The sequence below is a fragment of the Thamnophis elegans genome, chromosome 4 (genome assembly GCF_009769535.1).
Source record: "Thamnophis elegans isolate rThaEle1 chromosome 4, rThaEle1.pri, whole genome shotgun sequence".
In the NCBI taxonomy this organism is placed as follows: Eukaryota; Metazoa; Chordata; class Lepidosauria; order Squamata; family Colubridae; genus Thamnophis; species Thamnophis elegans.
Window position 1 is genome coordinate 34,810,375 of NC_045544.1, and position 259,407 is coordinate 35,069,781.

Below are 259,407 nucleotides of genomic sequence, written 5' to 3' on the forward strand. Positions count from 1 at the left end.
TCTTTTATTGACCAATATTCTGTTTAATAGAATGTATATGAATACACACATGCACACACATATAACACCCACCCACCCACCCACACCCACACACACCCACACTCTTAGTGATCTTGTATTTTTTGCAGAAAGCAGGTGGGGAAACATGAAGGGATTCAATATGACTACAAATGTTCTTGAAGTAAATAAACTAAATCACCTGAACTGAAGCTGGGTAACATTATGTTGGTTAGAGAAATGTTGGAATGGTGTTTTAGCCTCTCCAAGAATCCTATAATTAGTTTGGTCCAGTTTTAGGATATTTGCCAGCTGTATAAATTTAGTATTTGCTGAAGTGTAGCAGTATGCTACAATCCTGGAGACCATACGTTCTAGTCCTGCCTTAGGCATAAAGCCATCTGGGTCACTTAACCCGGTCACTTACTCTCAACCCAAAGAGGAAACCAATGGAAAACCACTCCCATAAAACCTTACCAAAAAAACCTGCAAGAACTTGTCTAAACAATACCCAGGAGTCAAAACACATTCAAAGGTGCATATGCACACAAATATATGTAAATTAAAGGGAAATAGCCATAATCAATTAGTTCGCCTTTAGCAGAGGACAGGGAGAATTTGGTACTCTGTTGGTTTATGGTTGCTGAATGACTGTCTTTTTAGCTTTATCACCTCTTAAATTGGTTTATTAATATAGTGTGACAAATAAGGCCTAATATACCCACAGTCTGTATGTGAAATCTTGGATAATTAGGTAAACTATGGAACCACCAATATCTCTGTATGTGTATCTAATAACTATGAATATATTTTCATAGGATAATGTAATTACATACAGGTAATTCTCAATTTAGGACTGTTATTGAGTCTGGAATTATGGTTGTAAGTCATGCCGATTGCTAAGTGGACCATCATGTGACTGAGCTGGTTTTACAAATTTTTTGCAGCCATTGCAAATAACCAGGGTTGTTAAGCAAATCGCCAGTTGTTAAATGAACACCACACTCCTTAAGTAAACCTATTGTTTGCAATGAGCATTTTTTTTGCCAGAAATTGAAAGTAAGCACCAATTCTTGGCAAAAAAAAAACCAACCCCCATTGTAAATTGCTGTTATATGACCACTGCAAGCAACCATAAATGCAGACCAGTGCTGAACGCCCAAAATGTGATCACATGACTATAGTGTGCGTGTGTGTGTGTGTGTGTGTTTTGGAACTTTGAATCTGAGTTTTAAATACCTTTTTGGGGAGTCCATTTAACTTCGAACTATGACTAAGTTGTAAGTCGAGGACTACCTGAAATGTCCTATTTTTATCAAGAGGACTACAGCTACATTTGGCTTTGTCCTTTATTATGTTTGTTTGCTCCTTTGTTGTGCTATTTATTTATTTTATTTTGAATTCTACAGCCGTGATGGTGATGACGATGATGATGATGACAGCAAAGGCAATCATGGCTTTTAATCTTTGTATGCCACTTCCCATTAAAGAATCTCAAAGTAATTCTTGTTGGTGCTGTCCACATAACTGTTGCAGAACAGTTCTGGCTGGGAATATAGTTACCTCTGTTGCCTAGCTGTTTATGAGATAGATTTGGAATATCAGAGCTGGAAAGCTGGTGGCATTATTAGGCTGGTATTGTCCTTTGTTACGTGTTTTGGAACTTTATCTTATTCTTCTCCGTTTGTCTAGCAATGTTTCATGGCACCCCCGTCACTATTGAAAGCTTTTTACGCTGGAAGGCAACATTTGATTTGGAGCTTTTAGAAATTAAAAGAAAAAAGATGAAAGAAGAAGAACAATGCGGCAAAAATAAATTAACAGGTGGGGTATAATAGTCTATCTTATATAAGCCAGGTGCCTGGTTTTGGATGGCTGGAGGATTTTTTCTTTTTTTAAAGTTTTATTATTTTTTAGTTACAAAATAAACATTCCATCTTTCCTTTTGCAGTGTGTTGTCTGGTACAAACATCTCTGTGTAATATCGTTCCTCCTTTGCCACATCACTCACATTCATATTAACATTATTTTCCTAAGTTTAGTATTATAATATATTGAGCATTTAAACATTATGGACCTCTCCATTTTTCTTCTTAATATCTTCTAGTAATAATATCATAACATTATACATCATTATTCTCATCATGCACATACTAACAGTTTCCATCTTATTTATATCTTTATCTAAGTGTATTATCTACTTTTTTTAGGTTTCTTCATTTCCAAACTCCTTTTTTCCCCTTCAACTATTGGTAAATAGTTTTTGACATATGAAATCCACACAAGCCGTATCAAATTGGTTAGTCATGCAAACCCAGAGTGGTGAAAAATATCAGCGTTCAAGAAAGCAGTCCAAATTATCCACAAAAATACAGAAGTTAAACAGTTGACATTGATAAATGTTTGAATAGATATTTTTACTGGGGATGCAAAGAAATACAATGGAACCTCGGTACTCATTATTAATTAGTTCTGAGAGCACAATGAGTTATGAAAAACAATGAGTCCCAAATAGTTTTTTCCTGTAAGGATCAATGTAGTGAGTTACAAGGCAGCCGACATCGATACGTTCTAGCTTGTGCATTGAGTATCAAACAAATGAGTACCGGGACAAAATTTTCATGTCAAAATGTGTTGAGTACCAAATTCTGTGAGTTTCAAAATAGTTGAGTACCAAAGTACCACTATATACGAGACTGCATGCTTGAATTGTACATGTTGCTAATATCACATATCCTAGTTCTATAAGAGAGAAAGGTTATCAAACTCAGTAGGAGTCTTCTATAGGTGCACTGTAATTTCCAAATTATATCTTTCAAGTTATAATTGAAGCTAAGATTCCTTTATATTAATATACTAATATAAATATACTAATCAAGCTAGGATTTTTGTCTTAGTTTATGATTGTATTAAACACAGAAAGAAAAGCGAATTTTCTCTCATATAGTATGCAGCAAAACACATTAGGGATAAGGGAGTGGAGAAGGCCTATGCAAACAATGGTTGCAAGTACAACTCTAGACCAGCCCCATATTGTAACTAAGGGTGAGGTCTTAGGTGTAATGTGTTAACGTTTGTTTTAAGACAATTCAATTTAATCATGGCACCCCATATTATCTGAGAGTGGAAATTATCTAGTCATCACTCTTCAGACTTCAAAGTCAAAAGTACTGTAGTTCCTGATATTTGAGCTGCATTTTCTTTCTTCTGCTCCATCGTAGGTTTATCTCCAGTTGTAATCAAAAGAGTGTGTTTGTGTGTTCGTTATGCCACTATCCAAATCAACTTACTTCTTTTTTTTCTTAATAGGAAAGCAGCTGTTTGAGACAGATCATAACCTTGATACATCCGATATTCAGTTCTTAGAAGATGGTAACTTTCCATTATTTCTACTTTAATTGCTATAGAATATGATTTTAATGGTAAAAGCTATTTACTACTAAATATACTGGCATTTATCATTAAATGTACTGGTATTTTGATATCAATTGGCGAAATTTTGCCTCTAGTACTAATAAAGAGGAATAAGCTACTTACATGCTTTTGGAAATAAGCTTCTGGTTCAGGGTAATGTAAAATCTGGGAGATATCCCTTTAACCCAAATATATTCTTACATCTGTATCTGCCCTCTTAATGTGATAATAGCTTCTAGCAGAAAGGAAAAAGCTAACTGAGCAAGCATGTCTGCTTATGTGGATATAAAATGCTAAGTACCAGCTGAAATCAAATAACTTTGGATTGGCTTAAACTGAGGATATGTCTGAAAAATGCCAGTTTTAACCCCTGAAATATTCCTGGTCCTTTATAGGATTCCATTTGCTGATATCACATGCAGTTTTGCTTAAAAATGTTTTGCTTCAACCATGAAGGAAAATAACTAATCTGGCCAAGAAAACTGCAGGGACTAGTCCAAGCAGTTGACTAGAAGACATACACACAGAAACATCTTTGGCATTATACCATTATCGCCTACATGCCTAGCTGTAGGTGTTTTTCCTCCAACATAAATTTCAAGCTTGATAATATAAGGGACAAAAATTAACTCAGCATGTATTATAGAAGACAGAAGATGTCACTCTTGCCCCACTCTTATCTTTTTCTTCCTTGTACAGAGAAGTACATCATTGATCCTGTGTGGTTAACTCAGACTCAAATAATACACTGGCAGTATATCCACTCCTTTTCCCAAAATGCTTTTTAACTGTAGGAGACTTCTCAGAGGATCCGTAGCATAAGTAGTTGGAAAAGCCATTCGAGAAGACAGTGGGATTTTTTTCTTTACCTCTACTGCTTTAACTATTTTTTGCTTGCAGAAAATTATGCTCCTTTAAAAAAAAAAAAAAAAAAAAAAGTAATGACTTTTAATTTTTATGTTACTAATTCAAAATGATGAAATGACAAGTATCAATACATCTTCTTAACCTCAGAGCCATACTGTATGGGCCCTGTACAATATGCCTTCTAAATGTATTACATGTCACATGAAAGATCAGTCCCATTTGCTTGATTGTGTAGGTACAGGCTGTCCACTCTCTGGTTTCTATAATTTGGAAATTATGGGCCCTTTGCATGCTGGGTCAGTTTTTTAGCTAAGACTGCTAAACGGTCATTACAAGCACTCGGTTTGGAATTCATTTTTTTTCTTCTATTTATAAAATGTCATCTTTATTTTCCTTTTCTCCCCTATCCCAGGTGGAAACAGTGTGGAAGTAGATGAATCATTGTTCCAGGACATGGATGACTTGGAGTTGGAAGATGATGAGGACGATCCAGACTATAGCCCTGTTCATCTAGATAGTGACTAGATCTGAAATTCCTCTACTAGCTACTTCGATCCATAGGTTTGGTTGGACACTTGTAGCCAGAAAGATGCACACGTGATTTGAATATCTTTTTCTTCAAAGAAAAGGGTGAAGTATTTTAAGATCAAGTGACTTCTTTTCTGGTGGCTTTCAGCCCAGGTAATAAACAGACTTTAACATTTGAGATTTGTGTCTCTTGTGTATTCCTGCACAAACGGCCTTTCTAAGAAAGCAGAAAATGCTCTTCTCAAATTAACTGCGTTGTTGTACTAAAGGTTTGGATAAACATAGTTGTTTTGAAGGTGATGTTCCCCCCTCCCTTTGAATTATAAAACACAGTACTTGATTGTAAGAAGAAAGTTCTGAAGAGAAATTGGCTTTCTTCTGTTTTGTTTGGAGCATATCATTCTTGGCATCACCTTGAAGATTACAGAATTATGATAGGATGCTTATTTTAGAAGAAGGCTGAGATGAATAACTTCCCAAAAGAACGATAGCTTTTGTCTGGTGCTGTGATCTTAAAGTTTATCAGGATGTCTGTAACAGTCACTGTTGATGCCATTAAACCCAGTTTTCTCCTGGAGCATATCTCTGAAACCTTCTAAGTTTATTGTCAAGAATGTAAAAAGGTGAGTTATATAGTGGACTATATATTTCCAGTACCTGGAAGTAGCCTCTTATCTTTCGTTTTGGATTATATTTCACCTTCCTAAAATTTCAGCAACCAAATTCTGTTGTGCCTTATAATTGAAACATTAAAGTTCAGAATTCCATCAGAGCTCCAAAATCAGTGTACTACATAAAAAATAATTTTGGGTGATTTGTGTGACTGATGGGTAAAACCTCTAAAAACCTGAATTGACAATAATTTAATCCATTGTCGCTGAAAAATGTTTTGGGGTCTATTATCTCATTGCTAAAATGGAATTCATGGAAGTTTTCTCAGAATTGCCACATCTCAGTTTTGTCTTCTTCCAAATTTATGACCAATATGGGTTGATAGGAAATTAAAATATGGATTTAAAAAATAAGTGTTACTGATGCAGCTTCAGAATTGCTGCTTCTCAGAATATCCATAAATCGTTTTTTTCCAATTAGCTTCTTAAGAGTGTCACAATAAGCCATCTACTGTGATATAATTATGCTCAGGGCACCCAAATGAGAGGCAAAAAAAAATCAGTATGTTCACCACTTGGCAATCAATGCTCCTCCCTATGATACACCTAAAAAAAGAGATAGGCTTCAAACATAACAGTATGTTAGAGGGGAGGGTGGAGATGTCAGGTGAAAGAGGCAAGAAATTTGGGCTACGTTAGCAGATTGTAGTAAGCTCCAAAGTTTTTTTGGCATCAGTCAAGGACAGGACTTTGCTAGTTCTATTTAATGTGATGACATTCACAATAAAAGAAACTTAATAGCATAAAGCCAGGACACCCTTAACCTTTTAGGATTTTTATAGTATCTTTACAAAGTTTCAACATCATATATTAAAATAAAAACCAACATAAAAGGGAAAAGGAATAGCAAAAAAATAAAGACGCCCAAAATGGGAAAAAATACATTTAACAAATATAACAAAGGTGATCTCCAACTTTCTTTTAGTTAGAGATAGTAACAATGCAACCTCACTCTAAGTTTAAGAAATAATATCAATCTATAAAGTATCTTAAAACACTAATAGTCAACTTACTCTAAGCTAGTACTCAGAAAATGTTCTCTTAATTTCCTCTAAAAGATAGTAAATTATCAAATGAAAATAATCTTATATTTTAAAGGCTACAATTTTCTCTAGTCAAATTCAAATTTACCTTCAAATCCCAAAGTCAAAAGATGATTCTTTTCTTAACCTGTAAGAAATGTATCAATGGTCGGCAGCCTTAATTTTTTTTGAATGAAAGGAGAGAGCATCAGGCAGGGTGACAAAAGAGGTTTTTAAAAAAATTACATTTAATGTCTTGATGAGAGGCACATCAAGCGACTGCCAAAAATCATTAGCAACCTTCCATGCTGGCTTTTCTTGGACCAATGTCCAAGTCAACGGAGGAAGCTGGGTTCACTTAACAACCGCAGCAAAAAAGTTTGTAAAATTGGAGATGACTCATTTAACAACTACTTCTCTTAGAAGTTCCATCCCAATTGTGGTTGTAAATTGAGAACTACCTGTAGCCATAACTTTGTCTATCCTTTCAATTGTAATGGCAGGAGCAACCAATCCATACTAAGATTTTCTTTTCTCCTGCCCCATTCTGAAGTTTACATTTTCCCAATGACATTGTTAAGCTTATCTTTGGCCCCTTAGTCTAAATCTGTATGGAAGTAGAGAGTGATACCCATGTCTTAGTGCAATACTTTTACTGAGTCAACTAATAATGGAATAGTCCAAAATATATTAAGCATATAGCTCAGGATTAAGATACCAGCCCTGTACAGGAATTGTCCTGAATAAATGCTTTGCCATTTTTTCAAGCATGTCTCAACTGAAGCTTCCTTACTGTACTTTATTTTATTTTTTCATCAAGTTGGAAATGGACTCCCTTCATCCTGGATATCACAGCAAATTTGAAGGGCGAATTTGCTACTCCTTAAAAACATTTTACTCAATGCGACCGTCAGGGTGCATTTCTCAGTCCCCAGTAGTATTTGTTACAGGAAGCAGAGAGAACATGCAGGTAGCAATGAACAGAATAACATTTCTTGTTTATTTTAGAAAGGACTGGATTGCAGTTACACGTGGAATGAAGTGTGCATCATGACATCACTATGCAAAATTATGTGATTTAGGCCCTCAGCTAATAATGCAAAGATGTGATGACAGAGTTATCATCATCATTACAAGTAGTCCTCATTTAGTAACTGCAATTGGGACCCACAATTTGGTGGTTAAGAGAAGCAGTTGTTAAGCGAAGCATCGCAATATAATGATCTTACTTTATATTTTCCTTTGCTTTACAAACCTACGAAGGACATAAATATGAGGACTGGTTGCAAAGTTACTTTTTCAGCACTGTTGTATATCTACGGTCACCACACAAGGCCTACCTGTGGTATACAAGTGTTCATTTTCTATTATGGGATTATCTCCAGATCAGAAACTTCTTGGTGTCCACTTTGAGCAGAGCTTTTTTTTTTTCTCATAACAATCTCAATGGGGAGATGACTTTCAGGGAATTCAGTAGCAGCATGATGATTATGTTGTTTTAAACTTTTCTGCAGGCTTTTTTCCAGATTCAGCCTTTACAAGGTAATTGCTCTTAGCAATGGAATTTTTCAGTGGGTCCAACCATCTTTCATTAACCAATTTTGTTTTATTTATTTTGTACAATGACAATAAAGACTATACTATACTAACCTCCTGTTTCTCCACTACTGATAAATTAACTTTGTTCCCAAGGCAAAACTTGTGCAAAAAGTTTGAAACCATGAATTATCACTAAGCACAGTAGTACTGTAACTTCTTTATTCTTCTGCGTCCCTTCATTTTATTCTTTTGCTTTCCAATTTTAACATTTAACTTTAACATGAGTTTGGGGCTCCTTGGTTCTTGGAGAATTGCCATTGTTGGTGATGGATGTGGTTGTGCTGTGCCAGACAGACTCAGTGTGTGATCTGTGAGTTCTTCTGGATTTGCAACTTCAAGGAGCAGGTGGTGGTCATGGCCAGGAAGTCTGTCTGCAATTACGGGTTGTATATAGTTGCACTCTTTCCTGGACCAACCTGCCCTCCTCATGGTCCTGTGCTCCAGCTATCTCCTGTCTGGAGTACTGTTATGCACTGTACAAAGAAGTTACAATTAGTTCAAAATTTCTGCACCACTTGAAATTTATGCATGTCTCACCTCTTGTGATTGAAGGCAAAAGGAGAAGGCGACACCAGGGGATAAGATGGTTAAATAGTCTCATCAATGAATATGGACAGACTCAGGGAAACAGTAGATGACAGGAGGCCTGGCATGCTACGGTCCATGCGTCATGAAGAATCAGACATGACTCAGCTACTGAACAACAACACCCTTGTGTGAGTTGCTTGCATTGATTACTGATCAATGCAATGGAGGCAGTTCAAGATGCTCTGTGTGGCTTGGAGCCAGCATGTTTGAAAGTCTGCCTTCCCTTTGTTACACTAGCCCACCAGAGTTGGAAGACAAGGTAGGCTACAGGTACCATCTATTAGGGAGGTGCATCTTGTGGGACTGAGGAAAAGGGCCTTCTCTGTGGTGACTTCTTTCCTTTGGAATATTAGACACTGGAGATTAGATTGGCCCCGCCTCTTCACTTTTCTAGAAGGTTCTGGAGATACGATTTTTTCAGTGAGCCCGGGCCCATCCTGACTGATAAGGAGCTGATCAAGGTGTAACTGTGGTCATTGTTACTGAGGTGGGTGAGGAAATTTGAGTTTTACACTTTTAATGTTGGAAGACACCTGAAGGCACCCTACTGTATATGAGATGGGTGGCTATATGAACTTATTTAAATAATAAATAAATAATAATCCGATGAGGTGTAGGTTATATGCCTTTTTTTCAATCTCTTACCCCCCCATCCATGGGGTACCAAGATTTGTAGTACCCTGAGTATGTTAGCCTCCCCCCCCCCCCCCGCCAAAAAAAAAAACCCTTTACAAACTTGATTTTCCCTTTAGGAGTTGGGCTAAGATGATATGTCAAGCTATATGTGCCTTCAGGGAAGCGGAAAATATAAAATAATGGATCTAGCTGTTGTGAATATGTTGGTTTTGGATTTTTTTTAGATATATATTGCTATGTTGCTATGTTGTCTTTGTGAGTCTCTATTTCACGTATAACACCCAGAGTCAGGTAGCTATGGAAATCTATATCATTAAACAAATGCTGTACAATGTTTACAAATAATGCAAAATTTAATGTTACTCTGTTCTATGGTCCCTGCAGAGTTGAGAATTAAACATTACAAGGTGATATAAAGATTCTTCTTGGAAAGTCATTTCTGATTCAAGCCTTTTGAAGGTGGTGTATCAACATTATTTTCCTCCAGTGAGCTGGAAATAGGCTCTGGATCCTCCTGAATATCCCAGCAGAAGTTGAAGGGCAGCATTTCCAGCCTTTCCTTAAAGACATGGTCAAACCTTTCACTCTGGGCAACAGTCATGAGGTTCTTCCAATCTCCAATAGTGCCTGGGAAACAATGGTTAAAAATATGTCAACAGTTTTTTTTATTCAATTAAACTAGAGGCTATTTATGTCATCATATCACCAAAATGGTCATTCTTACACATTTTTCTGTGACTAAGTTTGTGTTTGAATGTATATACAGTCATGTAAACAGGAAGTATACCCTGCTTGAGTTCCATGGTTTTATGTATAAGAACATAGTAAAAATCTGGTCCTTATCAGTTCTTAAAAGTAAGTAAATACAATATCAGATGAACAACATGACATTACACCATGTCATGATTTATTTTATAAAAAGAAACCAAAATGAAGAAGCTGTGTATAAAACTTAAGATTCAATAGTTTTGGAAGAATTTTGGCCCATTATTCTTTACAACCTTTCTTCAGTTAATTGAAGTTTGTGAGTATTTGTTTATGTACAGTTCATTTGAGGTCCCACTGCAGCATTTCAATCAGGTTGAGGTATGGACTTTGACTGGGCCATTGCAACACCTTAATTCTTTTCAGCCATTCTGTGGTATTTTTTGTGCTTAGTGTCATTGTCCTGTTGCATGACCCAATCTTGGCCAATCCTTAGCTGCTGGGCCTCTGGCTTCACATATGACTCTAGAAGACTTCAATATACAGAGGAGTTCATGGTCTGTTCAGATGCAACTTTGGAAACCAAAGCTGTGCTGCAATGCTGTTTTTAGAGAAGAGGTCTTCTCCTGGCAACCTTTCCAAACAAACCATACTGTTCAGTCCTTTTTCCAATTGTACTGTCATGAACTTGGCTTTCTTTTTGTAAAATAAATGATGACATGGTGTAATACGTAATGTGTTGTTTTTCATCTGAGGTTGCATTTACCTACTTTGAAGAACTGCTAAGGACATGATTTTTACTATGTCTTGATATATAAACCATAGAACTCAAAGAGTGTGTGCTTTCTTTTTCACATTACTGTATATAAAATATTTCAGGACTTCAGGTGGGGACTGTAGGGATGAAGATCAAAAGTTTTCCAGTGGTAATTTACACTCTTCAGTTTATCTTGCCTACTGTGGCTTCCCTGAGTCAGAGAAAGAGGGTAATAGTTTGAAAAACCTGACTAACTTGGAACATTGCACAAATGAATGCTTAGCTACCTCCCTCTCCACCAAACAGTTCTTAGACATCTGTATTTATAGTTTTGGGGCAGGAAATTGTTTCTTACTATCTTAACTAGAGCTGGATTACAGAAGGAAGACTTGATAAAAGGGCAAAGTTCTGCCTATCTAGAAGGTGGTGAGTGATTCTCCTGCCATAAGTATCTGTTACTGGGAAGTCATGGAATCAGTGGTCTCCCAGTGAGTTCTAAATGATCTTGACTTCATCCCGTTGGCCCAATACTTCAGAGAACGATTGATGGCTTTTTGATCATTGGATATGGCCCTGGAGGTTTAGAGGGGCAGTTCTAAACCTGGAGAACAATGCCCTCATGTTGGAGAGACTTTTTTTTCCAGGTTGAAAATAAGTAGATTTGCCTTTCCAGGTTGAAATGGTTAGCTAGTGACATCACTGTTTCCAGGAAGAGTGGTACTTCTTTCATGTTCCCAACAAGGTGCTAGCGAGAATGACAGGAACTCCACCCACCATGCAGCAGCACTCGGATTTCAAACAAGGGCTTGCTAACTTTCAACCCAGAGTCCTAACCATGTGACCTACTGCAATCCTGGTGGAGGAGATTACCCAAGGTAGAGAGTGAAGAGGCTGTAGCTCTACCAGAGGTGGTATTCATCCAATTCTGAAAGGTTCTGGAGAACCAGTAGTGGAAATTTTGAGCAATTTAGAGAACCTGCAAATAGGCTGGCCCTGCCCCCGCTGCCTCCCAGCCTCCCAGCAGATCTTCTTTTGTTGCCCTAAACAGGAGAATGGAGCTGGAAAGCAGGTTAGTGGGGTGGGGTGGGAAGGGAATGGGGATTTTGCAATATCCTCCTCCTGCCACGCCCACAAAGCCACACCAAAGAACCGGTAGTAAAAAAATTTGAATCCTACCACTGGTCTCCACGATCCTGAAGTGGTCAGTATGAGCTTAAACAACCAACTCCCAAAGGATCATTAGACGGTGCAACCAACAGAATGATCATTGAAACATATCGGATTATATCCACACCCGAAATTTGTTAGGGTGAAAAGGGGAACACCACTTCAAGATTGGCACAACTAAGAAAGGCTTACGGCTGCTTCAAATTAGGCTGCTGATGAGGCAAATGCAACATCATGGAGAGACCACAGATACATCCATGCCACTTTAGAAAGTGCCTTTCCAATGAAGGTGGTAATCATTGAAACAGGGCAGATTATAACCACACCTAAAATTTGTGTGGGTGAACAGGAGAACACCAACATTGGCACAACTAAGAAAAGCTTACGGCTGCCTCAAATGTAGGCTGCTGATGAGGCAAACACAACATAGCAGAAAGAGAGGCTGTTGGGACATATCCATACCACTTTAGAAAGCACCTTTGAAGTGAAGGTGACAACCCTGGTTTCAGATGAAGCCTGGCACATTGCAAAAGCCCCAGAGTATGAATTATTACTGATCTACTTTTGCAAAGAAAATCTCCATCGCTGTACTTGGATTTCAAACATGGGCTTGCTAACTTTCAACCCAACATCCTAACCATGTGATCTTCTTTTGTTGCCTTAAACAGGAGAACGGACCTGGAAGCAGGTTAGTGGGGTGGGGAAGGAATGGCGATTTTGCAGTATCCTTTCCCTGCCACACCCACAAAGTCACACCTGCAAATCCACACCATGCCCAGAAAGCTACACCCACAGAATTGGAAAGAAGAACACCACTTCAACATTGGTATAACTAAGAAAGGCTTATGGCTTCCTCAAATGTAGGCTGCTGATGAGGCAAGCACAACATCATGGAGAGACAGCAGAACGAGAGGCTGTTGGGACATATCCATACCACTTTAGAAAGTGCCTTTCAGATGAAAGTGGCAACCCTGGTTTCAGATGAAGCCTGGCAGATTCCAAAACCCCCAGAGTATGAATTATTACTGCTCTACCTTTGCGAAGAAAGTTTCCTTTGCTGAAATCTAGAATATCAGGAGCCATGAATGTGTAGTTTGCTCTAGAATCCACCTTCATGTTATCAAATGTAGCTTTATCCACCACATCATCCACTTCCTTTTCAGTTAGTTCTCTTCCTAGGAAGTTGCATATTTTCAGTACAGAACTTCTCAAATCCTGTAATTTGATGTAACTTTATATTAGTTCATCCATAACAATGAAGAAAAGATGGAAAATTGTGTTGATATTTTTGGGGAATTCTCAAGATTACTCCTTCATTATACATATCTTGCATATTAAACTTTAGTTATTTTCAATCTCTTCTGAGCCCAATCAGGAAAATATTATGAGGGACTTTGGCTTACATTTTGCTGATTACAGGGACATTGTGCTAATTGGATTTCCCTTATTTATTAAGTCTATCAAAAATTAGATCAGCTTTGTTTTGCTAAACACGTTTACAAGACATGCATCGTGTGAATTCTAGCATGACAAGCCAATTGCTCACAAATACAGCTTTTAATAATCTTTTTGATATCAAGCTGACGGCACTCTAGTTTCCTGTGTCCTCCACCATCCTTTTGAAGAAATAGAAATTTATTTTTCTTCAGAGATCTAGTCAGTCATCCAGGAGATCACAGAATAACCAAGATTGGCTCTGTGGTCTTCTCTGCTACTCCCTATTGGAATAAGTTACTTATACATCTTATCATTTCCGAAGCTTTCTGTGCTTGATGGCTGTCATATTGCACTACACAACATGAACACATCTTACCTTTTTCATTTCTTCATAAGACAGGAAAAGAATATTGAAATCATGCTTATGAGCATTCCAGCCTTCTACATGGTCTAGCCACGAACTACAAAATACTGATAGGAGAAAATGAGTTTAAATAAACATGAGGATTAATACTTGAATGTCCTGCACTTAATTTTATGATCCTGGTGGGCCTAAAGATCAAAGCATGATAGTTTAACAAGAGGCTATCCTAATATCTACATGGTCTAGTCACAAAATACAAAATACGAACTGCAAAACACTGATAGGTTCATCTTGGTGATGCAATGATCCAGCTGACCACCTGTGTGAGGGATAGCAATAACAATAGCACTTGGAGTTATGTACTGCTTCATAGTGCTTTTACAGAATGAGCCAATTGCCCCCAACAATCTGGGTTCTCATTTAATCCACCTCGGAAGGATAGAAGGCTGAGTCAACCTTCAGCCTGGTGAGATTCGAACTGCCAAATTGCAGGCAGCCAGCAGTCTACAGAAGTAGCCTGCAGTACTGCCACCTCAGCTCTTTCTACATTATTCATGCTTGAGTTTCCTCCATTGTGATCCTGGTGTGCCTAAAAATCAAAGCATGAGAGCACAACTGAGGGGCTACCCTAACATCACTGAATGTGGAGAGGACAGAGAAAGAATGAGAGTTGTAACTAATGTGGTTGCATACTCCAACTTGTTATGGGGGGATTTTTGTCAAGATGCTGTCATATTGTTTTGTTTCTTTGCTTTTTCTTATTTGGAACTTTGGGGCAATCTGGTTTAATTTTTTTATAATTCTTCAAATATTGAAAGAACTAACTGGTTATCTCCTTTCTATTTCCAACCCTTAAATCGCTTCCCGTGTGATATCATTTGAGTATTTGGTTCTTTAACTAACATTCATTTTTTAAAAACTTTACATTCTATCCATCCATTCCATCACATTAACATCCCCATTTTGAACTGCTAAAGAATTTCTCTCCACTTTTTCCTCCATATTAAATATATCTTAGTATTTCTCATCTCTCTCCCTAATAAGCTGCCTTATCTTGCCTCTCCTTCTCACTTTTGCATCAAAGTTGCCCTAGGAGCCATCCATTCTTCTGCACTCTTCCTACTAAAAAATATTTGTGTACAGTTTACACAAATTACTGTATTATAGAGAATCATTTTTTTTTTTGTTATATAAGGAGAGAGAGTGGATTGCTTGCGTTTGGTGGGAAGAGGATGGAAGTATATCCATAGTCTCTTATCTAAAACAAAAATGGACAAAACATTGATATGATTAAATTCTTCTTACCTTTGCCAGCCAAAAACTTCTCAAAGAATATATCGAAGTCTTTGGGGGTTTCTATTTTGACTGATAGTTTGTGAAAATGATAGTTAGAAGCCAAGACATCCTTTGGATTTCTAAGCACATAAATAATCTGTAAGACAGAGATGATAATACCTAGTCAAATAAACCAAGGAAAAAACAAGAAAAAAGACAGATTGACAGGAAAGCGTACAGAGAGTTCATCAAGTAACTCTCATACATTCATCTAACAGGTTCCATTCTATCAGGGGATCTCAAAGCTCATTAGCAAAACCATGTTTGAGAGCCTTCCAGCAGACCACCAGGACTGGGGCCAACCTTGACTTGGGGAAAAGATTTTCCATATAGCAGACACGACAGAAGAAAAGTCTTTCCTCCTGGGTCCTACCTGAAAAATCTAACGAGCAAACTAGTAGCCAATGCAGTTTCCAAAGCAGAGGTGTAATGAAAATATTATCCCTCAACTTGACATCCTCCAGATATGTTAAGATAGCAACTGGCCATGCAACACCAAATGTTACAATCTATCTGGGTGTGTCACCTTGGGAAAAATAAGTTTAAGAGGTTTGATATTCAGTTTGGTTGTTACCTGTTTCTGTTGGGCATAACCTTCTGATTTTAAGACCGCTATGTTTGTGTTTTTCCCCCACTCACACTTCAGAATTTGCGATTCCAACACATTGGAACAATGTAATATTTATTTGTCTACCCTTGTCTGTTTTTTAATAAAACATTCAGATACAGATCTAAAAGAAAAGAACACAGGCAGCCTCCCACTCTACCTCATAAGTTAACAAAATATGTCCTACTTTTGCTCTTCTTTTTCGTAATCCTTTGGGTACCAAATAGTAGGGCAGATGGGAACAAATGACACGAGGTGATGGGCGACTAGGTAAATCTACATGGAATATATTATACTCCAGCCATGGTGCTCGGTCAATTAGGGTAATATTTTCAGTTCCATCTCGGTGACCTTCATAAGTAATCAAGCTGACAATATTCTGAGTCCATACAGTTCCTGCAAATAAAGAATAATTAAATTAGTTTGCCCATTATTATTTGGAGAAAGTTGAACTTATGCAAAGCCAACCTTCCTATCAGGGAGAAGAGCAAATGTTTCAGAGATGTATAAAGACAATCAACTCTACTAAAATTGATAGATTAAGCAGATGGATGGATGAGAAAAGAATAGCTATTTATTTACACATTTATTTCTATCCTGCCTTTTTTAGTTTTAAAACTAACTCAAGATGGCAAACATACCTAGTACTTCTTCCTCCTCCTATTTTCCTCACAACAGCCCTGTGAGGTAGATTGGCTGAGAGAGAGCGTCTAGCCAAGGTTACCAATGTAGTCATGTAGAGTAAAATATAAACAATATAAGTAGAAGTTTAGCAGCTTATTTTCCCTACATTTCCAGCTTCTTCTAAAATGCTAAATGTTAAAATCTGGTTATAGAGCAACAGCGTCACAGCAACTAAAACACTGAGGAACTGAATAACAACATTGGACACAAGTTTTACTCTTTCTTGGAAGACATCTTTGAACTTACCAGATTTAGGATATGTGATTACGAATATATCATCATCTCGGATTTCAAAACTGTCCAGTGAATCTAAATCTTCAGGTGAGGACAAGCCAGTTATGAAATAGAGTCCTTTGTATTTATATAGGGACTCATCCACTGGCTCCATTGCTTCAGCTGTTGATGTAATATAGAGCAATTATCAATACTTCCTACATTTATAGTCAATATTGTATTAATTCAGTTCTTTAAAAATCATGAATCCTGCTAACATAAAGGAAAATTATAGGTCTGTGTGTGTTATTAGATTAGTTTCCTTAATTAATTCATTAGTTCCATGAACTCAATTTTCATTGATAAATGTTTCCATTGCAAAGAGTAAATTTGCTGTTCTTATTGGAATCTAAAAATTCTATGTAGAAGAGAAAGTTTTAATTACAATGTTAAAAACATACAAATTGCAATTCTTTTCTTACCTTACCTTATCTACATAGACTCTGACAGTCACTCATGTCATGTCCTTAAGCCACCTTATTTGCAATGGTTTGTCAATGTTCTTATACTCCAGTAGAGTGCGCAAATATTTAAGAAGGCTGATCTTTAGTCAATAATTGTGTCAGCAAAACTTCTGTATTTCAAAAATGAGCAAGGGAGGACATCAAACACGATTGAGTAATAACCTAATTTAGAAAAGTGTTGCTGTAAAAATCAGTATATTTTAAAAATACAAAAGCACTTCTGATTTACATGGCAATTATTTGTAATGTATCATTATATGAAGAATTATGGATTTACCAATAGGAGATGTAGCCACAACGATGTTATTGCATTGTTATTTTCATACCTGAATCCCAATTTCCATATATAAATGTACATAAGAGTTGTTATATTATTGTCCCCCTCCAAAGGGAAGAGTACCTCATTATGGGGAAAACCACTGCATGAAATATGTTTCAGGCTATGTAAGGAATTATTTTATTGTGCAATGTTGCAATCTTTAATTGAACTACATGATCTTGATTTGTGATGACAGCTTGTTTTCTGCAAATGCAGCCACATTCAATACAGTTAATTGTTAATAGTTGTAATGATGTTGTCTATCCTAATTTTGTGTAGCTTCTCATTTATTCAAATAGATGCTGGCAAACTTTTAGCTGGCACTTTAAACTTTATCAGTTCAGATACAATGGTTGCAGAAACATTCTGACCAACATAATCAATAAGGGATCAGAAGGCCACGATAAATAATTTCCATATTATTGTCAGCTTCATGGATATTTTCATGGAGAAACTTGATGGGATATACACCAGAGGTGGTATTTTGCCCTTTCGCCCAGGTTCAGATGAACTGGTAACGGCAGCAGGAGGCTCCACCCACCCACCCAGATGTCATTAGTGACAGGCAAGTGCACATGCACTCCCAGTTCCAAAGTGGTAGTGAAGGTTTTCATGCCTGGTCTACATCATTGTGACGGTGGAGGTGGTTTGGGTGGTTTGGTATATGTGTTTTCAGTATCAGAGGTTTGATCAAAAGCTCTCATAAATTCCAGGGGTTGTCTTGTTATGCTTTTCCAAGCATTAAAATTCAGGATGGTTCAGTGGTTAGAATGTGGTATTGCAAGCTAATTCTGCCAACTGCCCACAGTTCAATTGCCACTGCGATAGGTGGAAGAAATATGGGTTTTACACAGTTTTAATGTTGGAAGACACTTGGAGGCACCCTATATGAGCTGGGTGGCTATATGAACTTGTTTAAATAATAAATAATATAATCTGATGAGACATAGGTTATATGCCTTTTTTCCCAATCTCAACCCCACCCCATCCATGGGGTGCCAATATTTGTAGTATCCTGAGTATGTCAGCCTTCCCAAAAAAACCAAAATCCTTTACAAACTTGATTTTCCCTTTAGGAGTTGGGCTAAGATGATATATCAAGCAATATATATCTTTAGGTAAGTGGAAAATATAATAAATGGGTCTACCTGTTGCAAATATGTTGATTTTGGATTTGTTCTTGTCATATTTTTCTTGCCGCTTGTTCACCCCGCCCACCCATCATTCGCTCACCCTGCCCCACCCACCCGCTGGCTGCCCAATCAATGCTTGCTTCCCCTTCCCACCCACCCGACTCTCACTCCGCCATGCCGGTCCTATATATGTTGCCTTTGCTTCATCATGTGGCCCATCTACGCACATCTCCAGTTGCCTCTGCACTTTGCGCGCTCTCCTCATCTCACCAAAAGTAAGTAAGCATGTTGTCCTCTCACCCTTCACCTTAGGTCAGGGGCTGGGCCCCAGGGATGCACCATTCCCTGAGGCCCCGGATACACCACCCCCTCAGCCAGGTTGTGGTTCCATTCCACAGCTCCGACCTTTGCCCGAATCCACTGCCCGATCTCTGCCCCCCTCAGCAGGATGGGGAATGAGACATTCCCCAGCTCCGGCCTTGCCCCAGAGCCGCTACCCACTCTCTGACCACTTGCCTGCTGCCTCGCTCATCTACCTTCTATTCTGGTCATCTTGGGGGAGGGCATGGTGAGGCTTGGCCACCTTTCACAGGAAGCCTACAGCTGCCAGTCATTTTTGGTTGAATTCCGAGCAGCTCTGCTACAACGTCATCCCTCCAGCGCAGCAGGCTGTTCCCCTGGCCAGGTCTGGTGGCCGGGTGCGAGCGGCACCGGCATGAAATGTGTTGCCTGTTAACAGGATGGAGGCAATGGTCACAGGACAAGTTCTATGATCATCACCACCATCGCTGCCTTGTTCGAGCTGCCCATGCACCCTACTCATGGCTGGTCACTGGACCCAGCCATGAGAACAGCCTGTTGTGCCAGAGAAATGGTGCCCATGGGAGCTACAGCCCCAGTCTTAAAGGTACTTCGGTGCAGGATGGAGGGGGAAAAAGGGACAGGAAGCCACAGGAGCTGCCTTCCGAACAGTTCCGCTGCAAAAACTTTGGCTTTGGCATTCAATGTGGCTGCTTTTCTCCTTCTCAGGCTAATGCACACAGAGCAAACATGAGAAGGAGGCAAGAAGCAGCCAGGTTGAACACTAGAAGACTTGGCCAAACTTTTCTGTGGGTTCTGTGAGTTTTATGGGTGTGGTTTGGGTGGGTATGGCTGGTGGAAAGGTGTTGCCCCACCTTACTGTCAGAGACGTTGAGTGTGCCATGCCCACTCAGTCACATGAACCCCCTCACCAAGCCACGACACCGAACTGGGAGAGAAAAAAGTTTGAAACCACCACTTGTCAGGTAGCTCTGGAAATCTAAATCAATGAACAAATGCTGTACAATTTTTAAAAATAATGAAGAATTTAATGTTGGTCTGTCTTATAGTCCCTGCAGAGTTGAGAATTAAAAATTATAAGATTACATAAAGACCATTCTTGAAAGGTCATCTCTGATTCACGCCATTTGAAGGTATGTATTTTACAGGAGGAAATTATTTTCATCCACGGAGCTGGAATCAGGCTCTGGATCCTCCCGAATCCCAGCAGAACCTAAAGGGCAGTTTTTCCATCCTCTCCTTAAAGACATGGTCAAACCTTTCACTCTGGACAACAGTCATGTAGTTCTTCCAATCCCCAATAGTGCCTGGGAAGCAGTGGTTAAAAAAATGTCAACAGTTTTTTTTATTCAATTAAATTACTGTAATGCGCTTTACATGGGGCTGCTTTTGAAAAGTGTTCAAAGACTTCAGCTAGTCCAGAATGCAGCCGCGTGAGCGATTGTGGGTGCACCTAGGTACACCCACGTTACACCTATCCTCCGCGAGCTGCACTGGCTGCCCATTGGTCTCCGGACTCGCTTCAAGGTGCTAGTCGCTACTTATAAAGCCCTACATGGCATTGGACCTGGGTACCTGAGAGACCGCCTCCTGCCAATTACCTCCCAAAGACCAATTCGATCGCACAGGCTTGGCCTTCTCCGGGTTCCATCTGCCAGCCAATGCCGGCTGGCGACCCCCTGGGGGAGAGCCTTCTCTGTTGCTACTCCGGCCTTCTGGAACGAGCTCCCCGTGGAGATCCGGACCCTTACTACTGTCCCGGCCTTCCATAAAGTTACTAAGTCCTGGCTGTTCCGGCAGGCTGAGGGTTGTTGAAGTACCCACCCCCGTTTCAATTGTGACTGTTGTGGATTTTTAATATTGTTTGTATTGTCTTATTTATCCCACCCCCCCTGTTTATTGTGAGCCGCCCGGAGTCCTTCGGGAGTGGGTGGCATAGAAAACCAATAAACCTAACCTAACCTAAACTAGAGGCTATTTATGTCATCCTGTCACCAAAATGGTCATTCTAACACATTTTTCTTTAACTAAGTTTGTGTTTGAATGTATATACAATCATGTAAACAGGAAGTATACCCTACTTGAGTTCCATGGTTTTATGTATGAGAACATAGTAAAAATCTGCTCCTTAGCAGTTCTTAAATACAACCTCACATGAACAACATGACATTACACCATGTCATGATTTATTTTATAAAAAGAAACCAAAATGGAGACGCTGTGTGTGTAAAACTTAAGATTCAATAGTTTTGGAAGAATTTTCATTTTCATTTGATTTCGCCCACTATTCTTTACAACATTACTTTACAACATTACATAATTGAAGTTCGTGAGCATTTGTTTATGTACAGTTCACTTGAGGTCCCACCATAGCATTTCAATCGGGTTGAGGTATGGACTTTGACTGGGCCATTGCAACACCTTAATTCTTTTCCTTTTCAGCAATTCTGTGGTATTCTTGCTGGTGTGCTTAGGGTCATTGTCTTATTGCATAACCCAATATTGGCCAATCTTTAGCTGTCAGACCGCTGGCTTCACATGTGACTCTGGAATACTTTGGTATTTAGTGGAGTTGATGATCAACTCAGTGTCTGCAAGGTGTCCAAGCCCTGTGATTACAAATCAAGCCCAAATCACTCCACCCTCCACCACCATGCTTGATGGTTAGTATAAGATATTTGTGCTGATATCCATGTTTGGTTTTTGTCAAACGTGGCACTTTGTATTGTGGCCAAACGCCTCCACTTTGGTCTTATTCGTCCAAAGGACAGTGTTCCAGAAGTCTTGTGATTTGTTCAGATGCAACTTTGGAAACCAAAGTTGTGCTGCCATGCTGCTTTTAGAGAGAAGAGGCCTCTTCAAAACTGTAATCATGGAATCAATAGTCTCCCAGTGAGGTTCTAAATGATCTTGAGTTCACCAAGTTGGTCAATGCTTAAGAGAAATGAAAGGATCAGATTGTCCAACCAATAGAATGGTCCTTGAAACAGGTTGGAATATATCCACACCTGAAATTTGTTTGGGTCAACAGGAGAGACAGCAGAAAGAGAGGCTGTTGGGACATATCCACACCACTTTAGAAAGCACCTTTCAGATGAAGGTGGCAGCCCTGGTTTCAGATGAAGCTTGGCACATTCCAAAATCCCCAGAGTATGAATTATTGCTGATCTACCTTTGTGAAGAAAGTCTCCTTTGGTGAAATCTAGAATATCAGGAGGCAATAACATGTAGTTTGCTTTAGAATCTACTTTCATGTTATCAATTGTCGCTTTATCCACCACATCATCCACCTCCTTTTCAGTTAGTTCTCTTCCTAGGAAGTTGCATATCGTATATTTCCAAATATTGTTTATCACTATTCTCTTGGTAACGGTGAGTTGAGAGATTTATAAAATATAACAGAGTTGGAAGGGACCTTGGAGGTTTTCTAGTTCAACCCCTGATGAAACATGAGATGAGACTCTATACTATTATGAACAAATTTCTTCTTAATAGCCTCTAGTGATTATATACCCACAATTTCTGAAGGCATCCCATTTCTCTAATTGTTCTGTCAAGAAATTTCTCATTTCTAGGTTGGATCTGTTTGATAGGTTTCCATCTCACAGATCCGTTTCACAGTTACTTCCAGTTGAGCCAGCCACCACCTATTCTATACATTTTTTCTTGCCTGTGTAAAATTTTACTTTACTCTCAATTCAATTGCATTTTTTGGTGAGAAATTATGTTCTACAGTGGTATTCAGTTTACTACAATGATTTTTGCAAACTGCTCTGCTTATACTAATAAAAATTATTCTTTTTGAATATTGAACAATACAGTCAATCAAATATTTCCATTCCTACAATTGAAAACAGTTACAAAGGCATTTTCAAAGCAGTTAATGGATGTTTTGCCATTCTTTCTCTTCTCCTTTAATTAAATCTTTTTGCTTTATTTATTTTTCCTTGGAGCTTATTGCAATATTTCAAAATTCTCACAGATCCTTCACAAAGGACCAGTTCTAATACAACTGGAATACAAAACAATCTTTCTGGTCTGGAATTCCCTGACTCACACACCCTCAGCTCCTCAACACTTTTCAATGTTTTCCTTTCCTTTCTGTTATGTACAGAGATGTGCTTCTCTTTCATTGCTCATTTTCAAATTAACCCTCCCCTGATGCCTACACCTAAAATTCATTCAGGTAAACCCAAAAGACAACACTTTTTTCCTAAATTGTCAAAATGGAAATTGCTCCAAAGGGAATTACTCAGGATGGTGATATTAGCAACTCATAAACATAATTTTGAATTATGGGGACTTAACAAATGAATTAAGCAATGAGTTTGAGACTAACAGTGATGTAATCGAAAATCAGTCTTGTTAGGAAAGACTGTGTAATAAAAACATACCCAGGTCTTCTCTTATTATAAAATCAACCTGGACAGCAGCAGAACTTCCTCCCCTCCCTCTTTTGGGGGATTTACAAACAACTTCCAGCCAGGTTCACCCTGTGGTCTCACCCACCCCTGCCAGCAGCTCTTGCCTTGGCAAGGTTTAGCTTTACCTTCCTCCCACGGCTGGTGGCAGAGGGGAGGGCCAGCCCCTTCAGCTCCAGCAATCCCCTGGGTGCCAAGTCCCAATCCGGAGTTCTCCATAACTGGGGATGTTGGCAGTGCTGGAGAGCACAGTCCAGTTGTTTTCATTGGTGAGAGGAGTGTAGAGCTGGCGGTAGGGAGTTTTAGCCTGCTGTTGCCGGTGACTGGCGGTGGCGGTGAGAAACACCAGAACTCATGTGGAGTTTTATCATGAGGCTTGGGGGTGGTGATGGCGGTGGTGGCAGCGATGGGGGTGGGGCATCCACGAAGCCCACTTCAGCCTCGGCTCATCTGAAGAAGCCCCCTCCCAGCTTCCTTCTCTTGTGAAGCAGTTTGCAAAGTCCCCGTTTTGAAAGCCGCTTCTCAAAGAGAAGGAAGTTGTGGGAGGCTTCTTTAGAGGAGACGAGGCCAGAGCAGTGTTGAAGCCCATTCCAGCCTCGGATGCATCCAGACTGTACCAGTATGGAGAAGTGTCCAGCTGCCGGTGGTCCCGTATGTAAACATATGGCTGATTTCCGCTACTGGTACCGGTGAATACTGGGAGCAATCCACATCTGATGCATTTATAATCTATCATTATACCAAAGAATTACAAAAAAAAACCTTTAAAAACTTGATTTTCCCTTTAGCAGTTGGGCTAAGATGATATATCAAGCAATATATATTTTCAGAGAAGCGGCAAATACAATAAATAGGTCTAGCTGTTGCGAATATGTTGATTTTGGATTTGTTGTTATATTTTTTCTTAGTGGTTGCTTGCCTCGCCCTCCCATCTGCTGCTCAGTTTGTCCCACCCTGCCTACCCGTTGGCCACTCTAGCTTTTCCCTGGCCATGTATGATGGCCTGGCACAAGTGGCACTGGTATGCAATGTGTTACCTGTGACGATCGCCACCCTGTTTGCACTGGCCATGTGACCCATTGCCTTCCAGTGCTGCTCACAGCTGCCCACCGGACCCGGTCAGGGGAACGGCCTGTTATGCGTCCCAGCGGCCGTAGCACGTCCCAGCGGAGCTGCTCGGAAGGCAGCCACCAGCTTCAGTCTTAAAGTACTTCAACACAGGGGAATGGAGGGACCAAAATTGGCCCACCGAGCACCTCCGCTGCAAAGGGAGGCAGAAAACTTTGGCTTCTCTCTGCCTCAGCATTCAACATGGCTGCTTTTCTCTTCTTGGGCTCATGTGCACAGAGGAAACATGAGAAGGAGGAGAGAACCCTTGGCCAAACTTTTCTGTGGGTTCTGTGGGCGTGGTTTGGGTGGGTGTGGCTTGGTGGAGTGGTGTCACCCTACTTTGCCATACTCCCACTCAGTCACATGAAGCCCTCCATCAAGCCACACCCACTGAACCGGTAGGGAAAAAATTGAAACCCAACACTGCTCAGGTAGCTATGGAAATCTAAATAAATAAACAAATGCTGCACAATGTTTAAAAATAACACAGAATTTAATGTTACTATGTTCTATAGTTGAGAATTGAAAATTACAAGATTACATAAAGACCATTCTTGGAAGGTCATCTCTGATTCAAGCTATTTGAAAGTTTATATCACACATTATTTTCATCCACTGAGCTGGAAATAGGCTCTGGATCCTCCTGAATATCCCAGCAGAACTTGAAGGGCAGCTTTTTCATCCTCTCCTTAAAGACACGGTCAAACCTTTCACTCTGGGCAACAGTCATGAGATTCTTCCAGTCCCCAATAGTGCCTGGGAAACAATGGTTAAAAATATCTTAACAGTTTTTGTATTCATTTTATCTCGAGGCTATTTATGTCACCCGATCACCAAAATGGTCATTCTTACGCATTTTTCTGTGACTAAGTTTGTGTTTGAATGTATATACAGTCATGTAAACAGGAAGTATACCCTGCTTCTGTTCCATAGTTTTTTGTCTGAGAACATAGTAAAAATCTGCTCCTTAGCAGTTCTTAAAAGTAAGTAAATACAACCTCAGATGAACAACATGACATTACACCATGTCATCGTTTGTTTTTGAAAAAGGAAACCAAAATGGAGAAGCTGTGTATGTAAAACTTAAGATTCGATAATTTTGGATGAATTTTGACCTACTATTCTTTACAACATGGCTTCAGTTAAATGAAGTTTGTCAGCATTTTTATTACTTGTTTCACTTGAGGTTTCACTGTAGCATTTCAATCAGGTTGAGGTCTGGACTTTGACTGGACCATTACAATACCTTAATTTTTTCCTTTTCAGCCATTCTGTGGTATTTTTGCTGGTGTGCTTAGGGTCATTGTCCTGTTGCATGACCCAATGTTGGCCAATCTTTAGCTCTCAGACTGCTGTGACTCTGGAATACTTTGGTATTTAGTGGAGTTGATGGTCAACTCAGTGATTTCAAGGTTAGGGTTAAGAGAAATGATTGATGGCTTTTTGATCATTGAATAGGTCCCTGCAGTTTAGAGGAGACAGTTCTAAGACTGGAGGACAGTGCATTCATATGTCGGAGATACTTTTTTTTCAGGTTGATAAGTAGATTATCCTTTCCAGGTTGAAAAGATTAGTCAGTGACATCACTGTTTCCAGGGAGATGCCCCGGGAGAGGTGCTCCTTTCAAGTTCCCAACAAGATGCTAGAGTGAATGACTGGAGCTCACCCCACCATGCAGCAGCACTCGGATTGCAAACATGGGCTTGCTAACTTTCAACCCAACGTCCTAACCATGTGATCCACCACACTCCTGGTGTGGGAGATTACCCAAGGTAGAGAGTGAAGGGGTTGTGTCTCCACCATCCTAAAGTGGTCAATATGAGCTAAAACTATTCCACTCCCAAAGAATCATTAGATTGTGCAACCAACCAGTGACGTGCGGTGAGGGTTATGCCTGGTGAGGCTCAGCTGGGCATCCTTTTGCGAAGCAGGGCAGCGTTCAGCCTCGGTGGTGGTGGTGGGGATTTGCATCGCGGGAGCTGCCAAGCGCCTGGGTCTGCATCGCGGGAGCTGCCAAGCGCCCGGGTCTGGCGCCGGGAGGCCGCGTAGAAGCTTCGCTCTGCTTCTCACTCAGCCTTCCCCCAGAGGCGATCCGAGACTTCCACCGGCGGAGCTTGGAGAAGCAGTGGCCGCAGGCCAGGTCAACGGGTGCCCGGCGGGGCACTTTGCATCATGGGAGCCACCAAGCGCCCGGGTCTGCAGCAAAGAGGCAGCCTCCTCCTTCTCGCCCACTCCTCTCTCCTCTGAAGCACGCCCCGCCCAACGTAAGCGTGCTCAAGAAGACATGATTGGCTGCTTCCAAATCAGGAGGCGGGAGAATTAGTGCCTCTTTTCCATCTGAACTTCTTTGCCTTTTAACTCTTTATTAACTTTTAGAAGGCGAAAAATTCCTTATGGAAAAGAGGCCCCGAGTTCTCTCGCCTCCTGCTTTGGTTAACACTAAGCAGACACCAAGCCACTGTGACCTGTAATCTGGTAGCAACTATCTTGGCTTTAATTATTTTAAAAAAATATTTAAATTTCTTTTCTTTTCCTGAGGAGAGTGGTGAGGCTCTGCCTCCCTTGCCTCTAGTGACTGCACATCCCTGCAACCAACAGAATGATCATTGAAACAGGTTGGATTATATCCACACCAGAAAATTGTTTGGGTGAACAGGAGAACACCAACATTGGCACAACTAAGAAAACTTACAGCTGCCTCAAATGTAGGCTGCTGATGAGCCAAACACAACATCATGGAGACCCCAGAAAGTGAGGCTGTTGGGACATATCCATACCACTTTAGAAAGCACCTTTGAGGTGAAGGTGACAACCCTGGTTTCAGATGAAGCCTGGCACATTCCAAAAGCCCCAGTGTGTGAATTAGTAGTAATCTACCTTTACGAAGAAAGTTTCCTTTGCTGAAATCTAGAATCTCAGGAGGCATAAACGTGTAATTTGCTCTAGAATCCACCTTCATGTTATCAAATGTAGCTTTATCCACCACCTCATCCATCTCCTTTTCAGTTAGTTCCCTTCCTAGGAAGTTGCATATTTTCAGTACAGAACTTCTCAAATCCTGTAATTTGATAGAGCTTTATATTAGTTCATCTATAAAAATGGAGAAAAAATTTGATTTTTTTGTTTATATCTTTGGGAAATTCTCAAGATAATTTCTTCGTTATACGGTATCTTTCATATTAAACTTTAATTATTTTTCTACTGAAAAAATTACTTTGAGATAAAGTAATTTTTAAAATGAAAACTGCAGATAGAAGCAATATCAATGAGTTAAAAAAAGAAATGCTGCTTTGGGACTTCTGGTGAATGTTTTCATGTTTTCTTGGCTGCATCAGAGCGTGGCCAGTTCCCAAGCAAGTTTTAAAAAATGCCTCTCTTAAAAATGCCCTTGAGTTGAGTCAATCTCTTCTCAGCCAAATATTATGGAAAATATGATATGTATGTTTATATTTATATTCATATTCATATATATTCACATTTATACTTATACTTACAATGCAATGCAATACAATACAGTACAACATAATATAATAGGCTCTGGCTAAGATTTTTCTGATTGCAGGTACATTGGCCTAATTGGATTTTTCTTATCTATTAAATAAGTCTATCGAAATTTAGATTAGCTTTCTTTTGCTGAACTCGTTTAGCACTTCTCTAGAAGATCACAGAAATAACCAAGATTGGCTCTGTATTCACCTCGGCTATTCCCTATTGGAATAAGTTATTTACACATCCCATCATTTCCAAAACTTTCTGTGCTTAATGATTGTTCATATTGCACTACAGAACACAAACACATCTTACCTTTTTCATTTCTTCATAAGACAGGAAGAGAATATTGAAATCACCCTTATGAGCAGACCAGCCTTCTACATGGTCTAGCCATGAACTATTAACCACTGAGAGGAGAAAAATGAGTTACATATAAAGATTAATGCTTGAATTTCCCCCACAACTTTATGATCCTGGTGGGTCTAAAGATCAAAGCATGATAGCTTAAGAAGAGGCTACACTAATATTTACATAGTCTAGTCACGAAATACAAAACACGGACTGTAAAACAATGATCGTTTCATCTTGGTCAAGCAATGATCCAGCTGACCATCTGTGTCAGGGATAATAATAACAATAGCACTTAGACTTATGTACCGCTTCATAGTGCTTTTACAGTCCTCTGTAAGCGGTTTACAGAGTCAGCATATTTCCCCCAACAATCTGGGTCCTCATTTAATCCACCTTGGAAGGATGGAAGGCTGAGTCAACCTTCAGCCTGGTGAAATTCAATCTGCCAAACTGCTGGCAGTTGGCAGTCTACAGAAGTAACCTGCAGTACTGCATTGTAACCACTGCGCCACCTCAGCTCTTTCTACATTATTCATGCTTGAGTTTCCTCCATTGTGATCCTGGTGGGCCTAAAAATCAAAGCATGAAAGCACAACTGAGGGGCTTTCCTAACATCACTGAATGTGGAGAGCACAGAGAAAAAAATGAGAGTTGTAACTAATGTGGTTGCATACTCCAACTTCTTATGGTGGGATTTTTGTCAAGATGCTGCTATATTGTTTCATTTCTTTGCTTTTTCTTATTTGGAAATTTGGGGCAATCTGGTTTAATTTTTTTATACTTCTTCAAATATTGAAAGAACTAACTCTGGTTATCTCTTTTCTCTTACCCTTTAGGAGGGTTACAGAGTGCGCCTGGGGTCTGCGGGGGGCAAAATTGAACAAAAGATCTCCTGGTTACACTGCCACTTTGGTGAAGGGGGCGGGTTTTCAGGAGGCAAAAAATGCTGTATTCAGTGTATAAGATGCACCCAGATTTTCAGCCAATTTTTTGAGGGAAAAAGTTGTGTTTTATACTCTGAAAAATATGGTAGTTTGGAGAATCAGTAACTACCACCTCTAACTGGCTCCGCCCCCATCTATTCTCTGTCTCCTGAGTCCCAGCTGATCGAGAGGGAATGGGGATTTTGCCATAACCTTTCCCTGGAGTGGTGAGGGAATGGAGATTTTACAGTATACTTCACCTGCCATGCCTATCAAGCCATGCCACACCCATCAAACCAAGCCCACAGTACTGGTAGGTTAAAAAAATTGAATCCCACCAATGCACACTTCCTACTATAAAATATTTGTGTATACTGGATGAATATAGAGAATCATTATTCGTTATGTAAGGAGAGAGAGTGGATTGTTTGCTCTTGGTGGGAAACATATTGGAATATATTTATAGTCTTTTATCCAAAACAAATTGGACAAAACATTGTCATGATAAAATTCTTCTTACCTTTGCCAGCCAAAAAATTCTCAAAAAGTATACTGAAGTCTTTTGGGGTTTCTGTATTGGCGTTTAATTTTTGAAAATGGTATTTAGAAACCAAGACATCCTTTGGATTTCTAAGCACATAAATAATCTGTAAGAGAGAGATGATAATACCTAGTCAAAAAAACCAAGAGAAAAAGGAGAAAAAAGACAGATTGAAAGCAAAGCATACAGAAAGTTCATCAAGTAACTCTCACGCATTCATCTAACAGGTTCCGTTCTATCACAGGATCTCTAAGCTCATTAGCAAAACCATGTTTGAGAGCCTTCCAGCAGACCACAGGATTGGGGCCAACGTCAACTTGAGGGAAATTTTTTCCATATGGCAGACATCACAGAAGAAAAGCTTTCCTCCTGGATCCCGCCTGACAAATCTCCCTAGCGGATGGGACCCCGACATGCCTTTCCTGTTGGACTTGATGCAATGCATAGCTGCAACTGGGGAGGAGAGCTCCTTGAAATAACATGTTCCCAACTGATGAAGGGGTTTAAACGTCAAAACCAGCAACATGAATTGAATGTAGAAGCAGACTGGTTAGCAATGCAGTTTCCAAAGCAGAGGTGTAATGAATGCAGTTCTAGAGAATAGACCAATGCACATTGTATCTGCATTTTGCACCAGTGAAGCTTCCACTGATTAGGACGTGAGTGACTGAGAGTAGAAATTGTGCAAAGGGATTTGAGGGCTAAAAATAGCATTCCTCAACTTGACATCCTCCAGATATGTTAAGATCGCAACTTGACATGCAACACCAAGTGTTATGATCTATCTGGGTGTGTCGCCTTGGGAAAAATAAGTTTAAGGGGTTTGATATTCAGTTTGGTTGTTAGCTGTTTCTGCTGGGCATGACCTTGTGATATTAACATTGTTTTGTTTGTGTTTCCCCCCCCTCACACTTTAGAATTTGCTATTCCAACAAATTGGAACAATCTAATATTTGTTTGTGTACCCTTGTCTATTTGTTAATAAAACATTCAGATGCAGAGCTAAACAAAAAGAATGCAGGCAGCTCCCCATGCTAATTCACAAGTTAACAAAACATGTCCTACTTTTGCTCTTCTTTTTCGTAATCCTTTGGGTATCAAATAGTAGGGCAGATGGGAACAAATGACACGAGGTGATGGGCGACTAGGTAAAGCTACATGGAATATATTATACTCCAGCCATGGTGCTCGGTCAATTAGGGTAATATTTTCAGTTCCATCTCGGTGACCTTCATAAACAATCAAGCTGACAATATTCTGAGTCCATACAGTTCCTGCAAATAAGGAATAATTAAAATAGTTTGCCCATTATTATTTGGAGAAAGTTGAACTTATGCAAAGCCAACCTTCCTATCAGGGAGAAGAGCAAATGTTTCAGAGATGTATAAAGACAATTAACTCTACTAAAATTGATAGATTAAGCAGATGGATGGATGAGAAAAGAATAGATATTTAACCTAATACGTCCTCCTCCTCCTATTTTCCTCACAACAGCCCTGTGAGGTAGATTGGCTGAGAGAGAGCATCTAGCCAAGGTTACCAATGTAGTCAATGTAGAGTAAAATATAAACAATATAAGTAGAGTTTTAGCAGCTTATTTTCCCTACACTTCCATCTTCTTATAAAATGCGAAATGTTAAAATCTGGTTATAGAGCGTCACAGCAACCAAAACACTGAGGAACTGAATGACAACATTGGACACAAGTTTTACTCTTTCTTGGAAAACATCTTTGAACTTACCAGATCTAGGATATGTGATTATGAATATATCATCATCTCGGATTTCAAAACTGTCCAGGGAATCTAAAGTTTCAGGTGAGGAGAAGCCAGTTATGAAATAGAGTCCTTTGTATTTATATAGGGACTCCTTCACTGGCTCCATTGCTTCAGCTGTTGATGTAATAATAGAGCAATTATCAATACTTCCTACATTTATGGTCAATATTGTATTAATTCAGTTCTTTAAAAACCATGAATCCTGCTAACATAAAGGAAAATTATGTCTCTCTCTCTGTGTGTTATTAGTTTAGTTTCCTTAATTAATTGGTCAATAGTTTCATGAGCTCACTTTTCATTGATAAATGGTTCCATTGCAAAGAGTAAATTTGCTGGAATCTAAAAATTCTATGTAGAAGGGAAAGTTTTAATTACAATGTTAAAAACATACAAATTGCAATTCTTTTCTTACCTTACCTTATCTATATAGACTCTGACAGTCACTCATGTTATGTCCTTAAGCCACCTTATTTACAATGGTTTCTCAATGTACTTATACTTCAGTAGTGTTCAAATACTGATCTTTAGTCAATCATTGTGTCAGCAGAACTTCTGTATTCAAAAAATCAGCAAGAGGGGACATCGAAAACGATTGAGTATTAACCTAATTTGGAAATGTAAAACAGGTCAAGGGGAACTTTCTTAGCTGATGTAGATTTCTATCACTCTTGTCTCACTGTACTGTACACACTGTGTATGTAAAACTTAAGATTCAATAGTTTTGGAAGAATTTTCATTCTTTGGAAGAATTTGGCCCACTATTCTTTACAAAATTACTTTACAACATTACATAATTGAAGTTTGTGAGCATTTGTTTATGTACAGTTCACTTGAGGTCCCACTGTAGCATTTCAATCCACTTGAGGTCTGGACTTTGACTGTGCCATTGCAACATTTTTTTTTCCTTTTCAGCAATTCTGTGGTATTCGTGCTGATGTGTTACGGTCATTGTCCTGTTGCATGATCCAATGTTGGCCAATCTTTAGCTTTCAGCCCGCTGGCTTAACATGTGACTCTAGAAGACTTTGGTATTTAGTGGAGTTCATGGTCAACTTAGTGACTGCAAGGTGTCCAGGCCCTGTGACTACAAATCAAGCCCAAATCAACCACCATCTACCACCATGCTTGATGGTTAGTATAAGATGTTTGTGCTGATATCCATGTTTTGTTTTTGTCAAACGTGGCTCTTTGTATTGTGGCCAAACATCTCCACTTTGCTTTCATTCGTCCAAAGGACAATGTTCCAGAAGTCTTGTGATTTGTTCAGATGCAACTTTGGAAACCAAAGTTGTGCTGCTACGCTGTATTTAGAGAGAAGAGGCCTCTTCATCACTGTAATCATGGAATCAATAGTCTCCCAGTGAGGTTCTATATGATTTTGAATTCACCCAGTCGGCCAATGCTTAAGAGAAATGAAAGGATCAGATTGTCCAACCAATAGAATGATCATTGAAAGAGGTTGGATTATATCCACACCTCTAATTTTTTTGGGTGAACAGGAGAACACCAACATTGTCACAACTAAGAAAAGCTTATGGCTGCCTCAAATGTAGGCTGCTGATGAGGCAAACACAACATCATGGAGAGACAGCAGAAAGAAAGGCTGTTGAGATTGAGATTTGTTTTATTTATATGCCGCCCTATTCCCAGAGGGACTCAGGGCGGCGATCAACTCAAGGGGGAAAGGGAACACAAAGTACAATACAAGTATTTAAAATAGCCAACAGCCACACAGCTACACAGGTCGAGAGGGGAAGGGAACTCATCAACCCCAGGCCTGCCGACACAGCCAGGTTTTAATGGCTTTTCGGAAGGCCTGGAGAGAGGTGAGGGTCCGAATCTCTGCGGGGAGTTCGTTCCAAAGGGCCAGAGCTGCCACAGAGAAGGCCCTCCCCCGGGTAGTAGCCAGATGGCATTGGCTGGTAGACCGGACCCGGAGGAGGCCCACCCTGTGTGATCTAATGGGTCTTTGGGAGGTAATTGGCAGCAGGCGGTCTCTCAAGTACCCAGGTCCAATACCATGAAGGGCTTTATAAGTGACGACTAGCACCTTGAAGCGTATCCGGAGACTGATCGGTAACCAGTGCAGCTCGCGGAGGATAGGTGTAACGTGGGTGTACCGAGGTGCACCCACAATTGCTCATGCGGCTGCATTCTGGACGAGTTGAAGTCTCCGAATGCTCTTCAAGGGCTGCCCCATGTAGAGCGCATTGCAGTAGTCCAGTCTTGAGGTCACGAGGGCATGAGTGACTGTTGCGAGTGCTTCCCGGTTCAGGTAGGAACACAACTGGTGCACCAGGCGAACCTGGGCAAATGCCCCCCTGGTCACAGCTGACAAATGATGTTCTAAGGTCAGCTGTGGGTCCAGGAGGACTCCCAAGTTGCGAGCCCTGTCTGAGGGGGTGTAAAATTTCACCCCCCAATCTGAGTGATGGAATACTAACCAAATTCTTGGGAGGGAAACACAACAGCCACTCGGTCTTGTTTGGATTGAGCACAAGCTTGTTAACCCCCATCCAGACCCTGACAGCCTCCATGCATGGCACATCACGTCAACCGCTTCACTGAGTTGGCACGGGGCAGACAGATACAACTGGGTATCGTCCGTGTATTGATGGTATTTTATCCCGTGCCGTCGAATGATCTCACCCAGTGGCATCATGTAGATGTTAAACAGGAGGGGGGATAGGACCGAACCCTGAGGAACCCCATATTTTAGGGGCCTAGGGGTCGACCTCTCCTCCCCCAACCAACACCAACTGCGACCTGTCCGAGAGGTAGGAGGAGAACCACCGAAAAACGGTGCCTCCCACCCCCACCTCTCGTAACCGTCGCAGAAGGATATCATGGTCGATGGTATCGAAGGCCGCTGAAAGGTTGAGAAGCACTAGGATGGAGGGATGACCTCCATCCCTGGCTCTCCAGAGATCATTGGTCAGTGCGACCAAAGTGGTTTCCATGCTGTAGCCAGGCCTGAATCCAGACTGAAAGGAGTCCAGATAATCGGCTTCATCCAAGGACCGTCGAAGTTGAGAGGCTACCACATTCTCAACAACCTTCCCAATAAAGGGGAGGTTGGAGACTGGATGGTAGTTATTCAAACTGGCTGGATCCAGCAATGGCTTCTTCAGGAGGGGTCTCACCACCTCTATCTTCAATGCTGGTGGGAAGAAGCCCTCCCGAAGTGAGGCATTCACCATTGCCTGGATCCAGCTCTGCGTCACCTCCTTGCTGTTTGCGACCAGCCAGGAGGGGCACGGGTCCAGTACACACGTGGCAGCACTCACCACTCCCATGGCCTTGTCCACTTCATCAGGAGCAATAGGTTGAAAGTCAGTCCAGAGATGTCATTCAAGACCTTCCCCCGGTACCCCAGGTCCATCCGAAGCCGAGCAATTTTGTCCATGAGGAACTGGACATATTCCTTTGCTCTGGCTTGTAAGGGGTTATCCGCAACCCTCACATTTAGGAGGGAGCGGGTCACCCTAAACAAGGCGGCAGGGCATGACTCAGCGGATGCTATCAGAGCGGCAATATAGTTGTTCTTGGCTGTCCGTATTGCCGAGAGGTATGCTCCGATGCAAGCTTTTAATAGTGCTCGGTCTTACTCGGATTTACTGGACCTCCAGCGGCGCTCTAGCCGTCTCTTTTGGTGCTTCATCTCCCGGAGGCCCTCGGTAAACCAAGGGGCCCTCCTGGATCCACTGCTGCGGATCGGCCGTAAAGGCGCAATCCAGTGGAGAGCCTCAGATGCTACCGAGTTCCAAGTAGCAACTAAGGTCTCCACTGGACTGCGGGCGAGAGTATCAGGCATAACGCCAAGCGCCGTCTGGAAACCCTGGGGATCCATAAGACGCCTGGGGTGGAACCACCTAATTGGTTCCTCCTCCCTACAGCGGGGGATTGGTTTCCGAAAGTCGAGCCTCAGTAGGAAGTGGTCCGACCACGACAGGGGCAAGATCTCACTACCCCTCAGACCAAGATCACAACTCCACTGCTCCGAGAGAAATACGAAGTCGAGTGTGCGACCCGCTGAGTGAGTCGGACCCTGGATTACTTGGGTCAAGCCCATGGCTGTCATGGAAGCCATGAACTCCTGTGCTCCATCAGAGTGTTCGCCGAGCGAAGGCAAATTGAAGTCCCCCAGTATCATAAGTCTGGGGAACTCAACTGCCAGCTCGGCTACTGACTCGAAGAGCAAGGGGAGGACTGTTGTCACGCTGTTGGGAGGCAGGTATGTTAACATCAAGCCCACTTGACCCGCAAGGTCCATCTTCACCAGCAAGGACTCACACCCGACAAACTCCCGAGCAGGGATCCTATGAGGAACTAAGGACTGTCGGATAACAATGGCCACTCCCCCGCCCCTTTCTCTGGGGTCGCGGTTGATGAATCACCTGAAAACCCTCTGGGCACATTTCAGTGAGGGGGACTCCTCCCTCCGGGCCCAGCCAGGTTTCAGTAATACATGCCAAGTCTGCCCCCTCGTCAACAATTAGGTCCTGGACGAGGGGAGCCTTGTGAACCACAGACCTGGCATTTAGCAACAGCAACCTGAGACCAGGGTCCTGACTACTCATGCCATCTGGCCTTGGAGTGGAACTCACAGGGCCGGAAGGAGGGATCCCTCTGACATAGGGAACCCTCCTTCCCCGGTAATGGCTCGCCCTGAAGTTCCCGCCATATCTGCCCCTCCCCGTTATGACCCCAATATTCTGGCCCACTCCCGCATCTGTGGTCCCTCCACCCTCTCCCCCAGCCGCCAAATTCATCGGCAGGCCCTTCGACACACACATCCAAGGGCTGGAACCAGGCCTGGGTCCCCCTGACACTTCTGCCAAAGCACTCAGTGCAGGAGGCCCCAGCTAAACTCCCGGCCCACCAAACATACCCATACATACAACCAATCAATCCCCACAATACAAGTTAAAAACAGAAAAACAGCAATATCATGATAAAAAGTGGGAACATTCAGTCAGTCAATCATACCACACATTCCCCATACATTTAAAAATTGTAAAAATTTGTAAAAATTACAAATGTATAAAAATTATAAGTCTGTGCAGTCTAGCCAATTGTATAGTCCGAGGAGGCCACAAGGGGAGTAGTATCCAAGCCTCCCACACGAGTGTCCTAAGTCCAAGGATAATAGCGGGGCCATATAATGATAACCCAGCAGAAGTCCAGAGAGAAAGCCAGGAAAGTCTGAGAGGCAAGTAGGTCGCAGGCGATAAATGATGATGGCGAAAGTTGTAGGGCCAGCCACAGGAGACGGCAGCCAGCAACACCCCTCCCCGTTGGGGACAAAGAATACCCGGGAGCCAGGGATAACCCCACGATAAAGGGGGGAAAAGCCCCACTCCCAGCTGTACCGTGACACTCCCAGTGGAGGCAGCCTGTCGGTAGGCCATCAGGCTAGCAACCCCACCCCCACCCCCACCCTAACCCTAACCTTAACCTAACCTTAACTTAAACTAACCCCACCCTAAGATTCTAATCTAGCCCTACCCTGTCCCTAGCCTGACCCCACAGCAGCACAACAGCAGAAGGAGGCATCAGACAACCTGGGGGGGGGGTCAGGTCCCCCCAAACAGTCACCGATAGCTGCTTCCCCAGCAGCCAAGACGGTCTCAGCCTGTTCTTCCAGGCTCCGGCAGGTATCTTTGGCCTGGGTGGTTGGGAAGTCCCCGCCCGCCTCTCACCACAGGCGGCACAACAAAGTTCACAAGATGGTTTAGTTCAGTTCGTCTAGCTGATGGCCCACAAAACTCCACAGCATCCAATGCCTTCCCTCTGGGTATTCGCAGCGCTTAGCGGCAGTCACAATGGGATCGGGGCTCCCTCAGAAACCCCTAGCCAACCCTTAGCCTGTTGGGACATATCCATACCAGGGGTGGGTTTCTCGCCCTGTTCCAACCGGTTCGGTTGGAACGGGGCCGGCAGCGTCCTCGTGCACGCGTGCAGCGCACGGATGCGTACTAGCATCTGTGTGATGCTCCAGCTGCTCCTGGAGGATCGCGCAGGTGCTGTATGCGTCCTGCGCATGTGTGGAAGCGCAGAACTCATCAAAACTGGGTAAGGAGCGCGGGCGGGCGGGTGGGCCCTTCGCTGTTCCCGGAAGTTACTTACTTCCAGGTTCGCTGACCAACCGGTTCGCGGGGACCACCGCGAACCGGTTGAAACCCACCCTGATCCATACCATTTTAGAAAGCACCTTTCAGATGAAGGTGGCAGCCCTGGTTTCAAATGAAGCCTGGCACATTCCAAAAACCCCAGAGTATGAATTATTGCTGATCTACCTTTGCGAAGAAAGCCTCCTTTGCTGAAAACTAGAATCCCAGGAGGCAATAACGTGTAGTTTGCTCTAGAATCCACCTTCATGTAATCAAATGTATCTTTATTCACCACATCATCCACCTCCTTTTCAGTTAGTTCTCTTCCTAGGAAGTTGCATATTTTCAGTACAGAACTTAATATTTGTTCATCTATAATAATGGAGAAAAGATGGAAAATGTTGAGTCAATCTGTTCTGAGCCAAATATTATGGAAAATATGAGAATCTTATCTATCAAAAATTAGATCAACTTTGTTTTGCCAAACTCATTCACAAGAGAAGCATTCTTTGAATTCTAGCATGACAAGCTAAGTACTCATAAATACACCTTTCATTAATTAATTTTATCAATCTTTTTGATAGCAAGCTGACTGCACTGTATTTTCCTGCATCCTCCTCCTTCCTTTTGAAGAGACACTAACTTATTTTTCTTCAGAGATATCACCAGTCCTCTGGGAGATCACAGAAATAACCAAGAGTGGCTCTGTGGTCACTTCTGCAATTCCCTAAATAACTTATTGGAATAAGTTATTTACTGTATTTTTGGAGAATAAGATGCACGTTCCCCCCCCCAAAAGAGGGTGAAAATTTGGGTGCGTCTTATACACCAAATGTAGTCCTGCCCACCCACCAGCCCTCACCCTTTGGCCTCTGCCTCCCAGCAATTTACCTCCTTGCAGCAAACCGGGAAAATGGGGCTTGCGAAGGTGGCAATAGGCTATGGCAATCCCTGCAGCCTGAAACAGCTGATCATCAGGGCCCATGGTGAAATTGAAAGTGCAATCGGTTGTTGCTGTTTGCTGCAAGGAGGCAAATTGCTGGGAGGCAGAGGCAGATTTTTTTTCTTGTGCTAATTAGGCTAAACTGAAACAGGCTGTTTGCTGCAAGGAGGTAAGTCAATAACTATAAATACCTATAGAATGTTCAATTTATTAGACTTATTTTTTTAAAGACTGCTTTATTATTGTTCTAGAGAACATAACAAAATGAAGAAGCTTTTTAAAATAAACGCTTGATCTGAAGAGGCCCAGTGCTATTGTATCTTCTTTTAAATAGCATAGAATAACGTATACTTTCAGAAAGCCATATCAATATTAACAGCATCTGTACAAGTATAGTCTGAAATGAAACACCACAAACAGTGTATATTGTCTGTACTGTCTGATGTCTTCCCCCTTGTTTTCCTTCCCAAAAGCTACATGTGTCTCATATTGCGGAGTGTCTTATACTCTGGAAAATATGGTACATGTCCTATCATTTCTAAAGCTTTCTGTGTTTGATGGTTGTTTATATTGCATTACACAACACAAAAAGATCTTGCCTGTTTCATTTCTTCATAAAAAAGGAAGAGAATATTGAAATCACCATTATAAATTTACCAGCAGCCTTCTACATGGTCTATCCATGAACTACAAAACACTGATAGGAGATAAATGAGTTTAGCATAAACATGAGAACAGTCTTCAAAGTTGCTGAGTTCAGTTGTTATTCTCGGTCATGCAATGATCCAGCTGGCCATCTGTGTCAGGGATAGCAATAACAATAACATTTCAACTTATATACTGCTTCATAGTACTTTTACAGCCCTCTGGAAGAGGTTTACAGAGTCAGCATATTGCCCCCAACTATCTGTGTCCTCATTTTACCTACCTCGGAAGGATGGAAGGCTGAGTCAACCTTGAGTCAGGTGAAATTCAATCTGCCAAATTGCAGGCAGCTGTAAGTCTACAGAAGCAGCCTGCAGTCCTGCATTGTAACCACTGTGACACCACAGCTCTTTCTTCATTGTTAATGCTTGAGTTTCCTCCATGATGATCCTGGTGAGTTTCCTCCATTATGGGCCTGGTGGGCCTAAAGATCAAAGTATGAGAACACAACTGAGGGGCTGCTCTAATGTCACTGAACAAGGAGAGGACAAGGGATGAATGAGAGTGGTAAATAATGTGGCTTCATATTCCAATTTGTTAAGGGGGGATTTTTGTCAAAATCCTGCTATATTGTTTAATTCATTGGCGTTTTCTTATTTGGACTTTGAGGCAATCTAGTTTAATTTTTTTTATACTTCTTCAAATATTTAAGGAATGAACTCTGGTTAGCTTAACTTTCTTCTCTTTCCAACCCTTAAAACGCTTTCCTTGTGATATCATTTGAGTATTTGGTTCTTTAGCTAATATTATTTTTTTAAAAAAACATTTGATTCTATCCATCCACTCCAACTCATTCACATCCCAATTTTGAACCGCTAAACAATTTATCTCTATTTTCTCCTCCATCTATATATATAAAAGTGAAATACCACTCATGCATCATCACAAAATCTCCAGAATTGTAAAGCCTACAAACTTGAAATTTGGCACGTATGTTCCTCCTGGCTTCTAGGTGCTCTTCTAAGAAAGGATTTTTCGAAATGACCATCAGATCATTAGTATTTCTTATATTATTATTAACCCGGTCTGCTGCTAAGGAGTTAGACATTCTACTCCCCCTCCTCACCTGAAAAGAATTCTGTTCCATCTGCCATTTGGGCATGGGCGTGGCCAGCACGTGACTCATCTGGCCTGCAGCCTGCAAGTTTAGACATTCTACTCGCCCTTCCCACATGAAAAACACTCTAATGCTAAGGAGTTAGACTAATCTGGAAGCAGGTTAGTGGGGTGGGGAAGGAATGGGGATTTTGCAGTATCCTTCCCCTGCCACACCCACAAAGTCACACCTGCAAATCCACGCCATGCCCACCGAGCTACACCCACAGAATTGAAAAGAAGAACACCATTTCAACATTGGTATAACTAAGAAAGGCTTATGGCTTCCTCAAATGTAGGCTGCTGATGAGGCAAGCACAACATCATGGAGAGACAGCAGAAAGAGAGGCTGTTGGGACATATCCATACCACTTTAGAAAGCACCTTTCAGATGAAAGTGGCAGCCCTGGTTTCAGATGAAGCCTGGCAGATTCCAAAACCCCCAAGTATGAATTATTACTAATCTACCTTTGCGAAGAAAGTTTCCTTTGCTGAAATCTAGAATATCAGGAGCCATGAATGTGTAGTTTGCTCTAAAATCCACCTTCATGTTATCAAATGTAGCTTTATCCACCACATCATCCACCCCCTTTTCAGTTAGTTCTCTTCCTAGGAAGTTGCATATTTTCAGTACAGAACTTCTCAAATCCTGTAATTTGATGTAACTTTATATTAGTTCATCCATAACAATGGAGAAAAGATGGAAAAATTTGTTGATATTTTTGGGGAATTCTCAAGATTACTTCTTCATTATACATATCTTGCATATTAAACTTTAATTATTTTCAATCTCTTCTGAGCCCAATCAGGAAAATATTATGAGGGACTTTGGCTTAGACTTTGGCTTAGATTACAGGCACATTGTGCTAATTGGATTATGCAATGATCCAGCTGACCACCTGTGTCAGGGATAGCAATAACAATAGCACTTGGAGTTATGTACCGCTTCATAGTGCTTTTACAGTATGTAAGCGGTTTACAGAATGAGCCTATTGCCCCCAACAGTCTGGGTTCTCATTTAATCCACCTCGGAAGGATGGAAGGCTGAGTCAACCTTCAGCCTGTGAGATTCGAACTGCCAAATTGCAGGCAGCCAGCAGTCTACAGAAGTAGCTTGCAGTACTGCATTGTAACTACTGCGCCACCTCAGCTCTTTCTACATTATTCATGCTTGAGTTTCCTCCATTGTGATCCTGGTGGGCCTAAAAATCAAAGCATGAGAGCACAACTGAGGGGCTGCCCTAACGTCACTCAATGTGGAGAGGACAGAGAAAGAGTAAGAGTTGTAACTAATGTGGTTGCATACTCCAACTTGTTATTTGGGGATTTTTGTCAAGATGCTGCTATATTGTTTCGTTTCTTCGCTTTTCCTATTTAGAACTTTGGGGCAATCTGGTTTAATTTTTTTATACTTCTTCAAATATTCAAAGAACTAACTCTGGTTATCTCCTTTCTATTTCCAACCCTTAAATCGCTTCCCGTGTGATATCATTTGAGTATTTGGTTCTTTAACTAATATTCATTTTTTAAAAACTTTACATTCTATCCATCCATTCCAACACATTAACATCCCCATTTTGAACTGCTAAAGAATTTCTCTCCATTTTCTCCTCCATATTAAATATATCTTAGTATTTCTCATCTCTCTCCCTAATAAGCTGCCTTCTCTTGCCTCTCCCTCTCACTTTTACATCAAAGTTGTCCTAGGAGCCATCCATTTTTCTGCACCCACTCTTCCTACTGAAAAATATTTGTGTAGAGTTTACACAAATTACTGAATTATAGAGAATCATTATTTATTTCTTATATAAGGAGAGAGAGTGGATTGTTTGCTCTTGGTGGGAAGAGGATTGAAATATATTCATAGTTGTTTACCTAAAACAAAAATGGACAAAATATCGATATGATCAAATTCTTCTTACCTTTGCCAGCCAAAAACTTCTCAAAGAATATATCAAAGTCTTTTGGGGTTTCTATTTTGACTGATAGTTTGTGAAAATAATAGTTAGAAGCTAAGACATCCTTTGGATTTCTAAACACATAAATAATCTGTAAGAGAGAGATGATAATACCTAGTCAAAAAAACCAAGACAAAAAGAAGAATAAAAGACAGATTAAAAGGAAAGCATACAGAGAGTTCATCAAGTAACTCTCATACATTCATCTAAAAGGTTCCATTCTATCACCGGATCTCAAAGCTCATTAGCAAAACCATATTTGAGAGCCTTTCAGCAGACCACCAGGATTGGGGCCAACCTTGACTTGGGGAAAAGATTTTCCATATAGCAGACACCACAGAAGAAAAGTCTTTCCTCTTGGGTCCTGCCTGACAAATCTAAAGAGCAAACTAGTAGCCAATGCAGTTTCCAAAGCAGAGGTGTAATGAATGCAATTCTAGAGAAACACCAATCCACGTGGCATCTGCATTTTGCACCAGTAAAGCTTCCAGTGACTAGGGCATGATTGACTGAGAGTAGAAATTGTGCAAAGGGATTTGAGGGATAAAAATAGCGTCCCTCAACTTGACATCCTCCAGATATGTTAAGATAGCAACTGGACATGCAACACCAAGTGTTACTATCTACCTGGGTGTGCCACCTTGGGAAAAATAAGTTTAAGGGGTTTGATATTCAGTTTGGTTGTTAGCTGTTTCTGCTGGCCATGACCTTCTGTTTTGTTTGTATTCCCCCCCCTCCTCACACTTCAGAATTTGCTATTCCAACATATTGGAACAATCTAATATTTGTTTGTGCACCCTTGCCTATTTGTTAATAAAACATTCAGATGCAGAGCTAAACGAAAAGAATGCAGGCAGCTCCCCACACTAGCTCACAAGTTAACAAAATATGTCCTACTTTTGCTCTTCTTTTTCGTAATCCTTTGGGTACCAAATAGTAGGGCAGATGGGAACAAATGACATGAGGTGATTTGTAGATTTGTAGATTTATTATAATTTATAGGCCGCCCTTTTCCCTGAGGGGACTCAGGGCGGCTTACAAAAACACGGGAAAGGGGGTACAAAGACAAAAAGCATAAGACAGTACATAATATTAAAAAATAGAGCACAACATTCATTCATCATTCGGGAGGGGACGAACTAAGATTTTTATCCCCAGGCCTGACGGGATAGCCAGATCTTAAGGGCCGTGCGGAAGGCCTGGGCGGTGGTGAGGGTGCGGATCTCCACGGGGAGATTGTTCCATAGCGTCGGAGCTGCAACTGAGAAGGCTCTCCTCCGGGTAGTCGCCAGTCGGCACTGACTGGCGGATGGAATTCGGAGGAGGCCTACCCTGTGCGATCTGATGGGACGCAGGGAGGTAATTGGCAGAAGGCGGTCTCTCAAATAGCCAGATCCACTACCATGGAGCGCTTTGTGAGTGGTAAGTAGGACCTTGAAGTGCACCCGGAGACCAACAGGTAGCCAGCGCAGCTCACGGAGGATCGGTGTTATGTGGGCGAACCGTGGTGCGCCCACGATCACTCGCGCGGCCGCATTCTGGACTAGCTGAAGTCGCCGGATGCTCTTCAAGGGCAGCCCCATGTAGAGCACGTTGCAGTATTCCAGCCTAGAGATCACAAGGGCTCGAGTGACTGTTGTGAGGGCCTCCCGGTTCAGGTAGGGCCGCAACTGGCGCATCAGGCGAACCTGAGCAAATGCCCCCCTGGTCACAGCTGACAAATGATGGTCGAAACTCAGCTGTGGGTCCAGGAGGACTCCCAAGTTGCGGACCCTGTCTGAGGGGTATAAATTTTGTCCCCCCAGCCTGATTGATGGAACATTAGCCAAATTATTGGGAGGAAAACACAACAGCCACTCGGTCTTTTCCGGGTTGAGCACCAGTTTGTTAGCTCTCATCCAGTCTTTGACAGCCTCAAGGCAGTCTTTGACAGCCTCAAGGCAGTGATGGGCGACTAGGTAAAGCTACATGGAATATATTATACTCCAGCCATGGTGCTCGGTCAATTAGGGTAATATTTTCAGTTCCATCTCGGTGACCTTCATAAACAATCAAGCTGACAATATTCTGAGTCCACACAGTGCCTGCAAATAAAGAATAATTAAATTAATTTGCCCATTATTATTTGGAGAAAGTTGAACTTATGCAAAGCGAACCTTCCTAATCAGGGAGAAGAGCAAATGTTTCAGAGATGCATAAAGACAATCAACTCTACTAAAATTGATAGATTAAGCAGATGAATGGATGAGAAAAGAATAGATATTTATTTACACATTTATTTCTATCCTGCCTTTTTTAGTTTTAGAACTAACTCAAGGTGGCAAACATACCTAGTACTTCTTCCTCCTCCTATTTTCCTCACAACTGCCCTGTGAGGTAGATTGGGCTGAGGGAGAGTGACTAGCCAAGGTTACCAATGTAGCCAATGTACAGTAAAATATAAACAATGAAAGTAGAGGTTTAGCACCTTATTTTCCCTACTTTTCCAGCTTCTTATAAAATGCTAAATGTTAAAATCTGATTATAGAGCAACAGCGTCACAGCAACTAAAACACTGAGGAACTGAATAACAACATTGGACACAAGATTAACTCTTTCTTGGAAGACATCTTTGAACTTACCAGATTTAGAATATGTGATTACGAATATATCATCATCTCGGATTTCAAAATTGTCCAGTGAATCTAAATCTTCAGGTGAGGACAAGCCAGTTATGAAATAGAGTCCTTTATATTTATACAGGGACTCATCCACTGGCTCCATTGCTTCAACTGTTGATGTAATAATAGAGCAATTATCAATACTTCCTACATTTATAGTCAATATTGTATTAATTCAGTTTTTTAAAAATCATGAATCCTGCTAACATAAAGAAAAATTATATGTCTGTGTGTGTTATTATATTAGTTTCCTTAATTAATTCATTAGTTCCATGAACTCAATTTTCATTGATAAATGTTTCCATTGCAAAGAGTAAATTTGCTGTTCTTATTGGAATCTAAAAATTCTATGTAGAAGAGAAAGTTTTAATTACAATGTTAAAAACATACAAATTGCAATTCTTTTCTTACCTTACCTTATCTATATAGACTCTGACAGTCACTCATGTTATGTCCTTAAGCCACCTTATTTGCAATGGTTTGTCAATGTTCTTATACTCCAGTAGAGTGCGCAAATATTTAAGAAGGCTGATCTTTAGTCAATAATTGTGTCAGAAAACTTCTGTATTTCAAAAATGAGCAAGGGAGGACATCAAACATGATTGAGTAATAACCTAATTTGGAAAAGTGTTGCTGTAAAAATCAGTATGTTTTAAAAATACAAAAGCACTTCTGATTTACATGCCAATTATTTGTAATGTATCATTATATGAAGAATTATGGATTTACCAATAGGAGATGTAGCCACAACGATGTTATTGCATTGTTATTTTCATACCTGAATCCCAATTTCCATATATAAATGTACATAAGAGTTGTTATATTATTGTCCCCCTCCAAAGGGAAGAGTACCTCATTATGGGGAAAACCACTGCATGAAATATGTTTCAGGCTATGTAAGGAATTATTTTATTGTGCAATGTTGCAATCTTTAATTGAACTACATGATCTTGATTTGTGATGACAGCTTGTTTTCTGCAAATGCAGCCACATTCAATACAGTTAATTGTTAATAGTTGTAATGATGTTGTCTATCCTAATTTTATGTAGCTTCTCATTTATTCAAATAGATGCTGGCAAACTTTTAGCTGGGACTTTAAACTTTATCAGTTCAGATACAATGGTTGCAGAAACATTCTGACCAACATAATCAATAAGGGATCAGAAGGCCACGATAAATAATTTCCATATTATTGTCAGCTTCATGGATATTTTCATGGAGAAACTTGATGGGATATACACCAGAGGTGGTATTTTGCCCTTTCGCCCAGGTTCAGATGAACTGGTAATGGCAGCAGGAGGCTCCACCCACCCACCTAGATGTCATTAGTGACAGGCAAGTGCACATGCACTCCCAGTTCCAAAGCGGTAGTGAAGGTTTTCATGCCTGGTCTACATCATTGTGACGGTGGAGGTGGTTTGGGTGGTTTGGTATATGTGTTTTCAGTATCAGAGGTTTGATCAAAAGCTCTCATAAATTCCAGGGGTTGTCTTGTTATGCTTTTCCAAGCATTAAAATTCAGGATGGTTCAGTGGTTAGAATGTGGTATTGCAAGCTAATTCTGCCAACTGCCCACAGTTCAATTGCCATTGCGGTAGGTGGAAGAAATATGGGTTTTACACAGTTTTAATGTTGGAAGACACTTGGAGGCACCCTAAATGAGCTGGGTGGCTATATGAACTTGTTTAAATAATAAATAATATAATCTGATGAGACATAGGTTATATGCCTTTTTTCCCAATCTCAACCCCACCCCATCCATGGGGTGCCAATATTTGTAGTATCCTGAGTATGTCAGCCTTCCCAAAAAACCAAAACCCTTTACAAACTTGATTTTCCCTTTAGGAGTTGGGCTAAGATGATATATCAAGCAATATATATCTTTAGGTAAGTGGAAAATATAATAAATGGGTCTAGCTGTTGCAAATATGTTGATTTTGGATTTGTTCTTGTCATATTTTTCTTGCCACTTGTTCACCCCGCCCACCCACCATTCGCTCACCCTGCCCCACCAACCCGCTGGCTGCCCAATCAATGCTTGCTTCCCCTTCCCACCCACCCGACTCTCGCTCCGCCATGCCAGTCCTATATATGTTGCCTTTGCTTCATCATGCGGCCCATCTACGCACATCTCCAGTTGCCTCTGCACTTTGCGCGCTCTCCTCATCTCACCAAAAGTAAGTAAGCATGTTGTCCTCTCACCCTTCACCTTAGGTCAGGGGCTGGGCCCCAGGGATGCACTATTCCATGAGGCCCCGGATACACCACCCCCTCAGCCAGGTTGTGGTTCCATTCCACAGCTCCGACCTTTGCCCGAATCCACTGTCTGATCTCTGCCCCCCTCAGCAGGATGGGGAATGAGACATTCCCCAGCTCTGGCCTTGTCCCAGAGCCGCTACCCACTCTCTGACCACTTGCCTGCTGCCTCGCTCATCTACCTTCTATTCTGGTCATCTTGGGGGAGGGCATGGTGAGGCTTGGCCACCTTTCACAGGAAGCCTACAGCTGCCAGTCATTTTTGGTTGAATTCCGAGCAGCTCTGCTACAACGTCATCCCTCCAGCGCAGCAGGCTGTTCCCCTGGCCAGGTCTGGTGGCCGGGTGCGAGCGGCACTGACATGCAATGTGTTGCCTGTTAACAGGATGGAGGCAATGGTCACAGGACAAGTTCTATGACCATCACCACCATCGCTGCCTTGTTTGAGCTGCCCATGCACCCTACTCATGGCTGGTCACTGGACCCAGCCAGGAGAACAGCCTGTTGTGCCAGAGAAATGGTGCCCACGGGAGCTACAGCCCCAGACTTAAAGGTACTTTGGTGCAGGATGGAGGGGGAAAAAGGGACAGGAAGCCACAGGAGCTGCCTTCCGAGCAGTTCCGCTGCAAAAACTTTGGCTTTGGCATTCAATGTGGCTACTTTTCTCCTTCTCAGGCTAATGCACACAGAGCAAACATGAGAAGGAGGCAAGAAGCAGCCAGGTTGAACACTAGAAGACTTGGCCAAACTTTTCTGTGGGTTCTGTGGGTTCTGTGGGTTTTATGGGTGTGGTTTGGGTGGGTATGGCTGGTGGAAAGGTGTTGCCCCACCTTACTGTCAGAGACGTTGAGTGTGCCATGCCCACTCAGTCACATGAACCCCCTCACCAAGCCACGACACCGAACTGGGAGAGAAAAAAGTTTGAAACCACCACTTGTCAGGTAGCTCTGGAAATCTAAATCAATGAACAAATGCTGTACAATTTTTAAAAATAACGAAGAATTTAATGTTGGTCTGTCTTATAGTCCCTGCAGAGTTGAGAATTAAAAATTATAAGATTACATAAAGACCATTCTTGAAAGGTCATCTCTGATTCACGCCATTTGAAGGTATGTATTTTACAGGAGGAAATTATTTTCATCCACGGAGCTGGAATCAGGCTCTGGATCCTCCCAAATCCCAGCAGAACCTAAAGAGCAGTTTTTCCATCCCCCCCTTAAAGACATGGTCAAACCTTTCACTCTGGACAACAGTCATGTAGTTCTTCCAATCCCTAATAGTGCCTGGGAAGCAGTGGTTAAAAAAATGTCAACAGTTTTTTTTATTCAATTAAATTACTGTAATGCGCTTTACATGGGGCTGCTTTTGAAAAGTGTTCGAAGACTTCAGCTAGTCCAGAATGCAGCAGTGCGAGCGATTGTGGGTGCACCTAGGTACACCCACGTTACACCTATCCTCCGCGAGCTGCACTGGCTGCCCATTGGTCTCCAGACTCTCTTCAAGGTGCTAGTCGCTACTTATAAAGCCCTACATGGCATCGGACCTGGGTACCTGAGAGACCACCTCCTGCCAATTACCTCCCAAAGACCAATTCGATCGCACAGGCTTGGCCTTCTCCGGGTTCCATCTGCCAGCCAATGCTGGCTGGCGACCCTCTGGGGGAGAGCCTTCTCTGTTGCTGCTCCGGCCCTCTGGAATGAGCCCCCCGTGGAGATCCGGACCCTTACTACCCTCCCGGCCTTCCATAAAGTTACTAAGTCCTGGCTGTTCCGGCAGGCTGAGGGTTGTTGAAGTACCCACCCCCGTTTCAATTGTGACTGTTGTGGATTTTTAATATTGTTTGTATTGTCTTATTTATTCCCCCCCCCCATGTTTATTGTGAGCCGCCCGGAGTCCTTCGGGAGTGGGCGGCATAGAAAACCAATAAACCAAACCTAACCTAAACTAGAGGCTATTTATGTCATCCTGTCACCAAAATGGTCATTCTTACACATTTTTCTGTGACTAAGTTTGTGTTTGAATGTATATACAATCATGTAAACAGGAAGTATACCCTACTTGAGTTCCATGGTTTTATGTATGAGAACATAGTAAAAATCTGCTCCTTAGCAGTTCTTAAATACAACCTCACATGAACAACATGACATTACACCATGTCATGATTTATTTTATAAAAAGAAACCAAAATGGAGACGCTGTGTGTGTAAAACTTAAGATTCAATAGTTTTGGAAGAATTTTCATTTTCATTTGATTTCGCCCACTATTCTTTACAACATTACTTTACAACATTACATAATTGAAGTTCGTGAGCATTTGTTTATGTACAGTTCACTTGAGGTCCCACCATAGCATTTCAATCGGGTTGAGGTATGGACTTTGACTGGGCCATTGCAACACCTTAATTCTTTTCCTTTTCAGCAATTCTGTGGTATTCTTGCTGGTGTGCTTAGGGTCATTGTCTTATTGCATAACCCAATATTGGCCAATCTTTAGCTGTCAGACCGCTGGCTTCACATGTGACTCTGGAAGACTTTGGTATTTAGTGGAGTTGATGATCAACTCAGTGTCTGCAAGGTGTCCAAGCCCTGTGATTACAAATCAAGCCCAAATCACTCCACCCTCCACCACCATGCTTGATGGTTAGTATAAGATATTTGTGCTGATATCCATGTTTGGTTTTTGTCAAACGTGGCACTTTGTATTGTGGCCAAACGCCTCCACTTTGGTCTTATTCGTCCAAAGGACAGTGTTCCAGAAGTCTTGTGATTTGTTCAGATGCAACTTTGGAAACCAAAGTTGTGCTGCCATGCTGCTTTTAGAGAGAAGAGGCCTCTTCAAAACTGTAATCATGGAATCAATAGTCTCCCAGTGAGGTTCTAAATGATCTTGAGTTCACCAAGTTGGTCAATGCTTAAGAGAAATGAAAGGATCAGATTGTCCAACCAATAGAATGGTCCTTGAAACAGGTTGGAATATATCCACACCTGAAATTTGTTTGGGTCAACAGGAGAGACAGCAGAAAGAGAGGCTGTTGGGACATATCCACACCACTTTAGAAAGCACCTTTCAGATGAAGGTGGCAGCCCTGGTTTCAGATGAAGCTTGGCACATTCCAAAATCCCCAGAGTATGAATTATTGCTGATCTACCTTTGTGAAGAAAGTCTCCTTTGGTGAAATCTAGAATATCAGGAGGCAATAACATGTAGTTTGCTTTAGAATCTACTTTCATGTTATCAATTGTCGCTTTATCCACCACATCATCCACCTCCTTTTCAGTTAGTTCTCTTCCTAGGAAGTTGCATATCGTATATTTCCAAATATTGTTTATCACTATTCTCTTGGTAACGGTGAGTTGAGAGATTTATAAAATATAACAGAGTTGGAAGGGACCTTGGAGGTTTTCTAGTTCAAACCCTGATGAAGCATGAGATGAGACCTTATACTATTATGGACAAATTTCTTCTTAATAACCTCTAGTGATTATATACCCACAATTTCTGAAGGCATCCCATTTCTCTAATTGTTCTGTCAAGAAATTTCTCATTTCTAGGTTGGATCTGTTTGATAGGTTTCCATCTCACAGATCCGTTTCACAGTTACTTCCAGTTGAGCCAGCCACCACCTATTCTATACATTTTTTCTTGCCTGTGTAAAATTTTACTTTACTCTCAATTCAATTGCATTTTTTGGTGAGAAATTATGTTCTACAGTGGTATTCAGTTTACTACAATGATTTTTGCAAACTGCTCTGCTTATACTAATAAAAATTATTCTTTTTGAACATTGAAGCATACAGTCAATCAAATATTTCCATTCCTACAATTGAAAACAGTTACAAAGGCATTTTCAAAGCACTTAATGGATGTTTTGCCATTCTTTCTCTTCTCCTTTAATTAAATCTTTTTGCTTTATTTATTTTCCCTTGGGGCTTATTGCAATATTTCAAAATTCTCACAGATCCTTCACAAAGGACCAGTTCTAATTCAACTGGAATACAAAACAATCTTTCTGGTCTGGAATTCCCTGACTCACACACCCTCAGCTCCTCAACACTTTTCAATGTTTTCCCTTCATTTCTGTTATGTACAGAGATGTGCTTCTCTTTCATTGCACATTTTCAAATTAACCCTCCCCTGATGCCTACACCTAAAATTCATTCAGGTAAACCCAAAAGACAACGCTTTTTTCCTAAATTGTCAAAATGGAAATTGCTCCAAAGGGAATTACTCAGGATGGTGATATTAGCAACTCATAAACATAATTTTGAATTATGGGGACTTAACAAATGAATTAAGCAATGAGTTTGAGACTAACAGTGATGCAATCGAAAATCAGTCTTGTTAGGAAAGACTGTGTAATAAAAACATATCCAGGTCTTCTCTTATTATAAAATCAACCTGGACAGCGGCAGAACTTCCTCCCCTCCCTCTTTTGGGGGATTTACAAACAACTTCCAGCCATGTTCGCGCTGCAGCCTCACCCACCCCCGCCAGCAGCTCTTGCCTTGGCAAGGTTTAGCTTTACCTTCCTCCCACGGCTGGTGGCAGAGGGGAGGGCCAGCCCCTTCAGCTCCAGCAATCCCCTGGGTGCCAAGTCCCAATCTGGAGTTCTCCATAACTGGGGATGTTGGCAGTGCTGGGGAGCACAGTCCAGTTGTTTTCATTGGTGAGAGGACTGTAGAGCTGGCGTGGTGGCAGCGGTGGTGGCAGCGATGGGGGTGGGGCATCCATGAAGCCCACTTCAGCCTCGGCTCATCTGAAGAAGCCCCATCCCAGCTTCCTTCTCTTGTGAAGTAGTTTGCAAAGTCCTCGTTTTGAAAGCCACTTCTCAAAGAGAAGGAAGTTGTGGGAGGCTTCTTTAGAGGAGACGAGGCCAGAGCAGTGTTGAAGCCCATTCCAGCCTCGGATCCATCCAGACTGTACCAGTATGGGGAAGTGTCCAGCCTGCTGGTGGTCCCGTATGTAAACGTATGGCTGATTTCCGCTACCGGTACCGGTGAATACCGGGAGCAATCCACATCTGATGCATTTGTAATGTATCATTATACCAAAGAATTACAAAAAAACCCTTTAAAAACTTGATTTTCCCTTTAGCAGTTGGGCTAAGATGATATATCAAGCAATATATATTTTCAGGGAAGCGGCAAATACAATAAATAGGTCCAGCTGTTGCGAATATGTTGATTTTGGATTTGTTGTTATATTTTTTCTTAGTGGTTGCTTGCCTCGCCCTCCCATCTGCTGCTCACTTTGTCCCACCCTGCCTACCCGTTGGCCACTCTAGCTTTTCCCTGGCCATGTATGATGGCCTGGCACAAGTGGCACTGGTATGCAATGTGTTACCTGTGACGATCGCCACCCTGTTTGCACTGGCCATGTGACCCATTGCCTGCCAGTGCTGCTCACAGCTGCCCACCGGACCCGGTCAGGGGAACGGCCTGTTATGGGTCCCAGCGGCCCTAGCATGTTCCAGCGGAGCTGCTCGGAAGGCAGCCACCAGCTTCAGTCTTAAAGTACTTCAACACAGGGGAAAGGAGGGACCAAAATTGGCCCACCGAGCACCTCCGCTGCAAAGGGAGGCAGAAAACTTTGGCTTCTTTCTGCCTCAGCATTCAACATGGCTGCTTTTCTCCTCTTGGGCTCATGCGCACAGAGGAAACATGAGAAGGAGGCGAGAACCCTTGGCCAAACTTATCTGTGGGTTCTGTGGGCGTGGTTTGGGTGGGTGTGGTTTGGTGAAGTGGTGTCACCCTACCTTGCCGTACTCCCACTCAGTCACATGAAGCCCTCCACAAAGCCACACGCACTGATCCGGTAGGGAAAAAATTGAAACCCAACACTGCTCAGGTAGCTATGGAAATCTAAATCAATAAACAAATGCTGCACAATGTTTAAAAATAACACAGAATTTAATGTTACTCTGTTCTATAGTTGAGAATTGAAAATTACAAGATTACATAAAGACCACTCTTGGAAGGTCATCTCTGATTCAAGCCATTTGAAAGTTTATATCACACATTATTTTGATCCACTGAGCTGGAAATAGGCTCTGGATCCTCCTGAATATCCCAGCAGAACTTGAAGGGCAGCTTTTTCATCCTCTCCTTAAAGACACGGTCAAACCTTTCACTCTGGGAAACAGTCATGAGATTCTTCCAGTCCCCAATAGTGCCTGGGAAACAATGGTTAAAAATATCTTAACAGTTTTTGTATTCATTTTATCTCGAGGCTATTTATGTCATCCTGTCACCAAAATGGTCATTCTTACGCATTTTTCTGTGACTAAGTTTGTGTTTGAATGTATATACAGTCATGTAAACAGGACATATACCCTGCTTCTGTTCCATAGTTTTTTGTCTGAGAACATAGTAAAAATCTGCTCCTTAGCAGTTCTTAAAAGTAAGTAAATACAACTTCAGATGAACAACATGACATTATACCATGTCATGGTTTGTTTTTGAAAAAGGAAACCAAAATGGAGAAGCTGTGTATGTAAAACTTAAGATTCCATAATTTTGGAAGAATTTTGGCCCACTATTCTTTACAACATGGCTTCCGTTAAATGAAGTTTGTGAGCATTTTTTTACTTGTTTCACTTGAAGTTTCACTGTAGCATTTCAATCAGGTTGAGGACTGGACTTTGACTGGACCATTACAATACCTTAATTTTTTCCTTTTCAGCCATTCTGTGGTATTTTTGCTGGTGTGCTTAGGGTCATTGTCCTGTTGCATGACCCAATGTTGGCCAATCTTTAGCTGTCAGACTGCTGTGACTCTGGAATACTTTGGTATTTAGTGGAGTTGATGGTCAACTCAGTGATTTCAAGGTTAGGGTTAAGAGAAATGATTGATGGCTTTTTGACCATTGAATAGGTCCCTGCAGTTTAGAGGAGACAGTTCTAAGACTGGAGGACAGTGCATTCATATGTCGGAGATACTTTTTTTTCAGGTTGATAAGTAGATTATCCTTTCCAGGTTGAAAAGATTAGTCAGTGACATCACTGTTTCCAGGGAGATGCCCCGGGAGAGGTGCTCCTTTCAAGTTCCCAACAAGGTGCTAGAGTGAAAGACAGGAGCTTACCCCACCATGCAGCAGCACTTGGATTTCAAACATGGGCTTGCTAACTTTCAACCCAATGTCCTAACCATGTGACCCACCACACTCCTGGTGGGGGAGATTACCAAAGGTAGAGAGTGAAGAGGTTGTGTCTCCACCATCTTAAAGTGGTCAGTATAGAACCCAACCCCCCCCAACCTTCCCCCCTGACTTCCCAGAACAAATACAGGGTATAAATCTTTAACAAGCATATACTAAAATAAACTTAAAGAAAGTTAGTATCATCTTTCATTTGAGCTTTAACTCCTCTTTTGTTAGGCTAACTCTAAACAGATTATATCGTTCCTCGCTTTCCCATATTTATTTTGAATATAATCAATCCATCTTCTCCACTCCAGTTTATATTACTCATCTGAGTGGTCCTTAAGATATGCTGATATTTTAGCCATCTCTGCTAAGTTTGTTACTTTTAATGTCCATTCTTGAATAGTAGGCAAATCTTCCGTCTTCCAGTATTGCACCACCAGCAGTCTTGCTGCTGTTATTAAGTACAAAATCAAATTAGTCTCTATAACAGTACAATCAGTAGTTATACCTAACAGGAATAACTGAGGGGTAAACTTTATCCTCTTTTTAAGAATATTTTGCATAATCCACCATGTTTTTATCCAAAATGCTTTAACCTTTTTACAAGTCCACCATATATGGTAATATGTAGCATCAACACAATCACATCTCCAGCATTTAGATTGTAAATTTGGATACATGCAAGCCAGTTTTTTTGGGTCTAAAGGCCATCTATAAAACATCTTATCAAAGTTCTCTCTCAGATTTTGGGCTTGCGTGAATTTTACATTTCTTAATCATATTTTTTCCCATGTATCCAACATTATTGGTTCTTAAAAATTTTGTGCCCACTTTATCATACAATCTTTGACTAGTTCTGTTTCCGAATCCATTTCTATTAATACATTATATACCCTTTTTATATGCATTTGACTTTGATCCCTAATTTGTTTTAGTAAATTATTCTCATTTTGTGTAATACCAATTTTCTGATCTTTTTTCCATCTGGCCTGTAACTGTCCATACTGAAACCATGTTTGGATTACCTTTTCCTCTTTTAGTACATTCAAGGGTTTTAGCTGTAATACACCTCTTTCTATAGTGAGAAGCTGTCTGTATGTAGTTACATCCTGTTTTTGTGCTATGCTTATGTTCTCTATTGCATCTCTGGGAATTGTCCACATAGGTATCTTGTCGTTTAGTTTATGTTGATATTTTTTCCAAACGCGCAGTAGAGCATTCCTTAAAATATGACTTTTGAAATTCTTATCCACCTTCTTGTCATATAACAGATAAGCATGCCAACCATATACCAAATCATGCCCTTTGATGTTAAGTATTCTATCATCTGTTGAGTTAATCCAATCACTGATTAATGATAAAACTATTGCTTCATAATATAATTTTAGATTTGGCAATTTCAAACCTCCTCTTTCACGTACATCTTGCATTATTTTAAGTTTTATTCTCAGCTTCTTCCCTGCCCAAACAAATTTGTTAATACCCTTCTGCCATTCTAGCAAATTTACATCTTTTTTAAGTATTGGTATCATTTGAAAAAGAAATAGAAATTTAGGCAAGACATTCATTTTCACTGCTGCTATTCTTCCCAACAAAGATAATTGTAATTTTTCCCAATTTTTTATCTCTGCCTGTATACTATGCCATAGTGGCTCATAATTATACTTATATAGTTTCCCGTTTGAGGTTGAGATGTAGAGTCCTAGATATTTAACCTTTTTAACTATTTCACATCCTGTCATTTTTTCGAAGTCTTCCCTTTGATTAGTGTTCATATTTTTAACTAGCATCTTTGTTTTTCCTAGGTTTATTTTAAATCCAGATATTTGGCCATATTGATTAATCATATTCATTAAAACCTTGATAGATTTCTCTGGTTGGGTTAATGTTATAACCAAGTCATCCGCAAATGCACCTAGTCTATTTTCTTGATGCCTAATCTTGATTCCCTGTAAATCATCTGACCCCCGTATTTTATTCAACAATAATTCCAAGGTTATAATAAACAATAATGGGGATAGGGGGCAACCCTGTCTTGTACCTTTCTCAATTGTAATGGTTCTGTTAGACTTCCATTGACTATAATTTGTGCTGTTTGTTCCTGATATATTGCTTTAATTGATTGTAAAAAGTACTCTCCTATTTGCATCTTTTGCATTGTTTTCATTAAAAATTGCCAATTCACTCGATCAAAGGCTTTCTCGGCATCTAAGAATATAAGTGCTGCAGGGATTTGATTATTTTTTCCCAAATATTCCAGTATATTAACAATTTGTCTTACATTACTTCTCATTTGTCTCCCTTGTATAAAACTGGTTTGATCATTATGAATCAGTTGCTGAATAACCAACATTAACCTATTCGCTAATATTTTTGTAAAAATTTTATAATCTATATTAAGTAATGTTATAGGCCTATAATTTTTTGGTTGACTAGGATCTTGATCTTCTTTAGGTATCAGGGATATGAAAGCTGTCTTCCAAGATGGAGATACCTTCTCTTCCACTTGGATTTTATTAAATAATTCCTTAAGCAGTTCTATCGTTTCTAATTGTAAATTTTTGTAATAAGCTGCTGTCAAACCATCTGTGCCAGGTGCTTTCCCTGCCTTTAACTGTTTAATTACCTGGAGGATTTCCCCCAAGGTTATTGGTTGATTCAATCTTTCCCTCTGGTCCTCCTTAACTATAGGTATTTTTTCTTTGTCCAGGTATCTATCTATATCTAAACCTTGTATTTTGTCACTCGTATACAATCCTGTAAAAAATTCACGAAAGGCCTTTTGAATCACATCCTGTTGATACACTTCCTTCCTTTTATAATATATTTTCGGTATATTGCAAGATTTTTGTTTCTTCCTGGTCAAATATGCTAAGCATCTGCCAGGTTTATTTGTGTTACAGAAAGTATTATGTTTTGCATATAACAAATTAGTAGCCACCTGGTCTGACATCAACATATTAAATTGCGCTCGTAATAGGGTAATTGCTTCTTTAATCTTCTTATCTCCTGGGTTTAATATTAACTCCTGTTCTCTCTTCCTAATCTCTTCCTCTAGTTCATTTCTTTTTTCCCCTTTTTACATCTATGTAACCTATTTAAATTTATTAGGACTCCTCGCATGTACGCTTTACTTGCATCCCAGACCATTTCCATAGATGTGCTCTTATTCATATTGAAGGCAAAATATTCTTTCAACAATTTTTTACATTCATTAACATTTTTCTCATATCTAAATAAGTTTTCATTTAATCTCCAAGTCCTTCTAGATTCCTTCCCAAATTCCAACTCCATCCAAATCGTGTTATGATCTGTTAAAGCTCTGGAACATATCTTCGTCTTCTTTACCCTAGAAAGCAAATCATTTGTTGTTAATATAAAGTCAATCCTGGAAAACGATTGATGTCTATCAGAAAAGAATTTAAAGTCCTGTTCTCTTGCATTTCTTTCTCGCCAGATGTCTCTTAGCTCCATATCATCCATCATATCGAAAAAAGACAGGTAATTTTGCTCACGTTTGGATTTTTTTGCAGGAGACCCTTCTTGTCTTTCTTGGTATCCAGAACACCGTTCCAGTCACCCATTAATATGCAAGATCTATACTCCCACTGTATTAACTTAGTATGGAGCATTTTGTAAAATTTATCTGTTGTGATTGGGAGCATATATTCCATTAAAAGCATCTTTTTCCATTCTAATACCAGTTCTATTGCAATATATCTTCCTTGGAATCTGCTTCAATTAATTCAGCTTTCATGTCCTTTCTTAAGTATATAACTATACCATTTTTCTTCTCCGAGGTGGAGGCTACAAAGTGTTGTCCAAGTCTCGTATTGATCAAATATTTCTGATCGGTAATCTAAAATGTGTCTCTTGCAGGCAAATTATGTTATTCTTAAATTGTTCCAAATAATGATTTATTTTCTTCCTTTTCTGTGGTGAATTTAAGCCATTAACGTTCCAGGTAAGAACTTAGTTGTCATCTTTAGCTCCCTGAAGCTTTTTAAGAGCCATCTGGAAATCCTGTAGTTTGGCTTCCGGCCTAGCTCCTCCCACCTCCTTCTGAGCGGAAAACCTGTGAGTTCTTGAGCCGTTGCGTGTGTTTGTTGCAAAGCTTGTTGCTTTTTTAACTCTTGTTCCATACGCCTAGTGACCACGCGGGTTTGCCTTTGCTCCTTCGCTCCTTCTAGTTCTGAGAGAGGAAGTTGGTCCAGCCTTAATGATCCTTGATATCTTGCTGTCTGTTCTATCTTTCTTGTTCTCTTTCTCTGGTCCTGGAGGGGGGTGGGATGTCCAGCCTTCAATATGATATTATAAAATCTTGAGCCTTCCATACTGAGTTAAGACGATATCTTTGCCCTGGTAATTAACTGCTAAGCCAACTGGAGCTTCCCATCTGAACTGTAACTGATGGTTTTGAGCTCCTCCATTAAAAAGGCATAGTCTTCCTTGATCTCAACATTTTGGGTGGTATTTCCTTCAAAACAGTCACCTCCTGACACCCAATTTGCAACTGGTTTTATAAGACTCTTGCAATATCAGATTCCTCATATCTCTCATGGCAAAATGCATTACAATGTCCCTTGGGAGTTGTTTTTGTCTGGCAAGCCAGGAATTAACATGATATATCTTGTCAATTTGCTAGTCAAAATCCCCTCCTGGCCGTCCCATCAATTGATCAAAAGCTTCTGAGAAGATCTTCAAATTTTCTTGGTTTTTCTCTTTAAGGCCTCTTATCCTTAAAGCAAATTCCATCTGTCTGTACTGCAACATTATAATTTCATTTTCTGCATCATCAACCTTGTGTTGGATCACATCCATTTTCATTTCATTCAGTCAGTGTCGTCTGGCAACCACACGGAGGAGAGCCTTTTCAGTAGTAGCTCCTACCCTTTGGAACGATCTCCCCGTGGAGATTCGTACCCTCACCACCGTCCAGACCTTCCGCACAGCCCTTAAGACCTGGCTAGCCCGTCAGGCCTGGGGATAAAGATAATCTGTCCCCACCCGAATGATGAATGAATGTTGTGTACTATTTTACTCTTATGTGTTGTTTTGCCTTTATTGTCTTGTACCCTCCTTTCCCTATTTTATGTAAGCCGCCCTGAGTCCCCTCAGGGAAAAGGGCGGCCTATAAATATTAATAAAATCCTAAAATCCTAAAAAAATTACCAGGTTAATATTGGAATCACTAAGATCTTAGTGAGCTTAGAGGCCATTTCTCATTTAATCTTGTCTTGCACCCAGTTACTAAATCCAGGCAAGCCATTTGTTCCAGTAATTACTATGTAGTCTACTAATAAATCACTACTGATTAATGATCTTTAGATGGTCTTGAACTCTATAGTAGTTTGAGCTCCGTGAAAATCTGTAACATCAAAGTAGAACCACACCTGCAAAGCTATTCTGCGCCGTCTTTGTCTTTCTGCCATGTAGTTTATCAGAAGGAATTTTTAGAAAAATGGAGTTAAAGTCTGTAATACATACAATTAGAAGTTCTCCGGTATCTGTCTGCCCGTGTTGGAATCAGGTATAAATCAATCGTTGAGCTGAGGGTGGATGTGTGCCTTGTTCTGCAAAAGGCAGAAAAAATCCCTGGCGCGGAGAATTCACTGAGTTATAGGGCGGCTCACACCTTCCACACCCCAGATTTATGTTCTGGGGGAGGTTGAATGAAGCACTTCCCAAACACAGCTTCTCACCTCTCTTTATCTGCCCGAAGGAGAGTAATCAAACTGTCTAACAGCTGATGGATGCTGTTTAGACAGCTTAACGCAGCTGGAGCTAAAAAAACCAGCCCCTTCAGACAACGCGTCCAAACCAGAAGCCCCTAAGAAGCCTTTTCTGAGTCTGCAAGGTAAATAGAACAGCAAGGGGAGAGAACAGCTGTGCTGCACAATTTAGATTCACTAGAAAATAGAAACACCACCCCTGATGCAGCCCCATCCATAGGATGCGGCAGCATCTGAAACCACTTCCCTTCCAGTATGCAGAAAAAAACCTCCCTTCATGGAACCAGTCCCTGGTGCCCAAAAGGTTGAGGGCTGCTGTGCTAAATAATATTGCTTGATTAGCAACACCCAAAATTAGCCAATCTTGTCTGATCACACAAGAAAGGCAGAACTATAAGAGATAGATGATCTCTCAAGACTTATGCAATGTATTACATAAGTGCACTAAGGTGTCTATCCTCCCTGTCATTGTATTTTTTCTTTTATTCTTGTTCTTGTTTTGTTTGACAAATTCTAATAAACAAAAATAAAGAAATGTAGAACGCTATAGATAAGAACTTGTAGTGTCATTTGTATTTGGGAACTTACTAGTAACCACTGCACTTCATGAGACAGGCTATCACTTCTTGTCCAACCACAGCCCTTTCTATAATAATGCATAATGCCTCTGCAATGTGCAAGGCAGTGGTGGGTTTCAAAATTTTTTAGAACCTCGTCTGTAGGTGTGGCCTGCTTTGTGGGAGTGGCTTGCCCGCCATGTGACTGGATGGGAGTGGCTTGCCAGCCATGTGACTGGATGAGAGTGGTTTGCCAGCCATGTGACTGAGTGGGCGTGGCCAACTTGTAAAATGTGGTGAAACTCACTTAACAACGCTCTTGCTTAGCAACCAAAATGTTGGCTCAGAAACTCTGGCATTTGAAGCACGCAAGTCTTAAAGCTGTCAAGTTACAAGACCCTTCCACCCCTAACCCTTTAGAAAAAAAACCCCAGGGGTGTTCAAACTTGACAGCTTTAAGACTTGTGGATTTCAACTCCCAGAATTCCTCTCTCGCTCTTCATCTTGATGATGTGCGAACGGGTGGGGGGAGGGAGCTGGAACCGGTTCTAAATGGCACTGTAGATTTGTGGAACCTCTTCTATAGAAGAGATTAGAACTGGCAGGAACCCACCCCTGGTGCAAGGTGACCAAGGTTTGATGGAAGAATGGCCTCAGCAAAACCTGTACTAGGTGGGTTTTATTTTATTATTTTATTTCTTTACTTTGATCATGGCACTGAATTATCTTATTATATGTTCCTATTATAAATTAGTATATGTGATAACTAACCAACTAACCAACCAAGGCTTTTATGACAGAATATTTAAGCCTTCTACCCTTATAATCCATGATCTCAGGCAGACTATAGGAATTTCAATTCTTCACTCCCAAGTTCTTTCAGACAACTAATGTTGTTTTGGGAACACACATTATTTCTCTATAGAACAATAACGTAGGATTAAAATAATCTAAAGATATCAGTTTTGATAAATAATTAGGAGTTTTGATGTTGTTATTGCATATGACCACACAAAATATGCTCCTATGTCACTTTTTTGAGCAATCCAAATTCCTCCTATTGTGTCTTAATGTCAACGTTAAACAGTAAACTGATTTTGTTACCATATGGTGTAATAGCATATGGGAATAACCTGGACAGACAGGGGAACACATATGCTCCGAACCAGGTGTACACATGATACAACTGCCAACCAAATTTTGGCTGTGGCATTGTTTTTAGAGGGATAGGGGTAAATTACTACATTTGATGATTTAGAACATATATAAATAACATGTATAGCATTCCATAATATGTTTTTTACCCAAGTGTGGAGCTGAAAAGGTAACTTTTTCTTAAGAGTGCTAAGGGAATGAGTAAGGAGTAAGAGAAAGGAACATCCCTTTGGGCTGTTTAATATATTTGTAGAAAATATATTTAAGGAATTTTGTGAAGATTTATCATGTATACTAAAATAATGGAAGATTATGAGTAGTTTAATCACTAGACACCATTGAGGTAAACAGACAAAATTCACAACAATACAGAGATCACCCTACCAAATATGACAAAATCAGCTGGCCAGCGGGAGGCGCATGCGTGGTGAAGTTCAGCTGGGGTGACAGCTTGCGTGCTGGCAGAGAGACTTTTGCCTGCCATAGGTTCACCATCACAGTCCTAGAGCATGACAGTATTGAACCTGTTTTGACTGCTTTTGAAATAAATAAAAATCTAATTTAGATTTTGTGTGTGTTGAGTTTAAATCAGCTGTGTGGGCGGATGAACTGACAGTAGATGCACAAAATTAAAAAGCAATAAATATATAAAACCAAATAATTTTATATAAGAAAAGAACAGATATACCCTAAGGCAGCTGTTTTGAACATAGAACCTGCCAAACAGCCTTTACTTCCTGCTGGCATTTTTTTTTTAGAGTCAGTGTGCCCCAAGAGACACACTCTTGAATGTCTCCATGCTCTACTACCCAACAAATAGCTAATGAGTATATCTTTCAGTCAACCATGATTAATAATTATTAATTCATTCACGTTGTTATACTTGATCTGCAATTGTGTCAGTTTTCCATTTACCAGCATTATTTGTATAATGCCATGTTGGAATGACCTTGAAAGATAGAGGACAACAAATACTCTAAGGCAGGTATGAACGTGATGTACCTTTCCAAGCAGAACTGGCTCTTCAGTTTAGAAACGGAGATAAGCACCACCCTCCAGAGTCAGGAACGACTAGCAGATATGTGCAAGGAGAATCTTTACCTTTACAGAAATACAAGAACATTGAAAAAGCTGTGTAATAAGGTGACTTCAGGACATTACATCACTGACTGCCAGAGGCTATATAAGATAAGATGAGGTAAGGAAAAGGAAGGGAAGGCAAGAAAAGAACTGCAACTAGTATGTTCTTAACATTGTAATTAAAACTTTATCTTCGACATAGAATGTTTACATTCCAAGAAGAACAGCAAATTTATTCTTTGCAATGGAAACTTTTGTGGATGAAAATTGAGTTTATGGAACTAATGAATTAATTAGAGAAACAAATCTAATAATATATACATCATTTTTCTTTAAGTTAGCAGGATTCATGATTTTTTTAAAAACTGAATTAACACAATATTGACCATAAATGTAGGAAGTATTGACAATTGTTCTATTATTACATCAACAGCTGAAGCAATGGAGCCAGAGGATGAGTTCCTGAATCTATTTTTAAAGAACTGAATTAATGCAATATTGGCCATAATGTAGGAAGTATTCTTAATTGTTCTATTATTGCATCTACAGCTGAAGCAATGGAGCCAGAGAAAAAGTTCCCGTTTAAATGCAAAGAAATCCATTTCCTAACTGACTTCTCCTCACCTGAAAATTTAGAGTCACTGGACAGTTTTGAAACCCGAGATGATGATATATTCATAATTACATATCCTAAATCTGGTAAGTTCAAATATGTCTTCCAAAAAAGAATTAATCTTTTATCCAATACTGTTATTCAGTTCCTCGGTATATTGGTTGCTGTAACTCTGTTGTGCTATAACTAGATTTTAACATTTACTTTTTAAAAGAAGCTGGAAATATAGGAAAGCATATTTTACTTTTGCTGGATAGATGACCTTGGCAAGTCACACTGTCTCAGCCCAATCTATATCATAGGGCTGTTGTGAAGAAAATAGGAGGAAGAAGGAATAGTGGTATGTTTGCCACCTTGAGTTAGTTCTAAAGATATAAAGGCAGGATATAAATAATTGGTTAAATAAATACCAATTCTTTTTTCATCCATCCATCAGCTTAATCTATCAATTTTAGAAGACTTAATTGTGTTTACACATCTCTGAAATGTTTACTATTCTTCCTGATAGGAAGATTGGCCTTGCATAAGTTCAACATTCTCCAAATAATAATGGCTATGGGTGAATTAATTTAATTATTCCTTATTTACAGGCACTATATGGACTCAGAATATTATCAGCTTGATTCTTTATGAAGGTCATCGAGATGAAACTGAAAATATTACCCTGATTGACAGAGCTCCATGGCTGGAATATAATATTTTCAGTGTAGATTTTCCCAGTCGCCCATCGCCTCGTGTATTTACTTCCCACCTGCCTTACAATTTGGTACCCGAAGGATTACAAAACAGAAGAGCAAAAGTAGGACATATTTTGCTAACTTGTGAGGTGGAGTGGTGAGCTGCCTGCCTTCTGTTCTTTCGCTCTGTATCTGATTGTTTCATTGATATATAGGCAATGACAACAAACAGATGTTAAATTGCTCCAACGTGTTTGGTGGATGCTAACAAATTTGAAGTTTGAGTGGGAAACCAACATAAACAAACAGTGTTAAAGCCAGAATGTCATACCCAGCAGAAATAGGCCAAGAACCAGAGGTTGATTGCAAATGCCAGTGCTACCGGTTCACTTATGTTCGCTCATGCACAGGAGAGCCTCCCGCTGCTGCCACTACCAGTTTGCCATATCCAGGCCAAACTGGGAGCTACCCATCTCTGCTAAGAACCCATCTGTAGATCCATATATAGCGAGCTTTAATCCTTAATCTTACTTTTCCCAAATGACACTTTCTGATGGATTGTATGGCTGTTGCATGGCTGCTTGCTATCTTAAAATATTGAGAGGTTGTTAATTTGAGGGATGCTATTTTTAGTCCTCCACTCCCTTCCCACAATTTCTACTCAGTCATTCATGCCCCAGTCACCAGAAGTTTCAGCTGCTTTTGCAGCAGCATGAGCACTTATGTGATCTCCAAGAATTGCATACATTACACCTCTACTTTGGAAACTGCATTGGCTACCAATTGGGTTTCAGGATCCATTCGAGATGCTGGTTTTAAACTTCTTCATGTGTTGCAAACAGGTTATTTAAAATGACCTCCCCTCCCCAGTTACATCTACCCATCCCATCAAGTCCAGTAAAATAAGCATGTTGGGGTTCTCATCAGCTAGAGAGATTTGTCAGTGGGCCCCTAGGATGAAAACCTTCGCTGATGTGACCCCAGCCATATGGAAACTCATTCCCCCAAGTCAAGGTTGGCCCCAATCCTGGTGGTCTGCTGGAAGGCTCTCAAATGTGGTTTTGCTATTGAGCTTTGAGATCCTGTGATAGAATGGAGCCTGTTAGATGAATGCGTGAGAGTTATTGGTGCCGTCTCTGTATGCTTTACTGCCAATCTGTCTTTTTTCTTGTTTTTGACCAGGTATTATCATCTTTCTCCTACAGATTATTTATGTACTTCGAAATCCAAAGGATGTCTTGGTTTCCAGCTATCATTTTTTTCAAAGGCCAGTCGGAATACAATCCATAAAGGATTTTGATACATTCTTGGAGAACTTTTTGGTTGGCAAAGGTAAGAAGAGCTTGATGATGATGTTTTTTGGGCAGTTTTTGTCTTGGATAAGAAATGATGAATATATTTCAATCCACTCCCCACAAAGAGCAAACAATCCACCCTCTCTCCAAAAATAAGTTAAAATAATTCTTTTTAAAAACTTTTTAGTAATTCATTTAAACATTACACAATATAAAATGGACAGGAGGTAGAGTAGAATGAATGAAGAGATCCTAGAACCATGGATAATGTAAAAGTGGATGAGAGAAGCAAGAGAAAATAGCTTATTTCAATTTATTTAGTTAGTGTATGGCATATCATATATAGACTTACAATATATATTAACATTTCACCTAGATTGTTAAAACATAATACAATATAAATATTAAAAGATCTGTATTCAAATAGCATTGTCCAAGATACCTAAGTACTGAAGTGCAGCATTGTTTATATGAAAAAAAAATACTGCACCAGTATATGCCCTCAGCTTATAGCGGACACAATGTGATTTACAGTTTGATGTAGACCCTGAAGTCACATTAAGGGAAGAATATTATAAAGTGTCCTGGCAGACACCATGTGAAATGTGACTCCTATTCAGGATTATTGATTGCTGGTGTGGTAGTTGAAAGTCTGGCACCCTATTTCTGGCATCATTTATGTGTCTTCCTATGCCTGGACATTCAGCGACCCATTTGGCTTTCCATTGGTAAAGCTTATATCAAACTGACAGAGTTTCGTTTAAAATCAGGATAAGATTGGGAATGGATGGACAGAATCTAAAACTATGGATAAATATCAATATTCATTTGAAAGACAGATAGTAACTCTGTTTGGCTTACGAACCAAATCTTTGTAAAATGAAATCACATAGGGAGCATTTAAAGGTTGGAAATTGAAAAAGAGCAAACTGGAGTAAGTCTGATACGTGCAAAAATGTAAAAAAATCAAACCAAATTGCCCCAAACATCAATTAAGAAAAAGCAAAGAAATGAAATAATATAGTAGCAAAGAAATGAAACAATATAGCAGCATCTTGACAAAAATTCTCCTTTGACAAGTTCAAGTATGCAACCACATTAGTTATGGCTCTTATTCCTTTTCTCTCCTCTCCACATCCAGGGATATTAGGATAGCCCCTCAGTTGAGTTATCATGCTTCGATCTTTAGGCCCAACCAGGATCATAAAGATAAATGAAGGAAATTCAAGCATCAAGAATGTGTCCCTGAGACAGATGGTTAGGTGGATCATTGCAGCACCAAGCTAAACAACTGAAGCCTCTTGTTAAGCTATTATGCTTTGATCTTTAGGCCCACCAGGAACATAAAGATAAGTGGAGGACATTCAAGCATTAATTCTCATGTTTATGTTAAATTCATTTCTCTCCTATCAGTGTTCGGTGGTTCGTGGCTAGACCATGTAAAAGGCTGGTATGCTCATAAGGATGATTTCAATATTCTTTTCCTTTCTTATGAAGAAATGAAAAAGGTAAGATGTGTCTGTGCTGTGTAGTGCAATATGAACAATCATCAAGCACAAAAAGCTTTAGAATAATAGAGCTGGAAGGAACTTTGGAGATCTTCTGGTTCAACCCCCTGCTCAGGCAGGAAACCCTATACCACTTCAGAAAATGGTTGTCCAATCTCTTCTTTAAAACTTCCAGTGATCTTCGCTTCTCTTCTTGATTAGTTTCCATCCATTGTTTCTTGTCCTGCCTTCAGGTGCTTTGGAGAATAGATTGACCCCTCCTCTTCTTTGTGGCAACCCCTTAAATATTGGAACACTGTTATGATGTTATCTCTAGTCCTTCTTTGCATTAAACTAGCCATACCCAATTCCAGTAACCATTCTTAATGTTTTAGCCTCTAGTCCCCTAAACATCTTTGTTGTTCTTCTCTGCATTCTTTCTAGACTAGTCTCAATATCTTTTTACATTATGGCGACCAAAACTAGATGTAGTATTCTAAGTATGAACTTAACAAGACATTATAAAGTGCTATTAACATTTCATGTGATCTTGATTGTATCCCTATGTTAATATAGCCTAGGACTGGGTTGGCTATTTTGGCAGCTGCAGCACACTTTTGGCACATATTTAAGTGACTGTCCTAATTGTGAGAGATCCCTCACAATTGAGCCAGGTACCATCTATACTGCATCTGTGTATTTGGTTTATCTTGACTAAATGTAGGGTCATATTTTTTTTCACCACTGAATTTAATTTTGTTAGATAGTAGCCAAAGTTCAAGTCTGTCTAAGATCCTTCTGCATCTTAAACCTACTTTCTGGAATGTTGGCTACTCCTGCCAGCTTGGTATCATCTTCAGATTTGATGAGTTCCCCATCTATTCCCCCATCTAAATCATTGATGAAGATACTGAAGAATACTGGGCTTAAGAAAAGAGCCTTGGGGTACCCCACTGCATATTTCTCTCCATGTAGAGGCAGTTCATTGAGGACTACATGTTGAATGCACTTGGTCAGTCAGTTACAAATTCATGTGGTGATGATGCTGTCTAACCCATATTTTTCTATCTTATCAAGTAGTAGGTTGTGGTCTACTTTATCAAATGCCTCACTGAAGTCCAAATAAACTATATACACAGCATTTCTCTGGTCCACTAATGCCACTTTGTCAAAGAATACAATAAGATTTATCTATTTTTGATATACCATATTTTTTGGAGTATAAGACACACCAAGATTTTGATGAGGCAAATTTAAAAAAAAGTTTTTGCACTCTGCTGACTTCCCAAAAACGTTTTCGCAAAAACGGGACCATTTTTTAATCAAAAAAGGGCATGCATAGCCTTTAGAGTGCTCCTGGGGGCTGGGGGGAGGCAAAATCAAGCAAAAAAAAAACCAGCCCATTTTTTGTGAAAATGGTATGGTATGGTATGGTATGGTATGGTATAAGTTTATTTATAGGCCGCCCTTTTCCCTGAGGGGACTCAGGGCGGCTTACAACTTATGTAGGGGGGGGGGATACATACAATGACATATAGGACAATACATAATTAAAAGAATAGAGCAACATTCATCATTCGGGCGGGGATGGATTATAATCTTTAACCCCAGGCCTGACGGGATAGCCAGGTCTTGAGGGCTGTGCGGAAGGTCTGGAGGGTGGTGAGGGTACGAATCTCCACGGGGAGATCGTTCCAAAGGGTCGGAGCTGCTACTGAAAAGGCTCTCCTCCGCGTAGTTGCCAGTCGGCACTGACTGGCAGATGGGACTCGGAGGAGGCCCAATCTATGCGATCTGATGGGTCGCGAGGAGGTAATTGGCAGGAGGCGGTCTCTCAAGTACCCAGATCCACTACCATGAAGGGCTTTGTAGATGGTAAGTAGCACCTTGAAGCGCACCCGGAGATCAACAGGTAGCCAGTGCAGCTCGCGGAGGATAGGTGTTATGTGGGCGAACCGAGGTGCACCCACAATCACTCCCGTGGCCGCATTCTGGACTAGCTGCAGTCGCCGGATGCTCTTCAAGGGCAGCCCCATGTAGAGCACATTGCAGTATTCCAGCCCATTGTTTGTCAAAAAAGGGCATGCATAGCCTTTAGGAGGCTTAAAGAGTGCTCCTGGAGGCTGGGGGGGGGATGAGCAAAATCAGCCTGTTTCCCCCTCATTTTGCCTTCCCCACCCCCCAGGAGCACTCTGGAAGTCTCTTAAAGGCTATGCACAACCATTTTTGCAAAGGGGATGGAGTTTCAGGAGGCCAAAAATGCTGTAATGTATAAGACGCACCCAGATTTTCACCCTCTTTTCTGAGGGAAAAAGGTGCCTCTTATACTCTGAAAAATACGGTACCCACTTTGGCATTTGGTTGGTGATGGGATGTGTAGAAATACTTATTCCAGAAGATGCAGAGGTGACCACAGAACCATTCTTGGTTATTTCTGTAAATTCCTGGAGGACTGGTGAGATCTCTGAAGAAAAATAGGTTTCTGTGTCTGCAAAAGAAAGGAAGAGGATCCAGGAAATATGAATGCTATCACTTTAATATTAAAAAGATTAATAAAAGATGCATTTGTGACCATTTTGCTTGTCATGCTAGAATTCACAGGATGCATGTCTAGTAAAGAAGCTCAGCAAAACAAAGTTCATTTAATTTTTGATAGACTTGGTAGATAAGGGAAATCCAATAAGCACAATGCACCTTAATCAGCAAAATCTTAGCCAAAGTTTTTCATAATATTCTCCTGTATTGGCTCAAAAGAGATTCATTCAACTCAACTGAATTTTCAAGAGAGGCCAAAGAATTTATTAAGCCTGGCTTGGGAACTGGACAGCTTCTTCTTTTTTTATAATTTTTTTTCATTTTTGTTACATAGACAACATATACACACAACAATAGAAAAAGAAAAGCAAAAAAGAAAAAAGAAAAGAGAAAAAAAACCCAAGCCCATCATCACATGCAGCATGTCGTTTGGTTACAAGTGTTTTAACATCCACATCCTCGAATAATATTTACCATCTCAAATGTTTCATCTAGTATAACTAAAAACCTCATTTTCATTCTACAATATATATTCAGTTAACATTAGTATTATTTTTTTCCAAAAAATATACTTATGTTCATTATTGTCCTTGTACTTCATACCTTCAAACAGAGATCTTATTCCTTCATTTTTCAACAAAACGTCACTGCATATATATACCAGTTTTCAATTGTTCCCTTATTAAAATTGTTTATCAGCAGCGAAATATCATTATAATACGTTCTTAACATTATACATTATATCACCAGACCTTATATTAATTTTTCATTGTATCATTGTTAGATTATTTCACAGCATAATTATATCATCATTCAACTTCTTCAATTAAAGCATAAGTATATCATTTTTCATTTCCAAGGTTTTTTTTCTCCCCTAGCCACCGATAAAACAAATCCCATATCTTATAAAATTGCTCATCTTAAAAATATGGAATGCTTCACGAATTTGCATGTCATCCTTGCACAGGGGCCATGCTAATCTTCTCTGTATCGTTCCAATTTTAGTATATGTGCTGCCGAAGCGAGCACAAGGAACTGGACAGCTTCTAATGCAGTTAAAAGTACTAACAATGTAAGAGTCTGAATCTTGGCACATAAATATATTTTAGACCAAAAATGTTTCTCAACAACCTGCCTCTTGAAAGCATTTAGCAGGAAACTTAAGGCAGTATTTCTTTAATTTGTTGATATTGCTTTTTATGTCCATGTCTGACTTTTGTTTAAAAAATAACAATTACTAAATATCAGGGTATTTTTATCAGGGTATTTATATATCAGGAAAAGAAAGAATTAAAGTTTAATATGCAAGATATATATAAGGAAGCAATAATCTTGAGAATCCCATTAATATATCAACACAGTGTTCCATCTTTTCTCCTTGTTTTTTTTTTAATAAATGTTTTTTTAATTTTAATTTGAAACAAGTACAGCATCTTTCTTTACATCTGTAGAAAATGTATCAATCGATTACAGATAAACTTTGGTACATCTCCTCCACGGTCAACAAACATAACTCATATTAACTCAAGCATTATTATATATCCATTTTCATTTAACTGTAATTATTATTTAAAAATATTAATAAAAGTAATAATCTTGAACAATACATGCCCACACCAGTGGGAAAAGAAAAAATCAAAAAGAAAAAGGCAAAAAAAAAATAAAACAAAAAAAGACAAAAACGACAAAGGACAAGGCAGGAGAAAAAACAAAACACAGGTATCTATTATAAAAAAGAAGAAGTATATCAACTGGTTACAACATGCTTTGGTGCTTCTCTTCCATTAACCCATATTAATTCAAATATCTTAACTCAAATGTTTACCATATTAACATCATTATACCTCCAGTTTTAATTACCTATAGTTATTTAAACATCCTTCATCCTTAACTATGCCAAAGAATTAATCCATAACACATGCTGACATTTCATTTACTTACTTGTAAAATCCTCTATTAACATCAAATCCTCATATCCTATTTTAGCTGAACATCCATAATATTTAATTATATCATATATCATAACATTCTCCCAGTATTGATTAACATTTGATTGTATGTATTTTATTTAGTTTTTTTAATAGTGATAATTATTGTAATTAATACTCTTTATGTATAATCCAAAAATGTTTTCTCATATCCAATTGTTATTTATCATATCAACTCCACATTATATACATTACTATCAATATCAATTATTATTCAGCTATATCTGTTACAAAAAAGAGCAATTAGGTTTAGCTAGTTTACAATTGTATTCTTCAATCTATCAGCCAATTCCACATTATATACATTGCTATCAATATCAATTATTATTCAGCTATATCTATTACAAATTAAAGTAATCAGATTTAGCTAATTTTAAGTTGTATTCTTCCATCTGTCAGCCTGTGTCCCTCCAATAGCAAAATCTTCTCAAACCAATTGCCATTCGTTGGATAAATTTACCAAATGTTTTTATAAGCAAGTCCAAACAAAGATATCTTCGCACCTTTTGGCTCTGAAGAAATAATAATGTTGTCCCGGGCTTGTAAAACTTTTCAAATTGACTTTAATTCTCAAGGGTGGAGTTTTCATTTCTCCTGCACTCTGTCTCTTTAAATGAATCTTCTTTATAGCTCCCCCCCTCCTTTCTTCCTCTGAGATAGACCAGACGCCATTTCTCACATTTTCCATTTGTATTTCAGGAACATTCAAACATTCAACGATCTCAGTTTTTCCTTCATATTTTAAAATCAGATGATCCAATTTTTTTTCCAATCTCTGAAAAGAGTCAAAAAGCTCTCGACATGCGGAAAAAAGAATCTGGAGTGAGACCTTAGAAGTATTTTCAGACGCCATGATGTGTCATAGTTAGAAATTGCAAGTAAAAACACGCTGGAAACTGTGCAATCTTATCTGATCGTAAACACAGCCAAGTAATAAAAATGTCAGATCGTGAAGGGCTAATTAGTAGAAAGTTAATTTTACGATCCACTTAGAAAGAATCAGGGGGGGGATGTCGAAGAGTTCCTTGAAGCGTTTAAGAAATAAAGTAGCCACCAGCCATAAATCCATTAAAAAAAGACCAATTCGCCGCTAGATTCTTCTATTCTTTGGTTTCAATTAGCTTAAGCTTTTAGTGCGGACAGTCTCTCTTGAATAATAAAATCAGCTTACCAGATGACATCACTTCTGCCATTCTTAGGGGAAACCTGCAGTTTCAGTTAGCATGCAGCTAATCCAGAAAGGAATTGGCACGAGGGGTTAATACCCCCCCCAGAGACTTTGCGAATGTCTCTGAGGTCCTGGGTCTCCCCTCACCTTTCACTGTCATCTCCGGGACAGCTAGGGTCCAAAAAACCCGTCCAAAAATCCTTCGGAATAGAGGAATTTCAGGAATAGCCTGAAACTCCGTCTTCTCACTGCTAAGCCCCGCCTTCTTCCATCTTTTCTCCTTGTTATGGATGTACTAATATAAAGCTTTATCAAATTACAGGATTTGAGAAGTTCTGTACTGAAAATATGCAACTTCCTAGGAAGAGAACTAACTGAAAAGGAGGTGGATGAGGTGGTGTATAAAGCGACATTTGATAACATGAAGGTGGATTCTAGAGCAAACTACACATTCATGGCTCGTGATATTCCAAGTTTCAGCAAAGGAGACTTCCTTCGCAAAGGTAGAGCAGTAATAATTCATACTCTGGGGCTTTTGGAATGTGCCAGGCTTCATCTGAAACCAGGATTGTCACCTTCATTTGAAAGGCACTTTCTAAAATGGTATGGATATGTCCCAACAGCCTCTCTTTCTGGGGTCTCTCCATGATGTTGTGCTTGCCTCATCAGCAGCCTACATTTGAGGCAGCCATAAGCTTTTCTTAGTTGTGCCAATGTTGGTGTTCTCCTGTTCACCCTAACAAATTTCGGGTGTGGATATAATCCGATATGTTTCAATGAGATCTGTTGGTTGCACAGTCTAATGATCCTTTGGGAGTGGGTTGTTTTAGCTCCTACTGACCACTTTAGGATGGTGGAGTCACAACCTCTTCACTCTCCACCTTTGGTAATCTCCCCCACCAGGAATGCAATGAGTCACATGGTGAGGATGCTGTAAGCAAACCCATGTTTGAAATCCGAGTGCTGCTGCATGGTGGGGTGAGCTCCTGTCATTCTCTCTAGCACCTTGTTGGGAACATGAAAGGAGCAACACTCCTGGGGCATCTTTCTGGAAACAGTGATGTCACTGGCTAATGATTTCAAACTGGAAAGGCTAATCCACTTATTTTCAACCTGAAAAAAGTTCTCTGTGACATATAAGTGCACTGTTCTCCAGCCTTAGAACTGTCTCCTCTAAACCTGCAAGGACCTATCCAATGATCAAAAAGCCACCAATCGTTTCTCTTAAGCATTGGTATAATGGGATGAACTCAAGATCATTTAGAACTTCACTGGGAGACCACTGATTCCATGACTTCCCAGTAACAGATACTTATGGCAGGAGAATCACTCACCACCTTCTAGATAGGGAGAACTTTGCCCTTTTATCGTCTTCCTTCTGCAATCCAGCTCAAGTTAAGATAGTAAGAAACAAGTTCCTGCCCAAAAACTATAAATGCAGATTTCTAAGAACTGCTTGATGGACGGGGGGTAGCTAAGCACTCCTTTGATAACTGAGGAATGAACAATGCTCCAAGTTAGTCAGGTTTTTCAAACTATTACCCTCTTTCTCTGACTCAGGGAAGCCTACAGTAGGCAAGATAACTGAAGAGTGTAAACCACCACTGGAAACTTTTGATCTTCATCCCTACAGTACCCAGCTGAAGTCCTGAAATGTTTTCTATACACTAATGTGACAAAGAAAGCACACACTCTTTGTGTTCTATGGTTTTATGTATCAAGACATAGTAAAAAATCATCTGGTCCTTAGCAGTTCTTCAAAGTAGGTAAATACATCCTCAGATGAACAACAACACATGATGTATTACACCATGTCATCATTTATTTTACAAAAAGAAAGCCAAAATGGAGAAGCCATGTGTGAAAAATTAAGAACATCCTTACTTCTTCCATAGGTATGAAGAGGCTAAGTAACAGCTAAGTGCTGCAAATCAAGTGTCCTTAATCAATTGATCATCAGCAAATGTAACTACCTCTATAAAACCTGAGGTTTTAGGAGTTTGCTAGTCTCCAGCATTGAGGTATGTCTTAACACAATCTCAAAGCGGAAAGGCAGCGGTAATAATCTTAGAGAACCAATTGTTGCTGACTATCAGTCTGGGAAGCATTATAATGTCATTTCTAAACAATTTGAAGCACATGAGTCTACGTTGGAGAAGATTACTCATGGGTAGAAAACTTTCGAGACAGTAGCCAATATCCCTAAGGGTGAAGATCCCAACAAATTTATCCAAAGGATGGACCATGCAATGCTCAGACAAATTGCAAAAAATCCAAGAGTTACATCTCAGATCCTTTAGGCCTCAACTAGCATGTTAAAGTTCATGACAGTACAACTGGAAAAAAGACTGAACAAGGATGCTTTGTTTGGCAAGGTTGCCAGGAGAAGGCTTCTTCTTTTTAAAAACAGCATTGCAGCACAGCTTTGGTTTCCAAAGTTGCATCTGAACAAATCACAAGACTTCTAGAACACTGTCCTTTGGACAAAAGAGACCAAAGTTGAAATGTTTGGCCACAATATGCAATGTCACATTTGGCAAAAACCAAACACTGCCAATCACCACAAACATCTAATACTAAACACCAAGCATGGTGGTGGAGGGAGGATGATTTGGTCTTGTTTTGCAGTCACAGGATCTGGACACCTTGCAGTCACTTAGTTGACCATGAACTCCTCTGTATACCAGAGCATTCTGAATGCCGCTTTGGTCGCATTGACCAATGATCTCTGGAGGGCCAGAGATGGAGGCTATGCGTCCATCCTGGTTCTCCTTGACCTCTCAGCGGCTTTCGATACCATCGACCATGGTATCCTTCTGCGACGACTGCGGGAGGTGGGAGTGGGAGGCACTGTTTTGCGGTGGTTCTCCTCCTACCTCTCGGACAGGTCGCAGTCGGTGTTGGTCGGGGGGCAGAGATCGTCCCTGAGGCCCCTAAAATATGGGGTGCCGCAGGGTTCGGTCTTATCCCCCCTACTATTTAACATATACATGAAACCGCTGGGCGAGATCATTCGGAGGCACGGGATAAAATACCACCAATATGCGGACGATACGCAATTGTATCTGTCCGCCCCGTGCCAACTCAATGAAGCGGTGGACGTGATGAACCGGGGTCTGGAGGCCGTTAAGAACTGGATGAGTGCTAACAAACTGGTACTCAACCCGGACAAGACCGAGTGGCTGTTGTGCTTCCCCCCCAATAATTTGGCTAATATACCAACGCTTAGGCTGGGGGGTCAAATTTTATACCCTCAGATAGGGTCCGCAACTTAGGAGTCCTCCTGGACCCACAGCTGACTTTTGATCACCAGCTGTCAGCTGTGACCAGGGGGGCATTTGCCCAGGTTCGCCTGGTCCGCCAGTTGCGGCCCTACCTAGACCGGGGGGCTCTCACAACAGTCACTCGAGCCCTTGTGATCTCTAGACTGGAATACTGCAATGGGCTCTACATGGGGTTGCCCTTGAAGTGCATCCGGCGACTGCAGCTAGTCCAGAATGCAGCCGCGCGAGTGATAGTGGGCGCACCGCGGTTCGCCCACGTTACACCTGTCCTCCGCGAGCTGCACTGGCTACCTGTTGGTCTCCGGGTGCGCTTCAGGGTACTGATGACCACCTTTAAAGCACTCCATGGTAGTGGATCTGAGTACTTGAGAGACCGCCTGCTGCCGATTACTTCCCTAAATCGACCAATTAGATCGCACAGACTGGGCCTCCTCCGAATCCCATCTGCCAGTCAATGCCGACTGGCGACCACACGGAGGAGAGCCTTTTCTGTTGCTGCTCCGACCCTGTGGAACGAGCTCCCCATGGAGATCCGTACCCTCACCACTATCCAGACCTTCCGCGCAGCCCTCAAGATCTGGCTCTCCCAGCAGGCCTGGGGATAGGCTTCCAATTCACCCGCCCGAGTGTTTGATTGTTGAATGAAAGTTGTGTTTTACTATCTTTCTTTGTTCACATATTGTTTTGTTTTTGACCTTGCACCCCCCCCTCCCCCCCCTGTGGTTGTAAGCCGCCCTGAGTCCCCTCAGGGAAAAGGGCGGCATATAAATCCCAATAAACTGAAACTGAAACTGAAACTGAAGTCACATGTGAAGCCAGCGGTCTGACAGCTAAAGATTGGCCAAGATTGGGTCATGCAACAGGACAATGACCCTAAGCACACCAGCAAAAATGCCATAGAATGGCTGAAAAGGAAAATAAATAAATAAAGGTATTGCAATGGCCAAAGTCCAGATCTCAAACCGATTGAAATGCTACGGTGGGACCTCAAGTGAACTGTACATAAACAAATGCTCACAAACTTCAATTATGTGATGTTGTAAAGTAATGTTGTAAAGAATAGTGGGCCAAATTTTTCCAAAATTGAATGAAAATTCTTCCAAAATTATTGAATCTTAAGTTTTACACACAGCTGCTTTTTATAAAATAAATCACGACATGGTGTAATGTCAAGTTGTTCATCTGAGGTTGTATTTACTTACTTTAAAGAACTGCTAAGGAGCAGATTTTTACTATGTTCTCATACATAAAACCATGGAACTCAAGTAGGGTATACTTCCTGTTTACATGACTGTATATACATTCAAACACAAACTTAGTCACAGAAAAATATGTAAGAATGTCCATTTTGGTGATATGATGACATAAATAGCCTCTAGATAAAATGAATACAAAAACTGTTGACATTTTTAACCATTGTTTCCCAGGCACTGTTGGCGACTGGAAGAATCTCATGACTGTTGCCCAGAGTGAAAGGTTTGACCGTGTCTTTAAGGAGAGGATGGAGTCGCTGCCCTTCAAGTTCTGCTGGGATATTCAGGAGCAGCCTGAACCTATTTCCTGATCACTGGAGAAAAATAATATCTGATACACACCTTCAAATGGTTTGAATCTGAAATGACCCTCCAAAAAGAATCTTTATGTCACCTTGCAATGTTTAATTCTCAACTCTGCAGGGACCATAGGACAAAGCAATATTAAATTCTTTGTCATTTTTAGGGCATTTGTTTGTTGATTTAGATTTCCATAGCTAACTGACCAGTGGTGGGTTTCAAATATTTTCCCTACTGGTTCGCCCTACTGGTTTGAAGGGCGTGGCTTCGTGGGCGTGGTTGGTGGTGACCAAGTGGGCACAGCCAACTCGATATCATTCACAGCAATGTGGGGCAGCACCACCCCACCAAGCCACACCCACCCAAACCATGCATTCCACTTGGCTGCTTCTCACCTCCTCATGTTTGCTCTGTGTAAATGAGCAAAAGAAGGAGGAGAGAATGAGCCACGTTGAATGCTGTGGCAGAGAGAAGCAGAACATTGCTGCCTCCCTTCACAGCGAATTTGCTCAGAAGGCAGCTCCTGTGGCTGCCTGTCCCTTTTTAGTCCCCCCTCCCCCTGTCGAAGTACCTTAAAGACTAAGGCTGGCGTCTGCCTTCTGAGCATCTCCGCTGTGATGCCCTCCCTCCAGTGCAACACTGTTCTCCTGGCTGGCCGGCCATGAGCAGCAACAGCAGGCAACTGGGGTGCACATACATGACCAGTGCAAACAGGGCGACGACAGTGCCAAGGGTCGCCGGACTTGTCCCATGATTGTTGCCGCCATCTTGTTCATGTATACCCCATTGCCTGCTGGTGCCGCTTCTGGTCAGCCACCGGACCTGGCCAGGAGAATGGCCTGCCGTGCCAGAGGGACAGCGTCACAGCAGAGCTTCTTGGAAAGTAGCCAAAAATTACCAGCAGCTGAAGGCTTCCCACAAAAGGTGGCCAAGCCTTGCCATGCTCCCACCACCACCATGGTGACCAGAATTTAAGGTAGGTGAGCGAGGCAGAGGGAGGGAAGCCAGTGAGTGGATGGCCACTCTGAGGCAAGGCCAGAGCCGGGGAATGGCGTATAATCCAACCCAGCCAATGGCAATGTACATAGCTGGGACACGTGGTGAAGCAAAGGCAATATATATAGGGGTTGGGTGGGTGAGGCAAGCATCGGGCAGTTGGGGTTGGCGAGCGAGCCTTGGGCGGGTGGGCGGGGCTAGCAAGTGGCAAGCAGGTACACTGGGTGAGCAAGTGGCGAGCAGACAGGTGGCAGGGCGAGCAAACAGCGACCAGGTGACCATTTCAGGGGCATGACCCACCAGCAGTCGCTACTGGTTCTTGTCATATTTCCAGTACCGGTTCAAATGAACCGGTGCGAACCAGCTGAATACCATCTCTGTACCTGACTTTGGGTATTATACATGAAATAAAGACCCACAAAAACAACATAGCAAATAAAAAAGATGACAAAAAAACCCCAAAACCTGTAAAACATATTCACAACAGCTAGACCCATTTATTATATTTTCTGCTTCCCTGAAGATATATATTGCTTGATGTATCATCTTAGCCCAACTCCTAATGGGAAAATCAAGTTTTTAACTGGGTTTTTTTTTATGAAGGCTGACGTACTCAGGTTACTACAAATATTGGCACCCAATGGATGGGGTGGAGAAGAGATTGAAAAAAGGCATATAACCTACATCTCATCTGATTATATTATTTATTATTTAAACACCTTTATATGGCCACCATTAATGTCTTCCAACATTAAAACAGTGTAAAACCCATATTTCCTCCACCCACCCCAGTGATAATTTAACTGTTGACAGTTCGCAGAATTAGCTTGCAATACCACATTCTAACCACTGAACCATCCTGAATCTTAATGCTTGGAAAAGCATAATAAGACAACCAGTGGATTTTATGAGAGCTTATGATCAAACCTCTGATACTGAAAACACATAGACCAAACCACTCAAACCACCTCCACATTCACAATGATGTAGACCAGGCATGAAATCCTCTTACCTTCACTACCGCTTTGGAACCAGGAGTGCTTGCCTGTCCCTAATGACATCTGGGTGGATCGAGCCCCCTGCTGCCGCTACAGGTTCATCTAAACCCGGGCGAAAGGGCGAAATACCACCTCTGGTGTAGATCCAATCAAGTTTCTCCATGAAAATATCCAGGAAGCTGACAATAATATAGAAATTATTTATCATGGCCTTCTGATCCCTTATTGATTATGTTGGTCAGAATGTTTCTGCAACCATTGTATCTGAACTGATAAAGTTTAAAGTGCCAGCTAAAAGTTGGCACTATTGGAATAAATGACAAGCTACACAAAATTAGGATAGACAACATCATTACAACTATTAACAATTAAATGTATTGAACTTGGCTGCATTTGCTGAAAACAAGCTGTCATCAGTGTCCACACAAATCGAGGTCATGTAGTTCAATTAAAGATTGCAACATTGCACAATAAAATAATTCATTACATAAACCCCAAATCCTATAAAACATATTCACAACAGCTAGACCCATTTATTATATTTTCTGCTTTCCTGAAGATATATATTACTTGATATATTATCTTAGCTCAATTCCTAATGGGAAAATCAAGTTTGTAAAGGTTTTTTTTGGGAAGGCAATAAAATAATTCCTTACATAGCCTGAAACATATTTCATGCAGGGGTTTTCCCCATAAAGAGGTACTCTTCCCTTTAGAGACAATAATATAACAACTCTTATGTAAATTTATATATGGAAACTGGGATTCAGGTATGAAAATAACAATGCAATAACATCGTAGTGGCTGCATCTCCTATTGGTAAACCCATAATTCTTCATATAATGATACATTACAAATTATTGGCATGTAAATCAGAAGTGCTTTTGTATTTTTAAAACATACTGATTTTTACAGCAACACTTTTCCAAATTAGGTTATTACTCAATCATGTTTGATGTCCCCTCTTGCTCATTTTTGAAATACAGAAGTTCTGCTGACACAATGATTGACTAAAGATCAGCCTTCTTAAATATTTGCGCACTCTACTGGAGTATAAGAACATTGATAAACCATTGCAAATAAGGTGGCTTAAGGACATGACATGAGTGACTGTCAGAGTCTATGTAGATAAGGTAAGGTAAGAAAAGATTTGCAATTTGTATATTTTTAACATTGTAATTAAAACTTTGTCTTCTACATAGAATTTTTAGATTCCAATAAGAACAGCAAATTTACTCTTTGCAATGGAAACATTTATCAATGAAAATTGAGTTCATTGAACTAATGAATTAATTAAGGAAACTAATAACACACAAACATATAATTTTCCTTTATGTTAGCAGGATTCATGGTTTTTAAAGAACTGAATTAATACAATATTGACCATAAATGTAGGAAGTATTGATAATTGCTCTATTATTACAACAACAGTTGAAGCAATGGACTTTCTATATAAATACAAAGGACTCTATTTCATAACTGGCATGTCCTCACCTGAAGATTTAGATTCACTGGACAGTTTTGAAATCCGAGATGATGATATATTCGTAATCACATATCCTAAATCTGGTAAGTTCAAAGATGTCTTCCAAGAAAGAGTTAAACTTGCGTCCAATATCGTTATTCAGTTCCTCAGTGTTTTGGTTGCTGTGACGCAGATTTTAACATTTAGCATTTTATAAGAAGCTGGAAATGTAGGGAAAATAAGCTGCTAAACCTCGACATCATCCTTTATATTTTACTCCACATTGCTGGATGGGTGATCTTGGCTAGTCACTCTCCCTCAGCCCAATCTACCTCACAGGGCTGTTGTGAGGAAAATAGGAGGAGGAAGAAGTAATAGGTATGTTTGCCACCTTGAGTTAGTTCTAAAAATAAAAAAGGCAGGATAGAAATAACTGTTTAAATTAATAGCTATTCTTTTCTCATCCATCCATCAATCAGCTTAATCTATCATATTTAGTAGAGTTAATTGTCTTTATGTATCATTTGTTATTCTCCCTGATTGGAAGGTTGGCTTTGCATAAGTTCAACTTTCTCCAAATAATAATGGGCAAATTAATTTAATTATTCTTTATTTGCAGGCACTGTGTGGACTCAGAATATTGTCAGCTTGATTACTTATGAAGGTCACCGAGATGGAACTGAAAATATTACCCTAATTGACCGAGCACCATGGCTGGAGTATAATATATTCCATGTAGATTTACCTAATCGCCCATCACCTCGTGTCATTTGTTCCCATCTGCCCTACTATTTGGTACCCAAAGGATTACGAAAAAGAAGAGCAAAAGTGGGACATGTTTTGTTAACTTGTGAGCTAGCGTGGGGAGCTGTCTGCATTCATTTCGTTTAGCTCTGCATCTGAATGTTTTATTAACAAATAGGCAAGGGTACACAAACAAATATTATATTGTTCCAGTATGTTGGAATAGCAAATTATGAAGTGTGTGTGTGTGTGGGGGGGGGAAATACAAACAAAACAGTGTTAATATCAGAAGGTCATGCCCAGCAGAAACAGCTAACAACCAAACTGAATATCAAACCCCTTAAACTTATTTTTCCCAAGGTGACACACCCAGGTAGATCGTAACACTTGGTGTTGCATGTCAAGTTGCGATCTTAACATATCTGGAGGATGTCAAGTTGAGGGATACTATTTTTATCCTCAAATCCCTTTGCACAATTTCTACTCTCAGTCACTCATGTCCTAGTCAGTGGAAGCTTCACTGGTGCAAAATGCAGATGCAACGGGCATTGGTCTATTCTCTAGAACTGCATTCATTACACCTCTGCTTTGGAAACTGCATTGCTAACCTATCTGCTTCTACATTCAATTCATGGTGATGGTTTTGATGTTTAAATTCCTTCATCAGTTGGGAACATGTTATTTGAAGAATCTCCTCTCCCCAGTTGCAGCTATGCATTGCATCAAGTCCAGCAGGAAAGGCATGTCGGGGTCCCATCAGCTAGGGAGATTTGTCAGGCAGGATCCATGAGGAAAACCTTTTCTTCTCTGTTGTCTGCCATATGGAAAATCATTCCTCCAAGTCAAGGTTGGCCCCAATCCTGGTGGTCTGCTGGAAGGCTCTCAAACATGGTTTTGCTAATGAGCTTAGGGATCCTGTGATAGAACGGAACCTGTTAGATGAATGCGTGAGGGTTACTTGATGAACTTTCTGTACGCTTTGCTTTCAATCTGTCTTTTTTCTCCTTTTTCTCTTGGTTTTTTTGACTAGGTATTATCATCTCCCTCTTACAGATTATTTATGTGCTTAGAAATCCAAAGGATGTCTTGGTTTCTAAATACCATTTTCAAAAATTAAAGACCAAAACAGAAACCCCAAAAGACTTCAGTATACTTTTTGAGAATTTTTTGGCTAGCAAAGGTAAGAAGAATTTTATCATGACAATGTTTTGTCCAGTTTGTTTTGGATAAAAGACTATAAATATATTCCAATATGTTTCCCACCAAGAGCAAACAATCCACTCTCTCTCCTTACATAACGAATAATGATTCTCTATATTCATCCAGTATACACAAATATTTTATAGTAGGAAGTGTGCAGTGATGGGATTCAATTTTTTTAAACTACCAGTACTGTGGGCTTGGCTTGTGGGTGTGGCATGGCTTGATAGGCATGGCAGGTGAAGTATACTGTAAAATCTCCATTCCCTTACCACTCCAGGGGAAGGTTATGGCAAAATCCCCATTCTCTCTCGATCGGCTGGGACTCAGGAGGCAGAGAATAGATTGGGGCGGAGCCAGTTAGAGGTGGTATTTACTGATTCTCCAAACTACCATATTTTTCAGAGTATAAGACACAATTTTTTCCCTCAAAAAATTGGCTGAAAATCTGGGTGCATCTTATACACTGAATACAGCATTTTTTGCCTCCTGAAAACCCGCCCCCTTCACCAAAGTGGCAGTGTAACCAGGAGATTTTTTGTTCAATTCCCCCCCCCCCAGTCCCTAGGAGCACTCTGTAAGCCTCCTAAAGGATAAGAGAAAAGAGATAACAAGAGTTAGTTCTTTCAATAATTGAATAAGTATAAAAAAATTAAACCAGATTGCCCCAAAGTTCCAAATAAGAAAAAGTAAAGAAACGAAACAATATAGCAGCATCTTGACAAAACTTGCCCCATAACAAGTTGGAGTATGCAACCACATTAGTTAGGGAAGCCCCTCAGTTGTGCTCTGATACTTTGATTTTTAGGCCCACCAGGATCACAATGGAGGAAACTCAAGCATGAATAATGTAGAAAGAGCTGAGGTGGCACAGTGGTTACAATGCAGTACTGCAGGTTACTTCTGTAGACTGCCAACTGCCAGCAGTTTGGCAGATTGAATTTGGCCAGGCTGAATGTTGACTCAGCCTTCTATCCTTCCGAGATGGATTAAATGAGGACCGAGATTGTTGGGGGCAATATGCGGACTCTGTGAACCGCTTACAGAGGACTGTAAAAGCACTATGAAGCGGTACATAAGTCTAAGTGCTGTTGTTATTGCTATCCCTGACACAGATAATCAGCTGGATCATTGCATGACCAAGATGAACCTATCAGTGTTTTACAGTCCATGTTTTGTATTTCGTGACTAGACTACGTAAATATTACTGTAGCCTCTTCTTGTGGGGGGGTACTTCCTACATTTATGGTCAATATTGTATTAATTCAGTTCTTTAAAAACCATGAATCCTGCTAACATAAAGGAAAATTATGTCTCTCTCTGTGTGTGTGTTATTAGTTTAGTTTCCTTAATTAATTGGTCAATAGTTTCATGAACTCACTTTTCATTGATAAATGGTTCCATTGCAAAGAGTAAATTTGCTGGAATCTAAAAATTCTATGTAGAAGGGAAAGTTTTAATTACAATGTTAAAAACATATAAATTGCAATTCTTTTCTTACCTTACCTTATCTATATAGACTCTGACAGTCACTCATGTTATGTCCTTAAGCCACCTTATTTACAATGGTTTCTCAATGTACTTATACTTCAGTAGAGTGTTCAAATACTGATCTTTAGTCAATCATTGTGTCAGCAGAACTTCTGTATTCAAAAAATCAGCAAGAGGGGACATCGAAAACGATTGAGTATTAACCTAATTTGGAAATGTAAAACAGGTCAAGGGGAACTTTCTTAGCTGATGTAGATTTCTATCACTCTTGTCTCACTGTACTGTACACACTGTGTATGTAAAACTTAAGATTCAATAGTTTTGGAAGAATTTTCATTCTTTGGAAGAATTTGGCCCACTATTCTTTACAAAATTACTTTACAACATTACATAATTGAAGTTTGTGAGCATTTGTTTATGTACAGTTCACTTGAGGTCCCACTGTAGCATTTCAATCCACTTGAGGTCTGGACTTTGACTGTGCCATTGCAACATTTTTTTTCCTTTTCAGCAATTCTGTGGTATTCGTGCTGATGTGTTACGGTCATTGTCCTGTTGCATGACCCAATGTTGGCCAATCTTTAGCTTTCAGCCCGCTGGCTTAACATGTGACTCTAGAAGACTTTGGTATTTAGTGGAGTTCATGGTCAACTTAGTGACTGCAAGGTGTCCAGGCCCTGTGACTACAAATCAAGCCCAAATCAACCACCATCTACCACCATGCTTGATGGTTAGTATAAGATGTTTGTGCTGATATCCATGTTTTGTTTTGTCAAACGTGGCTCTTTGTATTGTGGCCAAACATCTCCACTTTGCTTTCATTCGTCCAAAGGACGGTGTTCCAGAAGTCTTGTGATTTGTTCAGATGCAACTTTGGAAACCAAACTTGTGCTGCTATGCTGTATTTAGAGAGAAGAGGCCTCTTCATCACTGTAATCATGGAATCAATAGTCTCCCAGTGAGGTTCTAAATGATTTTGAATTCACCCAGTCGGCCAATGCTTAAGAGAAATGAAAGGATCAGATTGTCCAACCAATAGAATGATCATTGAAAGAGGTTGGATTATATCCACACCTGAAATTTTTTTGGGTGAACAGGAGAACACCAACATTGTCACAACTAAGAAAAGCTTATGGCTGCCTCAAATGTAGGCTGCTGATGAGGCAAACACAACATCATGGAGAGACAGCAGAAAGAAAGGCTGTTGAGATTGAGATTTGTTTTATTTATATGCCGCCCTATTCCCAGAGGGACTCAGGGCGGCGATCAACTCAAGGGGGAAAGGGAACACAAAGTACAATACAAGTATTTAAAATAGCCAACAGCCACACAGCTACACAGGTCGAGAGGGGAAGGGAACTCATCAACCCCAGGCCTGCCGACACAGCCAGGTTTTAACGGCTTTTCGGAAGGCCTGGAGAGAGGTGAGGGTCTGAATCTCTGTGGGGAGTTCGTTCCAAAGGGCCAGAGCTGCCACAGAGAAGACCCTCCCCCGGGTAGTAGCCAGATGGCATTGGCTGGTAGACGGGACCCGGAGGAGGCCCACCCTGTGTGATCTAATGGGTCTTTGGGAGGTAATTGGCAGCAGGCGGTCTCTCAAGTACCCAGGTCCAATACCATGAAGGGCTTTAGAAGTGACGACTAGCACCTTGAAGCGTATCCGGAGACTGATCGGTAACCAGTGCAGCTCGCGGAGGATAGGTGTAATGTGGGTGTACCGAGGTGCACCCACAATTGCTCACGCGGCTGCATTCTGGACGAGTTGAAGTCTCCGAATGCTCTTCAAGGGCTGCCCCATGTAGAGCGCATTGCAGTAGTCCAGTCTTGAGGTCACGAGGGCATGAGTGACTGTTGCGAGTGCCTCCCGGTTCAGGTAGGGACACGACTGGTGCACCAGGCGAACCTGGGCAAATGCCCCCTTGGTCACAGCCGACAAATGATGTTCTAAGGTCAGCTGTGGGTCCAGGAGGACTCCCAAGTTGCGAGCCCTGTCTGAGGGGTGTAAAATTTCACCCCCCAATCTGAGTGATGGAATACTAACCAAATTCTTGGGAGGGAAACACAACAGCCACTCGGTCTTGTCTGGATTGAGCACAAGCTTGTTAACCCCCATCCAGACCCTGACAGCCTCCATGCATGGCACATCACGTACACCGCTTCACTGAGTTGGCACGGGGCAGACAGATACAACTGGGTATCGTCCGTGTATTGATGGTATTTTATCCCGTGCCGTCGAATGATCTCACCCAGTGGCATCATGTAGATGTTAAACAGGAGGGGGGATAGGACCGAACCCTGAGGAACCCCATATTTTAGGGGCCTAGGGGTCGACCTCTCCTCCCCCGACCAACACCAACTGCGACCTGTCCGAGAGGTAGGAGGAGAACCACCGAAAAACGGTGCCTCCCACCCCCACCTCTCGTAACCGTCGCAGAAGGATATCATGGTCGATGGTATCGAAGGCCGCTGAAAGGTTGAGAAGCACTAGGATGGAGGGATGACCTCCATCCCTGGCTCTCCAGAGATCATCGGTCAGTGCGACCAAAGTGGTTTCCATGCTGAAAGGAGTCCAGATAATCGGCTTCATCCAAGGACCGTCGAAGTTGAGAGGCTACCACATTCTCAACAACCTTCCCAATAAAGGGGAGGTTGGAGACTGGATGGTAGTTATTCAAACTGGCTGGATCCAGCAATGGCTTCTTCAGGAGGGGTCTCACCACCGCTATCTTCAATGCCGGTGGGAAGAAGCCCTCCCGAAGTGAGGCATTCACCATCGCCTGGACCCAGCTCTGCGTCACCTCCTTGCTGTTTGCGACCAGCCAGTACACACCGCTCCCATGGCCTTGTCCACTTCATCAGGAGCAACAGGTTGAAAGTCAGTCCAGAGATGTCATTCAAGACCTTCCCCCGGTACCCCAGGTCCATCCGAAGCCGAGCAATTTTGTAAGCGAGGAACTGGACATATTCCTTTGCTCTGGCTTGTAAGGGGTTATCCGCAACCCTCACATTTAGGAGGGAGCGGGTCACCCTAAACAAGGCGGCAGGGCATGACTCAGCGGACTCTATCAGAGCGGCAATATAGTTGTTCTTGGCTGTCCGTATTGCCGAGAGGTATGCTCCGATGCAAGCTTTTAATAGTGCTCGGTCTTACTCGGATTTACTGGACCTCCAGCGGCGCTCTAGCCGTCTCTTTTGGTGCTTCATCTCCCGGAGGCCCTCGGTAAACCAAGGGGCCCTCCTGGATCCACTGCCACGGATCGGCCTTAAAGGCGCAATCCAGTGGAGAGCCTCAGATGCTACCGAGTTCCAAGTAGAAACTAAGGTCTCCACTGGACTGCGGGTGAGAGTATCAGGCATAACGCCAAGCGCCGTCTGGAAACCCTGGGGATCCATAAGACGCCTGGGGTGGAACCACCTAATCGTTCCTCCTCCCTACAGCGGGGGATTGGTCTCCGAAAGTCGAGCCTCAGTAGGAAGTGGTCCGACCATGACAGGGGCAAGATGTCACTACCCCTCAGACCAAGATCACAACTCCACTGCTCCGAGAGAAATACGAGGTCGAGTGTGCGACCCGCTGAGTGAGCCGGACCCTGGATTACTTGGGTCAAGCCCATGGCTGTCATGGAAGCCATGAACTCCTGTGCTCCATCAGAGTGTTCGCCGAGCGAAGGCAAATTGAAGTCCCCCAGTATCATAAGTCTGGGGAACTCAACTGCCAGCTCGGCTACTGACTCGAAGAGCAAGGGGAGGGCTGTTGTCACGCTGTTGGGAGGCAGGTATGTTAACAACAAGCCCACTTGACCCGCAAGGTCCATCTTCACCAGCAAGGACTCACACCCGACAAACTCCGGAGCAGGGATCCTACGAGGAACTAAGGACTGTTGGATAACAATGGCCACTCCCCTGCCCCTTTCTCTGGGGTCGCGGTTGATGAATCACCTGAAAACCCTCTGGGCACATTTCAGTGAGGGGGACTCCTCCCTCCGGGCCCAGCCAGGTTTCAGTAATACATGCCAAGTCTGCCCCCTCATCAACAATTAGGTCCTGGACGAGGGGAGCCTTGTGAACCACAGACCTGGCATTTAGCAACAGCAACCTGAGACCAGGGTCCTGACTACTCATGCCATCTGGCCTTGGAGTGGAACTCACAGGGCCGGAAGGAGGGATCCCTCTGACATAGGGAACCCTCCTTCGCCCTGAAGTTCCCGCCATATCTGCCCCTCCCCATTATGACCCCAATATTCTGGCCCACTCCCACATCTGTGGTCCCTCCACCCTCTCCCCCAGCCGCCAAATTCATCGGCAGGCCCTTCGACACACACATCCAAGGGCTGGAACCAGGCCTGGGTCCCCCTGACACTTCTGCCAAAGCACTCAGTGCAGGAGGCCCCAGCTAAACTCCCGGCCCACCAAACATACCCGTACATACAACCAATCAATCCCCACAATACAAGTTAAAAACAGAAAAACAGCAATATCATGATAAAAAGTGGGAACATTCAGTCAGTCAATCATACCACACATTCCCCATACATTTAAAAATTGTAAAAATTTGTAAAAATTACAAATGTATAAAAATTATAAGTCTGTGCAGTCTAGCCAATTGTATAGTCCGAGGAGGCCACAAGGGGAGTAGTATCCAAGCCTCCCACATGAGTGTCCTAAGTCCAAGGATAATAGCGGGGCCATATAATGATAACCCAGCAGTAGTCCAGAGAGAAAGCCAGGAAAGTCTGAGAGGCAAGTAGGTCGCAGGCGATAAATGATGATGGCGAAAGTTGTAGGGCCAGCCACAGGAGACGGCAGCCAGCAACACCCCTGGTTGTTTATGGTTGTTTATATTGCATTACACAACACAAAAACATCTTGCCTGTTTCATTTCTTCATAAAAAAGGAAGATAATATTGAAATCACCATTATAACTTTACCAGCAGCCTTCTACATGGTCTATCCATGAACTACAAAACACTGATAGGAGATAAATGAATTTAGCATAAACATGAGAAAAGTCTTCAAAGTCGCTGAGTTCAGTTGTTATTCTCGGTCATGCAATGATCCAGCTGGCCATCTGTGTCAGGGATAGCAATAACAATAACATTTAAACTTATATACTGCTTCATAGTACTTTTACAGCCCTCTGGAAGAGGTTTACAGAATCAGCATATTGCCCCCAACTATCTGTGTCCTCATTTTACCTACCTCGGAAGGATGGAAGGCTGAGTCAACCTTGAGTCTGGTGAAATTCGATCTGCCAAATTGCAGGCAGCTGTAAGTCTACAGAAGCAGCCTGCAGTCCTGCATTGTAACCACTGCGACACCACAGCTCTTTCTACATTGTTAATGCTTGAGTTTCCTCCATGATGATCCTGGTGAGTTTCCTCCATTATGGGCCTGGTGGGCCTAAAGATCAAAGTATGAGAACACAACTGAGGGGCTGCTCTAACGTCACTGAACACGGAGAGGACAAGGGATGAATGAGAGTGGTAAATAATGTGGCTTCATACTCCAATTTGTTAAGGGGGATTTTTGTCAAAATCCTGCTATATTGTTTAATTCGTTGGCGTTTTCTTATTTGGACTTTGAGGCAATCTAGTTTAATTTTTGTATACTTCTTCAAATATTTAAGGAATGAACTCTGGTTAGCTTAGCTTTCTTCTCTTTCCAACCCTTAAAACGCTTTCCGTGTGATATCATTTGAGTATTTGGTTCTTTAGGTAATATTAATTAAAAAAAAACCATTTGATTCTATCCATCCACTCCAACTCATTCACATCCTAATTTTGAACCGCTAAACAATTTATCTCTATTTTCTCTCCATCTATATATATATAAAAGTGAAATACCACTCATGCATCATCACAAAATCTCCAGAATTGTAAAGCCTACAAACTTGAAATTTGGCACGTATGTTCCTCCTGGCTTCTAGGTGCTCTTCTAAGAAAGGATTTTTTAAAATGACTATCAGATCATTAGTATTTCTTATATTATTATTAACCCGGTCTGCTGCTAAGGAGTTAGACATTCTACTCCCCCTCCTCACCTGAAAAGAATTCTGTTCCATCTGCCATTTGGGCATGGGCGTGGCCAGCACGTGACTCATCTGGCCTGCAGCCTGCAAGTTTAGACGTTCTACTCGCCCTTCCCACATGAAAAACACTCTAATGCTAAGGAGTTAGACTAACCTGGAAGCAGGTTAGTGGGTTGGGGTAGGAATGGGGATTTTGCAGTATCCTTCCCCTGCCACACCCACAAAGTCACACCTGCAAAGCCATGCCATGCCCACTGAGCTACACCCACAGAATTGGAAAGAAGAACACCATTTCAACATTGGTATAACTAAGAAAGGCTTATGGCTTCCTCAAATGTAGGCTGCTGATGAGGCAAGCACAACATCATGGAGAGACAGCAGAAAGAGAGGCTGTTGGGACATATCCATTCCACTTTAGAAAGCGCCTTTCAGATGAAAGTGGCAACCCTGGTTTCAGATGAAGCCTGGCAGATTCCAAAAACCCCAAGTATGAATTATTACTAATCTACCTTTGCAAAGAAAGTTTCCTTTGCTGAAATCTAGAATATCAGGAGCCATGAATTTGTAGTTTCCTCTAGAATCCACCTTCATGTTATCAAATGTAGCTTTATCCACCATATCATCCACCTCCTTTTCAGTTAGTTCTCTTCTTAGGAAGTTGCATATTTTCAGTACAGAACTTCTCAAATCCTGTAATTTGATGTAACTTTATATTAGTTCATCCATAACAATGAAGAAAAGATGGAAAAATTTGTTGATATTTTTGGGGAATTCTCAAGATTACTTCTTCATTATACATATCTTGCATATTAAACTTTAATTATTTTCAATCTCTTCTGAGCCCAATCAGGAAAATATTATGAGGTACTTTGGCTTAGACTTTGGCTTAGATTACAGGCACATTGTGCTAATTGGATTATGCAATGATCCAGCTGACCACCTGTGTCAGGGATAGCAATAACAATAGCACTTGGAGTTATGTACCGCTTCATAGTGCTTTTACAGTATGTAAGCGTTTTACAGAATGAGCCTATTGCCCCCAACAGTCTGGGTTCTCATTTAATCCACCTCGGAAGGATGGAAGGCTGAGTCAACCTTCAGCCTGTGAGATTCGAACTGCCAAATTGCAGGCAGCCAGCAGTCTACAGAAGTAGCTTGCAGTACTGCATTGTAACTACTGCACCACCTCAGCTCTTTCTACATTATTCATGCTTGAGTTTCCTCCATTGTGATCCTGGTGGGCCTAAAAATCAAAGCATGAGAGCACAACTGAGGGGCTGCCCTAACGTCACTCAATGTGGAGAGGACAGAGAAAGAGTAAGAGTTGTAACTAATGTGGTTGCATACTCCAACTTGTTATTTGGGGATTTTTGTCAAGATGCTGCTATATTGTTTCGTTTCTTCCCTTTTCCTATTTAGAACTTTGGGGCAATCTGGTTTAATTTTTTTATACTTCTTCAAATATTCAAAGAACTAACTCTGGTTATCTCCTTTCTATTTCCAACCCTTAAATCGCTTCCCGTGTGATATCATTTGAGTATTTGGTTCTTTAACTAATATTCATTTTTTAAAAACTTTACATTCTATCCAGGGGTGGGTTTCAAAAATTGTTCGAACCACCTCTGTGGGCGTGGCCTCCTTTGTGGGAGTGGCTTGCCACCCATGTGACCGGATGGGAGTGGCTTGCCGCCCATGTGACCGGATGGGAGTGGCTTGCCACCCATGTGACCGGATGGGAGTGGCTTGCCGCCCATGTGACCGGATGGGAGTGGCTTGCCACCCATGTGACCGGATGGGAGTGTCCAAGACGATGTTATTACTAGATATTACTAATTACTAGATATTATTAATATTACTAGATCATTATTAATGCATAGATAACTGTGGGACATTACACACCCACCCACACCCACAAACTATGACAGTGCTAGGAAAACACCAAAAAAATAAAAATCCCCCCCCCCAAAAAAAAAGACTGCCAATGAAACCAGTTTTTTTTTCCTAAGCCTAAGAACAGGAAAGACAAAGTCACTGGAATAAAAACCATCAAGGCAATGTGGAAAATTATAAAGGACAGGCACTCACAGAACCATCAACCACCTCAGAATTACCTAAACAAGTAAGGTGACCAGATTTTCAGATTGATAAAGAGGGACACCATTGACCGGAGGGGGGGGGAGCTAGGCCGCGGCAGTTACTGCCAGCCCGCGACCTCGCTAGGGACGTCTGGTCACCTTAATTATATACATCCTCTCTCTCTCTATCCATCCATCCATCTGTCTAACTGCCTGCCTATCTAGTTATGGTATCCCTCTCCCTCTTTCCCCCTCTCTTTCTCCATCCATCTATCTGCTTGCCTACCTATCTCTCTCTCTTTCTCTCTATCCATCCGTCTATCTGCCTGCCTATCTGTCTATCTAGTTATGGTCTCTCTCTCTCTCTCCCTCTCCCTCCCTCATTATCATCTATCTCAGTGTTTCTCCACCTTTTTATAAAAATATTTTTTTAATTTTTTTTGTTACAGACGACACATGCCCACAACAATAAAAACAAAACAAAACAAAAAGAAAAAAAACCATCATCACATATAGCATGTCGTTTGGTTACAAGTGTTTTAACATTTATCATTCTTATACATTTATTATTTCATTTAATAGGTTATAATATACAGTTTGGGTTGCTTTGTTTACCATCCCTTCCTCCTGCTATAACACCACCTTATTTTCCCTTTCTTTTCTCCCTCCCTTCTCTACTTTCCTCCTTCTTCCTCTCCTTCCCCTTCCTTCTTCCCTTACCTTTCTCCTACTCCTGCTCTTCCTCTTCCCCTTTCTACCCTCTCTCCCCCTCTTTCTCTCCTTTCCATCCTCCTCTCCTTACCTCTTTCTTCTTTCCCCCATCTTCCTTTCATTCTCTCCTCCTTTCTCCCTTTCTCCCAACTCCCTTTCTGGGAGTTGAAGTCCACACACTTTCAAGTCTCCAAGGTGGAGAAAGACTGATCTATCTAATTAATATAATTATTTCTCCCTCTCTTTTTCACTCTCTTTCCAGCGCATACACGCAAATGCATAGGGCAGCCCACCTCACACACAGGTAACTCCGGGCGGCTTACGGGAAGAGGACAGCTCACCCACGCGGGGGGGGGGGGGCAGGATTTCGCCAAGAAAAGTTAACTTTCCTGCGAAAGGGGCCGGCAGCCTCTCAGCTCTTCCCGGCCGGGAAGACCTCCCCCCACTTCCACTCCTGCGACCCTCCTCCCGCCTCCTCGGAGCTTCAAGCAAGCTAACTGGGAAGGCCGGGGAAGAAGAAGAAACGGCAGCGCGAGGTCAGCGGTCCTTGGGGGCGCGGCGGAAGCCCTGCCAAAGCGCTCCTTTCCCGGCTCGGCTACCATTGCTGCTGCTGCGGGCGGAAGGAGAGGAGGAGGAGGAAGAAAATAAAGCGGCGGGATGGTCCCTGCAGCCGCCGACGCGGGAAAGGTGCGCTTTGACAGCCCTGCCAAAGCGCTCCTTTCCCGGCTCGGCTGCCATTGCTGCTGCTGCGGGCGGAAGGAGAGGAGGAGGAGGAAGAAAATAAAGCGGCGGGATGGTCCCTGCAGCCGCCGAGGCGGGAAAGGTGCGCTTTGACAGCCCTGCCAAAGCGCTCCTTTCCCGGCTCGGCTACCATTGCTGCTGCTGCGGGCGGAAGGAGAGGAGGAGGAGGAAGAAAATAAAGCGGCGGGATGGTCCCTGCAGCCGCCGACGCGGGAAAGGTGCGCTTTGACAGCCCTGCCAAAGCGCTCCTTTCCCGGCTCGGCTGCCATTGCTGCTGCTGCGGGCGGAAGGAGAGGAGGAGGAGGAAGAAAATAAAGCGGCGGGATGGTCCCTGCAGCCGCCGACGCGGGAAAGGTGCGCTTTGACAGCCCTGCCAAAGCGCTCCTTTCCCGGCTCGGCTGCCATTGCTGCTGCTGCGGGCGGAAGGAGAGGAGGAGGAGGAAGAAAATAAAGCGGCGGGATGGTCCCTGCAGCCGCCGACGCGGGAAAGGTGCGCTTTGACAGCCCTGCCAAAGCGCTCCTTTCCCGGCTCGGCTGCCATTGCTGCTGCTGCGGGCGGAAGGGGAGGAGGAGGAGGAGGAGGAAGGTAAAGCGGTGGGGTGGTCCCTGCAGCCGCCGAGGCGGGAAAGGTGCGCTTTGACAGGGCTTCCTCTCCGGAGAGGCGTTTTTTAAAAAGAAAAACCCTGCAGGCACCCAGTGACAGGGGCTAGGAGCTAGGAACCCGGAAGTTAATTACTTCCGGGTTCACTGACGAACCGGATCGCAAGAACCGGTGCGAACCGGTAGGAACCCACCCCTGATTCTATCCATCCATTCCAACACATTAACATCCCCATTTTGAACTGCTAAAGAATTTCTCTCCATTTTCTCCTCCATATTAAATATATCTTAGTATTTCTCATCTCTCTCCCTAATAAGCTGCCTTCTCTTGCCTCTCCCTCTCACTTTTACATCAAAGTTGTCCTAGGAGCCATCCATTTTTCTGCACCCACTCTTCCTACTGAAAAATATTTGTGTAGAGTTTACACAAATTACTGAATTATAGAGAATCATTATTTATTTCTTATATAAGGAGAGAGAGTGGATTGTTTGCTCTTGGTGGGAAGAGGATTGAAATATATTCATAGTTGTTTACCTAAAACAAAAATGGACAAAATATCGATATGATCAAATTCTTCTTACCTTTGCCAGCCAAAAACTTCTCAAAGAATATATCAAAGTCTTTTGGGGTTTCTATTTTGACTGATAGTTTGTGAAAATAATAGTTAGAAGCTAAGACATCCTTTGGATTTCTAAACACATAAATAATCTGTAAGAGAGAGATGATAATACCTAGTCAAAAAAACCAAGACAAAAAGAAGAATAAAAGACAGATTAAAAGGAAAGCATACAGAGAGTTCATCAAGTAACTCTCATACATTCATCTAAAAGGTTCCATTCTATCACCGGATCTCAAAGCTCATTAGCAAAACCATATTTGAGAGCCTTTCAGCAGACCACCAGGATTGGGGCCAACCTTGACTTGGGGAAAAGATTTTCCATATAGCAGACACCACAGAAGAAAAGTCTTTCCTCTTGGGTCCTGCCTGACAAATCTAAAGAGCAAACTAGTAGCCAATGCAGTTTCCAAAGCAGAGGTGTAATGAATGCAATTCTAGAGAAACACCAATCCACGTGGCATCTGCATTTTGCACCAGTAAAGCTTCCGGTGACTAGGGCATGATTGACTGAGAGTAGAAATTGTGCAAAGGGATTTGAGGGATAAAAATAGCGTCCCTCAACTTGACATCCTCCAGATATGTTAAGATAGCAACTGGACATGCAACACCAAGTGTTACTATCTACCTGGGTGTGCCACCTTGGGAAAAATAAGTTTAAGGGGTTTGATATTCAGTTTGGTTGTTAGCTGTTTCTGCTGGCCATGACCTTCTGTTTTGTTTGTATTTCCCCCCCTCCTCATACTTCAGAATTTGCTATTCCAACATATTGGAACAATCTAATATTTGTTTGTGCACCCTTGCCTATTTGTTAATAAAACATTCAGATGCAGAGCTAAACGAAAAGAATGCAGGCAGCTCCCCACGCTAGCTCACAAGTTAACAAAATATGCCCTACTTTTGCTCTTCTTTTTCGTAATCCTTTGGGTACCAAATAGTAGGGCAGATGGGAACAAATGACACGAGGTGATGGGCGACTAGATAAATCTACATGGAATATATTATACTCCAGCCATGGTGCTCGGTCAATTAGGGTAATATTTTCAGTTCCATATCGGTGACCTTCATAAACAATCAAGCTGACAATATTCTGAGTCCACACAGTTCCTGCAAATAAAAAATAATTAAATTAGTTTGCCCATTATTATTTGGAGAAAGTTGAACTTATGCAAAGCGAACCTTCCTAATCAGGGAGAAGAGCAAATGTTTCAGAGATGCATAAAGACAATCAACTCTACTAAAATTGATAGATTAAGCAGATGAATGGATGAGAAAAGAATAGATATTTATTTACACATTTATTTCTATCCTGCCTTTTTTAGTTTTAAAACTAACTCAAGGTGGCAAACATACCTATTACTTCTTCCTCCTCCTATTTTCCTCACAACAGCCCTGTGAGGTAGATTGGGCTGAGGGAGAGTGACTAGCCAAGGTTACCAATGTAGCCAATGTACAGTAAAATATAAACAATGAAAGTAGAGGTTTAGCACCTTATTTTCCCTACTTTTCCAGCTTCTTGTAAAATGCTAAATGTTAAAATCTGGTTATAGAGCAACAGCGTCACAGCAACCAAAACATTGAGGAACTGAATAACAATATTGGACACAAGATTAACTCTTTCTTGGAAGACATCTTTGACCTTACCAGATCTAGGATATGTGATTATGAATATATCATCATCTCGGATTTCAAAATTGTCCAGTGAATCTAAATTTTCAGGTGAGGACAAGCCACTTATGAAATAGAGTCCTTTGTATTTATACAGGAACTCATTCTCTGGCTCCATTGCTTCAACTGTTGATGTAATAATAGAGCAATTATCAATACTTCCTACATTTATGGTCAATATTGTATTAATTCAGTTTTTTAAAAATCATGCTAACATAAAGGAAAATTATATGTCTGTGTGTTATTAGATTAGTTTCCTTAATTAATTCATTAGTTCAATGAACTCAATTTTCATTGATAAATGTTTCCATTGCAAAGAGTAAATTTGCTGTTCTTATTGGAATCTAAAAATTCTATGTAGAAGAGAAAGTTTTAATTACAATGTTAAAAACATACAAATTTCGATTCTTTTCCTACCTTATCTATATAGACTCTGACAGTCACTCATGTCATGTCCTTAAGCCACCTTATTTGTAATGGTTTGTCAATGTTCTTATACTCCAGTAGAGTATTCAAATATTTAAGAAGGCTGATCTTTAGTCAATCATTGTGTCAGCAGAACTTCTGTATTTCAAAAATGAGCAAGAGGGGACATCAAACATGATTGAGTAATAACCTAATTTGGAAAAGTGTTGCTGTAAAAATCAGTATGTTTTAAAAATACAAAAGCACTTCTGATTTACATGCCAATTATTTGTAATGTATCATTATATGAAGAATTATGGATTTACCAATAGGAGATGCAGCCACAACGATGTTATTGCGTTGTTATTTTCATACCTGAATCCCAATTTCCATATTTAAATTTACATAAGAGTTGTTATATTATTGTCCCCCTCCAAAGGGAAGAGTACCTCATTATGGGGAGAACCCCTGCATGAAATATGTTTCAGGCTATGTAAGGAATTATTTTATTGCCTTCCCCAAAAAAAACTTTACAAACTTGATTTTCCCATTAAGAGTTGGGCTAAGATGATATATCAAGCAATATATATCTTCAGGAAAGCAGAAAATATAATAAATGGGTCTAGTTGTTGTGAATATGTTTTATAGGATTTGGGTTTTTTTTGTCATCTTTTTTTATTTGCTATGTTGTTTTTGTGGGTCTTTATTTCTTTATAATACCCAGAGTCAGGAACAGAGATGGTATTCAGCTGGTTCTCACAGGTTCATTTGATCCGGTACTGGACATATGGCCAGAATCAGTAGCGATTGCTGGCGAACCATGCCGCTGAAATGGTCACCTTGTCGCCACTTGCTCGCCCTGCCCACCCGCTTGCCTCTTGCTAGCCCCGCCCACCCACCCAAGGCTCACTTGCCACCCCCAACTGCCCGACGCTTGCCTCACCCACCCAAGCCCTATATATATTGCCTTTGCTTCGCCACGAAGCCCAGCTATGCACATTGCCATAGGCTGGGTCAGAGTATACGCCATTCCCCGAGTCCATCCTTGCCTCAGAGTGGCCACCCGTTCGCTGGCTGCTCTCCCTCCGCCTCGCTCACCTACCTTAAATTCTGGTCACCATGGTGGTGGTGGGAGCATGGCAAGGCTTGGCCACCTTTTGTGGGAAGCCTCCAGCTGCTAGTAATTTTTGGCTACTTTCGAAGAAGCTCTGCCATGATGCTGTCCTTCTGGCACACCAGGCCATTCTCCTGGCCAGGTCAGGTGGCTGGCCACAAGCGGCACCAGCAGGCAATGGGGTACACATGAACAGGATGACGGCAACAATCACTGGACAAGTCTGGGGACCCTTGGCACTGTCATCGGCCTGTTTGCACTGGTCATGTATATGCACCCTATTTGCCTGCCATTGCCGTTCCTGGCCAGCCGCTGAACCCAGCCAGGAGAACAGTCTGTTGCACCGTATGGAGGGCATCACAGCAGAGATGCTCAGAAGGCAGACGCCAGCCTCAGTTTTTAAGGTACTTCGATGGCGGGGGGAGGTGGGAACTAAAAAGGGACAGGCAGTCACAGGAGCTGCCTTTTGAGCAGCTTTGCTGTGAAGGGAGGCAGAAATGTTCTGCTTCTCTCTGCTGCAGCATTCAACATGGCTGATTCTCTCCTCCTTCTTGGGCTCATATACACAGAGCAAACATGAGGAGGCGAGAAGCAGCCAAGTGGAATGCTAGAAGGCTTCTCCTGCCTCCTCCTGTAGAGGGCGCTTTTTAGAGGCTTTTTTAAACAGTTAAGCACTAAGCAGAGTTATCCACGGTGACTCTGGCAGCAACTAGCTCAGCCTGACCTTACCTTTTCCCTTTTTCCTTTTACATTTTTTTTCTTTTCATGATGACAGGCAAGAGCAGAGTTGAAATCCTCTCTGAAACAGCTGGAAAAGGTACGTGTGGGTCGGAGGGAGGGCGGGAATTCAAACTTCATCCTCAAGTGTAGATCCCTCCCCAAGTGTAGTTTAATTGCAGGCAGAGCCATGTTGCCTTTTCAAACACACACACACACACACACACACCTGGATAAAACTACATAAGCCCAGAGGGAGGAAGGATGGGGAGGGAGAAGAAAAAGAATGAAGGAAACTTTTTCGCGAAGGAGAAAAACAAATGGTGTCGCTTTAAATCGGAACTGAGAATGCCTGGCTGTGGAATTCTGGGAGTTGAAGTCCACAAGTCTAAAAAAATTTGAAACCTACCATTGGGTCAGTGCCTCACCAGCCATAAACCTCACCACACGTCACTGATTAAATTGCATTTTTGGTGAGAAATTATGTTCTACAGTGGTATTCAGTTTACTATAATGATTTTTGCAAACTGCTCTGCTTATACTGATAAAAGTTATTTTTTTTGAACATTAAAGCATACAGTTAATCAAATATTTCCAATCCTACAACTGAAAACACGTTACAAAGGCATTTTCAAAGCAGTTAATGGATGTTTTGCCATTCCTTCTCTTCTCCTTTAATTAAATCTTTCTGCTTTATTTATTTTTCCTTGGGCCTTATTGCAATATTTCAAAATTCTCACAGATCCTTCACAAAGAACCAGTCCTAATTCAACTGGAATACAAAACAATCTTTCTGGTCTGGAATTCCCTGACTCACACACCCTCAGCTCCTCAACACTTTTCAGTGTTTTCATTTCCTTTCTGTTAGGTACAGAAATCTGCTTCTCTTTCATTGTTCATTTTCAAATTAACCCTCCCCTGATGCCTACACCTAAATTTCATTCAGGTAAGCCCAAAAGACAACACTTCTTTCCTAAATTGTCAAAATGGAAAGTGCTCCAAAGGGAATTACTCAGGATGGTGATATTAGCAACTCATAAACATAATTATGAATCATGGGGACTTAACAAACGAATTTGAGACCAACAGTGATGCAAGCAAAAATCAGTCTTGTTAGGAAAGGCTGTCTAATAAAAACATATCCAGGTCTTCTCTTATTATAAAATCAACCTGGACAGCAGCAGAACTTCCTCCCCTCCCTCTTTTGGGGAGATTTACAAACAACTTCCAGCCAGGTTCGCCCTGCAGCCTCACCCACCCCTGCCAGCAGTTCTTGCCTGGGCAAAGTTTGGCTTTACCTTCCTCCCATGGCTGGTGTCAGAGGGGAAGACCAGCCCCTTCAGCTCCAGCAATGCCCTGCGTGCCAAGCCCCAATCCGGAGCTCTCCATAATTGGGGAAGGTGGCAGTGCTGGGGAGCACAGTCCATTTTTTTTAATTGATGAGAGGAGCTGTAGAGTTGGCAGCAGGGAGTTTTAGCATGCTGCTTGGGCGTGCTGTGGCTGACGGCGGCTGTGAGAAACCCCAGAACTCCTGTGGGGTTTTAACTTGCGGCTTGGGCGTGGGGGTTGCGGTGGTGGCAGCAGTGGCGGTGGTGGATCCACGAAGCCCACTTCAGCCTCGGTTCATCTGAAGAAGCCCCCTCCCAGCTTCCTTCTCTTGTGAAGCAGTTTGCAAAGTCCCCATTTTGAAAGCCGCTTCTCAAAGAGAAGAAAGCAGGGGGGACTTCTTCAGAGGAGACCAAGCCAGAGCAGCGTTGAAGCCCGTTCCAGTCTCGGACGCATCCTGATCGGACCGGTATGGGAGGGTTTCTAGGCTGCGGGTGCTCCCGTATGCAAAGGTGTGGCTGATTTCCGTTACCTTTCTGCCCATACCGGTGCATACCGGGAGCAATCCACATCTGGTGCCAAGTATTTGTAATGTATACCAAAAAAATTACAAAAAAACCTTTAAAAACTTGATTTTCCCTTTAGGAGTTGGGCTAAGATGATATATCAAGCAATATATATTTTCAGGGAAGCGGCAAATACAATAAATAAGTCTAGCTGTTGCTAATATGTTGATATTGGATTTGTTGTCATATTTTTTCTTAGTGGTTGCCTGCCTTGCCCGCCTGTTTGCTGCTCACTTGCCCAACCCTGCCTGCCTGTTGGCCACTAAATCACTACTAGCTTTCCCCTGGTCATGTCTGATGGCCTGGCACAAGTGGCACCTGTATGCAATGTGTTGCCTGTGACCATCGCCACCATCGCTGCTCTGTTTGCACTGGCCATGTGCCCCATTGCTTGCTTATGCTGCTTGCAGCTGCCCACTGGACCAGGTCTGTTATGCCAGAGGGACAGTGTCCCAGAAGAGTTGCTCGGAAGGCAGCCACCAGCTTCCATCTTTAAGGTACTTCAATGCAGGGGAAAGGGGGGACCATAAAGGGACAGGAGCCACAGGAACTGTCTTCCAAGCACCTCGACTGAAAACTTTGGCTTCTCTCTGCCGCAACATTCAACATGGCTGCTTTTCTTCTTCTTGGGCTCAGGCACACAGAGGAAACATGAGAAGGAGGCGAGAAGTAGCCAGGTTGAACACTAGAAGACTTGGCCAAACTTTTCTGTGGGTTCTGTGGGTGTGGTTTGGGTGGGTGTGGCTTGGTGGAAAGGTGTTTCCCCACCTTGCTGTCAGGGACGTTGAGTTTGCCATGCCCACTCAGTCACATGAACCCCCTCACCAAGCCACGACACCGAACCGGTAGGGAAAAAATTTGAAACCACCACTGGTCAGGTAGCTATGGAAATCTAACTCAATGAACAAATGCTGTACAATTTTTAAAAATAACGAAGAATTTAATGTTGCTCTGTCCTATAGTCCGAATTCAAATGATCATTGAAACAGGTTGGATTATATCCACACCCAAAAATATCTTAACAGTTTTTGTATTCAATTAAACTAGAGGCTATTTATGTCGTCCTGTCACCGAAATGGTCATTTTTACACATTTTTCTGTGACTAAGTTTGTGTATGAATGTATATACAGTCATGTAAACAGGACGTATACCTTGCTTCTGTTCCATGGTTTTATGTATGAAAACATAGTAAAAATCTGCTCCTTAGCAGTTCTTAAAAATAAGTAAATACAACCTGAGATGAACAATATGACATTACACCATGTGATGGTTTATTTTATAAAAAGAAACCAAAATGGAGAAGCTGTGTGTAAAACTTAAGATTCGATAGTTTTGGAAGAATTTTCATTCGATTTTGGAAGAATTTGGTCCACTATTTTTACAACATTACTTTACACCATTACATAATTGAAGTTTGTGAGCATTTGTTTATGTACAGTTCATTTGAGGTTTCACTGTAGCATTTCAATCAGGTTGAGGTCTGGACTTTGACTGGGCCATTGCAACATTCTTTTCCTTTTCAGCAATTCTGTGGTATTCTTGCTGGTGTGCTTATGGTCATTGTCCTGTTGCATGACCCAATCTTGGCCAATCTATAGCTGTCAGACCGCTGGCTTCACATGTGACTCTAGAAGACTTTGATGTTTAGCAGAGTTGATGGTCAACTCAGTGACTGCAAGGTGTCTGGGCCCTGTGACTACAAATGAAGCCCAAATCATCCCCGCTTCACCACCATGCTTGATGGTTAGTATAAGATGTTTGTGCTGATATCCATGTTTGTTTTTTGTCAAACGTGCCACTTTGTATTGTGGCCTAACGTCTCCACTTTGGTCTCATTCGTCCAAAGGACAGTGTTCCAGAAGTCTTGTGATTTGTTCAACTTTGGAAACCAAAGCTGTGCTGCAATGTTGTTTTTAGAGAAAAGAGGCCTCTTCATCACTGTAATCATGGAATCAATGGTCTCTCAGTGAGTTTCTAAATGATCTTGAGTTCACCCAGTTGGCCAATGCTTAAGAGAAATGAAAGGATCAGATTGTGCAACCAATAGAATGATCATTGAAAGAGGTTGGATTATATCCACACCTGAAATTTGTTTGGGTCAACAGGAGAACACCAACATTGTCACAACTAAGAAAAGCTTATGGCTGCCTTAAATGTAGGCTGCTGATGAGGCAAACAAACATCATGGAGAGACAGCAGAAAGAGAGGCTGTTGGGACATAGCCATACCACTTTAGAAAGCACCTTTCCTTGTATCATTCATCTACACAGATCAAAATGGATTCCTCCCCAGAAGACAAATTAAAAACAATATAAAAATTATGCTGAACATTGTTGAATATTACGAAGTGCATAATGAAAAACACGTTGCATTATTTTTTCTCGATGCCCAAAAGGCATTTGATAATATTAACTTGGAATTTTTGCATCAACAATTGGAACACATGGAATTTGGGGATAAATTTATAAACACGATTAGAGCAATATACACAAATCAAAAAGCCAAAGTAGTCTTTAATGGTGAATTAACGCAAAGTATAGCAATCTAGAAAGGTACAAGACAAGGTTATTCCCTATCCCTGCTGCTGTTTATATTAACCTTATAGGTTTTAGCCAGGAATGTACATAAAGAGGAAAAGATAAAGGGACTCGAAATCAAAAAGGAACAATTAAAGTTACAGGCTTTTGTGGAAGATCTAGTGTTTGTGTTAGAGGATCCTATAAAGTCTGGTATGAAACTTATTGAGGAATTGACAGAGTATGGGAAAATAGCGGATTTAAAGATAAATATGACTAAGAATAAAATGTTGGTTAAAAATATGACATCAAAAGCGAAAGAAGAGTTAACGAAGAAATTGGGTATCCAAACTGTCAAAGAAGTCAAATATCTTGGTATACATTTATCTGCGAGGTGTGTGACTATCAAAAAAGATAACTATACTAATTTGATCAATAAAACTAAGAAAGACTTAGAAAGATGGAAAAACTTACAACTGTCCCTGATGGGTAGGATCGCTGTCATAAAAATGAATGTATTACCAACATTTCTTTTCCTATTTCAGAATATTCCCATTAAATTAGAAAAAGGTTTTTTTAAGGATTTGAATCAACTGGTTTTGAAATTTATTTGGCAGGGAAGAAAACCAAGAATAAAACTCAAGGCTATGCAAGACACTAAGGAAAAAGGAGGATTTGGCATACCAAATTGGGAACTTTATTATACTGCGGCCACTCTAACATGGCTAAGAGAATGGATAATGTTGAGAAATAAAAGATTACTCAAATTGGAAGGTCATGACCTCCAAGTAAGATGGCATGCCTTCCTTTGGTATGAAAAAGGACCTGCACATAAATATTTCAGTAGACATTATATCAGACAGTCCCAGTTATTAATATGGAACACTACACCAAAATACCCATTTGGCTATCTACGATGGAAGCATACATACACCCAAATTTAATTAATATGAAAAATATAGTTACATATAAAGAGTTATTGAACAGAGAGGGGGAGATCAAAACTAGATTAGAATTGACATCACAAGTGGTACAAGTAGAATGGTGGTCTTATTTACAGATACAGTCAAGGTTTGCACAGAATAGGAAGAAGGAAGGTATTGCCAAAGATTACACAACATTAGATAAACTTTTGATACAGACAGAAAACAGGCTGATCAAAGTGTTGTATAGATTTTTGTTGGAATACAAGCTGGAGGAAGAACATGTCAAAGAAACTATGGTCGCCTGGGTGAAAATTTTTGGTTATAATGTGGAATTGGCTAAGTGAGAAAAACTTTGGATACTGAATCAGAAACTAACAATGGCTATGGCGTATAAAGAAAATCTTTATAAGATGTTCTACAGATCGCATCTCCCCCCAGCACGGCTCTCCAAAATGTTTAAAAATCTGGACCCAAATTGTTGAAAGTGTAAAAAAAACACAAGACACTTTTTATCATATGTGGTGGACATGAAATGAGGCAAAAAAATATTGGAAAATGATTCAATCATGGTGAGAACAAATGGTGGGAGACCAAATCTTGTTTAAACCCGATTTTTTTCTCCTAGGTATAATACCGGAGGGGTTTAAGAAAGATACACTTTATTTAATTATACATGTACTAACTATGGCACACATAACTTATGCACAATATTGGAAAAAAGAAAATACACCATCAGAGCTAGACATAATCAGAAAAGTGTTGGCATGTGCGGAAGCAGATAGGCTCACTTTTGAACTTAAAAATAAAGGGGAATCAGAATATTTTGAAGTCTGAAACAGATTTTATGACTGGTATAAGACAAGGTGCCAAGACTGGAACAAACTGTATATATTGTGATTGGACAGAAGGATAGACAATGTATTAAGTAGGCTAATTGTTAATGGTTGAGACTAGCTGTATATAATGTGAATGTATGGTCATGGTACTGCATTGTTTTAAATGTAAAAATAATAAAAATATATTGAAAAAAAAGAAAGCACCTTTCAGATGAATGTAGCAGCCCTGGTTTCAGATGAAGGGTGGCACATTCCAAAAAACCCAAGGTATGAATTATTGCTGATCTACCTTTGCGAAGAAAGTCTCCTTTGCTGAAATCTAGAATCCCAGGAGGCAATAACGTGCAGTTTGCTCTAGAATCCACCTTCATGTTATCAAATGTAGCTTTATCCACCATATCATCCACCTCCTTTCAAGTTAGTTCTCTTCCTAGGAAGTTGCATAAAGGGACAGGAGCCACAGGAGCTGCCTTCCAAGCACCTCCACTGCAAAGGGAGGCAGAAAACTTTGGCTTCTCTCTGCCGCAGCATGCAACATGACTGCTTTTCTCCTTCTTGGGCTCAGGCACACAGAGCAAACATGAGAAGGAGGCGAGAAGCAGCCAGGTTGAACACTAGAAGACTTGGCCAAACTTTTCTGTGGGTTCTGTGGGTGTGGTTTGGGTGGGTGTGGCTTGGTGGAATGGTGTCGCCCCAACTTGCCATACTCCCACTCAGTCACATGAAGCCCTCCACCAAGCTCCACCAAGCCACACCCACTGAACCGGTAGAGAAAAAATTGAAACCCAAAACTGCTCAGGTAGCTATGGAAATCTAAATCAATAAACGAATGCTGTACAATGTTTAAAAATAATGAAGAATTTAATATTACTCTGTCCTATGGTCCCTGCAGAGTTGAGAATTGAAAATTACAAGATTACATAAAGACCATTCTTGGAAGGTCATCTCTGATTCAAGCCATTTGAAAGTTTATATCACACATTATTTTCATCCACTGAGCTGGAAATATGCTCTGGATCCTCCTGAATATCCCAGCAGAACTTGAAGGGCAGCTTCTCCATCCTCTCCTTAAAGACACGGTCAAACCTTTCACTCTGGGCAACAGTCATGTGGTTCTTCCAGTCCCCAATAGTGCCTGGGAAACAATGGTTAAAAATATCTTAACAGTTTTTGTATTCATTTTATCTAGAGGCTATTTATGTCATCCTTTTCACCAAAATGGTCATTCTTACACATTTTTCTGTGACTAAGTTTGTTTTTGAATGTATATACAGTCATGTAAACAGGACATATATCCTGCTTCTGTTCCATGTTTTTTTTGTCTGAGAATATAGTAAAAATCTGCTCCTTAGCAGTTCTTAAAAGTAAGTAAATACAACCTCAGATGAACAACATGACATTACACGATGTCATGATTTGTTTTTGAAAAAGGAAACCAAAATGGAGAAGCTGTGTATGTAAAACTTAAGATTCAATAATTTTGGAAGAAGAATTTTGGCCCATTATTCTTTACAACATGGCATCTGGAACGAGCTCCCCGTGGAGATTTGGACCCTCACCACACTCCAGGCTTTCCGCAAAGCCTTAAAAACCTGGCTGTTCTGACAGCCCTGGGGTTCCTGTCCCCACTCGAATGATGTAGCTCTTGATTGTTTTTAAAACTGTGGTGTTGTGTTGTCCGTTGTCTTTCTTTTTTTCCCCCCTGTTTGTTCCCCCCCCTGACTTGGTTTGTGAGCCGCCCTGAGTCCCTCTGGGAATAGGGCGGCATAGAAATACAATAAAATCAAAATCGAAAATCGAATTGAAGTTTGTGAGCATTTGTTTATGTACAGTTCATTTGAGGTTTCACTGTAGCATTTCAATCAGATTGAGGTGTGAACTTTGATTGGGCCATTACAATACCTTAATTTTTCCTTTTCAGCCATTCCATGGTATTTTAGCTGGTGTGCTTAGGCTCATTGTCCTGTTGCATGACCCAGTGTTGGCCAATCTTTAGCTGTCAGACTGCTGGCTTCATATGTGACTATGGAATGCTTTGGTATTTAGTGGAGTTGATGGTCAACTCAGTGACTGCAAGGTGTCCAGGCCCTGTGACTACAAATCAAGCCCAAATCATCCCACTCCACCACCATGCTTGATGGTTAGTATAAGTTGTTTGTGCTGATATCCATGTTCGGTTTTTGCCAAACGTGGCACTTTGTATTGTGACTAAACATCTCCGCTTTGGTCTCATTCGTCCAAAGGACAATGTTCCAGAGGTCTTGTGATTTGTTCAGCTGCAACTTTGGAAACCAAAGCTGTGCTGCAATGCTGTTTTTAGAGAGAGAGAGACCTCTTCATCACTGTAATCATGGAATCAATGGTCTCCCAGTGAGGTTCTAAATGATCTTGAGTTCACCCAGTTGGTTCAATGCTTAAGAGAAATGATTGATGGCTTTTTGATCATTGGATAGGTCCCTGCAGGTTTAGAGGAGACAGTTCCAGGTTGAAAGGATTAGTCAGTGACATCACTGTTTCCAGGGAGATGCCCCGGGAGAGGTGCTCCTTTCAAGTTCCCAACAATGTGCTAGAGTGAATGACAGGCGCTCACCCCACCATGCAGCAGCACTCAGGCTTCAAACATGGGCTTACTAACATTCAACCCAATGTCCTAACCATGTGACCCACCACGCTCCTGGTGGGGGAGATTACCCAAGGTAGAGAGTGAAGAGGTTGTGTCTCCACCTTAGTAAAGTGGTCAGAATGAGCTAAAACTATTCCACTCCCAAAGAATCATTAGATTGTGCAACCAACAGAATGATCATTGAAACAGATTGGATTACATCCACACCAGAAAATTGTTTGGGTGAACAGGAGAACACCAACATTGGCACAACTAAGAAAAGCTTAGGGCTGCCTCAAATGTAGGCTGCTGATGAGGGAAACACAACATCATGGAGAGACAGCAGAAAGAGAGACTGTTGGGACATATCCATACCAAAGAAAGCACCTTTGAAGTGAAGGTGACAACCCTGGTTTCAGATGAAGCCTGGCACATTCCAAAAGCCCCAGAGTATGAATTATTACTAATCTACCTTTGCGAAGAAAGTTTCCTTTGCTCAAATCTAGAATCCCAGGAGGCATTAACGTGTAGTTTGCTCTAGAATCCACTTTCATGTTATTAAATGCTGCTTTATACACCACCTCATCCACCTCCTTTTCAGTTAGTTCTCTTCCTAGGAAGTTGCATATTTTCAGTACAGAACTTCTCAAATCCTGTAATTTGATAGATCTTTATATTAGTTCATCTATAACAATGGAGAAAAAAATGTAATTTTTTGTTTATATCTTTGGGAAATTCTCAAGATAATTTCTTCGTTAGACAGTATCTTGCATATTAAACTTTAATTATTTTCCTACTGAAAAAATTACCTTGAGATAAAGTAATTTTTAAAATGAAAACTACATAGAAACAAAATCAATGAATTAAAAAAAGAAATGCTTCTTTGTGACTTCTGTTGAATGTTTTCATGTTTTCTTGGCTGCATCAGAGGGTGGCCAGTTCCCAAGCAAGTTTTAAAAATGCCTCTCTTACAAATGCCCTTGAGTTAAGTCAATCTCTTAGATATAGATCTATAGATATAGATATAGATATTCATATTGATATTCATATATATTTACATTTATACTTATAATAATAATGCAATGCAATTCAATACAATATAACATAATATAATATAATCAGCTCTGGCTAAGATTTTTCTGATTGCAGGTACATTGTGCTAATTAGATTTTCCTTTTCTATCAAATAAGTCTATCAAAAATTAGATCGGCTTTCTTTTGCTGAACTCGTTTAGCAGTTCTCTAGGAGATCACAAAAATAACCAAGATTGGCTCTGTGTTCACCTCTGCTATTCCCCATTGGAATAAGTTATTTACACATCCCATCATTTCCAAAGCTTTCTGTGCTTAATGATTGTTCATATTGCACTACAGAACACAAACAGATCTTACCTTTTTCATTTCTTCATAAGACAGGAAGAGAATATTGAAATCACCCTTATGAGCATACCAGCCTTCTACATGGTCTAGCCATGAACTACAAACCACTGATAGGAGAGAAATGAGTTACATATAAAGATTATTGCTTGAATTTTCCCCACAACTTTATGATCCTGGTGGGTCTAAAGATCAAAGCATGATAGTTTAAGAAGAGGCTCCCCTAATATTTACATAGTCTAGTCACGAAATACAAAACACGGACTGTAAAACACTGATAGGTTCATCTCGGTCATACAGTGATGCAGCTGACCATCTGTGTCAGGGATAGTAATAACAATAGCACTTAGACTTATGCACTGCTTCATAGTGCATAAAGAGTTGATCACGCTCAAACAGATTCCACAAAGAATTCGGGAACAACGTAAGCAGTACCAATTCTTAACAAACCAGTCATATAAAAACAGAATAATGTACAGATGGTTGGTACCAGAAGGGGTTCTATTATCTTGGCAAGGAAAAAGATATAAGTTAGAAAACACAGAGGATGCACAGAAATTCTATGAAGTATTCCGCAAGAGAGAAATAGAAAAAGGAAGCAAGGAGGAACTGGAAAGTGGAAGTCAAGAGGAAGAAACTGCAGAACATAATGAAAGAAACAGGAGAGAAGAACAGAGGCATGAAAGAGAGAGAGCAGAGAAGGAACGCACGAGAGGGAAAAGACACAAATCAGAAGCAAAAAAAACCCCCAACCCTAGTTAAAGATGATCAAGAAACAACAATTATCTCGATAAATTTGAATGGACTGAATGCTGGCATATAGACTATAGAATGAAAGAGAGAGAAAAAAGAAATGATATGAAATTATATGGGATTGTGGAAATACCATCCTCAAGAAAACATAAATTGAGATTTGAAAGAGACACCTATAACAATAGAAAAAGAAAGGGAGGGAAGAAGGAAGGAGAGGAGAGGAGGAAGGAAGTAGTGAAAAGAGGGAAGAAAGAAGGGAAAGGAGAGGAGGATGGAAGGGAGAGAAAGAGAAGGAGAGATAGTAGGGAAGGAAGAGGAAGAGTGGAGGAGAGGTAAGGGAAGAAGAAAGAGATAAGGAAAGGTGGGTAGAAGGGAGAGTAAGAGAAGGAGAGGAGGGAGGAAGGGAGAAAAAGAGAAGGAGAGAGAATAGGAGGGGGAAGAGGGAGGATAAGAGTAGAAGAGAGGTAAGGGAAGGAAGAAGGGGAAGGAGAGGAGGTAGGAGGGAAGTAGAGAAGGAAGGGAGAGAGAAAAGAAAAGAAAGAGAAAATAAGGTGGTGTCATAATAGATGCTTCGGATGGTAAACAATACAACCCAAACTGTACTCTATAATCTCTTAAATGGAATAACAATAGTATAAGATTGGCAAAGAAAAAGAATAACCATGTGAATGTTTACCTGGAATTGCATGTATATATAGCACATTAGAGATAAACAATATTTGGTTATAAATAACTAATTATAGAAAGGGAAAACACTAACTGCAAAGAAGCCGATACGGAACTGCTGTATGATATATGATGGAACTTCTTGTTCCTATGTTGTCTTAAGTCATGTGTTTGTTCTTGTCAATGTGTTTATGTGTGTAAAATAAAAACTTTAAAAAAAGAGTACTTTTACTGGTTATGAGTAGATAGCAGCTAAGCAAAGCAAGAATTGAGGCAAAAACGTGCATAATCATAGATATCAATATATGACGCAACTCCCTCCCCCTGGTACCCCATTCCATAGTCCAATCCGCACAACCCTCAGGTGTCATGTGGGTTCCACCTTCAAAAAGCATCATCAGGTTGGTATACCGGACAGTTGGTCTTGGTGGGCACATTCACTATCTCTAGCATGTGCAGTAGATGATGAGAACAAAACTCACTTTTAACAATCACTCCTGTACTTAAGACTTCCCCTCCCAAATACCATGCCTCCCCCTCCCCATTTCAATAATAGCTGAAAGCAAGTAGCGAAGCAGAGGCGGACAGTGTGTTACAATTATTTTTAGTATCTATTCTGTGGGTGTGGCCTATTTTGTATGAGTGACTTGGCAGTCATGTGACCGAGTGAGAGTGGCATGTGACTTGTGGGCATGACTAGGTGGGTGTGGCCATGTGATTGGGTGGACATTGCCAACTCGATGTCACTCACATGGAGGAGCACCTTGCCTGGCTTCTCATTGCCCCTCCCCTCCCAGCTAGTCCTCGCCTCATTTTGCATGTTATGGTGGGGGAGGAAGCATTTTCAAAGTCATCTTCCCCTTGATACTAGCCAATAAGATGAGATTTTGCTGTCAGAAGACCGCCTGATGTACATTTCCAAATATTGTTTATCATTATTTTCTTGGTAACAGTGAGTGGAGAGGTTTAAAAGAATAACAGAGTTGGAAGTGACCATGGAGGTTTTCTAGTCCAACCCCTGCTGAAGCATGAGATGAGACCCTATACTATTATGGACACATTTCTTCTTAAAACCTCCAGTGCTGATATACCCACAATTTCTGAAGGCATCCTATTTATCTAATTGTTCTGTCAAGAACTTTCTCATTTCTAGGTTGGATCTGTTTGATAGGTTTACATCTCACAGATCCGTTTCACAGTTACTTCCAGTTGAGCCAGGCACCACCTATTCTATAAATTTTTTCTTGCCTGTAAAATTTTACTTTACTCTCAATTCAATTGCATTTTGGTGAGAAATTATGTTCTACAGTGGTATTCAGTTTACTACAATGATTTTTGCAAACTGCATTATAGCTTGAAGAATACACCTCTGCTTATACTGATAAAAATATTCTTTTTTAACATTAAAGCTTATAGTCAATCAAATATTTTCAATCCTACAATTGAAAACACGGCATTTTCAAAGCAGTTAGTGGATGTTTTGCCATTCTTACTCTTCTCCTTTAATTAAATCTTTCTGCCAGTTAGACGGTTCTATATTGCAATACATAACACAACACAAACAGTTCTTACCTTTTTCATTTCTTCATAAGACAGGAAGAGAATATTGAAATCACCCTTATGAGCACACCAGCCTTCTACATGGTCTAGCCATGAACTACAAACCACTGATAGGAGAGAAATGAATTACATATAAAGATTATTGCTTGAATTTCCCCCACAACTTTATGATCCTGGTGGGTCTAAAGATCACAGCATGATAGTTTAAGAAGAGGCTCCCCTAATATTTACATAGTCTAGTCACGAAATACAAAACACTGTAAAACACTGATAGCTTTATCTCGGTCATGCAGTGATGCAGCTGACCATCTGTGTCAGGGATAGTAATAACAATAGCACTTAGACTTATGTACTGCTTTGTAGTGCTTTTACAGTCCTCTGTAAATGGCTCACAGAGTCAGCATATTGCCCCCCAACAATCTGGGTCCTCATTTAATCCACCTCGAAAGGATAGAAGGCTGAGTCAACATTCAGCCTGGCGAAATTCAATCTACAAAACTGCTGGCAGTCAGCAGTCTACAGAAGTAACCCGCAGTACTGCATTGTAACCACTGTGCCACCTCAGCTCTTTCTACATTATTCATGCTTGAATTTCCTCCATTGTGATCCTGGTGGGCCTAAAAATCAAAGCATGAGAGCACAACTGAGGGGCTTCCCTAACATCACTGAACGTGAAGAGGACAGAGAAAGAATGAGAGTTGTAACTAATGTGGTTGCATACTCCAACTTCTTATGGTGGGATTTTTGTCAAGATGCTGCTATATTCTTTCATTTCTTTGCTTTTTCTTATTTGGAACTTTGGGGCAATCTGGTTTAATTTTTTTTATACTTCTTCAAATATTCAAAGAACTAACTCTGGTTATCTCTTTTCTCTTACCCATTCGGAGGCTTACAGAGTGCTCCTGGGGGCTGGGGGGAGCAAAATTGAGCAAAAAACCTCCTGGTTTTTGCTTATTTCTGCCCTCCCCAGCCCCCAGCAGCACTCTGTATGCCTCCTGTAGGCGATACATGGCTACTTTGGTGAAGGGGGCGGGTTTTCAGGAGTCAAAAAATGCTGTATTCAATGTATAAGATGCACCTAGATTTTCAGCCTCTTTTTTGAGAGAGAAGCGTGTTTCTTATACTCTGAAAAATACCTCTAACTGACTCTACCACCATCAATTCTCTGCCTCCTGAGTCCCAGCTGATCGAGAGGGAATGGGAATTTTGCCGTAACCTTCCCCTGGAGTGGTGAGGGAATGGAGTTTTTTCAGTATACTTCACCTGCCATGCCTACCAAGCCATGCCACACCCACCAAGCCATGCCCACAGAACTGGTAGTTAAAAAAATTGAATCCCACAACTGCACACTTCCTACTATAAAATATTTCTGTAGAGTTTGGACAAATTACTGGATGTATAGAGAATCATTATTCGAATCCTGGGAGGAGGTGGAGCCAATGTCACAACGTTACATTGTGTGGATTCGACTGTCCGAATCTGCCGATGACACCTTTGGCCTTGGACGCTCCAGCAGGACAAAAACCCTCCCGAAGAGGCAAGGCCTTGCTGGTCGCAGGGACATCGCAAAGTCCCTGATCGACCCAAGGGAAGCGCTTCCAACTGGCGGCAAACAGGCAGCCCCCCCCCCCACTGACATAGTTGGAGACGGCTCCAGGAAGAGAGAAATGAAAGTGTTTCCACCTGGTGAGGTTTTTTTTCTTTTCTTTTAGAAGATTGCCCTAAGAAACTCTTTTATTAAGCTTAATTAGTCCATTAAGCAGGAACAAAGTGGTGTATTTAATCCCTATTGGACTGCCTTAGAAAGTTTTTTGCTGTTGTCTGTAATCTTTTGTGGATTGAGTGAGTGCAACGCTTCCGTTTTTTCCGCTTGAGGTGAAGGGATCTTTTTCCCCCCTATTTCCCTTTACTACTTTAACTTTTTTGGCTTAAATTAAAACTCTTTTTACTTTAATAAATTTCTTCTTCTACTTGTTACAATATTATATTAAAGATACTTAAGGAAAGAGGTTTTAAAAGAGTCGAATCTGCCACTTGGAAGCCCAAATCTGAAGCTTTTTTCCCTTTGCTGTTGTAACAATGTTTCCTTTGTTCACTCTTATCTGACTATACTGACTGCACAACAGAAGGGTTTGGAACGTCTCTTTAAAACCTGATAAAAACCCAAGGTCACAAATAGTGGTGTGTGGAAAATATTTTGACAAGAATTGGAAAAGGAAAGAAAAATTTTAGAACCCTTCTTCTTTGAAAACCATAAAAGAACATTTGTCTAAAATAAAAATAGATATATTCTTCAAAATCTGTGACAGGCTAGAGTGGCAGATAGTACCAAATTCTTCTTGCTTTTACTTTATATTTTTCCTTACTCTAAAAAAATGGAGCAATACTCAGATGAAGAAAACTTGTTAATTCAAAACATTTTGGCTGGACTTCAAAACATCTCAAAAGGACTTGGGAGATCTGACAAGAAATGGGACAGACTATGGGGTATCACAAAAAAAGATGATGGGGTTACAGCTCCAGAAATTAAAGAAGTGAATGAAAATACAGAAAACGAAGATAAGAACTTAGATGAACTTATAAATGGAGTAAACGTGAGTGAAAGTGGAAAGAAGGGAAGCTGGAAAAGTGACTTTGATAATTTGGTGTTCTACCCCAAACTCCAAGATGTAGGAGAAGAAGAAGGAGCGAAAAAGATGGAGTTAATAAGACAAATCTATTCAAAAACAAACCTCACAACCAAAGTTAAGCTTACATTAATAACAACTCAAGGGCAACAAAACCACATGAGAGATCATTTAAGCTTCAAAGTGTGGAGAGAAGTCTTATACTCTGTAAAAGTTCTGGATACAGAATTGACACAACAACTGGTGAGAGATGAAGGACTATTTTGTTACTGGAAAGATACTGGTAAATAATGCCAATTGATGGAAAAAAAACTAGTTAATTTTTGATGATTATTAAGTATAGATTTTATTACCTTATAGACTGTTTTAGATTACCATTGAATATTTATCCATTAACATAAATTTACTATGATACTAATAGAGAAATAATAACCCTAGTTAGGATAAATAACCAGGCCATATAAATGCTAATGTACATTCTGGGTGATTGTCAAGTGGAAATGTTAATATCTCTTAGATTGTCTTAGATGTCTAATGTTTATTTTCTTAGCACGTAATTAACTAATTTGGGATTGAGGGAAAAGTCCTATACATCTTATTAATAAATCATTGTTTAAAGATGGTTATAAAGTTATAATATCGTGTGGGCCTGGAGAGGAGAGGTGAGATAATCAGTAAATAACCTTTAGTTAAGTACAATAATAACAATGAAATGTTAATGGACAATATTTAATGATACATACAGGTGTGTTACAGGGGGGAGGGGAAATTCTTAGGTATCTTAACTGAATTAATTTTAGAACATGTCATAAAGGTGCAATGGTATTGGAGATCTATTGAAATTGCAAATGAACGCCAGTAGTGTCTTCTAATATAAATGATTCTAGTTAAAAACATGTTTAAACAATGGCAAGCAAATGAGAATTATGGTACAGGGATAGTAAAACACATAACTTTTCTTTCTTGACTTAAAATGTACAACATGATTTGAATGAAGTATATGTAAGAACTGTGGAAGAAACGCATCGAATATATTTGTAACCAATTGATACACTTTCAACAAGATGTAACGAAAGATTATTCTTTTTTCTTATTTTTTTTTGTTTAACTAAAACAATAAAAAAAATTATCGACTTCCTGGGCGGGACTTACTGATGGAAGCAGCTAAACATAGCTGCTCCTGAGTTATCTGTTTAGATGATCATCTATCAGACATCTGACAGACACCTTACTCTTCGGGCAAGAAGGGAAGGAGAGAAGTTTTGTCGAGCAAATGCCTTTCTGATCTTTGCAGCTTCTGTGTCTGCGAAGAGAGAGGGGGGACAGCTTAAGGCAGAACTGTTCCGTGCTGGAAATCTCCAGCTGCTTTGCAGCACAATGTAAGCGTCCCTCCCAGTCAGACCAAAGATTGAATTACTTGATTTCAAAACGAGCAGAATTCGTATGCGAGAGTATTAATTGTTTATTTGAATCCTAGCTTCTTTTTTTACAAGATCCTTCTCCGTTATTTTATCTATTTAAAGAGGCACTTAAAATGGTGACGAGCCAGCTGAATTGCTGAGTAAGAATGTTTATCTAGTTATACGGAGTTTCAAAACTTCAAAGGAAGGGAGTGATTTATTTTGCCTCACAGCCGGCCAACAGATCTTTACTAATTCGTTTCACTTCTAAAAGACTCTTTGCTAATATAGAGACATTCAAAACGGTGGTGAATATGCTGAACTGTTTCATTACAATGCTTATTTTTTGAAACCTTCTGCAAAGTCCTACGAAGTTTTAAAAAAAAACCCTCAAAACAAAGGGGTGATTTAGTACCTCTTTCCACAACTGTATAGCGCGCCAGTAGAGTTTTCCTAATTGCTTGAAGATAAAACTTGGAATGGCCTCAAAACCAAATCCTAATCTGAAACGCCCTTCTTCAGCCCCCAGAAGCACATCACCAATACTTAGTGCAAAGTCACAGCCACCGCCCTCTATGCCCCCTACTGGAGAGTTACTAACGACAGAACTCTTCCTGAGAGAACTGAGTGAAGCTCATAACATGCTGACAATTAAAGTGGAAAACAAACTAAAAGATTTTAAAGAGGAGATAAAAGGGGAGATAAAAGAGGAGATAAAAGAACTTAAGGATGATTTGTATGATAAAATTGATGCCAGGGTTGCTAAAATTAAAGATGATATGCTGGGGCTTGTAACTGTACTGACAGAACATGTTTCAGGAGTTGAAGATAGTTTAGAGGATCTTAATCAAGCTAATACTAATTTGACATCGAAAACAGAGGTGGTGCAACAAAAAGTTGAAAATGCTGAAAAAAAATTATTATGATACAGTATAGACAAATGGAACTCGCATTAAGAGTAAGGGGGTTGCGTGAAGAAAAACAGGAAAACCTGAAACAGATTCTTTCAGAAGCCTTTGATAATCTGGTGGGAAGACAGGGGTTTGACTGGCAAATCAATAAAGTTTATCGTGTTAACTCTTGGGCGGCAAAGCAGAAGCAGCTTCCTCGAGACATTGTTATATATTTCACTACAAGAGAGCTCAGAAACACGATATTACAAGAGTCTTATAAAACTAAGTTCCAGATTGGGGGTCAAGATCTGACTGTTTTGAAAGAGATACCACTTCAAATGCTAAGAGCCAGGAGAGATTATGCCTTTTTAGTTGAAGAACTTAGAAATCATCAGATACAGTACAGATGGGACGCGCCATTTGGCATCATACTCACACTGAATAGGCAAAGATATTGTCTCAACTCCATATGGAAAGCCCGAGATTTCTACCATAATATTTTGAAGGTTGGACATCCTGCACCTTCTGGATCCAGAGAAAGATCACAAAAAAGACAAGACAGACAGCAAATCACACAACTACCAGATAAGATGGATCATCTCTCTCCTCTAGAAGCGCAAGGTGTTAAGGAACAGAGTCCTAGCCGTCTGATTACCAGACGAATGGAACAACAAGTTAAAATGCAACAACCGCAACAACTATCGGCTATCGATCAAGGAGCCACAGCAACAACCTCAGAAGCCATGGGAGGAGCTAGGCCAAAGGTTAAACAGGCCATGCAGGAGGCTCTAAAAAAGCTTCAGCTAACCAAAGATGACAACTAAGATTTTAACATGGAATGTCAACGGATTGAATTCTCCACAGAAGAGAAGGAAAATATTTCACTATCTTAAACAGTTCAAGAATGATATAATTTATTTACAAGAAACTCATATCAAATCAACTGATCAAAAATATTTGAATAATCCAAGATTCAGTCAACATTTTGTAGCTTCTGCTATGGAAAAGAAAATTGGTATAGTTGTATACTTAAGAACAGATATGAAAGCTGAATTAATTGAAGCAGATCCCTATGGAAGGTACATTGCATTAGATCTAATCCTAGAAGGGAAAAAGACATTGTTTTTGGGAATTTATGCTCCCAATCAACAGCAAGACGGTTTCTATAGAAATCTTCATGCTAAATTAGTACAGTGGGATTATAAGTCTTGTATATTAGTGGGTGACTGGAATGGTGTTATAGATACCAAGAGAGATAAGAAGATTTCTCGCCCAAACACTAAGATACGAGCAAAACTACCTAAATCCTTTTTTGACATGATGGATGACTTTGAACTGAGAGATATCTGGCGAGAAAGAAATGCAGAGGAATACGATTTTACCTTTTTTTTCTGATAGGCATCAATCCTTTTCCAGGATTGATTTCATATTAATCACTAATGATTTGCTTTCTAGGGTGAAGAAGACAAAAATTGCAGCTAGAGTCCTTTCGGATCATAACCCAGTTTGGATGGAATTGGGAGGGGTGGTACAGGCAAGAAGGTCTTGGAGATTGAATGAAAATTTATTTAGATATGAAAAGTATATCAATGATTGTAAAAAAATGCTAACTGAATACTTTGTTTTTAACATGAATAAGGATACACCTATGGAATTTGTATGGGATGCAAGCAAAGCGTATATGAGAGGAGTATTGATAAATATAAATAAATCACATAGACATAAACAAGGGTAAAACGAACAGAGTTAGAGGAGAAAATTAAGAGGAAAGAGCTGGAGTTAACAATGAATCCAGACGATATAAAGGTCAAGGAAGCAATCACCCTATTAAATTTGATATGTTGATCTCTGACCAGGTAGCCACCAGTTTGTTATACGCAAAACACAATACTTTTTGTAATGCAAATAAACCTGACAGGTGGTTAGCTTATCAGATTAGGAAAAAAAAGAAAATTCGAAATATATCTAAATTGATCTACAAAGGGAAGGAGGTATTTCAACAGGATGAGATTCAAAAGGCATTTCGGGAATTTTTTACAGAGTTGTATAAGGGGGATAAAATTAATGGTTTAGATATAGACAAATACTTAGATAAAGAAAAAATACCCTTAGTTAAAGAAGAACACAGGCAAAAATTGAATCAACCAATAACCTCGGAGGAAATTTTACAGGCAATTAAACAGTTAAAGTCAGGGAAGGCACCAGGCACAGATGGCTTGACAGCGGCTTACTATAAAAACTTACAGTTGGAAATGGTAGAACCTCTTAGGGAATTATTTAATAAGATTCAAATGGAAGGTAAGGTACCTTCTTCATGGAAGACAGCCTTTATATCTTTGATACCCAAAGAAGATCAAGATATTACTCAACCAAAAAACTACAGACCTATTTCATTACTTAATGTAGATTACAAAATTTTTAATAAAATACTAGCAAATAGGTTAATGCTGGTTATCCAACAATTGATACACGCTGATCAAACAGGTTTTATACAAGGGAGACAGATGAAAAGTAATGTTAGATTAATTATTAATGCATTAGAATACTTGGGAAAGAACAATCAAATCCCTGCTGCATTCATATTTCTGGATGCTGAGAAAGCCTTTGATCGAGTTAATTGGCAATTTTTGCTGAAGATATTGCAAAAAATGCAGATAGTTTTTTACAAGCAATCAAAGAAATATATCAACAGCAAACAGCTCAAATTATAGTCAATGGAAGAATCCTTTCAAATTGAAAAGGGTACAAGACAGGGCTGTCCTTTGTCCCCACTATTGTTTATTATAACTTTGGAGGTATTATTGAATAAAATACGGGGCTTGGAGGGCCTAAAAGGAATTAAGGTTAGGCAGCAAGAATACAGAGGGCCGGCTTTTGTGGATGATTTGGTTATAATATTGGAACAACCGCAGGAATCCAGTATGGTTTTAATGAATACGATTAATCAATATGGTTAAGTGTCTGGTTTTAAAATAAACTTAGGGAAAACAAAAATATTAGCCATAAATATGAATGCTAAACAAAAGGAGGAGTTAGGAGGAATGTTAGGATGTGAGGTAGTCAAAAAGGTTAAATATCTTGGAGTTAATATTGCAATCTCAAATGGGAAATTATACAAGTATAATTATGAACCACTCTTGCATAGTATACAGATAGAGATGAAAAAATGGAGAAGTTACACTTATCTTTGCTGGGAAGAATCGCGTCAGTGAAAATGAATATCTTACCAAAATTTTATTTCTTTTCCAAATGTTACCTAAACTTAAAAAAGATGTGAATCTTTTAGAATGGCAGAAGGGTATCAATAAATTAGTATGGGCAGGAAAGAAGCCGAGAATAAAGCTGAAAATAATGCAAGATATACGCGAGAGGGGAGGCTTGGAAACTACCCAATTTAAAACTATATTATGATGCAGTGGTGTTGTCCGTAATTAGTGATTGGATCAATTTAACCAATGACAGGATACTGAACCTTGAGGGATATGATCTGGTATATGGTTGGCATGCTTACTTGTTATTTAACAAAAAACTGGACAAAAACTTTAAAAGACATATTTTAAGAAATGCTTTACTGCGGGTTTGGAAAAAATATCAACATAAATTAAATGATAAGATACCTATGTGGGCAATTCCTAGACATGCAATTGAAAATATAAATATAGCACGAAACAGGATAGAATTACTTATAGACAGCTTCTTATTTTGGAGGGAGGGGCACTACAATTAAAATCCTTAGAGGTATTAAAAGAGGAGAAGGCAGTTCAAACATGGTTCCAGTATGGGCAATTACAGGCCAGGTGGAAAATAGATCAAAAAATTGGTTTTGTCCAAATTGAGGACAACTTATTTAAACAAATAAGAGATCAAAGTTTAATGCATATAAAGAGGATATATAATGTATTAATAAAGATAGATTCGGAAACAGAGTTAGTTAAAGATTGTATGGTTAAAGTGGGCTCAAAATATTGAAGAACCAATAATGTTGGTTACATGGGAAAAAATTTGGATAAGAAATGTGAAATTTACATAAGCTCAAAACCTGAGAGAAAATTTTTACAAGATGTTCTATAGATGGCATTTAGATCCTAAAAAGCTGGCTTCTATGTATCTGAATTTGCAACCCAAATGTTGGAGATGTGGTTCTCCTGATGCTACCTATTTCCATATATGGTGGACTTGCCAAAAGGTTAAGGCATTTTGATAAAAATATGGTGGATTATGCAAAATATCTTTAAAAGAAGGATAAAGTTTACCCCTCAGTTATTTTTGCTAGGTATAAGTACTGACTTTACAGCGGTAGAGACTAACTTGATCCTGCACTTAATTACGGCAGCAAGACTGTTGGTGGCGCAATACTGGAAGAAGGGAGACCTGCCTACAACTCAAGAATGGACATTGAAAGTTACAAATTTAGCCGAGATGGCTAAAATATCGGCATATCTTAAAGATCACTCAAATAAGAGATATAAATGAGACTGGGAAAAATGGATTGACTATATACAAAATAAATACGGAACCAAGAAATTCCAGTTAGCCTATGCTTAAGATCAGTAATGATTTAAATTGTTTAAAGTTAGCTTAGCAAGAAGAAGCTAAGATCAGTGTAGAGATGTTATTAATTTCTTTATTTCTTTTTTCTCAATAGATTTTAGACTATGTTTGTTAAAAATCTATACCGTGTACGGGTTCTGGGAGGTCAGGGGGGGAGGAGGAGGGGGGTCGGGGGAGGGTGGAGGGAGGGAGGGATATATATTAGGCTAGACATGATGTGTTAGATCTCAATGCAATGTGACTTCACATGTATACTGTTTTTCTCTAATTTTTCTTTAAAAATAGGATAAGCCAAATACATTAACATATAGTGGAAATACACCGAGGGGAGGAGGAGTAGGAAAGAAGAAAGATGGGTAGAGAGGGATGGGAGAGAGGGTGGGGGGGGGAAGGCGAAAAGGAAGGGGGGAGTGGATCTGGAGAGAGGAGTGGTAGAGGGTGAAGGGAAGTAGGGTAGAAGGGGATGATGGAGGGAAGATAGAAAGTTGGAGGGTGGTGGAAGAAAGAGGTGTATGGAGAATGGAAGAGGTATATTGGGCTTTTATTTCCTGGGGCATTCTCGACAAGAGGAATTGATGCAATTATTGTTTAATACTGTATGGTGTATACATGTGAGTGTATGAAAATGAAAATAAAATATACTAAAAAAAAATTCTCAAAAAAAAAATGAATCCTATGACTGCACACTTCCCACTGTGAAATATTTGTGTACAGTTTGGACAAATTACTGGACGAGTATAGAGAATCATTATTTGTTATGTAAGGAGAAAGAGTGGATTGTTTGCTCTTGGTGGGAAACGGATTGAAATATATTTATAGTTTTTATCCAAAACAAAAATGGACAAAACATTGTCATGATCAAATTCTTCTTACCTTTGCCAGCCAAAAACTTTTCAAAAAGTATATTGAAGTCTTTTGGGGTTTCTGTTTTGACTATTAATTTTTGAAAATGGTAGCTAGAAACCAAGATATCCTTTGGATTTCTAAGCACATAAATAATCTGTAAGAGAGAGATGATAATACCTAGTCAAAAAAACCAAGACAAAAAGGAGAAGAAAGACAGATTGACAGCATACAGCATACAGAGAGTTCATCAAGTAACTTTCACACATTCATCTAACAGGCTCCATTCTATCACGGGATCTCAAAGCTCATTAGCAAAACCATGTTTGAGAGCCTTCCAGCAGTCCACCAGGATTGGGGCCAACCTTGACTTGGAGGAATGATTTTCCATATGGCAGACAACACAGAAGAAAAGGTTTTCTTCCTGGATCCTGCCTGACAAATCTCCCTAGCTGATGGGACCCCGACATGCCTTTCCTGCTGGACTTGATGCAATGCATAGCTGTAACTGGGGAGAGGAGATTCTTCAAATAACATGTTCCCAACTGATGAAGGAATTTAAACATCAAAACCTTCACCATGAATTGAATATAAAAGCAGACAGGTTAGCAATGCAGTTTCCAAAGCAGAGGTGTAATGAATGCAGTTCTAGAGAATAGACCAATGTATTTTGCACCAGTGAAATTTCCACTGACTAGGGCATGAGTGAATGAGAGTAGAAATTGTGCAAAGGGATTTGAGGGCTAAAAATAGCATCCCTCAATGTGACATCCTCCAGATATGTTAAGATTACAACTGAGCATGCAACACCAAGTATTACGATCTACCTGGGTGTGTCACCTTGGGAAAAATAAATTTAAGGGGTTTGATATTCAGTTTGGTTGTTAGCTATTTCTGCATGACCTTCTGAGATTAACACTGTTTTGTTTGTGTTTTTCCCCCTCACACTTCAGAATTTGCTATTCCAACATACTGGAACAATATAATATTTGTTTGTGTACTCTTGCCTATTTGTTAATAAAACGTTCAGACACAGAGCTAAACGAAATGAATCCAGGCAGCTCCCCACGCTAGCTCACAAGTTAACAAAAGATGTCTTACTTTTGCTCTTCTTTTTCGTACCAAATAGTAGGGCAGATGGGAACAAATGACGCGAGGTAATGGGCGACTAGGTAAATCTTTATGGAATATATTATAGTCCAGAAATGGTGCTCGGTCAAAGAGGGTTATATTTTCAGTTCCATCTTGGTGACCTTCATAAACAATCAAGCTGACAATATTCTGAGTCCATATTGTTCCTACAAATAAGGAATAATTAAATTAATTCACCAATTATTATTTGGAGAAAGTTGAACTTATGCAAATCCAACCTTCCTATCAGGGAGAATAGCAAATGTTTCAGACATGCATAAAGACAATTAACTCTACTAAAATTCACAGACTGAGCTGATGGATGGATGAGAAAAAAAATGGCTATTTATTTTTACATTTATTTCTAAACTGCCTTTTTTAGTTTTAGAACTAACTCAAGGTGGCAAAAATACCTAATACTTCCTCCTCCTCCTATTTTCCTCACAACAGCCCTGTGAGGTGGATTGGGCTGAATGCGAGTGACTAGCCAAGGTTACCAATGTGGAGTAAATATAACAATGAAAGTAGAGGTTTACCATCTTATTTTCCCTACATTTCCAGCTTCTTATAAAATGCTAAATGTTAAAATCTTGTTATAGAGCAACAGCGTCACAGCAACCAAAACATTGAGGAACTGAATAACAATATTGGACACAAGTTTAACTTTTCTTGGAAGACATCTTTGAACTTACCAGATTTAGGATATGTGATTATGAATATATCATCATCTCGGATTTCAAAACTGTCCAGTGAATCTAAATTTTCAGGCGAGGACGATCTAATTGGGAAATAGAGTCCTTTGTTCAAATATTTAAGAAGGTTGATCTTTAGTCAATCATTGTGTCAGCAGAACTTCTGTATTTCAAAAATGAGCAAGGGAGGACATCAAACACGATTGAGTAATAACCTAATTTGGAAAAGTGTTGCTGTAAAAATCAGTATGTTTTAAAAATACAAAAGCACTTCTGATTTACATGCCAATTATTTGTAATGTATCATTATATGAAGAATTATGGATTTACCAATAGGAGATGCAGCCACAACGATGTTATTGCATTTTTATTTTCATACCTGAATCCCAATTTCCAGGCCATGATAAATAAATAATTTCTATATTATTGTCAGCTTCCTGGATATTTTCATGGAGAAACTTGATTGGATCTACACCAGAGGTGGTGTTTCGCCCTTTCGCCCAGGTTCAGATGAACCGGTAGCAGCAGAAGGAGGCTCCACCCACCCACCCAGACATCATTAGGGACAAGCAAGCGCGCAAGCGCTCCCGGTTCCAAAGCGGTAGTGAAGGTAAGAGGATTTCATGCCTGGTCTACATCATTGTGATGGTGGAGGTGGTTAGGGTGGTTTGGTCTAGGTGTTTTCAGTATCAGAGGTTTGATCAAAAGCTCTCATAAAATCCAGGGGTTGTCTTATTATGCTTTTCCAAGCATAAAAATTCAGGATGGTTCAGTGGTTAGAATGTGATATTGCAAGCTAATTCTGCCAACTGCCAGCAGTTTAATTGTCACTGCAGTGGGTGGAAGAAATATGGGTTTTACACTGTTTTAATGTTGGAAGACACCTGGAGGCACCCTATATGAGTTGGGTGGCTATATGAACTTGTTTAAATAATAAATAATATAATCTGATGAGACGCAGGGTTCCCCCCCTTTTTTTCCCCAATCTCAACCCCACCCCAACCATGAGGTGCCAAGATTTGTAGTATCCTGAATATGTCAGCCTTCCAAAAAAAAACCTTTACAAACTTGATTTTCCCTTTAGGAGTTGGGCTAAGATGATATATCAAGCAATATATATCTTTAGGTAAGTGGAAAATATAATAAATGGGTCTAGCTGTTGTGAATATGTTGATTTTGGATTTGTTCTTGTAATATTTTTTCTTGGCGCTTGTTCATCCCACCCACCCACCATTTGCTCACCCCGCCCCACCCACCCACTGGCTGCCCAATCAATGCTTGTTTCCCCTTCCCACTCACCCAACTCTCGCCCCGCCATCCCAGTCCTATATATGTTGCCTTTGCTTTACCACGTGGTCCATCTACGCACATCTCCAGTCACCTCTGCACTTTGCCCGCTCTCCTCATCTCACCAAATTAAGTAAGCATGTTGTCCTCTCACCTTCACCTTAGGTCAGGGGCTGGGGCCCCAGGGATGCACCACCCACTTCAGCCAGGTTGTGGTTCCATTCCACAGCTCCGGCCTTGGCCCAGATCCACTGTCTGCTCTCTGCCCCCCTCAGCAGGATGGGGAATGAGCCATTCCCCAGCTCCGGCCTTGCTCCAGAGCTGCCACCCACTCTCTGACAACTTGCTGGCTGCCTCGCTCATCTACCTTCTATTCTGGTCACCTTGGGGTGGGGGCATGGTGAGGCTTGGCCACCTTTCACAGGAAGCCTCCAGCTGCCGGTTGTTTTGGGTTGCCTTCCAAGCAGCTCTGCTACAACGTCATTCATCCAGTACAGCAGGCTGTTCCCCTGGCCAGGTCTGGTGACATGCAATGTGTTGCCTATGAACAGGATTAAACTAGAGGCTATTTATGTCTTCCTGTCACCAAAATGGTCATTCTTACACATTTTTCTGTGACTAAGTTTGTGTATGAATTTATATACAGTCATGTAAACAGGACGTATAACCTGGTTGAGTTCCATGGTTTTATATATGAGAACATAGTAAAAATCTACTCCTTAGCAGTTCTTAAAAATAAGTAAATACAACCTGAGATGAACAATATGACATTACACCATGTCATGATTTATTTTATAAAAAGAAACCAAAATGGAGAAGTTGTGTGTAAAACTTAAGATTCAATAGTTTTGAATCACCCCTTGACTATAAATCAAGCCCAAATCATCCCCGCTCCACCACCATACTTGATGGTTACTATAAGATATTTGTGCTGATAACCATGTTTGGTTTTTGTCAAATGTGGCATTTTGTATTGTAGTCAAACGTCTCCACTTTGGTCTCGTTCGTCCAAAGGACAGTGTTCCAGAGATCTTGTGATTTGTTCAGCTGCAACTTTGGAAACCAAACAGGTTGTATTATATCCACACCTGAAATTTGTTTGGGTCAACAGGAGAACACCAACATTAGCACAACTAAGAAAAGCTTATGGCTACCTCATATATAGGCTGCTGATGAGGCAAACACAACATCATGGAGAGACAGCAGAAAGAGAGACTGTTGGGACATATCCATACCACTTTAGAAAGCGCCTTTCAGATGAAGGTGACAGCCCTGGTTTCAGATGAAGCCTGGCACATTCCAAAAACCCCAGAGTATGAATTATTGCTGATCTACCTTTGCGAAGAAAGTTTCCTGTGGTGAAATCTAGAATCTCAGGTGGCAATAACATGTAGTTTGCTCTAGAATCCACCTTCATGTTATCAAATGTCGCTTTATACACCACATCATCCACCTCCTTTTCAGTTAGTTCTCTTCCTAGGAAGTTGCATATCGTACATTTCCAAATATTGTTTATCACTATTCTCTGGGTAACAGTGAGTTGAGAGATTTATAAAGAATAACAGAGTTGGAAGGGACCTTGAAGGTTTTCTAGTTCAAACCCTGATGAAGCATGAGATGAGATCTTATACTATTATGGACAAATTTCTTCTTAATAACCTCCAGTGATTATATACCCACAATTTCTGAAGGCATCCCATTTCTCTACTTATTCTGTCAAGAAATTTCTCATTTCTAGGTTGGATCTGTTTGATAGGTTTCCATCTCACAGATCCGTTTCACAGTTACTTTCCTTTGAGCCAGGCACCACCTATTCTACACATTTTTTCTTGCCTGTGTAAAATTTTACTTTACTCTCAATTCAATTGCTTTTTTGGTGAGAAATTATGTTCTACAGTGGTATTCAGTTTACTACAATGATTTTTGCAAACTGCTCTGTTTATACTGATAAAAATAGACTTTTTGAACATTAAAGCATACAGTCAAACATCATACTGAGCCGAGGTGGCGCAGTGGTTAGGGTGCAGTACTGCAGGCCACTTCAGCTGACTGTTATCTGCAGTTCAGCGGTTCTAATGTCACTGGCTCAAGGTTGACTCAGCCTTCCATCCTTCCGAGGTGGGTGAAATGAGGACCCAGACTGTGGGGGCGATATGCTGACTCTGTAAACTGCTTAGAGAGGGCTGAAAGCCCTATGAAGCGGTATATAAGTCTAACTTGCTATTAAAAATATTTCCAATCCTACAATTGAAAACATGTTACAAAGGCATTTTCAACGCAGTTAATGGATGTTTTGCCATTCTTTCTCTTCTCCTTTAATTAAATCTTTCTGCTTTATTTATTTTTCCTTGGGCCTTATTGCAATATTTCAAAATTCTCACAGATCCTTCACAAAGAACCCGTCCTAATTCAACTGGAATACAAAACAATCTTTCTGGTCTGGAATTCCCTGACTCACACACCCTTAGCTCCTCAACACTTTTCAATGTTTTCCTTTCCTTTCTGTTATGTACAGAAATGTGCTTCTCTTTCATTGCTCATTTTCAAATTAACCCTCCCCTGATGCCTACACCTAAATTTCATTCAGGTAAGCCCAAAAAAACAAACACCTCTTTCCTAAATTGTCAAAATGGAAATTGCTCGAAAGGGAATTACTCAGGATAGTGATATTAGCAACTCATAAACATAATTATGAATTATGGGGATTTAACAAACGAATTAAGCAGTGAGTTTGAGACCAATAGTGATGTAAGCAAAAATCAGTCTTGTTAGGAAAGGCTGTCTAATAAAAACATATCCAGGTCTTCTGTTATTATAAAATCAACCTGGACAGCAGCAGAACTTCCTCCCCTCCCTCTTTTGGGGGGATTTACAAACAACTTCCAGCCAGGTTCGCCCTGCAGCCTCACCAACCCCTGCCAGCAGTTCTTGCCTTGGCAAGGTTTAGCTTTACCTTCCTCCCACGGCTGGTGTCAGAGGGAAAGGCCAGCCCCTTCAGCTCCAGCAATGCCCTGTGTGCCAAGTCCCAATCCGAGGCTCTCCATAATTGGGATGTTGGCAGTGCTGGGGAGCACAGTCCAGTTGTTTTCATTGGTGAGAGGAGCTGTAGAGCTGGCTGTAGGGAGTTTTAGCATGCTGCTTCGGCATGCCGGTGGTTGGTGGTGGTGGTGAGGCACGACAGAACTCCTGTAGAGTTTTAACACGCGGCTTGGGCGTGGTGGGCGTGGTGGTGGCAGTGATGGTGGTGGTGGGGCATCCACGAAGCCCACTCCAGCCTCAGCTCATCTGAAGAAGCCCTGTCCCCACTTCCTTCTCCTTGTGAAGCAGTTTGCAAAGTCACCGTTTTGAAAGCCGCTTCTCAAAGAGAAGGAAGCAGGGGGGACTTCTTCGGAGGAGACCAAGCCAGAACAGCATTGAAGTCTGTTCCAACCTCGGACACACCCAGACCGTACCATTATGGGAGGGTGTCCAGGCTGCCAGTGCTTCCGTATGCAAAAGTATGGCTGATTTCCGTTACCTTTCTGCCCGTACCGGTGCATACCGGGAGCAATCCACCATTACAAGTATTTGTAATGTATCATTATACCAAAAATTACAAACAAAACTCTAAAAACTTGATTTTCTCTTTAGGAGTTGGGCTAAGATGATATATCAAGCAATATATATTTTCAGGGAAGCGGCAAATACAATAAATAGGTCTAGCTGTTGCTAATATGTTGATTTTGGATTTGTTGGTGTCATATTTTTTCTTAGTGGTTGCTTGCCTCACCCGCCTGTCTGCTGCTCACTTGCCCCACCCTGCCTGCCTGTTGGCCACTTTCCCCTGGCCATGTCTGATAGCCTGGCACAAGTGGCACCGGTATGCAATGTGTTGCCTGTGACCATCGCCACCATCGCTGCCCTGTTTGCACTGGCCATGCCCCATTGCCTGCCAGTGCTGCGCACAGCTGCCCACCGGACCCGGTCAGGGGAATGGCCTGTTATGTGTCCCAGCAGCCCTAGAACATCCCAGTGGAGCTGCTTCTGTCTTTAAGGTACTTTAACACAGGGTAAAGGAGGGACCATAAAGGGACAGGAAGCCACAGGAGCTGCCTTCCAAGTACCTCCACTGCGAAGGGAGGCAGAAAACTTTGGCTTCTCTCTGCCGCAGCATGCAACATGACTGCTTTTCTCCTTCTTGGGCTCAGGCACACAGAGCAAACATGAGAAGGAGGCAAGAAGCAGCCAGGTTGAACACTAGAAGACTTGGCCAAACTTTTCAATGGGTTCTTGTGAGCGTGGTTTGGGTGGGTGTGGCTGGTGGAATGGTGTCGCCCCAACTTGCCGTACTCCCACTCAGTCACATGAAGCCCTCCACCAAGCCACAGCCACTGAACCGGTAGAGAAAAAATTGAAACCCAACACTGCTCAGGTAGCTATGAAAATCTAAATCAATGAACAAATGTTGTACAATTTTTAAAAAATAATGCAGAATTTAATGTTACTCTGACCTATAGTCCCTGCAGAGTTGAGAATTGAAAATTACAATTACATAAAGACCATTCTTGGAAGGTCATCTCTGATTCAAGCCATTTGAATGTTTATATTACACATTATTTTCATCCACTAAGCTGGAAATAGGCTCAGGATCCTCCTGAATATCCCAGCAAAACTTGAAGGGCAGCTTTTCCATCCTCTCCTTAAAGACACGGTCAAACCTTTCACTCTGGGCAACAGTCATGTGGTTCTTCCAGTCCCCAATAGTGCCTGGGAAACAATGGTTAAAAATATCTTAACAGTTTTTGTATTCATTTTAACTAGAGCCAATTTATGTCATCATGTAACCAAAATGGTCATTATTACACATTTTTCTGTGACTAACTTTGTGTTTGAATGTACATATACAGTTATGTAAACAGTAAGTATACCCTACTTCTGTTCCATGGTTTTATGTATGGGCAGAGTAAAAATCTGCCTTTTAGCAGTTCTTCAAAATAAGGAAATACAACCTCAGATGAATAACATGACATTACACTATGTCATGATTTATTTTTGAAAAAGGAAACCAAAATGGAGAAGCTGTGTATGTAAAACTTAAGATTCCATAATTTTGGAAGAATTTTGGCCCACTATTCTTTACAACATTTCAGTTAAATAAAGTTTGTGAGCATTTGTTTACTTGTTTCACGTGAGGTTTCACTGTAGCATTTCAATCAGGTTGAGGTCTGGACTTTGACTGGGCCATTACACTACCTTATTTTTTTCCTTTTCAGCCATTCCATGGAATTTTTGCTGGTGCGCTTAGGGTCATTGTCCTGTTGCATGACCCAATGTTGGCCAATCTTTAGCTGTCAGACTGCTGTGACTCTGGAATAATTTGGTATTTAGTGGAGTTGATGGTCAACTCAGTGTCTGCAAGGTGTCCAAGCCCTGTGACTACAAATCAAGCTCAAATCATCCCACTCCACCACCATGCTTGATGGTTAGTATAAGATTTTTGTGCTGATATCCATTTTTGGTTTTTGCCAAACGTGGCACTTTGTATTATGGCCAAATATCTCCACTTTGGTCTCATTCGTCCAAAGGACAGTGTTTCAGAGGTCTTGTGATTTGCTCAGCTGTAACTTTGGAAACCAAAGCTGTGCTGCCATGCTGTTTTTAGAGAGAGAGGCCTCTTCATCACTGTAATCATGGAATCAATGGTCTCCCAGTGAGGTTCTAAATTATCTTGAGTTCACCCAGTTGGTTCAATGCTTAAGAGAAATGATTGATGGCTTTTTGATCATTAGATAGGTCCCTGCAGGTTTAGAGGACTCAGTTCTAAGACTGGAAGACAGTGCATTCATATGTCAGAGAGACTATTTTTTCAGGTTGATAATTAGAATATCCTTTCCAGGTTGAAAGGATTAGTCAGTGACATCATTATTTCCAGGGAGATGCCGCGGGAGAGGTGGTCCTTTCAAGTTCCCAACAAGGTGCTAGAGTGAATGACAGGAGCTCACCCCACCATGCCGCAGCACTCGGATTTCAAACATGGGCTTGCTAACTTTCAACCCAACTTCCTAACCATATGACCCACTACACTCCTGGTGTGGGAGATTACCCAAGGTAGATAGTGAAGAGGTTGTGACTCCACCACAATAGTGTTCAGTATGAGTTAAAACTAGTCCACCCCAAAGAATCATTAGATTGTGCAACCAACAGAATGATCATTGAAACAGGTCGGATTATATCCACACCAGAAAATTGTTTGGGTGAACAGGAGAACATCAACATTGGCACAACTACGAAAAGCTTATGGCTGCCTCAAATGTAGGCTGCTGATTCAGCAAAGACAACATCATGGAGAGACCCCAGAAAGTGAGGCTGTTGGGACATATCCATACCACTTTAGAAAGCACCTTTGAAGTGACGGTGACAACCCTGGTTTCAGATGAAGCCTGGCACATTCCAAAAGCCCCAGAGTATGAATTATTAGTAATCTACCTTTGCGAAGAAAGTTTCCTTTGCTGAAATCTAGAATCCCAGGAGGCAATAATGTGTAGTTTGCTCTAGAATCCACCTTCATGTTATCAAATGTAGCTTTATACACCACCTCATCCACCTCCTTTTCAGTTAATTCCCTTCCTAGGAATTTGCATATTTTCAGTACAGAACTTCTCAGATCCTGTAATTTGATAGAGCTTTATATTAGTTCATCTATAACAGTGGTTCCCAAACTTGGCAACTTTAAGACTTGTAGACTTCAACTCCCAGAGTTCTCCAGCCAGAAGAGCTAGCTGAAGTCCACAAGTCTTAACGTTGCCATGTTTGGAAACCACTGATCTATAACAGTGGAGAAAAAAATGGATTTTTTTGTTTATATCTTTGGGAAATTCCCAAGATAATTTCTTTGTTATACATAACTTGTATATTAAACTTTAATTATTTTCCTACTGAAAAAATTACCTTGAGATAAAGTAATTTTCAAAATAAAAACTGCACATAGAAGCAGCTTAAAAATGCCATTGAGTTGAGTCAATCTCTTCTGACCCAAATATTATGGCAAATATGATATTTATATTTATATTCATATTCATATTCATATATATTTACATTTATACTTATAATTATAATGCAATGCAATACAATAGAATAGAATACAATATAATAGGTTAAGATTTTTCTAATTGCAGGTAAATTGTACTAATTGGATTTTCCTTATATATTAAGTAAGTCTATCAAAAATTATATCGGCATTATTTTGCTGAACTTGTTAAGAGATTCTCTAGAAGATCACAGAAATAATCGAGATTGGCTCTGTGTTCACCTCTGCTACTCCCTATTGGAATAGGTTATTTACACATCCCATCATTTCCAAAGCTTTCTGTGCTTAATGATTGTTCATATTGCACTACACAACACAAACACATCTTACCTTTTTCATTTCTTCATAAGACAGGAAGAGAATATTGAAATCACCCTTATGAGCAGACCAGCCTTCTACATGGTCTAGCCATGAACTACAAACCACTGATGGGAGAGAAATGAGTTACATATAAAGATTATTGCTTGAATTTCCCCCACAACTTTATGATCCTTGTGGGTCTAAAGATCAAAGCATGATAGCTTAAGAAGAGGCTACCCTAATATTTACACAGTAATTTACATAGAAATTCAAAACACGAACTGTAAAACACTGATAGGTTCAGCTCGGTCAAGCAGTGATCCAGCTGACCACCTGTGTCAGGGATAGTAATAACAATAGCACTTAGATTTATGTACTGCTTCATAGTGCTTTTACAGTCCTCTGTAAGCAGTTCACAGAGTCAGCATATTGCCCCCAACAATCTGGGTCCTCATTTAATCCACCTCGGAAGGATGGAAGGCTGAGTCAACCTTCAGCCTGGTGAAATTCAATCTGCCAAACTGCTGGCAGTTGGCAGTCTACAGAAGTAACCTGCAGTACTGCATTGTAACCACTGTGCCACCTCAGCTCTTTCTACATTATTCATGCTTGAGTTTCCTCCATTGTGATCCTGGTGGGCCTAAAAATCAAAGCATGAGAGCACAACTGAGGGGCTTCCCTAACATCACTGAATGTGGAGAGGACAGAGAAAAAATGAGAGTAACTAATGTGATTGTATCCTCCAACTTGTTATGGGGCAAGTTTTGTCAAGATGCTGCTATATTCTTTTGTTTCTTTGATTTTTCTTATTTGGAACTTGGGGGGAATCTGGTCTAATTTTTTTATACTTCTTCAAATATTGAAAGCCCTAACTCTGGTTATCTCTTTTCTATTTCCAACCCTTAAATCGCTTCCCGTATGATATCATTTGAGTATTTGGTTCTTTAACTAACATTCATCTTTTAAAAACTTCAAATATTGAAAGAACTAATTCTGGTTATCTCCTATCTCTTAACCTTTAGGGGCCTTACAGAGTGCTCCTAGGGTCTGGGGGGGGGGGGTGAAATTGAACAAAAAATTGCCTGGTTTTTGCTTATTTCTGCCCTCCCCAGCCCCCAGCAGCACTCTGTATGCCTCCTAAAAGCAATACATGGCCACTTCAGTGAAGGGGTTGGGTTTTCAGGTAACAAAAAATGCTGCATTCAGTGTATGAAATGCACCCACCCTTTTTTGAGGGAAAAAGGTTTGTCTTATACTCTGAAAAATATGGTAGTTTGGAGAATCAGTAAATTCCACCTCTAACTGGCTCCCCCGCCATCTATTCTCTGCCTCCTGAGTCCCAGCTGATCGAGAGGGAATGGGAATTTTGCCATAACCTTCCCCTGGAGTGGTGTGGGAATGGGGGTTTTACTGCATACTTCACCTGCCATACCCACCACGCCATGCCACACCCACCAAGCCAAGTCCACAGAACTGGTAGTTAAAAAGAATTGAATCCCACGACTGCACACTTTCTACTATAAAATATTTGGGTAGAGTTTGGACAAATTACTGGACGAGTATAGAGAATCATTATTTGTTAGGTAAGGAGAGAGAGTGGATTGTTTGCTCTTGGAAGGAAATGGATTGAAATATATTTATAGTCTTTTATCCAAAACAAAAATGGACAAAACATTATCATGATCAAATTCTTCTTACCTTTGCCAGCCAAAAACTTCTCAAAAAATATATTGAAGTCTTTTGGGGTTTCTATTTGGATTGCTACTTTGTGAAAATGGTAGCTAGAAATCAAGACATCCTTTGGATTTCTAAATACATAAATAATCTGTAAGAGAGCGATGATAAAACTTAGTAAAAAAACCCAAGAAAAAAACAAGAAAAAAAGACAGATTGACAGCATAGGTCACAGACAGTTCATCAAGTAACTCTCATACATTCATCTAACAGGTTCCATTCTATCAGGGGATCTCAAAGCTCATTAGCAAAACCATGTTTGAGAGCCTCCCAGCAGACCACCAGGACTGGGGCCAACATTGACTTGGGGGAATGATTTTCCATATGGCAGACAACACAGAAGAAAAGATTTTCCTCATGGATCCTGCCTGACAAATCTTCCGAGCTGATGGGACCCCCCACATGTCTTTCCTGTTGGACTTGATGCAATGCATAGCTGCAACTGGGGAGAGGAGATTCTTCAAATAACATGTTCCCATCTGATGAAGGGTTTAAACATCCAAACCAGCACCATGAATTGAATGTAGAAGCAGTAGAAGCAGACTAGTTAGCAATGCAGTTTGGTATTTGAAGGATAAAAATAGCATCCCTCAACTTGACATCCTCCAGATATGTTAAGATAGCAACTGGACATGCAAGCGTATGATCTACCTGGGTGTGTCACCTTGGGAAAAATAAGTTTATCTGGTTTGATATTCAATTTGATTCTTAGCTGTTTCTGCTGGGCATGACCTTCTGATATTAATATTGTTTTGTTTGTGTTCCCCCCGCCCCACACTTCAGAATTTGCTATTCCAACATATCGGAACAATGTAATATTTGTTGTGTACTCTTGCCTATTTGTTAATAAAACATTCAGACACAGAGCTAAATGAAATGAATGCAGGCAGCTCCCCACACTAGCTCACAAGTTAACAAAACATGTCCTACTTTTGCTCTTCTTTTTCGTAATCCTTTGGGTACCAAATAGTAGGGCAGATGGGAACAAATGACACGAGGTGATGGGCGACTAGGTAAATCTACATGGAATACATTATACTCCAGAAATGGTGCTCGGTCAATTAGGGTAATATTTTCAGTTCCATCTCGGTGACCTTCATAAGTAATCAAGCTGACAATATTCTGAGTCCATATTGTTCCTGCAAATAAGGAATAATTAAATTAAATTGGAGAAAGTTGAACTTATGCAAAGCCAACCTTCCTATCAGGGAGAAGAACAAATGTTTCAGAGATGCATAAGGACAATCAACTCTACTAAAATTGATAGATGAAGCTGATGGATGGATGGATGAGAAGAGAGTAGCTATTAATTTAAACATTTATTTCTATCCTGCCTTTTTTAGTTTTAGAACTAACTCAAGATGGCAAACATACCTAGTACTTCTTCCTCCTCCATTTCCCTCACTTCAGCCCTGTGAGGTAGATTGGGCTGAGAGAGAGTGACAAGCCAAATTTACCAATGTAGCCAATGTGGAGTAAAATATAAAGGATGAAAGTAGGGGTTTAGCAGCTTATTTTCCCTACATTTCCAGCTTCTTATAAAATGTGAAATGTTAAAATCTTTTTTTAGAGCAATAGCGTCACAGCAACCAAAACACTTAGGAACTGAATAACAACATTGGACACAAGTTTAACTCTTTCTTGGAAGACATCGTTGAACTTACCAGATTTAGGATATGTGATTACAAATATATCATCATCTCGGATTTCAAAACTGTCCAGGGAATCTAAAGTTTCAGGTGAGGACGAATCAGTTACAAAATAGAGTCCTTTGTATTTATACAGGAACTCATCCTCTGGCTCCATTTCTTCAACTGTTGATGTAATAATAGAGCAATTATCAATACTTCCTACATTTATGGTCAATATTGTATTAATACAATTCTTTAAAAATCATGAATCCTGCTAACATAAAGGAAAATTATATATGTTTGTGTGTTATTATATTAGTTTCCTTAATTAATTCATTAGTTCCATGAACTCAATTTTCATTGATAAATGTTTCCATTGCAAAGAGTAAATTTGCTCTTCTTATTGGAATCTAAAAATTCTGTGTAGAAGAGAAAGTTTTAATTACAATGTTAAAAACATACTAATTGCAATTCTTTTCTTACCTTACCTTATCTATATAGACTCTGACAGTCATTCATGTCATGTCCTTAAGCCAGCTTATTTGCAATGGTTTGTCAATATTCTTATACTCCAGTAGAGTGTTCAAATATTTAAGAAGGCTGATCTTTAGTCAATCATTGTGTCAGCAGAACTTCTGTATTCCAAAAATGAGCAAGAGAGGACATCGAACACGATTGAATAATAACCTAATTTGGAAATGTAAAATGGTCAAGGGGAACTTTCTTAGCTGATGTAGACTTGTATCACTCTTGTCTCACTGTATCCATAAATTTATTGAAGTGTTGCTGTAAAAATCAGTATGTTTTAAAAATACAAAAGCACTTCTGATTTACATGCCAGTATTTGTAATGTATCATTGTGTGAAAAATTATGGATTTACCAGTAGATGAAGCCAGAACAATGTTATTACATTGTTATTTTCATAGCTAAATCCCAATCCCAATTTCCATATTTAAATTTACATAAGAGTTGTTATATTATTTTCCCCCTCCAAAGGGAACAGTACCTCATTATGGAGGAAACTCCTATGTGCTCTGTCTAAGAGCTCTGATGAATAGTACAATCATACCAGAAAAATCTTAGCTGAAAAGTCACCTAAATCTGTTTCATGAAAATCCATTGAATGCGGTGAGAATATATAATTAGAATTTCACACCGAATCGACTGTCAGCCGTATGAACAAGAGTTGCATTGCATACTGTGGCTTCTGAGTAGTCACTGAAAAATGTGCTAAAAGGTTTAGAGGTCAGCTCCCAGAGAGCTACTAGAAGTTAACTGAAACAAAGAATTAAGCGAAAGAAGAAAGGAGAATATTATATATGCATAGAAAATGAAAGCTGTAAAGTTTTGGGTGGCCTAGTCAGGTGCGGGATAGAAAAACTTCAGCAACCGGTTCTCTGTTTGGGTGCTTGGGGGGCATGGTCATGGGGAACATGGCATACTCGGCATCCTACACCAAGGGGGGGGGTGTTTTCGCCTTCCATAGGCTTCAGAAGCTTTCCTTGAGCCTCCAGGAGGGTGAAAATGGCCTCCTGTGGGCTCTGGAGACCCTCCAGAGACCAGAAACAGGTCTGTTTCTAGACTTCTGGAACATCTGGGAGGCCTTGTTTTTGCCCTCCCAAAGCCTCTGTGCAGGATTTGCACTTACCTGGCATCCAAAACAGGCCGTGTCGAGACCCATGGGAGGGGTGGAGTGGGATGGGCAGGGCCAGCCAATTCTTTCAATTATCGTTTTTGCAAACCAGATGTAAAATTAACATCCAGGTTGTCAAACCCATCTGAATTGGCTGAATCCCACCCCTAGTGGGATTCAGGCCTAGTGTGGTTATTGTGTAATCGGTACTGGGAAATATATGTTTCAGGCTATGCAAGGAAAAATTTTATTGTGCAATGTTGCAATCTTTAATTGAACTACATGACCTTGATTTGTGTGGACACAGATGACAGCTTTTTTTCTGCAAATGCAGCCAAGTTCAATACATTGGGTTAATAATTGTCACATTGTTGTATTTCCTAATTTTGTGTAACTGCTGATTTATTCAAATAGATGCTGGCAAACTTTTAGCTGGCACTTTAAACTTTATCAGTTCAGATACAATGGTTGCACAAACATTCTGACCAACATAATCAATAAGGGATCAGAAGGCCATGATAAATAATTTCTATATTATTGTCAGCTTCATGGATATTTTCATGGAGAAACTTGATGGGATCTATACCAGAGGTGGTATTCTGCCCTTTCGCCCGGGTTCAGATGAACCGATAGCGGCAGCAGGAGGCTCCGCCCACCCACCCAGATGTCATTAGTGACAGGCAAGTGCGCATGCGCTCCCAGTTCCAAAGCGGTAGTGAAGGGTTTCACGCCTGATCTACATCATTGTGAATGTGGAGGTGATTTGGGTGTCAGGCCTGCAGCAGTTCCTTTAAGAATCTTTGGCCTGCCACACTCTTATTAAGGGGGGGATTTAGCAAAGGGTAGAATGTGTTGTTTTCAAAATAAAAAATTCCTTCCTAGAAGCTCAAGGTCATCTTTTGTCTCCCAAACCTTTACACCTGACCGGAACCAGTTACGCGTAGACGCCAGCGTGGAAGAAGAAGATTGGACCATGTGATGGACTGTGGGTGTGGGGGCAAGATCATGAACTTTTAACTGGGTGGGATTCTGATGTAACTTCCAGAGTCGGAATCCCATATCACTATGCCAACATGCCTGCTTTATTAAATTGGAACTTTACACATAGTTTTGGCTTTGACTCTGATTTAATTTTACTTGGTATTTGGAAAGCTGACATCATTCCAACTTTTGCCCAACTGATGGGTGTGGGTCAACGGAGGGGCTTACCACCTGCAGCAGCAAACCAACAAGCTGCCCCTTCAACCACCAGCGGCCCTTTCTCCCACACCCCCACGGTTCCGTGCAACATTTGATGGGTCCCCAGATAAGGTGGCTTATTTCCTGAATCAAGTATGGGCATACGTTGATCAAGTGGGGCCTCAAAACCCATCTGATCGAGAGTTAATCCAAGAGATAGCAGAGGGGGTGAAGGAAAGGGGGCTGCGCAGTGGATAGCGGAGCTCCATTAGGAAGCGGCTCCTGAGCTAGATGATATAAATGGGTTCATCCAAATGATGCGCGCCAGGTTTTGCTATGTGGCCCAAAATGTGGATACTGAAGATCAGATCCATGAATTGCGACAGACCAGTCATCCCGTGAAGGAATTAGTTTGGGAATTCCAGAGAATAGCTGGGAGATTATGCTATTGCCCAGACCCTTGGTCTACACATTCAAAAAAGCCTTAGATCCCAAACTGAAAGAAGCTTGTGCCGTAAGGGGGATCCTGGAACATCTCCAAGATTGGTATACCACTGGACTTCAGTGGGGGGTGGGGGGCTGAAGGAGCTTGTTGTTCTTAACAGCTCTGCAATCTTGGCTGCGTTAAACTGTCTAAACAGCAATTCATCAGCTGTTTGGCAGTTTGATTACCTCTTCTTCAGGCTTAGAAGAAGAAGGCGAGTTAATTATGCTTGGGCACTGCTCCAACTAACCTTCCCAGACTATAAATCTGGGATGGAGGTGGGGCACTCGATAGCATAGTATTCTCTGCGTCAAGAATTTCTTCTGCTTTTATCTGCAGAACAAAGGCATCTGCCCATCCTCAGCACAAAGTTTGATTTATTGCTGATTCCAGAATGGGCAGAACTTTTACTCGTGAACTCCTAATTGTATGTATAAATCCTTAGCTTCATTTTTAAAGAATTCCTTCTGATAATTTATTTGCTAAAGAGACACACAAAATGATGCTGAGCAGCTTCGTAGCAGGGGTCAGGTTTTGAAAATATTTTTATGGAGCTCAGAACATTTAAAGAAAAGGAAGTGATTTATCATCAAACTAAACAGCAATTGCTGTATAATCGGCTTGCATAGACTTACTAATTGGCTGAAGAAGATTAAACTTGGAATGGCTTCTAAGCAAAAGTTTCTTCCACGCTCCCCCAACACATCCAAAAGTGCTCCCGTACTAAATTACAGTCACTTCCCCGCCCTACTTCTGCAGGGGAGCCCCTGACCAGAGAAATTTTGCAGAAAGAATTGGTTGAAGCCTTAAAAAATCATGCAGCTGCAATGGAAGTTAAAATTAAGGAGGAGATATCTGCTACTTATAAATAACTGTCTGAAGAGCTTGTGACTCGGAACTAGGGGATTAGGGACGATATTTTGGTGGCTTTTAATTGCCTCTCAGGATACGTCTCTGGAATTGAAGGCAGATTAGTAGATCTTAGTGATTCTAATATCAACCTGGCAACGAAAATGGATGTGGTTCAACAAAAAGTTGGAGATGCTGAAAATGAAATTATTATGTTATTATGTATAGACAAATGGAATTTTCTTTAAGAATAAGAGGCCTACGCGAGAATAATCAAGAAAATTTGAAGCAGATTTTCTCAGAAGCCTTTGATCAATTGATGGGAAGGCCAGGTGGGAATTATGAATGGCAAATTGAAAAGGTTTATCATGTTAACTCCTGGCTTGCCAGACAAAAGCAATTACCAAGAGACATTGTGGTGTACTTTGCTACAAGAGACATGAGGAATATGATATTGCAAGAGTCTTACAAAACTAAGCTTCAAATTGGGGGTCAGGAGGTGACTGTTTTGAAGGAGATACCACCTAAAATGTTGAGATCAAGGAAAGACTATGTTTTTTTAGTTGAAGAGCTTAAAAATCATCAGTTACAGTTCAGATGGGATGCACCAGGCGGACTAGCACTTATCTATCAGGGGCAAAGATACCCTCTTAATTCAGTATGGAAGGCTCGAGATTTCTACAATAATATATTGAAGGCTGGACATCCTCCCCACCTGGACCTAGAGAAAGAGAACAAGAAGGATAGGATAGATAGCAAACACACAAGTATCAACAAGGTTGGATCAACTTCCTCTCTCAGAGGTACAAGGAGCCAAGGAACAAAGACAAACCCGTGTGATTACCAGGCAAATGGACCAAGAATTAAAAAAGCAACAATTACAACAAACACCTGCCACCGGTCAAGAAGCTACAGGTCTTAGTCTCGAAGCAGTGGGAAGAGCCAGGCCAAAGATTAAATTCCAGGATGTCCAGATGGCTCATAAAAAGCTTCAGGGAGCTAAAAATGACAACTAAGTTCCTAATGTGGAATGTTAATGGTTTAAATTCCCCACAGAAAAGGAAGAAAATAAATCACTGTCTTAAACAATTCAAGAATGACATAATTTGCTTGCAAGAAACTCATATTAGATCAACTGATCAAAAATACTTGATTAATACAAGACTTGGACAACACTTTATAGCTTCTGCTCCAAAGAAGAAAAATGATATAGTTATCTACTTAAGGAAGGACATGAGAGCTGAATTAATTGAAGCAGACTCCCAAGGAAGATACATTGCAATAATCTGGTATTAGAAGGGAAAAGGATACTGCTATTGGGAATATATGCTCCCAATCAACAACAAGACAAATTTTATAAAAAGCTCCATGCTAAGATAGTACATTGGGATTATAGATCCTGCATATTACTGGGTGACTGGAATGGCGTTATGGATACCAAGAAAGATAAGAAGGCTTTTCGGCAAAATATTCAAATGCGAGCGAAACTACCTAAGTCCTTTTTTGACATGATAGATGATTTCGAACTGAGAGATATTTGGTGAGAAAGGAATGCAGAAGAATACGACTTTACTTTCTTTTCTGATAGACACCAATCCTTTTCCAGGATTGACTTCATACTAACAACCAATGATTTGCTTTCTAGGGTAAAGAAGACAAAGATATGTTCCAGAGTTCATCTGGAAATAGTATGGGACGCAAGTAAAGCGTATATGAGAGGAGTTTTGATAAATCTAAATAGATTACATAGACGTAAACAGGGGGAAAAGAGAATCGAAGTTGAAGATGAAATTAGGAAGAAAGAGCAGGAGTTAATGTTTAAACCAGGAGATAAAAAGATTAAAGAAGCAATTGCCTTATTAAGAGACCAATTTAATATGCTGTTTTCAGACCAGGTAGCTACCAATCTGCTATATGCAAAACATAACACTTTCTGTAATGCAAATAAATCTGGTAGATGGTTAGCATATTTGATTAGGAAAAAACAGAAATCTTGTAATGTATCAAAATTATATTTTAAAGGGAAGGAAGTGTATCAACAGGATGAGATTCAAAAGGTCTTTCGTGAATTCTTTATAGGATTGTATACGAGTGATAAAATTCAAGGCCTAGATATAGATAGATATCTGGACAAAGAAAAAATACCCATAGTTAAAGATGAGCAGAGGGAAAGACTGAACCAACCAATAACTTTGGGGGAAATTCTACAGGTAATTAAACAGTTAAAGGCAGGGAAAGCACTGGGTACAGATGGCTTTACAGCGGCTTATTACAAAAATCTACAATTAGAAATGGTAGAACCTCTTAAGGTATTATTTAATAATTCAAGTGGAAGGGAAGGTACCCCCATTTTGGAAGACAGCTTTCATATCCCTGATACCTAAAGAGGATCGATATCTTAGTCAACCAAAAAATTATAGACCTATATCATTACTCAATATAGATTATAAAATCTTTACCAAAATACTAGCAAATAGGTTACTGTTGGTTATCCAGCAATTGATTCATAATGATTAAACAGGTTTTATTCAAGGGAGACAAATGAGAAGTAATGTAAGACTAATTGTTAATATATTAGAATACTTGGGAAAGAATAACCAAATCCCTACTGCACTTATATTTTTAGATGCTGAGAAAGCCTTTGATCGAGTGAATTGGCAATTCCTGCTGAAAATATTGCAAAAAATGCAAATAGGAGAGCACTTTTTACAATCAATTAAAGCAATATATCAGCAACAAACAGCTCAAATTATAGTTAATGGAAGTTTAACAGACTCATTTCAAATTGAAAAAGGTACAAGGCAGGGTTGTCCCTTGTCCCCATTATTGTTTATCATAACTTTGGAACTATTGTTGAATAAAATACGGGGTTCAGAGGATTTACAGGGAATTAAGATTAGGCAGCAAGAATATAGAGTACGTGCTTTTGTAGATGATTTGGTTATAACATTAACCCAACCACAGGAATCTAGTAAGGTTTTAATGAACATGATTAATCAATATGGTCAAGTGTCAGGATTTAAAATAAATTTAGGGAAAACAAAGATAATAGCTAAAAATATGAACACTAAACAAAGGGAAGAACTAGAAGGAATGACAGGATGTGAAATAGTTAAAAAGGTCAAATATTCAGGAGTTTATATCTCAACCTCAAATGGGAAGTTATATAAATATAATTATGAGCCACTATGGCTCAGTATACAGACAGAGATGAAAAAATGGGAGAAATTGCTGGGAAGAATAGCAGCAGTGAAAATGAATATTCTACCTAAATTTTTATTTCTTTTTCAAATGTTACCAATAGTCAAAAAAGATGCGAGTTTGCTAGAGTGGCAGAAGGGCATTAATAAATTTGGATGGGCAGGGAAGAAGCCGAGAGTAAAACTTAAAATAATGCAAGATGTGCGTGAGAGGGGAGGTTTGAAACTACCTAATTTAAAACTGTATTATGAAGCAGTAGTTTTATCTGTAATTAGTGATTGGACTAATTTAATAGATGATATAATACTTAATATTGAAGGGCATGATTTGGTATATGGTTGGCATGCTTACCTGCTATACAACAAAGTAAATATAGAAGTAAATATTTGTAACAAAATTAGGCTTGGGGGAGTGTTGGGTTTAAAAGCACTATGACTATACATGTATACTGTTTTGTCTTATTTTTTAAACAAAGAAGGAGGAAGATATGTTATGTATATTGAAATGGAATTATAAATACCATCAATACAAAATGGAGTTTGCTCAGAAGCTGAAATACACCAAGTGAATGAGAGGAAGAGTGGGAAGCAGAGGAGAGAAGGAAGGTAGGAAGAGAAGGATAGGAGAGAGGGTGGGGGGGAAGATGAGGAAAATAAGGAGGAGTGGAAAGGGGAGAGAGGAGAAGGAGAAAGGAGGGGAAGTAGAGTAGAGAAGGATGATGGAGGGAAGAAAGTAGGGAGGGAGGGGGAGGAGAGAGGGAGAAGAAAGTGTTGGATAAGGCACAAATATGGTGTATGAAGAGCAGAAGAGCCAACAATTGTTTTTTGGGAGCTGATGGTAGGATGAATTGATGTAAATATTTAATAATACAACACAATATTGGCTATGTAATAGTATAAATGTGATTATATGTTATGAAACTGGAAAATAAAAGAAACTTTATACCAAAAATAAAAGATTGGTATACCACTGCAATCATACTAGACCATGAAATTAACACCTATCGAAAGCCTGGTACTGGAACCCCTGCCAAAAAGCCTTTGGGCCAACGTACGCAGAGGCAGCGAGCTGAGAGGCCTCTACCAACCCCCCGTGGGGCCTTCATAAAGTGCTACAGATGCAGTCAGATGGGGCACAGAGCAACAGAATGCCTGGCCCCAACTCCTGTTCCACAAAAGCGCCAACCACCTGCCAGCGCGATGAAGAAAAAAAACAAAAAAGCCACCCAAAAGGAGCCGTTTACTACAGCAGCCAATGGAGGTGGAGAACCCTGCTATTGAAGAAGCCCCTGGGGCCTCGGAGGAGGAGGATGAAAATGCCAAAGATGACCCAATGGTGAGTGCTCCTATTCCCTCCTTTACCATAAAATCCCAACTACAAGTGCCCAGAACAGGGGTAGAAGGGGAAGTTGGGGCGATCATAGACACCAGCTGCACCAGATGTTTAATCAGCATGTCAATAGTGGAGCAGCTAGGTATACGCACAAGACCCCTAACCCACCCTATTCAGTTCGAGCAAGTAGATGGAACCCTAATTGGGGGCGCCCCAGCCACAAAGATCACTGAATTAGTAAAGTGGAAGATAGGCCGACACTATGAGTTCATCAGATTCATTGTAGCCCCCAAAATGCAGGAGTCAATTATCTTGGTACTTGCATGGTTGGACAGGTGGGCACCTACTATCAAGTGGGAGGACGTTGTTAGAATATTGATCATTGATTTGGGCCCGTTTGGCCTAAAGACCACCCAGGAACAATTAGAACCAATAGCCCAAACCGTCCAGAACCTGCAGCCCCCGCAGCAGACACCAAACCTCCGGGGATCCAACGAGTGCGAAAGGCCTACTGGGACTTGGCGGGTGTATTCAGTGAGGAAGATGGAGACTACCTTCCACCTCACCGCCCCACAGACTGTGCGATAGACTTCAAACCAGGGGTAGCCTTACCAAAAACAAAAATGTACTCTATGACTCCTAAGGAGATGACTGAATTGAGGAAGTACATCAACACCAATTTAAAAAGGGGTTTTATTGAACCAACCAAATCGAAGGTAGCGGCCCCAGTGCTCTTCAGAGAAAAGAAAGATAGCGGAGTTTGCCTCTGTGTAGATCTGCGAGCTTTGAATGCAGTATGCGAAAAGAACACCTATCCCCTCCCACTCATAAAGGATATGTTGAACCACTTGACTAAAGGCAAAATCTTCACCAAGCTGGACTTGAGAGAGGCATATTACCACATATGAATCCGAAAAGGGGATGAGTGGAAAACTGCATTTAACACTCCCCTGGGAAGCTTCCAGTACAAAGCCATGCCTTTTGGACTACAAGGAGCACCCGCAGTTTTCATGCAGTACATAAATGAGGTGTTACATGACCACCTGTACCGCAGAGTACTCATTTTTTTTATGACATCTTGATTTTCTCTGAGACCTTAGAAGAACATGTAAAACTGGTGCGTCAAGTTCTGAAAAAACTTCTAGATGCCAAGCTGTATGCCAAGTTGTCAAAGTGTGAGTTCCACAAGACCTCGCTAGATTACCTGGGGTATTGTATCTCCAACGAAGGAATAGAAATGGATCCAGGAAAAGTAAAAGCGGTGTTGGATTGGAAACCTCCCAGTACTCACAAACAACTACAAAGCTTTCTTGGATTTGCAAATTTTTATAGGCAGTTCATCCCAACTTTCACTGAAATTGGCCTACCATTAACTGAGCTACTAAAGATGGGTCCTTCCCCAATAAAGCCAAAAGCTAACCAACCACTAAGGTGGACAATGGACTGTCAAAAAGCCTTTGAGAAATTAAAACGGCTCTTTGCCCAAGAGACCATCTTGCAGCATCCCGACCCAGAACGACCATTTATAATCCAGACAGATGCCAGTGATGTAGCAATAGCTGCAGTACTACACAAAAAAGTAAAGAAGCCCACCTCTTGCCTTGCACTTATATCTCCAAGAAACTCACCCCTACTGAAAGAAGGTGGCCCATTTGGGAGAAAGAGGCATTCACAATCAGGTAGAGCATGCTCACCTGGAGACATCTCCTAGAAGGGGGGGGGACATACCATTCGAGGTCTGGACTGATCATAAAAACCTTGAAGCACTTTTAGCTCATCAGAGATTATCCCCTAAGCAGGTTCGCTGGGCACAATACTTAAACACATCCCAGCAGGAAAGAACTTGTTAGCAGATGTTCTGTTGGGAAAACCGCAATACAACAGTAAGAAGGAAGAAGTCGTCCACCCCATCATATCTCCCTCTCACCAAAAAGCAGCTCTAGTCACCACTCGGAGCCAAGATAAGTTGACGACTGAGCTGAAGGCAGCTCTCCGGACAGACCCGTGGTTCAACAACAACAAGGACATCCTAACGGTGAATGAGGGCTTAGCCTGGAAAGAGTCCAAGCTATACATTCCTGCAGAGATGAGGCTGCAAGTGCTACAACGGAGTCATGATGCGAAACTAGGAGGCCACTTCGGATTCCTAAAAATACTCCACCTCACCAGACGTCAATTTTGGTGGCCAAGGATAAAATCAGAAGTTGAATATTATGTCAAAAGCTGTGCTACTTGTGCCGCAATGAAAACCCAGCCAGGAAAACCCCCTGGACTACTACAACAAGTGGCCAGCCCCAGCTGACAGTGGGAAGAGATCGCCATGGATTTCATCGTCGAGCTTCCAAACAGCGGCGGTAATAGAGTAATCTGGACAGTTATTGATTTGTTTTCCAAGCAAGCGCATTCCATCGCTTGCTCGGAGTTGCCATCTGCAAAGAAATTATCGAAAATGTTTGTGAAACACATTTATGGCTTGCACGGGGTGCGAAAAAGGGTCATTTCAGATCGCAGAGTTCAGTTCACCACTAAGTTCTGGAGAGAGTTCCTCAAATCAATTGGGTCCATGCAGGGGCTCAGCTCAGCATTTCATCCCAGCACCAATGGCACAGCAGAGAGGGCCAATGCGATGGTGGAAAAATACCTCTGGTGTTATGTGGACTATCAGCAAGACAACTGGTCAGACTTACTACCCTTTGTTGAAGTGGCATACAACAATGCAGTCCACAGCAGTACCAGTTTAACTCCATTCCAGATTACCAGTGGCATGGAGTTCGTTCCCATGCCTGAGCTGCCAAAGAACCTCCCTCCTCCATTCTGAATGAATGGATGGACACACTGAAGAGGGGATGGGAAAATACAAAGAAGGCTCTAACCGATGTGGCAGAAGCCTACAAGAAGCAAGCTGATAAACATTGTCCCCTTCAACCCCCTTTCAGTGTGGGGGACAAAGTTTTTTTTAATCTACGAAATACATAAGATTGAGGATGCCTAGCAAGAAACTGGATCCAAAATTCCTAGGACTTTTCCCAATAGAAAAGATAATTAACCCAGTTACAGTTAGACTCAGCCTACCCAGAATCCTAGGGAAAATTTGCCCAGTATTCCATTGTAGCTTGTTAAAACCTGTAAGGGGATCTAGCATAAGGCCATCTCCCCCTCCTCCTGTAGTGGTAGAAGGGGAAACACATTATGAAGTAAAAAAAATCTTGGATTCCAGGATGTATAGAGGTTGCTTACAATATTTGGTGCATTGGAAGGGAATCCTTGGTCTGAAGCTACATGGATGAAAAGTTGGGATTTAAAAGCAGATGAATTGGTGAAACAATTCCATGAGAAGTTCCCTGATAAGCCAAAGGGTCCCCCTGGGGAAGGAAGGGGTGTTTTTTTTTAAAGTCCCGTTTTGAAAGCTGCTTCTCAAAGAGAAGGAAATTGTGGGAGGCTTCTTTAGAGGAGACGAGGCCAGAGCAGCATTGAAGCCCTTTCCAGCCTCGAACGTAACCGGACCGTACTGGTATGGAGGAGTGTCCAGTCCAATACCAAAGAATTGCAATTTTTTTTTAAAAAAAAAACTTGATTTTCCCTTTAGGTGTTGGGCTAAGATGAAATATCAAGCAATATGTATTTTCAGGGAAGTAGTAAATACAATAAATACGTCTAGCTGTTGCTAATATGTTGATTTTGGATTTGTTGTTGTCATATTTTTTCTTAGTGGTTGCTTGCCTCGCCTGCCCGTCTGCTGCTCACTTGCCCCACCATGCCTGCCTGTTCGCCACTCAATCACTGCTAGCTTTTCCCTGGCCATGTCTGATGGCCTGGCACAAGTGGCACTGGTATGCAATGTGTTGCCTGTGACCATCGCCACCATTGCTGCCCTGTTTGCACTGGCCATGTGCCCCATTGCCTGCCAGTGCTGCTCACAGCTGCACACCGGACCCGGTCAGGGGAACGGCCTATTATGCCAGAGGAACAGCATTCCAGCGGAGTTGCTCAGAAGGCAGCCACCAGCTTCAGTCTTTAAGGTACTACAACACAGAGGAAAGGGGGACCATTATGGGCCTTCCGAGCACCTCCACTGCAAAGGGAGGCAGAAAAATTTGGCTTCTTTCTGCCGCGGCATTCAACATGGCTGCTTTTCTCCTTCTTGGGCTCATGCAAACAGAGCAAACATGCTCTGAGAAGGAGATGAGAAGAAGAAAGGGTGAAGACTAGAAGACTTGGCCAAACTTTTCTGTGGATTCAGTGGCCATGATTTGGGTGGGTGTGGCTTGGTGGAGTGGTGTCGAGCTACCTTGCCGTACTCCCACTCAGTCACATGAAGGTCTCAACCAAGTCACACAAACTGAACTGGTAAGGAAAAAAAATGAAACCCAACACTGCTCAGGTAGCTATGGAAATTTAAATCAATAAACAAATGCTGTACAATGTTTAAAAATAATGAAGAATTTAATGTTACTCTGTCCTATGGTCCCTGCAGAGTTCAGAATTGAAAATTACAATTACATAAAGGCCATTCTTGGAAGATCATCTCTGATTCAAGCTATTTGAAAGTTTATATCACACATTATTTTCATCCACTGAGCTGGAAATAGGCTCTGGATCCTCCTGAATATCCCAGCAGAACTTAAAGGGCAGCTTCTCCATCCTCTCCTTAAAGACACAGTCAAACCTTTCACTCTGGGCGACAGTCATGTGGTTCTTCCAGTCCCCAACAGTGCCTGGGAAACAATAGTTAAAATATCTTAACAGTTTTTTTATTCATTTTATCTAGAGGCTATTTATGTCATCCTATCACCAAAATGGTCATTCTTATGCATTTTTCTATGACTAAGTTTGTGTTTGAATGTATAAACAGTTATGTAAACAGGAAGTATACCCTGCTCCTGTTCCATGGTTTTTTTGTCTGAGAACATAGTAAAAATCTGTTCCTTAGCAGTTCTTTAAAGTAAATAAATACAACCTTAGATGAACAACATGACATTACACCATGTCATGATTTATTTTTGAAAAAGGAAACCAAAATGGAGAAGCTGTGTATGTAAAACTTAAGATTCAATAATTTTGGAAGAATTTTGACCTACTATTCTTTACAACATGGCTTCGGTTAAATGAAGTTTGTGAGCATTTTTATTACTTGTTTCACTTGAGGTTTCACTGTAGCATTTCAATCAGGTTGAGGTCTGGACTTTGACTGGGCAATTACAATACCTTAATTTTTTCCTTTTCAGCCATTCTGTGGTATTTTTGCTGGTGTGCTTAGGGTCATTGTCCTGTTGCATGACCCAATGTTGGCCAATCTTTAGCTGTCAGATCGCTGTGACTCTGGAATACTTTGGTATTTAGTGGAGTTGATGGTCAACTCAGTGATTGCAAGTTTAGGGTTAAGAGAAATGATTGATGGCTTTTTGATCATTGGATAGGTCCCTGCAGATTTAGAGGAGACAGTTCTAAGACTGGAGTGCATTGATATGTTGGAGAGACTTTTTTTTCAGGTTAATAAGTAGATTATCCTTTCCAGGTTGAAAAGATTAGTCAGTGACATCACTGTTTCCAGGGAGATGCCCCGGGAGAGGTGCTCCTTTCAAGTTCCCAACAAGGTGCTAGAGTGAATGACAGGAGCTCACCCCACCATGCAGCAGCACTCGGGTTTCAAACATGGGCTTGCTAACTTTCAACCCAATGTCCTAACCATGTGACTCACCACACACCTGGTGTGGGAGATTACCCAAAGTAAAGAGTGAAGAGGTTTTGTCTCCACCATCCTAAAGTGGTCAGTATGAGGTAAAACAATTCCATTCCCGAAGAATCATTACATTGTGCAACCAACAGACTGATCATTGAAACAGGTCAGATTATATCCACATCCGAAGCTTACGGCTGCCTCAAATGTAGGCTGCTGATGAGGCAAACACAACATCATGGAGAGACAGCAGAAAGAGAGGCTGTTGGGACATAGCCATATCACTTTATAAAGCACCTTTGAAGTGAAGGTGACAACCCTGGTTTCAGATGAAGCCTGGCACATTCCAAAAGCCCCAGAGTATGAATTATTACTAATCTACCTTTGCGAAGAAACCTTCCTTTGCTGAAATCTAGAATCTCAGGAGGCATTAATGTGTAGTTTGCTCTAGAATCCACCTTCATGTTATCAAATGTCGCTTTATACACCACCTCATCCACCTCCTTTTCAGTTAGTTCTCTTCCTAGGAAGTTGCATATTTTCAGTACAGAACTTCTCAAATCCTGTAATTTGATAGAGCTTTATATTAGTTCATCTATAACAATGGAGAAAAAATTGTAATTTTTTGTTTATATCTTTGGGAAATTCTCAAAATAATTTCTTCGTTATACAGTATCTTGCATATTAAACTTTAATTATTTTCCTACTGAAAAAATTACCTTGAGATAAAGTAATTTTTAAAATGAAAACTGTACATAGAAGCAATATGATTGAATTAAAAAAAGAAATGCTGCTTTGGGACTTCTGGTGAATGTTTATATGTTTTCTTGGCTGCATCAGAGGGTGGCCAGGTCCCAAGCAAGTTTTAAAAGATGCCTCTCTTAAAAATGGCATTGAGTTGAGTCAATCTCTTCTGAGTCAAATATTATGGAAAATATATTCATATTTATATTCATATTCATATTCATATTTGTTACAGTATAGCATAGCTATGCTGAAACACTATAGAATAGAAGCAATGATTAACCATATGATTGAATCAGTAAAGCAAACTGGTTAACTCTAGGCATTAAGTAAATTAGTAATTACAGAACCTTAACACTAAGCAGATCAGTAATCACAGACTCTTAATTACAAGCTTGATTAAATCAGGGGTTACAACTGTTTAACTCTCAAACATTAATTAAGGATTGGAAGTTTACACGATGATAAAAGATTTATTGACTATGAGTATTCTTTAGGTCCACATGGAAGTAAATGAGTTACCATATACTGTAAACTTGCATAATCATTATTGGTCCCCATTGGCTATGTAAATCCACCCCTCTCTTGTGTATGCTCAATAAAAAAGGACCCCCAGACTCCGTTCTGGGTCAGTTCGTCCCGAAGGAAATTCGTGTCCGAGTTCTTCTTCCACATTGGCTTCATGAACGACCCGCGGAGAAATCGCATCTGGTGACCCCGACGTGATGATCCGTGTCGCCCACCTCATATCACCCCCAGGCTAGGAAAAGCCTCCCACTCAGGGCCGGCCGTCAGCGAACGGAGCACCCTCCCATTTCGTGACTATGAGGTCGGGTTTCTCGAAGGAACGCAACTTCGGGATATCTGTAAATTTTCTGGTGTAATTATTCAAGCGATGGGCAAGTCGCTTCCCGTTTTCCCCTTGAAAGCATTTAATTGACTTATTGACTTATGTCAAAAATCATTGTCCAATCTACCCGGAAAAGGGGTCTTTAAAGCTCTCCTTATGGATAAAATTGGGCACCTACTTTCATGAGGAACCCCAAGCCCCTCCCTTACCCTTAATCCCCCAGCAATGCCTTTTCTGTGGGGGAGGGAACCTTGTTTTCATGTTTTTCAGGCCTGGAAGATTTAATCTTCAGGTGAGTAAAGATTTTTTTCTTTTGGGGGAGGAGGAGAGTGTTGCCTTGTGTGTGCATGTATAAGATGAAGGAAATTCCTACTAAAGGTTTGCCTTCACCCTGAGTAAAAACCCTCTGCACATCTATCTGGCCAACCTACTCAAAACCTGGCCTCTAGAAGACAGTTTTCATTTAGATTTTGTAACAAGTTTGCTGATTTTCTGGCCACCATCAGATGAACTGAAGAGAAGTTCTACCTGAGTTTCTTCCCCGAAGTGACTAAGGAATCCACAGGGATATGTTAGAAAGCTGTTAATAGTTGTCTTTTAAAAGAAAAGTAGAGCTCAAGCCCCACCCAGATGCAAATGATGTGTTAATAAAATATCTATATATCTTGCTCTTTAAAACTATGCCAGCACTCAGCTGGGAGGACCAACCTGGAACCCTGGCCAATGCAAACAATGTGGACAAACATCTCTATACATTGTCTCTATAAATCTTGACCTTTAAAAATATGCCAGCGCTGCTGGGAGATCAAGATAGAAACGGAACATCCCAGGGAGAGACAGATATTAACAATCTAGTGCTTAAGGAGATAGAATGGGCATAACTTTGAGCAAAAGTAAGAAATTTAGCAGGTAATGAGGTAAAGCCTGACTGAATGGGAAGACCTAGGTAATTGGACTTGATTACTTTGATGTAATGTCTGTTAAAAAAAAATTCTTAGGTGTGCATCTAATAACATGTAGAATTGAATTGAATTTATGGTGATATGTTTGATCAGCTAGCTAAATAAATAAATAAGCTTGGGCTTGAAGCTGTGGGGGAGGGAAGAGTAGTTAGGATTTAAACTGCTCTCTGAGTTTCCCCACTGCTTGGAGAATGAGCCACAAGTTCTCCAAGGAAAGAAATTTGAAGATTTAAAGTGACAGAACCTCCCCCAGGCCTGAAAGTGTTGTTTCATGGTATGTGTGCATGTGTGTGTGTAATCATTTTCAGACCTGGAGGGAAGTTGAGATTCCTTAATAACAGAAAATGGAGCTCATTGGCTTATGTACAGCTCCCTGAAATAATTGTAATGATTGCTTTGTATGAAGAAAGAATGAAATGGGATATTTTTGTGTGTGAAGTTAATTTACACAAGCAGTCTGATTGCAGTGCAAATGTATGTCAATGGTAAAAGATGGTATGAATGTACTTTAATTTCTTTCATATAAAGGAACAGTAAGTTGCAAAGTTGTTTAATGGTATGTGTGTGTATGCTTGTGTGTTATCATTTCCAAACCTGAAGGGAGGGTGAGATTCTCTAATAAAATAAAATGAAGCTTGGTGGCTTGAAAAAGCTTCCTGAAATAGTTATAATGATTGGTTAGCATGAGCAAGCATGAGCAAGCATGATTGCAGTATGAATGTATATGTCCCCAATGCCCCAGAAAGTGATAAGTGAAGAGATCCAAAGACCTGTGATTGCCTGCGTGAATCCCCCCCCCTTTTTCCTCTGGGTCATTCTTTGGAGGGATGCAGGTTGGCAATTGGAAAGATAATGAGTGGCCCCCTGAACACATTATTGCTTATTATGACCCCGCAACATGGGCAGAGGATGGGTCGTGGGGTTACCGAACACCCATTTATATGCTTAATAGGATTATACGATTACAAGCTGTTTTAGAATTAGCCGGGAATCGCATTGATAGAGCACTCACTGCTATAGCTACAGCACAGGATAAGTTACGTACAGCAGTTTATCAAAATCGCCTAGCTTTAGATTATTTACTGGCTAAGGAAGGGGGAGTATGTGGGAAATTTAATCTTACAATTGTTGTCTCCAAATTGATGAAACTGGCAAGGTAGTGGCCGATCTCACCGCGGACTTGCGGAAATTGGTTCACGTACCCGTGCAAAAGTGGACAGGATTAATGGATGATGCAGGCTTCCTGGGAGGAATTTTTCGCAATTGGAAACAAGCCACCTTCATGACAGGCATGGCGCTCCTAGGGTTTCTCCTTTTGCCCTGCTTAATCCCAGTGATCCGAATCATCATTCAATCCACAGTAGAAAGTATGACACAGGGCAAAAACATTAACACAGCAACCTTTGATTCGAAACACAAAGCCCTGTTAACAGCCTTCTCTGATGAAGACCTCGAGAAAGACAATACTCCCTTCCGACTCCACAAAATTTAAAACAAAAGGAGGAGATGTTGCAGTATAGCATAGCTATGCTGAAACACTATAGAATAGAAGCAATGATTAACCATATGATTGAATCAGTAAAGCAAACTGGTTAACTCTAGGCATTAAGTAAATTAGTAATTACAGAACCTTAACACTAAGCAGATCAGTAATCACAGACTCTTAATTACAAGCTTGATTAAATCAGGGGTTACAACTGCTTAACTCTCAAACATTAATTAAGGATTGGAAGTTTACACGATGATAAAAGATTTATTGACTATGAGTATTCTTTAGGTCTACATGGAAGTAAATGAGTTACCATATACTGTAAACTTGCATAATCATGATTGGTCCCCATTGGCTATGTAAATCCACCCCTCCCTTGTGTATGCTCAATAAAAAAGGACCCCCAGACTCCGTTCTGGGTCGGTTCGTCCCGAAGGAAATTCGTGTCTGAGTTCTTCTTCCACATTGGCTTCATGAACGACCCGCGGAGAAATCGCACATATGTATTTACATTTATATTTATAATGCAATTCAATGCAATGCAATACAATACAATAAAATATAATAGGCTAAGATTTTTCTGATTGTAGGTAAATTGTGCTAATTGGATTTTCCTTATATATTAAGTAAGTCTATCAAAAATTAGATCAGCTTTATTTTGCTGAACTTGTTAAGAAGTTCTCTAGAAGATCACAGAAATAATCAAGATTGGCTCTGTGGTCGCCTCGGCTACTTCCTATTGGAATAAGTTATTTTAACATCCCATCATTTCCAAAACTTTCTGTGCTTAATGATTGTTCATATTGCACAACACAACACAACAGAAACACATCTTACCTTTTTCATTTCTTCATAAGACAGGAAGAGAATATTGAAATCACCCTTATGAGCAGACCAGCCTTCTATATGGTCTAGCCATGAACTACAAATCACTGATAGGAGAAAAATGAGTTACGTATAAAGATTAATGCTTGAATTTCCCCCACAACTTTATGATCCTTGTGGGTCTAAAGATCAAAGCATGATAGTTTAAGAAGAGGCTACACTAATATTTACATAATCTAGTCATGAAATACAAATCACAAACTGTAAAACACTGATAGGTTCATCTCGGTCATGCAATGATGCAGCTGGCCATCTGTGTCAGGGATAGTAATACAATAGCACTTAGACTTATGTACAGCTTCATAGTGCTTTTACAGTCCTCTATAAGCAGTTCACACAGTCAGCATATTGCCCCCAACAATCTGGGTCCTTATTTAATCCACCTCGAAAGGATAGAAGGCTGAGTCAACCTTCAGCCTGGTAAAATTCGATCTGCCAAACTGCTGGCAGTTGGCAGTCTACAGAAGTAACCTGCAGTACTGCATTGTAACCACTGTGCCTCCTCAGCTCTTTCTACATTATTAATGCTTGAGTTTCCTCCATTGTGATCCTGGTGGGCCTAAAAATCAAAGCATGAGAGCACAACTGAGGGGCTACCCTAACATCACTGAGTGGAGAGGACAGAGAAAAAATGAGAATTGTAACTAATGAGATTGCATACTCCAACTTGTTATGGGGGATTTTTGCCAATATGCTGCTATATTGTTTCATTTCTTTGCTTTTTCTTATTTGGAACTTTGGGGCAATCTGGTTTAATTTTTTTATACTTCTTCAAATATTCAAAAAACTAACTCTTGTTATCACTTTTCTCTTACACTTTAGGAGGGTTACAGAGTGCTCCTGGGGACTGCAGGGGGAAAAAGTGAGCAAAATATTGCCTGGTTTTTGCTTATTTCTGCCCTCCCCAGCCCCCAGCAGCACTCTGTATGCCTCCTAAAGGCCATACACGGCCACTTCAGTGAAGGGGGCAGGTTTTCTGGAGACAAAAAATGCTGTATTCAGTGTATTAGATTCACCCTGATTTTCAGCCTCTTTTTTGAGGGAAAAAGGTGTGTCTTATACTCTGAAAATTACGGTAGTTCGGAGAATCAGTAAAAATACCACCTCTAACTGACTCTGCCCCAATCTATTCTCTGCTTCCTGAGTCCCAGCTGATGGAGAGAGAATGGGGATTGTTAGGTAAACTCCCCATTGGGAGAGTGAGTATGTTCAGAGAAGCATTGTTAGAATTGTGTTGGAGAACACATAAACCAGCATTACAGAGACACTGCAGTTTAAATAGGCTTTTACTTTCGTGGATATAGAGGTATCAGAGTCCATCAAACAGTCCAAGTCATATATAGATAATACAGTTGGTCATCAATGTCTTTCAGTTAAGGGATAATCCAAATAACATAGTCTAGTATCATACAATCAGTCCGGTACACAAAGTTTGCTAATAGTTGATAAACTTACAATCGCTCACGGCACTTTCTAAATCAGCCCAACATCGAACAAACACACAGAGAGAGCTAACAGACATTCTGGCTCCCTCTTATGGCCGATTGAGGAAAACAGCACCCAATCACATTTTATAGAATGCTTTAAAGAAACAGTTACAGCATTGCTACATGATTTATATATTGCCAACTCAACTGTTAGAATTATATTCCTAACAGGGATTTTGCCATAACCTTCCCCTGGAGTGGTGAGGGAATGGAGATTTTACAGTATACTTCACCTGCCATGCCTACCACACCATCCCACGCCCACCAAGCCAAGCCCACAGTACTGACAGTTAAAAAATTTTTGAATCCCATGACTGCAAACTTCCTACTATAAAATATTTGTGTAGAGTTTGGACAAATTACTGGATGAGTATAGGGAATCATTATTCATGATGTAAGGAGAGAGAGTGAATTGTTGCTCTTGGTGGGAAATGGATTGAAATATATTTATAGTCTTTCATCCAAAACAAAAATGGACAAAACATTGTCACGATCAAATTCTTCTTACCTTTGCCAGCCAAAAACATCTCAAAAAATATATTGAAGTCTTTTGGGGTTTCTATTTTGACTAATACTTTGTGAAAATGGTAGCTAGAAACCAAGATATCCTTTGGGTTTCTAAGCACATAAATAATCTGTAAGAGAAAAATGATAATACCTAGTCAAAAAAAAACAAGACAAAAAGAAGAAGAAAAGACAAATTGACAGCAAAGCGTACAGAGAGTTCATCAAGTAACTTTCATACATTCATCTAACAGTTTCCATTCTATCAGGGGATCTCAAAGCTCATTAGCAAAACCATATTTGAGAGCCTTTCAGCAGATCACAAGGATTGGGGCCAACCTTGACTTGGAGGAATGATTTTCCATATGGCAGACAACACAGAAGAAAAGTTTTTCCTCATGGATCCTGCCTGACAAATCTCCCTAGCTGATGGGACCCCGACATGCCTTTCCTGCTGGACTTGATGAAATGCATAGCTGTAACTGGGGAGAGGAGATTCTTCAAATAACATGTTCCCAACTGAGGAAGGGGTTTAAATGTCAAAAAAAGAACCATGAATTGAATGTAGAAGCAGACAGGTTAGCAATGCAGTTTCCAAAGCAGAGGTGTAAGGAATGCAGTTCTAGAGAATAGACCAATGCCCATTGTATCTGCATTTTGCACCAGTGAAGCTTCCAATGACTAGGACATGAGTGACTGAGAGTAGAAATTGTGCAAAGGGATTTGAGGGACAAAAATAGCATCCCTCAACTTGACATCCTCCAGATATGTTAAGATCGCAATTTGACTTGCAACACCAAGTGTTACGATCTACCTGGGTGTGTCACCTTGGGAAAAATAAGTTTAAGGGGTTTGATATTCAGTTTGATTGTTAGCTGTTTCTGCTGGGCATGACCTTCTGATATTAACACTGTTTTGTTTGTATTTCACCCCCGACCTCACACTTCAGAATTTGCTATTCCAACATATTGGAACAATGTAATATTTGTTTGTGCACCCTTGCGTATTTATTAATAAAACATTCAGACACAGAGCTAAACGAAATGAATGCAGGCAGCTCCCCACACTAGCTCACAAGTTAACAAAACATGTCCTACTTTTGCTCTTCTTTTTCGTAATCCTTTGGGTACCAAATAGTAGGGCAGATGGGAACAAATGACACGAGGTGATGGGCGACTAGGTAAATCTACATGGAACATATTATACTCCAGAAATGGTGCTCGGTCAATTAGGGTAATATTTTCAGTTCCATCTCGGTGACCTTCATAAGTAATCAAGCTGACAATATTCTGAGTCCATATTGTTCCTGCAAATAAGGAATAATTAAATTAATTCACCCATCATTATTTGGAGACAGTTGAACTTATGCAAAGCCAACCTTCCTATCAGGGAGAAGAGCAAATGTTTCAGAGATGTATAAAGACAATTAACTACTAAATATGATAGATGAAGCTGACAGATGGATGGATGAGAAAAGAATAGCTATTAATTTAAACATTTATTTCTATCCTGCCTTATTTAGTTTTAGAACTAACTCAAGATGGCAAACATACCTAGTACTTCCTCCTCCTCCTCTTTTCCTCACAACAGCCCTTTGAGGTAAATTGGGCTGAGAGAGAGCGACTAGCCATGGTTATCAATGTAGCCAATCCATAAAATATAAAGGATGAAAGTAGGGGTTTAGCAGATTATTTTCCCTACATTTCCAGCTTCTTATAAAATGTGAAGTGTTAAAATCTGTTTATAGAGCAACAGCGTCACAGCAACCAAAACACTGAGGAACTGAATAATGACATTGGACACAAGTTTAACTCTTTCTTGGAAGACATCTTTGAACTTACCAGATTTAGGATATGTGATTACGAATATATCATCATCTCGAATTTCAAAATTGTCCAGTGAATCTAAATTTTCAGGTGAGGACATGCCAGTTACAAAATAGAGTCCTTTGTATTTATATAGGGACTCATCCACTGGCTCCATTTCTTCAACTGTTGATGTAATAATAGAACAATTATTAATACTTCCTACATTTATGGTCAATATTGTATTAATTCAGTTTTTTAAAAATCACAAATCCTGCTAACATAAAGGAAAATTACATGTGTGTGTGTTATTAGATTAGTTTCCTTATTAATTCATTAGTTCCATGAACTCAATTTTCATTGATAAATGTTTCCATTGCAAAGAGTAAATTTGCTGTTCTTATTGGAATCTAAAAATTCTGTGTAGAAGAGAAAGTTTAAATTACAATGTTAAAAACATACAAATTGCAATTCTTTTCTTACCTTACCTTATCTATATAGACTCTGACAGTCACTCATGTCATGTCCTTAAGCCACCTTATTTGCAATAGTTTGTCAATGTTCTTATACTCCAGTAAAGTGCTCAAATATTTAAGAAGGCTGATCTTTAGTCAATCATTGTGTCAGCAGAACTTCTGTATTCCAAAAATGAGCAAGAGGGGACATCGAACACGATTGAGTAATAAACTAATTTGGAATGTAAAATGGGTCAGGGGTAACTTACTTAGCTGATGTAGACTTGTATCACTCTTGTCTCACTGTATCCATAAATTTATTGAAGTGTAGCTGTAAAAATCAGTATGTTTTAAAAATACAAAAGCACTTCTGATTTACATGCCAGGTATTTGTAATGTATCATTGTATGAAGAATTATGGATTTACCAGTAGATGAAGCCAGAACAATGTTATTGCATTGTTATTTTCATATCTAAATCCCAATCCCAATTTCCATATTTAATTTACATAAGCATTGTTATATTATTGTCCCCTCTAAAGGGAACAGTACCTCATTAGGGGGGAAACTCCTACATGCTCTGTCTAAGACCTCTGATGAATAGTACAATCATACCAGAAAAATCTTAGCTGAAAAGTCACCTAATCTGTTTCATGAAATACATTGAATGCGGTGAGAATACATAATTAGAATTTCACACTGGATCAACTGTCGGCCGTATGAACAAGAGTTTCATTGCATACTGTGGTTTCTGAGCAATCACTGAAAAATGTGCTAACAGGTTTAGAGCTCATTTCCCATGGAGTTAACTGAAACAAAGAATTTGGCCAAAGTAGAAAGGAGAATATTATATATGCATAGAAAATGAAAGCTGTAAAGTTTTGGGAGGCCTAGTCAAGTGCGGGATAGAAAAACTTTAGCAACTGGTTCTCTGTCTAGGTCCTTGAGGGGCATGGCCATGGGGTGCATGGCATACTCGGCATCCTGCACCAAGGGGGGGGGGGTGTTTTCGCCCTCCATAGGCTTCAAAGGGTTTCCTTGAGCCTCCAGGAGGGCGAAAATGGCCTCCCGTGGGCTCTGGAGACCCTCCAGAGACCAGAAACAGGTCTGTTTCTGGACTTCTGCAACGTCTGGGAGGCCTCGTTTTTGCCCTCCCATAGCCTCTGCGCAGGACCTGCACATACCTGGCATCCAAAACAGGCCATGTCGAAACTCCTTGGAGGGATGGAGTGGGATGGGCAGGACAGCCAATTCTTTCTTTTTTTAAAAGTTTTTATTTTACACACATAAACACATCAACAAAACAAACACATAACTTAAGACAACATAGGAACAAGAAGTTCCATCATATATCATACAGCAGTTCCGTATCGGTTTCTTTGCAGTTAGTGTTTTCCCTTTCTATAGTTAGCTATTTATACCAAATATTGTTTATCTCTAATGTGCTATATATACATACAATTCCAGGTAAACATTCACATGGTTATTCTTTTCTTTGCCAATCTTATACTATTGTCATTCCATTAAGAGATTATAGAGTACAGTTTGGGTTGTATTGTTACCATCTGAAGCATCTATTGTGACATCACCTTATTTTCTCTTTCTTTTCTTTTCTCTCTCACTTCCTTCTCTATTTCCTTCCTACCTCCTCTCCTTCCCCTTCTTTCTTCCCTTACCTCTCTCTACTCTTACCCTCTCTCTTCCCCCTCCTCCTCTCTCTCCTTTTTCCCCCCTTCCTCCGTCCTCTCCTTCTCTTACTCTCCCTTCTACCAACCTTTCCTTATCTCTTTCTTCTTCCCTTACCTCTCCTTCACTCTTCCTCTTCCTTCCCTACTATCTCTCCTTCTCTTTCTCTCCCTTCCATCCTCCTCTCCTTTCCCTTCTTTCTTCCCTCTTTTCACTACTTCCTTCCTCCTCTCCTTCCTTCTTCCCTCCCTTTCTTTTTCTATTGTTATAGGTGTTTCTTTCAAATCTCAATTTATGTTTTCTTGGAGATGGTATTTCCACAATCCCATATAATTTCATATCATTTCTTTTTTTTTTCTTTCTTTCATTCTATAGTCTATATGCCAGCATTCAGTCCATTCAAATTATCGAGATAATTGTTGTTTCTTGATCATCTTTAACTAGGGTTGGGTTTTTTTGCTTCAGGTTTGTATCTGACTTTTCCCTCTCGTGCGTTCCTTCTCTGCTCTCTCTCTTTCATGCCTCTGTTCTTCTCTCCTGTTTCTTTCGTTATGTTTTGCAGTTTCTTCCTCTTGACTTCCACTTTCCAGTTTCTCCTTGCTTCCTTTTTCTATTTCTCTCTTGCGGAATACTTCATAGAATTTCTGTGCATCTTCTGTATTTTCTATCTTTTATCTTTTTCCTTGCCAAGATAATAGAACCCCTTCTGGTACCAACCATCTGTACATTATTCTGTTTTTATTTGACTGGTTTGTTAAGAATTGGAGAGGAACTAGAACATGAAGGTCAAGAGGAAGAAACATCAGAACATAATGAAAGAAACAGGAGAGATGAACAGAGGCATGAAAGAGAGAGAGCAGAGAAGGAACGCACGAGAGGGAAAAGTCAGACACAAATCAGAAGCAAAAAAAACCCCAACCCTAGTTAAAGATGATCAAGAAACAACAATTATCTCGATAAATTTGAATGGACTGAATGCTGGCATATAGACTGAATGAAAGGGGCAAAAAAAAGAAATGATATGAAATTATATGGGATTGTGGAAATACCATCCCCAAGAAAACATAAATTGAGATTTGAAAGAGACACCTATAACAATAGAAAAAGAAAGGTAGGGAAGAAGGAAGGAGAGGAGGAAGGAAGTAGTGAAAAGAGGGAAGAAAGAAGGGAAAGGAGAGGAGGATGGAAGGGAGAGAAAGAGAAGGAGAGATAGTAGGGAAGGAAGAGGAAGAGTGGAGGAGAGGTAAGGGAAGAAGAAAGAGATAAGGAAAGGTTGGTAGAAGGGAGAGTAAGAGAAGGAGAGGAGGGAGGAAGGGAGAAAAAAAGGAGAGAGAGTAGGAGGGGGAAGAGAGAGGATAAGAGTAGAAGAGAGGTAAGGGAAGAAAGAAGGGGAAGGAGAGGAGGTAGGAAGGAAGTAGAGAAGGAAGGGAGAGAGAAAAGAAAAGAAAGAGAAAATAAGGTGGTGTCATAATAGATGCTTCGGATGGTAAACAATACAACCAAACTGTACTCTATAATCTCTTAAATGGAATAACAATAGTATAAGATTGGCAAAGAAAAAGAATAACCATGTGAATGTTTACCTGGAATTGCATGTATATATAGCACATTAGAGATAAACAATATTTGGTTATAAATAACTAATTATAGAAAGGGAAAACACTAACTGCAAAGAAGCCGATACGGAACTGCTGTATGATATATGATGGAACTTCTTGTTCCTATGTTGTCTTAAGTCATGTGTTTGTTCTTGTCAATGTGTTTATGTGTGTAAAATAAAACTTTAAAAAAGAGTACTTTTACTGGTTATGAGTAGATAGCAGCTAAGCAAAGCAAGATCTGAGGCAAAAACGTGCATAATCATAGATATCAATATATGACCCAACTCCCTCCCCCTGGTAACCCCATTCCATAGTCCAATCCGCACAACCCTCAGGTGTCATGTGGGTTCCACCTTCAAAAAGCATCATCAAGTGAGTATACCGGACAGTTGGCCTTGGTGGGCACATTCACTATCTCTAGCATGTGCAGTAGATGATGAGAACAAAACTCCCTTTTAACAATCACTCCTGTACTTAAGACTTCCCCTCCCAAATACCATGCCTCCCCCTCCCCATTTCAATAATAGCCGAAAGCAAGTAGCGAAGCAGAGGCGGACAGTGTGTTACAATTATTTTTAGTATCCATTCTGTGGGTGTGGCGTATTTTGTATGAGTGACTTGGCAGTCATGTGACCGGGTGAGAGTGGCTTGGCAGTCATGTGACTTGTGGGCATGACTAGGTGGGTGTGGCCATGTGATTGGGTGGGCATTGCCAACTCGATGTCACTCACATGGAGGAGCACCTTGCCTGGCTTCTCATTGCCCCTCCCCTCCCAGCTAGTCCTCGCCTCGTTTTGCATGTTATGGTGGGGGAGGAAGCATTTTCAAAGTCATCTCCCCCTTGATACTAGCCAATAAGATGAGATTTTGCTGTCAGAAGACCGCCTGATGTACATTTCCAATATTGTTTATCATTATTTCTTGGTAACAGTGAGTGGAGAGGTTTAAAAGAATAACAGAGTTGGAAGTGACCATGGAGGTTTTCTAGTCCAACCCCTGCTGAAGCATGAGATGAGACCCTATACTATTATGGACACATTTCTTCTTAAAACCTCCAGTGCTGATATACCCACAATTTCTGAAGGCATCCCATTTATCTAATTGTTCTGTCAAGAACTTTCTCATTTCTTGGTTGGATCTGTTTGATAGGTTTACATCTCACAGATCAGTTTCACAGTTACTTCCAGTTGAGCCAGGCACCACCTATTCTATACATTTTTTCTTGCCTGTGTAAATTTTACTTTACTCTCAATTCAATTCCGTTTTGGTGAGAAATTATGTTATACCAGTGGTATTCAGTTTACTACAATGATTTTTGCAAACTGCATTATAGCTTGAAGAATACACCTCTGCTTATACTGATAAAAATATTCTTTTTTAACATTAAAACTTACAGTCAATCAAACATTTCCAATCCTACAATTGAAAACACAGCATTTTCAAACCAGTTAGTGGATGTTTTGCCATTCTACTCTTTTCCTTTAATTAAATCTTTCTGCTTTATTTATTTTCTCCTCCCCCTCAATTTTTTCCTGCACTGCGGCTGCTAAGTTAGATTCAGCGTTCGCAATACTGGGAGCCCTCCTTCTCCCTCAGGGGATGTAGCAGATTGGAAGCACAGCCACCCTTTCTTCCAATTGATGTGTGGATTCCATTTATGTAACCAGGGTAAGCCCAGTATGAAGGCCGGTCCATTCCTGGTGCGACAATGAAACTTATTGTCTCCTGGTGATTTCCCATCAACATGTCTATTGGTTCAGTCACAAAATGGGCATGGCTCCCCCAGCTATAGAACCGTCTAACTGGCAAAAAGCAATGGGGACTGTTATACCAGAGGGACAGTGTCCCAGAGGAGCTGCTCAAAAGGAAGCCACCAGATTCAGTTTTTAAGGTACTTCAACACAGAGGAAAAGGGCCTTCCGAGCACCTCCGCTGAAAAGAGAGGCAGAAAACTTTGGCTTCTCTCTGCCGCAGCATTCAACATGGCTGCTTTTCTCCTTCTTGGGCTCAGGCACACAGAGCAACATGAGAAGGAGGCGAGAAGCAGCCAGGTTGATACTAGAAGACTTGGCCAAACTTTCTGTGGTTCTGTGGGCATGGTTTGGGTGGGTGTGGCTTGGTGGAATGGTGTCACCCCAACTTGCCGTACTCCCACTCAGTCACATGAAGCCCTCCACCAAGCCATACCCCTGAACCGGTAGGGAAAAAAAATGAAACCCAACACTGCTCAGGTAGCTATAGAAATCTAAATCAATAAACAAATGCTGTACAATGTTTAAAAATAATGAAGAATTTAATGTTACTCTGTCCTATAGTCCCTGCAGAGTTGAGAATTGAAAATTACAAAAAGACCATTCTTGGAAGGTCATCTCTGATTCAAGCCATTTGAAAGTTTATATCACACATTATTTTCATCCACTGAGCTGGAAATAGGCTCTGGATCCTCCTGAATATCCCAGCAGAACTTGAAGGGCAGCTTTTCCATCCTCTCCTTAAAGACACAGTCAAATCTTTCACTCTGGGCAAACAGTCATGTGGTTCTTCCAGTCCCCAACAGTGCCTGGGAAACAATGGTTTAAAAATATCTTAACAGTTTTCATATTCATTTTATCTAGAGGCTATTTATGTCATCCTGTCACCAAAATGGTCATTCTTACGCATTTTTCTGTGACCAAGTTTGTGTTTGAATGTATATACAGTCATGTAAACAGGAAGTATACCCTGCTTCTGTTCCATGGTTTTTTGTCTGAGAACATAGTAAAAATCTGCTCCTTAGCAGTTCTTAAAAGTAAATACAACCTCAGATGAGCAAAATGACATTAAACAATGTCGTGATTTATTTTTGAAAAAGAAAACCAAAATGGAGAAGCTGTGTATGTAAAACTTAAGATTCGATAATTTTGGATGAATTTTGGCCCACTATTCTTTACAACATGGCTTCGGTTAATTGAGGTTTCTGAACATCTGTTTACTTGTTTCACTTGAGGTTTCACTGTAGCATTTCAATCAGGTTGAGGACTGGACTTTGACAGGCCATTGCAATACCTTAATTCTTTTCCTTTTCAGGCATTCCGTGGTTTTTTTTGCTGGTGTGCTTAGGGTCATTGTCCTGTTGCATGACCCAATGTTGGCCAATCTTTAGCTGTCAGACCGCTGGCTTCACATGTGACTCTGGAAATACTTTGGTATTAGTGGAGTTGCCGGACAATTCAGTGACTGCAAGGTGTCCAGGCCCTGTGACACAAATCAAGCCCCAATCATCCCCCCTCCATCACCATGCTTGATGGTTAGTTTAAGATGTTTGTGCTGATATCCAGTGTTTGGTTTTTGCCAAACATGGACCTTTGAATTGTGGCCAAACATCTCCACTTTGGTCTCATTCATCTAAAGGACAGTGTTCCAGAAGTCTTGTGATTTGTTCAGCTGCAACTTTGGAAACCAAAGCTGTGCTGCCATATTGTTTTTTAGGGAGAGAGGCCTCTTCATTACTTTAGTCATGGAATTAATGATCTCCCAGTGAGGTTCTAAATGATCTTGAGTTCACCCAGTTGGTTCAATGCTTAAGAGATTATCCTTTCCAGGTTGAAAGGATTAGTCAGTGACATCACTGTTTCCAGGGAGATGCCCTGGGAGAGGTGCTCCTTTCAAGTTCCCAACAAGGTGCTAGAGTGAATGACAGGAGCTCACCCCACCATGCAGCAGCACTTGGATTTCAAACATGGGCTTGCTAACTTTCAACCCAACGTCCTAACCATGTGACTCCCCACACTCCTGGTGGGGGAGATTTCCCAAGGTAGAGAGTGAAGAGGTTGTGTCTCCACCGTTCTAAAGTGGTCAGTATGAAGTAAAACAATTCCATTCCCGAAGAATCATTACATTGTGCCACCAACAGAATGATCATTGAAACAGGTCAGATTATATCCACACCAGAAATTTGTTAGGGTGAACAGGAGAACACCAACATTGGTACAACTAAGAAAAGCTTATGGCTGCCTCAAATGTAGGCTGCTGATGAGGCAAACACAACATCATGGAGAGACCCCAGAAAATGAGACTGTTGCCACATATGCATACCACTTAGAAAGCACCTTTGAAGTGAAGGTGACAACCCTGGTTTCAGATGAAGCCTGGCACATTCCAAAAGCCCCAGAGTATGAATTATTACTAATCTACCTTTGCGAAGAAAGTTTCCTTTGCTGAAATCTAGAATCCCAGGAGGCAATAACGTGTAGTTTGCTCTAGAATCCACCTTCATGTTATCAAATGTCGCTTATGCACACCTCATCCACCTCCCTTTCAGTTAGTTCCCTTCCTAGGAAGTTGCATATTTTCAGTACAGAACTTCTCAAATCCTGTAATTTGATAGAGCTTTATATTAGTTCATCTATAACAATGGAGAAAAATTGTAATTTTTTGTTTATATCTTCGGGAAATTCTCAATTTCTTCGTTATACAGTATCTTGCATATTAAACTTTAATTATTTCCCTACTGAAAAAATTACCTTGGGATAAAGTAATTTTTAAAATGAAAACTGTACATAGAAGCAATATGAATGAATTAAAAAAAGAAATGCTTCTTTGGGACTTCTGGTGAATGTTTTCATGTTTTCTTGGCTGCATCAGAGGCTGGCCAGTTCCCAAGCAAGTTTTAAAACTGCCTCTCTTACAAATGCCCTTGAGTTGAGTCAATCTCTTCTGATCCAAATATTATGGAAAATATGATATTTATATTGATATTCATATATATTTACATTTATACTTATAATTATAATACAATGCAATGCAATACAATACAATACAACATAATATAATACGCTCTGGCTAAGATTTTTCTGATTGCAGGTACATTGTGCTAATTGGATTTTCCTTACCTATTAAATATTAAATCATATTGCTATGCATAACACAACACAAACACATCTTACCTTTTTCATTTCTTCATAAGACAGGAAGAGAATATTGAAATCACCCTTATGAGCACACCAGCCTTCTACATGGTCTAGCCATGAACTACAAACCACTGATGGGAGAGAAATGAGTTACATATAAAGATTAGTGCTTGAATTTCCCCCACAACTTTATGATCCTTGTGGGTCTAAAGATCAAAGCATGATAGTTTAAGAAGAGGCTACCTTAATATTTACACAGTAATTTACATAGAAATACAAAACACGAACTGTAAAACACTGATAGGTTCATCTCGGTCAAGCAATGATCCAGCTGACCATCTGTGTCAGGGATAGCAATAACAATAGCACTTAGACTTATGAACTGCTTCGTAGTGCTTTTACAGTCCTCTGTAAGCGGTTCACAGAGCTAACAAATTGCCCCCAACAATCTTGGTCCTCATTTAATCCACCTGGAAGGATGGAAGGCTGAGTGAAGCACAACTGAGGGGCTTCCCTAACATCACTGAATGTGGAGAGCACAGAGAAAAAATGAGAGTTGTAACTAATGTGGTTGCAAACTCTAACTTGTTATGGGGGGATTTTTGTCAAGATGCTGCTATATTGTTTCGTTTCATTGCTTTTTCTTATTTGGAACTTTGGGGCAATCTGATTTAATTTTTTTATACTTCTTCAAATATTAAAAAAACTAACTCTGGTTATCTCTTTTCTCTTATCCTTTAGAAGGCTTACAGAGTGCTCCTAGGGGCTGGGGGGGGGAATTGAACAAAAAATCTCCTAGTTTTTGCTTATTTCTGCCCTCCCCAGCCCCGAGCACTCTGTATGCCTCCTGTAGGCGATACACGGCTACTTTGGTGAAGGGGGTGGGTTTTCAGGAGTCAAAAAATGCTGTATTCAATGTATAAGATGCACCTAGATTTTCAGCCTCTTTTTTGAGAGAGAAGCGTGTTTCTTATACTCTGAAAAATACCTCTAACTGACTCTACCACCATCAATTCTCTGCCTCCTGAGTCCCAGCTGATCGAGAGGGAATGGGAATTTTGCCGTAACCTTCCCCTGGAGTGGTGAGGGAATGGAGTTTTTTCAGTATACTTCACCTGCCATGCCTACCAAGCCATGCCACCCCCACCAAGCCAAGCCCACAGAACTGGTAGTTAAAAAAATTGAATCCCACAACCCCACACTTCTTACTATAAAATATTTCTGTAGAGTTTGGACAAATTACTGGATGAGTATAGAAAATCATTATTCGAATCCTGGGAGGAGGTGGAGCCAATGTCGCAACGTTACATTGTGCGGATTCGACTGTCTGAATCTGCCGATGACACTTTTGCCCCTGGACTCTCCAGCAGGATCTAAACCCTCCCAAAGAGACAAGACCTTATGGGTCACAGGGGCATCGCAAAGTCCCTGATCGACCCAAGGGAAGCGCTTCCAACTGGCGGCAAACAGCCCCCACCCCCCCGCTGACATAGTTGGAGACTGCTCCAGGAAGAGAGAAATGAAAGTGTTTCCACCTGGTGAGGTTTTTTTTCTTTTCTTTCAGAAGATTGTCCTTAGAAACTCTTTTCTTAAGCTTAATTAGTCCATTAAGCAGGAACCAAGTGGTGTATTTAATCCCTATTGGACTGCCTTAGAAAGTTTTTTGCTGTTCTCTGTAATCTTTTGTGGATTAAGTGAGTGCAACGCTTCCGTTTTTTTCCGCTTGAGGTGAAGGGATCTTTTTCCCTATTTCCTTTTACTACTTAACTTTTTTGGCTTAAATTAAAACTCTTTTTACTTTAATAAATTTCTTCTTCTACTTGTCACAATATTATTAAGATACTTAAGTCAAGAGGTTTTAAAAGAGTCGAATCTACCATTTGGAAGCCCAAGTCTGAAGCTTTTTTTCCTTTGCTGTTGTAACAATGTTTCCTTTGTTCACTCTTATCTGACTATACTGACTGTGCAACAGAAAAGTTTGGAATGTCTCTTTAAAACCTGATAAATAGCAATAGCAATAGCAGTAGACTTATATACCGCTTCATAGGGCTTTCAGCCCTCTCTAAGCGGTTTACAGAGAGTCAGCATATTGCCCCCAACAATCCGGGTCCTCATTTTACCCACCTCGGAAGGATGGAAGGCTGAGTCAACCCTGAGCCGGTGAGATTTGAACCGCTGAACTGCTGATCTAGCAGTAGCCTGCAGTGCTGCATTTAACCACTGCGCCACCCAAGGTCATGAATAGTGGTGTGTGGAAAATATTTTGACAAGAATTGGAAAAGGAAAGAAAAACTTTAGAACCCTTCTTCTTTGAAAACCATAAAAGAACATTTGTCTAAAATAAAAATAGACATATTCTTCAAAATCTGTGACAGGCTAGAGTGGCAAATTCTTCTTGCTTTTTCTTTATATTTTTCCTTACTCTAAAAAAATGGAGCAATACTCAGATGAAGAAAACTTGTTAATTCAAAACATTTTGGCTGGACTTCAAAACATCTCAAAAGGACTTGGGAGATTTGATAAGAAATGGGACAGATTATGGGGTATCACAAAAAAAGATGATGGGGTTACAGCCCCAGAAATTAAAGAAGTGAATGAAAATACAGAAAACAAAGATAAGAACTCAGATGAACTTATAAATGGAGTAAATGTGAGTGAAAGTGGAAAGAAGGGAAGTTGGAAAAGTGACTTTGATAATTTGGTGTTCCACCCCAAACTCCAAGATGTAGGAGAAAAAGAAGGAGTGAAAAAGATGGAGGTAATAAGACAAATCTATTCAAAAACAAACCTCACAACCAAAGTTAAGCTTACATTAATAACAACTCAAGGGCAACAAAACCACATGAGAGATCATTTAAGCTTCAAAGTGTGAAGAGAAGTCTTAAACCCTGGACAGGTTCTGGATACAGAATTGACACAACAACTGGTGAGAGATGAAAGACTATTTTTGTTACTGGAAAGATACTGGTTAATAATGCCAATTGATGGAAAAAAAGTAGTTAATTTTGATGATTATTAAGTATAGATTTATTACCTTATAGACTGTTTTAGATTACCATTGAATATTTATCCATTAACATAAATTTACTGTGATACTAATAGAGAAATAATAACCCTAGTTAGGATAAATAACCAGACCATAGAAATGCTAATGTACATTCTGGGTGATTGTCAAGTGGAAATGTTAATATCTCTTAGATTGTCTTAGATGTCTAATGTTTATTTCTTAGCACGTATTAACTAATTTGGGGGTGAGGGAAAAGTCCTATAAATCTTATTAATAAATCATTGTTTAAAGACAGTTATAAAGTTATAATATTGTGTGGGGCCTGGATAGGAGAGGTGAGATAATTAGTAAATAACCTTTAGTTAACTACAATAATAACAATAAATGTTAATGGACAATATTAATGATACATACAGTGTGTTACAGGGGGGGAGGGGAAATGCTTAGATTAAGGTGACCAGATTTTCAGATTGGTAAAGAGGGATACCTTTGACCGGGGGGGGGGGGGGGGCTTGATTAAAAAATTTTATACGGAGCAACAAAAATTTTCATACAACGCAAAAATAGTATTGCAATATTTTTTATTTCAACATAACTACAATTACAAATATAATACGTTTATTTACATTTATATTTATTAAATATATGACAAAACTTATGTACAGTATAATGGGGAGGGAATGGGGATTTTGCAGTATCCTACCCCTGGATGGTTGGGGGAGGAAATGGGATTTGTATAGTATCCTTCCCCTGGAGGGGGGAGGAAATGGGGATTTTGCAGTATCCTACCCGGGAGTGGGGAGGAAATGGGGATTTTATAGTATCCTTCCCCTGGAGGGGGGGAGGAAATGGGGATTTTGCAGTATCCTACCCTGGAGTGGGGAGGAAATGGGGATTTTATAGTATCCTTCCCCTGGAGGGGGGAGGAAATGGGGATTTTGCAGTATCCTACCCCTGGAGGGGGGAGGAAATGGGGATTTTGCAGTATCCTACCCCTGGAGGGGGGAGGAAATGGGGATTTTGCAGTATCCTACCCCTGGAGGGGGGAGGAAATTGGGATTTTGCAGTATCCTACCCCTGGAGGGGGGAGGAAATGGGGATTTTATAGTATCCTTAAGATGACCAGATTCCCCCCCCCAAATCACTGCCCCAGCAATCTACCCTGTAATCCGGGGGGGGGGGGGAATAAGGGACATTCTCTCCACCCTTTTGCTTACACTGGGACTTGGGGAGCTTAGCAAAACTGTGTTCTTCTTGCCTTGCAAAAATTTAGCCCCAAAAGGATGTGGGAGAGGAATGGACACATTAGCATTCTAATAATCTTTCACGCATTGTTAGATGGTTTGCTGAGATACATCAGAAACTCCTCTCCAATATCCACCACATGAGGATGCTCTGTTCCAGAACCCCTTAAAATGATACAGCCCAAGCACCATGGGAGCCCAGGAAGTTCACCAGGGGAGGATTCTCAGAAAACATGATTATCAGTCCCAGACCATCAGCTCCTTGTTCCCATGTTCAAGCCTATTGAGCAGGTGGTTCTCCTGAAGAAAACCCCAAATTCCTGAGCTGGGGTTGGGAGAGGATTAAACTAAGCACAGAGAAGGTGCCCCGCCCAAACAAGCCCCCAACTCACTGAGCTTAGAGGAAAATAGTCCCCGAAGCCTCCCCGCCCGTTATCCTTGTTAGGACTCAGCCCTTGACATTCCCCAGAAGGCTCCCCACTCCACCTCCTCAAAAACAAAAGTAGCAGCATCCTGTTTTCCCCCTCCTCGAGACACCTCACTCGAAGGAATGAGGCAACAGGATTGACCCTTCTGGCCAGCAAGAAAGAACCTTTTGGCTTAGCGACGCGGGCAAGTAGAGGAAGCGCAATAGTTGTTCTGGTGTCTGGGATGAGGGGGATGTCATTCAGTGCCGATCCACTCTTCCTCTCCAGCGGAGGTGCTGCAGGAGAGTTGCCAGCTGTGCTGATACGTGCATTACAAGGGAAATGAATATAACAAAAAGGCCAAGGAGTTCGCTTGCATTGGCAGCAAAAGCGAAAGTTGTTCATAGTGGGAGGAGCTCGCAGCCCAGGGGCTGCTGATATCTTGTGCATAAGGGGTGGGGGAGACGGGGGATCCCAATCTAGGAATGAGCTGTCAAGCCAGACAAAATGCAACCCCTTCCTTCCTCCTCCATCACTAACAGCTGGGGGCTCAGGAATCGGAACGAAAAGCCAGTCTGATCTTGGCATTGCAAACTCACGCACATAACCACCACTTCCCCCCACCAAAAAAAAAGCAGCTGGATACCTTGAATGCCCGCGCATGTGTGCCATGCAACTAGGCTCAGGGAACTCTGGGTCATGCACGTTTGGGATGACCTGGCGAGGGAGGGGAAGGGCAACCCGCTTGCTGTTGAAAATGCACTGGACGCAGCAGGGCAGGGGCCCGCGGCCGGGAGCGGCTTCTGGCAGCTCCCGGGTGGCGATCCCACCACCATCCACTGGCGGCTCTTCCTGCCTGTACGCCCAAAGCCTCCCAGTCCGCCTGGGGCAAGCCAGCTGCAGTGCAGCCGGTGGTGGGCAGGATCCCAACGCCATCCGTCCACTCACTCGCTATGCTACCCCGCCCATCACTTACTCTGGGTGAGTTCGGAGAAGCGGCGGCCCTAGGAGTCAGGAGAGCTGGGACAGGCTGGGAAGCGGACGGAGCCGGAAGGGGTCCCACGGAGGAATCTCTGGCCGCTGCCCTTGCCTCACCCGCCGGCCGCCAAAGTGCACGAGGCATGGAGAAAGGTGCCGCTTCCAGACCCCACCGAGGGCCACACACACAGGTGGCTCTTTTCAGAGAGGCGGAGGCTTTCCCACGGCTTGTCCAGAAGTGGGGCTGGAAAAGCAAGCTTGCTCCCCCGCCATCTGCCCACTCACTCGCTACTCTACCCCGCCCATGCGAGCAGCAGAGGATGGGTGGGGGAGCAAGTGATAGAAGAAGGCGCCAAAATTAAGCGGGATCTTTTGGGAATGGCCCGGGACGCGGGCGTGCCTGTCCCGCCAAATGCGAGACATCTGGTCACCTTAGCTTAGATATATTACTTAACTGAATTAATTTTCGAACATGTCATAAAGGTGCAGTGGTATTGGAGATCTATTGAAATTGCAAATGAACGCCGGTAGGTGGTTGTGTCTTCTAATATAAATGATTCTAGTTAAAAACATGTTTAAACAATGGCAAGCAAATGAGAATTATGGTACAGGGATAGTAAAATACATAACTTTTCTTTCTTGACTTAAAATTATAACATGATTTGAATTAAGTATATGTAAGGACTGTGGAAGAAATGCACGGAATATATTTGTAACCAATTGATATGCTTTCAACAAAATGTAACGAAAGATGATTCTTTTTTCTTATTTTTTTTTGTTTCACTAAACCAATAAAAAAATTTCTCCCCCCCCCCCCCCAAATGAATCCTACGACTGCACACTTCCTACTGTAAAATATTTATGTACAGTTTGGACAAATTACTGGACGAGTATAGAGAATCATTATTCGTTATGTAAGGAAAAAGAGTGGATTGTTTGCTCTTGGTGGGAAACAGATTGAAATATATTTATAACCTTTTATTCAAAACAAAAATGGACAAAATATTGTCATGATCAAATTCTTCTTACCTTTGCCAGCCAAAAACTTCTCAAAAAGTATATCGAAGTCTTTTGGGGTTTCTGTTTTGACTATTAATTTTTGAAAATGGTAGCTAGAAACCAAGATATCCTTTGGATTTCTAAGCACATAAATAATCTGTAAGAGAGAGATGATAATACCTAGTCAAAAAAACCAAGAAAAGAAGAAGAAAAAAGACAGATTGACAGCAAAGCATACAGAGAGTTCATCATGTAATGTTCATACATTCATCTAACAGGCTCCATTCTATCACGGGATCTCAAAGCTCATTAGCAAAACCATGTTTGAGAGCCTTCCAGCAGTCCACCAGGATTGGGGCCAACCTTGACATGAAGGAATGGTTTTCCATATGGCAGACAACAAAGAAGAAAAGGTTTTCCTCATGGATCCTGCCTGACAAATCCCCCTAGCTGATGGGACCCCGACATGCCTTTCCTGCTGGACTTGATGCAATGCATAACTGTAAGTGGGGAGAGGAGATTCTTCAAATAACATGTTCCCAACTGATGAAGGAATTTAAACATCAAAACCTTCACCATGAATTGAATATAGAAGCAGACAGATTAGCCATGCAGTTTCCAAAGCAGAGATGTAATGAATGCAGTTCTAGAGAATAGCCCAATGCCCGTTGTATCTGCATTTTGCATCAGTGAAACTTCCACTGACTAGGACATGAGTGACTGAGAGTAGAAATTGTGCAAAGGGATTTGAGGGACAAAAATAGCACCCCTCAACTTGACATCCTCCAGATATGTTAAGATCGCAACTGGCCCTGCAACACCAAGTGTTATGATCTATCTGGGTGTGTCACCTTGGGAAAAATAAGTTTAAGGGGTTTGATATTCAGTTTGGTTGTTAGCTGTTTCTGCTGGGCATGACCTTCTGATATTAACACTTTTTGGTTGTGTTTCCCCCCCTCACACTTCAGAATTTGCTATTCCAACATACTGGAACAATATAATATTTTTTTGTGTACCCTCGCCTATTTGTTAATAAAACATTCAGATGCAGAGCTAAACGAAAAGAATGCAGGCAGCTACCCACACTAGCTCACAAGTTAACAAAACATGTCCTACTTTTGCTCTTCTTTTTCGTAATCCTTTGGGTACCAAATAGTAGGGCAGATGGGAACAAATGACACGAGGTGATGGGCGACTAGGTAAATCTATATGGAATATATTATAGTCCAGAAATGGTGCTCGGTCAAATAGGGTAATATTTTCAGTTCCATCTCGGTGACCTTCATAAACAATCAAACTGACAATATTCTGAGTCCATATTGTTCCTGCAAATAAGGAATAATTAAATTAATTCACCAATTATTATTTGGAGAAAGTTGAACTTATGCAAATCCAACCTTCCTATCAGGGAGAATAGCAAATGTTTCAGATATGCATAAAGACAATTAACTCTACTAAAATTCACAGACTAAGCTGATGGATGGATGAGAAAAAAATAGCTATTTATTTGCACATTTATTTCTAAACTGCCTTTTTTAGTTTTAGAACTAACTCAAGGTGGCAAAAATACCTAATGTTTCTTCCTCCTCCTGTTTTCCTCACAACAGCCCTGTGAGGTAGTTTGGGCTGAATGAGAGTGACTAGCCAAGGTTACCAATGTGGCCAATGTGGAGTAAAATATAAACAATGAAAGTAGAGGTTTACCATCTTATTTTCCCTGCATTTCCAGCTTCTTATAAAATGCTAAATGTTAAAATCTGGTTATAGAGCAACAGCGTCACAGCAACCAAATCACCGAGGAACTGAATAACAAGTTTAACTTTTCTTGGAAAACATCTTTGAACTTACCAGATTTAGGATATGTGATTACGAATATATCATCATCTCGGATTTCAAAACTGTCCAGTGAATCTAAATTTTCAGGCGGGGACGAACTAATTGCGAAATAGACTCCTTTGTATTTATATAGGGACTTCTCCACTGGCTCCATTTCTTCAACTATTGATGTAATAATAGAGCAATTATCAATACTTCCTACATTTATGGTCAATATTGTATTAATTCAGTTCTTTAAAAATCATGAATCCTTCTAACAAAAAGGAAAGTTATATATGTGTATGTCTGTGTGTTATTAGATTAGTTTCCTTAATTAATTCATTAGTTCCATGAACTCAATTTTCATTGATAAATGTTTCCATTGCAAAGAGTAAATTTGCTGTTCTTCTTGGAATCTAAAAATTCTGTGTAGAAGAGAAAGTTTTAATTACAATGTTAAAAACATACAAATTGCAATTCTTCTCTTACCTTACCTTATCTATATAGATTCTGATAGTCACTCATGTCATGTCCTTAAGCCAGCTTATTTGCAATGGTTTGTCAATGTTATACTCCAGTAGAGTGTTCAAATATTTAAGAAGGCTGATCTTTAGTCAATGTTGCAATCTTTAATTGAACTACATGACCTTGATTTGTGTGGACACTGATGACAGCTTGTTTTCTGCAAATGCAGCCACGGTCAATACATTTAATTGTTAATAGTTATAATGATGTTGTCTATCCTAATTTTGTGTAGCTTCTCATTTATTCCAATAGATGCTGACAAACTTTTGGCTGGCACTTTAAACTTTATCAGTTCAGATACAATGGTTGCAGAAACATTCTGACCAACGTAATCAATAAGGGATCAGAAGGCCATGATAAATTTCTATATTATTGTCTGCTTCCTGGATATTTTCATATAGAAAATTGATGGGATCTACACCAGAGGTGGTGTTTCACTCTTTCGCCCAGGTTCAGATGAACCGGTAGTGGCAGCAGGAGGCTCAGCCCACCCACCCAGACGTCATTAGGGACAGGCAAGCACGCATGCACTCCCGGTTCCAAAGCGGTAGTGAAGGTGAGAGGATTTCATGCCTGGTCTACATCATTGTGAAGGTGGAGGTGGTTTGGGTGGTTTGGTCTATGTGTTTTCAGTATCAGAGGTTTGATCATAAGCTCTCATAAAATCCAGGGGTTGTCTTATTATGCTTTTCCAAGCATAAAAATTCAGGATGGTTCAGTGGTTAGAATGTGGTATTGCAAGCTAATTCTGCCAACTGCCAGCAGTTTAATTGTCACTGCGGTGGGCAGAAGAAATATGGGTTTTACACTGTTTTAATGTTGGAAGACACCTGGAGGCACACTATATGAGCTGGGTGGCTATATGAACTTGTTTAAATAATAAATAATATAATCTGATGAGACGCTGGGTTTTTTCCCCTCTTTTTTTCCCAATGTCAACCCCACCCCAACCATGAGGTGCCAAGATTTGTAGTATCCTGAATATGTCAGCCTTCCAAAAAAAAAAACCCTTTACAAACTTGATTTTCCCTTTAGGAGTTGGGCTAAGATGATATATCAAGCAATATATATCTTTAGGTAAGTGGAAAATATAATAAATGGATCTAGCTGTTGTGAATATGTTGATTTTGGATTTGTTCTTGTAATATTTTTTCTTGGCGCTTGTTCACCCCACCCACCCACCATTTGCTCACCCCGCCCCACCCACCCGCTGGCTGCCCAATCAATGCTTGTTTCCCCTTCCCACCCACCCAACTCTCGCCCTGCCATCCCAGTCCTATATATGTTGCCTTTGCTTTACCACATGGTCCATCTACGCACATCTCCAGTCGCCTCTGCACTTTGCCCGCTCTCCTCATCTCACCAAATTAAGTAAGCATGTTGTCCTCTCACCCTTCACCTTAGGTCAGGGGCTGGGGCCCCAGGGATACATCACCCCCTCAGCCAGGTTGTGGTTCCATTCCACAGCTCTGACCTTTGCCCGAATCCACTGCCCGATCTCTGCCCCCCTCAGCAGGATGGGGAATGAGCCATTCCCCAGCTCCGGCCTTGCTCCAGAGCTGCCACCCACTCTCTGACAACTTGCCCGCTGCCTCGCTCATCTACCTTCTATTCTGGTCATCTTGGGGGGGGGGGCATGGTGAGGCTTGGCCACCTTTCACAGGAAGCCTCCAGCTGCCAGTCGTTTTGGGTTGCCTTCCAAGCAGCTCTGCTACAATGTCATCCATCCAGTACAGCAGGCTGTTCCCCTGGCCAGGTCTGGTGGCCTGGCGCAAGCGGCACCGACATGCAATGTGTTGCCTATGAACAGGATGGAGGCAACGGTCAAAGGACAAGTTCTATGACAGTCGCCACCATCGCCGCCTTGTTTGTGCTGCCCATGCGCCACACTCGTGGCTGGTCGCTGGACCCAGCCAAGAGAACAGCCTGTTGTGCCAGAGAAATGGTGCCCACTGGAGCTACTCGGAAGGCACCCCTAGTCTTAAAGGTACTTCGGTGCAGGATGGAGGAGGGACCATAAAGGGATAGGAAGCCACAGGAACTGCCTTCTGAGCAGTTCCGCTGCAAAGGGAGGCAGAAAACTTTGGCTTTGGCATTCAATGTGGCTGCTTTTCTCCTTCTTGGGATCATGCACAGAGGAAACTTGAGAAGGAGATGAGAAGCAGCCAGGTTGAACACTAGAAGACTTGGCGAAACTTTTCTGTGGGTTCTGTGGGCGTGGTTTGGGTGGGTATGGCTTGGTGGAAAGCCATGGTGATGGCTTGGTGTTGCCCCACCTTGCCGTCAGGGACATTGAGTTTGCCATGCCCACTCAATCACATGAACCCTCTCACCAAGCCATGACACCGAACCGGTAGGGAAAAAAGTTTGAAAACACCACTGTGTCAGGTAGCTATAGAAATCTAAATCAATGAACAAATGCTGTGCAATTTTAAAAAATAATGAAGAATTTAATATTGCTCTATCCTATAGTTCCTGCAGAGTTGAGAATTAAAAATTCCAAGATTACATAAAGACCATTCTTGAAAGGTCATCTCTGATTCAAGCCATCTGAAGGTGTGTATTTTACAAGAGGAAATTATTTTCCCCCAGTGAGCTGGAAATAGGCTCTGGATCTCCTTCAATAGCCAAGCAGAATTTGAAGGGCAGCTTTTCCATCCTCTCCTTAAAGACATGATCAAACCTTTCACTCTGGGCAACAGTCATAAGATTCTTCCAGTCCCCAACAGTGCCTGGGAAGCAATGGTTAAAAATATCTTAACAGTTTTTGTATTCAATTAAACTAGAGGCTATTTATGTCATCCTGTCACCAAAATGGTCATTCTTACACATTTTTCTGTGACTAAGTTTGTGTATGAATGTATATAGAGTCATGTAAACAGGACGTATACCCTGGTTGAGTTCCATGGTTTTATATATGAGAACATAGTAAAAATCTGCTCCTTAGCAGTTCTTAAAAATAAGTAAATACAACCTGAGATGAACAATATGACATTACACCATGTCATGATTTATTTTATAAAAAGAAACCAAAATGGAGAAGTTGTGTGTAAAATTTAAGATTCAATAGTTTTGGAAGAATTTTCATTCGATTTTGGAAGAATTTGGCCCACTATTTTTACAACATTACTTTACACCATTACATAATTGAAGTTTGTGAGCATTTGTTTATGTACAGTTCACTTGAGGTTCCACCGTAGCATTTCAATTGGGTTGAGGTCTGGACTTTGACTGGGCCATTGCAACATTCTTTTCCTTTTTGAGCAATTATGTGGCATTCTTGCTGGTGTGCTTATGGTCATTGTCCTGTTGCATGTCCCAATCTTGGCCAATCTATAGCTGTCAGACCGCTGGTTTCACATGTGACTCTAGAAGACTTTGATGTTTAATGGAGTTGATGGTCAACTCAGTGACTGCAAGGTGTTTGGCCCCTTGACTACAAATCAAGCCCAAATTATCCCCGCTCCACTACCATACTTGATGGTTATTATAAGATGTTTGTGCTGATATCCATGTTTGGTTTTTGTCAAATGTGGCATTTTGTATTGTGGCCAAACATCTCCACTTTGGTCTCATTCGTCCAAAGGACAGTGTTCCAGAAGTCTTATGATTTGTTCAGCTGCAACTTTGGAAACCAAAGCTGTGCTGCAACACTGTTTTTAGAGAGAAGAGGCCTCTTCATCACTGTAATCATGGAATCAATGGTCTCCCAGTGAGGTTCTAAATGATTTTGAGTTCACCCAGTCGGCCAATGCTTAAGAGAAATGAAAGGATCAGATTGTGCAATCAATAGAATGATTATTGAAACAGGTTGGATTATATCCACACCTGAAATTTGTTTGGGTCAACAGGAGAACACCAACATTGGCACAACTAAGAAAAGCTTATGGCTGCCTCAAATGTGAGGCAAAGACAACATCATGCAGAAAGAGAGGCTGTTGGGACATATCCATACAACTTTAGAAAGCGCCTTTCAGATGAAGGTGACAGCCCTGGTTTCAGATGAAGCCTGGCACATTCCAAAAACCCCAGAGTATGAATTATTGCTGATCTACCTTTGCGAAGAAAGTCTCCTTTGGTGAAATCTAGAATCTCAGGAGGCAATAACGTGTAGTTATGAATCCACCTTCATGTTATCAAATGTCACTTTATACACCACATCATCCACCTCCTTTTCAGTTAGTTCTCTTCCTAGGAAGTTGCATATCGTACATTTCCAAATATTGTTTATCACTATTCTCTTGGTAACAGTGAGTTGAGAGATTTATAAAGAATAACAGAGTTGGAAGGGACCTTGAAGGTTTTCTAGTTCAAACCCTGATGAAACATGAGATGAGACCTTATACTATTATGGGCAAATTTCTTCTTAATAACCTCTAGTGATTATATACCCACAATTTCTGAAGGCATCCCATTTCTCTACTTATTCTGTCAAGAAATTTCTCATTTTTAGGTTGGATCTGTTTGATAGGTTTCCATCTCACAGATCCGTTTCACAGTTACTTCCAGTTGAGCCAGCCACCACCTATTCTATACATTTTTTCTTGCCTGTGTAAAATTTTACTTTACTCTCAATTCAATTGCTTTTTTGGTGAGAAATTATGTTCTACAGTGGTATTCAGTTTACTACAATGATTTTTGCAAACTGCTCTGCTTATACTGATAAAAATTATTCTTTTTGAACATTAAAGCATACAGTTAATCAAATATTTCCAATTCTACAATTGAAAACATGTTACAAAGGCATTTTCAAAGCAGTTAATGGATGTTTTGACATTCTTTCTCATCTCCTTTAATTAAATCTTTCTGCTTTGTTTATTTTTCCTTGGGCCTTATTGGAATATTTCAAAATTCTCACAGATCCTTCACAAAGAACCAGTCCTAATTCAACTGGAATACAAAGCAATCTTTCTGGTCTGGAATTCCCTGACTCACACACCCTCAACTCCTCAACACTTTTCAATGTTTTCCTTTCCTTTCTGTTATGTACAGAGATGTGCTTCTCTTTCATTGCTCATTTTCAAATTAACCCTCCCCTGATGCCTACACCTAAATTTCATTCAGGTAAGCCCAAAAGACAACACTTCTTTCCTAAATTGTCAAAATGGAAAGTGCTCCAAAGGGAATTACTCAGGATGGTGATATTAGCAACTCATAAACATAATTATGAATTATGGGAACTTAACAAATGAATTAAGCAATGACTTTGAGACCAACAGTGATGTAAGCAAAAATCAGACTTGTTAGGAAAGGCTGTCTAATAAAAACATACCCAGGTCTTCTCTTATTATAAAATCAACCTGGACAGCAGCAGAACTTTCTCCTCTCCCTCTTTTGGGGAGATTTACAAACAACTTCCAGCCAGGTTCGCCTTGCAGCCTCACCCACCAGAGCAGCATTGAAGCCCGTTCCAGCCTCGGAGGCAACCAGTAACCATAATGATATGGGGGAGTGTCCAGCCTGCCAGTGCTCCGATATGCAAAACTATGGCTGATTTCCGCTATCGGTGTGCCGGTACCAGTGAATACCAGGAGCAATTCACATCTGATGCCAAGTATTTGTAATGTATCAATATACCAAAGAATTTCAAAAAAAAACTTTAAAAACTTGATTTTCCCTTTAGGAGTTGGGCTAAGATGATATATCAAGCAATATATATTTTCAGGGAAGCAATAAATACAATAAATAGGTCCAGCTGTTGTGAATATGTTGATTTTGGATTTGTTGTTGTCATATTTTTTCTTAGTGGTTGCTTGCCTCACCCGCCCATCTGCTGCTCACTTGCCCAACCCTGCCTGCCTGTTGGCCACTCAATCACTGCTAGCTTTTCCCTGGCCATGTCTGATGGCCTGACACAAGTGGAACTGGTATGCAATGTGTTGCCTGTGACCATCGCCACCATTGCTGCCCTGTTTGCACTGGCCATGTGCCCCATTGCCTGCCAGTGCTGCTCGCAGCTGCCCACCGAACCCGGTCAGGGGAATGGCCTGTTATGCCAGAGGAACAGCATTCCAGCAGAGCTGCTCAGAAGGCAGCCACCAGCTTCAGTCTTTAAGGTACTTCAACACAGAGGAAAGGGGGACCATAATGGGCCTTCCGAGCACCTCCACTGCAAAGGGAGGCAGAAAAATTTGGCTTCTTTCTGCCGTGGCATTCAATATGGCTGCTTTTCTCCTTCTTGCTCATGCAAACAGAGCAAACATGCTCTGAGAAGGAGGTAAGAAGCAGAAAAGGTGAAGACTAGAAGACTTGGTCAAACTTTTCTGTGGATTCAGTGGCCATGATTTGGGTGGGTGTGGCTTGGTGGAGTGGTGTCGAGCTACCTTGCCGTACTCCCACTCAGTCACATGAAGCCCTCAACCAAGTCACACAAACTGAACTGGTAAGGGAAAAAAATGAAATCCAACACTGCTCAGGTAGATATGGAAATCTAAATCAATAAACAAATGCTGTACAATGTTTTAAAATAATGAAGAATTTAATGTTACTCTGTCCGGTTCCACCACAAAACCGCGGTAGACTAAAGCGCGTGTGACTAAAGCACGGTGACAAAACCACACCGTCAAAACTGCGCGACAACAGCGCGCCGACAACAACGCGCCGACAGAAGCGCACTGTAACATAACCCTAAAAATAACCCTAAAGCTAACCCTAAACCTAACGCTAAACCTACCCTAAACCTACCCTAAACCTAACCCTAAACCTAACCCTAAACCTAACCCTAAACCTTACCTTAAGTTAAATCGCGCTTCCGTCGGTGCACTGTTGTCAGTGCGCTTTTGACATTGCGGTTTTAGCGCTGCGGTGTTGTCGGCGCGCTTTTGATGTTCGCGGTTATGTCGTGCCACGACTCTGTCCTATGGTCCCTGCAGAGTTGAGAATTGAAAATTACAATTACATAAAGGCCATTCTTGGAAGATCATGTCTGATTCAAGCTATTTGAAAGTTTATATCACACATTATTTTCATCCACTGAGCTGGAAATAGGCTCTGGATCCTCCTGAATATCCCAGCAGAACTTGAAGGGCAGCTTCTCCATCCTCTCCTTAAAGACAAGGTCAAACCTTTCACTCTGGGCAACAGTCATGTGGTTCTTCCAATCCCCAACAGTTCCTGGGAAACAATAGTTAAAAATATCTTAACAGTTTTTCTATTCATTTTATCTAGAGGCTATTTATGTCATCCTGTCACCAAAATGGTCATTCTTACGCATTTTTCTGTGACCAAGTTTGTGTTTGAATGTATATGCAGTCATGTAAACAGGAAGTATACCCTGCTCCTGTTCCATGGTTTTTTTGTCTGAGAACATAGTAAAAATCTGCTCCTTAGCAGTTCTTAAAAGTAAATACAACCTCAGATGAGCAAAATGACATTAAACAATGTTGTGATTTATTTTTGAAAAAGAAAACCAAAATGGAGAAGCTGTGTATGTAAAACTTAAGATTCAATAATTTTGGAAGAATTTTGACCCACTATTCTTTACAACATTTCAGTTAAATGAAGTTTGTGAGCATTTTTATTACTTGTTTCACTTGAGGTTTCACTGTAGCATTTCAATCAGGTTGAGGTTTGGACTTTGACTGGGCAATTACAATACCTTAATTTTTTTCCTTTTCAGCCATTCTGTGTTATTTTTGCTGGTGTGCTTAGGGTCATTGTCCTGTTGCATAACCCAATGTTGGCCAATCTTTAGCTGTCAGACTGCTGGCTTCACATGTGACTCTGGAGTACTTTGGTATTTAGTGGAGTTGATGGTCAACTCAGTGATTGCAAGGTTAGGGTTAAGAGAAATGATTGATGGCTTTTTGATCATTGGATAGGTCCCTGCAGATTTAGAGGAGACAGTTCTAAGATTGGAGGACAGTGCATTCATATGTCGGAGAGACTTTTTTTTCAGGTTGAAAAGTAGATTATCCTTTCCAGGTTGAAAGCATTAGTCAGTGACATCACTGTTTCCAGGGAGATGCCCCGGGAGAGGTGCTCCTTTCAAGTTCCCAACAAGGTGCTAGAGTGAATGACTGGAGCTCACCCCACCATGCAGCAGCACTCGGGCTTCAAACATGGGCTTGCTAACTTTCAACCCAACGTCCTAACCATGTGACTCACCACACACCTGGTGTGGGAGATTACCCAAGGTAGAGAGTGAAGAGGTTGTGTCTCCACCGTTCTAAAGTGGTCAGTATGAGGTAAAACAATTCCATTCCTGAAGAATCATTACATTGTGCAACCAACAGAATGATCATTGAAATAGATTGGATTATATCCACACCAGAAATTTGTTAGGGTGAACAGGAGAACACCAACATTGGCACAACTAAGAAAAGCTTACGGCTGCCTCAAATGTAGGCTGCTGATGAGACAAACACAACATCATGGAGAGACCCCAGAAAGTGAGACAGTTGGCACATATCCATACCACTTTAGAAAGCACCTTTGAAGTGAAGGTGACAACCCTGGTTTCAGATGAAGCCTGGCACATTCCAAAAGTCCCAGAGTATGAATTATTATTGATCTACCTTTGCGAAGAAACCTTCCTTTGCTGAAATCTAGAATCTCAGGAGGGATTCTAGTGTAGTTTGCTCTAGAATCCACCTTCATGTTATCAAATGAAGGTGGATTCTGGAGCCTTCCAGCTCCAGCGGTCCTTGGAGGAAGCAAACTATCTAGACCCCTTCCAGTCAGGCTTCAGACCCGGTTACAGCACAGAAACCGCTTTGGTCGCATTGACCGATGATCTCTGGAGAGCCAGAGATGGAGGACATTCCTCCATCCTGGTTCTCCTCGACCTCTCAGCGGCTTTCGATACCATCGACCATGGTATCCTTCTGCGACGACTGCGGGAGGTGGGAGTGGGAGGCGCCGTGTTGCGGTGGTTCTCCTCCTACCTCTCGGACAGGTCGCAGTCGGTGTTAGTGGGGGGGCAGAGATCGTCCCCTAGGCCCCTAACTTATGGGGTGCCTCAGGGCTCGGTCTTATCCCCCCTACTATTCAACATCTACATGAAACCGCTGGGTGAGATCATTCGCAGGCACGGGATTAGATACCATCAATATGCGGACGATACTCAACTGTATCTGTCCGCCCCGTGCCAACTCAATGAAGCGGCAGACGTGATGAACCGCGGCCTCGAAGCTGTTATGGACTGGATGAGGGTTAACAAGCTCGTGCTCAACCCAGAAAAGACCGAGTGGCTGTTGTGTTTCCCTCCCAGAGATTCGTCCAATATTCCATCACTCAGGCTGGGGGGTCAAATTCTACACCCCTCAGAGAGGGTTCGCAACTTGGGAGTCCTCCTGGACTCACAGCTATCGTTTGACCACCATTTAATGGCTGTGACCAGGGGGGCATTCGCCCAGGTTCGCCTGGTGCGCCAGTTGCGACCCTACCTGAATCGGGAGGCTCTCACAACAGTCACCCGGGCCCTTGTGACCTCTAGGCTGGAATACTGCAACGTGCTCTACATGGGGCTGCCCTTGAAGAGCATCCGGCGACTTCAGCTAGTACAGAATGCGGCCGCGCGAGTGATTGTGGGTGCACCTCGGTTCACCCGCATAACACCTATCCTCCGCGAGCTGCGCTGGCTACCTGTCGATCTCCGGATGCGCTTCAAGGTGCTATTAGTCACCCATAAAGCCCTACATGGCAGTGGATCTGGATACTTGAGAGACCGCCTTCTGCCAATTACATCCCTGCGACCAATAAGATCACACAGATTGGGCCTCCTCCGTATTCCATCAGCCAGCCAGTGTCGGCTGGCAACTACAAGGAGGAGGGCCTTCTCAGTAGTAGCCCCGACCCTTTGGAACGAGCTCCCCGTAGAGATTCGCACCCTCGCCACCGTCCAGGCCTTCCGCACAGCCTTGAAGAACTGGCTCGCCCGTCAGGCCTGGGGACAAGGATAGTTCCCCTCCCGAATGATGAATGTATGTTGTCTACTATTTTATTATATGTCTTATCTTAATGTCTGTATTCCCCTTCCCGATTTTATGTGAGCCGCCCTGAGTCCCCTCAGGGAAAAGGGCGGCCTACAAATATTAATAAAATCAAAATCAAATCAAATCAAATGTAGCTTTATCCACCACATCATCCACCTCCTTTTCAGTTAGTTCTCTTCCTAGGAAGTTGCATATTTTCAGTACAGAACTTCTCAAATCCTGTAATTTGATAGTGCTTTAGTTATAGTTATATTTAGTTATATTAACTATAGATTAGTTAATCTATAACACTGGAGAAAAAAAATGATTTTGTTGTTTATATTTTTGGGAAATTCTCAAGATAATTTCTCCATTATACATATCTTGCATATTAAACTTTAATTATTTTCCTACTGAAAAAATTACCTTGAGAGAAAGTAATTTTTTAAATGAAAACTGTACATAGAAGCAATATGAATGAATTAAAAAAAGAAATCCTGCTTTGGGACTTCTGGTGAATGTTTTCATGTTTTCTTGGCTGCATCAAAGGGTGGCCAGTTCCCAAGCAAGTTCTAGAAAATGCCTCTCTTATATTAATATTAATACTAATATTGATATTAACATCGATATTAATATATATATATATATATATATATATATATATATATATATATATACACACACACACACACACACACACACACACACACACACACACATTTATACTTATAATGCAATGCAATACAGTACAACATAATATAATAGGCTAACATTTTTCTGATTGCAGGTAAATTGTGCTAATTGGATTTTCCTCATATATTAAATAAGTCTATCAAAAATTAGATCAGCTTTATTTTGCTGAACTTGTTAAGCAGTTCTCTAGAAGATCACAGAAATAATCAAGATTGGCTCTGTGGTCGCCTCTGCTACTCCCTATTGGAATTAGTTATTTACACATCCCATCATTTCCAAAGCTTTCTGTGCATAATGATTGTTCATATTGCACTACACAACACAAACACATCTTACCTTTTTCATTTCTTCATAAGACAGGAAGAGAATGTTGAAATCACCCTTATGAGCATACCAGCCTTCTACATAGTCTAGCCACGAACTACAAAATACTGATAGGAGAGAAATGAGTTACATATAAACATTATTGCTAAAATTTTCCCCACAACGTTATGATCCTGGTGGGTTTAAAGATCAAAGCATGATAGTTTAAGAAGAGGCTACCTTAATATTTACATAGTAATTTACATAGAAATACAAAACACAAACTGTAAAACACTGATAGGTTCATCTCAGTCATGCAATGATCCAGCTGACCATCTTTGTCAGGGATAATAATAACAATAGCACTTAGACTTATTTACTGCTTCGTAGTGCTTTTACAGTCCTCTGTAAACGGCTCACAGAGTCAGCATATTGCCCCCAGCAACCTGGGTCCTCATTTAATCCACCTCGAAGGATGGAAGGCTGAGTCAACCTTCAGCCTGGCGAAATGCAATCTGCCAAACTGCTGGCAGTCAGCAGTCTACAGAAGTAACCTACAGTACTGCATTGTAACCACTGTGCCACCTCAGCTCTTTCTACATTATTCATGCTTGAGTTTCCTCCATTGTGATCCTGATGGGCCTAAAAATCAAAGTATGAGAGCACAACTGAGGGGCTTCCCTAACTAATGTGGTTGCATACTTCAACTTGTTATTTGGGGATTTTTGTCAAGATGCTGCTATATTGTTTCATTTCTTTGCTTTTCCTATTTGGAACTTTGGGGCAATCTGGTTTAATTTTTTTATACTTCTTCAAATATTGAAAGAACTAACTCTGGTTATCTCTTTTCTCTTACCCTTTAGGAGGGTTACAGAGTGCTCCTGGGGGCTGGGTGGGGGGCAAAATTGAGCAAAATATCGCCGGGTTTTTGCTTATTTCTTCCCTCCCCAGCCCCCAGCAGCACTCTGTATGCCTCCTATAAGTAATACACAGCCACTTTGGTGAAGGGGGCAGGTTTTCAGGAGGCAAAAAATGCTGTATTCAGTGTTAGGTAAGCTCCCCATTGGGAGAACGAGTACATTCAGAGAAGCATTGTCACAGGCAACATTGTGTTGGAGAACACACAAACCAGCATTACAGAGACATTGCAGTTTAAATAGGTTTTTACATTCATGGAAGTAGAGGTATCAGAGTCCATCAAACAGTCCAAGTCATATATGGATAATACAGTCAGTCATCAATGTCTTTCAGTTAAGGGACAATTCAAATAACATAGTCTAGTATCATACAATCAGTCCGGTACACAAAGTTTGCTAACAGTTGCAAAACTTACAATTGCTCATGGCACTTTCTAAATCAGCCCAGCATCTAACAAACAGAGAGAGAGAGAGAGAGCTAACAGACATTCTGGCTCTCCCTCTTATGGCTGATTGAGAAAAACAGCCCCCAATCACATTTTATAGTATGCTTTAAAGAAACAGTTACAGCATTGCTACATGATTTATATATTGCAAACTCAACCATTAGAATTATATTCCTAACAGGGATTTTGCCATAACCTTCCCCTAGAGTGGTGAGGGAATGGAGATTTTACAGTATACTTCACCTGCCATGCCCACCAAGCCAAACCCATAGTACTGGTGGTTAAAAAAAATTGAATCCCACGACTGCACACTTCCTACTATAAAATATTTGTGTAGAGTTTGGACAAATTACTGGATGAGTATAGAGAATCATTATTCATTATGTAAGGAGAGAGAGTGGATTGTTTGCTCTTGGTGGGAAACGGATTGAAATATTTTTATAGTTTTTTATGCAAATCAAAAATGGACAAAACATTGTCACGATCAAATTCTTCTTACCTTTGCCAGCCAAAAACTTCTCAAAAAATGTATCGAAGTCTTTTGGGGTTTCTATTTTGACTGATACTTTGTGAAAATCGTAGCTAGAAACCAAGATATCCTTTGGATTTCTAAGCACATAAATAATCTGTAAGAGAGGGATGATAATACCTAGTCAAAAAAAACCAAGACAAAAAGAAGAAGAAAAGACAGATTGACAGCAAAGCGTAAAGTTAACTGAAACAAAGAATTTGGCCAAAGTAGAAAGGAGAATATTATATATGCATAGAAAATGAAAGCTGTAAAGTTTTGGGAGGCCTAGTCAAGTGCGGGATAGAAAAACTTTAACAACTGGTTCTCTGTCTAGGTCCTTGAGGGGTATGGCCATGGGGTGCATGGCCTACTCGGCATCCTGCACCAAGGGAGGGGGGTGTTTTCGCCCTCCATAGGCTTCAAAGGGTTTCCTTGAGCCTCCAGGAGGGCGAAAATGGCCTCCCGTGGGCTCTGGAGACTCTCCAGAGACCAGAAACAGGTCTATTTCTGGACTTCTGCAACATCTGGGAGGCCTGGTTTTTGCCCTCCCAAAGCCTCTGCGCAGGACCTGCACTTACCTGGCATCCAAAACAGGCCGTGTCGAGACTCCTGGTAGGAGTGGAGTGGGATAGGCAGGGCCAGCCAATTATTTCAATTACTGTTTCTGCGAACCAGATGTAAAATTAATATCCAGGTTGTCGAACCTGTCCGAACCGGGTCGAACCGAACCGACTCCTGGCCTATTGTGGTTATTGTGTAATCAGTACAGGAAAATATATGTTTCAGGCTATGTAAGGAAAAATTTTATTGTGCAATGTTATAATCTTTAATTGAACTACATGATCTTGATTTCTGTGGACACTGATGACAGCTTGTTTTCGGCAAATGCAGCCATGTTCAATACATTGGGTTAATAATTGTCACAATGTTGTCTTTCCTAATTTTGTGTAACTGCTAATTTATTCAAATAGATGCTGGCAAACATTTGGCTGGCACTTTAAACTTTATCAGTTCAGATACAATGGTTGCAGAAACATTCTGACCAACACAATCAATAAGGGATCAGAGGGCCATGATAAATAATTTCTATATTATTGTCAGCTTCGGGGATATTTTCATGGAGAAACTTGATGGGATCTACAACAGAGGTGATATTTCGCCCTTTTGCCTGGGTTTAGATGAACCGATACCGGCAGCAGGAGGCCCCATCCACCAGATGTCATTAGGGACAGGCAAGCGCGCATGCACTCCCGGTTACAAAGCGGTAGTGAAGGTAAGAAGATTTCATGCCTGGTCTACATCATTGTGAAGGTGGAGATGGTTTGGGTGGTTTGGTCTATGTGTTTTCAGTATCAGAGGTTTGATCATAAGCTCTCATAAAATCCAAGGATTGTCTTATTATGCTTTTCCAAGCATAAAAATTCAGGATGGTTCAGTGGTTGGAATGTGGTATTGCAAGCTAATTCTGCGAACTGTAAACAGTTAAATTAACACTGGGGTGGGTGGAGGAAATATGGGTTTTACACTGTTTTAATGTTGGAAGACATTAATGGTGGCTATATAAAGTTGTTTAAATAATAAATAATATAATCAGATGAGATGTAGGTTATATGCCTTTTTCAATCTCTTCCCCACCCCATCCATGGGAGGCCAGTATTTGTAGTAACCTGAGTATGTCAGCCTTCCAAAAAAAAAAAACTTTTACAAACTTTATTTTCCCATTAGGATTTGGGCTAAGATGATATATCAAGCAATATATATCTTCAGGGAAGCAGAAAATATAATAAATAGGTCTAGCTGTTGTGAATATGTTTTATAGGTTTTGGGATTTTTTTTGTCATCTTTTTTATTTGCTATGTTCTTTTTGTGGGTCTTTATTTCCTGTATAATACCCAGAGTCAGGTACAGAGATGGTATTCAGCTGGTTCAAACTACTTCATTTGAACCAGTTCTGGAAATATGAAAAGAACCAGTAGAGAATGCTGGTGGGCCATGCCCCTGAAATGGTCACCTGGTCGCTACTTACTCCCCCTTCCTGCCTGCCTGCTCTCTATTTGCTCACCCTGTCTACCTGCTTGCTAGCCCTGCCCATCTACCCAAGGCTCGCTCGCCACCCCCAAATGCCCAATGCTTGCCTCGCCCACCCAAGACCTATATATATATTGCCTTTGCTTTGCCACATGGCCCTATGGACATTGCCATTGGCTGGGTCGGAGTATACGCCATTCCCCGGCTCTGGTCTTTCCTCAGAGTGGCCACCCGCTTGCTAGCTGCTCTCCCTCCGCCTCACTCACCTACCGTAAATTCTGGCCACCATGGTGGTGATGGGGCATGGCAAGGCTTGGCCACCTTTTGTGAGAAGCCTCCAGCTGCTGCTAATTTTTGGCTACTTTCCAAGAAGCTCTGCTGTGACACTGTCTCTCTGGCACACCAAGCCATTCTCTTGATCAGGTCCAGTGGCTGGCCAGAAGCGGCACCAGCAGGCAATGAGGTATGCATGAACAGGATGGTGGCAACAAGCATGGGACAAGTCCAACGATCCTTGGCGCTGTCGTCAACCTGTTTGCACTGGTCATGTATGTGCACCCCAGTTGCCTGGTGTTGCCTCTCATGGCTGGCTGCTGGACCCAGCCAGGAAAACAGTCTGTTGCACCGGAGGGAGGGCATTGCAGCGGATATGCTTAGAAGGCAAGTGCCAGCCTCAGTTTTTAAGGTACTTTGACGGGGGTGAGAGGTGGGAACTAAAAAGGGACAGGCAGCCACAGAAACTGCCTTCTGAGCAGCTTCGCTGTGAAGGGAGGCAGAAATGTTCTGCTTCTCTCTGTCACAGCATTCAACATGGCTCATTCTATCCTCCTTCTTGGGCTCATAGACACAGAGCAAACATGAGGAGGCGAGAAGCAACCATGTGGAATGCATGGTTTGGGTGGGTGTGGCTTGGTGGGGTGGTGCTGCCCCACCTTGCCGTGAGTGATATCAAGTTGGCTATGCCCACTTGGTCACAAGCCACGCCCTTTGAATCAGTAGGGAAAAATTTGAAACCCACCACAGGTCAGGTAGGTATGGAAATCTAAATCAACAAATGAATGCCATTTAATTTTTAAAAATAAGAAAGAATTTAATGTTGCTTTGTCCTATGGTCCCTGCAGAGTTGAGAATTAAACATTACAAGGTGATATAAAGATTCTTCTTGGAAAGTCATTTCTGATTCAAGCCATTTGAAGGTTTGTATCAGATATTATTTTCCTCCAGTGAGCTGGAAATAGGCTCATGGATCCTCCTGAATATCCCAGCAGAACTTGAATGGCAGTTTTTCCATCCTCTCCTTAAAGACACGGATAAACCTTTCACTCTGGGCACCAGCCATGAGGTTTTTCCAGTCCCCAACAACAATGCCTGGAAAGAAGTGGTTAAAGTATGTTAACAGTTTTTTTTTTCAATTAAACTAGAGACTATTTATGTCATCCTTCACCAAAATGGTCATTCTTACACATTTTTCTGTGACTAAGTTTGTGTATGAATGTATATACAGTCATGTAAACAGGAAGTATATCCTGCTTCTGTTCCATGGTTTTTTGTATGAGAACATAGTAAAAATCTGCTCCTTGGCAGTTCTTAAAAGTAAGTAAATACAACCTCAGATGAACAACATGACATTACACCATGTCATGATTTATTTTTGAAAAAGAAAACCAAAATGGAGAAGCTGTGTATGTAAAACTTAAGATTCCATAATTTTGGAAGAATTTTGGCCCACTATTCTTTACAACATGGCTTCGGTTAATTGAAGTTTGTGAGCATCTGTTTACTTGTTTCACTTGAGGTTTCCCTGTAGCATTTCAATCAGGTTGACTTCTGGACTTTGACAGGCCATTACAATACCTTATTTTTTTCCTTTTCAGCCATTCCGTGGTACAGCTTGCCTCCATAGTTGTGAATACCCCAACACTGCAAGTCTTTAAGAAGATGTTGTATAGCCATCTGTCTGAAACTGTATAGGGTTTCCTGCCTAGGTAGGGGGTTGGACTAGAAGACTTCCAAGGTCCCTTCCAACTCTGCTATTGTATTGTATTGTATTGTATTGTATTGTATTGTATTGTATTGTATTGTATTGTATTGTATTGTATTGTATTGTATTGTATATACAGTCATGTAAACAGGACGTATACCCTGCTTGAGTTCCATGTTTTATGTATGAGAACATAGTTAAAATCTGCTCCTTAGCAGTTCTTTTTTTGGGGGGAAATGTTTTATTGTTTTCATTAAACAAAAACACACAAAAAAAAAGAATCATCCTTCGTTACATCTTGTAGAAAGTGTATCAATTGGTTACAAATACATTCCGTGCATTTCTTCCATAATCCTTACATATACTTCATTCAAATTTGGTTGTACATTTTAAATCAAAAAAGAAAATTTGTGTATTTTACTGTCCCTGTACCACAATTCTCATTTAATTACAGTTATTTAATCATATTTTTATCTAGAATCATTTGTATTTAAAGACACAACCACCACCGGCGTTCATTTATAGTTTCAATAAAGCTCCAATAACATTACATCTTTATAACATATTCTGAAACAAATTCAATTAAGTAAGATATCTAAGCATTTCTCCCCCCCATCAATTCACCTATACGTATCATTAAATATTATCCATTAACATTTCTTTGTTATTATTGTAGTTGACTAAGAATTATTTACTTTTTATCTCATCTCTCCTCTCCACAGGCCCACACAAGATTATACCTTTATTTCCATCTTTAAACAAAAATTTATTAATAAGTTTTATAGGTCTGTTTCCTCAGTCCCAAATTTTTTAGTTACGTGTTAACAAGATAGACATTAAAAATCTAAGACAATCTAAAAGATGTTAACATTTCTACTTAATAATCACCAGAGTATACATTAGCATTTCCTTATTTATATCACATCTCCTCTCTTCTGACTCAAATTATTTATATCTTCATAACAAGATCTAAACAAAAATTTGTAAGATTTGGGAGAAGAAGGCGGGGCTTAGCAGTGAGAAGACGGAGTTTCAGGCTATTCCTGAAATTCCTCTATTCCGAAGGATTTTTGGACGGGTTCTTTGAACTCTAGCTGTCCCGGAGACGACAGTGAAGGTGAGGAGAGACCCAGGACCTCAGAGACACCCGCAAAGTCCCTGGGGGGGGTATTAACTCCTCGTGCCAATTCCTTTCTGGATTAGCTGCGTGCTAACTGAAACTGCAGGTTGCCCCTAAGAATGGCAGAAGTGATGTCATCTGGTAAGCTGATTTTATTACTCAAGAGAGACTGTCCGCGCTAAAAGCCTAAACCAATTGAAACCATAAAATAGAAGAATTTAGCGGCGAATTGGTCTTTTTCTAATGGATTTATGGCTGGTGGCGACCTTATCTCTTAAATACTTCAAGGAATGCTTCGGCAACCCCCCCTCACTGACTCTTTTTAAGTGGATCGTAAAGTTAACTTTCTACTAATTAGCCTGTCACGATCTGACATCTTTACTACCTGGCTGTGTTTACGATCAGATAAGATTGCACAGTTTTCAGCGTGTTTATATTTGGAATTTTTAACTACGACACATCATGGCGTCTGAAGCCTCATTTCAGATTCTTTTCTCCACATGTCAAGAGCTTTTTGACTCTTTTCAAAAATTGGAAAGAAAACTGGATCATATGATTTTAAAATATGAAGGAAAAACTGAGATCGTTGAATGTTTGAATGTTCCTGAAATACAAATGGAAAATGTGAGAAATGGCGTCTGGTCTATCACAGAGGAAGAAAGGAGGGGGGGAGCCACAAAGAAGATTCATTTAAAGAGACAGAGTGCAGGAGAAATGGAAACTCCACCCTGGAGAATTAAAGTCAATCTGAAAAATTTTACAAGCCCGGGACAACATTATTATTTCATCATTGACATTCAGAGCCAAAAGGTGCTAAGATATTTTTGTTTGGACTTGCTTATAAAAACATTTGGTAAATTTATTCAACGAATGGCAACTGGATTAAGAATATTTTGCTGTTGGAGGGACACAGGCTGACAGATGCAAGAATATAACTTAAAATTAGCTAAATCTGATTATTTTAATTTGTAATAGATACAGCTGAATAATAATTGATATTGATGGTAATGTATATAATGTGGAATTGGCTGATAGATTGAAGAAATCTAGCTAATCTAATTGCTCTCTTTGTAACAGATATAGTTGAATAATAATTGATATTGATAGTAATGTATATAATGTGGAGTCGATATGATAAATAACAATTGGATATGAGAAAACATTTTTGGATTATACATAAAGAGTATTAATTACAATAACTATCACTATTATAAAAACTAAATAAAATACATACAATCAAATGTTAATCAACACTGGGAAAATGTTATGATATATGATATAACTAAATATTATGGATGTCCAGCTAAAATAGGATATGAGGATTTGATGTAAATAGAGGACTTTATAAGTAGTAAATGAAATGTCAGCATGTGTTATGGATTAATTTTCTGATATAGCTAAGGATGGAGGATATTTAAATAACTATAGGTAATTAAAACTGGAGGTATAATGATGTTAATATGGTAAACATTTGAGTTAAGATATTTGAATTAATATGAATTAATGGAAGAGAAGCACCAAAGCATGTTGTAACCAGCTGATATACTTCTTTTTTTTCTTAATAGATACCTGTGTTTTGTTCTTTTTCCCTGCCTGTCGTGTTTGTTTGTTTGTTTGTTTTTTTGTCCTATTTTTTTTTTGCCTTTTCTTTTTGATTTTTTCTTTTCCCACTGGTGTGGGCAGGTATTGTTCAAGATTATTACTTGTATTAATACTTTTAAATAATAATTACAGTCAAATGAAAATGGATATATAATAATGCTTAAGTTAATATGAGTTATGTTTGTTGACCGTGGAGGATCTGTAATCGATTGATACACTTTCTACAGATGTAAAGAAAGATGCGGTACTTGTTTCAATTAAAATTAAAAAACATTTATTAAAAAAAAATATTGTAAGATTTGCACATTTTTTCACCAGATCCCAAATTACAATTTATGGCCTGGTTATTTATCCTGATTAAGGTTATCATTTCACTATTAGTATCATAATATATTATATGTTAACGAATAAACATTCAATGATAATCTAGAATAGTCCACAAAGTACTAAGGTCTCTACTTGTTAATCATCAATACTTAGCTAAGTTTTTTTTTCACCAACTAGCATTATTGACCAGTGTCTTTCCAGTAACAAAATGGTCTTTTCTCTCTTGGCAGCTGTTGTGTCAATTCTTTTTTCAGGACCTTTCCAGGTTTTAAGGCTTCTCTCCGCACTTTGTATCTTAAAAGATCTCTCATGTAGATTCGTTGCCCTTGAATTGTTCATCTAATGTCTTATCTTGGTTTTCTGTAATTTCATTTGCTTCTTTAGTTTCTGGGGTTCCAACCCCATCATCTTTTTCTGTGATACCCCATAGTCTGTCCATTTTTTTTATCAAATCTCTCAAGTCCTTCTGAGATGTTTTGAAGTCCAATCAAAATAGTTTGGATTATCATGTTTTCTTCATCTGAGTATTGATCCATTTTTCAGAGTAAAAAGGAAATATAAAGAAAAAGAAAAGGAGAAATTTGATAATTACTGCCACACTAGCCTGTCAAAATTTTTTGAAGAATATATCTATTTTTATTTTAAATCTTAAAAATAAGTTCTTTTATGGTTTTCAAAATAGAAGGGTTCTTATCTTTTTCTTTCCTTTTCCTAGTCTTGCCAAAATATTTTTCACAAGCACCAGCAGTACACTGATCGTGACCTTGAGTCTTTATCAGGTTTTAAAAACAAGTTCCAAACCCTTCTGTTGTAAAGTCAGTGTAGTCAAATAGGAATGAACAAAGGATACATTGTTTCAACAAAAAAGCAAACTTTAGTCTTAGGCTTCCAAGTGGCAGATTCAACTATTTTTTAATTCTTTTTCCTTAAGTATCTTTAATGTAATTTTATAAGAAGTAAAAGAAGAAGTTTATTAGAATAAAAAAAAGTTTTAGTTTAAGCCAAAAAAATTAAAGTAGTAAATAGAAATAGAGGAAAAAAGATCAGTCCATTTGCCTCAAATGGAGAAACAGGAAACGTTGCAATCACTTCAATCCACAAAACATCGTTACAAGCAAGAGCAGTCCAATAGGGGTTAAATTTGCCGTGGAACACTTTCACTTCTTCTTTCTTTCCGGCACTGTGTCCGACTATGTCAGCCTGGGAGCTGCCTGTTTGCCGCCGGTTTGAAGTGCTTACCTTGGGTCGATCAGGGACTTTGCGGTGTCCCTGCAACCAGCAAGGTCTTGTCTTCCCAGTCACCACTCTTTGGGACGGTTTAGGTCCTACTGGACCATCCAAGGGCAAAAGTGCCATCTGCGGACTCGGACTGTCGAGTCCGCACGATGTAACGTCGCAACGTTGGCTCCTCCTCTGTTCTTAAAAGTAGGTAAATACAACCTCAGATGAACAACATGACATTACACCATGTCATGATTTATTTTATAAAAAGAAACCATAATGGAGAAACTGTGTGTAAAACTTAAGATTCAATAGTTTTGGAAGAATTTTGGCCCATTATTCTTTACAACCTTGCTTCAGTTAATTGAAGTTTGGGAGCATTTGTTTAGATACAGTTCATTTGAGGTCCCACTGCAGCATTTCAATCAGGCTGAGGTATGGACTTTGACTGGGCCATTGAAACACCTTAATTCTTTTTCTTTTCAGCCATTCTGTGGTATTTTTGGTGGTGCTGCCGCTCTCCACCAAGCCACACCCACTGTACTAGTAGGGAAAAAAATTGAAATCCAACACTGCTCAGGTAGCTATGGAAATCTAAATAAATAAACAAATGCTGTACAATGTTTAAAAATAATGAAGTATTTAATGTTACTCTGTCTTATGGTCCCTGCAGAGTTCAGAATTGAAAATTACAAGATTACATAAAGACCATTCTTGGAAGGTCATCTCTGATTCAAGACATTTGAAAGTTTATATCACACATTATTTTCATCTACTGAGCTCGAAATAGGCTCTGGATCCTCCTGAATATCCCAGCAGAACTTGAAGGGCAGCTTCTCCATCCTCTCCTTAAAGACACGGTCAAACCTTTCACTCTGGGCAACAGTCATGTGGTTCTTCCAGTCCCCAACAGTGCCTGGGAAACAATAGTTAAAATATCTTAACAGTTTTTGTATTCATTTTATCTAGAGGCTATTTATGTCACCCTGTCACCAAAATGGTCATTCTTACGCATTTTTCTGTGACTAAGTTTGTGTTTGAATGTATATACAGTCATGTTAACAGGACATATACCCTGCTTCTGTTCCATGGTTTTTTGTCTGGGAACATAGTAAAAATCTGCTCCTTAGCAGTTCTTAAAAGTAAGTAAATACAACCTCAGATGAACAACATGACATTACACCATGTCATGGTTTGTTTTTGAAAAAGGAAACCAAAACGGAGAAGCTGTGTATGTAAAACTTAATATTCCATAATTTTGGAAGAATTTTGACCCACTATTCTTTACAACATGGCTTCCGTTAAATGAAGTTTGTGAGCATTTTTATTACTTGTTTCACTTGAGGTTTCACTGTAGCATTTCAATCAGGTTGAGGTCTGGACTTTGACTGGGCAATTACAATACCTTAATTTTCTCCTTTTCAGCCATTCTGTGGTATTTTTGCTGGTGTGCTTAGGGTCATTGTCCTGTTGCATGACCCAATGATGGCCAATCTTTAGCTGTCAGACCGCTGGCTTCACATGTGACTCTGGAATACTTTGGTATTTAGTGGAGTTGATGGTCAACTCAGTGATTGCAAGGTTAGGGTTTTTTGTTTTCAGGTTGATAAGTAGATTATCCTTTCCAGGTTGAAAAGATTAGTCAGTGACATCACTGTTTCTAGGGAGATGCCCCGGGAGAGGTGCTCCTTTCAAGTTCCCAGCAAGGTGCTAGAGTGAATGACAGGAGCTTACCCCACCATGCAGCAGCACTTGGATTTCAAACATGGGCTTGCTAACTTTCAACCCAATGTCCTCACCATGTGACCCACCACACTCCTGGTGGGGGAGAGTACCAAAGGTAGAGAGTGAAGAGGTTGTGTCTCCACCATCTTAAAGTGGTCAGTATGAGGTAAAACTATGCCATGCCATTCCTGAAGAATCATTAGATTGTGCAACCAACAGAATGATCATTGAAACAGGTCAGATTATATCTACACCAGAAATTTGCTTGGGTGAACAGGAGAACACCAACATTGGCACAAGTAAGAAAAGCTTATGGCTGCCTCAAATGTAGGCTGCTGATGAGGCAAACACAACATCATGGAGAGACAGCAGAAAGAGAGGCTGTTGGGACATATCCATACCACTTTAGAAAGCACCTTTGAAGTGAAGATGACAACCCTGGTTTCAGATGAAGCCTGGCACATTCCAAAAGCCCCAGAGTATGAATTATTAGTAATCTACCTTTGCGAAGAAAGCTTCCTTTGCTGAAATCTACAATCTCAGGAGGCATTAACGTGTAGTTTACTCTAGAATCCACCTTCATGTTATCAAATGTCGCTTGATACACCACCTCATCCACCTCCTTTTCAGTTATTTCTCTTCCTAGGAAGTTGCATATTTTCAGTACAGAACTTCTCAAATCCTGTAATTTGAGAGCTTTATTTTAGTTCATCTATAACAATGAAGAAAAAAATGGAATTTTTTTTTATATCTTTGGGAAATTCTCAAGATAATTTCTTCGTTATACAGTTTCTTGCATATTAAACTTTAATTATTTTCCTACTGAAAAAATTACCTTGAGATAAAGTAATTTTTGAAATGAAAACTGTACATAGAAGCAATATCAATAAGTTAAAAAAAGAAATGCTGCTTTGGGACTTCTGGTGAACGTTTTCATGTTTTCTTGGCTGCATCAGAGCGTGGCCAGTTCCCAAGCAAGTTTAAAAAAATGCCTCTCTTAAAAATGCCATTGAGTTGAGTCAATCTCTTCTGAGCCAAATATTATGGAAAATATATTCATATTCATATTCATATATATTTACATTTATACTTATAATGCAATTCAATGCAATACAATACAATACAATACAATATAATAGGCTAAGATTTTTCTGATTGCAGGTAAATTGTGCTAATTGGATTTTCCTTATATATTAAGTAAGTCTATCAAAAATCAGATCAGCTTTATTTTGCTGAACTTGTTAAGCAGTTCTCTAGAAGATCACAGAAATAATCAAGATTGGCTCTGTGGTCGCCTCTGCTACTCCCTATTGGAAAAAGTTATTTTCACATCCCATCATTTCCAAAGCTTTCTGTGCATAATGATTGCTCATATTGCACTACACAACCCAAACACATCTTACCTTTTTCATTTCTTCATAAGACAGGAAGAGAATATTGAAATCACCCTTATGAGCAGACCAGCCTTCTATATGGTCTAGCCATGAACTACAAACCACTGATAGGAGAGAAATGAGTTATATATAAAGATTAATACTTGAATTTCCCCCACAACTTTATGATCCTGGTGGGTCTAACGATCAAAGCATGATAGTTTAAGAAGAGGCTACACTAATATTTACATAGTCTAGTCACAAAATACAAAACACGGACTGTAAAACACTGATAGGTTCATCTCGGTCATGCAATGATCCAGCTGACTATCTGTGTCAGGGATAGTAATACAATAGCACTTAGACTTATGTACAGCTTCATAGTGCTTTTACAGTCCTCTATAAGCAGTTCACACAGTCAGCATATTGCCCCCCAACAATCTGGGTCCTCATTTAATCCACCTCGGAAGGATGGAAGGCTGGGTCAACCTTCAACCTGGTGAAATTCAATCTGCCAAACTGTATACAGAAGTAACCTGCAGTACTGCATTGTAACCACTGTGCCTCCTCAGCTCTTTCTACATTATTCATGCTTGAGTTTCCTCCATTCCTCCATCCTGGTGGGCCTAAAAATCAAAGCATGAGAGCACAACTGAGGGGCTTCCCTAACATCACTGAATGTGGAGAGGACAGAGAAAAAATGAGAGTTGTAACTAATGTGGTTGCATACTCCAACTTGTTATGGGGGGATTTTTGTCAAGATGCTGCTATATTGTTTCATTTCTTTGCTTTTTCTTATTTGGAACTTTGGGGCAATCTGGTTTAATTTTTTTATACTTCTTCAAATATTCAAAGAACTAACTCTGGTTATCTCTTTTCTCTTACCCTTTAGGAGGCTTACAGAGTGCTCCTGGGGACTGCGAAGGGAAAAATTGAACAAAATATCGCCTGGTTTTTGCTTATTTCTGCCCTCCCCAGCCCCCAGCAGCACTCTGTACGCCTCCTAAAGCCGATACACGGCCACTTTGGTGAAGGGGGCAGGTTTGCAGGAGGGAAAAAATGCTATATTCAGTATATAAGACACACCCAGATTTTCAGCCTCTTTTTTGAGGGGAAAAGGTGTGTCTTATACTCTGAAAATTACGGTAGTTCGGAGAATCAGTAAAAATACCACCTCTAACTGGCTCTGCCCCATCTATTCTCCACCTCCTGAGTCCCATCTGATCGAGAGGGAATGGGGATTGTTAGGTAAGCTCCCCATTGGGAGAGCACGTATGTTCAGAGAAGCATTGTTAGAGTTGTGTTGGAGAACACACAAACCAGTATTACAGAGACACTGCAGTTTAAATAGGCTTTTACTTTCATGGAAATAGAGGTATCAGAGTCCATCAAACAGTCCAAGTCATACACGGATAATACAGTCAGTCATCAATGTCTTTCAGTTAAGGGATAATCCAAATAACATAGTCTAGTATCATACAATCAGTCCGGTACACAAAGTTTGCTAACAGTTGCAAAACTTACAATTGCTCACGGCACTTTCTAAATCAGCCCAGCATCTAACAAACAGAGAGAGAGAGAGCTAACAGACATTTTGGCTCCCTCTTATGGCCGATTGAGGAAAACAGCAACCAATCACATTTTACAGAATGCTTTAAAGATACAGTTACAGCATTGCTACATGATTTATATATTGCCAACTGAACCCTTAGAATTATATTCCTAACAGGGATTTTGCCATAACCTTCCCCAGGAGTGGTGAGGGAATGGAGATTTTACAGTATACTTCACCTGCCATGCCTACCACACCATGCCATGCCTACCAAGCCAATCCCACAGTACTGGCAGTTAAAAAATTTTTGAATCCCACGACTGCACACTTCCTACTATAAAATATTTGTGTAGAGTTTGGACAAATTACTGGATGAGTATAGAGAATCATTTGTTATGTAAGGAGAGAGAGTGAATTGTTTGCTCTTGATTGAAATATATTTATAACCTTTTATCCAAAACAAAAATGGACAAAACATTGTCATGATCAAATTCTTCTTACCTTTGCCAGCCAAAAACTTCTCAAAAAATGTATCGAAGTCTTTTGGGGTTTCCATTTTGTCTGATATTTTGTGAAAATGGTAGCTAGAAACCAAGACATCCTTTGGATTTCTAAGCACATAAATAATCTGTAAGAGAGAGATGATAATACCTAGTAAAAAAAAACCAAGACAAAAGAAGAAGAAAAGACAGATTGACAGCAAAGCGTACAGAGAGTTCATCAAGTAACTCTCATACATTCATCTAACAGGTTCCATTCTATCAGGGGATCTCAAAGCTCATTAGCAAAACCATGTTTGAGAGCCTTCCAGCAGACCACCAGGATTGGGGCCAGCCTTGACTTGGAGGAATGATTTTCCATATGGCAGACAACAGAGAAGAAAAGGTTTTCCTCATGGATCCTGCCTGACAAATCTCCCTAGCTGATGGGACCCCGACATGCTTTTCCTGCTGGACTTGATGCAATGCATAGCTGCAACTGGGGAGAGGAGATTCTTCAAATAATATGTTCCCAACTGATGAAGGAATTTAAACCTCAAAACCATCACCATGAATTGAATGTAGAAACAGACAGGTTAGCAATGCAGTTTCCAAAGCAGTGGTGTAATGAATGCAGTTCTAGAGAATAGACCAATGCCTGTTGCGTCTGCATTTTGCACCACTGAAGCTTCCACTGACTAGGGCATGAGTGACTGAGAGTAGAAATTGTGCAAAGGGATTTGAGGGATAAAAATAGTATCCCTCAACTTGACATCCTCCAGATATGTTAAGATCGCAACTGGACATGCAACACCAAGTGTTACGATCTACCTGGGTGTGTCGCCTTGGGAAAAAGAAGTTTAAGGGGTTTGATATTCAGTTTGGTTGTTAGCTGTTTCTGCTGGGCATGACCTTTTGATATTAACGCTTTTTGGTTGTGTTTCCCCCCCTCACACTTCAGAATTTGCTATTCCAACATACTGGAACAATCTAATATTTGTTTGTGTACCCTTGCCTATTTGTTAATAAAACATTCAGATGCAAAGCTAAACAAAATGAATGCAGGCAGCTCCCCACGCTAGCTCACAAGTTAACAAAACATGTCCTACTTTTGCTCTTCTTTTTCGTAATCCTTTGGGTACCAAATAGTAGGGCAGATGGGAACAAATGACACGAGGTGATGGGCGATTAGGTAAATCTACATGGAATATATTATACTCCAGCCATGGTGCTCGGTCAATTAGGGTAATATTTTCAGTTCCATCTCGGTGACCTTCATAAGTAATCAAGCTGACAATATTCTGAGTCCACACAGTGCCTGCAAATAAAGAATAATTAAATTAATTTGCCCATTATTATTTGGAGAAAGTTGAACTTATGCAAAGCCAACCTTCCTATCAGGGAGAATAACAAATGATACATAAAGACAATTAACTCTACTAAATATGATAGATTAAGCTGATTGATGGATGGATGTTCAAAGAATAGCTATTAATTTAAACAGTTATTTCTATCCTGCCTTTTTTAGTTTTAGAACTAACTCAAGATGGCAAACATACCTAGTACTTCTTCGTCCTCCTATTTTCCTCACAACAGCCCTGTGAGGTAGATTGGGCTGAGGGAGAGTGACTACCCATCCAGCAATGTGGAGTAAAATATAAAGGATGATGTCGAGGTTTAGCAGCTTATTTTCCCTACATTTCCAGCTTCTTGTAAAATGCTAAATGTTAAAATCTGGTTATAGAGCAACAGCGTCACAGCAACCAAAACACTGAGGAACTGAATAACGATATTGGACACAAGTTTAAATCTTTCTTGGAAGACATCTTTGAACTTACCAGATTTAGGATATGTGATTACGAATATATCATCATCTCGGATTTCAAAACTGTCCAGTGAATCTAAATCTTCAGTTGAGGACATGCCAGTTATGAAATAGAGTCCTTTGTATTTATATAGAAAGTCCATTGCTTCAACTGTTGTTGTAATAATAGAGCAATTATCAATACTTCCTACATTTATGGTCAATATTGTATTAATTCAGTTCTTTAAAAACCATGAATCCTGCTAACATAAAGGAAAATTATATGTTTGTGTGTTATTAGATTAGTTTCCTTAATTAATTCATTAGTTCAATGAACTCAATTTTCATTGATAAATGTTTCCATTGCAAAGAGTAAATTTGCTGTTCTTATTGGAATCTAAAAATTCTATGTAGAAGAGAAAGTTTTAATTACAATGTTAAAAACATACAAATTGCACTTCTTCTCTTACCTTACCTTATCTACATAGACTCTGACAGTCACTCATGTCATGTCCTTAAGCCACCTTATTTGCAATGGTTTGTCAATGTTCTTATACTCCAGTAGAGTATTCAAATATTTAAGAAGGCTGATCTTTAGTCAATCATTGTGTCAGCAGAACTTCTGTATTTCAAAAATGAGCAAGAGGGGACATCAAACATGATTGAGTCATAACCTAATTTGGAAAAGTGTTGCTGTAAAAATCAGTATGTTTTAAAAATACAAAAGCACTTCTGATTTACATGCCAATTATTTGTAATGTATCATTATATGAAGAATTATGGATTTACCAATAGGAGATGCAGCCACTACGATGTTATTGCATTGTTATTTTCATACCTGAATCCCAGTTTCCATATATAAATTTACATAAGAGTTGTTATATTATTGTCTCTAAAGGGAAGAGTACCTCTTTATGGGGAAAACCCCTTCATGAAATATGTTTCAGGCTATGTAAGGAATTATTTTATTGCCTTCCCCAAAAAAACCTTTACAAACTTGATTTTCCTATTAGGAATTGAGCTAAGATAATATATCAAGTAATATATATATCTTCAGGAAAGCAGAAAATATAATAAAGGGTCTAGCTGTTGTGAATATGTTTTATAGGATTTGGGGTTTATGTAATGAATTATTTTATTGTGCAATGTTGCAATCTTTAATTGAACTACATGACCTCGATTTGTGTGGACACTGATGACAGCTTGTTTTCAGCAAATGCAGCCAAGTTCAATACATTTAATTGTTAATAGTTGTAATGATGTTGTCTATCCTAATTTTGTGTAGCTTCTCATTTATTCCAATAGTGCCAACTTTTAGCTGGCACTTTAAACTTTATCAGTTCAGATTCAATGGTTGCAGAAACATTCTGACCAACATAATCAGTAAGGGATCAGAAGGCCATGATAAATAATTTCTATATTATTGTCAGTTTCCTGGATATTTTCATGGAGAAACTTGATTGGATCTACACCAGAGGTGGTATTTCGCCCTTTCGCCCGGGTTTAGATGAACCTGTAGCGGCAGCAGGAGGCTTGACCTACCCAGATGTCATTAGGGACAGGCAAGCGCGCATGCACTCCCTGTTCCAAAGCGGTAGTGAAGGTAAGAGGATTTCATGCCTGGTCTACATCATTGTGAATGTGGAGGTGGTTTGGGTGGTTTGGTCTATGTGTTTTCAGTATCAGAGGTTTGATCATAAGCTCTCATAAAATCCACTGGTTGTCTTATTATGCTTTTCCAAGCATTAAGATTCAGGATGCTTCAGTGGTTAGAATGTGGTATTGCAAGCTAATTCTGCCAACTGTCAACAGTTAAATTATCACTGAGGTGGGTGGAAGAAATATGGGTTTTACACTGTTTTAATGTTGGAAGACATTAATGGTGGCCATATAAAGGTGTTTAAATAATAAATAATATAATCAGATGAGATGTAGGTTATATGCCTTTTTTCAATCTCTTCTCCACCCCATCCATTGGGTGCCAATATTTGTAGTAACCTGAGTACGTCAGCCTTCATAAAAAAAAAAAACAGTTACAAACTTGATTTTCCCATTAGGAGTTGGGCTAAGATGATACATCAAGCTATATATATCTTCAGGGAAGCAGAAAATATAATAAATGGGTCTAGCTGTTGTGAATATGTTTTACAGGTTTTGGGGTTTTTTTCCATCTTTTTTATTTGCTATGTTGTTTTTGTGGGTCTTTATTTCATGTATAATACCCAAAGTCAGGTACAGAGATGGTATTCAGCTGGTTCGCACCGGTTCATTTGAACCGGTACTGGAAATATGACAAGAACCATTAGCGACTGCTGGTGGGTCATGTCCCTGAAATAGTCACCTGGTCGCTGTTTGCTCGCACTGCCACCTGTCTGCTCACCACTTGCTCACCCTGTGTACCTGCTTGCTGCTTGCTAGCCCCACCCACCCGCCCAATGCTCGCTCGCCAACCCCAACTGCCCGATGCTTGCCTCACCCACCCAAGCCCTACATATATTGCCTTTGCTTCACCACATGTCCCAGCTATGCACATTGCCATTGGCTGGGTCGGATTATACGCCATTCCCCGGCTCTGGCCTTGCCTCAGAGTGGCCATCCACTCACTGGCTGCTCTCCCTCCTCCTCGCTCACCTACCTTAAATTCTGGTCACCATGGTGGTGGTGGGAGCATGGCAAGGCTTGGCCACCTTTTGTGGGAAGCCTCCAGCTGCTGGTAATTTTTGGCTACTTTCCAAGAAGCTCTGCTGTGACGCTGTCCCTCTGGCACGGCAGGCCATTCTCCTGGCCATGTCCGGTGGCTGGCCAGAAGCGGCACCAGCAGGCAATGGGGTATACAGGAACAAGATGGCGGCAACAATCATGGGACAAGTCCGGCGACCCTTGGCACTGTCGTCGCCCTGTTTGCACTGGTCATGTATGTGCACCCCAGTTGCCTGCTGTTGCTGCTCATGGCCGGCCAGCCAGGAGAACAGTGTTGCACTGGAGGGAGGGCATCACAGCGGAGATGCTCAGAAGGCAGACGCCAGCCTCAGACTTTAAGGTACTTCGATGGGGGGAGGGGACTAAAAAGGGACAGGCAACCACAGGAGCTGCCTTCTGAGCAGATTCGCTGTGAAGGGAGGCAGAAATGTTCTGCTTCTCTCTGCCACAGCATTCAACGTGGCTCATTCTCTCCTCCTTCTTTTGCTCATATACACAGAGCAAACATGAGGAGGCAAGAAGCAGCCAAGTGGAATGCATGGTTTGGGTGGGTGTGGCTTGGTGGGGTGCTGCTGCCCCACATTGCTGTGAATGATATCAAGTTGGCTGTGCCCACTTGGTCACATGACCCCCTCCCACCAGCTGCGCGCACCAAGCCACACCCTTCAAACCAGTAGGACGGACCAGTAGGGAAAATATTTGAAACACACCACTGGTCAGGCAGCTATGGAAATCTAAATCAACAAACAAATGCCCTAAAAATGACCAAGAATTTAATATTGCTTTGTCTTATGGTCCCTGCAGAGTTGAGAATTAAACATTACAAGGTGACATAAAGATTCTTCTTGGAGGGTCATTTCAGACTCAAACCATTTGAAGGTGTGTATCAGATATTATTTTCCTCCAGTGATCTGGAAATAAGCTCAGGCTCCTCCTGAATATCCCAGCAGAACTTGAAGGGCAGCTTTTCCATCTTCTTCTTAAAGACATGGTCAAACCTTTCACTCTGGGCAACAGTCATGAGATTCTTCCAGTCGCCAACAGTGCCTGGGAAACAATGGTTAAAAATGTCAACAGTTTTTGTATTCATTTTATCTAGAGGCTATTTATGTCATCATATCACCAAAATGGACATTCTTACACATTTTTCTGTGACTAAGTTTGTGTTTGAATGTATATACAGTCATGTAAACAGGAAGTATACCTTACTTGAGTTCCATGGTTTTATGTATGAGAACATAGTAAAAATCTGCTCCTTAGCAGTTAAAGTAAATACAACCTCAGATGAACAACATGACATTACACTATGTCATGATTTATTTTTGAAAAAGAAAACTAAAATGGAGCAGCTGTGTGTAAAACTTAAGATTCAATAATTTTGGAAGAATTTTCATTCAATTTTGGAAGAATTTGGCCCACTCATCTTTACAACATTACTTTACAACATCACATAATTGAAGTTTGTGAGCATTTGTTTATGTACAGTTCACTTGAGGTTCCACCGTAGCATTTCAATCGGGTTGAGATCTGGACTTTGGCCATTGCAATACCTTTATTTTTTTTTCATTTTCAGCCATTCTGTGGTATTTTTGCTGGTGTGCTTAGGGTCATTGTCCTGTTGCATGACCCAATCTTGGCCAATCTTTAGCTGTCAGACCACTGGCTTCACATGTGACTTCAGAATGCTCTGGTATACAGAGGAGTTCATGGTCAACTAAGTGACTGCAAGGTGTCCAGATCCTGTGACTGCAAAACAAGACCAAATCATTCTCCCTCCACCACCATGCTTGGTGTTTAGTATTAGATGTTTGTGGTGATTGGCAGTGTTTGGTTTTTGCCAAATGTGACACTGCATATTGTGGCCAAACATTTCAACTTTGGTCTCTTTTGTCCAAAGGTCAGTGTTCTAGAAGTCTTGTGATTTGTTCAGATGCAACTTTGGAAACCAAAGCTGTGCTGCAATGCTGTTTTTAAAGAGAAGAAGCCTTCTCCTGGCAACCTTGCCAAACAAACCATCCTTGTTCAGTCTTTTTTCCAGTTGTACTGTCATGAACTTTAACATGCTAGCTAAGGCCTAAAGGATCTGAGATGTAACTCTTGGATTTTTTGCAATTTGTTTGAGCATTGCATGGTCCATCCTTTGGATAAATTTGTTGGGATCTCCACCCTTAGGGAGATTGGCAACTGTCTCAAAAGTTTTCTACCCATGAGTAATCTTCTCCACCGTAGACTCATGTGCTTCAAATTGTTTAGAAATGACATTATAATGCTTCCCAGACTGATAGTCAGCAACAATTGGTTCTCTAAGATTATTACTGCTGCCTTTCCCCTTTGAGATTTTGTTAAGACATACCTCAATGCTGGAGACTAGCAAACTCCTAAAACCTCAGGTTTTATAGAGGTAGTTACATTTGCTGATGATCAATTGATTAAGGACACTTGATTTGCAGCACTTAGCTGTTACTTAGCCTCTTCATACCTATGGAAGAAGTAAGGATGTTCTTAATTTTTCACACATGGCTTCTCCATTTTGGCTTTCTTTTTGAAAATAAATGATGACATGGTGTAATACATCATGTGTTGTTGTTCATCTGAGAATGTATTTACCTACTTTGAAGAACTGCTAAGGACCAGATGATTTTTTACTATGTCTTGATACATAAAACCATAGAACTCAAAGAGTGTGTGCTTTCTTTGTCACATTAGTGTATAGAAAACATTTCAGGACTTCAGCTGGGTACTGTAGGGATGAAGATCAAAAGTTTCCAGTGGTGGTTTACACTCTTCAGTTATCTTGCCTACTGTAGGCTTCCCTGAGTCAGAGAAAGAGGGTAATAGTTTGAAAAACCTGACTAACTTGGAGCATTGTTCATTCCTCAGTTATCAAAGGAGTGCTTAGCTACCCCCCCCATCCATCAAGCAGTTCTTAGAAATCTGCATGTATAGTTTTTGGGCAGGAACTTGTTTCTTACTATCTTAACTTGAGCTGGATTACAGAAGGAGGACTTGATAAAAGGGCAAAGTTCTCCCTATCTAGAAGGTGGTGAGTGATTCTCCTGCCATAAGTATTTGTTACTGGGAAGTCATGGAATCAGTGGTCTCCCAGTGAAGTTCTAAATGATCTTGAGTTCATCCCATTATACCAATGCTCAAGAGAAACGATTGGTGGCTTTTTGATCATTGGATAGGTCCCTGCAGGTTTAGAGGAGACAGTTCTAAGGCTGGAGAACAGTGCACTCATATGTCACAGAGAACTTTTCTCAGGTTGAAAATAAGTGGATTAGCCTTTCCAGTTTGAAATCATTAGCCAGTGACATCACTGTTTCCAGAAAGATGCCCCAGGAGTGTTGCTCCTTTCATGTTCCCAACAAGGTGCTAGAGAGAATGACAGGAGCTCACCCCACCATGCAGCAGCACTTGGATTTCAAACATGGGTTTGCTTACTTTCAATCCAGCATCCTCACCATGTGACTCATTGCATTCCTGGTGGGGGAGATTACCAAAGGTAGAGAGTGAAGAGGTTGTGACTCCACCATCCTAAAGTGGTTAGTAGGAGCTAAAACAACCCACTCCCAAAGGATCATTAGACTGTGCAACCAACAGATATCATTGAAACAGATCGGATTATATCCACACCCGAAATTTGTTAGGGTGAACAGGAGAACACCAACATTGGCACAACTAAGAAAAGCTTATGGCTGCCTCAAATGTAGGCTGCTGATGAGGCAAGCACAACATCATGGAGAGACCCCAGAAAGAGAGGCTGTTGGGACCAGGGACGTGCAGTCACTAGAGGCAAGGGAGGCGGGGCCTCACCAGTCTCCTCAGGGAAAGGAAAGGATTTTAAATAATTTTCTTAAAATAATTAAAGCCAGGGTAGTTGCTACCAGATTTCAAGTCACAGTGGCTTGGTGTCTGCTCTCAGTATTAACTAGGAGGAGGCCAGAGAACTAGGGGCCTCTTTTGCATAAGGATTTTTTCGCCTTTTAAGAGTTAAGCAAGGGTTAACAAGGGAAGAATTTCTTATTCAAATGAGGCACGTATTCTCTCGCCTCCTTTAGAGGGCATTTTTAGAGCCTTTTTGGAGTTTTCTAGGAGCGACTAGCTCAGTCTGACTTCAGAGCTCTGGCTTTTCAAGAGGGCAGGGTAGGGCAGGGAGAAGCAGAGTTGAAATCGTCTCTGAAACAGCTGGAAAAGGTCCGTGTGTGGGGAGGGGGGAGGAATTCAAAAAGTTTGATCGGAAGGCAGCAGGGAAAGGGGGGGTATGGCAGAGGAGCTGCTTTCAAGCCTTTGGAAAATATATCCAATCCAACTTCTGTGTTTGTGTTTGAGAGTGAGTGAATGAGAGAAGGATCGAAGTTCTCTGTCTCCGTGTGTCTGTTTGAGAGAGGGGGAGGGAAGGAGAGAGGGAGGAAGGAGGGGGAGGGAGAAGAAAAAGAATGGGAAAACTTATTTTGCAAGGGGGAAAAATGCTGTCGCTTTAAATTGGAACTTAGTGGAAGTGGAATTCTGGGAGTTGAAGTCCACAAGTCTAAAAACAGCCTCACCGGGGGTAAAGCTGACCACACGTCACTGGTTGGGACATATCCATACCACTTTAGAAAGTGCCTTTCAGATGAAGGTGACAACCCTGGTTTCAGATGAAGCCTGGCACATTCCAAAAGCCCCAGAGTATGAATTATTACTGCTCTACCTTTGCGAAGGAAGTCTCCTTTGCTGAAACCTGGAATATCACGAGCCATGAATGTGTAGTTTGCTCTAGAATCCACCTTCATGTTATCAAATGTTGCTTTATACACCACCTCATCCACCTCCTTTTCAGTTAGTTCTCTTTCTAGGAAGTTGCATATTTTCAGTACAACACCTCTCAGGTCCTGCAATTTGATAAAGCTTTATATTAGTACATCCATAACAAGGAGAAAAGATGGAACACTGTGTTGATATATTAATGGGATTCTCAAGATTATTGCTTCCTTATATATATCTTGCATATTAAACTTTAATTCTTTCTTTTCCTGATATATAAATACCCTGATAAAAAATATCCTGATATTTAGTAATTGTTATTTTTTAAACAAAAGTCAGACATGGACATAAAAAGCAATATTAACAAATTAAAGAAATACTGCCTTAAGTTTCCTGCTAAATGCTTTCAAGAGGCAGGTTGTTGAGAAACATTTTTGGTCTAAAATATATTTATGTGCCAAGATTCAGACTCTTACATTGTTAGTACTTTTAACTGCATTAGAAGCTGTCCAGTTCCCAAGCCAGGCTTAATAAATTCTTTGGCCTCTCTTGAAAATTCAAGAGTTGAATGAATCTCTTTTGAGCCAATATAGGAGAATATTATGAAAAACTTTGGCTAAGATTTTGCTGATTAAGGTGCATTGTGGATTTCCCTTATCTACCAAGTCTATCAAAATTAAATGAACTTTGTTTTGCTGAGCTTCTTTACAAGACATGCATCCTGTGAATTCTAGCATGACAAGCAAAATGGTCACAAATGTATCTTTTATTAATCTTTTATTAATTTTTTGGGAAGTCAGCAGAGTGCAAAAACTTTTTTTTTAATTTGCCTCATCAAAATCTTGGTGTGTCTTATACTCCAAAAAATATGGTATATCAAAAATAGATAAATCTTATTGTATTCTTTGACAAAGTGGCATTAGTGGACCAGAGAAATGCTGTGTATATAGTTTATTTGGACTTCAGTGAAGCATTTGATAAAGTAGACCACAACCTACTACTTGATAAAATAGAAAAATATGGGTTAGACAGCATCATCACCACATGAATTTGTAACTGACTGACCAACTACATTCAACATGCAGTCCTCAATGGAACTGCCTCTACATAGAGAGAAATATGCAGTGGGGTACCCCAAGGCTCTTTTCTTAAGCCCAGTATTCTTCAGTATCTTCATCAATGATTTAGATGGGGGAATAGATGGGGAACTCATCAAATCTGAAGATGATACCAAGATGGCAGGAGTAGCCAACATTCCAGAAAGTAGGTTTAAGATACAGAAGGATCTTGGACAGACTTGAACATTGGTTGCTATCTAACAAAATTAAATTCAGTGGTGAAAAAAATATGATCCTACATTTAGTCAAGATAAACCAAATACACAGATGCAGTATAGATGGTACCTGGCTCAATTGTGAGGGATCTCTCACAATTAGGACAGTCACTTAAATATGAGCCAAAAGTGTGCTGCAGCTGCCAAAATAGCCAACCCATTCCTAGGCTATATTAACATAGGGATACAATCAAGATCACATGAAATGTTAATAGCACTTTATAATGTCTTGTTAAGATCATACTTAGAATACTACATCTAGTTTTGGTCGCCATAATGTAAAAAGATATTGAGACTAGTCTAGAAAGAATGCAGAGAAGAACAACAAAGATGTTTAGGGGACTAGAGGCTAAAACATTAAGAATGGTTACTGGAATTGGGTATGGCTAGTTTAATGCAAAGAAGGACTAGAGATAACGTCATAACAGTGTTCCAATATTTAAGGGGTTGCCACAAAGAAGAGGAGGGGTCAATCTATTCTCCAAAGCACCTGAAGGCAGGACAAGAAACAATGGATGGAAACTAATCAAGAAGAGAAGCGAAGATCACTGGAAGTTTTAAAGAAGAGATTGGACAACCATTTTCTGAAGTGGTATAGGGTTTCCTGCCTGAGCAGGGGGTTGAACCAGAAGATCTCCAAAGTTCCTTCCAGCTCTATTATTCTAAAGCTTTTTGTGCTTGATGATTGTTCATATTGCACTACACAGCACAGACACATCTTACCTTTTTCATTTCTTCATAAGAAAGGAAAAGAATATTGAAATCATCCTTATGAGCATACCAGCCTTTTACATGGTCTAGCCACGAACCACCGAACACTGATAGGAGAGAAATGAATTTAACATAAACATGAGAATTAATGCTTGAATGTCCTCCACTTATCTTTATGTTCAGGCAAAGGAAGACACATAAATGATGCCAGAAATAGGGTGCCAGGCTTTCAACTACCACACCAGCAATCAATAATCCTGAATAGGAGTCACATTTCACATGGTGTCTGCCAGGACACTTTATAATATTCTCCCCTTAATGTGACTTCAGGGTCTACATCAAACTGTAAATCACATTGTGTCCGCTGTAAGCTAAGGGCATATACTGGTGCAGTATTTTTTTTTCATATAAACAATGCTGCACTTCAGTACTTAGGTATCTTGGACAATGCTATTTGAATACAGATCTTTTAATATTTATATTGTATTATGTTTTAATAATCTAGGTGAAATGTTAATATATATTGTAAGTCTATATATGATATGCCATACACTAACTAAATAAATTGAAATAAGCTATTTTCTCTTGCTTCTCTCATCCACTTTTACATTATCCATGGTTCTAGGATCTCTTCATTCATTCTACTCTACCTCCTGTCCATTTTATATTGTGTAATGTTTAAATGAATTACTAAAAAAGTTTTTAAAAAAGAATTATTTTAACTTATTTTTGGAGAGAGGGTGGATTATTTGCTCTTTGTGGGGAGTGGATTGAAATATATTCATCATTTCTTATCCAAGACAAAAACTGCCCAAAAAACATCATCATCAAGCTCTTCTTACCTTTGCCAACCAAAAAGTTCTCCAAGAATGTATCAAAATCCTTTATGGATTGTATTCTGACTGGCCTTTGAAAAAAATGATAGCTGGAAACCAAGACATCCTTTGGATTTTGAAGTACATAAATAATCTGTAGGAGAAAGATGATAATACCTGGTCAAAAACAAGAAAAAAGACAGATTGCCAGTAAAGCATACAGAGAGGGCACCAATAACTCTCATGCATTCATCTAACAGGCTCCATTCTATCACAGGATCTCAAAGCTCAATAGCAAAACCACATTTGAGAGCCTTCCAGCAGACCACCAGGATTGGGGCCAACCTTGACTTGGGGGAATGAGTTTCCATATGGCTGGGGTCACATCAGCAAAGGTTTTCATCCTAGGGGCCCACTGACAAATCTCTCTAGCTGATGAGAACCCCAACATGCTTATTTTACTGGACTTGATGGGATGGGTAGATGTAACTGGGGAGGGAGGTCATTTTAAATAACCTGTTTGCAACACATGAAGAAGTTTAAAAACCAGCATCTCGAATTGGATCCTGAACCCAATTGATAGCCAATGCAGTTTCCAAAGTAGAGGTGTAATGTATGCAATTCTTGGAGATCACATAAGTGCTCATGCTGCTGCAAAAGCAGCTGAAACTTCTGGTGACTGGGGCATGAATGACTGAGTAGAAATTGTGGGAAGGGAGTGGAGGACTAAAAATAGCATCCCTCAAATTAACAACCTCTCAATATTTTAAGATAGCAAGCAGCCATGCAACAGCCATACAATCCATCAGAAAGTGTCATTTTGGGAAAAGTAAGATTAAGGATTAAAGCTCGCTATATATGGATCTACAGGTGGGTTCTTAGCAGAGATGGGTAGCTCCCAGTTTGGCCTGGATATGGCAAACTGGTAGTGGCAGCAGCGGGAGGCTCTCCTGTGCATGAGCGAACATAAGTGAACCGGTAGCACTGGCATTTGCAATCAACCTCTGGTTCTTGGCCTATTTCTGCTGGGCATGACATTCTGGCTTTAACACTGTTTTGTTTGTGTGGTTTCCCACTCAAACTTCAAAATTTGTTACCATCCACCAAACACGTTGGAGCAATTTAACATCTGTTTGTTTGTCATTGCCTATATATCAATGAAACAATCAGATACAGAGCGAAAAGAACAGAAGGCAGGCAGCTCACCACTCCACCTCACAAGTTAGCAAAATATGTCCTACTTTTGCTCTTCTGTTTTGTAATCCTTCGGGTACCAAATTGTAAGGCAGGTGGGAAGTAAATACACGAGGCGATGGGCAACTGGGAAAATCTACACTGAAAATATTATATTCCAGCCATGGAGCTCTGTCAATCAGGGTAATATTTTCAGTTTCATCTCGATGACCTTCATAAAGAATCAAGCTGATAATATTCTGAGTCCATATAGTGCCTGTAAATAAGGAATAATTAAATTAATTCACCCATAGCCATTATTATTTGGAGAATGTTGAACTTATGCAAGGCCAATCTTCCTATCAGGAAGAATACTAAACATTTCAGAGATGTGTAAACACAATTAAGTCTTCTAAAATTGATAGATTAAGCTGGTGGATGGATGAAAAAAGAATTGGTATTTATATAACTAATTATTTATATCCTGCCTTTATATCTTTAGAACTAACTCAAGGTGGCAAACATAAGAATATTCCTTCTTCCTCCTATTTTCTTCACAACAGCCCTATGATATAGATTGGGCTGAGACAGTGTGACTTGCCAAGGTCATCTATCCAGCAAAAGTAAAATATGCTTTCCTACATTTCCAGCTTCTTTTAAAAAGTAAATGTTAAAATCTAGTTATAGCACAACAGAGTTACAGCAACCAATATACCGAGGAACTGAATAAAAGTATTGGATAAAAGATTAATTCTTTTTTGGAAGACATCTTTGAACTTACCAGATTTAGGATATGTAATTATGAATATATCATCATCTCGGGTTTCAAAACTGTCCAGTGACTCTAAATTTTCAGGTGAGGAGAAGTCAGTTAGGAAAAGGATTTCTTTGCATTTAAACGGGAACTTTTTCTCTGGCTCCATTGCTTCAGCTGTAGATGCAATAATAGAACAATTAAGAATACTTCCTACATTATGGTCAATATTGCATTAATTCAGTTCTTTAAAAATAGATTCAGGAACTCATCCTCTGGCTCCATTGCTTCAACTGTTGATGTAATAATAGAACAATTGTCAATACTTCCTACATTTATGGTCAATATTGTGTTAATTCAGTTTAAAAAAAAAATCATGAATCCTGCTAACTTAAAGAAAAATGATGTATATATTATTAGATTTGTTTCTCTAATTAATTCATTAGTTCCATAAACTCAATTTTCATCCACAAAAGTTTCCATTGCAAAGAATAAATTTGCTGTTCTTCTTGGAATGTAAACATTCTATGTCGAAGATAAAGTTTTAATTACAATGTTAAGAACATACTAGTTGCAGTTCTTTTCTTGCCTTCCCTTCCTTTTCCTTACCTCATCTTATCTTATATAGCCTCTGGCAGTCAGTGATGTAATGTCCTGAAGTCACCTTATTACACAGCTTTTTCAATGTTCTTGTATTTCTGTAAAGGTAAAGATTCTCCTTGCACATATCTGCTAGTCGTTCCTGACTCTGGAGGGTGGTGCTTATCTCCGTTTCTAAACTGAAGAGCCAGTTCTGCTTGGAAAGGTACATCACGTTCATACCTGCCTTAGAGTATTTGTTGTCCTCTATCTTTCAAGGTCATTCCAACATGGCATTATACAAATAATGCTGGTAAATGGAAAACTGACACAATTTGCAGATCAAGTATAACAACGTGAATGAATTAATAATTATTAATCATGGTTGACTGGAAAGATATACTCATTAGCTATTTGTTGGGTAGTAGAGCATGGAGACATTCAAGAGTGTGTCTCTTGGGGCACACTGACTTTTTTAAAAAAATGCCAGCAGGAAGTAAAGGCTGTTTGGCAGGTTCTATGTTCAAAACAGCTGCCTTAGGGTATATCTTTCTTTTCTTATATAAAATTATTTGGTTTTATATATTTATTGCTTTTTAATTTTGTGCATCTACTGTCAGTTCATCCACCCACACAGCTGATTTTAAAACTCAACACACACAAAAATCTAAATTAGATTTTTATTTATTTCAAAAGCAGTCAAAACAGGTTCAATACTGTCATGCTCTAGGACTGTGATGGTGAACCTATGGCAGGCAAAAGTCTCTCTGCCAGCACGCAAGCTGTCACCCCAGCTGAACTTCACCACGCATGCGTCTCCCGCTGGCCAGCTGATTTTGTCATATCTGGTAGGGTGATCTCTGTATTGTTGTGAATTTTGTCTGTTTACCTCAATGGTGTCTAGTGATTAAACTACTCATAATCTTCCATTATTTTAGTATACATGATAAATCTTCACAAAATTCCTTAAATATATTTTCTACAAATATATTAAACAGCCCAAAGGGATGTTCCTTTCTCTTACTCCTTACTCATTCCCTTAGCACTCTTAAGAAAAAGTTACCTTTTCAGCTCCACACTTGGGTAAAAAACATATTATGGAATGCTATACATGTTATTTATATATGTTCTAAATCATCAAATGTAGTAATTTACCCCTATCCCTCTAAAAACAATGCCACAGCCAAAATTTGGTTGGCAGTTGTATCATGTGTACACCTGGTTCGGAGCATATGTGTTCCCCTGTCTGTCCAGGTTATTCCCATATGCTATTACACCATATGGTAACAAAATCAGTTTACTGTTTAACGTTGACATTAAGACACAATAGGAGGAATTTGGATTGCTCAAAAAAGTGACATAGGAGCATATTTTGTGTGGTCATATGCAATAACAACATCAAAACTCCTAATTATTTATCAAAACTGATATCTTTAGATTATTTTAATCCTACGTTATTGTTCTATAGAGAAATAATGTGTGTTCCCAAAACAACATTAGTTGTCTGCAAGAACTTGGGAGTGAAGAATTGAAATTCCTATAGTCTTTTTTTCTAAAGGGTTAGGGGTGCAAGGGTCTTGTAACTTGACAGCTTTAAGACTTGCGTGCTTCAAATGCCAGAGTTTCTGAGCCAACATTTTGGTTGCTAAGCAAGAGCGTTGTTAAGTGAGTTTCACCACATTTTACAAGTTGGCCACGCCCACTCAGTCACATGGCTGGCAAACCACTCCCATCCAGTCACATGGCTGGCAAGCCACTCCCATCCAGTCACATGGCGGGCAAGCCACTCCCACAAAGCAGGCCACACCTACAGACGAGGTTCTAAAAAATTTTGAAACCCACCACTGCCTTGCACATTGCAGAGGCATTATGCATTATTATAGAAAGGGCTGTGGTTGGACAAGAAGTGATAGCCTGTCTCATGAAGTGCAGTGGTTACTAGTAAGTTCCCAAATACAAATGACACTACAAGTTCTTATCTATAGCGCTCTACATTTCTTTATTTTTGTTTATTAGAATTTGTCAAACAAAAACAAGAACAAGAATAAAAGAAAAAAATATAATGACAGGGAGAATAGACACCTTAGTGCACTTATGTAATACATTGCATAAGTCTTGAGAGATCATCTATCTCTTATAGTTCTGCCTTTCTTGTGTGATCAGACAAGATTGGCTAATTTTGGGTGTTGCTGATCAAGCAATATTATTTAGCACAGCAGCCCTCAACCTTTTGGGCACCAGGGACTGGTTCCATGAAGGGAGGTTTTTTTCTGCATACTGGAAGGGAAGTGGTTTCAGATGCTGCCTGCATCCTATGGATGGGGCTGCATCAGGGGTGGTCTTTCTATTTTCTAGTGAATCTAAATTGTGCAGCACAGCTGTTTGTCTCCCCTTGCTGTTCTATTTACCTTTGCAGACTCAGAAAAGGCTTCTTAGGGGCTTCTGGTTTGGACGTGTTGTCTGAAGGGGCTGGTTTTTTTTAGCTCCAGCTGCGTTAAGCTGTCTAAACAGCATCCATCAGCTGTTAGACAGTTTGATTACTCTCCTTCGGGCAGATAAAGAGAGGTGAGAAGCTGTGTTTGGGAAGTGCTTCATTCAACCTCCCCCAGAACATAAATCTATAACTCAGTGAATTCTCCACGCCAGGGATTTTTTCTGCCTTTTTGCAGAACGAAGGCACACATCCACCCTCAGCTCAACGATTGATTGATACCTGATTCCAACACGGGCAGACAGATACTGGAGAACTTCTAATTGTATGTATTACAGACTTTAACTCCATTTTTCTAAAAATTCCTTCTGATAAATAAACTACGTGGCAGAAAGACAAAGACAAAGATGGCGCAGAATAGCTTTGCAGGTGTGGTTCTACTTTGATGTTACAGATTTTCACGGAGCTCAAACTACTATAGAGTTCAAGACCATCTAAAGATCATTAAATCAGTAGTGATTTATTAGTAGACTACATAGTAATTACTGGAACAAATGGCTTGCCTGGATTTAGTAACTGGGTGCAAGACAAGATTAAATGAGAAATGGCCTCTAAGCAAAAACCAAACACCTCAAAAAGCGCTGGTAGTTCACCTGCCCCAGCATCTAAATTACAGTCATTACTCCCCTCCCAACCCCCCTCCACAACTCCTGCTGGGGAACCTTTGACTCGAGAAATACTCCAAAAAGAATTAACTGAGGCTTTAAAAATTATGCAGCTGTGATGGAAATTAAAATACAAGAAAAGATCTCTGTTGCTTTTAAGGAATTGTCAGAAGAGGTTATGAGTTCAGTCCAGATTTGTAATCAAGAAATTAGAGACAATACTTTACAGGCTTTTAAATGTTTATCTGGCTACGTATCAGGACTCGAGGACAAATTGGAAGATCTTAGTGATTCCAATATTAACCTGGTAATGAAAATGGATGTGATCCAACACAAGGTTGATAATGCAGAAAATGAAATTATAATGTTGCAGTACAGACAGATGGAATTTGCGTTAAGGATAAGAGGCCTTAAAGAGAAAAACCAAGAAAATTTGAAGGAAATCTTCTCAGAAGCTTTTGATTAATTGATGGGATGGCCAGGAGGGGATTTTGACTAGCAAATTGACAAGATATATCATGTTAATTCCTGGCTTGCCAGACAAAAACAACTCCCAAGGGACATTGTAATGCATTTTGCCACGAGAGATATGAGGAATCTGATATTGCAAGAGTCTTATAAAACCAAGTTGCAAATTGGGGGTCAGAAGGTGACTGTTTTGAAGGAAATACCACCCAAAATGTTGAGATCAAGGAAAGACTATGCCTTTTTAATGGATGAGCTCAAAACCCATCAGTTACAGTTCAGATGGGAAGCTCCAGTTGACTTAGCAGTTAATTACCAGGGGCAAAGATATCATCTTAACTCAGTATGGAAGGATCAAGATTTTTATAATAACATATTGAAGGCTGGACATCCCCCCACTCCAGGACCCAGAGAAAGAGAACAAGAAAGATAGAACAAACAGCAAGATATCCAAGGATCATTAAGGCTGGACCAACTTCCTCTCTCAGAACTAGAAGGAGCGAAGGAGCAAAGGCAAACTCGCGTGGTCACTAGGCGTATGGAACAAGAGTTAAAAAAGCAACAAGCTTTGCAACAAACACATGCAACGGCTCAAGAACTCACAGGTTTTCGCTCAGAAGGAGTGGGAAGAGCTAGGCCGGAAGCCAAACTACAGGATTTCCAGATGGATCTTAAAAATCTTCAGGGAGCTAAAGATGACAACTAAGTTCTTAACCTGGAACGTTAATGGCTTAAATTCACCACAGAAAAGGAAGAAAATAAATCATTATTTGGAACAATTTAAGAATAACATAATTTGCCTACAAGAGACACATTTTAGATTAACCGATCAGAAATATTTGATCAATATGAGACTTGGACAACACTTTGTAGCCTCCACCTCGGAGAAGAAAAATGGTATAGTTATATACTTAAGAAAGGACATGAAAGCTGAATTAATTGAAGCAGATTCCCAAGGAAGATATATTGCAATAGAACTGGTATTAGAATGGAAAAAGATACTTTTGCGGTGGGAGGTCCGGGATTCAATTTTGATTGGAATATTCGAAAAATCTATCGCCAGAATTCTTGTGTAGCAGAACAATGACAGCTTCCAAGAGACATAATTATATACTTTTTCACAAGAGAATCCAGAAATGCGATCATCCAAAAGTTTTACAACAACAGGCTCCGAATCGATGGCCATGATTTGTTTGTCTTTAAAGAAATCCCGCTCCAGATGCTGCAAGCAAGGAGAGGCTATACTTTTTTAACCCAAGAACTTAGAAATCGTCAAATACAGTATAAATGGGAAGCTCCAGTTGGAATCACAGTTACACTCGAAAATCAAAGATTTCGTATTAATTCTGTTTCGGAAGCTCGGGACTTTTATTATAAAACTCTGAAGGCGGGGCTTCTTGACTCACTCGGAAATGCGGAAGGACAAGGTGAAGGAAAGACAAGCAGCAATTCACTTGGTTACAAGAAGGAGGGAGTTGTTCCCCCCCCTACTGGAGAGGCAGAAGAGCGGAAACTGAGGATTTAGTCATATTTTCAAAGCAGCGGGACACGTGGTTATAAGGCAGAGGGTTGCCTTCTCTTTCCGGAAGGGCAGAAGAGTAAAGAATATAGATCCAGCGATGTCTTTAAAATACTTTCTAAGCTCTTGGACTGATTAAAATTTTAGGATTTCTGTCTGGTATGAAATGGCAAAGCTGTGTACCGATGGGGAATGGAAAGAAGCATTGCTTATTTTGGACAGATATTATACGGGACTTTTATAAGACTTATTTGAATTTCAAACCAAACTGCGCATGAATTGTTTTCTGTGAGGAAAGCGGGGACTAAGATTTATTTGAAATGCGGTTTGGGATGAATGGAGTCGGGAGGAGTGGGGCAGAAGGGAAGGTGGAGCGGGATATTGATGAAGGGATCTTGGGATTGAATGAAGTGGTATGGATTTTGGGCACACATTTTACGGATTTACATGCTTGAAGTATAACATAAAAAGCTCAGGATTTTAAAGTGAAGAGCGAGATCCTAATCTTATGGAATTTGGGCTTGGGAGGAATGGAGATGAGAAACGAAGGGTAGGAAGATGAGTAGCGAAAGTATGATTAGACTGCTCTGTATTTGAAGATAAATTGATTTTTGTATAAACTAATATTTGAATATTTTAAGAATGATGGGAGGCTGAGCATAATGCAAAAGATTTTTAATTTTTTTATTTTTATTTATTTTTTAGTTTTTTTTTTCTTTTTTGGAGTGTTCTTTTTATTTTATTTTCATTATTATTGTTAATAAGATATTTTAGAAGGTGAATGGTACTGAACTATGCCGGGTGTGGGACCTGGGAAGTCGGAGGGGATTATGGAGGGGGGTTCATTGGGGGTGGGTGGGTGGGTGGAGATATAGTTTCAATATATAGAATAAGAAGAACACACTTGTATACTGTTGATCCTTATCTTTTCTTTTTATTTTTCTCTTTTTTTTTCTTTTTATTTTTTTCTTTAGGAATAGAGAAATGCACCAAAGTGAGAAGTAGAGGAAAGGAAGAGGGAGAAGTAAGGAGGGAGGAAGAGGGGAATGTAAGGAGGATGAGAGGGGAAGGAGGGTGAGGAAGGTGAGAAAGGAAGATAGGAGGGGAAAGGGAAGTAAGAGGGGTGATCATTGGAGGGAGAAAGGAAAGTTGGAGGGGGAGAAGAAGGGGTGTATGAAAGTGATAGGTTGGGTTTATGATGAGTTGTGTTTAGGTTGGGGTTTTTCTTTTTTTATTATTATATTATTATTATTGCAAATATTCAGTATATAAATGAATGTACAAAATTGAAAATGAAAATGAATAAAACATTTAAACTTAAAAAGAAAAAGATACTTTTAATGGGAATATATGCTCCCAATCAACAACAAGATAAATTTTACAAAGTGCTCCATACTAAGTTAATACAGTGGGAGTATAGATCTTGCATATTAATGGGTGACTGGAACGGTGTTCTGGATACCAAGAAAGACAAGAAGGGTCTCCTGCAAAACATCCAAACGTGAGCAAAATTACCTGTCTTTTTTCGATATGATGGATGATATGGAGCTAAGAGACATCTGGCAAGAAAGAAATGCAAGAGAACAGGACTTTAAATTCTTTTCTGATAGACATCAATCGTTTTCCAGGATTGACTTTATATTAACAACAAATGATTTGCTTTCTAGGGTAAAGAAGACGAAGATGTGTTCCAGAGCTTTAACAGATCATAACACGATTTGGATGGAGTTGGAATTTGGGAAGGAATCTAGAAGGACTTGGAGATTAAATGAAAACTTATTTAGATATGAGAAAAATGTTAATGAATGTAAAAAATTGTTGAAAGAATATTTTGCCTTCAATATGAATAAGAGCACATCTATGGAAATGGTCTGGGATGCAAGTAAAGCGTACATGCGAGGAGTCCTAATAAATTTAAATAGGTTACATAGATGTAAAAAGGGGAAAAAAGAAATGAACTAGAGGAAGAGATTAGGAAGAGAGAACAGGAGTTAATATTAAACCCAGGAGATAAGAAGATTAAAGAAGCAATTACCCTATTACGAGCGCAATTTAATATGTTGATGTCAGACCAGGTGGCTACTAATTTGTTATATGCAAAACATAATACTTTCTGTAACACAAATAAACCTGGCAGATGCTTAGCATATTTGACCAGGAAGAAACAAAAATCTTGCAATATACCGAAAATATATTATAAAAGGAAGGAAGTGTATCAACAGGATGTGATTCAAAAGGCCTTTCGTGAATTTTTTACAGGATTGTATACGAGTGACAAAATACAAGGTTTAGATATAGATAGATACCTGGACAAAGAAAAAATACCTATAGTTAAGGAGGACCAGAGGGAAAGATTGAATCAACCAATAACCTTGGGGGAAATCCTCCAGGTAATTAAACAGTTAAAGGCAGGGAAAGCACCTGGCACAGATGGTTTGACAGCAGCTTATTACAAAAATTTACAATTAGAAACGATAGAACTGCTTAAGGAATTATTTAATAAAATCCAAGTGGAAGAGAAGGTATCTCCATCTTGGAAGACAGCTTTCATATCCCTGATACCTAAAGAAGATCAAGATCCTAGTCAACCAAAAAATTATAGGCCTATAACATTACTTAATATAGATTATAAAATTTTTACAAAAATATTAGCGAATAGGTTAATGTTGGTTATTCAGCAACTGATTCATAATGATCAAACCAGTTTTATACAAGGGAGACAAATGAGAAGTAATGTAAGACAAATTGTTAATATACTGGAATATTTGGGAAAAAATAATCAAATCCCTGCAGCACTTATATTCTTAGATGCCGAGAAAGCCTTTGATCGAGTGAATTGGCAATTTTTAATGAAAACAATGCAAAAGATGCAAATAGGAGAGTACTTTTTACAATCAATTAAAGCAATATATCAGGAACAAACAGCACAAATTATAGTCAATGGAAGTCTAACAGAACCATTTAAAATTGAGAAAGGTACAAGACAGGGTTGCCCCCTATCCCCATTGTTGTTTATAATAACCTTGGAATTATTGTTGAATAAAATACGGGGATCAGATGATTTACAGGGAATCAAGATTAGGCATCAAGAATATAGACTAGGTGCATTTGCGGATGACTTGGTTATAACATTAACCCAACCAGAGAAATCTAACAAGGTTTTAATGAATATGATTAATCAATATGGCCAAATATCTGGATTTAAAATAAACCTAGGAAAAACAAAGATGCTAGTTAAAAATATGAACACTAATCAAAGGGAAGACTTCGAAAAAATGACAGGATGTGAAATAGTTAAAAAGGTTAAATATCTAGGACTCTACATATCAACCTCAAACGGGAAACTATATAAGTATAATTGTGAGCCACTATGGCAGTGATGGGCAACCTTTTTGGCGTGGTGTGTCAAAAATCGGCAAAAAATCGAGCATAACTCGCGTTGTGTGTCACTTCGACAAAAACATAATTTTGCGCAATTTATAGTTTAAACTACAAAAATATATAATTGCAATATAATTGTATTTAATAAACCAAAAACAAATTATTTAACATACCTGCTTAGTAACTTCTTTGTTCATCAGTCACTTTTTTCAAAGCCATTGTAACTCTGGTCACTAAATGTTTTCCCCCTCCTCGAGACTCCTCACTTCTTCCTTCATTCCTCTTGCTTATCTACCTTCACCTTATCTGTCTTCTGCTCTTTCCCTCTCTTCCTTCCTTTCTCCTTCCATCCTCTCTTCTTTCCTCACTCCCTTCCTCCTTTTCTCTTCCTTCCTCCTTCCATTCTTTCAGCTTCATTTCTTTTGCCTATCTACCTTCTCTGTCTTTCTGCTCTTTCCATTTCTCTCTTCCTCTTCGCTTCTGTTCCTTCCTCCTTCCCTCCTTCCCTATTTCTTCCTTCTTCCTTCCTTCTGCCTATCTACCTTCACCTTCTCTGTCTTTCTGCTCTTTCCCTGTCTTCCCCTTTCCTCCCTCCCTCCCTTCTTTCCTTTCTAGTTCCATCTTTTCTTCTTTCCTCTCTCCCTCCCTTTTTCTTTTTTCCTTCCTTCCTCTTTCCTCTTGCCTATCAACTTCATCCTCTTTGTCTTTCTGCTCTTTCCCTCTCTTCCCCTTTTCTTCCTACCTCCTTCCCTCTTTTCTCCCTCCCTTCTTTTTCTTCTTTTTTTCTTCCATCTTCCTCCTTCTCCTCCCATTCTTTCTCCTTCCATCCATCTTTTCTCCTTCCATCTTCTCCCCCCTCCCTTCTTCTTTTCCTTCCCCCCCTCCCTCCTTCCTTCCTCTCCTTCCCTTTCTCGCACACAGGAAGGGGAGGGGAGGCTTTCTAGTCGCTTTCACAGCATAATTTCTTTATCTAACTTTTAAAAAAAGTGTGCAAATCAAACTTGAGATTTTCGTAACCTGCGAAGCACCAAGTTATTATCCTCTGTTGTTACAAATTCGCAGCTACTTCTTTCCGATAGGGAACTGCATTTCCCAAGATGCCTCAGGTCCTCAAAGCGCTGAACGCGGTTTTGCAATTGACTCCAGCGAGGCCCGGTAGCCGCCGGCTGGGGTGGCTGTCAAGGCGCTGACAGCGGAGCAGACGTGCCGTTTGTTACTGCTTCCAGTAATTGAGACGGACGAGGGAAGTGGCGGTGGCGGACGTCAGCAGCAACTGTAACGACCGCGCAGGCGAGGTGCGGAGGAAGAACGGAAGGTCCCTCCCGCCCGCGACGACGGCTCCAGCCATGGACGAGCAGGCTGGCCCCGGCGTCTTCTTCAACAACAACAACAACGCACTGCTCTTGCCGCCACCTCCGGGTGGGAAGCAACCACGCCTTGCAGACTCGCTTCCCACCGCAGCACAGGGGCCGCACAGGCGTGGTTGCTTCCCAGCCGGAGGTGGCGGCAAGAGCAGTGCGTTGTTGTTGTTGGGGCCAGCCTGCTCGTCCATGGCTGGAGCCGTCGTCGCGGGCGGGAGGGACCTTCCGTTCTTCCTCCACACCTCGCCCGAGCAGTCGTTACAGTCGCTGCCGACGTCCGCCACCGCCGCTTCTAATTAATATAATTCTCCCTCTCTTTTTCACTCTCTCTCCAGCACACAAACGCAAATGCATAGGGCAGCCCACCTCACACACAGGTAATTCTGGGCGGCTTACAACATTATGATGCACGTCTCCCCATAGGAGAGGAGATGGGGAAGCCGGGGGCCCGGCGATCACCCGGGGGATGCCGAGGATGCCTTACCAATCGAAAGCCGGCGTACCTCGTCATAATGGGGGATGGATTTCTTGCCAGGAAACGCGAGGGTTGGACAACGGCGGAGGCTCGGGTTTGTTTTTTTTCCTGGGAATAAAAGTGAACATAAGACTTCTAAATCCCCAGCAAGAAAAGAAATGCAACTGTAGTGGTCTCTCCCCCCCTTCCTCTAAAGAACAAATGTTATCCTGCCGCAGAAGCGAACAAATCTCAGATTTCGCCCTTCTGCAACAGCCTCCCTCGGGATCCCGCTCCTCCGCTACAGATGCATCGCGTCCCAACAGCGGAACGTCGGTCACCTTAAGGATGAATCCTGTGCGTGTCACCCCAAATGACTACGCATGTCAGCACTGACACGCGTGTCATAGGTTCGCCATCACTGCACTATGGCATAGTATACAGGCAGAGATTAAAAAATTGGGAAAAATTACAATTATCTTTGTTGGGAAGAATAGCAGCAGTGAAAATGAATGTCTTGCCTAAATTTCTATTTCTTTTTCAAATGATACCAATACTTAAAAAAGATGTAAATTTGCTAGAATGGCAGAAGGATATTAACAAATTTGTTTGGGCAGGGAAGAAGCTGAGAATAAAACTTAAAATAATGCAAGATGTACGTGAGAGAGGAGGTTTGAAATTGCCAAATCTAAAATTATATTATGAAGCAATAGTTTTATCATTAATCAGTGATTGGATTAACTCAACAGATGATAGAATACTTAACATCAAAGGGCATGATTTGGTATATGGTTGGCATGCTTATCTGTTATATGACAAGAAGGTGGATAAGAATTTCAAAAGTCATATTTTAAGAAATGCTCTACTGCGCGTTTGGAAAAAATATCAACATAAACTAAACGACAAGATACCTATGTGGGCAATTCCCAGAGATGCAATAGAGAACATAAGCATAGCACAAAAACAGGATGTAACTACATACAGACAGCTTCTCACTATAGAAAGAGGTGTATTACAGCTAAAACCCTTGAATGTACTAAAAGAGGAAAAGGTAATCCAAACATGGTTTCAGTATGGACAGTTACAGGCCAGATGGAAAAAAGATCAGAAAATTGGTATTACGCAAAATGAGGATAATTTACTAAAACAAATTAGGGATCAAAGTCAAATGCATATAAAAAGGGTATATAATGTATTAATAGAAATGGATTCGGAAACAGAACTAGTCAAAGATTGTATGATAAAGTGTGCACAAAATTTTGAAGAACCAATAATGTTGGATACATGGGAAAAGATATGAGTAAGAAATGTAAAATTCACGCAAGCCCAAAATCTGAGAGAGAACTTTTATAAAATGTTTATAGATGGCCTTTAGACCCTAAAAAACTGGCTTGCATGTATCCAAATTTACAATCTAAATGCTGGAAATGTGATTGTGTTGATGCTACATATTACCATATATGGTGGACTTGTAAAAAGGTTAAAGCATTTTGGATAAAAATATGGTGGATTATGCAAAATATTCTTAAAAAGAGGATAAAGTTTACCCCTCAGTTATTCCTGTTAGGTATAACTACTGATTGTACTGTTATAGAGACTAATTTGATTTTGTACTTAATAACGGCAGCAAGACTGCTGGTGGTGCAATACTGGAAGAAGGAAGATTTGCCTACTATTCAAGAATGGACATTAAAAGTAACAAACTTAGCAGAGATGGCTAAAATATCAGCATATCTTAAGGACCACTCAGATGAGTAATATAAACTGGAGTGGAGAAGATGGATTGATTATATTCAAAATAAATATGGGAAAGCGAGGAACGATATAATCTGTTTAGAGTTAGCCTAACAAAAGAGGAGTTAAAGCTCAAATGAAAGATGATACTAACTTTCTTTAAGTTTATTTTAGTATATGCTTGTTAAAGATTTATACCCTGTATTTGTTCTGGGAAGTCAGGGGGGAAGGTTGGGGGGGTTGGGTTCAGGTGGGGAAGGTGGGGGAGAGGAGGTAAACTTTGTAAATCTTTTTTTTTAAAAAAAAATTCAATTAAAAAAAAGAAAAGGCTTCTTAGCACATAAGTTTGCTTAGCAAACTGGTAGCAGACCTCAGAGCACACATGCACACACATGTGTGCACAGTTCTGAGAATACCCACCTACTGGATTGCTGCTTGGGAAGAAAAACACCTGAGGTGCAACAATCCACTCTGCCACATGACTCAGCTGAGAAGATAAAGGTAGGGAAAGCACAGAGGCAGGCGGGTAGGGGGGCCCACTTGATCGTCGGAGTGAACTGGTTCTCTCCCAGGTAATTGTCAGAGCTACCGGTTCGGATAAACCGGTCTGAACCGGTAGAATCCCACTCCTGAACCCAACCCATGTCAGTGCAATCTTGCAGAGGGTTATTGTAATCATTCACTTTGGAGTGGCTACCATTCTTTCCTAATGGATCAGGTTGGTGACCTCAGTACTATATGGGTTTTGACTATTTATCTCTATGATGTCTACTGATTAAAACTACTCATAAGTTCCCATGATATTAGTACACATCATAAATCCTCACAAAATGCTCTAAATATATTATTTACAAATATGTTAAACAACCCAAAGGAATGTAGAACAATTAACTAGTGGAACAATTTGCTTCCAGAAGTTATGGGTGCTCCAACACTGGAGCTTTTTAAGGAGAGATTGGACAATCATTTGTCTGAAGTATTATAGGGTTTCCTGCTTGCTCAGGGGGTTGGACTAGAAGATGTTCAAGGTCCCTTCCAACTCTGTTAATCTACTATATTGCTTTGTCTTAGTGCCTACTCAACCTTAAACTATTCCCTTATCACTCAAGACAATGTACTAATTTACACCTAAGGCTCTAATTGTAATGCCACTGCTTGTTTCATTACAAAATAAAGTCGTGTGGAATTTAAAAAGCTGTTTGCTGCCTTGATGGATATTTCCCTTCTCAAACCCTTCAAAAAGGATGGAACAGGAAAAGAAGAATAAAGAAGCTTCTTGGATGAAAAACAAAATGTCTTCAAAGAAAATCCAGAAAGTCCAGTTGCATCTTGAAAGAGAACCTTTGTAATGAATAGAAGAATGATGCGTTCTTGTTGTATCTCCTCTTCAGGAACTTGATTTACGCAAGAGCTTCAGAATAAAACATTTTTCCCTTGTCCCTTATCTACATACTTCTTTCTTTGGGGTGGGGTGGGGAGCCCAGACTGAATTAACTCTAAAATCTCTGTTTAGCTGCATAAACCAAAGAGTTAGCAGGACTTTTCAAGTTCTTGGGAAACTCACTGGGATAATTTACAGTATATTAAATGCAAAACAACAACAACAAAAAACAGGCATGGGGGACTTCCTGGGAGGAGCCTACTGGTGGGGGCAGCAAAAAATCAGCTGCCTCCGAATTCCTGGCTACGTACCTGTTTAGAGGATCTTCCATCTGACGTCTTATCAGGTTTTCTTATCCTTCAGGCAAGAAGGAAAGAAGAAACTGTTTTGCTGGCAAATGCTCTTCGATTTTTGCAGCTTTTGTGCTTGCAAGGAAAGGGGGGCTAGCCCAAGGCAGAACGGCTGTCCGTGCTGGGAACGTCAAACTGCCTTGTGCAGGACAAAGTAGGTCTCTCCCACTCTGCTCAAAGTTTTGTTTGATTTATTCTTATCACGAGCTGGATCCGTTTACTGTGGACAATAATTGCTTATCAACATTTTAGCTTCTTTTCTTTTTCTCCTCCGAAAAATTATTTACTCAGAGGCTTCTAAAATGGTGCCGAGCAGGCTGGTTTCTCCGGTAATAACGAACACTTTTTGTTAATCCTCACAAGAATTCAAAACAAAAGAGATTGCTTATCATTTGTTTTGGTTTCACAATAGAAGAATTTTACTCCTTCATTAACCTTGCTTATTTGGAAGTTAAATGGTGATGAATCTGCTGAATGGTCTTGTTACAATGTTTACTCACTGAAAGTTTTGCCAAGCCTTAAACTTCAAAATAAAAGCCTCTTTACTTAAAGCTGCATATTCAGGCAAAAGAGTTTTATTAACTGCAGGCAGATAAATTTTGAAATGGCCTCAAAACCAAATATTAACTTGAAGTCGTCACCCTCTACTTCCAGGGGCACATCCTCAGTGCCTGGCACAAAGCTGCAGCCTCCGCTTCCTACACCCCCTGCTGGGGATGTGTTAACGAAAGAATTTTTCCTGAGTAATCTAAGCGAGGCTCTTAATGCACAGACAATTAAAATGGAAGATAAGTTTAGAGATAATAGAGAGGTGGTAAAGCAGGAGAGAAAAGAGGAAATAAAAGAAATGAAAGAAGAAATTAAAAGTGAAATAAAAGGACTTAAACAGGAGCTGTATGAGAAATTTGATGCTAAGGTTGATAAAATTAGAGATGACATGCTGAGTCTTGTAACTGTATTAACAGAACATATTTCTGGAGTGGAAGATACTCTAGAGGTTCTTAATGATGCCAATGCTAACTTGACATTGAAAACAGAGGTGGTGGAACAAAAAGTGGAAAATGCTGAAAAAGAAATTATTATGATACAGTACCGACAAATGGAGTTCGCATTAAGAGTAAGGGGGCTGCGTGAGGAGAAACAGGAGAACCTGAAACAGATCCTATCGGAAGCTTTTGACCGCCTGATGGGAAGACCAGGGACCAATCAAGACTGGCAAATTGACAAAGCTTACCGCGTTAACTCCTGGCTGGCAAAGCAGAAGCAGCTTCCTCGAGACATCGTTATATATTTTACTACAAGAGAGTTTAGAAATATGGTACTGCAAGCATCTTATAACACTAAGCTTCAAATTGGCGGTCAAGACCTGGTTGTTTTGAAAGAGATACCACCTCAAATGTTAAGAGCCAGGAGAGACTACGCTTTTTTTGGTCGAAGAACTCAGAAATCGTCAGATACAGTATAGATGGGATGCACCATTTGGCATCATATTTACATTTGATAAGCAAAGGTACCGCCTCAACTCTGTATGGAAAGCCCGAGATTTTTATTATAATATATTGAAGGCCGGACACCCTGCACCATCTGGACCTAGAGAAAGACTACAAGAAGGACAGGATAGACAGCAAACTACACAACCACCAGACAAGATGGAGCATCTTTCTTCTCTAGAAGTGCAAGGTGCTATGGAACCAAGACCTAGCCGCATGACTACTAGACATATGGAGAAACAAGCTAAAAAGCAACAGCATCAACAATCATCGGCCATCGATCAAGGATCTACAACAACAAATCTGGAAGCAATGGGAGGAGCTAGACCTAAGGTTAAACAGGCCGTGCAGGAAGCTCTAAAAATGCTTCAACCAACCAAAGATGACAACTAAGATTTTAACATGGAATGTCAACGGACTGAACTCTCCACAGAAGAGGAAGAAAATATTTCATTATCTCAAACAGTTTAAGAACGATGTAATTTGTTTGCAAGAAACTCATATCAAGTCAACTGATCAAAAATATTTGATCAACTCAAAACTTGGTCAACATTTTGCAGCTTCTGCTATGGAAAAGAAGAATGGTATAGTTGTATACTTAAGAAAAGATATGAAAGCTGAATTAATAGAAGCAGATCCCTTCGGAAGATATATTGCTTTAGACTTAATCTTAGAAGGGAAAAAGACATTACTTTTGGGAATTTATGCTCCCAATCAACAGCAAGATAGATTCTATAGAAATCTTCATGCTAAATTAGTACAGTGGGACTATAGTTCCTGTATACTATTGGGTGACTGGAATGGAGTGATAGACACTAAGAGAGATAAGAAGATTTCCCGCCTAAATACCAAGATGCGAGCAAAGTTACCCAAATCTTTCTTTGACATTATGGATGATTTTGAATTGAGAGATATTTGGCGAGAAAGAAATGCAGAGGAATGTGACTTCACTTTCTTCTCGGACAGGCATCAATCCCTCTCAAGGATTGATTTTATTCTAACCACTAATGATTTGCTTTCTAGGGTCAAGAAAACAAAGATTGCAGCTAGGATCCTTTCGGACCATAACCCAGTTTGGATGGAGTTGGGAAGGGTAGTGCAGGCAAGAAGGTCTTGGAGATTGAACGAAAACTTATTTAGATATGAAAAGTATATTAATGATTGTAAAAAATTACTATCTGAATATTTTGTTTTGAATATGAATAAGGGTACATCTATGGAATTTGTATGGGACGCAAGCAAAGCGTATATGAGAGGAGTTTTGATGAATATAAATAAAACACATAGAAATAAGCAAGGGTTAAAACGAACAGAACTGGAAGAGGAAATTAAGAGAAAAGAGCTGGAGTTAACAATGAACCCAGACGATACAAAGGTTAAGGAAGCTATTAACATATTAAAATCTCAATTTGACATGTTGATCTCTGACCAGGTGGCTACTAATCTATTATATGCAAAACACAATACTTTTTGTAATGGAAACAAACCTGGCAGATGGTTAGCTTATCAGATTAGGAAATAAAGGAAATCTCGAAATATATCTAAACTGATTTACAGAGGGAAGGAGGTATTTCAACAGGAAGAGATTCAAAAGGCTTTCTGGGAATTTTTTACAGAACTGTATAAAGGGGATTAAATTAATGGTTTAGACATAGACAAATATTTAGACAAAGAGAAAATACCTTCAGTTAGAGAAGAACACAGGCAAAAATTGAATCAACCAATAACCTCGGGGGAAATCCTGCAGGTAATTAAGCAATTAAAGTCAGGGAAAGCACCAGGTACAGATGGCTTGACAGCGGTTTACTATAAAAACTTACAGTTAGAAATGGTAGAACCTCTTAGAGAATTATTTAATATGATTCAAACGGAAGGTAAAGTCCCTCCATCTTGGAAGACAGCGTTTATATCTTTGATACCCAAAGAAGATCAAGATACTACTCAACCCAAAAATTATAGACCTATTTCATTACTGAATGTAGATTATAAAATTTTTACTAAAATATTAGCAAATAGGTTAATGTTGGTCACTCAACAATTGATACATACGGACCAAACAGGTTTTATACAAGGGAGGCAGATGAAAAGTAATGTTAGATTAATTATTAATGCATTAGAATATTTGGGAAAGAACAACCAGATCCCTGCTGCGTTTATATTTTTGGATGCTGAGAAGGCCTTTGATCGAGTTAACTGGCAATTTCTGTTGAAGATACTGCAAAAAATGCAGATAGGAGATAATTTTTTACAGTCAATTAAAGCAATATACCAACAGCAAACAGCACAAATCATAGTCAATGGAAGTCTAACAGACTCTTTTCAAATTGGAAAAGGTACAAGACAGGGCTGTCCTTTGTCCCCATTATTGTTTATTATAACTTTGGAAGTATTGTTGAATAAAATACGGGGCTTGGATGGTTTAAAAGGGATCAAGATTAGGCAGCAAGAATATAGAGTCCGCGCTTTTGCGGATGATTTGGTCATAATATTGGAACAACCGCAGGAATCTAGTATGGTTTTAATGAATATGATTAATCAATATGGTCAAGTGTTGGGCTTTAAAATAAACTTAGGAAAAACCAAAATATTAGCTATAAATATGAATATTAAACAAAAGGAAGAATTAGGAGTGATGCTAGGATGTGAGGTAGTTAAAGAAGTCAAATATCTTGGAGTTAACATTTTAACTTCAAATGGGAAATTATATAAGCATAATTATGAACCACTTTGGCATAGCATACAGACAGAGATGAAAAAATGGGAGAAATTGCACTTATCTTTGCTGGGTAGGATAGCGGCAGTGAAAATGAACATTTTACCAAAATTTTTATTTCTCTTCCAAATGTTACCTATACTTAAAAAAGATGCGAACCTTTTAGAATGGCAGAAGGGTATCAACAAATTTGTGTGGGCAGGAAAGAAGCCGAGGGTAAAGATGAAAATAATGCAAGATGTACGTGAGAGAGGAGGATTGAAACTACCTAATTTAAAACTATATTATGATGCAGTGGTATTATCTGTAATTAGTGATTGGATTCACTTAACCAATGATAGAATATTGAACATTGAGGGACACGATCTGGTATTTGGTTGGCATGCTTACCTGTTATTCAACAAAAAATTGGATAAGAACTTTAAAAGTCATATTTTAAGAAATGCTTTATTGCGGGTCTGGAAGAAATACCAATATAAATTAAATGACAAGATACCCATGTGGGCAATTCCTAGACACGCAATTGAAAATATGAATACAGCACAAAAACAGGACAGAATTACCTACAGACAGCTTCTTACCTCGGAAAGGGGGGGTATTACAATTAAAATCTTTAGAGGTATTAAAAGAGGAGAAGGTAGTTCAAACATGGTTCCAGTATGGGCAATTACAGGCTAGGTGGAAAATAGATCAAAAAATTGGTTTTATTCAAGTTGAGGATAATCTGCTTAAACAAATAAGAGATCAAAGCTTAATGCATATAAAGAGGATATATAATGTATTAATACAGATGGATTCGGAAACAGAATTAGTTAAAGATTGTATGATAAAATGGGCTCAAAATATTGAGGAACCAATAATGTTGGATACATGGGAAAGAATCTGGGTAAGAAATGTGAAATTTACACAAGCTCAAAATCTGAGAGAAAATTTTTACAAGATGTTCTATAGATGGCATTTAGATCCTAAAAAGTTGGCTTCTATGTATCCGAATGTACAGCCTAAATGTTGGAGGTGTGGTTCTCTCGATGCTACATATTATCATATATGGTGGACCTGCCAAAAGGTTAAGGCATTTTGGATAAAAATATGGTGGGTCATGCAAAATGTTTTTAAAAGAAGGATAAAGTTTAGTCCTCAGTTATTTTTACTAGGTATATGTACTGACTTTACAGTGGTAGAGACCAATTTGATTCTGCACCTGATAACTGCAGCAAGACTGTTGGTGGCGCAATATTGGAAGAAGGAAGACTTGCCTACAATTCAAGAATGGACATTGAAAGTAACAAACTTAGCTGAAATGGCTAAAATATCGGCATATCTCAAAGATCATTCAAATGAGAGATATAAACGAGACTGGAAAAAATGGATTGACTATATACAAAATAAATACGGGACTAAGAAATTCCAGTTAGCCTATGCTTAAGATCAGAAATGATTTAAACTGTTAAAAGTCAGTTCAGTAAGAAGAAGCTAAGGTCAATCTAGAATGTCATTAATTTCTTTATTTCTTTTTTCTCAATAGATTTTAGACTGTGTTAGTTAAAAATCCATACCGTGTATGGGTTCTGGGAAGTCGGGGGGGGGAAGGAGGAGGGGGGTGGGGGGGTGGAGGGAGGGAGGGGTACACACATCAAAAAAAAATTGTACTTCAATGTCTTAATGATTGACAAATGATGACATATTTGTGTTTTTTTAAAGAAAAATAAAAAAGTTCTGTTAAAAAAAAAACAGGCATGAACTCTTCTGCCTTTGAAAATGTAAAAGCTAGCAGAATATTCATGAATGTTTAATCATTGATTATTGCATCTTGTTGCAATTGCATCTCTATATAGAGCATAGAATCATAAAACTAGAAGGAACCTTGGAGATAGTGGTGGGTTATGACTGGTTCGTCCCAGTACAGGCGTAACAGTGCCTGCCAGGAGGATCAGGTACCGTTCTGGTACGGTGCTCCATAGGGCCCACCTGCCCGCCCGAGCTCCTTACCGGTATTTGAGCTTTTCGGCACTTCTGCACACATGCACGGAGCATATGGTGCCTGTGCGATGCTCTGCTGAGCAGCTGGAGGGTTGCGGAGGCGTTGCAGAGCATCCCAGGAGGTAAGGACACATGTGTGTGCCGTGCTCATTCATGCGGTGGATGCCGGGCCCCGTTGCACTGTACCGGTTCCACTGGGATCCGGAACACACCACTACTTGGAGATCTTCTGGCCAACCCCCTACTGAAGGAAGACGCCTTAGACCATCTCAGTCAAATGGTCGTCCAGTCTATTTTTGAAAACCTCCAGTTAAGGAGCACTCACAACTCCTCAAGGAAAGCTATTTCATTGATTAATTGTTCTTACAGAAATTTATTCATATTTTAAATTGGCTCTTCCTTTAACAAGCTTCCACCTATTACTTCTTGTCCTGCCCTCTGGTGCCTTGGAGAAATACGTCAGTCTCCTCTTCTCTGTGACAGCCCCTCAAGTACTGGAAGCCAGTTATCATGTTCCCCTAATTATTCTCTTCGATAGACTAAACATACCTAAATCGCTCAATCATCCAATCATTTAGCCTCCAGGTTCTTTATCATCTTTGTTGCATTTCTCTAAACACTTTCTAAAGTATCAACATCTTTTTTGTATTATGGTGCAGTATTGTAGTGTGGTATAAAGCAGTACTAGCACTTCTTGTGATCTTGATGCTATACATCTGTTGATGCAGCCTATGACTCTATTGGTTTTTTTGGCAGCAATTTATTTTGGACAAATTATTCATGTTAATCTTGACCAAAGAGCAAGAGGGGAAGGGAATAGTCTCACCTGAATAATTTTCTCATAGCACAGGGTGAGAGCATTGAGAATATTGAATTCATTCTGATGCATATATCATCCTTTGTCAAAGACCAAATTGCAAGCAACTCTTGATATAAGCAGTGGATGGAAACAACAGTGGGCCTGTTTAAGTTTTAATTCTGATTCCTCACATGAGCTACAAGGGAAATAGTTCTCTTTTAAACATTGTATATACAAAGGCAATATCAGTAATTCTGATGTAATGATTTTGAAAAAGACTTCTAAGTAACATGCAGTTCAGAATTAAAATCCCCATGAAGGATCTTCGAGCCGAGGTGGCGCAGTGGTTAGAGTGCAGTACTGCAACCACTTCAGCTGACTGCTATCTGCAGTTTGGGGGTTCAAATCTCACTGGCTCAAGGTTGACTCAGCCTTCCATCCTTCCGAGGTGGGTAAAATGAGGACCCAGACTGTGGGGGCAATATGCTGACTCTGTAAACCGCTTAGAGAGGGCTGAAAGCCCTATGAAGTGGTATATAAGTCTAACTGCTATTGCTATTGCTATCTTGTCTTTAGAATGGAAAAATATGCTAATAATCTTTCTGGCATTTTGTACAGCATAGTAGTAGTACAGGCAGGTGATTTGAAGGCCAATATCTGGGCTACAAAGATTTAGGAAGGTGTTTTGAGGATTTCGGAATGTTTGCTTCTGAGATACAGAAAGTGAAGTTTCTGTTGTTCTAGCAACAGGGGTGGGTTCCTACCGGTTCGCACCGGTTCTTGCGATCCGGTTCGTCAGTGAACCCGGAAGTAATTAACTTCCGGGTTCCTAGCTCCTAGCCCCTGTCGCTGGGTGCCTGCAGGGTTTTTCTTTTTAAAAAATGCCTCTCCGGAGAGGAAGCCCTGTCAAAGCGCACCTTTCCCGCCTTGGCGGCTGCAGGGACCACCCCACTGCTTTATCTTCCTCCTCCTCCTCCTCCTCCCCTTCTGCCCTGAGCAGCAGCAGCAGCAGCCGAGCCGGGAAAGGAGCGCTTTGGCAGGGCTGTGAAAGCCCTGTCAAAGCGCACCTTTCCCGCGTCGGCGGCTGCAGGGACCGCCCCGCCGCTTTATTTTCTTCCTCCTCCTCATCCCCTTCCGCCCGCAGCAGCAGCAACGGCAACCAAGCCGGGAAAGGAGCGCTTTGGCAGGGCTGTGGAAGCCCTGTCAAAGCACACCTTTCCCGCATCGGCGGCTGCAGGGACCGCCCCGCCGCTTTATTTTCTTCCTCCTCCTCCTCCCCTTCCGCCCGCAGCAGCAGCAACGGCAGCCGAGCCGGGAAAGGAGCGCTTTGGCAGGGCTGTGAAAGCCCTGTCAAAGCGCACCTTTCCCGCGTCGGCGGCTGCAGGGACCGCCCCGCCGCTTTATTTTCTTCCTCCTCCTCATCCCCTTCCGCCCGCAGCAGCAGCAACGGCAGCCGAGCCGGGAAAGGAGCACTTTTGCAGGGCTTCCGCCACGCCCCCAAGGACCGCTGACCTCGCGCTGCCGTTTCTTCTTCTTTCCCGGCCTTCCCAGTTAGCTTGCTTGAAGCTCCGAGGAGGCGAGAGGAGGGTCGCAGGAGTGGAAGTGGGGGGAGGTCTTCCCGGCTGGGAACAGCTGAGAGGCTGCCGGCCCCTTTCGCAGGAAAGTTAACTTTTCTTGGCGAAATCCTGCCCCCCCCCCCCCCGCATGGGTGAGCTGTCCTCTTCCCATAAGCCGCCCGGAGTTACCTGTGTGTGAGGTGGGCTGCCCTATGCATTTGCGTGTATGCGCTGGAAAGAGAGTGAAAAAGAGAGGGAGAAATAATTATATTTATTAGATAGATCAGTCTTTCTCCACCTTGGAGACTTGAAAGTGTGTGGACTTCAACTCCCAGAAAGGGAGTTGGGAGAAAGGGAGAAAGGAGGAGAGAATGAAAGGAAGATGGGGGAAAGAAGAAAGAGGTAAGGAGAGGAGGATGGAAAGGAGAGAAAGAGGGGGAGAGAGGGTAGAAAGGGGAAGAGGAAGAGCAGGAGTAGGAGAAAGGTAAGGGAAGAAGGAAGGGGAAGGAGAGGAGGAAGGAGAAAAGTAGAGAAGGGAGGGAGGGAGAAAGGAAAGGGAAAGGAAAGGAGGATGGAAGGGAGAGAAAAGGAAGGAGAGAGGGTAGGAAGGGAAAGAGGAAGAGCAGGAGCAAAGGAGAGGTAAGGGAAGAAGGAAGGGGAAGGAGAAGAGGAAGGAAGGAAGTAGAGAAGGGAGGAAGGGAGAAAAGAAAGGGAAAATAAGGTGGTGCTATAACAGGAGGAAGGGATGGTAAACAAAGCAACCCAAACTGTATATTATAACCTATTAAATGAAATAATAAATGTATAAGAATGATAAATGTTAAAACACTTGTAACCAAACAACATGCTATATGTGATGATGGGTTTTTTTCTTTTTGTTTTGTTTTGTTTTTATTGTTGTGGGTATGTGTCGTCTATGTAACAAAAAAAATTTAAAAAAATATTTTTATAAAAAGGTGGAGAAACACTGAGATAGATGATAATGAGGGAGGGAGAGGGAGAGAGAGAGAGAGACCATAACTAGATAGACAGATAGGCAGGCAGATAGACAGATGGATAGAGAGAAAGAGAGAGAGATAGGTAGGCAAGCAGATAGATGGATGGAGAAAGAGAGGGGGAAAGAGGGAGAGGGATACCATAACTAGATAGGCAGGCAGATAGACAGACAGATGGATGGATGGATAGAGAGAGAGACGATGTATATAATTAAGGTGACCAGACGTCCCTAGCGAGGTCGCGGGCTGGCAGTAACTGCCGCGGCCTAGCTCCCCCCCCCCGGTCAATGGTGTCCCTCTTTACCAATCTGAAAATCTGGTCACCTTACTTGTTTAGGTAATTCTGAGGTGGTTGATGGTTCTGTGAGTGCCTGTCCTTTATAATTTTCCACATTGCCTTGATGGTTTTTATTCCAGTGACTTTGTCTTTCCTGTTCTTAGGCTTAGGAAAAAAAAAACTGGTTTCATTGGCAGTCTTTTTTTTTGGGGGGGGGGGATTTTTATTTTTTTGGTGTTTTCCTAGCACTGTCATAGTTTGTGGGTGTGGGTGGGTGTGTAATGTCCCACAGTTATCTATGCATTAATAATGATCTAGTAATATTAATAATATCTAGTAATTAGTAATATCTATTAATAACATCGTCTTGGCCACTCACACCAGGTCACATGGGTCGCAGGCCACTCCCATCCGGTCACATGGGTGGCAAGCCACTCCCATCCGGTCACATGGGCAGCAAGCCACTCCCACAAAGGAGGCCACGCCCACAGAGTAGGTTCGAACAATTTTTGAAACCCACCCCTGTCTAGCAACCATAGTAACTGCTCAGACTTAGCACCCCTATCCACATGGAAGATATCTTGTTGCTTGCTTTGTAGCTAATGTACACAATGAGTAGTATTTGCAGCTTATACAAGTAGTTCTCAACTTATGACTACAAATGAGCCAAAAATTTATGTTGCTAATGAGACACTTGCCCCATTTTAAGACTTTTCTTTTCCAAAATTGTTAAGTGAATCACAGTTGTTAAGTGTAAAATGATAAGTGTTTGTAGGAAATAGCTAGACATCAAATATCAAAATTTTATGCATTTGGCTTCATTTGTGGATTCAAAATAAAAATGACAATAAGTCAATAAGTCAACCTGCAGTTTTCTGCAGGTTCTATTATACTTCACAATAGCACAGAAATTAATGTTTCTGTCTTCTGTGATTCTTAAAGAGTTGAAAATTAAATTAAATATTACAGGGTTACATAAAGACCATTCTTGGAAGGTCATCTCTGATTCAATCCATTTGAAGATATGTGTATCACACGTTATTTTCCTCTAGTGAGCTGGAAATAGGCTCATGGATCCTCCTGAATATCCCAGCAGAACTTGAAGGGCAGCTTTTCCATCCTCTCCTTAAATACACAGTCAAATCTTTCACTCTGGGCAACAGTCATGAGATTCTTCCAGTCCCCAACAGTGCCTGGTAAGCAGTGGTTAAAAAAATGTCAACAGTTTAATGGTTTGCAAAACATAATTAACTTGGGACATTGGCCATTTCTCCATTAACAGATGACTGCTTAGTCACCTCCTTGTTCATCAAACAGTTCTTAGAAATCTGTATGTATGGTTTTTGGGGAGTGTTGGAATTCATTCCGGGTGTTTGCGTGCAGGGCAGTTTCTGCTGTCTGAAACACACATACACAGGGATGCAAAAACATCACACCAGAAACATCTTTCTGGCCTAACGGTCATAACTCACTATGCAGCCTCATGTAACAAGAACTATGTGAGCCAGCTACTCCCACACATGCCCTTTCTCCCCGCTATGCTGTGCTGTAACTTTCTATTCCCCCTCTCCCCCTCCCAATGCCATGCAGCTTGTAACCTTCTGTTCTCCTTTTGCCCACCCTTTGCAATGATGTGATTTTCTATTGGTTTATTTGTAGAATGCTGTGAACTTTTCATTAGTTTACTTGTACCATGTGTGATTATATATGCCTTTTGATACGCTCCATGTGTGATTATATATGCCTTTTGATACACTGTAATTAACTTTTTCTAATAAAAGAGCCCTTCGATGATCATTCAAAGCTTTAGCTCATCCCAAGGAATTCTGTCTGGTGTTTTCCTTTTGGTTAGGCAAGGACACATGAGCAGCCCACCAGTGTGGCGACAACGCCGCAACTGGTGACCCTGACATGATCTTGCTGATCAAGCACGTCGCCTCATCCGTCTCATTTGGCACCCCCATTCCTTACCGGCGAAGGAATGCCCCTTGCATACCAGGACCGGCTGTCATAGACGGAGCATCCTCCCAGAATCGTGAGTTATGGGGGCAGAATTCTCTAAGCATCAGGTTGCGCACCTCCACAAACTTAGAGAATTGGCCAAATCCTCAATAATCTTAAAAAACAATGGGAACATTCTCCCCATCCCTTCGAAAAAAGATCTTACTAATCTTCTCAGGTACATTTATCAAAATTATCCCACATATCCTGAGAAGGGCTCAATTCGAACAACCATTTGGGTAAAAATAGGGAAGTATTTCCACCAACCCCTAAGGGCACCACCGAAAATACTTTCCACTTGGCAGATCGTCATGGAATATTTAAAAGTTTATGAAAAAGCCATGATGGGGCGACCAGACACCCACCCCCCGCCATATTTGGAAACCTCTTCACTAAATTCACACTCTGAATCCAAGGCTTCCTCTTCCCTTGTATGCATGCCTCTGTCACCCTCAGCCTCTGAAGCTCCTCAGCATTACATCCCTTTAGAGGACGCTTCTGCCTGCTTTCCAACCTGACTCACAGTCGGGAGACTAATCCTGGGGCATTCAGCCAGCCCCACACAAAAGGCTGCTTCTTATCTTCCTTCTTATTTCAATCTCTTGGCAAGTAAATCTATAGATGCTCCAATGCCTGGCTCTTCTTACTTTCTTCCGGTCATCCCGGCTACCTCTGTTCCATTACCCCCTACGATGCCTCTCTTAGTCTTTCCTCATCGTGATTTCATGTCTCAAGGAGTTCTTGCTACTCCCTTTCTTACTGACTCTTCTGATTTCTTTTCTGTTGCTTTGATGACATTTTCCTGCCTGAGCACCTGAATCTTTTTCACAGATGTTTCACAGAGCAATTGATTCATAGGATCTGAATTGGAATGGAGAAAAATGGTTTTGTGCGTGCGTGAGTGTGTGTGTGTGTTTGTGTGTGTGTGTGTGTGTGTTTGAGGGAGCGATGGCTCCAGTAAGGGAACTGCGCCTATTTAGGAAAGTAGGTAAATTATTGCAAACATGATTAATTGAAGGTAAATTATGGGGACAGGTTGGGCAGTAGAGAGTAAAGAGAAAGTGATAGAAGAGTGGGAGAGAGGAAGAAAGGAAAAGAGGGAAAGAGAAAGTGAACAGAGACAAAGAGAAAGAGGATGAGAGAGACAGAGAGAGAAGAGAGGAAGAGGAAAGAGATATCCCACAGCCCTTACAATACCCCTGTGTTTGTTATAAAAAAGAAATCAGGTAAATGGCATTTTTTGCATGATTTGCGGGCTGTTAATAAAATTCTCCAGCCCATGGGAGCGCTGCAGTGCGGCCTCCCCAATCCAAATTTGATCCCCCAAGAATGCGATCTCATGATCATTGATTTAAAAGATGCCTTTTTTCTATACCACTCCATGAGAAAGACTGTTCCAGAATTTAACAATTCCAAACCTGCTTCTCGCTTTCAATGGACAGTCCTGCCTCAGGGAATGCTCAACAGCCCCATCATGTGTCAATATTTTGTAGATAAAACTTTGCAGCCGTATCGGATGGCACACCCTCACTTTTTAATTTACCACTATATGGATGATATCTTAGTAGCGGCATGTGGGCCCCCAGGTACGGTTTTAGCAATATTACCTTTTCTGACTAACCTTCTCCATAAAAATGGCCTGCATATAGCTCCAGAAAAGGTTCAAACAGCACAACCTTTTTCGTACCTGGGTCACAAGCTTTTGGCTTCTCATGCTGCACCTGCAATGCCAAAATTGGACTTGCCACACACTCCCACATTAGTACAGTTACAGCAATATTTGGGCTCCATTAACTGGGCACGCCCATATATGGGACTCACAACCCCTCAATTGGCTCCGTTGTTTTCTGCATTAACAATGGGCAAAAACCCTGCAGATGTCATTAAATTAGATGAAACACATCAGCAAGTTTTAAAAGAGGTAAATGAGGCCCTTGCTCAAATTTGGGTGGATCGTCTTCAGGATAAAACCCCCTTAGCTTTCATTATATGTAACACTCTTGGGCTCCCAACAGGAGCCATGGTGCAAAAAACTTCAAAATTATTAATTATTGAATGGATACACTTGTCTCACACCCCAAAATCCACTATTTCTCAGAAACCTGCACTTTTTGCAGCTCTAATTACAAAAGCCGTATCAGAACAAAGTTGTTGGCCGGAATTGAACCTTCCACGATTTTTCTCCCTTGTTCTTTATCAACTTGGGAGACTTTATTTGCTGACTCGGAAAACCTTCAATTCGCACTTGCTGTCTGGCCAGGTGAGATTTCTTGCCATGCACCTCCCGACCCTAGATTGGCTCTTTTGAAAACTGTTTCCCTGCAATGGCACACTCCATATTCCCCTCTCCCACTTCCTCAGGCCATGACTATTTTTGCTGATGGAAGCAAAACCTATAGATCTTGTGCCTGGCAGGAGAATGGTCGGTGGTGTACAAAAATTACCCCCCCCCCCGGCAGACTTCCGCTCAGCGTGCGGAGCTTGCTGCCTCTATTTTGGCTTTTTCTACTTTTCCAAATAAACCCTTTAACTTGATTTTGGATAGCCTCTGTGTAACTCAGATTGTGAGTTACACAGAGGCTATGCAAAATCAAGTTAAGTTGAGGCCTATCTTTCTCCCTCATTGGAACCACAATTACTCTCGCTCTTTTTATCTTTGCAAAAGTTAATTTCTGCTCACACCCATTTTTTCCATGTTTCCCACATACGAAGCCATCAGCCTTTCCCTGGGCCTCTCCAGGAGGGCAACGATGTTGCTGACGCTGCGGCATCAGCCCACCCCACCCCATGTCAATGTTTGTTCTGCTATCACACCTTGGGATAGCTACTCTTACTTTCATCAGAATAAAAAAGCGCTCATAAAACAATTTGGCCTTAGTCGGCGGGGGCATCAGCAATCATTCAACAATGCCCCAATTGTAGTCGGCAAGCACATTCCCTCCCTATGGGAGTTAATCCCAGAGGGACAGAATGTTGCCAAATTTGGCAAATGGATGTGACTCAATATCCATCCTTTGCTCCTTGGAAGTATCTACATGTAATCATAGATACATTCTCTGGCTTCTCGTTTGCTACCCCACAAAGGGGGGAAGCCACAAAACATGTTATCAACCACTGCATTCGAACCTTCGCATCGCTGGGACACCCAAAAGAGATAAAAACAGACAATGGGCCCGCTTACATCAGTGCAGCCTTTGCTGCTTTTTGTAACCAATGGGACATTGTGCACAAATTCGGTATTCCATATAACAGCCAAGGACAGGCAATGGTTGAGCGCGCTAATCAGACTCTTAAGCATGCCCTTGATCGCTACATTGAAACACAGGGGAAAGCGCCCCCTAGCCTCCCAGCTTTGCAAAACATTCTTAATCTTTGTCTCTATACATTAAACTTTTTAAATCTCACCGGTCAGCCGCCTTCCTCAGCAGCAACTCGTCATTTCGCAGCTCCATCTTCTGCTGACACTCTTCGACCACCTGTCTACTATCGCTGCTTGCCTGACCTGACGTGGCGAGGACCTGCTGACCTGATTACCTGGGGAAGGGGCTATGCTGCAATCCAACTAAAAGACAAGGTTCTTTGGATCCCAGGATGGCACGTAAGACCATATTTGCCCAAACCACCTACACAGCCACCTACACAAACACAGAAGCTGCCTGACCATGACCAATCAGCAGGAACCACAGCTTGAGGCTGTCTCTGTCTCTGACCTGGAGAACAGGGCAGAGCACCCTCCACCCTACCACTCTTGGGTGTCGCATGGAATGTTAAACAACTGTGTATTTTATCTGCTCAAATGGAAACCCTAGCTAACACCATGATATTTGGGCTACAAGCCCTGCTGGCTGAAGTTGACTCTTTAGCTGGAATTTTAACTCAACATAGATTAGCTCTGGATTACTTGTTAAGCAAGGAAGGAGGCCTATGTGTTTGGTTGAATGCTACCTGTTGTTATTATTTGAACCAGTCCGGAGAAATTGAAACCAGTGTGGAAAAATTACATGATATCGTTCAAACAGTTAGACAGACATATAAGGCCTCGGACTCCTTGTGGAATTGGCTGACCTCTTGGATACCTAATTTTAGCTGGTTGGGAAATACTGCCAAGACCATTATATTGCTTTGCTGATACTGTTGTGCTGCTGTATTCAATGTGTACCCTCTTTATTAACTATGTGCAAGAATATACTCTCTAGCTTGGCTCCACAGAAGAAAATTCACATTGTCAACCACATGGAGTTACATGAACAGTCAACCCCTTTCATGGGGAAAGATCCCTTCCGCATGCCCAACGACGAAGAGGGAGACGCTGCCTTTTAAAACAAAAATATAGGAGATGTTGGAATTCATTCCGGGTGTTTGCGTGCAGGGCAGTTTCTGCTGTCTGAAACACACATACACAGGGATGCAAAAACATCGCACCAGAAATATCTTTCTGGCCTAACGGTCATAACTCACTATGCAGCCTCATGTAACAAGAACTATGTGAGCCAGCTACTCCCACACATGCCCTTTCTCCCCCTATGCTGTGCTGTAACTTTCTATTCCCCCTCTCCTCCTCCCAATGCCATGCAGCTTGTAACCTTCTGTTCCCCCTTTGCCCACCCTTTGCAATGATGTGATTTTCTTTTGGTTTATTTGCAGAATGCTGTGAACTTTTCATTAGTTTACTTGTACAATGTGTGATTATATATGCCTTTTGATACGCTCCTTTTTGATGATGCTGTAACTAACTTTTTCTAATAAAAGAGCCCTTCGATGATCATTCGAAGCTTTAGCTCATCCCAAGGAATTCTGTCTGGTGTTTTCCTTTTGATTAGGCAAGGACACATGAGCAGCCCACGCCACAGGGGAGGAAGCAAAATGGTTTGCAAAAAATAATTTACTTGGGCAGTGGTGAAGTCCTTTGAGCATTGTCTATGTCCACATAGGTTTAAGAAGGCAGTTCTAAGACTAGAGGACAGTGCCCAGGGTAGAAAGTGAAGAGGCTATGTGTCCATCACTAAAAGCGGCCAGTGTGAACTAGAACGATCCCACTCCCTAAGGATCATTAAACTATGCAAGCATCAGATTGGTCATAGAAACAGTCAAAATATATCCATGCCAAAAATTTGTCAGGATGAAAAAGAGAACAATACTTTAAGATTGGTACAGCTAAGAAAGATTTAAAGCTGCCTCAGATACATGCTGGCAATCAGACTAATGCAAAATAATGGAGAGACAGTAGAAAGAGAGGATGTTAGGACATGTCTATACAACTTAAAAAATGCCTTTCAGATGAAGGCATGTAATCCTGGTCTCAGATGAAGCCTGACATGTCCCACAAGCATAAGCTCAGGATTATGAATTACTACTGATTTACCTTTGCGTCCTTTGCTGAAATCTAGATCATCAGAAGGCATGAATTTGTAGTTTGATCTAGAATCCACTTTCATGCCATCAAATTTAGCTTTATCTGCCACATCATCCACCTCCTTTTCACTTAGTTCTTTTCCTAGGAAGTTACATATTTTCAATACTGAACTTCTCAGATCCTGCAATTTGATATAGCTTTACATTAGAACATCCGAAACAATGGAGAAAAGATGGAAACGTTTGTGAACATATTGTGATAATTCTAAAGAATATCACTTTCTTACACAAATTTCACATGCTGTCTCTCACTCCCCCAACCTTCGTTTCTTTTCTTACTAAAAAAATACTGAGATTAAGTGATTTGTATTTTTTAAAATGAACACTGTACATTGACATGGCAAGCATTATCAATGGATTAGACACAAAAACACTTCCTTAGGATTGCTGCTAAAGGTTTTCAAGAGGCAAATTGTTGAGTAACATTTTTCTCAATATATTTATATGACACAATTTTTCTAAGATTCTGATTCTTACATTCTTAGCAATTTTATTAGAGACTGGCCAGTTGTCAAGTCTGGTTAAATAAATGCCTTGGCCTCTCTTGAAAATGATGGGTGCAGTTGAGTTGAATCAATTACTTTTGAATCAAAACAGGAAACTATTAAATGAGCCAAAATTTTGCTGAATTAAAAACCCATTTTGCTTACCAGATTCCCCTTCTCTACTAAGTCAGTAACTCTATCAAAAACAAGATCAACTTAATTTTACCTAACCTGTCTGCAATAAAGACAAGCAAACTCCTGTTATTTCTACCATGTCTACATAAGTATTTACAAATACACTGTTTATAAATCTGATTTCAAAATGGCAAAAGTCTAATTTTCTGAATCCTCCTCTTTCTTATTGAAAAGGGGGCACTTACCTCCAGGATTTGACAGAAATAACCAAGTATGGTTCTGTAATCACCTCTGTAACTTCCTTCTGCAGTAAGTTATTCTGAACATCCTATCATTTCTAAAGCTTAATAGTCATATTGCACTACATGACATACATACAACTTACCTTTTTCATTTCTTCATAAGAAAGGAAGAAAATATTGAAATCATCCTTATGAGTGCACCAGCCTTCTATATGGTGTAGCCACAAACTATTGCCCACTGATAGGAGAGAAATGGATTGAGCATAAACATGACAGCAGTGATAGACGTCACCTGATTCAGTTCATTTGCAGCGTTCCAACTGACAGATTGTCTTAACGCTTGCATTTCCTCCATTAATCCTGATGAGCATGGAGGTCTTCAGATCAAAGCATGATTGAGGAGACTCCCCCCAGGGGTGGGTTGCTACCAGCATTGCTGGTGGTTCGCTTTGTACGTGCTTTGTGCGCGCTGCATGCACATGCACAATTGAGTGTTAATTGTCCTGTGCATGTGCAGAATATGAAAAAATGATTAAAAACCAAGCCAGCAACAGCAGTGGCAACCGGGGAACTGGTTTGGGGGCATAGGAAGCCTGCTGTTCCTACCATTTCAGCAACCCATTCCCAATTTCCACTACTGGTTTGCCCAAACCAGTGCAAACCGGTATCAATCCACCTCTGGGCTTCCCTAATAACACTGGGTATATAGTGGAGAGACAAGGAATGGGAGCCGTAACAAATGTGGTTGCACACTCTGACTTGTTAAGGGGTGTGGGGGAGTTCTTTCAAGAGACCCCTATTTTGTTTTCTCTGCTTTTTCTTTTCCTTATTTGGATCTTTGGAGCAATATGGATCATTTTTTATACTTCTGCAGATTTTTTTTATTTTTATTGATTTGTATTCCACCTTTATTATGTTTACAAATAGCGCAATTTGGTGAACATATTCAACACACCTTCCTCCTCCTATTCCTGTTAGCTCTCTTCTGTTACCCTAAAATGTTCCTAATGGGATTACACTTTTAGAGAATATTTGGTTCTTTAGATATTGCATTCTATTTAAAAAAAATGGGATTACTCTCAAGCTTTCAAATGAATATTGATTTTTGTTAATTTTAGATTTTGTCTATCCATTCCCAACACAATCACCTCCTGATTTTAAACCCCAAATAACTTCTCTCCATTTTTCTGAACATTAAATGAATCCCAGTATTTCTTGCCTTCTCTTGCCTTTCCCTGTCACTTTTACATCATGAGTTGTCCTAGGAGTCCTCTATTCTTCTCCATACATTCATGTTTGTCTAGGATTCATACAAATTACTGCATGAGTAAATCACGATTCTTATCTTATTTTTCGGGGAGAGGGTGGATTCTTTGCTCCACATGGGAAGTGGATTGAATATATTCATATTTTCTTGTCCAAGATAAATGACAAGCATCATCATAATCAAAATCTTCTTACCTTTGCCAGCCAAAAACTTCTCCAAGAATGTATCAAAGTCTTTTGGAGTTTCTAATGTGACTGAAACTTTGTGAAAATGATACATAGAAACCAAGACATCCTTTGGATTTCTAAACACATAAACAATCTGTAGCAGAAAAATAATAGTTAGGTGAAAAAAAATGAAACAAAAACAAGAAAAAAGACAGACCACCAGCATACAATTACCTCTCATACAGTTATGTAATAGGCACCCTTCTATCATGGGATCTTGAAGCTCATCAGTAAAACAATGTTTTGAGAACTTCCCAGAAGGCCAATAGGACTGTGGCTAGCCTCACCTTGGGGAGAATGATGTTCCTTCCATAGGGCAGTAGCAAATGCTTTCTACCTATAACCTGTCCAAGAAAAATCCCGAGTTCATAGGACCCCACATGCTTCTCTAGCTTCTTGATAGAATGGAAAGAGAAGAGGAGGTCCTTCAAATAACCTGTTCCCAACTCATGAAGGGCTTTAAAGATCATAATTTACACCTTGAAATGGAACGGGAAGCAAACTGGTAGCCAATGCAGTTTGCAAAGCGGAAGTCTAATCTATGCAGTTCTTGGAGAACGCACAAAATCCCATTGTGCTAATTTTGCACCAGCTGAAGCATCTCATCATCTTTAAGGGCCATTGTAAAAAGCAGCTCCATATTAAAGCTGTTAGAGTGTTCATCAAAGAGGTGACTAGGGCATGAGTGACTGAGAGTAGCCGGTTCCTCTGAAGAGATTTGATGGTTAAAGAGACGAGAGCCAGTTTGGTTTAGTGCTTAAGGCACAAGGGTAAAAGCAAGACGCTGTGAGTTCAAGTCCCACCTTAGCCATCTCTCTCTCTCTCTCTCTTCTCTCTCTCTCTCTCCCTCCCTCCCTCCCTCTCCCTCTCCCTCTCCCTCTCTATCTCTCTCTATCTCTCTCTCCATTTTTAACACCTGTTTTGTTTAAGGTATTTTTTATTCTCACACTTCAAATTTTATCATCCACCAAACACTGTGGATCAAAATATCATCTGTTTCTTTCATCTTGCCCGTTTGTCAATAAAACATTCAGATGCACAGCTAAAGAATAGAAGACCCCATTCCATTCTATATGTAGCAAAATAGGTCTTACCTTTGCTCTTTTATTTCGTAACCCTCTGGGTACCAAATAGTAGGGCAGATGGGAAGAAAAGAGACGAGGTGATGGCTGATTGGTTAAATCTACCTGGAAAACATTATATTCCATTATATAGCCATGGTATTCTGTCAATCAGGGTAATATTTTCAGTTCCATCTTGATGACCTTCATGAAAAATCAAGCTCAGAATGTTCTGAGTCCATATTGTGCCTGTAAATAAGAAATAATTAAATTAATTCACCCAGAGCCAGTATTATTTGGACAATGTTACAGAGATAAACCTTTCTTATCAGGAAGAATAGTAAATGTTTCAGAGAACATAAAACAATAATTTCTTCTAAAATAGTTGATGCATATAGGAGAGGAAATTAGCTCTGTAAAGAAAAATTAAATGTTGATAACGCAGTGTAGAAAGTTAGTACCCACCCCTCTCATAGCAATATGAAATATTTTAGGAAATATTAAAAGGGCAGATATTTCCTCTAAAAGGGCAGATAGAAAACTCAGCCTTTGTCAATGGGCCATTAAGGCTGAGCTAGCTCACCTGCAACAACTAAAGACAAAGCAGCTTCCTGCAGCTCTCTACCCGCCCCCAGGATGGGATTAAGACACAGCCCTCAGGATATGATAGGATTAGTCCTCTACCCATCTCATCACATGGCACCTGCGAAGATTACATTGGCCATCTTTCCAATCAGCCACCATGTTTCCAGTGTCTTTCTCCCCACTTGGAACTGAACCCAGATGGACATTTCTTCCAACAGCAGATTTAGCAGCAGATTTTACTTACACTTCCAGCTTCTAATAGTCCTGAGAGGCCAACACCCAGCAGTGTCCAAAAGGAAAGTAGACACCAGCAGAACTTTTGAAGCCAAAAACAGCCAAGCTGAAGGAAAGCGCTTGGCTAGACCAGGGCACAAGCATCCCCTTCCAATCAGAGGTGGGTTCGTACCGGTTCCAACTGGTTTGGCTGAGTAGGTAGTAACTTGGTCGCCCACGCCCACGAACCTGTTCTATTGTCGGCAGCACCATCTTTATTTTTCGTTCTGTACATGCACAGAACAATCTGTATTGCAAAAATTGTGTTTTTCCCCTTTCCTAATGTTCTGCACATGCACAGCCCTTTTTAGGTGTAAATGCGCATGCACGCTTGTGAAGCAAGCGCACGTGTGCAAAAAAATTTGCGCACTGAACTGGCAGTACTGCCGGTAGCAACCCACCCCTGCTTCCAATGCCAAGACACTCCAAACATGCCTATGTGCTTGGTGCAAATGAGAGGCTCTTATCCTTTGAAGCTAGCTTGTGTGCTAGGCTCTGTCCAGTCCAGCTGGCACTAAGGAGACTGCAGGCCTTCCCTAGCTTTTGATTTGGGAAGCAAGCTCCGTGCATCAAGGGTGGAAACCTCCCAGGTGAGCTTTCCAAAAACCTTTCTCTTGTTTTAGCCCCTCCCTCCACAAACCCACATTTTTTTTAATGAACTGTAGGAAGTAGCCCAGAAAAGACAGTGCCAGCCCAAAAAGATGCCAAAACGGTGCAAGAATAAAGAAAAATCATTTTTCCCTTAAAGAGACAGAACTGAAAGTAAACACTCAGGAGATAATTGAAAGTCTGGGTTCATTGCAAAAGCCATTACCAAGAATAAATTGGAGGTATGGGCAGGCAGCCAAAAACAATTACTAGAAATAATAAAGCCTGATCCTGAAAATACTCAAGCCTACACTAAAAATAACTCACCAAGAACTCCCTTTTTCCTGCCGCTGACAGTGTTAAACCCCCGGAGTAGGATGCACAAAGGTCCTGGGACAAGATTAACCCATTAAGACAGGAAGACAGGATTCAGAGCAATCACATCAAATAAAAGCACACAAAAAATCCATCAACTTATCAGAAGCTTCAAAGGGAAAAATAGGACAAAATGAAATAAAGCTAGAGGGGAAAGACTTGTTGACCTTTCTCCTTCCTCCTTCCCTAATTTAGTGCTGAAGCTAAATTCTCCACCTCTGCTCTTCAATCTCCCTTTTAATAACTTAATTTGCTAAATTTATTATGCAGGTAAAGAGGGTATAACAATGTGTGACTTACCTTGAAGAACAGAGAAAAAGAATCACCAGGAGCTTATTTTTTAAGAAGTAAAGTGGAGAGAGAGACCTGAATGGAAATGTTGGAAACTCTTCACTGCTTAGCTGACTTCCTTTATGACTCAACTTTTGCCTTGGCAATGTGCTATATGTGCTAATCTTAACTTGCTTTGCAATTTTTTTGTTTCAGCTTTGCACACAACTACCAGAACAACTTTGCCTCCTTCATCTCCCCTCCCCTGTATAAATTTCACTCCACCCCTTCCAGCCTTCTTAAGGATAAACGCAAAGCTGTGATTCTACACAGTCATGTTTATGACAGGCATGCCCAGGACATGACATGTGAGCCATGTCAGAATTCATGTTCAGGTCTACTTAAAGTGATTCTGCACCAGTGGTGGGTTCTGGATCCCATTCCAAACGGTACGGTTGGAACGGGCCCGGCGGTGTCCATATGGACATGTGCAGTGCGCGCGGACACTTGTGCACACACACTTGTGCAGCACACACATGTGTCTTAGTGCCTCCAGCTGATCAGTGCATGCGGAAGTGCCGAAGACTTAAAATACCGGTAAGGAGCTCGGGCGGGCGGGTCCTCTGGAGCACCTTACCGGAATGGTATCTGGTGCTTTGGCAGGCTCCGGTACACCCGTACCAGGGTGTACCACCTGCAACCCACCATTGTTCTGCACACACACTGAGTTCTAGATGTGTCAGCTACACACCACTGTGAAGTTCAACAATTTAACTTCTGTGTGCATTTGAAAATAATATAACAGCCTCGGATTCCAAAGTGTTTATTAACATTCTGCAAATCACAAAGTTAGACACCACCAACACATGGTGCAACTCAGGGCCTCTGCTAACAGAATGTAACAAAGCCTGTTGTTGGGGTTTTGGTGAAGAAACTGATTTCTTCAGACTTATCACATTGTAATTTTAGTGATTAGAGCAGTGGGAAAACAAGATGTATCCTGCAATTCTCACTAGTTAGACTGAAATTGTGAATGGTCCATTTTTAATTCCCTTTAACAGGGTTGACATCAACATACTAAGGGAGAGATTAAGAAATATTTCATGGATAGAAATTTAAAGGGAAAAACAATTCAAGATGCTTGGGAAACTCTGAAATATGAGATCATAAAAGCAAAAGGAATAAATAGTCCATCCTACCAAAAGAATACCATGGGAGACAGAACAGTAATGCAGATCAAATAAGCAAAAAATTGATAAGAGGACTGAAGAGAACTTAAAAGAGCTAGGGTGGTTCCAATCTACAAAATGGGGAAAATTGGATCCAGAAAACTAGACACCGATCATCCTGACATCAATAACTGAGAAATCCTGGAAAAGATAACCAAGCAGCAGATTTATTAGCATCTAGAAAGCAACTACCAAAAGTCAATGTGAGTTTGTTAAAAATAGATCATGAGGGTCAAGCTTTATTACCTTCTTTGATAAATGAGTACCTTAGTTGATCAGAGAAACTCTGTGGATATAGTATAGTTAGATTTCAATAAGGCATTTGACAAAGTAGACACAGCCTATTTCTTGGTAAGATAGAACAATGTGGGATAGTAAGTACCATCACCAGATGATTTGCAATAGTCAATGTCACTCAATGTGAAATCCTAATGGAACTACATTTATATGGAGAGCAGCATGCTGTAGGGCTATCTCACTGTTTTGGGGCAGTGTTCTTCAAAATCTTCATAATGGTGTAGGTGAGGGGATAGAAGAGGAACTCATTAAATTTTCAAACAACATCAGGTTAGGGAAATTGTTAACACTTTGGAGGATAGACTCAAAATTCAGAAGGACTTGAACTAGCTGGTTTCTAGCCAACAAGATGCATTGCAGTGGTGAAAAAAATAAGGTCCTGCACTTAAGCAGGAAAAATAAAATGCACAGATATAGAATATGTGGTACCTGGATCAACAGTAGTAACCGTGAGAGAGATCTAGGTATCCTCATGAATCATCACTTAAGTATGATGAAACAATGTGCTGCAGCTGCCAAAAAGTCAACACAGTCCTAAACTGCATCAACAGAAGGATAGCAGCAAGATCATGAAAGGGATAGTGCCACTTTACATTGCAGTGAAACCACACTTAAAATACTGCATCCAATTGGGGTCACCACAATATACAAAAAAAGATGCTGAGACCCTATAAAGAATGCAGAGAAGAACAATTAAAACGATAAGGAGACTACAGAATAAATCATATCAAGGGAACTAAGCTAATGAAGAGAAGAATTAGGGGTGTTATGAAAGCTCTCTTCAGTATACAAGGGGCTGTTACAGAAAGGAAGAGATTGATTCAGTGGTGGGTTTCAAAAATTTAGAACCTCGTCTGTAGGTGTGGCCTGCTTTGTGGGAGTGGCTTGCTGGCCATGTGACTGGGTGGGAGTGGCTTGCCAGCCATGTGATTGGATAGGAGTGGCTTGCCAGCCATGTGACTGGGTGGGCGTGGCCAACTTGTAAAGTGTGGTGAAATTCACTTAACAACGCTCTTGCTTAGCAACCAAAATGTTGGCTCAGAAACTCTGGCATTTGAAGCATGCAAGTCTTAAAGCTGTCAAGTTACAAGACCCTTGCACCCCTAACCCCTTTATAAAAAAAAACCCAGGGGTGTTCAAACTGGAAGCTTTAGACTTGTGGACTTCAACTCCCAGAATTTCTCCTCTCGCTCTTCATCTTGATGCTGTGCAGACGGGCGGGGGGAGGGAGCTGGAACCGGTTCTAAATGGCACTGTAGATTGTGGAACCTCTTCTATAGAAGAGGTTAGAACTGGCAGGAACCCACCCTGGATTGATTCATTCTCCGAAGTTACTGAGGGTAGACAAGAAACAGTGGAGGAAAAGACATTAAAGAGAGATCCAACTTGAACTAAGGGAAAATTTCCTGACAGTAAGAACAGTGGAACAGATTGCCATCTGTGTTAAGTTTGTTATTAACTGAAGAGGCGTGAGGCAGCTGAGGTAAGAGAGCAGCTATTTTTTCAGTAGAATGGCAACTACAACTATGTACAGAGATTCCACCTCGCCCTGCTTGACAGCTATTTATACTAGAGCTGTCAAGCAGGATGACCAATAAGCTTAGACAGCCTGCGCTCAGCCAGCCGCGCCTTAGCCAATCAGGCGCGGTTGAGCTGTTGCTGGTTGTCAGTCGTAAGTCGAGATTTGCAGCTGGTTGTAAGTCGAGGACTTTAGGATCGGTCGCAAGTCGAGGACTCAGCACTCCTTCCCCCCTAGCGAGGGCGCATGTGCGAACGAAGCACATGCGTAATCTCTTAAGTAGGGAAGCCGGCATCAGACTGGCCCAGAATGCCTCAGTTGTAGCGGTGACGTTGATGAGGTAAGGAGTCCCTGTGGTAGTTCCTCCTGAAGGGAGTGTAGCTTGATGTGACATCAGCACGGCCTACCCTGGGAGGTAGATCCTGCGGAAGGGTAAGTCTGGCATAGTGGCGTGATGGATGGAGGCGAGGCCAGTTGGGGCTGCTGGAAGGTGGTGGCCGGATAGGAGAGGCCTGATTGGATGAAGGCCTCATGCAGAATGTGGTTGGGAGATAGCAATCGTGGATGGAGGTTTGAACTTGGGTAGGCTGCCGGAAGGCGGTAGCTAGGTAGGAGAGGCCTGAGTCGAGCAAAGGCCTCAAGCAGAAGTCCATGTAATGGCAGAACAATGGGTTGAAGAGAAACTTGGGCCGGCTGCTGGGCGGTGGCAGCCAGGCAGGAGGGGCCTGATTGAGAGAAGGCCTTGAGTGGAAGGCAGTGCCTCAGTTGATCCACATGGCGCTGCCATTTGCTGCCATCTGGGAAGCTGACCCTGTAAGAGTAGGACTGGTTACAGCAGTGATGGTGGCAGGCACCCACTTTGGATCCCCAGAAAAGTTCCAAGCATAGACTAGGTCCCCCTCCCTGAAAAGGTGAGGAGGGGCCCCCAGGTTGCAAGGCTGATGCCCTGTATAGAGAGGGTGCAGCCTGTCCAGGATGGTTTCGCAGGTGGCGGCCCATCAGCAGCTCAGCAGGGCTTTTGTTGATACTGGCAAGGGGTGGAGTGCTGACCTAAGAGGTAAGCAGCCACCCTTGCTGGGCAGGATTGGCCATTGCCCTGGTACATCCTGCCAACGGTTCTTTGCTAGTGCTATTGCTATTGCTAAGTGCTATTCTGAGTGTCATTCCTTTTACTACAAATAAATATTATTAAACATGTTTGTTACATTTATCAGCCTTCAGAAGTGGGTTTCTACCAGTTTGCATTGGTTCAGGCAAACCGGTAGTGATAATTTGGCCTGGGTCGCAGAACAGCAGCGACCCAGGCTGGCGAAGCTCCAAACCGGTCCCAGATTCACTGCAATGCGGCATGTTTTTATTAGCTTTCATGGGTCTTTGCGCATGTGCAGAACGATTTACAGTGAACTGTGCATGCACAATCAATGCGTGTCTATCACATGCATGAAGCGAACCAGTACCAATGCTGGTAGGAACCCATTCCTGGCAGGCTTATATGGTTCTAATAATAATGTATGGCAAGTAGGGAGGGATGGGGAGGAAGAGTATTCCCGACTCCTGGGCCAGCTGACTTCTTCCAGGCAGCTCTTGCTCTGCCTTTCGGTGTCAGCCATCAAAGACAAGGTTTTGTGGGCAGAAGAGCTTGTCCCACCCCCACTCCCAGGCCCTCGATTTGCCAAAGCATTTCTTTGCCTACCTGATTTCAGGTCCAGCATGTTTCTCACTTTGTGTGCAGGGATACAAAAGTTTGTGCAACTAAAAAAAAAAGGTTCACTCAATTTCAACTTCTCATGAAAAAGATCTCGCAAAGTTGGAATTGAGTGATTTTTTTTTTAGTCCCACAAACTTTTGTTTTCCTGCACATGATGGCAAGAAATATGACAGAGCTGGAAATCAGGTAGGCAAAGAAATGCTTGGGGAAAGTGAGGGAACTGGGCAGTTGTGGTAAGCTCCACGTCACAGCAATGGCAAAAAGAGCAGCGGAGAGACCCTCTCTTCTCCCTGCTCCTCCTCCTTCCCTCATGCTGGCCGCTCCATTTCCCA

General features: G+C 40.6%; 10 protein-coding genes, 1 long non-coding RNA gene, 1 other non-coding gene and 2 pseudogenes across 32 annotated transcripts in view; 4 read left to right on the forward strand and 10 right to left on the reverse strand.

Annotated features, from left to right (window-relative positions):
- Positions 1-4,984, forward strand: part of RWDD1 (RWD domain containing 1) — a 10,999-nt gene extending 6,015 nt beyond the window's left edge. The window contains exons 5-9 of the mRNA XM_032215306.1: positions 816-835; positions 1,407-1,444; positions 1,690-1,821; positions 3,307-3,369; positions 4,691-4,984. Coding sequence (XP_032071197.1) covers positions 816-835; positions 1,407-1,444; positions 1,690-1,821; positions 3,307-3,369; positions 4,691-4,803 — 366 coding nt within the window. The 3' untranslated portion in view covers positions 4,804-4,984. The remainder of the gene's footprint in view (positions 1-815; positions 836-1,406; positions 1,445-1,689; positions 1,822-3,306; positions 3,370-4,690) is intronic.
- A 4,668-nt stretch (positions 4,985-9,652) lies between these two features.
- On the reverse strand, positions 9,653-97,310 carry LOC116507441 (amine sulfotransferase-like). 6 transcript variants are annotated; one of them, XM_032215566.1, is made up of 12 exons: positions 97,255-97,310; positions 44,939-45,088; positions 44,266-44,401; positions 43,215-43,287; positions 42,282-42,408; positions 37,803-37,988; positions 31,468-31,617; positions 30,792-31,000; positions 29,706-29,832; positions 28,224-28,318; positions 12,986-13,166; positions 9,653-9,949 (listed from the first exon to the last, which is right to left on the reverse strand). In XM_032215566.1, the coding sequence occupies exons 2-12, from the start codon at positions 45,078-45,080 to the stop codon at positions 9,756-9,758; spliced, it is 1,620 nt and encodes a 539-aa protein (XP_032071457.1). In that variant the 5' UTR covers positions 45,081-45,088; positions 97,255-97,310; the 3' UTR covers positions 9,653-9,755. The 6 variants fall into 6 exon arrangements, with proteins under 6 accessions (XP_032071457.1, XP_032071456.1, XP_032071458.1 ...); XM_032215565.1 differs by lacking the exon at positions 97,255-97,310 and adding an exon at positions 45,394-45,504; XM_032215567.1 differs by lacking the exon at positions 97,255-97,310 and adding an exon at positions 45,389-45,481.
- On the reverse strand, positions 53,202-105,979 carry LOC116507450 (sulfotransferase 2B1-like). The gene is made up of 2 exons (XM_032215587.1): positions 105,534-105,979; positions 53,202-53,407 (listed from the first exon to the last, which is right to left on the reverse strand). The coding sequence occupies exons 1-2, from the start codon at positions 105,640-105,642 to the stop codon at positions 53,247-53,249; spliced, it is 270 nt and encodes an 89-aa protein (XP_032071478.1). The 5' UTR covers positions 105,643-105,979; the 3' UTR covers positions 53,202-53,246.
- Positions 63,452-79,247, forward strand: LOC116507447 (amine sulfotransferase-like). Of its 2 annotated transcripts, XM_032215582.1 has the most exons (6): positions 63,452-63,602; positions 64,107-64,315; positions 65,399-65,525; positions 66,902-66,996; positions 72,989-73,169; positions 77,378-79,247. In XM_032215582.1, the coding sequence occupies exons 1-6, from the start codon at positions 63,461-63,463 to the stop codon at positions 77,512-77,514; spliced, it is 891 nt and encodes a 296-aa protein (XP_032071473.1). In that variant the 5' UTR covers positions 63,452-63,460; the 3' UTR covers positions 77,515-79,247. The 2 variants fall into 2 exon arrangements, with proteins under 2 accessions (XP_032071473.1, XP_032071472.1); XM_032215581.1 differs by lacking the exon at positions 77,378-79,247 and having other exon boundaries at positions 72,989-73,400.
- On the reverse strand, positions 70,433-70,539 carry LOC116508546. The gene has a single exon (XR_004255363.1). It is a non-coding gene; the product is annotated as a U6 spliceosomal RNA (small nuclear RNA).
- On the forward strand, positions 80,482-100,085 carry LOC116507449 (amine sulfotransferase-like). Of its 9 annotated transcripts, none has more exons than XR_004255204.1 (7): positions 80,482-80,635; positions 80,838-81,066; positions 81,582-81,790; positions 82,760-82,886; positions 96,720-96,888; positions 99,132-99,173; positions 99,942-100,085. XR_004255204.1 is itself a non-coding variant. In XM_032215583.1 (5 exons), exons 2-5 carry the CDS (start codon positions 80,937-80,939, stop codon positions 96,872-96,874), a joined length of 621 nt encoding a protein of 206 aa, XP_032071474.1. In that variant the 5' UTR covers positions 80,483-80,630; positions 80,841-80,936; the 3' UTR covers positions 96,875-96,898. The 9 variants fall into 9 exon arrangements, 3 of the variants coding, with proteins under 3 accessions (XP_032071474.1, XP_032071476.1, XP_032071477.1); XR_004255205.1 differs by having other exon boundaries at positions 80,841-81,066; XR_004255207.1 differs by having other exon boundaries at positions 80,929-81,066.
- A 107-nt stretch (positions 105,980-106,086) lies between the features above and the next one.
- LOC116507273 (amine sulfotransferase-like) lies at positions 106,087-129,164 on the reverse strand. The gene is made up of 8 exons (XM_032215307.1): positions 129,143-129,164; positions 126,961-127,101; positions 124,339-124,479; positions 123,617-123,813; positions 122,546-122,672; positions 112,214-112,308; positions 108,319-108,499; positions 106,087-106,379 (listed from the first exon to the last, which is right to left on the reverse strand). Exons 1-8 carry the CDS (start codon positions 129,162-129,164, stop codon positions 106,219-106,221), a joined length of 1,065 nt encoding a protein of 354 aa, XP_032071198.1. The 3' UTR covers positions 106,087-106,218.
- Positions 129,165-129,230: 66 nt separating this feature from the next.
- LOC116507443 (amine sulfotransferase-like) lies at positions 129,231-136,955 on the reverse strand. Of its 2 annotated transcripts, none has more exons than XM_032215571.1 (7): positions 136,845-136,955; positions 136,390-136,539; positions 135,656-135,864; positions 134,690-134,816; positions 133,022-133,116; positions 132,091-132,271; positions 129,231-130,371 (listed from the first exon to the last, which is right to left on the reverse strand). In XM_032215571.1, the coding sequence occupies exons 2-7, from the start codon at positions 136,529-136,531 to the stop codon at positions 130,211-130,213; spliced, it is 915 nt and encodes a 304-aa protein (XP_032071462.1). In that variant the 5' UTR covers positions 136,532-136,539; positions 136,845-136,955; the 3' UTR covers positions 129,231-130,210. The 2 variants fall into 2 exon arrangements, with proteins under 2 accessions (XP_032071462.1, XP_032071463.1); XM_032215572.1 differs by having other exon boundaries at positions 136,840-136,936.
- A 12,497-nt stretch (positions 136,956-149,452) lies between these two features.
- On the reverse strand, positions 149,453-160,088 carry LOC116507445 (amine sulfotransferase-like). Of its 2 annotated transcripts, none has more exons than XM_032215575.1 (7): positions 159,922-160,088; positions 159,475-159,624; positions 158,731-158,939; positions 157,638-157,764; positions 155,595-155,689; positions 151,095-151,275; positions 149,453-149,750 (listed from the first exon to the last, which is right to left on the reverse strand). In XM_032215575.1, the coding sequence occupies exons 2-7, from the start codon at positions 159,614-159,616 to the stop codon at positions 149,590-149,592; spliced, it is 915 nt and encodes a 304-aa protein (XP_032071466.1). In that variant the 5' UTR covers positions 159,617-159,624; positions 159,922-160,088; the 3' UTR covers positions 149,453-149,589. The 2 variants fall into 2 exon arrangements, with proteins under 2 accessions (XP_032071466.1, XP_032071465.1); XM_032215574.1 differs by having other exon boundaries at positions 159,927-160,087.
- A 5,361-nt stretch (positions 160,089-165,449) lies between these two features.
- Positions 165,450-177,114, reverse strand: LOC116507444 (annotated as a pseudogene).
- A 7,038-nt stretch (positions 177,115-184,152) lies between these two features.
- Positions 184,153-200,361, forward strand: LOC116507451. Its single transcript, XR_004255208.1, has 2 exons — positions 184,153-184,823; positions 199,693-200,361. It is a non-coding gene; the product is annotated as an uncharacterized LOC116507451 (long non-coding RNA).
- Positions 198,723-205,625, reverse strand: LOC116507446 (amine sulfotransferase-like). 5 transcript variants are annotated; one of them, XM_032215576.1, is made up of 7 exons: positions 205,515-205,625; positions 205,074-205,211; positions 204,345-204,553; positions 203,258-203,384; positions 201,235-201,329; positions 200,333-200,513; positions 198,723-199,022 (listed from the first exon to the last, which is right to left on the reverse strand). In XM_032215576.1, exons 2-7 carry the CDS (start codon positions 205,201-205,203, stop codon positions 198,862-198,864), a joined length of 903 nt encoding a protein of 300 aa, XP_032071467.1. In that variant the 5' UTR covers positions 205,204-205,211; positions 205,515-205,625; the 3' UTR covers positions 198,723-198,861. The 5 variants fall into 5 exon arrangements, with proteins under 5 accessions (XP_032071467.1, XP_032071468.1, XP_032071471.1 ...); XM_032215577.1 differs by having other exon boundaries at positions 205,074-205,299; positions 205,515-205,619; XM_032215580.1 differs by having other exon boundaries at positions 205,510-205,613.
- A 1,908-nt stretch (positions 205,626-207,533) lies between these two features.
- LOC116507056 (amine sulfotransferase-like) lies at positions 207,534-218,080 on the reverse strand. Its single transcript, XM_032214985.1, has 7 exons — positions 217,881-218,080; positions 217,299-217,448; positions 216,586-216,794; positions 215,372-215,498; positions 214,542-214,636; positions 212,433-212,613; positions 207,534-208,786 (listed from the first exon to the last, which is right to left on the reverse strand). The coding sequence occupies exons 2-7, from the start codon at positions 217,438-217,440 to the stop codon at positions 208,626-208,628; spliced, it is 915 nt and encodes a 304-aa protein (XP_032070876.1). The 5' UTR covers positions 217,441-217,448; positions 217,881-218,080; the 3' UTR covers positions 207,534-208,625.
- Positions 218,081-242,438: 24,358 nt separating this feature from the next.
- LOC116507274 lies at positions 242,439-252,975 on the reverse strand (annotated as a pseudogene).
- Between the last annotated feature and the right edge of the window lie 6,432 nt (positions 252,976-259,407).

What these genes read in the sequence shown, in the direction of transcription:
- LOC116507441 (XM_032215566.1), bottom strand. Translation starts at nt 45,080, where the DNA reads ATGGAGCCAGTGGATGAGTCCCTGTATAAATATAAAGGACTCTATTTC. An exon ending in GTAGCTTTACCTAGTCGCCC is followed by an intron (nt 43,288 to 44,265) that starts ATCACTGCCTTG and finishes ACAAATCTACAA; the next exon opens with ATCACCTCATGTCATTTGTT. An exon ending in GAATTTTTTGGCTGGCAAAG is followed by an intron (nt 28,319 to 29,705) that starts GTAAGAAGAATT and finishes TTCTCCTCTCAG; the next exon opens with TGGTTAATAGTTCATGGCTA.
- LOC116507447 (XM_032215581.1), top strand. Translation starts at nt 63,461, where the DNA reads ATGGAGCCAGAGAAAAAGTTCCCGTTTAAATGCAAAGAAATCCATTTC. An exon ending in AATTACATATCCTAAATCTG is followed by an intron (nt 63,603 to 64,106) that starts GTAAGTTCAAAT and finishes CCTTATTTACAG; the next exon opens with GCACTATATGGACTCAGAAT. An exon ending in GAACTTTTTGGTTGGCAAAG is followed by an intron (nt 65,526 to 66,901) that starts GTAAGAAGAGCT and finishes CTCTCCTATCAG; the next exon opens with TGTTCGGTGGTTCGTGGCTA.
- LOC116507449 (XM_032215583.1), top strand. Translation starts at nt 80,937, where the DNA reads ATGGACTTTCTATATAAATACAAAGGACTCTATTTCATAACTGGCATG. An exon ending in AATCACATATCCTAAATCTG is followed by an intron (nt 81,067 to 81,581) that starts GTAAGTTCAAAG and finishes CTTTATTTGCAG; the next exon opens with GCACTGTGTGGACTCAGAAT. An exon ending in GAATTTTTTGGCTAGCAAAG is followed by an intron (nt 82,887 to 96,719) that starts GTAAGAAGAATT and finishes ATCTGGTTATAG; the next exon opens with AGCAACAGCGTCACAGCAAC.
- LOC116507450 (XM_032215587.1), bottom strand. Translation starts at nt 105,642, where the DNA reads ATGGTGGATAAAGCTACATTTGATAACATGAAGGTGGATTCTAGAGCA. An exon ending in AGGAGACTTTCTTCGCAAAG is followed by an intron (nt 53,408 to 105,533) that starts GTAGATCAGCAA and finishes ATTGTTTCCCAG; the next exon opens with GCACTATTGGGGACTGGAAG.
- LOC116507273 (XM_032215307.1), bottom strand. Translation starts at nt 129,164, where the DNA reads ATGCACCGGTACGGGCAGAAAG. An exon ending in GCACCGGTACGGGCAGAAAG is followed by an intron (nt 127,102 to 129,142) that starts GTAACGGAAATC and finishes GCAACTTCCTAG; the next exon opens with GAAGAGAACTAACTGAAAAG. An exon ending in AGGAAACTTTCTTCGCAAAG is followed by an intron (nt 106,380 to 108,318) that starts GTAGATTAGTAA and finishes ATTGTTTCCCAG; the next exon opens with GCACTATTGGGGACTGGAAG.
- LOC116507443 (XM_032215571.1), bottom strand. Translation starts at nt 136,531, where the DNA reads ATGGAGCCAGAGGATGAGTTCCTGTATAAATACAAAGGACTCTATTTT. An exon ending in GAAGTTTTTGGCTGGCAAAG is followed by an intron (nt 133,117 to 134,689) that starts GTAAGAAGAATT and finishes CTCTCCCATCAG; the next exon opens with TGGTTTGTAGTTCATGGCTA. An exon ending in CTTATGAAGAAATGAAAAAG is followed by an intron (nt 132,272 to 133,021) that starts GTAAGATGTGTT and finishes ATCAAATTACAG; the next exon opens with GATCTGAGAAGTTCTGTACT.
- LOC116507445 (XM_032215575.1), bottom strand. Translation starts at nt 159,616, where the DNA reads ATGGAGCCAGTGGATGAGTCCCTATATAAATACAAAGGACTCTATTTT. An exon ending in TACGAAAAAGAAGAGCAAAA is followed by an intron (nt 157,765 to 158,730) that starts GTAGGACATGTT and finishes TTTCTCTTACAG; the next exon opens with ATTATTTATGTGCTTAGAAA. An exon ending in CTTATGAAGAAATGAAAAAG is followed by an intron (nt 151,276 to 155,594) that starts GTAAGATGTGTT and finishes ATCAAATTACAG; the next exon opens with GATTTGAGAAGTTCTGTACT.
- LOC116507446 (XM_032215576.1), bottom strand. Translation starts at nt 205,203, where the DNA reads ATGGACTTTCTATATAAATACAAAGGACTCTATTTCATAACTGGCATG. An exon ending in AATCACATATCCTAAATCTG is followed by an intron (nt 204,554 to 205,073) that starts GTAAGTTCAAAG and finishes CTTTATTTGCAG; the next exon opens with GCACTGTGTGGACTCAGAAT. An exon ending in CTTATGAAGAAATGAAAAAG is followed by an intron (nt 200,514 to 201,234) that starts GTAAGATGTGTT and finishes CTCAAATTACAG; the next exon opens with GATTTGAGAAGTTCTGTACT.
- LOC116507056 (XM_032214985.1), bottom strand. Translation starts at nt 217,440, where the DNA reads ATGGAGCCAGAGAAAAAGTTCCCGTTTAAATGCAAAGAAATCCTTTTC. An exon ending in AATTACATATCCTAAATCTG is followed by an intron (nt 216,795 to 217,298) that starts GTAAGTTCAAAG and finishes CCTTATTTACAG; the next exon opens with GCACTATATGGACTCAGAAT. An exon ending in GAACTTTTTGGTTGGCAAAG is followed by an intron (nt 214,637 to 215,371) that starts GTAAGAAGAGCT and finishes CTCTCCTATCAG; the next exon opens with TGTTCGGTGGTTCGTGGCTA.